The sequence below is a fragment of the Engystomops pustulosus genome, chromosome 1 (assembly GCF_040894005.1).
Source record: "Engystomops pustulosus chromosome 1, aEngPut4.maternal, whole genome shotgun sequence".
NCBI classification, from domain to species: Eukaryota; Metazoa; Chordata; class Amphibia; order Anura; family Leptodactylidae; genus Engystomops; species Engystomops pustulosus.
This window is the reverse complement of record NC_092411.1, coordinates 288,821,385-289,109,742: the sequence shown is the minus strand read 5'-3', so window position 1 is coordinate 289,109,742 and position 288,358 is coordinate 288,821,385. Positions and strand designations below refer to the sequence as shown.

Sequence of the window (288,358 nt, the reverse complement as noted above, 5' to 3'; positions counted from 1 at the left end):
TGGGACTGCATCGCCTCTGTCCCGTAGAGTGGTAGCCCAGGCCAGCGCTTTCTCGGAGATGAGGCTGACAATGAATGCCATCTTGTAGCATTCGGTGACAAACTGGGAGGGCATAAGTTCAATATGCAATGAACACTGGGTAATAAAGCCTCTGCAGAGCTTGGGATCCCCATCATACTTATCAGGCATGGAGAGTCTGAGCCTTGGTTCAGCCGCCGGTAGATTTCACAGGAACTGTCTCAGAAGTAGTTGCTGTAGCCTGATGCAGAGAGATAAGCAGCTGTTGCAGCGTGGCGGTAACTTGGCCAAGCAGTTCTTCTTGCGAAGCAATCTGCTGGGACTGTTGGGCGACAACGCTTGAAAGATCGGCCAGAATCGGAGACAGCACCTTGGCACCTTGAGGTTATGTGAGCCCCCTGGGCCACCGTGGGAGATGGTACTAGCCGACACCTGGGACCGGAATCAAAGTGGCACGTGGTCTTCATCTGAGCCAGGTGCGACTAGCCCGCAGTGGCAGCCAAGGTTGAAGTACAGAAACACAATCCAGGCATGGGGTCACAGGCAGGTAGTCAGGGCAGAGGTCAAAGGTCAGGTCCGAGGTCACAACAGGAGATCCAACGAGGAACGGTAACAGCTAAGGGAACGAAACACAGGAACAACAATGGAAACTTTCTCTTATTGCTAATGAGCTCAAAGATCCGGCAGGGAGTGATGGGAGCCGGCGGTCTTTATGGGAAACCTGGAAGCACTAGCACTTGTGCACACGTTGAAAATGCTAGTTAACACTGCTAGTTAACACTTAATTTCTAATCAGCCAATCACATGGCGGCAACTCAGTGCATTTAGGCATGTAGACATGGTCAAGACAATCTCCTGCAGTTCAAACAGAGCATCAGTATGGGGAAGAAAGGTGATTTGAGTGCCTTTGAACATGGCATGGTTGTTGGTGCCAGAAGGGCTGGTCTGAGTATTTCAGAAACTGCTGATCTACTGGGATTTTCACGCACAACCATCTCTAGGGTTTACAGAGAATGGTCTGAAAAAGAAAAAACATCCAGTGAGCGGCAGTTCTATGGGCGGAAATGCCTTGTTGATGCCAGAGGTCAGAGGAGAATGGGCAGACTGGTTCGAGCTGATAGAAAGGCAACAGTGACTCAAATCGCCACCCGTTACAACCAAGGTAGGCAGAAGAGCATCTCTGAACGCACAGTACGTCGAACTTTGAGGCAGATGGGCTACAGCAGCAGAAGACCACACCGGGTGCCACTCCTTTCAGCTAAGAACAGGAAACTGAGGCTACAATTTGCACAAGCTCATCGAAATTGGACAGTAGAAGATTGGAAAAACGTTGCCTGGTCTGATGAGTCTCAATTTCTGCTGCGACATTCGGATGGTAGGGTCAGAATTTGGCGTCAACAAAATGAAAGCATGGATCCATCCTGCCATGTATCAACGGTTCAGGCTGGTGGTGGTGGTGTCATGGTGTGGGGAATATTTTCTTGGCACTCTTTGGGCCCCTTGGTACCAATTGAGCATCGTTGCAACGCCACAGCCTACCTGAGTATTGTTGCTGACCATGTCCATCCCTTTATGACCACAATGTACCCTGTAACATCTGATGGCTACTTTCAGCAGGATAATGCGCCATGTCATAAAGCTGGAATCATCACAGACTGGTTTCTTGAACATGACAATGAGGTCACTGGACTCAAATGGCCTCCACAGTCACCAGATCTCAATCCAATAGAGCATCTTTGGGATGTGGTGGAACGGGAGATTCGCATCACGGATGTGCAGCTGACAAATCTGCGGCAACTGTGTGATGCCATCATGTCAATATGGACCAAAATCTCTGAGGAATGCTTCCAGCACCTTGTTGTATCTATGCCACGAAGAATTGAGGCAGTTCTGAAGGCAAAAGGGGGTCCAACACGTTACTAGCATGGTGTACCTAATAAAGTGGCCGGTGAGTGTATATGCTATGTGATATAAATATATGCTGTACGTCTGTGTATATGTTGTGTATACACTTTATGTTTGTATGTATGTATGTATATATATGTATATGGTGTGTATATGCTGTATGCATATTTTTAAGGTGTAAGTGGGGCCCCATTCAGAAGTTGACTATGGGGCCCTTTCCTACTCACACCACTGATTATAATCCATCTGTATAAATCATTTCATCTCTAAAGTTTATTTTTTACTTGATTTAGTAATGAGCTGGTTAATAGTTTCACAGTGACCTATGATATGGAGTTGGTTACATTGTCTAGGTATAGAGCGTACATACTGTATACTATATGATGCTGATAAACTTTCAGTACATTTCTTTCATGTTACAGACGGGTTAAGAGAAAATACAACCTGGATTTACCAGAATAGATGAAAAGTTTCTGGGCTGTAAATAAGTAAAAGTTTCCTGGTGTTCTCTGGAGTCTGTGATGTCAGCGAGAATCCGGTTCTGCCCTGTAATTATGATTCTGTATGAGGGATGTGACGGGGGAATTGTACACAGGGCGGAGATGTGACTGAGATGTGAGGAGGGGGCCGTGCCGCTCCTCCGGTTATTTTTTACTATAACTTTGATTCTTTGTGCTGTGTAATTATGTCTCCAGGTAACTGCTGGATGTATTACACATCTATCCATGTAGTGAGGGGGGGGGGGGGGGCGCAGCACCACAGCCGGGAGCGCAGCCTCATTTCTCATCTGCTTATACAATGTCACGTCTAATACAGAGAATAATACAATAAACTCACACAATGTATAATACAATAACACATGTGCCAGACTCTATAGGATATAATACAATGTATAATACAATAACACATGTGCCGGACTCTATAGGATATAATACAATGTATAATACAATAACACATGTGCCAGACTCTATAGGATAAAAAACAATGTATAATACAATAACACTTGTGTCGGAATCTATAGGATATAATACTATTATATACTATATATACAATTATAATACTAATATTTATTAAAAAACCCACCAATTGCCCTTTTCATGGCACTTAGGTATAGGGAGGAGGCTGCTGTTATTAGGGACAGGTGTAAATCTAAAATAATTGCCCTTCTTAGGGCATTGTGGAGAACTGCATTAGGATACTTGTCATGGGTGTCCCTGCGATCCACGTCTCGGATTGCAGACACACCCATGCCTCTCTGTGGTGCCCCGTCCCCTGGCCCGCACTCACCTCTCCACGCTCCTGCTCCCATTCTTGCTCCCTAGGGCACGCGTGCGCCATCTCTCGAAGATTTAAAGGACCAGCGTTCCTCTGATTGGCGCCGGCACTTCCGGGTTTTACTATTTTAGCCGCCTGCTCCCAACATTCCCCGCCGGATCTTTGAGCTCACTGCCATAGAGAAAGCTTCCTTATGTTTGTTCCTATTCTGGTTCCTGTTCCCGCTCTGCCTAGATCTCCCGTTGTGACCCCGGCCTTGATCTCTGACTTTGCATCTCTGCCACCTGCCCTGACTGCCTGCCTGTGCTTGACCCCGAGACTGGCCACTATAACTGTACCTCGACCATGGCTGCTACCGTGGGCTAGTTGCACCTGTGGAATGACCTGGTGACACCTTGACGCAGCAAGACCATCCTGCTTTGCCGCGGGCTCTGGTGAAGACCAGCTGCCACTTAGATTCTGGTCCCAGGTGTCGGCTAGTGTCATCTCCCGTGGTGACCCAGGGGGTTCACTTACCCTGAGCCCTGACAGTATGATCCGGTCATGGACCCCACCAAGGTGCCACTTCCATTACTGGCTGATCTTTGAAGCATTGTCGCCCAGCAGATTGCTTCACAAGGAGAGCTGCTTGGCCATGCCACCGCCATGCTGCAACAGCTGCTTGCCACTCAGCACCATCGTCAGGCTCCAGCGACTACTCCAGTGATAGCTCCTGCGACTTCTCCTGTTAACCTGGTTAGTCTACCGGCAGGAGAGGAATTCCGTGTTTGAGGAACCTGCACAAGCCTCCTTAGCTGAAATGGCGCTGCTGAACCTACACCAAGGGGACTTATCCATAGGTGAGTGGGCTGTCCAGTTCTGTTCCCTGGCTTCCAAGCTCTCCTGGAATGATGCGGCCTCAAATCAAGGATGCATTGGACGCTTGTGACATGCCGGTTACTCATGTCTCATCACCCTGGTCACTCGGATTGACGTGTGGTTCATGGAGCATTCTGAGAAGTTACGTCATGAGCACCTGCAAGCCAGGCTCTGACGTCTACCCCGCTTGGCTCCTGCCCTCCAAAGGCCACTCCAGCCTCCGGCCGCATTGTCTGCAGAGGAGCCTATGCAAGTGGACAAAGCCCGACTCTCCATTCAGGAACGTTCCAGGCTTTGTCAGTAGAATCTCTGCCTGCACTGTGCCAGTCCTAAGCACTTCATTGGGGCTTGTTCTGTCCGCCTCCAACTTCCGTGAAACGCCAGCACCTAGGGATCTTGGGAGAAGCATCCCTAGGTGTGAATACAGCTTCTCCACGCCTGACAGTTCCAGTGCTCCTCAGTGTCAGTACCCGCACTCCTATGCAGGTCTCAGCCTTCTTGGACTCTGGTTCTGCGGGGAACTTTGCGAATGCCACCCTGGTCTCCCGGCATCACATTCCGGTGTTTCCTCTCGAGAAGCCGTTTTGTCATATCTTCAGTCAGTGGACAAATCCTGTCCAGTCCGGTACCGCACTGAGCCTGTCTCTTTGCAAATTGGAGCTCTTCTATGTTTTGCCTCGCTCCACCTTATCTATTCTTCTGGGTCTTCTATGGCTACAACTCCGCGCTCTGGTCCTTAATTGGAGGACGGGGGAGATCCTGCTTTGGGGACCAGAATTCCAGTCACGCTGTATGGTGGCACCTCTACCCGTCTTAACTTCATCTGTGACTTCCAAGTCTTGGAGGGTCTACATTCATGCTACCGGGACTTTGCTGATTTTTTCCGAAAAACAAGAAGAGCCTTTGCCATCACATTGTCCATATGATTTCCCTGTGGATCTCCTGCCCATTGCCTCTCCTCCTAGAGGTCGTGTCTATCCTCTTTCTGTTCCAGAGATGGCTGCCATATCCGAGTATATAAAAGAAAACCTGCAGAGAGGATTCATACGCAAGTTCTCCTCTCTGGCTGTCTCAGGTTGCTTTTTCGTGACCAAGAAGATTGTCTCCCTCCATCCTTGTATTGATTATCACGGGCTGAATGAGGTCACGCTACCCCCTGCCGTCTATTATTGAGCTTTTTGACCGCCTGCGTGGCTCCAAGATTTTTTCCAAGCTGGACCTTTGTGGGTCCCACAACCTCATCCGGATCCGCAAGGGAGACGAATGGAAGACAGTATTTAACACCCGTGATGGACATTTTAAATACTTAGTGATGCCATTTGGACTCTGCAATACTCCAGCTGTCTTCCAGGAGTTCTCACGGAGCTGCTGTACACGTGTGATGTGGTCTACCTAGACGACATCTTGGTGTTTTCCCCAGACCTCGATACCCACCAGTCACACGTATGGCAAGTTCTTGGACGCCTACGGGCTAATCGTCTCTACACCAAGTTAGAAAAATGTCAGTTTCACCAGAGGAGCCTTCCTTTCCTTGGCTACATTATCTCCGACAAAGGTCTCCAAATGGATCCAGCCAAATTGTCCTGGTTCCTGGCTTTTGCGAATTATTACCGGCAGTTTTTCCTGCATTTCTACACTGTGGTGTCTCCCCTCGTGGAGCACCCAGAAAGGTGCTAAGGGCCAACTTCTCACATGTGGTTTCTTTTCCAGGACTTATTCTCCCGCAGAGAGAAATTACTCTATTGGAGTTAGAGAACTGTTAGCCATCAAACTTGCTCTGGAGGAGTGGCGATATCTACTGGAGGGAGGTCTCCATCCCATTTGTGTGTACACAGACCACAAGAAACTTCTGTACCTCCAGACAGCCCAGGTCTGAATCCCAGGCAAGCCCGTTGGTCATTGTTTTTCTCACACTTCAACCTGTTGACCCATTTCTGTCCTGTGGAAAAGAATGAAAAGGCTGATGCCCTGTCCCTTGCTTCGGATGTTGTTGGAGAAGAGCCGGTTCCTCGGCATATCATCTCTCCTGAACAACTTGTTGTTGCAGCTCCAGTGGATCTTTGGCAGCTACCTCCCGGCAAGACATATGTCAGACTTGCACTCTGGAAGAAGATTCTGTCCTGGGGTGCAACGTTCTGTGGCCCTCAGCTTCCGCTACTACTGGTAGCCAGACCTGGTCAAAGACATTCAGGAGTTTGTGGGATCCTGCTCCTATGCACGTAACTAGGTCTCACACCTCAAACCAGCTGGACTGTTACTTCCGTTGCCCGTGGTCTCATGTGGCTATGGACTTTGTCTATGATCTTCCTCTTTTGTCTGGCAATACAGTCATGTAGGTGGTGACTGACGACCGGTTTTCCAAGATGTCCCATTTTTTCCCCTTCCAAGTCTTCCGTCTGTTCTTCGAGCATATCTTCCAGCTGCACGGACTTCCGCAACACATTGAGACTTATTTACTAAGGGTCCCCCGGCCACATTTCCATCAGGTTTCCCGACTTTTCGGCGATCGCGTCGCCAGGACAGGGATTTAAAAGGGGATTATGTCGCAAGCCAAGCACTTACATACAGCGGGAAGAAGAAGGTGAACTGACCTGATCAGGGAAGTGACACATGTAGGAAATCGGGTGCACGATCTTCTTGAATTGCGGCAGATGTGCATTCCGGTGGACATTCCGGATCGGGGATCCCACAGGACCGGGTAAGTAAATGTGTCCCATCGTATCCAACAGTTTGTGTCCAAGATCTGGCGTTCCTTGTGTAACCAGCAAGTTAATCTAGACTTTTCTTCACAGTCGAATTTTCAAGTGGAAAGGGTGAATCAGATTTTGGGCTGTTACATACGCCACTTCATCTCAGCCCGTCAGGATAATTGGACTGATCCGCTACCATGGGCTGAGTTCAGTGGCCTACAAACTCTGCCTTCCTCCATCTATGCGCACCCCAAACTCCTTCCATGTCTCCCTGCTGAAGCCTGTCTTGAACCGCTTCTCTCAGCACTCTCTTCCTCCTGCTCCTGAGGTTGACTCCACAGATGTCTACGAAGTTAAGGAGGTGCCAGACATGAAGACTGTGAGAGGTAAGCAGTTCTTCCTTGTTGACTGAAAGAGGTTCGGGCCTAAGGAGAATATACTGGACCGAAGTCTCCTCCAAAGATTTCTTCAGACAAAGAAGATGGGGAGGCTGAAGGGGGGGTGTACTTTCACGGGTTTCCCTGCAATCCATGCCACAGATCACAGGCACCCCCCTGCTCCTCTCCATGGCGGTGCTGCCCCTTCCCCTGGCCCGTACTTACTGCTCCATGTTCCAGCTCCCATCCCGGCCAGGCCGCGTGTGCATCCCCGCTCCCTAGGGGGTGTGTGCGCCAGCACTCAAAGATTTGAAGGGCCAGCGCACCTCTGATTGGCGCTGGCACTTCCGGGTTTCCCATAAAGACTGGCTGCTCCCATCAACCCCCCGCCGGATCTTTGAGCTATTATGGTGAGAAGAAAAAGCTTCCTAGTTTTTATTCCTGTGACCTTCCTTGTTTCCGTTCCATGCCTCTGCGTTGATCTCCTGTTGTTAGCTGCACCTGACCTCTGCATCTCTGCTGCCTGCCCTGACTGCCTGCTTGTGCCTGTGTCCGAGACTGCCGCTGAATCTGTAGCTCGATCTTGACTGCCACCATGGACTATTCACACCTGTGAAACGACCTGGTGGCACCACCCCGCAGCAAGTCCATCACGCTTTGCAGCGGGCTCTGGTGAAGACCTGGTGCCACTTAGATTCTGGTCCCAGGTGTCAGTTAGTACCATCTCCCGCCGTGGTCCAGTGGGCCCCCTGTGGTGTATATCCAGACAGCCCCCTGTTTGTCCAGCACATAAAATATAAATGTACATACTCACCTTTTGGCGCCCCGATGCTCGGTGCGTCTCCCCAATGCTCTAGTCCCTGCGGCTCCTCTTCTGTCCGCAGCCATGCGCTCTGCTAGCGGTGTCGCACACTATGACATAGTCAGTGGTAACACCGCCGCATAATATGCCCCATAATTCACTTCAAGGGGACCTTTTAACACTGCACAAATGATTCAAAGGCACTTATTTTCTTTGCACATTCCATAGTTGGTGAGATATCAGTACTGGTATATGACCATTGTAATCCTCCCCAGGGGAGGGGCTGAAAAGAGGTGGGGGCATGTGTTATCCTAACCTTCTCTGACCCGGACCAATCAGTAGCAGGCAGTGTCAGAGAAGCTGCTGTGTATGTGTTCTCTATGCTCATCTATGACATCTGCTACTGCAAACTCCCAGTATTTCTATAGTAACCTACACTTACTGGCCACTTTATTAGGTACACCATGCTAGTAACGGGTTGGACCCCCTTTTGCCTTCAGAACTACCTCAATTCTTCGTGGCATAGATTCAACAAGGTGCTGGAAGCATTCCTCAGAGATTTTGGTCCATAGTGACATGATGGCATCACACAGTTGCCGCAGATTTGTCGGCTGCACATCCATGATGCAAATCTCCCTTTCCACCACATCCCAAAGATGCTCTATTGGATTGAGATCTGGTGACTGTGGAGGCCATTTGAGTACAGTGAACTCATTGTTATGTTCAAGAAACCAGTCTGAGATGATTCCAGCTTTATGACATGGCGCATTATCCTGCTGAAAGTAGCCATCAGATGTTGGGTACATTGTGGTCATAAAGGGATGGACATGGTCAGCAACAATACTCAGGTAGGCTGTGACATTGCAACGATGCTCAATTGGTACCAAGGGGCCCAAAGAGTGCCAAGAAAATATTCCCCACACCATGACACCACCACCACCAGCCTGAACCGTTGTTACAAGGCAGGATGGATCCATGCTTTCATGTTGTTGACGCCAAAATCTGACCCTAGCATCCGAATGTCGCAGCAAAAATCGAGACTCATCAGACCAGGCAACGTTTTTCCAATCTTCTACTGTCCAACTTCGATGAGCTTGTGCAAATTGTAGCCTCAGTTTCCTGTTCTTAGCTGAAAGGAGTGGCACCCGGTGTGGTCTTCTGCTGCTGTAGCCCATCTGCCTCAAAGTTCGACGTACTGTGCATTCAGAGATGCTCTTCTGCCTACCTTGGTTGTAACGGGTGGCGATTTGAGTCACTGTTGCCTTTCTATCAGCTCGAACCAGTCTGCCCATTCTCCTCTGACCTCTGGCATCAACAAGGCATTTCTGCCGACAGAACTGCCGCTCACTGGATGTTTTTTCTTTTTCGGACCATTCTCTGTAAACCCTAGAGATGGTTGTGTGTGAAAATCCTAGTAGATCAGCAGTTTCTGAAATACTCAGACCAGCCCTTCTGGCACCAACAACCATGCCACGTTCAAAGGCCTCAAATCACCTTTCTTCCCCATACTGATGCTCGGTTTGAACTGCAGGAGATTGTCTTGACAATGTCTATATGCCTAAATGCACTGAGTTGCCGCCATGTGATTGGCTGATTAGAAATTAAGTGTTAACGAGCAGTTGGACAGGTGTACCTAGTAAAGTGGCCGGTGAGTGTATTTGCATCTTCTTTATCCCTTCTCCCAGGTTTCTATCTTCTGTCTTTCTTCAGTCCACACTTCCGAATATTGTCAGCTGTGTTCTGTGCTGAATGACACTGATAGGGGCCAGAAGTGTGGACTAAAGAAAAATAGAAGATAGAAACCTGGAACATGCATGTTCATAAACCATAGCTAACTAGGCAATGAGCATATTACACAGCAGAAGCCACGTGGTAACAAGCATGAGAAATAGCTGTAGCCAAGTGGCTCCTGCTATCCTAGGCAACAGGGATGTTCTATAGCATTAGCCAAGTAGGCAACAAGCACTTTCTATTGAAATAATAATTTAGGCATGTTAAATAGTAGAAGCCCCTGAGCAATGTCCATGTTCTATACCAGTAGTCACCTACACAATGAGCATATTCTATGGCAGTAGCAAATGGCTACTGTCAGCTGTGTTCTGTGTGCCAGAGATGTGCTCAGCAGCAGCAGCAGACAGTGTGATAGATGACTAAAGGGAGATCATACTGTGCACATTCGCAGCAGCTTCTCTGACACTGTTTTCTCGCTGACTGTACCGGGTCAAAGAATAAAACATGCCCCCTCCTTCATCCAGCCCCTACTGTGGAGAGGGTTATAATGATCAGACTTTGGCACTGATGTCTCAGGAACCATGGGGGCTATAAGGATAATTTAAAGTGTTCTTTTTTCTGTGAATCATCCCTTACACAATGGTTAGTCACTACATGCGTGATGGGTTGAAATTTCCCCTTCAAGTGCCACTAGGTGTATATACTGGGGTCAGTAAGGAAGTGGATCCAAACCATGAACATACAAAGCACAGTGATTGGCACAAGGATCTGGCTAGATTTTTATGGCCATTGTGATCCATAGTGTACAGTTGAGTTTACTAACACTACATGGCCAGACATCTCCTGCCTTGTCCAAATAGTTCCATAATGTAATTCTGTTGTCCCCACAGCTGTCATTACTACTACCGCTATCCATTCAGACATCTAATGACTGGTCCATTTGTAACATCCCGCTGGACGGGTTATGTTACAAAATTGTGAACCTTTAAAACCTTCTAGGAGTAGGGGCAATAGGGCCGACTAATCCTGCAATCTGTATAGGTTCCATAGCAAAGCCCCTATTTGGTACCGCAGCTGCTCAATATCTGCCTGAGAAAGAATGTGTATTTATGTGATAAATCACATGCACTGTTATTGTTTTATAGTACAGATGTGCTGGCTGTACAAGGAGCTTGCCACCTCACTAGAGGAAGTTATAAAGCCCCTTTGGCTAAAAAGCTCAATCTCTTCCTGCCCAGAATGTCTTGCTGCCCAGACAGCTAGCTTAGAACTAAGTTCTGCAGGACCCTGAGCTATACCAGTGCCTGCCTCTGAACCCTGCTGCTGAAGCAGCCATCTATCCATTCCCAGCCTGAAGCTCCCTATACCTGGCTGTGAGCAACTCCTGCAGAACAACCAGTCAACTCAAACCAGTTGATTGTTCCTGCTGTTTTGCTGTTGCCTTGTTCTTTAATAAACAAAGTGTCAGTTTTAAGGTAGACAACCCTTTTCTCCAAGTGATCCCTGCGTAAGGCTGATACCATCAAGAGCGCCCCATATACCATCACCAAGGGATCCCTACACCTGTATCGGGATTGCACCAAGGAGAAACATCCTACACCTTCAGCTTCTCTTTCTTTCTTGTTCTTTCACCTGCCAGAGAGCTGCCAGACTGTAGACAAGGCCTACGGTACCCAGCACTGTGACCCAGATGAGGGATAGTTCGCGCTCCGCCAGCTATTCAGATAGCTAAGGGATCCAATTTCCCCCAAGTCAGAAAAAGCCTTGGCCCCGGTGGGGTGATGTTGCACATGGTGACCTCAATATTGTATGTGACTGCAATATTGTATTTCTTTAGTGTCAGGGGTGCTCCTGAGACCCACTCCTGGGTCGCAAGGGCACCATGCCCCTCTCTGCTGCTCCAGTCCCCTGCCAGCTCACTTACCTCGCCGCGATCCAACGCTGACTTCAAATTTACAGGGCCAGCGCGCTGATAATTGTCGCTGCCTTGGCGCCCATTCTATTTAAATTCCAACCCCTTCCTGTGCCCACTGCCAGATCTTCATGCCTTGTGCCCTAGAGAAAACTGTGTTCCATGCCGTTTGCTGTTATTGTGATTTCCCGTTGTGACCGCAGTTCCATTCCTGACTACGCTCCTCTGCTGCCTGCCTTGACCTCTTGCTATGTTCGACTCTGATCCCGTGTCGCCCTTATTTCCTGTTTCTACTGGTGGTCAGATCTGGTCAAGGAGGTATGGGATTTTGTGGGCTCCTGCACTTCCTGTGCCAGAAACAAGCCGTCTCATCTTAAACCTGGTCCTCTTCTGCCGTTACCGAAAACCAGCTGCCATGGACTCACCTGGCAATGGACTTTTTCACCAATCTTCCACCTTCCTCGGGTAATACTGTCATCTGGGTGGTAACTGACCTGATCTCAAAGATGTCCCACTTTGTTCCTCTGCCAGGTCTGCTGTCGGCTCCATGCCTTGACAGCCTGTTCTTCCTGCACATCTTCCGGCTTCATGGACTTCCCCTGTACATTGTCTCGGACCATGGGGTCCAGTTTGTTTCCCGTTTCGGGCGATCCCTGTGCAGTCAACTACCAGTGAAGTTGGAGTTCTCATCTGCGTACCATCCACAGTCCAAAGGACAAGTTGAGAGGGTTAATCACACACTGGGCTGCTCCACCTTTTTGTCTCCGCCCGACAGGATGACTGGTCCACCCTGCTGCCATGGGTGGAATTCTCTTACAACTCTCTGGACTCTGAATCTGCCTGCTCTGCTCCATTTTTTATTGTGTATGGATTACATCCTCGTCCTCCTCTCCCTCTTGCTGAGAACTCTGATATTCCGGCTATGGAGGAATTGATCATCCATTTGGGAGCAAACACGTCAATCTTTTCTTCGGGCATCTACCCGCACCAAAACCCAGACGGACAAGAAGCGCAGGTCTCCTCCAGTCTTCTCTCCAGGGGACAAAGTATGGCTGTCTTCTAGGTACATCCATTTGAAGATTCCTAGCTATAAACTTGGTCCTCGATTCCTGGGTCCATTTGAAGTTCTAAAGCGCATCACTCCTGTGGCGTATAAGCTTAGCCTTCCTCCCTCCATGCGCATCCTGAACGTCTCTCTCTTGAAACCAGTCATCCTTGTCAACTGGAAGGGGTTCCGGCCATAGGAAATGGAGTCTGATAACATTTGTAGATCTTCACATAAAGGCAAAAATCCCCCTCAAAAATAGAAAATTATGAAGTCAATACTTGAGGACATTTTAACGTTGACATCAAATCTGCGTTGAAGTATTTTTCATGCTGCATTTAGTTAACTTTTCGTTTGAAAAGCAGGACCTTTGTTTTCAGTAATGAAAAGGGAGGTTTTTTTCAAGTGCAGCTGCTCAGAGCAGGAGAGTTTTTAGGCGTAAAATAGTGATAGATGCCGAGCAAACATCTGCAGAGCAACCGCTCACTGGGGCACGTTTACTTACCCGTCCACTGGAGTTCACTGAAAGTGTGTTGTCCATGTATAATGCACTGTGCTGCGATTCACTAATATTGTGCGCCCATGCAGTAGTCCATCTTTTTAGTGGTGCTTAAGTGGTTGGGCGTGCGATACAATTTGAAAGTTAAATCCCGCGCTCAGTCCAAATCACTTGGATTGTCCGATGGCACGTCCCCCAATTTGTTGCGCATGAAAGCCAGCGCAGCCGCACCACAATCTGATCGTGTGCAACACAATCCTAGCGCAGACACTTCTTAAATACTTGTCCAAGCCGCGCAATCCGGAAAAAGGTGCAAAGTCCGACGAAAGTGCAGCGCGCAACCCTTAGTAAATGAGCCTCACTATGTCAGATAAGGAGCAGACACTCAAAACCACTAAGTACCAGAGTTTAGCCTGCACCCAAAAAAGTCACATATTAGAGACAAATCTATTATACGGACAAAAAAATTGTGCAAAAAAACACCAAAACTGTTCCCCAATGTTCCAAAACATTGGAATAAATCCAAATAATCTAGCCGTTCTTTATTTATTACTTTATTAGATAATTGATAGATAGATAGATATGAGATAAATATGAGATAGATAGATAGATAGATAGATAGATAGATAGATAGATATGAGATAGATAGATATGAGATAGATATGATATAGATAGATATGAGAGATAGATAGATAGGAGATAGATAGATAGATAGATAACGTATAAAGAAAGCGGGCAGCACTCAAAAAAAATAAGTAAAAGGTGTCTTTTATTCCATAGTGAGTAACAGTAACAGCGACGTTTCGGCCCTTTAAGAGCCTTTTTCAAGCCATTTAAACAGTGAACATGGTGGATATATATACATACAGCAAGTGGTCACATGACATGTTAATCCACGCCCACCATTTCTACATAATTGTGATAAAATACAAAAATTTCATAGAATAGACAATAAACATAGTGCACATTAATGGTACATATTATATACAGCTAGCGTCATTTCATGATTTCCTTGATACGATTGATGACACTATCATATTTACTGTAGTTACCTCAGAAACTGAATTACAATTTTTAGATGTTACAGTAACTATCAGTGATAACAAATTTGAAACTGACATTTTTTCAAAACCAACAGACAGGAATACACTTGTCCGATATGAAAGCAGTCATCCACGCACGACCATCAATTCTTTGCCCTATAGTCAGCTACTTAGGGTAAAAAGAATCACTAGCGAACCGCTCAAACTTCAGAATAACCTCCGGGTGATGGCTGATAAGTGTAAGTCACGTGGTTATCCGACACACGTTATTGATATGAATTTGCAGAAAGCAAGTATTAGGGACAGGGATGAGTTATTATCCGTACACAACAAACGACAGCGACATGACAGAATACCTTTTGTAACTACATTTAACTCGCAGAGTCATAATATTGCCAAAATAATCCGCAAACACTGGTCTAAACTAACAGGTTGTTATAATATTGCACCTGAGTTTCAGATTCCGCCACTCATGTCCTATAGAAATTCACAAAATATCAGAGATCGCTTAGTGAGGGCCGATATAGGTCCACGCAGAACTAGCAGACAATCAGGCTTATTGGGTAATCAGAAAAAAGGATGTTTCCCATGTTGCAAATGCATTAATGGCATATACATGATGAAAGGTTCTTCTTTTGAACATAATAACAAACAATATGACATTAAACATTATTTAACATGTGACAGCGCTTTTGTGATCTATATATTGAGTTGCCCGTGCGGTTTATTGTATGTAGGAGAAACTACTTTGGAATTCAAGACTCGTTTAAATCAACATAGATAGATAGGAGATAGACCATACGATCCAATCGCAAAGATCTCCCGGTACCCAAACACTTCACTGAGGCTGGACATTTAGAGAAACATCTTAGCTTTCGCCTTATTGACCACATACCCCCCCCCTCAGACGAGGTGGCGATAGAGTAGGAGCATTAAAAAAGCGTGAACTACAATGGATACACACTTTAGACACACTGAGACCCAAGGGTCTCAATGTTGATTTCAAACTTTGGGCACTATAGATCTGTTGGACCAATTGCGGTCTCCCCTTATTGTCAGCATCTGTATGATTGACATTATATGTCTTCTGTTTTTTTTCAGAACATACGAGCCTATCCCAGATGTCTCCCCGTGGACGCTTCCTCCCACAGACAAATGCTCTACTTTTTCACTGTTCTCTTTAGGGAACACTTTTTTATGTGGACTGCACTGCGCAAACGCCGTTGCCATGGCTAATTTGAATTGATTAATCATTTCCTAATAAATGGTCCACACAGCACTATTATATTTTTGTTCATGCTTTAATACTGCTTTCTAGGAGATTCTAGCCGAGGTTTGCATTCAGTATTTATATATGAGCACATATACAGGGAGGGTCCTGACTCTGCCGTCTGCCCCGATCATTACCAGGGGTACATTCGTCTTTGTCACCCCTAACAGTTACGAGTTTCCCTGGGAAGGGTTAACTCGCATCTGGCTCGTGCTCGGTATGGCTGTTATTACAGCCTAATCACCTCTCTTATGGCTGTCTTTCCGCATCAATTGCTGTATAACTACACTCAACAGTATATGTGATACTTACCAGTGTCTCGGCATCAATTTCAATGTCCTTACAACAGGATCGCTGTGATCTCAGGTTACCATGGCACCGGACGCGATTGCCGGTATTCACCGCGCATGCGCACATTGACGCTGTAAGCGTGCGTTCCACCTTGCGTTCCATTACCATTTTTTTCCCTTTTGTCTGCATCGGATATGAATTTCCACCGATCGGGGGTGACGACCACCATGGGGGAACACCTGGGAAGCGCAACCAGAGACCACGTCTCTTTACACATATGCACTCAAGCACTTTTCTCACAGTCAAGGTCAGTGTTGGGAATCCAACTCATGTCACTAATCATGGGGATTGCCCCACATGTAATATTTTAACACTATGTATATGTATATAATATGTACCATTAATGTGCACTATGTTTATTGTCTATTCTATGAAATTTTTGTATTTTATCACAATTATGTAGAAATGGTGGGCGTGGATTAACATGTCATATGACCACTTGCTGTATGTATATATATCCACCATGTTCACTGTTTAAATGGCTTGAAAAAGGCTCTTAAAGGGCCGAAATGTCGCTGTTACTGTTACTCACTATGGAATAAAAGACATTTTACTTATTTTTTTGCAGTGCTGCCCGCTTTCTTTATATTTTAACTGGAGGACTTATGGCCCAGTCCTAGGACGCCTGCACCCACTTTTTTCAAACAAGGTTTGTGCCGCTTGGACTTTCCTTTGAGTAGATAGATAGATATGTGATAGATACAACGGGAAGAAATCCAGCAGCACAAACAATAGTCCAAGATGGTGGGTGCAAGCTCAATAAGGACCAGGCAACGGACCTTCAAAAGTATTCAAACGAAAAAAGCAGCACTCCCACAGGCAAGGATGAAGAAAAGTGGACCCTTTATTCCATCAAAATTGCGACGTTTCAGCCCCTATGGAGCCTTTCTCAAGCAGTGTACAAGTGATAAAAGAGGGGTATTTATACAAAACATTATAGGTCATGTGACCTTTACAAAACACGCCCCTCATTACATATGCAAGGATATACAGATATATATACACACATATAAATATAAAGTGTATCATTTGTGAATGCATTGTGAATGCATTGTGCCAACATAGATGTGTAGCGCTAACATGTGATTTAAAAAACATTAGTTTAGGTGTATTGAAGAATTCCTTTCAGTGTGTTTCAAGTTATATGTAACATTAATAAAGTGCCAAGTGCTTAAAGTGTAATCATACCTAAGTGCATTTGCACGATCGTCTCCCTGTGTTGAAAAGCGGCAATTAAGTTGATACTTAGTATCTAGCGTGCCGGGAGTGTGTGGAACGCACACTTGGAACGCAGAAACCGGAAGTGACATCAGAAACCGGAAGTACCATCGGAGTATATGGCAATATCCAGTGTGACGTAAGCGGTTGTCATAGCAACCATATACACAACCCGATGGCAGAAGGACACTGCGATTACCACCAAATTAAATGATGAGAAGAAAGTGCATGAGGTGAGGAATAGGACATAAAATCTATATAGAGAATCAAAGCGCTATATAAGCCTCATATAGAGACATGGCATACCTGCTTCATATAGAAGCTACAACCACTGTGCGCTTACTAATAAAAGGTATAGGCAACTCCAATTGAGGGAACGCAGGCCCCTTGTATAAAGGGGACAAGATTATGTGCATAAAGGGAATGTGTATGGGTCGCCTATCGCAATTTTGCGACAAAGGCTCCCACACAAATTGATCCCCATTTACCACAAGGCATGATAATGCCTTGGTTCCCTGGAGAATAAACACCCAATATTGCAAGTCCAAAATTCAAACCACATACATGTTTATTTGTTGTCAGATCTATATCGCAGATATATAATGGTCACTTGAAAAAAAGATGAGGCGCCGCAGGAGGTGTAGTTTAGCGAGGGGACGATCGTGCAAAATGGCTTGAAATGTAATGAACCACATCTGGAAAAGAAAGAAATATATACTATAAAAAACTTGTAACACAGTTCATCTACACACAAATAGAGAGCAGAGAAAAAGTTACAAAAGCAAGTCAGGTAAAAGGTCACGTTCAATAGAATTATATTGCATTCATTTTATAATCTACGTTTAGACCATTGGGTTTTAGAGTGTCTAGAGTAAATATCCAGTAAAGTTCTCTTTTTTTTAATAATTTTTCCCGATCCCCCCCTCTCCTCAGAGGTGGGATGTGATCAATGATCCGAAACCGCAATTGTTTCTCAGAATGTTTAAAATCAAAAAAATGTTTCGACACCGGGAGATCCTTGCGTCCACTACGGATGGTGTAGCGGTGCTGATTGAAACGAATTTTAAATTCGAGCGTGGTTTCACCTATATACAATAGACCGCATGGGCAGCTAAGTAGATAGACAACATAAGGACTATCACACGTGAGGAAATGTTTTATCTGGTAGTTAACACCCCGGTGGGTAAAATGTGAGCCCTTATCCATTTGTGGACAGTTAATGCAGTGGCAACAAGGAAAGGACCCTTTTCTAACTTGGCCAAAGAGGCCAATCTGTCTACTTGTTTTAAAACTGCCCACATCTGAGTGTACCAAACGATCTTTAATGCATTTCGCTTTTCGATATGAGAAAAGAGGGGGATTCAGAAACATGGGGACTTGTGTTTTGCCACCGTTAAGTTTGGACCAATGTTTCCTAATTATGTTGGTAGTGGAATCTGATCTAGTGTTGTATGTAGATACAAACGGAATTCTATCATTGGCTTTGGGGACATCATTTTTACGCAAGAGTACACCTCTGCTTTTGCAAGCAGTTTTGTCTAGATTCTGCTGTAGAATCTGTTTGGGATAACCCCGTTGTGAGAATTTTTTAGTCATGTTTTTTAGATTGACAGTCAACTTAGATGGATCACTAGTAATACGTTTCACACGTAAAAGTTGGCTGTAGGGGAGAGTTTTAACCATGGCTCTAGGGTGGCTACTCTCAAATCTTAGTAAATTGTTTCTGTCCGTTGGTTTAACGAAAAGATCGGTGTCGAACTGACCATTATTGTATGTAACTAGTACATCTAGGAACTGTAATTGAATAGGGGAATGGACAACTGTAAATTTAATCGTGTCATCAATAGTGTTCAGAAACTGATGAAACTGGGTCAGTTCCATTAAGTTGCCTGTCCAAATGAGGAAGACGTCATCTATATACCTCCACCACCTCAAACAATGAGTGAAATGTGTGGAGGCATAGATGACGTCCTCCTCAAGGACCCTCATCATGATGTTAGCATATGTGGGTGCCATGTTGGCCCCCATGGCAACCCCCATTAATTGCAGAAAAAAATCATCCCCAAATAAAAAATAGTTATTCTTTAACACAAATTCGAGTAAAGTCATCACCAATTCAAAAGCATCATCAGACAAATTCTTCATTTGTAATTTTTTCCTCACAGCCTGTAGGCCCCTATTGTGATCAATGGATGTATAAAGAGAAACGACATCAAAAGATACCAACAATATGTTATCTATGTGTGTTAACTCTATATCGTTCAATTTATTGATGAAATCAGCTGTATCCCTGATGTAAGATGCTCCTGTAGTGGAGAGGTCACTCAAAATACGATCCAAAAATGTGGCAATATTGGAACAAATTGATCCAGAACTGGAGACAATCGGTCTACCCGGCGGGGAAACAAGGCTTTTATGTATCTTTGGTAATACATATATGACAGGAGTGGTTGGATGCTCCACCCATAAGAACCTATATAGGTCTCTATCAATTGTGCCACTTTGTAAAGCCTCATCTAAAACAGCTTTAATGCGTCTAGCCAATGTAAATTTGGGATCAGACTGTATGCGTTGATATACATTGGTATCGGCCAACTGTCTCCGAATCTCGGCCAGGTATGAGTCAGTGTCCATGACGACGACAGCACCACCCTTGTCGGCTGACTTGATGGTGATGCTGTCGTCGCAGGCAAGCTCCCCCAAGGCCGAGATTTGTTGACTGGAGAGATTGGGATGTAACCTGGGATTACACATATCATGATGTCGTAATGAAGTAATGTCACGTTTGACGGCTGTGATAAATGCATCTATATGAGTAGCATCAACATCTGGAGAAAATGTACTGCGGTTGTATAAACCAAAATCTCTAAGGCATAATGCTGATTCATTAATGGTAGGGTTATTAGGACAATTGAAAAAATGTTGTTTAAGTTTTATGGTACGAAAAAAATTATGCAAATCAATGTCCAGCTGAAACCAATCGGGTTTAGAGGAAATACAAAACGAAAGTCCCTTAGACAAGACGGAAATTTGTGCATCTGTTAGACATTTGGAGGAAATATTTACCACTGGTAGTTCTTCCTCCGTGTGGATATCTTGGATGGGGGTTGCTTCTGGTTGACTTGACCCATGTTTCCTGCCGCGGTTGTGCTTTCTGCCTCCCCGTCTGGTTTTGGGGCCTTGGTAGCGACAGCAGTTGTCCGTGACTCTAAAAAAGACTCATCTCTATTGTTCCTCTGTGATGATCTGGACTCTGATCTTTGCGTTGTCCTCTTGCGTCGTCTCCCGGTTTCCCTAGAAGGTGAAGAAGCTGTTGCTTGTATGCTTTGCCAGTTGTATATAAAGCCACTTTTATAATCCTCCAAATCTCGATTCCATTTGCCTCTCTTGATCTCCTCTTGTTCAGTCTTTATAGTGGAAACATGGATTTTGACTAAATCCATGAATTTTTTGAAGTCCTCCTCAGGAAGCTGATCTTTCAAAGCGCTTTCGCCATCATGTATTTTAAGTTTAAGGGCTTGGATCTCCACCTTTAAGAATTCTATATTTAACAGTAACAAGTCCATTGAATATTTATTTGAGATCTGAGCAAATTTGCGGCAAAAATCGGTGTTATGCATAAATAAGGTTGGAGACACTCTAGACCTCATGCCCCTTGGGACCATGTGTGCTTTGAAATATTCACTTAAAGTCAATAGATGTAGTTGTAAGGTAAGTAATCTTTTTGTATCGTTATCATATTTACGTTTAATTTCCGGAGTAGCAGGAGTAGTAAGGAACGTGACATCTCCTTCAAGATCTTGCAAAATCCTCTCACTATCTTCTATAGTGTAGGCGAACAGATGGGTAAGGTCCATGTTGGTAGTTGATTCCATGCCTGGGACCGATGTCTTGTAGTCACAGGTTACGTGGTAAAAAATAAGGTGCACGCTTGGAAAGCCAAAAAATACAACGGGAAGAAATCCAGCAGCACAAACAATAGTCCAAGATGGTGGGTGCAAGCTCAATAAGGACCAGGCAACGGACCTTCAAAAGTATTCAAACGAAAAGAGCAGCACTCCCACAGGCAAGGATGAAGAAAAGTGGACCCTTTATTCCATCAAAATTGCGACGTTTCAGCCCCTATGGAGCCTTTCTCAAGCAGTGTACAAGTGATAAAAGAGGGGTATTTATACAAAACATTATAGGTCATGTGACCTTTACAAAACACGCCCCTCATTACATATGCAAGGATATACAGATATATATACACACATATAAATATAAAGTGTATCATTTGTGAATACATTGTGCCAACATAGATGTGTAGCGCTAACATGTGATTTAAAAAACATTAGTTTAGGTGTATTGAAGAATTCCTTTCAGTGTGTTTCAAGTTATATGTAACATTAATAAAGTGCCAAGTGATAGATAGATATGAGATAGATATGATATAGATAGATATGAGATAGATAGATAGATAGATATGAGATAGATATGATATAGATAGATAGGAGATAGATATGATATAGATAGATATGAGAGAGAGATAGATATGATATAGATAGATATGAGATAGATAGATAGATATGATATAGATAGATATGAGATAGATAGATAGATAGATATGTGATAGATAGATAGAGATAGATAGATAGATATGAGATATATACAAATGGAAAGTCTGGGCAGCACGTGTAAACAATTGTGGGTGCAAGCTAGTTAGGATTGGGTAAACGATCCTCCATGCATAAAAAATAGAAGAAAAAAAGTATCACTCCAAACGGTCAAATCAGGAAAACGTGGTCCTTTTTATTTCATGTGCAACAGCGACGTTTCGGCTCGCTTTGAGCTTTTCTCAAGCCAAACAATTAGTGTGTTACAAGGACATTTATACAAAAAATCCAATGATCACGTGACTTAATAAGCCCCGCCCCTCTGGTGTTACAGCTAATTAAACAGTGTCATACATATATCCAATAATATAAATACATATGTATACAAACAATTTATACAATCAGAAGTGCATATGATGTGTTGACAGTACAATATTGTGCAGAACATCTTCAATTGTAAATACATCAGTAATAGACCATTAAACATATACACCATTCAAGTGTTATAGTGCACAGTATGAAAAAGACCACCATAGGGGGTGGTTAAACGTACCGCCGTATGTTCAAATTCCTCCGATTTTTTTCTCCGAGTGTTCGCTGGGTGTGCACGATCTCCAGCATGTAGCTGGAACGCATCCTTGGACCGCAAGCCGTGAGATCCCGGCTGCGCTTCCGCCCGGGGCACCGAAAGTGCCTCACCATTACTATGGGGACGTGTACATGATCGTCTCGCGACCACAGGCAGTTGCCTGTGATGATCGCAGGGTAAGTATCCATGAACATAGATTGTTATAGATCCGGGAATCAATGTAAGCTGGCACACAGCTGAATACAGATATTAGAATTCAATCACGATGTCACCTCTATATGGAGAGTTTTGAAAATAATGCTAAGGTATGGGGTCTGGGTTGTCACTGGATCGGTGACCCCAACTTTATGACCCCCTGTTATATAGTGAATGCCTCTCCTGGTAAACAAATGTCGTGACTGTGAACTATTTAAATGAGCTGTGGCCCATAAGCAATAAAAATGATAATTAAGCATGTAGAACATCACTGCGTGCACACACATCCAGCATATAAAGTGAGCGATTCAGTCAGCGGATAGAACACACGGTGGCCGTCATGGTAAGCTCAAGATCTTTGAAAATTCATGATCTGAAAAAATGAGAAAAATATAATTTACATTAGTATACATATGAAATATTCACCAATTGTTGTCATTTGCGTATGTTACCGAGGCTACAAGATCTATTGGGAGCCCCCCATATCTTAAGTTCCCTATACTGCATTTAATTTATAATCCACATTTAGTCCATTTGGTTTCAAAGCATTGAGCGTAAAAATCCACTGTAACTCTCGTTTCTTCAGTAAGCGTTCCCTATCTCCACCACGTCTTCATATGGGAATGTGATCGATTAGCCTGAAGCGTAAATGTTTTTCTGTGTGACCGGCTTCACAGAAATGTTTAGGAACCGGTAGATCCCTTCGACCCGATCTCATCGTGTACCGGTGTTGATTGAAACATACTTTAAATGCCAGTGTGGTTTTGCCCACATATATCAGCCCACATGGGCAGTACAGGATGTAAATGACGTAAGTACTATCACACGTCAGGAAATGCTTGATGGTATATTGGACACCATTATGTGTGAACTTAGCTCCTTTCTCCATTACTTTACAGTTGATACAGTTACAGCAGGGGTAACAGCCCCGTCTGCTGTTTCCTGTTAGTGGCAACTGTCTACTGGTTCTGGAAGGGCCCACGTCAGATCTTACCAATCTGTCCCTAATGCTTTGTGATCTGCGATATGAAAAGAGGGGAGGGTTTTCAAACTCTATTTATTCTATTTATCCACTAGGTGTCACTGTTGTTCTGTTTTTTCATTCATGGCCATTGCGCATGCGCGAAACACGGGGCGCCATAATGTGTCACGTAGTACACAAGCCCCTCAGCGACTCTGTGCTTTGCAAGTCAAGCCTCGCTTTGGCGCCCGCTCCGGTGTGGTTTACCTGGTGAGCTGCGTGCCAGACGCCGCACATGGTGTGAGTAGCCGCCCTAAATATTCATTTGCATGCGCTAAGTAGAAATTTTATTTCCTGTTTGCATATGTTTGCTTTTTGATTGGTTGTATGTGTGTGCCCACCCACAGCTGATGTCAGGTCAGTACTGTGTTTGTTGATTGGTCATGTGGCTCTCCCCACTGAGTTTAACCCCTTATCGCCGACACTAGTTTTTAGCTCAATGACCAGACTCGATTTTTCAAATCGATAATTGATTATAACTTCGGAACACTTTAACATATCCAGGTGATTTTGAGAATGTTTTCTTGTGTCACATTTACTTCATGTTAGTTATAAAATTTAAGTGATATGTTTTGCGTTTCAGTCTGAAAAAAAGTTCGTAAAAATTCTTCATTTTCTAAGTTTATAACGTTCTACATTCTAGACAGGAAGTAAAACTACCCAAAAAGCTTGATAATAAACATTTATGGAATGTCAGCTTTATGTTGAGATGATATTTTATGCATCCTGTCATTTTTCTAAGATGTTATGAGGTGCAGAAATTTTGGTGCGATTTTTCTCATTTTCATGAAAATCCCCAAAACTCACATTTGAGGGACAACTCAGCTTTCAAGTGACTTTGAGAGGCCTAACTTATAGTAAAACCACATAAATTACCCCACTATAGAAACTTCACCCCTCAAAGTATATAAAACAACTTATATTAAGTCCATTAACCCTTTAAGTGTTTCACATGGGTTAAAACAATATGGACCTGCGATTTAGAAACTATGGAATTTTTTGGGAAAATACATTCATTTAGGTCAAACTGCCAGTTTCAGAATAAATTAAATGATGAAACGCACTGCAACGTCTAATGCCCGATTCCTCTCGAGTGTACTGATACCACATATGTGGTGGTAACTGCTGTACGGGCGCACGCCGGGCATAGAATGAAAGCAGCTCCATTCACAGCAGATTTGTATTGTCACATTGTACAAGCTATACATTTTAATTTTTTTTGGTAATGCGAACATATGAGGCTTATTATTTACGGGATGAGATACAATGTATAGATAATTCATTTTGGGGGTCTATAGCATATTCATGAGATTTTATTAACTATTTCAAGGGGGACACAAACAAAATCATCAATTTTCATTTTGGATTTTTAGCACTTTTTTTCTCCTGCTCATCGTAACGTAAAAATAATTTTTTATCTTTATTCTCTGGTTCAGTACGATTGCCGTGATACGAGGCGGAACCCGGTGAGAAGAGTTGCTGGAAGCCTCGGGTCACTCGTCGTACCCGGGGGCAGCGGCAGGTGGGATCGGATCCCCCGGTAAGCACACCGGGGGGTCCGATCCACGCGGGACACGCTTACACGCCGCGGTCATGCTTGACCGCGGCGTGTAAGGGGTTAAACACCCGGGATCGGAGTTTTTCCGATCCCGGATGTTAGTTCCGGGTCTGGGTTGTAAGATCACAGCCCGGCACCAGCAAGACCCGGTGTCCCGAAATCTTCTTCTGATGAGCCGCCGTAGAAAGCCGATAGGGCGGTCATTAAGGGGTTAAATAAGCACCATGTCTCACTACCATCAGTACCCCCTGAGGAAGCGACGGCGAAACGCACGTCGGGGTTCTGTGGTCCATCGCCATTTCTCCTGAGCATGATGCAACCTGGTCGGTGTACATGAATTTCTTTGCACTATGCACTTTATATACTTGTATGTCTGCTATTGTTAGGCGCTTACCTACCAGGATTTAGAATACAATCTATATAGCTAGTGATATATTAGGGGCACTAGTATTGATATTAAACCATATTTTATGGAGGTCCATTAGTACTATTTGATGTGACTGATATTACGTGTCGTTAACTTGTCCATCTGAACTTTCTTGATTGTAATATTATATCTAGTGCCCTCCAGGCTATTATTCTCCTGTACTGTAATAACACTACTTCAGGAATGGCTATGCACCTTCTTGTCCACCAGGGATTGTTTTTATGGGTTGGTTTTTAATCATGTCGATCATACATTTGTAATTTTCTGTGCATTATTAATTAATAAAATATATACTTTTGGTCAATAATAGTTGTTTATTTATTTGGACAGTCTTTATGAGGTCTGTTTATAGGTACAATGTATCTGTTTTGTAGCAGACCTTGGGCCACATGTATCACTTTTGTGCGCCTAAGTTTTTTTACTGCGACATTTTTTTGGCGCATTATTGCGCCTGAATTATCACAAGCTCAAAACATCTGTGATAAGTAGTTTCTAATGGTCATATGGATCACTTGTGGTTCCCAGCATGCCTTAGCGCAGAAAACTATATTTAGGCGCAAGTAAGGCGCAATTGTTAAATCGCACTCTAGCTATCACATGAGCAGAAACCTGTTGCCAAACGATGAGGAGACCATCAATTGCAAAGCGTACCCCAAATCCAAGGACGTCTCGACCTGCAGCAACCACTGGCAGTTTGCCAAGAGCCACCACATCCTTAGCTCCAAGCCCTGTGTCTGATGAAGCATCTGAATTGTTATCAGCTCCCAATATTAGCGAGGAGTCTAGTGTGGATTCCCCTGGGAGTGCATTGGATGGAGTCCGTCTTCGTAAAAAAAAAATTTACTAAAAAAGAAAAACATCTTCTAGTATCCAAGGTACGTGTTTATATTGACTCTTCCATGTTCTGTATTTGTTGGAAATACAAATGTGTATTTTTATTTAAACATTTTTAATGTCACAGTCGTGTTTAAGTCTCTGTCCGTTACCTCTTTGAATTTAAATATGTGGGGTTTTTTTGTTTGTTTTTTTTATAACATTGTAAAACTAGTGATTGACATTGCTAATATTACTGTAGTTTTCGCCAACACTTCTCCTCAGCTGTTTGAATGCATTTTGACTGCAATGCAAACACAAAGTGTGAATGCAGCCAAATACATCCGAACAATAATTAGCCTGCAAGTTTCTGTTAACTTAAAGATTTAGCTCTGGATTGGTCATTTATGCTATACAGACCCTGAGATTTTATTTATTAATGTTTTTTTTATTTTTTTTATTTTATTTTTCTTAACTATTTCAGTTTGTAGCAAATTTCGAGGTTTTGTTTGGCCGTAAATCTGCAAAGACCCCCCCCCCCCTAGTGTTAAAAATTCAATATTGTCTCAAATTTGTGAACAAATCACTCCTGCCAATTCAGCGTCTTTGTTATTTGACAACTTGGAAGAGTAAATAGCAACCACCCTACATCCACATCAGTTGAGTGGATTGGGGCCATTTGATGTTCTCCGCCGTCACACTGCTGAAGGTAATTTTTTGATATTTGTTTGTCCAAAATTTCTTTGTGTATTTTTGCATCCCAAACTGCTTGTTTATTTTTTTTTTTTTTCCTAAACTTGCAGGACCAACTCAGATGGATGTTGAAGATGCTTTAACCCCATCGATACTGGAGAGTAATCCGACAAACAACTCGCCACAATCTGCCACTCTTGTTGATGCCGATGTGTCACCCAGTTCAAACCCAACTGCTGTTTTGCAAATATTTAATGATGCTCAAAAAGTTTTTTTGGAAAAATATATCTCTTCACACACTTCACTGCTTGAGGGATTAATTAAAACACAGGACAAAATTTGTGTGTCTTTAGATAAAATAGCAACAGTCCTTACAGAAGGATGTAAACAACATATCACAGGAATTAGTACGCATTAAGGAATGTTTAGGCTCACGTACTCCCTCACAGAATAGCCCTAATGTCCAAACAAAAAATATATATCGACATCATCACCACCAAGCTTTGATAGTGATTTGGAGAGCAATTGGGGCGATGAGCCACATGTTCAACATCGCCCTTCTGTGACCACTCAAATTACTCCACCCTCTGCTGTAAATATGTTTTTGAGAAAGGGAAAAGCATTTCCTCGCCCAATGATGTTTTCACCTGAGCAGTATAGCGAGACTCAAGTGTAAAAATGTGTGTCCACAATAAATTTGTTTTGGTTTATGGTTAATGTGTGTCTTTTCATATCATTTTTTCAATTCATTCAATCTCAGTATTTTAAATTTTTTTTTTTGAACATTTAAAAAAAAAATGGCAACCTAATTTTTCAAAATATATATCCAATGATTTAGATTTACACAAAATATAACATTTTAAACAAACAATGCTGACTTCCGCATTTGTTTTTGTTTTTATACTTTAATGTTTATTACAAAACAAGGCATTATGGTGTGTGTAATCCATGGGATTATCTGATCTCCATACAACACGTGAAAAAAAAAACACAAGTGGATCAGGTACAGCTCTTCAAGAGTGAAAATGAAAAGAAACCATTGTCTAGAAGGTTTGCGGTATCAGTCAATGTAGCGTCCAGAGGATGGCGCCACTACAAATAGACTGCCCAGTACAACAGGCAATGTGGAGTGGGCCTTAGGAGTGCCAAAAAGCACCAGCATGAATAATATGTTGTCCTCAATGCAAGGCGGGAAAGGATAAGCAGTGGCTGAGGCATGCAAATTGGCCTATAAAAAAAGTTTGCCCTGTTGTATTTTTTTGACCCGCAATATCTGGCGAGCTTCTGATAACTGCATGAACTTTACTTTTTGATCTTGAATTAATCATTTAAGACTCAAAAGTTTTTTTTACATTTGATCATCAGGGTTCTTAGACAGAAAAAGGAGACACTTGCATCACAAAAAAATTTTATTTTTACAAATACAATATAACTCTATTGTATTGTGACTATTAATAGATTGAACACAAAAATGAATATTCCACAGTTAGTAAAGAATACTATTAACGAAAAAAGTCACTTTTTAACTGGAAAAATAACGTTGGGTAATTTGGTCACGAACTTGCTGCCCATCCACACAGATGATGGTGTCTTCTTCACCTTGTGAGCTGATATGTTCCTGCAGATCTTCAGCTATGGTAATGGGGACGTGATGCTTGACCGCAATGTTATGTAGGACACAACATGTGATTATAATTTTGCAAACAAAATCGGGTTTGTAAAGCAGCGCACCTCCGGAAATATCCAGACAACGGAAGCGGGACTTGAGTAGACCAAAGAGCCGCTCAATGTTGCATCTGGTCTTACGATGACATTTATTATAATTTTTTTGAGCCAAACTCACCGGCTTCTTATATGTTGTCATCAACCACTTCTTTAGTGAGTAGCCATTATCTGCTGCAAAAAAAATTTTTTTTAATACAATGAGGAGTAAAGGGTTATAGCTGTTGAAATGTTGACTTACCCAGAACCACCCTGTTTCCATAGCTTCCTTCCGACAATGCTTGTCCCAAGTGACTATTGTCCAGGATGAAGGCATCATGACAGCTTCCCGGGTATTTAGCCACCACATCCACAATATTAAGCCATGGTCCACAGGCCACTTGAATATTAATATAATGGTACATTTTCCTATTACTATACAAATTCTCTGTATCTTTGGGGGGCACTAATGCCACATGAGTGCAGTCCAACAAGCATAATACATTGGGAAATCCAAATTGCAAAAAAAAGGCTTCCTTGTTGTTCCTTACTTGTGTTGGAGTTTCGGGGAATGCAATGTATTGGGTGCTTATGTCATTGATAGCATTCACCACCTTGTGGATCATGGTGTTCAATGTAGGCTGTGAGAAGCCATACCTTGCAGCCACACTATGCTGAAATGACCCAGTAGCCGGGTAATGGAACACAGCTATTAATTTTAATTAGCCTGGTATAGCCTGAGTACGTTTCGTTTTAGGTTTAATGTAACGTTTTATTTTTTGGTACAGTTCCTCTATCGCACTGTACGATAGGCGACATGATTGGATAAGCTCATCATTGTTAAGTGTGGAGACCAATACTCTAGGCCTGATGATGCGTTCTCTACGCATACGAGTCAATACATACTCCCTTTGCATTTCCTCAGTTGGCTGCTGTTGATGTAGAAACATCAGTGGGAATATGATATCCATTTGACCAGTTTGTCGCACAATTTGACGTCTAAAAAACATGACAAACACATTCAGTAAATTTCAATTTTGCACCTTTTTTAGGAATTTCCAGGCACTCTTCTGTATTTTCCTATGCAGCCATTTTTTTAAAGTCCATGTCCTGCTTATATAGTTTTTTTTAAGGGTGTTCCCCTTTTTTGGTTGGTGGTTGTTAATTTTTTTTTTCTTTGCGCCATTTTTGCGCCAATTGTGCACCAGAATTAAAAAAGCTCTAAGCCATTGTCCAAATTCTTTTCAAAACGATATACAATTAACTTATGACAATTCAAAGATAAATTTAATGCTATTCTTTAAAAATCTCGCAAATTTTTGCACACAACAAGACGTTTACACTCTAAGTGCGTCATTAAGTATAAAAAGGCGCGTGCACGGCGCACGATTGGCGCGCATGAAAGACTAAATTGCGATCACGTGACAAGCAAAACTTTATACATTAGGCGCACAAAGAACAACGCTGGAGACAGAGAAAGAGCGCACAGGAGACGCTCTGCACAGACAAATTAAGGTAAGCTAAAGATTAATGTCAGAGACACTTTGTCAAATTACATACGCACTTTTGAAATTACATTTAGAAAACATAAACACACTGAAGGTTTAATTAGATCACTTTTAACCTGAAAAACAAAAAGGAGAAATGTCTGAAAAATGTAGATGGATAAACAGGTCTGTAACAAGAAAAAAACAAAACAAATAAACAACCACAATTGTAAACATTTTGTCAATAAAATATTGACACTTTTAACTATCATTTCTAAATGTAACGTCAGGTGAAGCCAAAAGCATTATCCAAAAAGATTTCCAAATGCAGACTACGAGTGATGAAAGTCAAAGTATGAAAGGTAAGTGCCATTATGTATTTAAAAAAAAGAATATTAAAATAGTAAAATCATCACAGACCAAAAACCAACAGAAAAATGACCTCAGCATACATTCGTGGCTGGAGGTGGGTGGACTAAATCTTGGCTAGTGCCACCTAGTCCCCTGGGATAGGGCTTGCACAGAAGAGACAGGGGCTAGAAGGAATACCTTTTTTGGCTGTAAAATGTTGAAGGGATACCCATGTGACACTCAATGGTCATTTGTGCAAGGTTTCATCCATGGTAGATATGTGAATGGGGTCATTTTTAACACTGGAACACACAAAGATCCACAATAGGATTTTATTTTTGGTTTTAGAACATGTTGATGTTTAGTCCACACCGTTCATTTAAATAACCATCATCAGCCTCTAACATCATGTCCAACATTCGCAATCAATAATCCAGACAACATTTGTTAATGCCTTCATTTTGCGATGTGAGTTTTACGATTTGAGCTCAGACTTTTGTAAAAAATTCAAGCATATATTGCTTCTTGTCTGGCTCTTATGAGCACTCTGATGTTGCATTCAGGAACATGGGTCTTCCGTGGACTGGTCATGTCTGCAGGCTAGTCAAACTTTCAAAAGTTTGCATCTGTGGAAAATTTACTAAGAGTTACATTATCAAGCACTGGTATGTACTGTAGCTAATATTTTGAAGAGATGCAGGATATGGATTACAATGGCCACTGGAAGACACATCCAATGTATGGAGCATGTATAGTAGAACCCTGACTCTTCATTCTGTGTGGCTGGTGACACTTTCCTTTATTTGTATCTAGAATATTGTATCAACACCACAACAGCCACAACCCCCAACCACAGAACTTTTGTCACATTTCATCGGGCCTCAGGGCTTTGAAATTACTATGAAAAACATCATCACAAACAATTTGGTGTTCGACACATTTAATGAGACATAAACATAATCTTGCAGTAAAAGTCATCATGTAGAAGATAAAAAAGAGAAGAAGAACAACACCAATCGCTGCACAAGGAAAAGGAGACAAAAACCATTTTGTCAAGCATACACTAGTGCAGAAGTACAGTAATCTGAGTTCACATTGTCATAGCTCTACAACCAGAATAAAAAATAAAAATAACAAGGTCACATACAATGTTATATTGCGAGTCGAAAAAAACATTTGTGAGGATTTGGATGTATTTAAACAGCAAACTTGTTGCTTTCTAGAATCGATTGGTAAAAAAAAAGAGCCAAGCCGATGCATCCGAAAATCATAAAGCACATGATTCGAATGATGGATGAACATACTTATAAAGAAGGAAATAAAGGAGAAAAGAGGATTAAAAAAAAAAAAAATATTGGAAAAAATCGCACAACATATAAATGTGAAGTATGGGACCAATATATCACCCCGCCAATTGCAAAAAAGGTATAGCGACCTTAAAGTCCGTGAACCCGAAACCCTGGCATCCATCAGGAGAAAGATAGCCAAAGGTACAGTTTTTAACAACAACAACAAAAAAAAAATTACCTATCTGATAAGTCATTAACTAACTAGTCATTTTAAATTAAGCCTGACATTATGGAAATCTTATACTTTGAATTTCGACATTTTAAATTTTGCCTTGATCAAGCACTGTCATTACAATATGATGTTGCTCTTTAACTGTAAACCTTCTTGTGGACCATGGTGACAGTATAACTGTCATGGTTTATTAATAGTTTTTTTTTGATGCAATGACCCAGGTTTGCAGGACCTTGCAAAAAGGTCCTGATGAAGGAATGTCATATATTGCTACAAATTTCTCTGTTCTCTCCATGTTTGCATGGGATTCCTCTGGATCCTCCTGTTTCCTCCTACACTGCTAAACATACTGGGAGACTTATTTGATTGTGAGGCCCATGGTCAGAGGAAAACATTAGCTATGGATTTTTGATCTTTTAATAAACTGGATGTGCTTCATAAATAATGAATTTTGAAAAATCTATTAGGTTTTCTGTTTAAATTTATTTAAACTGGTTTCAACTAACTTAAATTAAATTACAAATACTGTTGATTGATTGATTAGCTAAAGTAAATTGTTATTTTGAAGACATAATAGCTTAAAGAAAATAACAATGATGTGCCACAACATTGTATTTTTGTTTATAATTTTGCAAACATTAAGCCCTTTTTTTGTTTTTTTCTAGAAAAAAACAAAACAAGAACACACAAGGAACATCATCATTGTGTTTAGAATAGCCACAAGAAACACCTCCGGTAGGTGGCTAAGATGAAATTTTTCAAACGTCAATAACCTTAATTTAAAATTAGTTATAGGAACAAGTGCTTACTGGCGCAGCTGAGTCTAGTTGGTGCTGCAATATACTAAATACCTCCTATCGTGGTATTGAATTAAAATGTGAATGAATATAGGTTATGTATATCGCGCTCCTCCAATATGGTAAAATGTTTTTTTTTACCTTTTGTTGCCGTGTTCTGCTATCGTTTCCCCACCTGGGGCGAGGAATGAGGGACAGGTGCACTTCTTCTTTTAATCTGCGCCTGAATGAAAAGGCGCAAAAACAACAGAAAAAACGAGTGATACATGTGGCCCCTTGTGTTTCCTAATTTGCCTGGATAATTGGTATTCATTCTCTTATTACTAGCCGCAATTATGCTATAGCATGAGGTGTTTGTAATGAACTGCTTCCCTGCAAATTTTACCATTTCTTAAAACCAATAAAAAATGTATCCAAAAAGAAAAATGCTGCTGATTTGAGTCTAATGTGAATAGACCTTGTTTACCTTACATAAAATACATGTAAAGGAGGCTGCTTCACAGTCTTGTAAGTAGGATATGGCTAGCAAGATTGGTGGCATGCTCCAGTGCACACTCTGCCTTATGTATACACTGCTGGAGCAGGAGTTCCAGGGAATGCCGCTCCAACAGATGTGTCCATATTTTTCTCCTGGAAGTTCGTGTTAGAGATCTGGAGGAAGATATTGCACGTCTGTGAGCAATCAACAATTCTGGTCAATAAGCAAGCAATAAGCGGGATAGAAGTGGAGGGTGGAGAGGAAAGCCAGGAGAACCAGGTGGGTAGCTGGGTTACTGTAAATAGAGGGGGTAGGAAGGGGTCAAAGAAAAGGATGGCCAATTCTGACTCTGCTCATCCGAGCAAAATTGCTAAATTGTGCAATGATGTAAGGATGTTAGTGTCAGAAATGGCAGCCCTAGCAGATCCTGCTCTCCCTAACAGCCGGGGGAGCAGACCAGCTAGTAGTAGGGTGGATGGGAGTGCAGGTAAGCCAAGCCAGCTAGTAGTAGGGTGGATGGGAGTGCAGGTAAGCCAAGCCAGCTAGTAGTAGGGTGGATGGGAGTGCAGGTAAGCCAAGCCAGCTAGTAGTAGGGTGGATGGGAGTGCAGGTAAACCAAGGCAGTTAGTGGTTGTAGGGGACTCTATAATCAGGAAGACGGATAAAATAAGTTGTCGCCAAGACCACCTCAACTGAATGGTTTGCTGCCTCCCTGGTGCCATGCTAAGGCATGTGGTGGAAAGGGTGGATAAATTACTGGGAGGGGCTGGGGATGTCGTGGTCCATATCGGAACCAATGACAGAAGAGATGGTAGGCAGAGGAGCCTGAAGAATAGAAACTTAAAATGGATGAGGTCGGCACTGACTAGTTTATTAATTTCCTTACCTTTATTTCCAGTTCATCTATTGTATGCACATACCGTTGGAGAAAATCAACAACAGCAAAAGATTGATATTATTGTTGCCCTCTCGAGTCGAACATTGGGGCTCATTTACTAAGGGTCCAAACGCTGCACTTTCGTTGGTTTCCCCAAAATTTCCATTTTGCGCCTAGTTGCTCTGAGTTTTTGGCGCATGCGATCGGATTGTGGCACATCGGCGTCGGCTTGCACGCGACAGAAATCGTGGGGCGTGGCTGTCGGACAACCCGACGGATTCGGAAAAAATTCGGAATTTAAAAAACTAATTGTGCCGCAAGATCAAGCACTCACATGCACCAGGAAGAAGAAGGTGAACTCTGGTGGACTTAGGTGCAGCAGCGACACCTGCAGGAACTCGGGCGCACGATCTTAGTGAATCGCGCCGGACCCGAACCCTCGTTGGACAACGCATCACGTTTTTCTTAGGTACTTTTTGATTATAATGGTATATACTCATGTTTTTTTTTTTTATATTTCTTTCGCCGATCTACTACTAATATTTACGTATCTTTGCCTTTTGGCAGTATATGTCTATTTTTCCACGACTCGTTATTTGTTGATGCAATCCCCATACAGGGGCAAGTCCCATTACCTTTGTATATATTACATGCGGTTTGTTCATACTTCCGGCATATCTTTTGCCTTATGCCCATTCAACTTTGCCAGATCTCACAATTGGATAGACTTAGCGGTATGGATTACAGATACCTGCTGGTTGCTGGGCAACCATGCATCTAAGTGACGCTTTTAACAAACCGCTAGTCACTTCCGGGGCTCGCCACTTCCGGTCTTTGGACATTTCGCACATGGACTACAGGTGATTCGTTGATTTGCCTGTTGGCGAGTACGGTGGGTACGTAAGAAGAGATTGGCACTATGGGGAGCACTTCTACCCTTGAGAAAGTCTCCAAGACGTAACGTGTGGGGAGCCCTCCACCTCCTTAACATTTACTAACTGATGCTATGATACTTTCACTCATGCTTGCTGCCACATGACCTGTAATGTATACCTGGGAGCTGTTTTGTGCACCTTTTATTTTTTACTTGACGGTTATTTACCTACTTGCAGGTTTAACCCTTAGGCGCACCACGACGTTATACTACGTCCCCGGGGCTAGATGCTTAGCGCACCGGGACGTAGTATAACGTCCAGCTTCTGGGACCGGCTCACGAACGGAGCCGGTACCAGAAGCAGCGGCTGTCAGCTGTCTATTACAGCTGACCCCGCGCTGTAACACCCGCGATCGGAGCCGACTCTGATCGGGGGTGTTAACCCCTTACACGCCGCGGTCAAGCATGACCGCGGCGTGTAAGGGTGTTCCTGCTGTGGATCGGATCCCCCGTGCCGCTTACCGGGGGATCCGATCCTCTTCTGGGCAGCTCCGAGGACTGGCATGTGCCCCGGAGCTGCCCGGTCTCCATGGCAGCCAGACCCCTTCCGGGGTTTACACTGCTCTACAATAAAATGGTATTGTAGAGCAGTGTATTGAACTTAAACCAGCGATCAGAGCATCACTGGTTTAAGTTCAAGTATGTTTAAGTCAAAAAAAGTCAAAAACACTAAAGTTAATACATTAGAATAAATAAAAAATAAATACATAAAAATATAAGCCCCTAAAATGTCACTTTCCCATAAAAAAAACTTAATAAAGTATAAAAAACATAAAAACACAAAAAAACCCCGCATATTTGGTATTGCCGCGTCCGTAACAATCTGCATAATAAAACAGAATTGTTACTGGACCCGCACGGTAAACGCCGGAGGAAAAAAAAACAAAAAACGTTCTGAAAAAATATAATTTTTAATTAATACCCTATAAAAAATGCTCTAAAAAGTTACTTAAAAAATAAGCCCACTAAAAAGAACAACTGTTCTCGCAAAAAATAAGCCCCTAACAAGATTTGTCAGCCAAAAAATAAAAAAGTTATGCATATAAAAAGATGGTGGTGCTAAAATGAATAAGATTTTCTCCAAATTAGTTTTTATTCAGTACAATTGAATAAAATACACAAAACCCCCACATATTTGGTATCGCTGCATCCGTAACAATCTGTATAATAAAACAGAATCATTATTAGATCCGCAAAGTGAACCCCGTAAAAAACAACCTAAAAAAACTCTCTCTGAAAAAGATGATTTTTTATTAATGCCCTTTAAAAATTCTCTAAAAAAAGTGATTTTAAAAAGTTACGCAATCTAAAATAAGACCACTAAAAAGAGCTATCATTCTTGCAAAAAATAAGCCCTTAAACAGATTTGTGAGGTGAAAAATAAAAAAGTTATACATATGAAAGACGGTGATGCTAAAATTAACAACAATTTTGCCAAATTACTTTTTATTCAGTAAAAATGGGGGAGAAATAAAAAATATATATAAATGAAGTATTTTCATAATCGTGGCGACCCATAGAATAAAAATAATATACTATTTTCATGGTATGGTTAACGGACAAAAAAAAAAACACATAAAAATTTTCCTAAAAATTGATGATTTTCATTTCCTCCACCAACAAAGAGTTAATTAAATCTCACCAATTAGCTATAGAGGCCTCAAAATTATGTATTAGAAAAGTGCATCTCATGTGGCAAAAGAAATAAGCCCCTATAGGTCCTCAATAAAAAAAGAAAAAAATTATAGCCTGTACAATGTGACATAGCAAATCTGATCTGGATGGCGCCTCCTTCCCTTCTATGCCCGGCTGGGCGCCCATACAGCAGTTACCACCACATATGGGGTATCAGCACTCGGGAGAAATTGGGTATCAAACTTTGTGGAGCCTTTTTTCATTTAATCCATTATAAATGTTTAATTTTCCAACCAAAATGAGCGTATTGTGAAAAAATATTACAATTTGCAGACTCCACCTCCATTTTGTTTTAACCCCTATAAAACACGTAAAGGGTTAACAAACTTCTTAAAAGTGGTTTTTCATACGTTGAGGGGTGTAGTTTCCACAATGGGGTAATTTATGAGTGTCGCTATTATTTAGGCCTCTCAGTGTCAATTAGAAGTTGAGCAGGTCCATCCAAGTACAGGTTTTGGCGATTTTACAAAAAAATTGAAAAATGGCACCCAAATTCTGAGCCTCATAATATTCTAGTAAAATATGTGGAATCTTAAAAAACCATGGCAACATAAAGCAGACACTTGGGAAATGTAAGTTATGAATTTATTTGGGTGCTATGACTATCTGCATCAAAAGTAGAGAATTTAGAACGTTGAAAATAAAGAATTTTTCAAAATTTTTGTCAAATTTTGTTTTTTTTCATAACTAAACGCAAAAGATTTCATCCAAATTTTTAAACTAATTTGAAGTACAATGTGTCACGAGAAAACAATCTCAAAATCCCCTGGATATCTCATAGCGTTCCAAAGCTATAACCACTTATAGTGACACAGGTCAGATTTGAAGAATGGGGCCGCGTCCTTAAGGCCAAAAGAGGCTGAGTCCCCTAGGGGTTAATATCATGTGTTATTCCTTGGTAGTGTGTATTCTTACGTGGCTTGAGCATGTTCTGCTTAATAATTGTATTGTCTCATTCACTCATATTAGGGTAGTACAGGTCACACCGGACCTTAATAGGAGTTGTTTTGTTACTTCATGGATACGGATGAAGCAACGTGTGAATTTGTAGGTACTTTGGTACGATTTTAATTGTTTCTACTTCATTGTCTGTATAGAGTTTTGATACCATTTCAATAAACTTTGTGAATGTTGTTATCTAGCCTCGATGACACACAGTTTTTTCTTTCGTGGTTCAAAATGTTATATTGCTGCAATCATTTCATTGGCAGTATATGGTAGGATCAATCAGACATCCTAGGGTTAACGTACCCTAGTGGGTCTGAAAAATAGTAAAAGTAAAAATAAAAATATATTCTCTGAATGTCAAGGGTAAACTATGAATTCATATTGTTAGAATTTAAGTATTGGGTAAATTTTTCAGGAGCTGTCTTAAAGAGGATATGTCAGTATAATTGGGACCCTAAACCGCCTACAAGTCCATATGGACCTGTGATTTAGGTTTCCTTATTGAAATATATAAAAGCTGTGTGTGACTACAAAAAAAAAATATTATTTATACTTACTTAGATGTACAGTGCCTACAAGTAGTATTCAACCCCTGCAGATTTAGCAGGTTTGATAAGAAGTAAATAAGTTAGAGCCTTCAAACTTCAAACAAGAGCTGGATTTATTAACAGATGCATAAATCTTACAAACCAAAAAGTTATGTTGCTCAGTTAAATTTTAATACATTTTAAACATAAAAGTATGGGTCAATTATTATTCAACCCCTCAAACCACCAGAATTCTGTTTGGTTCCCCTAAGGTATTAAGAAGTAGTTCAGGCACAAAGAACAATGAGCTTCACATGTTTGGATTAATTATCTGCTTTTCCAGCCTTTTCTGACTATTTAAGACCCTCCCCAAACTTGTGAACAGCACTCATACATGGTCAACATGGGAAAGACAAAGGAGCATTCCAAGGCCATTAGAGACAAGATCGTGAAGGGTCACAAGGCTGACAAGGGGTACAAAACCCTTTCCAAGGAGTTGGGCCTACCTGTCTCCACTGTTGGGAGCATCATCCGGAAGTGGAAGGCTTATGGAACTACTGTTAGCCTTCCACGGCCTGGACAGCCTTTGAAAGTTTCCTCCCGTGCCGAGGCCAGGCTTGTCCAAAGAGTCAAGGCTAACCCAAGGACAACAAGGAAGGAGCTCCGGGAAGATCTCATGGCAGTGGGGACATTGGTTTTAGTCAATACCATAAGTAACGTACTCCACCGAAATGGTGACTCCACCGCAGACAAGCACGTAATGTACCTTTACTTTCAAAGCGTCATGTCAAGGCTCGTTTACAGTTTGCTCATGATGACTTGGAGGACTCTGAGACAGACTGGTTCAAGGTTCTCTGGTCTGATGAGACCAAGATCGAGATCTTTGGTGCCAACCACACACGTGACGTTTGGAGACTGGATGGCACTGCATACGACCCCAAGAATACCATCCCTACACTCAAGCATGGTGGTGGAAGCATCATGCTGTGGGGCTGCTTCTCAGCCAAGGGGCCTGGCCATCTGGTCTGCATCCATGGGAAGATGGATAGCACGGCCTACTTGGAGATTTTGGCCAAGAACCTCCGCTCCTCCATCAAGGATCTTAAGATGCGTCGTCATTTCATCTTCCAACAAGACAACGACCCAAAGCACACAGCCAAGAAAACCAAGGCCTGGTTCAAGAGGGAAAAAATGAAGGTGTTTCAGTGGCCTACTCAGTCTCCTGACCTTAACCCAATTGAAAACTTGTGGAAGGAGCTCAAGATTAAAGTCCACATGAGACACCCAAAGAACCTAGATAACTTGGAGAAGATCTGCATGGAGGAGTGGGCCAAGATAACTCCAGAGACCTGTGCCGGCCTGATCAGGTCTTATAAAAGACGATTATTAGCTGTAATCGCAAACAAGGGTTATTCCACAAAATATTAAACCTAGGGGTTGAATAATAATTGACCCACACTTTTATGTTTAAAATTTATTAAAATATAACTAAGCAACATAACTTTTTGGTTTGTAAGATTTATGCATCTGTTAATAAATCCTGCTCTTGTTTGAAGTTTGAAGGCTCTAACTTATTTGCTTCTTATCAAACCTGCTAAATCTGCAGGGGGTTGAATACTACTTGTAGGCACTGTAAGTCTGATGAGGCACATCGGACTCCTCAGGAGATCTCTTGCCGACGCCCCCTCTTGTGTTGCGAGAGGTGAAGACAGGACAGTATCCCAGCCTCACTGCACCTATTGCACTTGCGGAGTGAAGCCAGGGTGCACAGCGCTTCACTAGCCGCAACATGCAGGAGCCGGGGGCTCGGGAGGAGGACATGTATAAAATTTTTTAGACCACCGTGTAGGAGGCGGTTTGGTCAATTTGGGACAACAAACCACTGGTCAGTACGATCCGGTTGGTGGTTTAGTGTCCCGGATCCCATTAACAGGTTCCCTTTAAAATATTTCTGATAAATTGTCAAAAACTACAAATGAGATGTACGTAAATGTAAAATAAAGTGGAAAACTATTTAAAGGTAGATATATGAAGGGTAAAGTACAATCATGTTCCAAACAGTCAATTACTGTTGGTGGATGGTAAACTTAATTTTTGTAACCAGTGCCAGACATGTTTTAGCTGAAACAACAAAGCCCCTCCCAATTCCGCTTGACATGAGTTTCTAAACACAAGTCAAGTGGAATGAGTAAAAGCAGCCTAAATTGTATTAGCTTTACCTTGTAACCATATAACTGATAGTGATGCCATAGTAGACATAGGCAGGCAGGCTATCCTTGTCGTTAAAGGAAACCTACCACTTGAAGTGGCAGGTTTCTGATGGAAATACCGGGCACCAGCTCAGGGTGAGCTGGTGACGGAGCTTATTTTCGTTAGTGTTTTAAACCGCGGTATCGTGGTTTAAAACACTTTTTAAACTGTATAGCCGGCGCAGGCAGGTACGCGCCCGGCGCTTACCATGCGCGCGGCTCTCCTTCACTTCCTATGTAGCCGCGCGCACGGTAAGCGCCGAGCGCGTAGCTGCCTGCGCCGGCTATAAAGTTTAAAAAGTGTTTTAAACCGCGATACCGCGGTTTAAAACACTAACGAAAATAAGCTCCGGCACCAGCTCACCCTGAGCTGGTGCCCGGTATTTCCATCAGAAACCTGCCACTACAAGTGGTAGGTTTCCTTTAATGGTTCTCACTTTTTCTTTTTTTTTTTTACACCTTTTTTTTTACACCTAATTCTGCCAAATTTCTTGCGGAGCAGGGGAGCATGTGTTGCTGGAGTCAGTGTGGCACATTTACTAAGAACAGTGCAGTCTGTACTATGTGCAGTTGCCTGTGTAGTGTGCAGGGGCCACCGGGGACAGGATTTTTGGTGCATGTTCTTCATGAATCTGGTGCCCTTTCCACTTCCTCGAAGCAGTGCACCACTTTTTTTGGTGCACCTTTTACATTGGCGTGCAACACATTTCTGTTAGACTCTGCATAATAAATCTGACATGTGTACAAAATACATGCATAAGATATTTTGACGTGTGTTCTACACATTGTACATGTCATACATGTCAGTCACTTGTAAGGGAGGATGGTACATATTACATGCTAGATGAATGACAGGACACGGGGCTCTGGGGCTTACCAGATGGAGTTCTTAATCTTCTATTGCAATGCATTGGCCTCTGTGCCCTGCAATCCCGTCATCAGAGCTGGCAGTGCCCCTGGTGACGAGGAGAGCAGCTGAAGGAGCTTCATCAAAACTAGTTGTTGCTCCTCTGCCTCTGTAGAAGCAGGACGACGGACGCAGCTCTGTACAATTGGCCTTTACCCCGATCTCCAGTATATCACCTCCCGTGGCTGGAGGGACATGACAGGGGAAACTTGTGTGGGGGAGGGTAGGAACGAAGGCAGCTCGTGCCATACAGCAGCGTGGAGCAAGGTTTGGTTGGGCTGGAGAACAGTACCGGGCCAGGTGATAGGAGCAGGATGGGAGATGGCAAATGGCTTTTTTCTACCTTGTTCTGCCGAATTTTAGAGCAGGAGAGCATGTGTGGCTGAAGTCTGGCAGCCGCACAAACTGATGAGACACGTGCAGACTCGTGTGCACTCAGCCAATAACAAAGCTCCTTACAAGCTGCTTAATACTTGCAGCATGAAAAGAGCTTTGTTATTGGTCTTGTGGACACTGCATCATGTGCTGAGCCGGTCTGCTTATCCAGCACTTTACAAGGGGTATTTTTACGCATTGCAATTATTCTGGAGAGTAATGGCGCCTCATCATGCGTCTATGGCACTTGGGGAGGCGTTAATGCGACTTCTGGTATAAAACAAAACATATATATATTTAGCTGTATTCCTGATAAAAGCTTTAGTATGCAGCGTATACAGATTATTATAAAGCTTTGTTTACAATTTTGCAAACATTATTTGATGACCTTACCGAGCAGGGCAGATTTCTTATTTGTTTCAGGTCTAAACAAGATGATAAAACATTTAGGGAAAAACACGCAACCTAAAAGTCCAGTACTGGAGGCCAGGACAGCGAATATTTCCACAGCCACAGTGTATTTCCCTCTGGGGCTCAGATAAGCCGGGATCATAGTGATCCAGACACTGCAGAACAGCAGCATGCTGAAGGTGATGTACTTGGCCTCATTAAAACTGTCTGGTAATGTCCTCACCATGAAAGCCAGAACAAAGCTCACAGAGGCCAAGAGACCCAAATATCCCAATACAGAATAAAAGCCAAAAACAGAACCTTCATTACAGCAAATGATGATCCTTCCCTGATAAGACTGAGTGTCCAGATCCTGGAAGGGAGGAGAGACTAATAACCAGACAACACAGATAGCAACTTGGATAGATAAACCCAACAACACTATGGAGTAGGGAAGCTTCATACCCACCATTTTTCTCCAGGAATTTCCAGGTTTGGTGGATTTAAAGGCAACAAAGACCAAAAGAGTCTTGGCAAGGAACGAGGAGATGGCTACAGAGAAGAGGATTCCAAAACTGGTTTCCCGAAGTCTGCAAGTTACATTATTTGGACGGCCAAGGAACCAGAAGACTGAGAGGAAACTGAGAAAGATGGAGATCAGGAGGAGGTAACTCAGGTTCCGGTTATTAGCTTTAACAATGGGGGTGTCCCGATAAATCATAAATATTGCAAATATCATACTAGTGACAAAACAACCAAAAACTGCCAGAAATGAAAATATAGATGCAATTGTGTCATTTTGGAAAGAAAGGAATTCAATGATTTTTGCCTCACATCGGTCTTTCTTCTCATTTGGCCATTCGTGACTCGGACATTTAATACAGGTTTCAGAGTCTGAAAGGAAAAAAAATACACATTCATATCTTATTGCATTGCTAAAATATTTTTGGTCAAAATTACATGGTATTTGCAGCCAATGGGCCGTGGTTGGACAGAAGTATAATGAGCCCTGTGAAGAAAACATGAATCAATAAGAAACTCAATGTCTTGGTAAGGAGTACTCTTACTTCCCGACCCTAGTCACATGCCTCTCACCCAGCCAAACCAGTTCCCTACTGTCAGGATTTGGGATGTGTGGATCCACTGGACCACTTCAGGAGGTGGTACTAGCCAACACCTGGGACCGGAGTCTAAGTGACATCTGGTCTTCACCAGAACTCGACGCAAAGTGGGATGGACTTGCTGCAGCAGGGTACCACCAGATCGTTCCACAGATACGACTAGCCCACGCTGCTAGCCAAGGTCAAAGTACCTTAACGGTAGACAGTCTCGTGGATGGGTCCAGGCACAGGGTCAGGGCAGGCACCAGAGATGCAGGGTCAAGTCCAATCCAGGGTCAGCAACGGGAGGTCGTGGCAGATGGGAAAGGGAACACAAGCACAAGAGACAAAGGAACGCAGCAATGCAAGAACATAGCAACACGGAGGAAGGAGTGCCACCGGCAGAGAGTTTTAGAATTCTGCCCATGGGAGCAGAGTGGACCAGTCGTCCTGTCGGGCGGAGACAAAATGGTGGAGATAACAGCCTAGGATATGATTAACCCTCTCGACATGTCCATTAGACTGAGGGTGATACGCTGAAGAAAAGTCCAATTTCACCTGGAGTTGGCTGCATAGAGAACGCCAGAACCGGGAAACAAACTGGACTGCAGGGGGAGACCAAAAAGCCAAAAGATGTGAGTGAAGAACAGGCTGGCAAGGTGAGGAGCAGATGGCAGGCCTGGCAGCGGCGAGATCCATCTTTCTTGGCCACAAAGAAGAAACCGGCACATGCAGGAGAAGAGGAAGACATAAGCATAGTACAGATAAGCAGCGGGAAGACCCTCTTGAGAGACAAGGTGGAGGGCATAGTAGAGATTGGATGGAGAGCCAGGAGACAGCGAGACTGGCATTCAGGACCCCAATGAGGAACCTCCCCAGTCTGCCAGTTGAGTACAGGTGCGTGTCGCTGCAACCACGAAAGTCCCAATAGGACGGAGGATGTGGAACGGGGAAGTACATAGAAGGACAGTCTCTCCTTATCCAAGGCACCAACTTGCAAACACAGTGGTTCAGTGCGATACTGGACTGGATCAGAGAGAATCTGGCCACTGACTGAAGATATGACCAGGGGCTTCTCAGTGCGGATCACTGGGATGTGATGCTGCGAGACCAGGACAGCATCCAGAAAGTTTCCTGCAGACCCATAGTCCAAGTAGGACACACTTGGAACTGGCTACCGGTACCAACACTGAGGAGCACGGGAAAGACTGGACGTGGAGAAGCTTTGCACAAACCCAGGGACGCTTCTCCCAAGAACCCTTGGTCCTGACGTTTCCCGAACGTTTGGGGACGAACAGGATACGACCCAATGAAGTGCTCTGGACTGGCGCATTATAGACAGAGGTTCCCCTGACATCTTCTAGAATGCTCTTGGGAGAAAAGTCTGGCTTCATCCACCTGCATAGGCTTTTTTGCAGATGGTACGGCCGGAGGCTGGAGTGGCCTTTGGAAAGAAGGAGCCAGGCGAGGTAGATGCTGTGGACGGCCTTCCGGTTGCTCGTGACGTAGCTCCTCGGTATGCTCCCTGAACCGCGCGTCAATCCAAGTGGCCAAGGTGATGAGACCACTCAGGGTAGATGGCAGGTCACGAGCGGCCAATGCATTCTTAACTAGAGGCGAGCGACCCTTTCTTAAGGTTGTGGACAGGGCTGCATCACCAGGTTGGTTCCGAGGCCATGGTCTGGAACTGGACAGCATATTCTCCCACAGAAGAGTTTTCCTGCTGCAGATTCAGTAGCGCAGTCTGTGCAGAGGAGACCCGTGCAGGTTCTTCGAACATGCATCATAACTCAAGTCACGGGAGCAGCCTCAGGAACCTGTTGCGGTTGCTGGGTAGCTGGCAGCTGTTGCAGCATGGCGGTGACCTGTCCCAGCTGTTAACGTTGTGCGCCAATGAGCCTGGATTGCTGGACCACGAAAGTGGAAAGATCAGGCCGGCCGGTAAGCGGGATTCATGGCCGGACCTTACTGTCAGGAATCGGGATGTGTGGATCCCCTGGACCACCGTGGGAGGTGGTACTAGCCAACACCTGGGACCAGAGTCTAAGTGGCACCTGATCTTCACCAGAGCTGGCTACAAAGCGGGATGGACTTGCTGTGGCACGGTACCACCAGGTCGTTCCACAGTTGCGACTAGCTCGCTGAGGTCGAAGTACCTTAATGGTAGACAGTCTCATGGTCAGGTCCGGGCACAGGATAAGGCAGGTGGCAGAGATGAAGGGTCAAATCCAATCCGGGGTCAGCAACAGGAGGTCCATGCAGATGGGAAAGGGAACATAGGCACACGGGACACAGGAACACAGCAACGCAGGAGCGCAGGAACCCAGCAACACTGAGGACCTCTGGTAACACAGGAACACGGAGGAACTCTGGTAACACAGGAACACGGAGGGACTCTTGTATTGCAGGAAAACACTGGAACGCAGGAATACACAGAAACACAGGAATACACAGGAACCCAGGGATATTGCTGGGGAGCTTTTTCTAAGGCTGTGAGGCACAATGATCTGCCAGGGAGTCTAGGAAGAGGCAGGCTTAAGTAATTTTTCTGAAAATGGCCTGCGCCAATGCTGCACTGCCGGAGTCGGCGTTGGATCGTGGCAAGGTAAGTGACTCGCCGGGGGACCGGGGCAGCGAAGAGGAGCACAGGTGCCCCTGTGACCCGGGAGATTGGTCGCGGAAGCACCCGTGCACACCTGCACTCTACTGTGGAGACCCATTCAGGCCAAAATAGCACTGTCTACAGTTGGGAGCCTATTCCTTCTGGAATAGATATACCGGTTTACTTTTAATCCCGAATGATGTCATAAGGCCTCTTACAGGTCATGTTTGATGTCCAGGGAGTTGCCTTGCAAGGTAGCTAAAAGAGGTGTGGTTTTCCTTTTCCCATCCGGAAAACTTTGCACATTTTCCATGAATCCCACTACATGGTGGCCTTTATTGGCAGTCTCTGTAAGGAGAACTCGTACTTCCCAATCCTATGAAACTAACAGACAGTTAGCGGTGAGTCTGACAATGAAAGTTCCACCTTCTTCCAATGAATTTATTCTGGCAGACTGGGATCTACAAAGGTGCAAAATCCAGGACAAATATGTGAAGGGATTACAAGTAAAGATGAGCAGGATTAGGTAGATAGAGAAGGTAAGTTGCAGATGTTTTTTGTGTATGTGGGCACGCTCAAAAACGGTCTCGGAAGTGAATCACAATATTTCAATATTTAATACCACATTCAAAGTATAGATAAAAAGTATAGATAAAAACATTCACAATGGTCTTGATATAATAACAGATGGTTGAATTACTACATGTACTGGAATTTGATTATTACTCGATAGCTCTGACAAATTTGAAGTGTGTATACACTTATGTGTTTACTGTAAACTTATGTGTTTACTGTGGACTGGTGTGTTCACTGTGAACTGTAAACTTTTGTGTCCACTGTAAACTTATGTGTTTTACTGTAAACTTATATGTTCACTGTAAACTTGTGTGTCCACCGTAAACCTATGTGTCTACTGCAAACTTATGTGTTTACTGCAAACTTATGTGCCCACTGTTAACCTATTTGTTTACTGTAAACTTTTGTGTCTACTGTAAACTTTTGTGTTTACTGTAAACTTATATGTTTACTGTGGATATCAGATAAAACAACGTTACACAAAAATCAATTGAACTTGCATGTATGAAGAAATATTAAAATGTCCAAAAAGTAAAAGACAAAAAACAATAGTCAATAATGAATGTCCAAAGTTGTGAGTCCTAAAAAATAAAAATAAAAAATAAAAAATAAAAAGTAAAAGTCCAAAATCAAAAAGCGAAATTCAGCTTTGTATAGTAAATTGATATCCAGGAGGTTTTGCTATTTAAACAGGATGCAGGGCCCTACACCTGTAAAGACTCATATATATTTTCGCCTTTTTACGAGATTTAAAATGAAACCTGGTTGAATTTAAAAGGCTTTTTTAGATGCGGAGATTGTATTTGTTGTAAGAAAACCACTTTTACGAAACGCACTCAAAAGGTCACTTCATCTAGCAATGAATCAATACATAACATTAATGAACTCCTCACTTGCAACAGTAGTGGAGTAATTTACATGATAATATGCCCTTGTCAAAAACAGTATATTGGAAGGACGATCAGACCCCTAAAAGAGAGAATCGCTGAACATTTAAGGAATATTAAGAAAGGTTTAGAAACCCATACTCTGTCAAAACACTTCAAAACAGCCCACAACATGGATACAACACAATTAAAATTCTGTGCGATACAATCAGTAAAAAAAGACTGGAGGGGTGGAGATTATATCGCTAAAATGTCCAGAATGGAATCAAGATTCATTTTCACCTTCGACACGATGGCACCAAAGGGTCTCAATGCAGAACTTGAAATATTTGGTTTTTTATAAATTGGATGGAGGCAGCCGTAACGCAGGCAACATTAGTCGGGCTGTATACCAGCACATGTGGCCCCTTCCAGCTTCCCCCACCCATTATGAAACTCATGAAAATCCCCCAACCGTTTTTCATATATATACATATATTATTCATTATCTATAAGCATCTTTTGCACTGAACTATGTGCACAAAAAACATATATATATAAAAATACCATACAGAGAATGGTGTCTTCCATATATTTTGAAACTATGGATACAAGATTATATCCATTAGTCGACAAAATAGAAATTTGGGCAATATTGTTACAAAATTCTCTTCCCCAAAAAAAACTCCCATTTTACACTATTACATTAGTGTCTGTATATTATTCTGTGTATATTTTTGGTGACATTTTTATTTAATATGTCTGTCCAACATGAATATTTACAATTTTAGTCTATGACTTATGGTCTTTTCAATTAATGTATTGAAACAATGCAGCATTATCCGAAAAAGAATTGAAACACATCAAAGTAGATTGATCCAGGTCAGGTCTTTGTAATTTAACCCAATCCGAAAAATCCAAACCGGATAATTCTTGAGCCCGGAAGGGGTATTTAAGGAAGTGTTCTAACATGGAGGTTTTAAAATATAGAGCTACTGAGGAAGAAGCATCACGCTTCGAAACGCGTCTAGCTACTGATTTTATGACTCATTTGCAATAACAATATCACCTATAAAAGAAAAGAAAAGACACTCACTTGAGAAAGTTTACAAACTAAAGTGCACCACTTGGAGCCTCAATTTGAAAGACTGCATCCATTGACGAGCACGACCGCACCCAGTGAGTAGCACGGCACCATCTGTGACACAGTACAGTCACACTATTTGCGACACAGTTCAGTCGCTCGATCTGGATTAGGAGGAGGAGGATCCATTCAGTCTAGCGGATGCGTGTGGACTAACATCCCGCAACGCCTTGAGATCACGCTTTCAAACGGCGTCCACAGACTCCATTACATGTGGAAGGCCGCTAACCACAATATATGTGGATATCTGGATTGTTTTTTTCTCCACCCCGGCACATCGAGAGCAGCAACATAATTTTAAGGACAATCAGAACCATTGTTGCCAACCAACCGTGAGTGTCTATACCTCTATTTTAAATCTCGTAAAAAGGCGAAAATATATATGAGTCTTTACAGGTGTAGGGCCCTGCATCCTGTTTAAATAGCAAAACCTCCTGGATATCAATTTACTATACAAAGCTGAATTTCGCTTTTTGATTTTGGACTTTTACTTTTTATTTTTTATTTTTATTTTTTAGGACTCACAACTTTGGACATTCATTATTGACTATTGTTTTTTGTCTTTTACTTTTTGGACATTTTAATATTTCTTCATACATGCAAGTTCAATTGATTTTTGTGTAACGTTGTTTTATCTGATATCCACAGTAAACATATAAGTTTACAGTAAACACAAAAGTTTACAGTAGACACAAAAGTTTACAGTAAACAAATAGGTTAACAGTGGGCACATAAGTTTGCAGTAAACACATAAGTTTGCAGTAGACACATAGGTTTACGGTGGACACACAAGTTTACAGTGAACATATAAGTTTACAGTAAAACACATAAGTTTACAGTGGACACAAAAGTTTACAGTAAACAAATAGGTTAACAGTGGGCACATAAGTTTGCAGTAAACACATAAGTTTGCAGTAGACACATAGGTTTACGGTGGACACACAAGTTTACAGTGAACATATAAGTTTACAGTAAAACACATAAGTTTACAGTGGACACAAAAGTTTACAGTTCACAGTGAACACACCAGTCCACAGTAAACACATAAGTTTACAGTAAACACATAAGTGTATACACACTTCAAATTTGTCAGAGCTATCGAGTAATAATCAAATTCCAGTACATGTAGTAATTCAACCATCTGTTATTATATCAAGACCATTGTGAATGTTTTTATCTATACTTTTTATCTATACTTTGAATGTGGTATTAAATATTGAAATATTGTGATTCACTTCCGAGACCGTTTTTGAGCGTGCCCACATACACAAAAAACTTTTTTCGAATTTTCTCATTGGGACCCTTTTTGGTGTTAAGACCCTTTGTGGCTGCACCCAAGGCGGTGTGACAGAGATCAATAAGTGCCACTAAACCCACTGTATTAGAAGTTGCAGATGTTATTGGTTTCCAGAACCAGGTCCACTCATCCCTAGTTAAAGTTTAAAATAATCCTATTCGCTTGACAGTTAACTTGATGGCTGCATGTTTGACCATATATTTCATTGCTTTCAATGCAAATGGAGAGTGCTGGGGAAAGGTGTAATGTCTATTTTACTATGCAGAAACTATTATGGTGCATTGGGTCAATCAATTTGCCAGTAACAGCTCAATGATTTTCATAAATCTATCATGTACCTGTTATATTGGAGAACTCTCCTTCTGAACATGGGACGCAGTCATAGCAGCAGGAGTGGATGGTTTCTCGAGGCTTTTTCCTGCTTCCAACTGAACACATTTCTGAACAGCGAGACACCGGGACCTTAAAAAAACAGAAATCAATCGTTTAATGAGTATCTCAACTATTTTATTTAAGACTCAGATCTAAACATACTCCACTTGTGCTCCCCCCATTAGTGAGAATGAACCCCATTCTCCAAATTGCTTGGGGTCTTTTCTTGAGATCATTGAAGGTCCCATTATTTGGTAACTCTTTGCATTAGCTGGTGCAATGTCCCGCTTCATTAGTTACCTGCAATCTCTGGCTTGCAGTTTCTCTAGTGCACTGGCTGGCTGATCTCCGTCACTCCATGGCCCACTCCAGCCTTTCGCTCCGCCCCATGAGTAGGCGCACCACTACAAGCAATCTTCGATAGCAGCGCTATTGAAACCCGGAAGTGGAATGCACATGTGCGGGGTGCCGAGTTCCGCCTTCGTATCTACGGTTTCCCGTAACTTGGAATGCCGTAAGTCGGGGACTGCCTGTACTATTTCAAGGAAACCGACCATGAGGATTCTACCATCAGAAGTAGATCTGATGGTAGATTCCTCCTGCTGACTCTGCCCTAATCTGTAATGTAATAATCCTGGAACCTAACTTGTTTAAAAACTTTATCTTAGTAATATGTAAATTAACTGTAGAAACTACTGGGGTGTGTACTGGCCTGGTCGGGCACTGTGAGCTAAGGTGACTTCACGCCCCCAATAGCCTCTGCAGTTAATTTACATACTAGGAAAATATAGTTTATAATAAGTTAGGTTAGGTTCCAGGATTTTTAAATTACAGATAGGTGCAGAGGCAGCCGGAGGAATCGATCATCAGATCTACTTCTGATATTAGAATCCTCATGGTAGGTTTCCTTTAAGTGATGTGCAAATATGAGAAAATAACATAGGAAAAATAGCATTGAGACATTACTGAAATGTAATTTATACTCTAAGATCACCACCTTTGTTGGTGAAAAAGTGTCAAGATGCCTCCTGTATGGAGAAACTAGTGTCCTGCATTCTATACCCACATCTTCACACAACGGAGGGCTATGTGCTTGTGCTATGATTACTCAGATTAAGTTCATTTCATCAGCTTGGTGATTGGTTGGGCCATTCTAGCATTCTGAGAGTTTCCTTGGCTGTGTGTCTCGGATCATTGTCTTGTTCAACCCTCATTTCCTCTTTAGCTTCCGGGTGGACTTCAGAATATTTTTATCAAAAATGTCTTCGTACAATTATATGAAGTTTAATAGTGCCATATACTGCAAACCAGCCCCACAGCATGATGTCCCCACCTCAACAACTCAGTATTGGTATAATGTGGTGATATAAAATGACCATTGTTCTCCAAACATCGTGTGTACCATAGCATCCAAAGAGTTCAATTTTAATCTCTTCTGACCTGAATATGTTCCAGGTTTCACAGGTGTTGTTGAGCAAACTTTAAATGCACTTGAACATGATTTTTGTCCAGCAATGAAGTTTTGCATGGTGAACATACATGCAATCAATGGAGGATGATACAGGTGGCCGTGGACAACTTTACTTATAGAGATGACCAGCTTATGGTCGGTTTAAATTGAAATTATCTTCTTTCCATGTCAGGATTATACCCCAAACAGTGCTCACTGCAATGGATAGCAGTCAAGAAATTTTTTCGTAGACAATAACATCAATAAGGTTATGAAGGACCTGAGTGAGCTCACAGGTTTTAAACCCTAATGAGATGTTTCTTGTGTCGCACCTAGATTATAAGACACCTTTTTATAGACCATCAGTAGCAACATCTGATATTATTTTTCATTTAGTGGCAGGATTGCATTCTAAGAACTGATAGAACTGCTGAACTCAGTGCTCCCTAAATATCAAACTGATGCCTACACAGTTCGCCACAGAGTGGGCTAAGGTGGCTTTTGTGATCAGTCTTCTTTCCGGCATGGGCTACTCCCCTCTGGGACAGGAGTGATCCAGTCACAGCTACTCTCACTGTGTTCTTTGCTAAATTCCGGTCCGACTTTGAGGAACCTGTCTGGGCATCTTCAGCTGAGGACGCACAACAGATCCTGCGTCAAGGGGACTCATCCGTTGGTGACTTTGCGGTTCAGTTCCATACTCTGGCCTCTGAGGTAGCCTGGAAAAAAGCAGCCCTGATAGCAGTCTCTAAAAAGGGACTTTCAGGACAAGTTAAAGATGCAATGTCTACACGAGACCTGCCGTCTACTGGTCTCATCTCTGTAGCCACTCAGATTGATATCCGCTTTTCTAAGCGATCTGAGGAGCAATGTCTGGAACAGCTGCAAACCAGGACCCGATGTTTGCACCACCTGGCTCCTGTCTTCCAAAGACCATGTCTGCCACCTGCAGTGTCTGCTACAGAGGAACCAATGCAGGAAGATAGAGCTTGTCTGACCCCCCAAGAGCTTTCCAGACGAAGACAGGAGAACCTCTGCCTTTGTTGTGCCAGTCCGGAGCACTTTCTTGAGACTTGTCCTGTTTGTCCAGAGTGTCCGGGAAACTCCCGCACCTAGGGTTCTTGTGAGAAGTGTACCTATGTGAGAGCAAAGCTTCTCCTTGTCTGAATGTTCCTGTTCTTCTCAGTTTTGGAACAGGAAACCCAGTTCAAATTTCTGCCTAATTGGACTCTGGCTATGCAAGAAATTTTGTGGATGCTACCTCGGTTTCCCAGCATTACTTTCCTGTGATTTCGCCGAGAGAAGCCGCTAGTTATCTCTGCCGTCAGTGGACAGATTCTCCATGACCCAGTCCAGTATCGTGCGGAGCCTCTGTCTATACAAATTGGGGTGTTGCACAAGGATAGACTGTCATTTTATGTTCTCTCCAGGTCTATGTCCTCAGTGCTCTTGGGCCTCCCGTGGTTGCAGCAACACGCTCCAGTGTTCGACTGGCAGACTGGGGAAATCCTTTGGTGGGGACCAGAGGTGCCATTCTCACTGTCTTATCACTCTCCATCCGGTGTTCGCCATGTCTTCTCCAGACTCCTCCAAGCAGCTGACGGGTCTTCCCGCTTTTTATAAGGACTATGATGATGTTTTTTTCTGAAAAGCAAGTGGAGATTCTGCCACCACACCATCCCTACGACTGTCCCAATGACCTGCTGCTGGGTACATCTCCTTCAAGAGGTTGGGTGTACCCATTATCTGTGCCTGAAATGTCGGCTTACATCAAGAAGACTTCATCCTTAAGTCTTCATCCCCTGCCAGTGCTGGATTCTTCTTTGTGGCCAAGAAGGATGGTTCCCTCCGTCCATGCATCGACTAACGCAGTCTCAATAAAGTTGCGGTGAAAAATGGCTACCCTTTGCCTCTCATTATTGAACTTTTTGGTCGAATATGGGGTGCCAAGGTTTACATCAAGCCAGATCTGCGGAATGGGGGGTCAGGGGGTGGCATATAACCTCATCTGCATCGGCAATGAATGGAATATAGCCTTCAATACTTGTGACGGACATTTTGAGTATCTTGAAATACCCATTGGACTGCAATGCTCCAGCAGTGTTCCAGGAATTTGTCAACAATATCTTCCGAGACTTGATCTTCACTTGTATCGTTATCTACTTGGACGATATTCTGGTGTTTTCTCCTGACCCGCAGTCTCATCAGGTCAAACCTTCAGCAAGTTCTCAGGTGCCAAAGGGCCAATCGCTTGCATGCCGAGCTCAACAAATGCCAGAGAGTAGCCTTCTGTTCCTGGGATACATTATTTCTGACAGAGCACTACTATCCTTCCAAACTTCAGTGTCCTTGCCCAGTGGGACTACGCGCCATACAGAGATTTCTGAGCTCCGCCAATTATTACTGGTAATTTATTCCAGTGAGAGGGAAGCGGTTCTTTTTTGTTCTCCCCGGAAGAAGCCGTGGAGGCGAAACTCTGAGTCGGGCAAGGAGGACCGAACGTGCATTTTAAGTTTACTGAAGGCCTTATTTTATTTCATGTTTTGTGAGTATATCGAATAAATTATTCAAATATTCAATAGAAAAACCTGTCTGCACTATCGCTTCTTGCTTTCTCTTCCCTTTGGCGAGTGAACTGGAGTAACCCTGAGACTAGCGGAACCAACACCAAGGTGGTACGAGTTTCTAGTCGGAAGACTGAACCCCCGCACCTGGAATCATCCGCTACCCGAGTGTCTCATGCAGCAAAGTCGGAGAAACGCCAACTTGGAGAGGACGCGGAGTATATATTTCTTTCATCGGTGAAAGATACTGTGGAATCTGGTTTTATCCCTGTGCATTCTTTTTTGTTGACTGGAAGGGGTTTGGGACGGAGGAGAGGTTTTGGGAGCGAGAATACAATATTCTGGATCGTAGTGTTCTTCAGAGGTTCCTTCATGCAAAGAAGAGGGGAAGGTCGAAGGAGGGCGGGCTTGTGGTGAAAACTGGTACCACTTAGACTCCGGTACCAGGTGTCGGCTTACGTCATCGTCTTCGCTGGTCCAGTGGGTACACTATCCCCTGGAGCCTGACAATAAATTGGACCAGGACACCCCATAATGCTACCATTAATGTTTTCTATCTATTTTCAAAGTGCTTTCGGTTTAGAATTCTTTTTTAACATTTTTGAAAAAAAAAATTTCTTTAATAAATTGAATTTCATTACCCTTGGGGCATCTTATATGTGATTATTTGACTGCTCATTCATATCTGACAGATGTTGGATGGTGAAACCACAATGCAAAAAACGTACAGGCGGTGGTTTATAGGACTCATTGCTGTGTGTGTCGTTTTTGATCATGGACGGAAAAACCGCCACATTTAAAAAAGAAAAATGTCGCGGAACTTGCACTTACCTTCACTAGGAATAGGCTGGTGAACTTGAGTGCATTTCTGCGGGCCTCGGGGAACTTCAGTGCAGCAGCGTCACCTGGTGGACGTCGGAGGAACTACCTTAGTGAATCCCGGCCGGACCCAAATCTACCACAGAGAACCCGCCGCTGGATCGCGAATGGACCGGGTAAGTAAATCTGCCCCTATGTGTCTGTGATTACCTGCTCGTTTCAGGGCCGATCCTCTCTATAAGTATTCACCACTCACTCCATCGGGCGCTGGTCACATTCCCATCTGGCTTAATTTACACTACCTCTGTTTGATTATTCTGTTGATCTTCTGGTATTTAACCTCTCGTTTTAACCTCTTACTAGCCTTTGGATCTATATTTTGTTATTGTTTGCACCCGCAGTTGCTGACCCGGTTGTCTTTACTTTGCCTTGTTATGCTTTTTATTTATTTGTTCTGTGTGTGCACAGAAACCTAAGGAGAGATTGTCTTCTAGTTGTCCCTAGTCATTAGGACTCAGCGAAGCAATAGGCAGGTGATAGCTGTGAGGGGGGATTAGCTTAGGTCTCTGTCTCTGGTCTCTGTCTTGTTTGTCTTCCTACTCCAAGTCCAAGTTCCCCTTACAAGTAACTGTAGCTTGTATTACTTACCTCCCCAGTTCCCTTCCATATTATCCCTTTGTGATCCACATGAATTTGTTCTCCATCTACAGCCGATGGTGTAAAGTTTCCAATATGAAGATAATGTACATTTATATTTCTTTCATAGAACCAGTTTATTATCTGATATGTGTGGACAGACTCTCTGTTTTCATCAAAATAAGGAGCAGAATCCATGGAGTCTTGTGAATGCCTCATCAGCCTGAGGTAGTGATGTAACTGGGAAAAATGGAAAGATATCATTAAAGAAAACCTACCATCAGAAATCCACCTATTAATGTAAATCTGATGGTAGGTACCTAGTGACCCATTAAGCTCTAATCTATCATTACCTAATCCTATAATGCTTTCTATGATAAACTTTATCTGCCTAACAAGCACATTTTCTGGAGAGGCTATTGGGACGTGGAGTAGCCTCTCCGGGGAGTGGGAGCAAAGTCTATTCCATGCCCCAGTAGCCTCACAGTGTACTCCTCACACTCCCCCCACTGTTTCTGGTTGCATTGAAGCTCTTCCCAAGTGCAGCAGCTCCGACGTGCACACATATAGTGGCATCATAGACGTTTCTAGCCATCTTCTTACTGTCCACTATCTCCCTAAATTTTCACTCCTCTTCAGGACCAATAGGAACCAGGGCAGAAACAGAAGTACTTGAGTATTAATTGAGGATCAGAGGTGAGAAGCAAAGAAGTGAGAAGGAAACTGGAGACCTCAATCTGATACAACGTGACACGAAAAATTTGTTGCAACTTGGCAAGTCAGTAGGGAGATATTAACCCAGACAGGAGGACAAATTGGGTCATCTAGGACAAATCTTCCACCACTAACCAGATAATATTAGAGGCCACAGATACAGGAAGGTCTTTGATAAAGTCCATTGTAATATGCTGCCAAGATTGGTCAGAAACCGGAAGCAGCAGTAGAAGACCGGGAGGTTTGTCTGGTCAGAGCTGTGAAGAGCAGATACATAGTCCTTCACATCTTCATTCAACACAGGCCAATTACAATAATGAGAGAATAACTCCACAGTTATAGCAGCCGTTATGAGGCCCACAGTGTTAGGGGGTCCCGTCATTTGCCCTGACACTAAAGAATGGAATCTACATTATTTACATATTATGCTGCACATTGTCCACCAAAGTACAAATTTAAATGAAATTTATTAGATATTTTGAATTTTTGCAAAAAATAATGAGCTGAAAAGTGGGGTGTGTAAGATTATTCAGCCCCTTATCACTTATCTCCTTGTAGTTTGTAGCTTCTCTCTGCTCGCAATGTCCTGCCAGGAAGTAAGGGAGTGTCTGTGTATGGCTGTAGAATAGGACAAATAAGTGGCAGAGGGATGCAAAAGGGGGCTAATAACAAGGCAATTGCCCTGTCAAAAATGAGCTAGTAAAAGTACTTAAAATAATAAAATAAATAAAAATAGTGAAGCAATAAATAAAAAAATATATAAAACTAAATAAAATGCTGTTATTGTCACTGTTATATAAATGCTACCTGGGTTGGATCCAGCTTATATCTAGGAAGAACTGGTTACAGGATAACCCTGTAATGTAATAGGATGTACATATATGTTGGGGAATGCGGTCTTTTGCCGCATTCCGACGTACATGTACGCCTCAGTGATCGCTCGGGCTCAAAATCAGAGCTTGTGCAATTGCTGTGGGAACCCGGCTGTGTGTAAAAGCTGGGCCGCTGTACTAACAGCTGGGATTGCGGTATCCGTGATCTCTTCTGTTTAACCCTATTGATGCTGTGGACATGGTGACCACGGCATCTATGGAGTAGTACTGGGAACTCACCTGGCTGGTCTGGTATCTGTGCATGAAGGACCCCAGAGCTGCCAGCAGTAAGTGCCTGTGAGATTGCGCTTTCAGCAGAATGCAGAGGCAGACTATCTTATATGCTGCTATACATTAGTATTGATGCCTCACCCTGAGACAGAGTGAAACAGTTAAAAAAAGGTTTAAAAAAAAGACCAAAGAAAAAAAATTAAAGATCCGTTAATGCCCCATCACATATAAAAATTAAATTTCACATTACAAAAGTGAAAATCACCCCGAAACATCAAGTATCATCTCGTCCATAATAACCTGTACAATAAAATTTAATTGTTAGTGAAGTCTTACAGTGAATGCTGTCAAAATAAATTTTTCTACTATATTTTTACATGTAACATAAAAAAAGGATAAAAAGTGGTCAAAAAGTAACATTTACCCCAACATTATACAAATAAATCTACAGCTTGTCCCGCAAAAAACAAGCCAAAAAAACAGGCCATTGCCTCTTCGAACCTGGCGATGCAAAAACATAACTAATCATTTTGCACACAAACTAATCCCGTTTATATGGGGAAAACACTGGAATACAAGTATGTAAGAAGAACAACAAGGCCAGTGCTATAAACTATGCAATATATGGAAGATATAAAATCGCTCACTGATGGGTGCCACTCTGTATCACTATACCAATCAAAGAGTGTACACTCCTCACTACTGCCTATGAATGAGGCTCAATGAAAACATGGACAAAGTACAGATGGACCCCTAATTAAGGAGACCCGACTTAGAGACGACCCCTAGTAAAAGATGGAGCCCTCTGCCCCCTGTGGTCTCTGGTGAAGGTCTCTGGATGCTACTATACTCCCAGGCTGCAATAATCAGCTGTAAAGTGTCTGTAATGAAGCTTTATTTATAATCCTTGCTCCCATTACAGAAATAAAATATTGAAATTTGTCTGGATCTACAATTATAAAATATACAGTAGGAATTACATACAAATTCAACTTAAGAACAAACCTGCCTGTACAGACAAATAAACTTTGACCAAATACCAACATATCACAATTAGAGATGAGCGAACATACTCGTCCGAGCTTGATGCTCGATCGAGCATTAGCGTACTCGTAACTGCTCGTTGCTCGGACGAGTATTTCGCCCGCTCGAGAAAATGGCAGCTCCCGCCGTTTTGCTTTTTGGCGGCCAGAAACAGAGCCAATCACAAGCCAGGAGACTCTGCACTCCACCCAGCATGACGTGGTACCCTTACACATCGATAGCAGTGGTTGGCTGGCCAGATCAGGTGACCCTGGGATAGACTAGCCGCTGCCCGCGCTGCTCGGATCATTCTGTGTCTGGATGCCGCTAGGGAGAGAGCTGCTGCTGGTCAGGGAAAGCGTTAGGGTGTTCTATTAGAATAGTGTTAGGCAGGAGTGATTCTACAAGAACCCAACAGCCCTTCTTAGGGCTACAATAACGTTATCCTTTTTTTTTTTATTTGCTTGTGGCTGGGCTTGCTGGCACTAGTAGTGCAGCAAGTACCATATTGTGAGGAATTAGCAGGGGGACTTGCTACCGTTGTGTTTAGCTCTTAGTGACACACATATCCACCTCAAACACCAAAGTGGGAAAATTTATTAGGGGTTTGATTTCAATTAGGCACAGTCTGCCAGTTTCTTTTTATTTTACGTTTATTTTTTTAATAACTCAGCGTCATCTCATCTGGCATAGTAGTGTGCTTTAATACTTGGCTAGAAAATAGCCATAGGAGAATCCAAACGGCTTACTTACACCTACAGTAGCGTTATATATATTTGATTTCTGGTTGATCTGCTGGTGGCTGTAGTTGCTGCAGTGCATCTACTAGCAAATTGTGAGCAATTTGGAGTGAGACTTGCGACCACTGTGTTTTGCGCTTAGTGACGCACATATCCATCGCAAAGACCGAAGTGGGAAAATTTATTAGGGCCCGGGGTTGGATTTCAATTAGGCACAGTCTGCCATTTCCTTTTTTATTTTACGTTTATTTTTTTCATAACTCAGCGTCATCTCATCTGGCATAGTAGTGTGCTTTAATACTTGGCTAGAAAATAGCCATAGGAGAATCCAAACGGCTTACTTACGCCTACAGTAGCGTTATATATATTTGATTTCTGGTTGATCTGCTGGTGGCTGTAGTTGCTGCAGTGCATCTACTAGCAAATTGTGAGCAATTTGGAGTGAGACTTGCGACCACTGTGTTTTGCGCTTAGTGACGCACATATCCATCGCAAAGACCGAAGTGGGAAAATTTATTAGGGCCCGGGGTTGGATTTCAATTAGGCACAGTCTGCCATTTCCTTTTTTATTTTACGTTTATTTTTTTAATAACTCAGTGTCATCTCATCTGGCATAGCAGTGTGCTTTCATACTTGGCTAGAAAATAGCCATAGCAATAGGATAGCATCGTTTGGTTTTAAAAACTAAAAAACACACAAAAAAAAAAAAAAAAAAAAAAAAAAAAAGTAAAAAAAAAATTAAAGTTATAACTCTCATTTTGAAAATGTTTAACCCGAGGGCTAGGGGTAGAGGACGAGGGCGGGGACGTGGGCGTCCAACTACTGCAGGGGTCAGAGGCCGTGGTCCTGGGCGGGGTGAGACACCACCTGCTTATGAGGGAGCAGGGGAACGCCGCAGAGCTACACTCCCTAGGTTCATGTCTGAAGTTATTGGGACTCGTGGTAGAGCACTGTTGAGGCCAGAACAGTGCGAACAGGTGATGTCGTGGATTGCCGACAATGCTTCGAGCAATTTGTCCACCAGTCAGTCTTCCACGCAGTCCACCCATGTCACCGAAATCGGCACTCCTCCAGCTCCTGCACCTCAGCCTCCTCCCCCCAGTCTGCCCCCTCCCAGCAAAATTTGCCATTTGAACCGGCATACTCTGAGGAACTGTTTTCTGGACCCTTCCCACAGTCACAAACCACTTGTCCGGTTGCTGATGAGCAATTTTCCGATGCCCAGGTTTTCCACCAGTCGCAGTCTGTGGGTGATGATGACCTTGTTGACGTACTGGAAGAAGTGTGTAAAGAGGTGTCCGACGATGAGGAGACACGGTTGTCAGACAGTGGGGAAGTTGTTGTCAGGGCAGGAAGTCCGAGGGGGAGCAGACTGAGGGATCGGAGGATGATGAGGTGACAGACCCAAGCTGGGTTGAGAGGCCGGGTGAACACAGTGCTTCTGAGACGGAGGAGAGTCCTCGACCAGAACAGGTTGGAAGAGGCAGTGGTGGGGCCAGACGGAGAGGCAGGGCCAGAGCTGGTGCATCAGCGCCAAATGTGTCAACTAGTGAAGCTCCCGTGGCGAGGGCTCGTGCGGGGAGGGCTAGATTTTCAGAAGTCTGGAGGTTCTTTAAGGAAACACCAGATGACCGAAGGCATATGAATGCTAAACACCCCACTCAGTGGCAACAAGCGCGTTCACCTCCGGCCGTGCACACCACTGCTCCTCCCCCTGTGTCAGCTGATAGTCAGCCCCCTGCCCAGGACCCTGCCACAAAAACCCCATCGTCGCCTCCACGATCCTCCGCAGCATCCACCAGCGTTCAGCTCTCCATACCCCAGACGCTGGAGCGGAAACGCAAATATAGTGCAACCCACCCGCACGCCCAAGCCCTTAATGTTTACATCTCCAGATTGCTAAGCCTGGAGATGCTGCCCTATAGGCTAGTAGAGACCGAGGCCTTTCGCAGCCTCATGGCGGCGGCCGCCCCTCGGTATTCGGTCCCCAGCCGCCACTACTTTTCCCGATGTGCCGTCCCAGCCCTGCACCAGCACGTGTCAGACAACATAATCCGTGCCCTGACCAACGGCGTTTCTGACAAGGTCCACCTGACCACGGACACGTGGACGAGTGCTGCCGGGCAGGGCCACTATATATCGCTGACGGCACATTGGGTTAACTTGGTGGAGGCTGGGACCGAGTCTGACCCTGCGGCTGGTCATATACTGCCGACGCCGAGTATTGCGGGGCCTACCTCGGTCCAGGTGTTTCAGGCCTACTATGCCTCCTCCTCCTCCCACCCCTCCTCCAACTCCTCCTCCGAACGACCATCCGTGGGCATGGCGCCATCAGTCGGTAGCTCTAGGCACAGCAGCAGTGCCGTCGCTAAGCGACAGCAGGCGGTGCTCAAACTGCTGAGCCTAGGCGATTAAAAGGCACACCGCCCAAGAACTATTACAGGGCATCACGGCGCAGACTGATCTGTGGCTGGCACCGCTGAACCTGAAGCCAGGCATGGTTGTGTGTGACAACGGCCATAACCTGGTGGCGGCTTTGCAACTCGGCAGACTGACACATGTGCCATGCCTGGCCCATGTGTTAAATCTGATAGTTCAGCGTTTCCTCAAGACATACCCCAATCTGTCTGATTTGCTCACGAAGGTGCGCCACATCTGTGCGCATTTCAGGAAGTCCAGCACAGATGCTGCCACTCTCAGGGCAGCGCAGCGCCGCCTCCAACTGCCCGCTCACCGACTGTTGTGCGACGTGCCCACGAGGTGGAATTCAACACTGACCATGTTATCCAGAGTTTACCAGCAGCGCCGAGCGATTGTAGACTGCCAGATGTCAACTTCCACCAGAACTGGTAGTCATGTCAGTCAGCTTCCTCAAGTCTACAATGAGGAGTGGACGTGGATGTCTGATATCTGTCAGGTGCTGAGTAACTTTGAGGAGTCAACACAGATGGTCAGTGGCGATGCCGCCATCATCAGCCTCACCATCCCGCTGCTTGGCCTGTTGAAAAACTCTCTGGTCAGCATGAAGTCGGAAGCTTTGCGCTCCTCACAAGAGACGGGGGAAGAAGATTCCCTTGTTGATAGCCAAAGCACCCTTAGGTCTGTTTCTCAGCGCATATCGGAGGAGGTGGAGGTGGAGGAGGATGAGGAGGAAGAGGAGGAGAATGTTGGCGAGACACAAGAGGGGACCATTGTTGAGTCCTCCACTGTTCAGCGTGTATGGGCAGAAGAAGAGGAGTTGGAGGAGTTGGAGGAGGAGGAAATGGACAGTCAGGCCAGTGAGGGGAGTGAATTCTTACGCGTTGGTACTCTGGCGCATATGGCAGATTTCATGCTAGGCTGCCTATCCCGTGACCCTTGCGTTCAAAGATTCCAGCACCGATTACTGGGTGTTCACTCTCCTGGACCCACGGTACAAGCAAAATCTTTCCACTCTCATCCCTGGAGAGGAAAGGAGTGTGAGAATGCATGAATACCAGCAGGCCCTGGTGCACAAGCTGAAACAGTGTTTCCCTTCTGACAGCGCTAGCGGCAGAGTGCGTAGTTCTGCGGGACAAGTAGCGAGGGAGAGTAGGCGAGCAGGCAGCTTGTCCAGCACTGGCAAGGGTACGCTTTACAAGGCTTTTGCCAGCTTTATGTCACCCCAGCAAGACACTGTCACCTGTCCCCAGTCTCGGCAGAGTAGGGCTGATCTTTACAGAAAGATGGTGAGGGAGTACGTAGCTGACCATACCATCGTCCTAAATGATCACACAGCTCCCTACAACTACTGGGTTTCAAAGCTGGACATGTGGCACGAACTGGCGCTGTACGCCTTGGAGGTTCTTGCCTGCCCTGCCGCTAGCGTCTTGTCCGAGCGGGTTTTCAGTGCAGCTGGTGGCATCATCACCGATAAGCGTACACGCCTGTCGACTGACAGCGCTGACAGGCTGACGCTTATCAAGATGAATAAAGCCTGGATTTCTCCTAATTTCCAATTTCCACCAGGTGAAGGAAGCTCAACCTGAATAATTTATCCACTCCTCCTCATTTTCCTCCTTCTCCTCCTCTTTGTACAGTAAAGCAGAGGAAACTGGCTATTTTTTGACAGGGCCCACTGGCTCTAGCTATAGTACTTTATGCATTTAATTTTTATGGAGGGCCACCGACCCGGTCCTCTGTTTTAAACAATTTTTGGGAGTGCCACATACAGGCACTCAATCTATTCAATTTTTCTGGAGGGCCACCTACCTGCTCCTCTGGTTTGAAAACTTTTTTGGACTGCCACATACAGGCACTCAATCTATTCCATTTTTCTGGAGGGCCACCTACCTGCTCCTCTGGTTTGAAAACTTTTTTGGACTGCCACAAACAGGCACTCAATCTATTCCATTTTTCTGGAGGGCCACCTACCTGCTCCTCTGGTTTGAAAACTTTTTTGGACTGCCACATACAGGCACTCAATCTATTCCATTTTTCTGGAGGGCCACCTACCTGCTCCTCTGGTTTGAAAACTTTTTTGGACTGCCACATACAGGCACTATCCAAATTGAATTGTCTCCATAGCAGCCTCCACACATTGTCTCCATTGCTACCTCCAAAAGTCGTCCATATAGCTGCCTCCATACATCGTCCCTTTATCAAACGAGGTGTGTCAGGCCGAAATTTGGGTTGTTTTCATGGATTCCACATCAAAGTTGTTAACTTTGTCGCCACCCTGCTGTGTTATCCACAAAATACACTGGCAAACTTTTACCATTTACGGATATTATTTCAGCGCTTCTTGCGCATCTGTTTACATTCCCCTCACCCGCCATATCCTAAACTTATAAGAACGCTACTACACTTGATCTTATACAAAAGGTTCTTAGAAGTGCTGTTTGGGGAGTAGCCTAGAGACAGGGGCTTGGATTGGCGAAAGCTCGCCTGGCAGCGGAGCGCCAGCTCCATGCCAAGAACCAACTAACATAGTTTTAACTGCAGCACCTTTAATCTACTACTAGTTCACTGCCTCCATACATGGCCGCCTTATCAAACGTGCTGTGTCAGGCAGAATTTTGGATTGTTTTCATGGCTTCCATGTTAACTTTGTCGCCACCCTGCTGTGTAATCCACAAAATATACTGGCAAACTTTTATCATGTACCGATATTATTTGAGCGCTTCTTGCTCACCTCCTTTGGTTCCTCTCTGCCACCCATTGGTTTGAAGCCTGAGTCAATTTAGGGTATGTTGCCATGACACTCTCTAGCCTGCCACTGCTGCCGCTGCCTCTGCATGCCGTCCCCTATAGTGTCAGGGTCAATTATTGGATGTTTTAGATGCTATCTAGCCTCATTCGGTCACTCTGTCATGGCCATGCTGTTGCCCATAATTTTGGCATAATGGTGCGATTAAGCAGCCTCAGAGGCATCCATGCATGCTGCCCCTGCTGTTTCCTGTCCATTTCCGTGGTGTTTCCATCCTTTTCTGAGGTTCCCAGGTGTTTGGCCAAGCTTCCCTGTGCAGAGCCTTGGTCCCCTTGAAAAATGCTCGAGTCTCCCATTGACTTCAATGGGGCTCGTTACTCGAAACGAGCACTCGAGCATCGGGAAAAGTTCGTCTCGAATAACGAGTACCCGAGCATTTTAGTGCTCGCTCATCTCTAATCACAATGAATGCAGAAATAGAAAGTTGGGACATATGGCTTAGCCCGTCCTACAATAGTATCAACGTTTAAGTATATAAACCCTCAACGCATCATTACGATCTCTACATATCCATTTATTGTCACCAAGTTATTGTTTTCTTGGTTTTTTCTGTTTTCTTTTTTCCTTTTATCCTTCGCTTTATTGTTTTATTGATAATCCTTGTGACAACTATGCAAAGAAGAAACGACATCTCATTTCTTTGTAAAGCATTTTTATTTATACTTATCTGTAACAATATCCAATTATCAAGCACATTTCTCAACAAATGAGCTCTATATTCTGCAGAACCATAAAAAAGCTATATAAAAGCGGTATCCCCATAATCGTGCTGACCCATAGAATAAAGATAAAATTATTTTTATTGTACGGTGTACGGCCAAAAGAAAGCTGCTAAAAGATTTAAACCAGATTTAATAATTTTCTTATTCCCACCAACTAAGAGTTAATAAAATCTCATCCATTAGCTATTTAAACCCCCCTTAATAATGTTCCTGAAAAGTGGCTCTCATACCGGACATTTTATAGCCTGTAAAATACGACAATGCAGATCTGCTGGAGGGAAAGTGGGTATTTAAAATTGTGAAGTTTTTCATAATTTAATCCATTGCGATTTTTTATTTATTTTTAAAAGTTGGTTTTTCATACATTCAGGGGTGTAGTTTCTATATTGGGGCAATTTATGGGGTCATTTGAAAACTGAGCGGTCCCCGGATTACGTACAGGATAGGTTCTGCAGGTTTGTTCTTAAGGCCAGAGTTTTGAATTGCTGTTCTTTTTGGTCAACGCTACAATAGGAGATACAAGGGAGAAGAAATGTGGAATGAACTGCCGCTAGTAGTTAGCAGAGCCCTGGAGTCTCTGGATAGCATGAAGTCCTACTGGGAGAGGCCACTGAAGTACAGCAGACAACATGAGGCTGCAGAGTTTTTGCTTGTTCCTCTGAAAAGACATCTGCAAAGTTCATGTATGAAGCAGGGAGACCCACTAGTGGCTTGGTGTACACTGGAGAGAGCGTGGTGGCTACACGGAAGATGGCTGAGGTGGTCTTTGGAAAACAGGAGCCAGACGAGGCAGTCTCCACAACACGCTTTGAAAACCATGAGTGTCCAGGGAGATGAGACCACTCAGAGAAGACGGCAGGTCTTGTGCAGACAAGGCATCTTTAATCTTTCCAGAAAGGCCTTTTTTTAAAAGTAGCATTCCAGGCTAGCTCAAAAAGCTAGGGTTCGGAACTGAGCTGCATAATCACCGACAGATAAGTCCCCTTGGCACAAGTTCAGCGGGGCAATTTCAGCAGAAGACCGGGCTGTTTTCTCAATGAGGGACCCGAATTAAGCAAGGAAAACGGTGAGATTACCAGTGACCGAGTTGTTCCTGTCCCAAAGTATCCCATGCCAGGGCTTTCCCGGAAAGAAGGTTGATCATAAAGGCCACTTTAGATGGTTCTGTGACAAACTGTGTAGGCATTTGTCCAATGGGCAAGGAGCACAGGGTGATATAGCTACTGCACAACTTGGCATCCCTGTCATAGTTGGAGGGCATGGAGAGTCTCAGCCTAGGTTCTACGGAAGGTAGATTAAGCAGTGTAGCTGGAGATGCCGCAGGAACTTGACGCTGCTGTTAAGAAGACAAAAGTTGTTGCATCACGGCGGTGATCTGTCCGAGGTGCTGGCCCTGCACAGCAATCTGCTGGGACTGTCAGTCTTACTGTCAGGATCAGAGGTAGTGGACCAATGATGCCACCGCGAGCAATGACGTAAGCGGACACCTGGAAGCAGAATCTAAGTGGCACCAGAGCACACCACAAAGAGGGTTGGATTTGGTGCGGCAGGATACCACCAGGTCGCTCCACAGGCTCGACTTTGCTCACTATGGTGGCCAAGGCGAAGTAAAAAGTCGTTGAGAAGGTTCATGGTGGTTAACATTACAGCCTTGCAGCGCTTGGGAACCTGGGTTCAAGTCCCAGGGACCACATCTACAAAGAGTTTGTATGTTCTCTCCGTGTTTGCATTGGATTCCTCCCATACTCCAAAACATACTGGTAGGTTAATTAGATTGTGAGCCCCATTGTGTAACCCTACTATTACCTCTTATATTATCTGACTAGACTCCCCCCGGTGAGAGGAAAATAAGGAAGAGAGGTCTGTGCTAGGTAATCAGCCTGACCCAGACCCTGTGTCTCACAACTGCGGACTCCTACATGGAGGGATTTTTAATAACACATTTACAAAAATATATTGTCATTACAGTAAACCAAAAAGTTCCCTCTCAGCATTCGACCCTCTGGGGACAAGAGTGTCAAACTCATATATATACCGGGACTCCAAACAATTTTGCGATGCAGTATCCACCCCTCTAATCTTTTTCAACAGAACAAATTATATAGTACTGATTCCTTTGGGATTCTGCCCGTGTGCTTTCTTTAAACGTGCTGAGAGTGTGTGTTGTTCAAATCTATCAACTAAATAATTTATATGTTCGCTTATTCTTTGTTTTAAAGTTCTACATGTACGTCCTAAATATTGAGATATATGGGCACTCACTGAGATATATGCCTGACATTGTGTTACAAGTGATGAGCTATACAATAGAAAGCTTATATCCATTAGAAGTTGAAATAATTTCTTCTGTTTTCCTCAGAAAATTGTGGCCTTATAGTTTGCACTTCCTCGGACTCTCAGACTAATATCCAACCTTCAAAGTTTCATACGTGCTCTTAAAACCCATCTCTACAGGCAGATCTATCAGACTCGCTAACTGCCATTAGCCGTTATCTCTTTACTAACCCATCCTGTGTCCTCCTCCCATCTGTTATCCGGCAAACACCAGATATACCAAGCTTATAGACCTTGGACTTTGTATGTAAGATGCGTCTGGTTTAAGCAGCCAAATTTTTATTTATTAAATTATTTTATTCTGATCCTTTATAAAGAATGGCTGGACCATTATAAAAGCTTGTACACCTTTTTTGTCACCCCCTCATCCTCATAGACTGTAAGATCTTGTTTCACCCTCTTGTAGACTGTAAGCTCTTGTGCCACCCCCTTCTTCCTCATAGACTGTAAACTCTTGTCACCACCTCATCCTCATAGACTGTAACCTATTGTGTCAACCCCTCCTCCTCATAGACTGTAAGCTCTTGTGTCACCCCCCTCATCCTCATAGACTGTAAGCTCTTGTGTCACCCCCTCATCCTCATAGACTGTAAGCTCTTGTGTCACCCCCCTCATCCTCATAGAGTGTAAGCTCTTGTGTCACCCCCTCATCCTCAGACTTTAAGCTCTTGTGTCACCCCCCTCATCCTCATAGACTGTAAGCTCTTGTGTCACCCCCTCATCCTCATAGACTGTAAGCTCTTGTGTCACCCTCTTATAAAATGTAAGCTCTTGTGTCACCCTCTTGTAGACTGTAAGCTCTTGTGTCACCCCCTTCTTCCTCATAGACTGTAAGCTCTTGTGTCCTCCCGTCATCCTCATAGACTGTAAGCTCTTGTGTTACCCCGTTCTTCCTCATAGACTGTAAGCTCTTGTGTCACCCTCTTATAAAATGTAAGCTCTTGTGTCACCCTCTTGTAGACTGTAAGCTCTTGTGTCACCCCCTTCTTCCTCATAGACTGTAAGCTCTTGTGTCCTCCCGTCATCCTCATAGACTGTAAGCTCTTGTGTTACCCCGTTCTTCCTCATAGACTGTAAACTCTTGTGTCACCTCCTCATCCTCATAGACCGTAAGCTCTTGTGTCACCCCCTCATCCTCATAGTCTGTAAGCTCTTGTGTCACCCTCTTTTAAACTGTAAGCTCTTGTGTGACCCCCAAGTCACCTCCTCATCCTCATAGACTGTAAGCTCTTGTGTCACTCCCTCATCCTCAGACTGTAAGCTCTTGTGTCACCCCCTCATCCTCATAGACTGTAAGCTCTTGTATCACTCCCTCATCCTCAAAGACTGTAAGCTCTTGTGTCACCCCCTCATAGACTGTAAGCTCTTGTGTCACTCCCTCATCCTCATAGACTGTAAGCTCTTGTGTCACCCCCTCATCCTCATAGACTGTAGGCTCTTGTGTCACCCCCTCATCCTCATAGACTGTAACCTCTTGTGTCACCTCCTCATCCTCATAGACTGTAAGCTCTTGTGTCACCTCCTCATCCTCATAGACTGTAAGCTCTTGCGTCTTTCTCAATTTAATGCCGCCAGAGGACCAGGCCTGTGCTTATCTTGGGAATTATATGGTGGTGTATTCCCATTATGCCATGAATAATTTGGTGTAGCCGGGCATGATCCCGGTCCCCATGGCGGTCCCAAAACACTGGAGAAAAAATTCTCTATCAAATTAGAAATATTTATGTGTTAAAATATAGTTAATACCCTCCAATATAAAATTCAACTCTGCTGTTTTAAGAGTAGAGTCCTTCACGAGATGATATTGCTTTGCCTCAAGCTCCTTCTTATGTTCTACACATGTGTACAGGGAACTTACATCTAGTGTTCTCAAAGCCCAATGTTTTTTTCAATGAATAGTCTCTAATGTTTGTACAATTTCCATGGTAACTTGTATATAATTGAATTTTTTTTTTCACATTAGGTTGCAGATACTGATATATACACTCACCGGCCACTTTATTAGGTACACCATACTAGTAACGTGTTGGACCCCCTTTTGCCTCAATTCTTCGTGGCATAGATTCAACAAGGTGCTGGAAGCTCCTCAGAGATGTTGGTCCATATTGACATGATGGCATCACACAGTTGCCGCAGATTTGTCGGCTGCACATCCATGATGCGAATCTCCCGTTCCACCACATCCCAAAGATGCTCTATTGGATTGAGATCTGGTGACTGTGGAGGCCATTTGAGTACAGTGACCTCATTGTCATGTTCAAGAAACCAGTCTGAGATGATTCCAGCTTTATGACATGGCGCATTATCCTGCTGAAAGTAGCCATCAGATGTTACAGGGTACATTGTGGTCATAAAGGAATGGACATGGTCAGCAACAATACTCAGGTAGGCTGTGGCGTTGCAACGCTGCTGAATTGGTACCAAGGGGTCCAAAGAGTGCCAAGAAAATATTCCCCACACCATGACACCACCACCACCAGCCTGAACCGTTGATACAAGGCAGGATGGATCCATGCTTTCATGTTGTTGATGCCAAATTCTGACCATCCGAATGTCGCAGCAGAAATCGAGACTCATCAGACCAGGCAACGTTTTTCCAATCTTCTACTGTCCAATTTCGATGAGCTTGTGCAAATTGTAGCCTCAGTTTCCTGTTCTTAGCTGAAAGGAGTGGCACCCGGTGTGGTCTTCTGCTGCTGTAGCCCATCTGCCTCAAAGTTCGACGTACTGTGCGTTCAGAGATGATCTTCTGCCTACCTTGGTTGTAACGGGTGGCGATTTGAGTCACTGTTGTCTTTCTATCAGCTCAAACCAGTCTGCCCATTCTCCTCTGACCTCTGGCATCACCAAGGCATTTCCGCCTACGGAACTGCCGCTCACTGGATGCTTTTTCTTTTTCAGACCATTCTCTGTAAACCCTAGAGATGGTTGTGCGTGAAAATCCCAGTAGATCAGCAGTTTCTGAAATACTCAGACCAGCCCTTCTGGCACCAACAACCATGCCACCTTCAAAGGCACTCAAATCACCTTTCTTCCCCATACTGATGCTCAGTTTGAACTGCAGGAGATTGTCTTGACCATGTCTACATGCCTAAATGCACATGCACATAAATGCACATGCACATGAGTTGCCGCCATGTGATTGGCTGATTAGAAATTAAGTGTTAACGAGCAGTTGGACAGGTGTACCTAATAAAGTGGCCGGTGAGTGTATATTGGAACAAATTGTAAGTCAATGAACCGATCCTGATAACTATGGGATGGCCGGGGGGATTATTGCTGTTCTTCTATACTTTTGGGATACAGTAGAAGATGGGAATCCTATAATGCTGACCCAATTTAAAGAATAGTTATACTTTATACCTTCTAATTCTCTACCAAATTTTTCAGTTGGAAACAAACATTTTGTATGTTCTAGGATCAGTCAATTGTTTCAAACATTCCACTTGATATTTATCAGTATCTAAAATAACTATTCCTCCCCCCTTATTATCAGCAGCGGGAATAGTGAGTGATAAGTCTTCTTGTAATTCTTTCATACTTCTAATTCTAATTCATACTTCTAATTTCTTGTGGGGTAAGATTTGATCTACTTTTGATATGTTTAACCCCTTTACCGATGCGTGACGTAGTAGTATGTGGGGGTCGGCAGCCTGTGAGCAAACACTTACCGGTAACAACCGCGATCGGTGTTAACCTATCCCTCGCCAACGGCAAAGCTGCTGGCTGCAGTAAAGAGACTGCAGGGCGTGGGCGCAGCCATCTTGGCTCTTCTCGTAGCTCCCTGTGACATGATCGGGAAGCGGCAATTCATTGCTATGACACACAAAGACCCAAGAGTGTCATGTTTAAGGCTATCTATTGCCTTAATAGATGATGTGCAAAATACCCATATACTGCGATACTGTAGTATGTCAGTATATGGTAGGACAACCTAGGGTTAAAGTACCCTAGGGGGTATGAAAAATAGTAAAATAAAATTTAAAGATGTTTTTAAAAAATTAAATAAATAAAATATAAGAATTCAAATCACTCCCCTTTCCCTAGAACTGATATAAATATAAACAGTAAAAATCATAAACACATTAGGTATCTCCGTGTCCCAAAATATTTGATCTATCAAAATAATAATAAAGATTATTGCCAGCGTTTAATCCCACAACGGAAAATAGCGCCACTTTTTTTGCCATTTTGAAAAATATTAAAAATTCTATAAAAAGTGATGAAAAGTCTGAACAGTCCTTAAAAAGGCAGCATTGAAAACACCATCAAAAGTTGAAAAAATGATACCACACCGACCCAAAGAATGAAGGAGACATGTGACTGGAGGGAGCTTAGGGAAAAAAAATACAATCCCACAAGAAAATGGCGCAAATTCTTTCTTTACAATTGCACTCCGTTTGGAATTTCACCGCTATTTAGTACATGTTATGGAACATTAAATACCGTCACTATGAAGTGCAATTTATTACACAGAAGCCATCACATCTCTTTACATGTAAAAATGAGTTAAAAGATTTTTTAAGGTGGGGAGTGAAAAATTTTAATGAAAAAAACAAAAAATGGCCTGGTCGTTAAGGATTTTTGATAAAAGGTTTTTTTCAGACACAAGTTTCTGATATATTTTTTCCCACATATGTGCTAAATGTATGTAACTTGTGAGAAGTGGCATATTTCAAACCTTTGTTTAATGTGAAATGTGAGACTGTGATGACGTGGCTGAACTCAAATTAAAAATTGCTAAATAATTAATTACATCCTCTTGTTTATTTTACCCTGAATGTCTTCTCCCTCTGTGGTTTCCCCTACGCTGCTTCCTTTTGGGTAAACACTGTTATCACATTGGATTGTGCGTTCACTCCATAAAACATCTTGTGACTTTTGTTGCCCAGCCCCTTGTTGTCCTCGAGTATCGTGGATCTGCTCATATTGTAGTTGTGCTGTTGGTGGTGAAATTGTCTGTGATCCTCTTTCTGACTCTTGAATTGATTTCCATGATTGTGTCCCTCTGTCCCCCTGTTTGTGATGTTAAATGTGTTGTCTGGCGTCTAAACGTCTTAAAACAGGCACCATCTCATTAGTCAAATTTGGACATGGTAGTTTATTCAATGAAATATCATAAAAATAAAACCTTAAAACCTTCAAGTATACAGGCAAGCTACATACCGTATATATAAGAGTATAACTGGGAAAACCTATTGACTCGAGTATAAGCTGAGGGTGGGAAATGCATTGGTCACAGCCTCCCCAGTATATAGCCAGCCCCCTGTAGTATATAGCCTGTCAGCCCCCTGTAGCATATAGCCTGCCAGCCCCTGGAGTATATAGCCAGCAAGCCCCCTGTACTATATAGCCAGCCCCTGGAGTATATAGACAGCAAGCACCCTGTAGTATATAGCCAGCCCCCTGTAGTATATAGCCAGCCCCCTGTAGTATATAGCCAGCCCCCTGTAGTATATAGCCTGCCAGCCCCTGGAGTATATAGCCAGCAAGACCCCTGTACTATATAGCCAGCACCCTGTAGTGTATAGCCTGCCAGCCCTTGTAGTATATAGCCTGCCAGCCCCCAGTAGTATATAGCCTGCCAACCCCCTGTAATATATAGCCTGCCAGCCCCCTGTAGTATATAGCCTGCCAGCCCCCCTGTAGTACATAGCCTGCCAGACCCCTGTAGTACATAGCCTGCCAGACCCCTGTTGTACATAGCCTGCCAGACCCCTGTAGTATATAGCCTGCCAGACCCCTGTAGTATATAGCCTGCCAGACCCCTGTAGTATATAGCCTGCCTGCCCCCTATATTATATAGCCTGCCAGCCCCCTGCAGTATATAGCCTGCCAGCCCCCCTGTAGTACATAGCCTGCCAGACCCCTGTTGTACATAGCCTGCCAGATTCCTGTAGTATATAGTCTGCCAGCCGGTACTCACCTTCCGACACCCCTCCCCCCCATCCCCGGCAGGTCCTCTTCTATCGATTGATGATCCGGTATCTTCTCTGTGTCCCCGCGCCGCCCATCGCAGGGATCGGGATGTCATGATCCCTGCAATGGACAGTGCGGGGACACGGAAAGTTACCGGAGCATCTATTGATGGAAGAGGACCTGAAGAGGATGGGGTGTCGGAAGGTGAGTACATGGTTTTTTTTTCTTGACTCGCGTATAAGCCGAGTTAGGGTTTTTCAGCACATTTTTGGTGCTACAAAACTCGGCTTATACTCGAGTATACACGGTAGATAAAAAAAATTGGCACCACTACAAGAATATATATATAGTGTAACATTGGTTCTATATAACACTATATCTACTATGTTAAAAGGTGTTAGGCCAAATGATACATTGTGCCACCAATATTACTAATACAAAGATGTCTAAGAGAATATAATGATGTGTAATCTCTAATAACATATGTATTGTTAGGTTATGTCCATACTGACACCACTTTGATGCTAAAACATAATAATGACCAGGCCAGGATGTAGGAATTCTGGTGCTCCATAGGACTAAGGCTCCTGGGCCCAGGCTGTTTTATTTATAATAATGCTGGGACACCGGCAACAGCTGACTCAACACACACCGGACGGCCTCAATCTCAACAACAGTGGAACGTAGCGGTGAGACTCAGCGTTCCCCAACATGTGATGTGCTAAAGATGGCTATACCATATGAAGAAACTATTTGTGTGTATATAACCAGCTAAAAATTTTGTTTTAATGGGAAGATGCAAGGAGCCAAATACAGGACCATTCTGGAAGAAAACCTGGAGGAGTCTGCGAAAGACCTGAACTGGGACAGAGATTTATCTTCTAACAAGACAATGATCCCAAACATAAAACAAAGCTACAATGGAAGGTTCACAAATAAACGTATCCAGGTGTTAGAATGGACAAGTCACATCCAGACCTGAATCCAATCGAGAATCTGAAAACTGCTGTTCACAAACGCTCCCCATCCGACCTCACTTTATGTCTCTCTATGTGCAAAACTCTTATAGTCCTGATACGACTTGCAGCTGTAATCACAGCTAAAGGAGGCGCTAAGTATTAACTTAAGGGCGTGTAATAATATTGAACCCCCCTTTTCAGTTTTATTTTTACAAAACTTTAAAATATCCAATAAACTTTGTTCCACTTCACAATTGAGTCCCACTTGTTGTTGATTATTCACAAAAAAAATGACAATTTTATATCTTTATGTTTAAAGCCTGAAATGTGGCAATAGGTAGAAAAGTTCAAGGGGTTCGAATACTTTCACAAGGCTCTGCATGTATAAAAACAAATTTCTTATATCAAGAAATAAAGTGCATATCAAGATGTGCAAAAAATACTATTATATAGGGATTCCAAATAAGTGTCGAAAACTATGGGGCAGATTTACCATGGGCCCGAATCGCGCTTTTCCGTCGGGTTTTCCGTATTTTACCGTTTTGTGCCATTTAGCGACGAATTGCCCCGGGTTTCTGGCACACGCGATCAGATTGTGTTGCATTGGCACCGGCTTTCACACAACGGAAATCGGGGTGGTGTTGCCGTCGGAAAAACGACGGATTCAGAAAAACCGCAGTATTTAAAAAAAAATTGTGTCTCTTGACACACACTTACAAGCACCAGGAAATAGATGGTGAACTCCGGTGGACCTCGGCGCAGCAGCGACACCTGGTGGACGACGGGCGCACGACCTTAGTGAATCTCGGCAGGACGCGAATCCAGGTTGGACAACGCACCGCGGGATCACAAATGGACCGTGTAAGTAAATGTGCCCCTATCTGTCCAAAAAAGCAATAATGAAGGGTTATAACGGAGCAATAACCAAGAGATAATATATACAGCCAGAAACCCCAATAGATGGTATATAAAGCACATATACACCCATAGATAGTATATACAGCCAGAAACCCCCAAAGATGGTATATACAGCATGTATCCCACCCATAGATAGTATATACAGCCAGAAACCCCCATAATATATGCAGATAGACAACCCCATAGATAGTATAGACACATAAACAAACTGGTTCAGCCCAAACACTGAACCTGAACTTCTGGAAGAAATTATGTTAGTGGGTCCAACCCTGCAAGGATTGTCATGGACCTAAAAATGAAAGTACAATGCACTCAACACTAGTCACAACGATTATGGTGTTACCTTTATATATTGTTTTTTAAAAAGATGGCAAATTACCATATATTCTTGAGTACAAGCCGAGTTTTTCAGCATAAAAAAGGTGCTAAAAAATCCCAACCCAACCCCTGGCGTCCTCTTCTTCTTATGGCTCGTCGTCACCCTGCATCTCCGGCGCGTTCTCTGCGGTGGATTCGGGTCTTCCGGCAATTCACTAAGGCAGTTCCTCCGACGTCCACCAGGTGTCGCTGCTGCGCTGAAGTTCATCGGAATGCACTGATCTTCACCAAGCCGTGCCGAGTGCAGTTAAGCGCGAGTCTAGCAACACTTTTTTTTTTTTAAATGCGGCGGTTTCTCTGAATCCGTCGGGTTTTTGTACGGCCACGCCCCCCGATTTCCTTCACATGCATACCGGCGCCGATGCGCCACAATCCTATCGCGTGCAATCCCGGGGCAATACAGGGAAAATCGGTGCAAAAAGGAAATATTCGGTTAACCCGTTGGAAAAACTCGAATCGGGTCCTTAGTAAATGACCCCCTATGTGTCCATGTGCAGGGAGAAGATGAGCTGTGAGAAGTAGAGGTCACCCCCTAATAACGGCAGAGGGTGCGATGGCCGGATCCAAGATAGCAGCACCCATGCTGTGCCATGTGATGTGATATGAGTAAGGGGTTAATGAAAAAAACATAATTTTTGGCAACCTTCTGCAGTATTCTTTTACAGCAATCACTATGCACGTATGGCAATGGCTCGCATTTATTGTACAGATTGTTACGGATGTGGCAGTGCCAAATTTGTGTGAGTTTTTTGTGTTTTACTGAGTCCTATGTGGAAAGCTGGGTTCACTTTTTTCCTTTTTTAGGTAAAATATTACAATACTGATGTACAGTGTCAGTCCGGACAGAATAAGGATCCTTGATCCTGACCTCAGAGTTGCCATAGGAAGGATCAGATCCCCTGATAAGTGGAATGGGGGTCTGATTGGATAGGGGAAAGAGGGAGAATCCCCTTACATGTTCCTGTCATGCTACACATTGGGTTGTAAGCAGTTAATACCTGTGATCAGAGTTACCTCTCATTGTGGGTGCTGCAGGAGGGTATGTGAGCCGGTGTCATAAACTAGGAAGTCACCTCCCATGTGCTGCAGTGAAGTACTGTTATATCCTGCATCAGGAAGGGGTTAATATATATTCTTTTGTGCCATTTGGAGGTCATCTATTATAGCATGGGAATACATGATGGCTATATACTGTATTTCCCCCAAATAATTTCCTACATATACAGTGTAGATATAGGTATGTGAAGCTTGTTAAATAATACAAAACAATGTGTTACCTTTTTCATTTGATGTTTTAATCTCGGCATAATGGACTGTTTTGGATATTTATGGCTGAGAGATAAGAACATTTCATGTAGAGCGAGGGCCATGACTTCCACACTGTGATAGAGTCTAGGGGTCACCCCTGAAGACAGTAAGTATCTAAGTCTCGGCACAGCAAAGTGCATGGTCATATTGGCCTCCCTTCTTATGTTGACTGATAAGAAGGAATCATTATTATTATATCCAAATAATATTTCTAAGTATGAAGCTATGCTTCCATATGTATAGGTGTCGGGTAAAAGGAAGTGATATTTTGCAAATTCTTCGACCCCAGGAATAGGTAATGAGAAATATCCTACAGCTAAACTTCCATTAAATTCTGTGAATTGATGGTATATAATAGGGGCACTGGAGGCCCAAGGAGGAGGCAGAATGAATGTCATGTTATAATAATATGTAGGATACCACTCATGTACATAATAATGCATATTCTCAGTAAAAGGTCCACATAGTACAACCACACCGACTCCGGAATTCTTTATAGTGTCTGGAATCCTGTTATATTTATTAGGAATTGGTTTCTTTAATTTCATAGTGAAGGCGACACAGATCCCGTATTCTTCCATATATTTTATTAGTACTTGTAGCTCTTTTTCTCCGGCGTCATCATCTGTTACTAAAATCCCGACCCAGGTCCATCCAAAGTGATGTAACAGTTTGGTTACTGCCATATTGTATACATGGCTGTTATGTACTGTCCGGAAAACACGTGGATAGAGGAGTCTATCAGTCAGGGAATAGTCTGTAGCTCCATTGTTGATCTGTAAAACAGAAAAGGCAAAATATTGGACGGATCTTTTATTTTTAATATTTTCAGGATAACAAGTATTTGTGTTTGAGTGCAGCTGTCAGAGGCTCCATACCGAGTCACTATGCATAGAAGACCTAGATAACCACAGCCCCAAAAGGAATGTAACACAGACAAGGTAACACCTTAAATGCTGTAGGGTGCAGAATATGCATCTCAGAAAAAAGGAAATCTACCATCAAAATCCATCATGATAAACCTGACACTTACTAATAGATCCAGGCACCGTGACTGTGGTATCTTCTTTTATTTGTATCCATGGCCTCCTTCCTGCTAGTATCTACTTCAGACTAATTAGCAGTCGTGAGCTTGCCCCAAAATCAGCACCAACACAGGGACAGGTCCTATTCCTGTCCAGGTTAGCAGCATTGGCTGCTCAGCTTGCTATGGAGTATCCATTGCCTTGCAGGTCATGGCACACATCCGCTCATATGGATTTCCCCTTAGTCTCCGTCTGTCCTCTGTTTTAACTCCATTAGTCTGAGGCCCTAGTTTCTGGACTACCTTTGCCTTTTGTCTTTGTTTGTCATACTTTCTACTTGGTTGTATCCACATATTATCATTTCTATAAAGTTTAGGCAGATCTTTTGCTGCTGTGGAGGCCTTGTGTGGGGGTGTTTCTGTGACCCAGTATAGACAGGTATATGTCTGAACCTGTCTGCTTTGCTTTTCACATTAGTATTTAACTGTTTTTACTGTTGCCTTTGTTTTCCCATTACTTTGGGGATATCCTGGAGATGATGTCTGATGATGTCAAATTCCCATGTCTTGCTGAATCATTTAAACCCTTCTGAAGTAAATTGAGCAGCATTGTCAGAGAAAATAGTATCAGGAATGCTATACATGGCAAAAAAGGTCTTGAGTGCTTGTATCCTGTGCATAGCCCACTTCCCATAAGTTGGAGAAATAGTCCACTTTGATCAGGTATTCTTTGTCATTTCATGTGAAGAGGAATGTGCCTATATTTGTCCATGACTAGAGATGAGCGAGCACTAAAATGCTCGAGTGCTCGTTACTCGAGTCGAACTTTTTCCGATGCTCGAGTGCTCGTTTCGAATAACAAATTGAAGTCAATGGGAGACTGGAGCATTTTTCAAGGGGACCAAGGGTCTGCACAGGGAAGCTTGGCCAAACACCCGGAAACCTCAGAAAATGATGGAAACACCATGGAAATGGACAGGAAACAGCAGGGGCAGCATGCATGGATGCCTCTGAGGCTGCTTAATCGCACCATTATGCCAAAATTATGGGCAACAGCATGGCGATGACAGAGTGACCGAGTGAAGCGAGATAGCATCTAAAACACCCAATAATTGACCCTGACACTATAGGGAACGGCATTCGGAGGTAGCTGCAGGCTAGAGAGTGGCATGGCGCATACCCCAGATGGACTCAGGCTTCAAACCAATTAAAAAAATTCCTTTTGGCGAAGATAACGTGTAGTATTGTACGTATCAGTATTTGGCCTGGTTATGACGGCAGAGAGAAACCAAAAGAGGTGAGCAAGAAGCGCTGAAATGATTTCCTATGTGAACAAAAGGTTGACGGTATATTTAGTCGATAACACAGCATGGTGGCGACATAGTGACCAAGTTCCATAACATATCTGTTGAAACACCCGAAAAATGAGCCTGACACAGCTCGTTTGCTAAGGGGACGACATGTGGAGGCAGCTATGGAGACGACTTTTGGAGGCAGCTATGGAGACGGCGTCTGGAGGCTGCTATGGAGACGACGTGTGGAGGCTGCTATGGAGACAACGTGTAGAGACAGCTATGGAGACAGCGTGTGGAGGCAGCTGTGGAGACGACGTGTGGAGGCAGCTATGGAGACGACGTGTGGAGGCAGCTATGGAGACGATGTGTGAAGGCAGCTATCGAGAGGACGTGTGGAGGCTGCTATGGAGACAATGTGTGGAGGCATGTGGGGGGGGGGGACGCACACTCCATTATCAAAATGAGTGACCCATATAAAACACCAGAAAATCACAGCCGGTAAACCATCCGAAAATGTAGCCTGCAGCTTGTTACTAAGGGGACGATGTGCTGTATTTCCTCTTGCGCTCCAGCATCTGGGGCATAGACACGCTGCACATGAAGACACTGGTGGATGCTGTGGAGGATCGTGGAGGCGAAATGGACAGGAAACAGCAGGGGCAGTATGCATGGATGCCTCTGAGGCTGCCTAATCTTGGGATGGAGCTGGCGGTCCGCTGCCAGTTGAACTTTCGCCTGTTCAAGCTCCTGCCTCTCGGCTCCTCCCCACCCTAAATGGGCCTGGAGGCCAGAAGCATTTTTACTTTGAAAAAATTATCATTTTCAAAGCAGGCAGGGGCTACAAACAGCACTTCTAAAAACCTTTTGTATAAGATCAAGTGTAGTACTGGTCTTATAAGTATTTGGCCTGGTTATGGCGGGGGAGAAGAATGTAAAGAGATGCGCAAGTAGCGCTGAAATAATATCGATAAGTGATAAAAGTTTGGTGGTATATTTTGAGGATAACACAGCAGGGTGGCGACAAAGTTAACAAGTTTGATGGGGAAGCCATTAAAACAACCCAAAATTTTGACGGGCACAGCTCGTTTGCTAAAGGGACGATGTATGGAGGCAGCTATGTGAACGACTTTTGCAGGCAGCTATGGAGACGACGTGTGGAGGTAGCAATGGAGACGACGTGTGGAGGCTGCTATAAAGATGACGTGTGGAGACTGCTGTGGAGACAATAACATTTGGATAGTGCCTGTATGTGGCAGTCCAAAAAAGTTTTCAAAACAGAGGACCGGGTAGGTGGTCCTCCAGAAAAATTAAATACATAGAATACTATAGCTAGAGCCAGTTGGCCCTGGCAAAAAATAGCCAGTTGTCTCTGCTTTAGTGTACAAAGAGGAGGAGAAGGAGGAGAATGAGGAGGAGGAGTGCATGCATGAGAATTATTCAGGTTGAGCTGCTTTCACCTAGTGGAGAATGGAAATCGTGAGAAATCCAGGCTTGATTCATCTTGATAAGCATCAGCCTGTCAGGGCTGTCAGTCGACAGGCGTTTACGCTTATTGGTGATGATGCCACCAGCTGCACTGAAAACCCGCTCTGACAACACGCTAGCGGCACGGCAGACAAGAACCTCCAAGGCGTACAGCGCCAGTTCGGGCCACATGTCCAGCTTTGAAACCCAGTAGTTGTAGGAGCTGTGTGATCATTTAGGACAATGGTATGGTCAGCTACGTACTCCCTCACCATCTTTCTGTAAAGATCAGCCCTATTCTGCCGAGACTGGGGACAGGTGACAGTGTCTTGCTGGGGTGACATAAAACTGGCAAAGGCCTTGTAAAGCGTACCCCTGCCAGTGCTGGACAAGCTGCCTGCTCGCCTACTGTCCCTCGCTACTTGTCAAGCAGAAGTACGCCCTCTGCCGCTAGCGCTGTCAGAAGGGAAATACTGTTTCAGCTTGTGCACCAGGGCCTGCTTGTATTCATGCATTCTCACACTCCTTTCCTCTGCAGGGATGAGAGTGGAAAGATTTTGCTTCTACCGTGGGTCCAAGAGAGTGAAAACCCAGTAATCAGTGCTGGAATAAATTCTTTTTTTCCCCGAAATAAATTTTTATTGAATTTTCCTTTTATATTAACAATACAAGTCATACATATAGAAACAATAATATACACAAATTACTCTTCTCTTTACGAACGTTAGGAAGTCACATGAAACACATGAACTTTGCCTGTTACGTCCTTTATATTTCTAGATCCTTGCTACGTGCATACATTGTACATCTTCATTACTAATCTAATATAGAACGAATAATTCCAATCGTGTATATTCATATGGTTTGTCTATTTCTCTACAATTCTTATTGTCTTGACTTGTCCTCATTCTTTACACATTTACTTCATTTTTGGGTGTAGACTTAACATAAAAGGTAAATGTAAAATCTAGAGTAAACAAATATATATTGTACATAAAACAGATATAACTTTAACTAAACTAGTAGGCAAGCAGTATTACTCTTTTGCTTCTTGGTCATCTGTCCTAAAGTGTGAGTACCATTACATTCATATCGATAACAAATTTTTCTATCATAGTATGATAATGTGACGAAGTGACACTCCTCTGCCTAACCCTTATTCCCCTTTTTCCCCGTCTTCTTATTCGCTCAGGCCTCTGATTATTGGTGATAGACTCGGGTACAATGTGAGCCAGGGATTCCACATTTCTTGGAAGGCTGGGATTCTTTTATTCCTCAGCGCTATCAGCCTCTCAAAGGCGCAGTGTTCTGCCAAAAAGCCATTTAATTGACTCATATTAGGAGGGGATGAGGATTTCCAATGTCTTGTTATTAAAAGTTTTGCTGACATGAGAATGTGGTTTACTAGTCTCCTGGACTTGATATGGATCTTTCCCACATCAAGGCCCAAAAGAGCCAATGACGGATTAATTGTTACTTCCCTTTTGGATACCTCAGAGCATAATTGAAACACCTCTTTCCAATATGTTTTTAACACTTGACAAGACCAGAATATGTGGAGTATTGTTCCTTTTTCCTTGTGGCACCTCCAGCACCTGTCTGATGCCTCGGGGTATATTTGTGCCAGTCTAGCCGGGGTCAGGTACCATCTAGTGACACATTTCAGGTGTACCTCCATCATGTTTGCATTAGCTGTGGCTTTTTTGACCCACATATTAGCTACCTTCCATTCCTTTGGGAGGAGCTGTCTCCCCAGGTCTGCCTGCCATTTAAGTACTGGACTGGATAAAGTTTCGCTTCCCTCGTTTTGGAATAATTCATAGAGATAATGTGTGTCAAATTTGGGGCAAGGTAGATCTGGTGTGAATAAGTTTGCCAAGCCTAATGGGATTTCAACTGATTGCTTTACCATACCTCTAACACAGTGCGATACTTGAATATATTTGAATATTTCTGTGTCTTCTAAGCCAAATTCTAAGCTTAATTGCAAGAAGGGCTTAATACCATCTTGTCCAAAGAGATCTGCAACGTAATGTATACCTCTTTCTGTCCAAGTTTTTAATGATATATTTGTTATCATAAATTCCAAAGCCCTCAACGGAATTTTTATTTCTTTACTGGGGGAGACCTTTTGGAGTGCCTTAACCAAGCTATTCCATACCCCAACTGAGGAACTTATTGTGGGACCCCATTGTTCCTGAGTAATATTAATCGGTTGTGCCACTTGTGCTATTAATAGTTGGTGTAATAGTCTATCTCCCACCATGTGAGCTTCAATTGTAGGCCAACTAGTATTATGCACCGGGGCACACCATTTTTTTAGTTGTTGTGCTATTATTGCCCTGTGGTAATTCCTTATATTAGGGACTCCCAGGCCTCCCTTTTCCCTTGACATGTACAGAGTGACAGCCGCAACTCTTGGTTTTCGGTTATTCCAAATGAAATTTAACATCTGCCTTTGTAATTGATTTAGTGTTCTTTTTGGGATTGGAATCACCAGTATCACCAGGATTGGAATCAATACAGTATCTTTGGGAGAACCAACATTTTATATAGTACTGTACGCCCCCACCATGATATTTCTTGTTTTGATAAGGAGTCCAATTCTTTCTGTAGGTCTTTACCAAGTGGTTCCAAGTTGATAGATGCTAAGTTTTTTACGGGGCTGCATAGTTTTATTCCCAGGTAGGGGATATGTGTCTTGACCCACTGAAACGGAAATTCCTTTCTTACTTCTAATTCTAATTGTAGCGGGACATGAATTCCTAATATCTGTGATTTACTCTCATTTACTTTATAGTAGGATACTTGGCTAAAGGCTTGTAAGGCTCTTTGGGTGGCTCTAAGAGACTCTGTGACAGAGGTCAGAGTTAGGATCACGTCGTCCGCAAACAATCCAATCTTATGCTGTCTCAAGCCTGCGTTTACCCCTCTTATGTTGGGGTCACATCTAATCCATTCCGCCAGCGGTTCCATAACCATTACAAATATTAGTGGGGATAGGGGACACCCTTGGCGTGTTCCATTCGTGATGTTAAATGGAACCGACATAACCGAATTTGCCATGACTGTCGCAGACGGAGAAGTATATAGTGCCTGAATGGCATTCTTTATTGGGCCCTCCATTCCAAACTTGCTCATAACCTCGAAAGCATAGGTCCAATGGATCCTATCAAACGCCTTCTCCGCATCCAGCGTAAGGAGCAGAGAAGGCGTTCGAGAGCCCTCCATTATTTTCATAATGTCTATAATTCTCCTAGTACCATCCGGTGCCTGCCTACCCTTGGTAAAGCCCACCTGGTCGTTGTGTATCAGGTCAGGAAGTACCTGCAGGAGTCTATTTGCAATGATCTTTGCATAAAGCTTTGTGTCACTATTTAATAGTGAGATGGGTCTGAAGTTTTGGGGCATTGTCGGCGGCTTTCCTGGCTTAGGTAATGTGATAATGGTGGCCTTAAGCATTTCTTGGGGCAAGGAGCCCTTTTCCATCGCTGCATTGAAGGTTAATGTGAGATAAGGGATGAGAAGATGCCCAAATGATGTATAATATTCATTTGAGAAGCCGTCGGGACCTGGGGCTTTGTGTTTTTTGAGTTGTTTTATGGTAGTAGCTATTTCTTCTGCAGAGATAGGCTTGTTTAGGGACTCCTTTTGGAGATTTGTTAGTTTTGGAAGATGGACCTTTTCTAGAAATGAATTAATTGCTTCTAAAGAGGGTTGGGGGGTATGTTGGTCCTCTTTCAAGTTATACAGGGACGAGTAATAAGTACTAAATATATTGGCAATTTTCATGGGGTGAGTTTCTTTGTGTTGTGTATCTTGCGGCTTTAACATATATGGGATAGTTGTTTTTGTTCTCTTGGGCTTAACCTTATTGGCCATTAGCTTGCTAGGTTTATTGTGAGCCGTGTAATATGAAGCTCTAATGGACTGTAGTTCCTTTTCATAGTCCGATAAAAGAGTGGCTCTTAAGGCTTGTCGTGTTTCTGTAAGTTTTGTATTATTCACTTGACTGGGATCATGTTTTAACTCACTTTCTATTTTTTTTAGATCTTTTAAAAGTGTTTGTACTTTCTTATTTTTTTGTTTTTGGAATTGGTATCCCAACTTCATAAGTGTACCTCTTACTGCTACTTTGTGAGCAAGCCAAAGGTTGAACAGGTCTACTCGTAATTCTACGTTATGTTGGAAATATTCTAGTATGGCTTGTGAAATTTTTTCTTTATATGAGGGAAGGGAATATATAAATGGAGCGTTTCTCCAGTACCATTGAGAAGGAAGATTATTCGATATTGTAAGCGTGGCATAAATAGGAGAATGGTCAGACCAAGTCATATTACCTATGCTCACCTCTGTTATGTATGTCAGTGCTCTGCTGTCTGTTAGGCATAAATCTATCCTTGAAAAGGATCTGTGTCTGTGCGAGTAAAATGAATACTCTTTAGACGAGGCGTTCAAGCACCTGTACGTGTCATAAAGGGCCTCTTTATGAAGCCATTTAGTCAACGATGGGATGGGTAACCTATTTTTTGCTGTTGTGTCCATATCAGAGTCGGGGATTATATTAAAATCTCCAAACATTAGTAAGTTCCCCTTTTGGATCTTTCTTATTTTCTTTATAGTCTTGTTTAGAAATCTTATCTGTGACTTGTTAGGTGCATATATATTCACTATTGTGAACGGAATAGAGTTAATAGTGCACACAATTGCTATGTATCTCCCTAACTCATCACTCTCAGTCTCTGATATCTTCACTTCTAGGTCATCCCTGAATGCTACTAGAACCCCTGCTTTTTTAACCATCGCGTTTGCCATGTAGATTTGGGGATACCTGTTATTCCTAAATGTTGGGCAATTACCCTTCATAAAGTGAGTTTCTTGCAGACAAATTATTTCCGCTCTCTCCCTTTTTGCGTCTTTCCATATAGATGCCCTCTTGAATGGTGAGTTTAGCCCCTTCACATTCATACTCATCACTTTAATTCCCATCTTTTTTCCTATCTAATGCTTTTGGTACTCTCCGGGTGACCATTTTTTTTACATATGTGTGAGTAACAGCCTGCCTAGCCTTAGAATTGTAATAACCTGTTAACAGATAACAAACATTTAAAACTTTTCCGGTGAAAGCCGGGAAGTATGGCTCCTGCTGCTTCCACCTCACCGTATAGCTAAACATAATAGCAAATTGAAAGACAAATAACATGTAATAATTTGCAGGAGATGAAATAACCTGCACCATATTGGGGTTATAAAGTCCACCTGGTACCTCTCTTGGCCTGTTGAGGTTGCTTCAGTAAAGGACCTTGGACACCTTAGGCCGATTGCCAGTCTTTTTCGATTGTGGATGGCTTCTTGGAGCTCCTGTCATGCGTGGCTTCTTCAATGTTAATTCCCCATGAGTTCAGCAGCTGGGGTCCATCCTCTGGATTATTTAGAACGTGTGTAGTGCCATCCTTTCGGATTATTAGCTTTGTGGGGAAACCCCACTTGTACAGGATCTTGTTGTTGCGCAGGGTTATGGTTGTCTGGTAAAATTTCTTCCTCATTTGGAGTGTTGCCTGCGATAAGTCCGCAAAAATCTTAAGATTCTCATACGGTTCCTGAAGATGGTTTGCTTTTCTAGTATGTAGCATTAATGCTTCCTTCACATGGTAATAGTGTATGCGGGTAATAACGTCCCTTGGAAGGTTCTCTGGAACCCCTTTTGGTTTAGGCAATCTGTGGATTCTGTCGAGGAGACATTCTGCTGGCGGTATGGAAGGTAATACTTTTTGAAGAAGGGATGTAACGTAGTCCCTTAATTCTGATGGGTCCACTGACTCGGGGATCCCTCTGATCTTCACATTGTTCCGCCTTCCCCTATCTTCCATATCTGCCATTTTACTTTTTATTGCTTGCACTTCCTCCTCTAGAGAGTAGTGAGCCTCAATCAGCTCATTGTGTGAACTTGTCACCTCTCCCATCTTATTCTCCAGATGGTCCACTCTGGTTCCTAATTCTTCTAAATCAGCCTGAGTAGTGGCCAACTTGGCAGAGAAGTCCTTCTGTAGAGAGTTGCGAAACGCTAACATCATTCCTTTTATAAATGATTCCGATGCCGCTTGTTCAGTGGATGGGAAATCTGATAGTGGGTCTGTATCTGCAGCCCGTTCCCCCTCTGCCTCCTCTCCTATCCCTGGGGTGGATGACAAGCGAGGCCTTTGTTTATCGGGGCTGCAGCGTGGAGACTCACCCTGCCATGCGGTGACGGCCGCCATCTTGTGGATTCCTCCAGGCGAGTCTTGGGGTAAGTGATCTCCCCTCGGCGAAATCGGGTCTCCGCTCCCCGATAGGCAGCTCTCCGGAGATTGCAGGGCTCCACTAACCTTTGATAGCGACTGCTCTGCGCTGCATCTCCCTGATGGTGAGTTAGACGCGCTGTGTGTTCCCGCGGCGCCATTTTGGGAGACCTCTTGCCTGATCGCTCTGGCAGAGAAGAAGTCTGTTAAACGTTTTGGTCCCCTTTTCGCCAGCCTTTTCCTGGTCATCATACCGGTAAAGATGTGTAGAACCGGTTTTGAGCTTTCCTTTGGTGTCCTAGGTCTCTATATTTCAGTCGCTTTAGGCCTTCAAGACGGAGCTCAGCACAGCACGTCTGCCCTGATGCTCATCCAGGCCACGCCCCCTGGAATAAATTCTTTGAACGCGAGGGTCACGGGATAGACAGCCCAGCATGAAATCTGCTATATGCACCAGAGTCCCAACGTGCAAGAATTCTCTCCCCTCACTGGCCTGACTCTCCATTTCCTCCTCCTGCAACTCCTCTTCTTCTGCCCATACACGCTGAACAGTTAAGGACTGAGCAATGTTTCCCTCTTCTGTCTCGCCAACATTCTCCTCCTCTTCCTCCTCCACCTCCTCCGATACGCGCTGAGAAACCGACCGGAGGGTGCTCTGGCTATCAACAAGGGAATCTTCTTCCCCCATCTCTTGTGACGAGCGCAAAGCCACTGACCATCTGTGTTGACTCCTCAAAGTTACTCAGCACCTGACAGATGTCAGACATCCATGTCCACTCCTCATTGTAGACTTGAGGAAGCTGACTGACCTGACTACCAGTTCTGGTGGAAGTTGATATCTGGCAGTCTACAATCGCACTGCGCTGCTGGTAAACTCTGGATAAGATGGTTAATGTTGAATTCCACCTCGTAGGCACGTCACACAACAGTCGGTGAGCAGGCAGTTGGAGGCGGCGCTGCGCTGCGCTGCCCTGAGAGTGGCAGCATCTGTGCTGGACTTTCTGAAATCCGCACAGATGCGGCCCACCTTCGTGAGCAAATCAGACAGATTGGGGTATGTCTTGAGCAACCACTGAACAATGAGCTATAACACATGGGCCAGACATGGCACATGTGTCAGTCTGCCGAGTTGCAGAGCCGCCACTAGGTTACGGCCGTTGTCACACACAACAATGCCTGGCTTCAGGTTCAGCGGTGTCAGCCACAGATCGGTCTGCGCCGTGATGCCCTGTAATAGCTCTTGGGCGGTGTGCCTTTTATTGCCTAGGCTCAGCAATTTGAGCACTGCCTGCTGTCGCTTAGCGGCGCCACTGCTGCTGCGCCTAGAGCTACCGACTTATGGCGCCATGCCCACGGATGGTAATTCGGAGGAGGAGATGGAGGAGGAGGCATAGTAGGCCTGAGAGACCGTGACCGAGGTAGGCCCCGCAATACTTGGCGTCGTTAGTATATGAGCGGCACCAGGATCAGACTCGGTCCCAGCCTCCACCAAGTTAACCCAATGTGCCGTCAGCACTTGTCCACGTGTCTGTGGTTAGGTAGACCTTGTCAGAAACGGTGTTGGTCAGGATACGGATGATGTTGTCTGACACGTGCTGGTGCAGGGCAGGGACGGCACATCGGGAAAAGTAGAGGCGGCTGGGGAACGAATACCGAAGGGCGGCCGCTGCCATGAGGTTTGCGAAAGGCCTCGGTCTCTACCAGCCTATAGGGCAGCATCTCCAGGCGGAGTAATTTGAAGATGTGCACGTTGAGAGCTTAAGCTTGTAGGTGGGTTGCACTGTATTTCCTCTTGCGCTCCAGCGTCTGGGGTATAGACAGCTAAATGCTGCGCATGGAGACATTGGTGGACGCTGCGGAGGATCGTGGAGGCAAAGGTGTGGTTTTCGCGCGGGAGGTGCTTGTGCCGGGGTCCAAGGCGGGGGCTGACTAGCAGAGGCAGCAAATGACACAGGGGAAGGAGCAGTGGTGTGTCCGGCCGGTGGTGAACAGCCTTGATTCCATTGAGTGGGGTGTTTAGCATTCATATGCCTGCGCATATGGAACCCCTGCTGATCCTGGTTTGGCACAGGTTGCACACCACAGTCTGTCGGTCATCCGCTGTTTCATTAACCCCTTCCCGACGCGCGCCGTACTAGTACGGCGCGCGCCGGGTCCCGGTGCATGGAGAGGGCTCGCGGGCCGAGCCCTCTCCATAGCCGGTAAGTCTTTGCTGCATATTGCAGCAAAGGCTTACCGGTAACACCCGCGATCGGTGCTAGCAATGCTGCCGGAGGCTTCAAAAAGATGGCGCCGCATGGGCGCCGCCATCTTGGCGCGGATCTCCGCTCCCCGATGACGTCACGGGGAGCGGTGATCCGTTGCCATGACAGCATCGGGCCTCACGAAGGCCCGAAGCTGTCTTGTTTTAACCTAATGAATGAGGAGTAAAATCCCCATATACTGCCATATTGCAGTATGGCAGTATATGGTAGGATCGATCAGACAACCTAGGGTTAAAGTACCCTAGGGAGTCTGAAAAATAGTTAAAGTAAAAGTAAAAAAAAGTTTAAAAAAAAAAAATTATATTAAAAAAACCTAAAAATTCAAATCACCCCCCTTTCCCTAGAACTGATATTAATATTAATAAACAGTAAAAATCATAAACACATTAGGTATCACCGCGTCCGAAAATGTCCGATCTATCAAAATATTATAACGGTTTTTCACTGCGTTTAACCGCGTAATGGAAAATAGCGTCCAAAGTCAAAAATGACATTTTTTTGCCATTTTGGAAAATATAAAAAAATTAATAAAAAGTGATCAAAAGGTAGCACAGTCCTAACAATGATAGCAATGAAAACGCCATCAAAAGTCGCAAAAAATGACACCACCCACAGCTTCGTACACCAAAGTATGAAAAAGTTATTACCGCCAGAAGATGGCAAAATCAAAAAAAAAATTTTTGTACAGGAGGTTTTAATTTTTTTAAATGTATGAAAACATTATAAAACCTGTACAAATGTGGTATCGCTGTGATCGTAGCAACCCAAAGAATAAAGTAGACATGTCATTTGGGACGCAGAGTGAAAGCTGTGAAATCCAAGCCCACAAGAAAACGTCGCAAATGTGTTTTTTCACCATTTTCACTGCATTTGGAATTTTTTTCCCGCTTCCCAGTATGCGCCATGGAATATTAAATACCGTCACTATGAAGTGCAATTTGTTACGCAGAAAATAAGCCATAACAGAGCTCTTTATGTGGAAAAATAAAAAAGTTATAGATTTTTGAAGGTGGGGTGTGAAAAATGGAAGTGAAAAAACTAAAAAAGGCCAAGTCGTTAAGGGGTTAAAGAACCTCCAGACTTCAGAAAATCTAGCCCTCGCCACGGGAGCTTCACTACGTGAAACATTTGGCGCTGTTGCACCAGCTCTGGCCCTGCCTCTCTGTCTGGCCCCACCACTGCCTCTTCCAACCTGTTCTCGTATAGGACTTGCCTCCGTCTCACAAGCATGGTGTTCACCCGGCCTATCAAACCAGCTTGGGTCTGTCACCTCATCATCCTCCGATCCCTCAGTCTGCTCCCCCCTCGGACTTCATGCCCTGACAACAACTTCACAACTGTCTGACAACCATGTTTCCTCTTCGTTCGACACCTCTTTATACACTTCTTCCACTACGTCAACAATAAAAACCTGGGCATCGGGAAAGAGCTCAGCAGCAACTTGACAAGTGGTTTGGAACCGTGGGAAGGGTCCAGGAAACAGTTCCTCAGAGTATGCCGGCTCAAATGCCAAATTTTCCTGGGAGAGGGCAGACTGGGGGGAAGGAGGTTGAGGTGGAGGAGCTGGAGGAGTGCTCACTTGGGTAACATGGGTAGACTGCGTGCAAGACTGACTGGTGAACAAATTACTTGAAGCATTGTCCGCAATCCACGACATCACCTGTTCGCACTATTCTGGCCTCAACAGTGCTCTACCACGAGTCCCAGTAACTTGAGACATGAAGCTAGGGAGTGTAGCTCTGCGGCGTTCCCCTGCTCCCTCATCAGCAGGTGGTGTCTCACCCCGCCCAGAACCACGGCCTCTGACCCCTGCAGTAATTGGATGCCCACGCCCACGTACTCTACCCCTTGCCCTTGGGTTCAACATTTTCAAAATTAAAGTCTATTTTATTGACAAAACAGAAATAAACTGAATTTTTTTTGTTTTTTTGGGATTTTTGTGTTTTTTTGTTTTTTTATTAAAAAACATGAAGAAGAAATCAGACAGCAACCACAGAAGATGATTTCTATGGCTAGTTTGTAACCTACACTGATTTTGTGCAATGCCTGTGACTTTCACTTTAAAAAAAAAAAAAAACGGCAGACTTTGCCTAATTCAATCAAACCCCTAATAAATGTCCCACTTAGGTGTTTGAGATGGATATGTGTTTCACTAAGAGCTAAATATAATGCTCGCAAGTTTCCCTGCAAATTCATCAAAATAGCTGCACTACTAGTGCCAGCAAGCCCAGCCACAAGCAAGTACAAAAATAAAAAAATATATATATATATATAACGGTATTGTAGCTCTAACAAGGCTGTTGGGTAACACTAATCTAATAGAACACCCTAACGCTTTCCCTGACCAGCAGCAGCTCTCTCCCTAACGGCATCCAGATCCGAGCAGCGTGGGCAGGGGCTGGTATATTCCAGGGTCACCTTATCAGGCCATCCAACCACTGCTATCGACATGTAAGTGTACCACATGATGCTGGGTATAGTGCAGAGTCTCCTTGCTTGTGATTGGCTCTGTTTCTGATGCTGGGAGATGCCATTTTCTCATCCGAGCAGTCACGATTATGCTAATGCTCAAACAAGCATCAAGCTTGGACGAGTATGTTCGCTCATCTCTATCCATGACCTTGTGAGGGAATAGAATCCCAGTTTGAAACTGTTCTTCTATCATCCCCCCCCAAGTACACAGATCATCTTTCAGAGGCTATTGGAATGTGGGTATGGTCAGTAGGTTCCTTTGTCTCAAGAACCTATAAAAACTGTCTGCAACCTAAATAAATGGGAATTCTCTCAAACATGTGAAGGTCTGAGTGATTCACCGAGCAGCTCATACTATACAGTGATCTGGAAACACATCACATCGAGATATGGGGATATTTCCCTGACAAAACTTGGCGCTGGAACAGAGACATGGGTTTGCATGACGCCTACCGGACAATTTAGGGATCATCCTTTCAGGACAGACAGACCATGCAGCTGCACAAAAAGGTAAGAAGCTTTTTCTTACAATTTGCTCTGTCTCTCCTTGTTTGGATTGTTCCACGTCCGGTGAGTTGCATGCCTATATTGCCCAGTCCAAAGAATCTTGTTAGTTTATTTGAAAACTCCATGTGATGTGTGGTAGTGTATATGGGTATTGTGTGAGTTGAACATGTGTGTTTGATAGCGCTATTGTGATACTGTACTGTACTGGTTTTAAGAAAGATTACATCCTGGAATAGCCCCTACCTAAAGAGTCACCTAGAAGAGCAGTTGGTGGATCATAATTCGCTTGAGACAAAGTAGACTGAGTTTGGACAGTGGGACTTTATAAATTTATTTTGTGTGGTAGGATCCAGAGCTGCTTCAATGAAGGGGGCTGCAGTCATTTCTTGACGGGCAAACGGTTTAGGAAAAAATTTACTAAATTAAATAAAAGTGGTTGATACTGCCCTATGGAAGAGTGACCGCGAGTGTGTGCCGGCACTAGAGATATATAGAAAATTATGGGAAAAATTTGCTAGGTAGGATGAGAGGCAATTCAGAGGGAAACCAGTACTACGGATCTTGAAAGAGAAAGAGGGAAAAGAGGCTGTAAAAGGATGTCAGAGAATGTTGGAAAAGGACAAGTATATCAAAAGATGGTTGTTTGTATGTTGGTAAATGGAAAGGTTCTTAAAAGAACAAAGGCTGGTTGCATAATAATGATATGATGGAAATTGCAAGTGGATAGAAGAAAGTTACAGAGGAAGTGACCAGAGGAGGTTATAAAGAAACAGCCATAAGAAATTGTGTGTTGTATGAGTGTTATGACGATGACGGACAAAAACGTTGGACAGATAAAAGACAAAGACAACATTCAGGAAAGGTTCTGCCTCCACCCTAAAATGGTGGATGAATTGATGTATGGAAACAAAGAAACAGACTGGCGGGAGACATGTGCATGCAATGTGGCACCTAGACCCAACCCCCACACTGGAATATATCCAGTCAAGACTGGATTAGAAAAAGTGCGGGCTCTGCACAGAACAAAGACATAGTCTTCAGATGTTTCTCCTGTAGGGGGCATCTCACTTTAATAGAGCAGTGGTATGAGGAATAATGCATTGCCTAAAGATCTTTGGATTCGCACCCACAGTCCGCTCAGCTGTATTTAGCTGTATTTAGCTGTATTGCTGTAACTTTAGAAGACAACTAAGATATAGTACCCAGGGAATAAATGTAGGAGACTGTGCCTGCTTATCTAAGAATAACCTTTCAGAACTTCAAAGTCCAAAAACCCGGGTAGTAACATATTTGTTACGGATTTTGGTCTTCTGTGGGGAGAGCTCCTGGACGGTTGTGCAGTCCCAATTGGTTTCCCTGAGCTGACTCTTGCCAGATACTGTAGATGTTCTATGAGTTTATTCCATTATACAGTCCTGCAGATTATGGCAAAGATATAAATATGTGTTTTGTCTATATGATGTGAAGTGCTAGTGGTATTTCATCAGAGTTACCAGATGTGAGGAAAGCACAGCACACAATTGTGGACATTGTTCAATGCAGGCTTGGACCTGAGAAATCTTGTGATGTATGTTTAATAACATCAGAAATGTAGTGTAAAACTTTATAATACACCTAAAGTTTGAAGGTTGTGGTCAAAAGTTTTTGCAATTTGTGTAGGATGATACAGTGAACTTACAATGGTGTGTTAGATTCCTTCTTTGTTCTCCTGGTATGCTGGGACATGTAGTACTACAGACACCACAGGAAGAAGGAGGGGGCTGCCTTCCCCCCTTGTCTCAGTGAACACAGGAGGGGGGGGAGGGGGACAAGTGATGGAATGTTAAGAGAAGAAAGGAACAATGAGAATGTGTATTCATTACTGAGGACTGATAACCCTCATGGCCCTAAGCAGATTTTGGGTTTGATTCGGTGCAACATCTGTAATTTTAATGTTTTAACCAGGTAAAAACCTCTCTATGATCCCATACTATTACTCCTATTCAGCAGCTATGACGGAGATTATTATTAGGAGCTTTTTAGGCAGAAGTTATAACACCCCTAGAAGCCTCCTACGTCACTGGCTCTAGTGATGCTTCTGCTCAGTAACACTGTCCCTCACTATGTGTCCCCAGTATGTGCCCCCAGCATGTGTCCCCAGTATGTGCCCCCAGCATGACTGTATAGGTTATAATTAGAGATGAGCGAGCACTAAAATCCTCGGGTACTCGTTATTCGAGACAAACTTTTCCCGATGCTCGAGTGCTCGTCTCGAATAACGAACCCCATTGAAGTCAATGGGAGACTCCAGCATTTTTCAAGGGGACCAAGGCTCTGCACAGGGAAGCTTGGCCAAACACCTGGGAACCTCAGAAAAGGATGGAAACACCACGGAAATGGACAGGAAACAGCAGGGGCAGCATGCATGGATGCCTCTGAGGCTGCTTAATCGCACCATTATGCCAAAATTATGGGCAACAGCATGGCCATGACAGAGTGTCAGAATGAGGCTATATAGCATCTAAAACATCCAATAATTGACCCTGACACTATAGGGGACGGCATGCAGAGGCAGCGGCAGCAGCGGCAGGCTAGAGAGTGTCATGGCGACATACCCTAAATGGACTCAGGTTTCACCAAAGGAGGTGAGCAAGAAGCGCTGAAATGATTTCCTATGTGAACAAGAGGTTGACGGTATATTTAGTCGATAACATAGCATGGTGGCGACATAGTGACCAAGTTCCATAACGTATCTGGTGAAACACCCAAAAAATGAGCCTGACACAGCTCTTTTGATAAGGGGACGACATGTGGAGGCAGCCATGGAGACGACTTCCATGATTAAGAGCGACAGTATGGGGCATTCATATTGCGCTGCTATGATTGCAACTTCAGGTCTCCAACATGGCGGCGACAGATGGGCCGAGTTTCACTATGTATCTGGTGAAACACCTGAAAATTCTGCCTGACACAGCTCGTTTGATAAAGGGATGATGTGCTGCATATCCTCTCGTGCTCCAGCGTCTGGGGTATAGAGAGTTGAGAAATGAGACATTGGTGGACGCTGTGGAGGATCGTGGAGGCAAAATGGACAGGAAACAGCAGGGGCAGCATGCATGGATGCCTCTGAGGCTGACTAATCTTGGGATGGAGCTGGCGGTCCGCTGCCAGGTGAGCTTTCGCCTGTTCAAGCTCCTGCCTCTCGGCATCTCCCGCCGTTTTGCTTTTTGGCGGCCAGAAACAGAGCCAATCACAAGCCAGGAGACTCTGCACTCCACCCAGCATGACGTGGTACCCTTACACGTCGATAGCAGTGGTTGGCTGGCCAGATCAGGTGACCCTGGAATAGACTAGCCCCTGCCCGCGCTGCTCGGATCATTCTCTGTCTAGATGCCGCTAGGGAGGGAGCTTCTGCTGGTCAGGGACAGCGTTAGGGTGCTAGTAGATTACTGTTAGGCAGGAGTGATTCTACAAGAACCCAACAGCCCTTCTTAGGGCTACAATAACGTTTTATTTTACTTTTTTTTGGTTTGCCTGTGGCTGGGCTTGCTGCTATTAGTAGTGCAGCTAGTACTATATTGTGAGTAATTTGCAGAGAGACTTGTGTTTAGCTCTTAGTGACACACATATCCACCTCAAACACCGAAGTGGGACAAGTTAATAGGGGTTTGATTTGAATTAGGCAGAGTCTGCTGATTTATTTTTTTTTACGTTTATTTCTTTTTAGAACTCACAGTAATCTGGCAAAGCAGTGTGCTTTCAGTGTGGGCTAGAAAATAGCCATAGGAGAACCCCAACGGCTTATTTAGGCCTACAATAGCGTTATATTTTCCTTTTTATTTGGTTTGCTTGTGGCTGGGCTTGCTGCTATTAGTAGTGCAGCTAGTACCATATTGTGAGTAATTTGCAGGGAGACTTGTGTTTAGCTCTTAGTGACACACATATCCACCTCAAACACCGAAGTGGGACAAGTTAATAGGGGTTTGATTTGAATTACGCCGAGTCTGCTGATTTATTTTTTTTTACGTTTATTTCTTTTTAGAACTCACAGTAATCTGCCAAAGCAGTGTGCTTTGAGTGTGGGCTAGAAAATTGCCATAGGAGAACCCCAACGGCTTATTTAGGCCTACAATAGCGTTATATTGCCTTTTTTTTTTGGTTTGCTTGTGGCTGGGCTTGCTGCTATTAGTAGTGCAGTAAGTACCATATTGTGAGGAATTTGCAGGGAGACTTGTGTTTAGCTCTTAGTGACATACATATCCACCTCAAACACCGAAGTGGGACAATTTATTAGGGGTTTGATTTGAATTAGGCACAGTCTGCTGATTTATTTATTTTTTACGTTTATTTCTCTTCTAACTCAAAGTCATCTGGCACAGCACAAAATCCAGTTGTGTGCTGTCAGTGTAGGTTAGAAACTAGCCATAGCAATAGGATAGCATCGTTTTGTTTAAAAAAAAAAAAAAAAAACACAAAAAAAAATTTGAAGTTTACACTTTAATTTTGAAAATGTTTAACCCGAGGGCTAGGGGTAGAGGACGAGGGCATGGATGTGGGCGTCCAACTACTGCAGGGGTCAGAAGCCGTGGTCCTGGGCGGGGTGAGACACCACCTGCTGATGAGGGAGCAGGGGAACGCCACAGAGCTACACTCCCTAGGTTCATCATGTCTCAAGTTACTGGGACTCGTGGTAGAGCACTGTTGAGGCCAGAACAGTGCGAAGAGGTGATGTCGTGGATTGCAGACAATGCTTCTAGCCATTTGTCCATCAGTCAGTCTTCCACGCAGTCCACCCATGTCACCGAAATCGGCACTCCTCCAGCTCCTCCACCTCAGCCTCCTTCCCCCCAGTCTGCCCCCTCCCAGCAAAATTTGGCATTTGAACCGGCATACTCTGAGGAACTGTTTTCTGGACCCTTCCCACAGTCACAAACCACTTGTCCGGTTGCTGCTGAGCAATTTTCCGATGCCCAGGTTTTCCACCGGTCGCAGTCTGTGGGTGATGATGACATTATTGACGTAGTGGAAGAAGTGTGTAAAGAGGTGTCGGACGATGAGGAGACACGGTTGTCAGACAGTGGTGAAGTTGTTGTCAGGGCAGGAAGTCCGAGGGGGGAGCAGACTGAGGGATCGGAGGATGATGAGGTGACAGACCCAAGCTGGGTTGATAGGCCGGGTTAACACAGTGCTTCTGAGACGGAGACGAGTCCTATAGCAGAACAGGTTGGAAGAGGCAGTGGAGGGGCCAGACGGAGAGGCAGGGCCAGAGTTGGTGCATCAGCGCCAAATGTTGCCCGTAGTCAAGCTCCCGTGGCGAGGGCTAGATTTTCAGAAGTCTGGAGGTTCTTTAAAGAAACACCAGATGACCGACGGACTGTGGTGTGCAACCTTTGCCAAACCAGGATCAGCAGGGGTTCCACCACTACTAGCTTAACTACCACCAGTATGCGCGGGCATATGAATGCTAAACACCCCACTCAATGGCACCAAGCCCGTTCACCTCCGGCCGGGCACACCACTGCTCCTTCCCCTGTGTCATCTGCTAGTCAGCCACCTGCCCAGGACCACGGCCCAAACACCTCCCGTGCGAAAACCCCATCTTCGCCTCCACGATCCTCCACAGCATCCACCAGCGTTCAGCTCTCCATACCCCAGACGCTGGAGCGCAAAAGGAAGTATAGCGCAACCCACCCACATGCCCAACCTCTCAACGTCCACATCTCCAAGTTGCTTAGTCTGGAGATGCTGCCCTAAAGGCTGGTAGAAACCGAGGCCTTTCGAAACCTCATGGCAGCGGCCGCCCCTCGGTATTCGGTCCCCAGCCGCCACTACTTTTCCCGATGTGCCGTCCCAGCCCTGCACAAGCACGTGTCAGAGAACATCATCAGTGCCCTGACCAACGCCGTTTCTGACAAGGTCCACCTGACCTCGGACACGTGGTCGAGTGCTGCCGGGCAGGGCCACTACATATCGCTGACGGCGCATTGGGTTAACTTGGTGGTGGCTGGGACCGAGTCTGACCCTGGGGCTGGTCATATACTGCCGACGCAGAGGATTGCGGGGCCTACCACGGTCCAGGTCTCAAAGGCCTACAATGCCTCCTCCTCCTCCCACCCATCCTCCACCTCCTCCTCCGAATTACCATCCGTGGGCATGGCGCCATCAGTCGGTAGCTCTATGTACAGCAGCAGTGCCGTCGCTAAGCGACAGCAGGCGGTGCTCAAACTGCTGAGCCTAGGCGATAAAAGGCACACCGCCCAAGAGCTATTACAGGGCATCACGGCGCAGACTGATCTGTGGCTGGCACCGCTGAACCTGAAGCCAGGCATGGTTGTGTGTGACAACGGCCGTAACCTGGTGGCGGCTCTGCAACTCGGCAGACTGGCCCATGTGTTAAATCTCATAGTTCAGCGTTTCCTCAAGACATACCCCAATCTGTCTGATTTGCTCACGAAGGTGCGCCGCATCTGTGCGCATTACAGGAAGTCCAGCACAGATGCTGCCACTCTCAGGGCAGCGCAGCGCCGCCTCCAACTGCCTGCTCACCGACTGTTGTGCGACGTGCCAACGAGGTGGAATTCAACATTAACCATGTTATCCAGAGTTTACCAGCAGTGCAGAGCGATTGTAGACTGCCAGATGTCAACTTCCACCAGAACTGGTAGTCAGGTCAGTCAGCTTCCTCAAGTCTACAATGAGGAGTGGACGTGGATGTCTGATATCTGTCAGGTGCTGAGTAACTTTGAGGAGTCAACACAGATGGTCAGTGGCGATGCCGCCATCATCAGCCTCACCATCCCGCTGCTTGGCCTGTTGAAAAACTCTCTGGTCAGCATGAAGTCGGAAGCTTTGCGCTCGTCACAAGAGACGGGGGAAGAAGATTCCCTTGTTGATAGCCAAAGCACCCTTAGGTCTGTTTCTCAGCGCATATCGGAGGAGGTGGAGGAGGATGAGGAGGAAGAGGAGGAGAATGTTGGCGAGACAGAAGAGGGGACCATTGTTCAGTCCTTCACTGTTCAGCGTGTATGGGCAGAAGAAGAGGAGTTGGAGGAGGAGGAAATGGGCAGTCAGGCCAGTGAGGGGAGTGAATTCTTGCACGTTGGGACTCTGGCGCATATGGCAGATTTCATGCTAAGCTGCCTATCCCGTGACCCTCGCGTTCAAAGAATTTATTCCAGCACCGATTACTGGGTATTCACTCTCCTGGACCCACGGTACAAGCAAAATCTTTCCACTCTCATCCCTGGAGAGGAAAGGAGTGTGAGAATGCATGAATACCAGCAGGCCCTGGTGCACAAGCTGAAACAGTATTTCCCTTCTGACAGCGCTAGCGGCAGAGTGCGTAGTTCTGCGGGACAAGTAGCGAGGGAGAGTAGGCGAGTAGGCAGCTTTTCCAGCACTGGCAGGGGTACGCTTTACAAGGCCTTTGCGAGTTTTATGTCACCCCAGCAAGACACTGTCACCTGTCCCCAGTCTCGGCAGAGTAGGGCTGATCTTTACAGAAAGATGGTGAGGAAGTATGTAGCTGACCATACCATCGTCCTAAATGATCACACAGCTCCCTACAACTACTGGGTTTTAAAGCTGGACATGTGGCACGAACTGGCGCTGTACGCCTTGGAGGTTCTTGACTGCCCTGCCGCTAGCGTGTTGTCCGAGCGGGTTTTCAGTGCAGCTGGTGGCATCATCATCGATAAGCGTACACGCCTGTCGACTGACAGCGCTGACAGGCTGACACTTATCAAGATGAATAAAGCCTGGATTTCTCCGGATTTTCATTCTCCACCAGGTGAAAGAAGCTCAACCTGAATAATGTATGCACTCCTCCTCCTCATTGTCCTCCTTCTCCTCCTCTTTGTACACTAAAGCAGAGGAAACTGGCTATTTTTTGCCAGGGCCAACTGGCTCTAGCTATAGTACTCTATGTATTTAATTTTTCTGGAGGGCCACCTACCCGGTCCTCTGTTTTAAGCAATTTTTGGGAGTGCCACATACAGGCACTCAATCTATTTAATTTTTCTGGAGGACCACCTACCTGCTCCTCTGGTTTGAAAACTTTTTTGGACTGCCACATACAGGTACTCAATTTATTTAATTTTTCTGGAGGACCACCTACCTGCTCCTCTGGTTTGAAAACTTTTTTGGACTGCCACATACAGGCACTATCCAAATTAAATTGTCTCCATAGCAGCCTCCACATGTCGTCTTTTTAGCTGGCTCCACACGTTGTCTCCATTGCTACCTCCACACGTCATCGCCATAGCTGCCTCCAAAAGTCGTCCATATAGCTGCCTCCATACATGGTCTCCTTATCAAACGAACTGTGTCAGGCAGAATTTTGGGTTGTTTTCATGGATTCCACATCAAACTTGTTAACTTTGTCGCCACCCTGCTTTGTAATCCACAAAATATACTGGCAAACTTTTATCATTTACCGATATTATTTCAGCGCTTCTTGCACATCTGTTTACATTCCCCTCACCCGCCATATCCCAAACTTATAAGAACGCTACTACACTTGATCTTATACAAACGGTTCTTAGAAGTGCTGTTTGGGGAGTAGCCTAGAGACAGGGGCTTGGATTGGCGATAGCTCGCCTGGCAGTGGAGCGCCAGCTCCATCTCAAGATCCAACTAACATAGTTTTAACTGCAGCACCTTTAATCTACTACTAGTTCACTGCCTCCATACATGGTCCCCTTATCAAACGAGCTGTATCAGGCAGAATTTTGAGTTGTTTTCATGGCTTCCACATCAAACTTGTTAACTTTGTCGCCACCCTGCTGTGTAATCCACAAAATATACTGGCAAACTTTTATCATTTACCGATATTATTTCAGCGCTTCTTGCGCATCTGTTTACATTCCCCTCACCCGCCATATCCCAAACTTATAAGAACGCTACTACACTTGATCTTATACAAAAGGTTCTTAGAAGTGCTGTTTGGGGAGTAGCCTAGAGACAGGGGCTTGGATTGGCGAAAGCTCGCCTGGCAGCGGAGCGCCAGCTCCATGCCAAGAACCAACTAACATAGTTTTAACTGCAGCACCTTTAATCTACTACTAGTTCACTGCCTCCATACATCGTCCCCTTATCAAAATTATAATTTTTTCAAAGTAAACGCTTCTGGCCCCCAGGCCCATTTTGGGTGGGGAGGAGCCGAGAGACAGGGGCTTGGACAGGCGAAATCTCGCCTGGCAGTGGACCGCCAGCTCCATCCCAAGATTAGGCAGCCTCAGAGGCATCCATGCATGCTGCCCCTGCTGTTTCCTGTCCATTTTGCCTCCACGATCCTCCACAGCGTCCACCAATGTCTCATTTCAACTCTCTATACCCCAGATGCTGGAGCACGAGAGGATATGCAGCACATCATCCCCTTATCAAACGAGCTGTGTTCGGCAGAATTTTCAGGTGTCTCACCAGATACATAGTAGAACTCGGCCCATCTGTCGCCGCCATGTTGGAGACCTGAAGTTGCAATCATAGCAGCGCAATATGAATGCCCCATACTGTCGCTCTTAATCATGGAAGTCGTCTCCATGGCTGCCTCCACATGTCGTCCCCTTATCAAAAGAGCTGTGTCAGGCTCATTTTTCGGGTGTTTCACCAAATACGTTATGGATCTTGGTCACTATGTCGCCACAATGCTGTGTTATCGACTAAATATACCGTCAACCTTTTGTTCACATAGGAAATCATTTCAGCGCTTCTTGCTCACCTCCTTTGGTGAAACCTGAGTCCATTTAGGGTATGTCGCCATGACACTCTCTAGCCTGCCGCTGCTGCCGCTGCCTCTGCATGCCGTCCCCTATAGTGTCAGGGTCAATTATTGGATGTTTTAGATGCTATCTAGCCTCATTCGGTCACTCTGTAATGGCCATGCTGTTGCCCATAATTTTGGCATAATGGTGCGATTAAGCAGCATCCATGCATGCTGCCCCTGCTGTTTCCTGTCCATTTCCGTGGTGTTTCCATCCTTTTCTGAGGTTCCCAGGTGTTTGGCCAAGCTTCCTTGTGCAGACCCTTGGTCCCCTTGAAAAATGCTCGAGTCTCCCATTGACTTCAATGGGGCTCGTTATTCGAGACGAGCACTCGAGCATCAGGAAAAGTTTGTCTCGAATAACGAGTACCCAAGCATTTTAGTGCTCGCTCATCTCTATTTACTTTGAAAAAATTTTAATTTTCAAAGCAGGCCGGGTCGTTTGAATATTTCACCTAGGAATAATGGAATAGCATAGTGGTTCTATTTTTAATTGTTTTTACGGAAATGGTTCCATGATTAAGAGCGACAGTATGATGCATCCATATTGCGCTGCTATGATTGCAACTTCCAGCATGGCGGCGACAGATGGGCCGCGTTCCACTATGTATCTGGTGAAACACCTGAAAATTCTGCCTGACACAGCTCGTTTGATAAGGGGACAATGTATGGAGGCAGTGAACTAGTAGTAGATTAAAGGTACTGCAGTTAAAACTATGTTAGTTGGATCTTGAGATGGAGCTGGCGCTCCGCTGCCAGGCGAGCTATCGCCAATCCAAGCCCCTGTCTCTAGGCTACTCCCCAAACAGCACTTCTAAGAACCTTTTGTATAAGATCAAGTGTAGTAGCGTTCTTATAAGTTTGGGATATGGCGGGTGAGGGGAATGTAAACAGATGCGCAAGAAGCGCTGAAATAATATCGGTAAATGATAAAAGTTTGCCAGTATATTTTGTGGATTACACAGCAGGGTGGCGACAAAGTTAACAAGTTTGATGTGGAATCCATGAAAACAACCCAAAATTCTGCCTGACACAGTTCGTTTGATAAGGAGACCATGTATGGAGGCAGCTATATGGACGACTTTTGGAGGCAGCTATGGCGATGACGTGTGGAGGTAGCAATGGAGACAACGTGTGGAGCCAGCTAAAAAGACGACATGTGGAGGCTGCTATGGAGACAATTTAATTTGGATAGTGCCTGTATGTGGCAGTCCAAAAAAGTTTTCAAACCAGAGGAGCAGGTAGGTGGTCCTCCAGAAAAATTAAATAAATTGAGTACCTGTATGTGGCAGTCCAAAAAAGTTTTCAAACCAGAGGAGCAGGTAGGTGGTCCTCCAGAAAAATTAAATAGATTGAGTGCCTGTATGTGGCACTCCCAAAAATTGCTTAAAACAGAGGACCGGGTAGGTGGCCCTCCAGAAAAATTAAATACATAGAGTACTATAGCTAGAGCCAGTTGGCCCTGGCAAAAAATAGCCAGTTTCCTCTGCTTTAGTGTACAAAGAGGAGGAGAAGGAGGACAATGAGGAGGAGGAGTGCATACATTATTCAGGTTGAGCTTCTTTCACCTGGTGGAGAATGAAAATCCGGAGAAATCCAGGCTTTATTCATCTTGATAAGCGTCAGCCTGTCAGTCGACAGGCGTGTACGCTTATCGGTGATGATGCCACCAGCTGCACTGAAAACCCGCTCAGACAACACGCTAGCGGCAGGGCAGGCAAGAACCTCCAAGGCGTACAGCGCCAGTTCGTGCCACATGTCCAGCTTTGAAACCCAGTAGTTGTAGGGAGCTGTGTGATCATTTAGGATGATGGTATGGTCAGCTACGTACTCCCTCACCATCTTGCTGTAAAGATCAGCCCTACTCTGGCGAGACTGCGGACACGTGACAGTGTCTTGCTGGGGTGACATAAAACTGGCAAAGGCCTTGTAAAGCGTACCCCTGCCAGTGCTGGACAAGCTGCCTGCTCGCCTACTCTCCCTCGCTACTTGTCCCGCAGAAGTACGCCCTCTGCCGCTAGCGCTGTCAGAAGGGAAATACTGTTTCAGCTTGTGCACCAGGGCCTGCTGGTATTCATGCATTCTCACACTCCTTTCCCCTCCAGGGATGAGAGTGTAAAGATTTTGCTTGTACCGTGGGTCCAGGAGAGTGAATACCCAGTAATCGGTGCTGGAATAAATTCTTTGAACGCGAGGGTCACGGGATAGGCAGCCTAGCATGAAATCTGCCATATGCGCCTGAGTACCAACGCGCAAGAATTCACTCCCCTCACTGGCCTGACTCTCCATTTCCTCCTCCTCCAACTCCTCTTCTTCTGCCCATACACACTGAACAGTGAAGGACTGAACAATGGTCCCCTCTTCTGTCTCGCCAACATTCTCCTCCTCTTCCTCCTCCATCAGACAGATTGGGGTATGTCTTGAGGAAACGCTGAACTATGAGATTTAACACATGGGCCAGGCATGGCACATGTGTCAGTCCGCCGAGTTGCAGAGCAGCCACCAGGTTACGGCCGTTGTCACAAACAACCATGCCTGGTTTCAGGTTCAGCGGTGCCAGCCACAGATCAGTCTGCGCCGTGATGCCCTGTAATAGCTCTTGGGCGGTGTCCCTTCTATCGCCTATGCTCAGCAGTTTGAGCACCGCCTGCTGTCGCTTAGCGACGGCACTGCTGCTGTGCCTAGAGCTACCGACTGATGGCGCCATGCCCACGGATGGTAATTCGGAGGAGGTGGAGGAGGGGTGGGAGGAGGAGGAGGCATAGTAGGCCTTTGAGACCTGGACCGAGGTAGGCCCCGCAATCCTCGGCGTCGGCAGTATATGACCAGCCCCAGGGTCAGACTCGGTCCCAGCCTCCACCAAGTTAACCCAATGTGCCGTCAGCGATATATAGTTGCCCTGCCCGGCAGCACTCGTCCACGTGTCCATGGTCAGGTGGACCTTGTCAGAAACGGCGTTGTTCAGGGCACGGATGATGTTCTCTGACACGTGCTTGTGCAGGGCTGGGACGGCACATCGGGAAAAGTAGTGGCAGCTGGGGACCGAATACCGAGGGGCGGCCGCCGCCATGAGGTTTCGAAAGGCCTCGGTCTCTACCAGCCTATAGGGCAGCATCTCCAGGCTAAGCAACTTGGAGATGTGGACATTGAGGGCTTGGGCGTGTGGGTGGGTTGCGCTATACTTCCTTTTGCGCTCCAGCGTCTGGGGTATGGAGAGCTGAACGCTGATGGATGCTGTGGAGGATCGTGGAGGCGAAGATGGGGTTTTCGCACGGGAGGTGTTTGGGCCGTGGTCCTGGGCAGGGGGCTGACTAGCATATGACACAGGGAAAGGAGCAGTGGTGTGCCCGGCCGGAGGTGAACGGGCTTGGTGCCATTGAGTGGGGTGTTTAGCATTCATATGCCTGCGCATACTGGTGGTAGTTAAGCTAGTAGTGGTGGAACCCCTGCTGATCCTGGTTTGGCAAAGGTTGAAACCACAGTCCGTCGGTCATCCGGTGTTTCTTTAAAGAACCTCCAGACTTCTGAAAATCTAGCCCTCGCCACGGGAGCTTAACTACGGGCAACATTTGGAGCTGATGCACCAGCTCTGGCCCTGCCTCTCCATCTGGCCCCACCACTGCCTCTTCCAACTTGTTTTGCTATAGGACTCGCCTCCGTCTCAGAAGCACTGTGTTCACCCAGCCTATCAACCCAGCTTGGGTCTGTCACCTCATCATCCTCCGATCCCTCAGTCTGCTCCCCCCTCGGACTTCCTGCCCTGACAACAACTTCACCACTGTCTGACAACCGTGTCTCCTCATCGTCCGACACCTCTTTACACACTTCTTCCACTACGTCAATAATGTCATCATCACCCACAGACTGCGACCGGTGGAAAACCTGGGCATCGGAAAATTGCTCAGCAGCAACCGGACAAGTGGTTTGTGACTGTGGGAAGGGTCCAGAAAACAGTTCCTCAGAGTATGCCGGTTCAAATACCAAATTTTGCTGGGAGGGGGCAGACTGGGGGGAAGGAGGCTGAGGTGGAGGAGCTGGAGGAGTGCTGATTTCGGTGACATGGGTGGACTGCGTGGAAGACTGACTGGTGGACAAATGGCTAGAAGCATTGTCCGCAATCCACGGCATCACCTCTTCGCACTGTTCTGGCCTCAACAGTGCTCTACCACGAGTCCCAGTAACTTGAGACATGATGAACCTAGGGAGTGTAGCTCTGCGGCGTTCCCCTGCTCCCTCATCAGCAGGTGGTGTCTCACCCCGCCCAGGACCACGGCCTCTGACCCCTGCAGTAGTTGGACGCCCACGTCCACGCCCTCGTCCTCTAACCCTAGCCCTCGGGTTAAACATTTTCAAAATTAAAGTGTAAACTTCAAATTTTTTTTTTTGTGTTTTTTTTTTAAACAAAACGATGCTATCCTATTGCTATGGCTAGTTTCTAACCTACACTGACGGCACACAACTGGATTTTGTGCTGTGCCAGATGACTTTGAGTTAGAAGAGAAATAAACGTAAAAAATAAATAAATCAGCAGACTGTGCCTAATTCAAATCAAACCCCTAATAAATTGTCCCACTTCGGTGTTTGAGGTGGATATGTGTGTCACTAAGAGCTAAACACAACGGTTGCAAGTCTCCCAGCAAATTCCTCACAATATGGTACTAGCTGCACTACTAATGCCAGCAAGCCCAGCCACAAGCAAACCAAAAAAAAAGGAGAATATAACGCTATTGTAGGCCTAAATAAGCCGTTGGGGTTCTCCTATGGCTATTTTCTAGCCCACACTTAAAGCACACTGCTATGCCAGATTACTGTGAGTTCTAAAAAGAAATAAACGTAAAAAAAAAATAAACCAGCAGACTCGGCGTAATTCAAATCAAACCCCTAATAAATTGTCCCACTTCGGTGTTTGAGGTGGATATGTGTGTCACTAAGAGCTAAACACAAGTCTCCCTGCAAATTCCTCACAATATGGTACTAGCTGCACTACTAATGCCAGCAAGCCCAGCCACAGGCAAACCAAAAAAAAAGTAAAATAAAACGTTATTGTAGGCCTAAGAAGGGCTGTTGGGTTCTTGTAGAATCACTCCTGCCTAACACTATTCTAATAGAACACCCTAACGCTTTCCCTGACCAGCAGCAGCTCTCTCCCTAGCGGCATCTAGGCAGAAAATGATCCGAGCAGCGCGGGCAGGGGCTAGTCTATTCCAGGGTCACCTGATCTGGCCAGCCAACCACTGCTATCGACGTGTAAGGGTACCACGTCATGCTGGGTGGAGTGCAGAGTCTCCTGGCTTGTGATTGGCTCTGTTTCTGGCCGCCAAAAAGCAAAACGGCGGGAGATGCCATTTTCTCGAGCTGGCGAAATACTTGTCCGAGCAACGAGCAGTTTCGAGTACGCTAATGCTCGAACGAGCATCAAGCTCGGACGAGTATGTTCGCTCATCTCTCGTTATAATAAGACCTAAAGAATTTGTATGCTGTATGTCTCATATTATACAGCATTGATACATCGGCATTGGTCCCAAAACTGTGTTTTTTTTTTCTGGAGTATATTGTTCACTTTTAGAGATGAGCGAACATGCTCGTCCGAGCTTGATGCTCGGTCGAGCATTAGGGTACTCGAAACTGCTCGTTACTCGGACGAATACTTCGCCCGCTCGAGAAAATGGCAGCTCCCGCCGTTTTGCTTTTTGGCGGCCAGAAACAGAGCCAATCACAAGCCAGGAGACTCTGCACTCCACCCAGCATGACGTGGTACCCTTACACGTCGATAGCAGTGGTTGGCTGGCCAGATCAGGTGACCCTGGGATAGACTAGCCGCTGGCCGCGCTGCTCGGATCATTCTGTCTCTGGATGCCGCTAGGGAGAGAGCTGCTGCTGCTCAGGGAAAGCGTTAGGGTGTTCTATTAGCTTACTGTTAGGCAGGAGTGATTCTCAAAGAACCCAACAGCCCTTCTTAGGGCTACAATAACGTTCTACTTTTTTTATTTTAATTTGCATATTTTACCATTTTGTGAGGAATTAGCAGGGGGACTTGCTACCGTTGTGTTTAGCTCTTAGTGGCACACATATCCATAGCAAAGACCGAAGTGGGAAAATTCAGTAGGGGTTGGATTTCTATTAGGCAATAACTCAGTGTCATCTCATCTGGCATAGTACTGTGCTTCCTTTGATACTTGGCTAGAAAATAGCCATAGGAGAATACAAACAGCTTCTTGAAGCCTACAGTAGCGTTCTATATATTTGATTTCTGGTTGATCTGCTGGTGGCTGTAGTTTCTGCAGTGCATGTACTTGCCAATTCTGAGCAATTTGTAGTGAGACTTGCGACCGCTGTGTTCTGCGCTAAGTGGCGCACATATCCATAGCAAAGGCTGAAGTGGCAAAATTCAGTAGGGGTTGGATTTCTATTAGGCAATAACTCAGTGTCATCTCATCTGGCATAGTACTGTGCTTCCTTTGATACTTGGCTAGAAAATAGCCATAGGAGAATACAAACAGCTTCTTGAAGCCTACAGTAGCGTTCTATATATTTGATTTCTGGTTGATCTGCTGGTGGCTGTAGTTTCTGCAGTGCATGTACTTGCCAATTCTGAGCAATTTGTAGTGAGACTTGCGACCGCTGTGTTCTGCGCTTAGTGGCGCACATATCCATAGCAAAGGCTGAAGTGGCAAAATTCAGTAGGGGTTGGATTTCTATTAGGCAATAACTCAGTGTCATCTCATCCGGCATAGTACTGTGCTTCCTTTGATACTTGGCTAGAAAATAGCCATAGGAGAATACAAACAGCTTCTTGATCTTGAAGCCTACAGTAGCGTTCTATATATTTGATTTCTGGTTGATCTGCTGGTGGCTGTAGTTTCTGCAGTGCATGTACTTGCCAATTCTGAGCAATTTGTAGTGGGACTTGCGACCGCTGTGTTCTGCGCTTAGTGGCGCACATATCCATAGCAAAGGCCGAAGTGGCAAAATTCAGTAGGGGTTGGATTTCTATTAGGCAATAACTCAGTGTCATCTCATCCGGCATAGTACTGTGCTTCCTTTGATACTTGGCTAGAAAATAGCCATAGGAGAATACAAACAGCTTCTTGAAGCCTACAGTAGCGTTCTATATATTTGATTTCTGGTTGATCTGCTGGTGGCTGTAGTTTCTGCAGTGCATGTACTTGCCAATTCTGAGCAATTTGTAGTGAGACTTGCGACCGCTGTGTTCTGCGCTTAGTGGCGCACATATCCATAGCAAAGGCTGAAGTGGCAAAATTCAGTAGGGGTTGGATTTCTATTAGGCAATAACTCAGTGTCATCTCATCTGGCATAGTACTGTGCTTCCTTTGATACTTGGCTAGAAAATAGCCATAGGAGAATACAAACAGCTTCTTGAAGCCTACAGTAGCGTTCTATATATTTGATTTCTGGTTGATCTGCTGGTGGCTGTAGTTTCTGCAGTGCATGTACTTGCCAATTCTGAGCAATTTGTAGTGAGACTTGCGACCGCTGTGTTCTGCGCTTAGTGGCGCACATATCCATAGCAAAGGCTGAAGTGGCAAAATTCAGTAGGGGTTGGATTTCTATTAGGCAATAACTCAGTGTCATCTCATCTGGCATAGTACTGTGCTTCCTTTGATACTTGGCTAGAAAATAGCCATAGGAGAATACAAACAGCTTCTTGATCTTGAAGCCTACAGTAGCGTTCTATATATTTGATTTCTGGTTGATCTGCTGGTGGCTGTAGTTTCTGCAGTGCATGTACTTGCCAATTCTGAGCAATTTGTAGTGGGACTTGCGACCGCTGTGTTCTGCGCTTAGTGGCGCACATATCCATAGCAAAGGCCGAAGTGGCAAAATTCAGTAGGGGTTGGATTTCTATTAGGCAATAACTCAGTGTCATCTCATCTGGCATAGTACTGTGCTTCCTTTGATACTTGGCTAGAAAATAGCCATAGGAGAATACAAACAGCTTCTTGATCTTGAAGCCTACAGTAGCGTTCTATATATTTGATTTCTGGTTGATCTGCTGGTGGCTGTAGTTTCTGCAGTGCATGTACTTGCCAATTCTGAGCAATTTGTAGTGGGACTTGCGACCGCTGTGTTCTGCGCTTAGTGGCGCACATATCCATAGCAAAGGCCGAAGTGGCAAAATTCAGTAGGGGTTGGATTTCTATTAGGCAATAACTCAGTGTCATCTCATCCGGCATAGTACTGTGCTTCCTTTGATACTTGGCTAGAAAATAGCCATAGGAGAATACAAACAGCTTCTTGAAGCCTACAGTAGCGTTCTATATATTTGATTTCTGGTTGATCTGCTGGTGGCTGTAGTTTCTGCAGTGCATGTACTTGCCAATTCTGAGCAATTTGTAGTGGGACTTGCGACCGCTGTGTTCTGCGCTTAGTGGCGCACATATCCATAGCAAAGGCCGAAGTGGCAAAATTCAGTAGGGGTTGGATTTCTATTAGGCAATAACTCAGTGTCATCTCATCCGGCATAGTACTGTGCTTCCTTTGATACTTGGCTAGAAAATAGCCATAGGAGAATACAAACAGCTTCTTGAAGCCTACAGTAGCGTTCTATATATTTGATTTCTGGTTGATCTGCTGGTGGCTGTAGTTTCTGCAGTGCATGTACTTGCCAATTCTGAGCAATTTGTAGTGGGACTTGCGACCGCTGTGTTCTGCGCTTAGTGGCGCACATATCCATAGCAAAGGCCGAAGTGGCAAAATTCAGTAGGGGTTGGATTTCTATTAGGCAATAACTCAGTGTCATCTCATCCGGCATAGTACTGTGCTTCCTTTGATACTTGGCTAGAAAATAGCCATAGGAGAATACAAACAGCTTCTTGAAGCCTACAGTAGCGTTCTATATATTTGATTTCTGGTTGATCTGCTGGTGGCTGTAGTTTCTGCAGTGCATGTACTTGCCAATTCTGAGCAATTTGTAGTGGGACTTGCGACCGCTGTGTTCTGCGCTTAGTGGCGCACATATCCATAGCAAAGGCCGAAGTGGCAAAATTCAGTAGGGGTTGGATTTCTATTAGGCAATAACTCAGTGTCATCTCATCCGGCATAGTACTGTGCTTCCTTTGATACTTGGCTAGAAAATAGCCATAGGAGAATACAAACAGCTTCTTGATCTTGAAGCCTACAGTAGCGTTCTATATATTTGATTTCTGGTTGATCTGCTGGTGGCTGTAGTTTCTGCAGTGCATGTACTTGCCAATTCTGAGCAATTTGTAGTGGGACTTGCGACCGCTGTGTTCTGCGCTTAGTGGCGCACATATCCATAGCAAAGGCCGAAGTGGCAAAATTCAGTAGGGGTTGGATTTCTATTAGGCAATAACTCAGTGTCATCTCATCTGGCATAGTACTGTGCTTCCTTTGATACTTGGCTAGAAAATAGCCATAGCAATAGGATAGCATTGTTTGGTTTTAAAAACTCAAAAAAAAACAAAAAACACAAAAAAAAAAAAAAAAACACAAAAAAAAACAAAAAAAAGTAAAAAAAAAAAAAAGTTATAACTCTCATTTTAAAAATGTTTAACCCGAGGGCTAGGGGTAGAGGACGAGGGCGGGGACGTGGGCGTCCAACTACTGCAGGGGTCAGAGGCCGTGGTCCTGGGCGGGGTGAGACACCACCTGCTGATGAGGGAGCAGGGGAACGCCGCAGAGCTACACTCCCTAGGTTCATGTCTGAAGTTACTGGGACTCGTGGTAGAGCACTGTTGAGGCCAGAACAGTGCGAACAGGTGATGTCGTGGATTGCTGACAATGCTTCGAGCAATTTGTCCACCACCAGTCAGTCTTCCACGCAGTCCACCCATGTCACCGAAATCGCCACTCCTCCAGCTCCTGCACCTCAGCCTCCTCCCCCCCAGTCTGCCCCCTCCCAGGAAAATTTGGCATTTGAACCGGCATACTCTGAGGAACTGTTTTCTGGACCCTTCCCACAGTCACAAACCACTTGTCCGGTTGCTGCTGAGCAATTTTCCGATGCCCAGGTTTTCCACCAGTCACAGTCTGTGGGTGATGATGACCTTCTTGACGTAGTGGAAGTGTGTAAAGAGGTGTCCGACGATGAGGAGACACGGTTGTCAGACAGTGGGGAAGTTGTTGTCAGGGCAGGAATTCCGAGGGGGGAGCAGACTGAGGGATCGGAGGATGATGAGGTGACAGACCCAAGCTGGGTTGAGAGGCCGGGTGAACACAGTGCTTCTGAGACGGAGGAGAGTCCTCGACCTGAACAGGTTGGAAGAGGCAGTGGTGGGGCCAGACGGAGAGGCAGGGCCAGAGCTGGTGCATCAGCGCCACTGTCAACTAGTGAAGCTCCCGTGGTGAGGGCTCTTGCGGCGAGGGCTAGATCTTCAGAAGTGTGGAGGTTCTTTAAGGAAACACCGGATGACCGACGGACTGTGGTGTGCAACATTTGCCAAACCAGGCTCAGCAGGGGTTCCACCACTACTAGCTTAACTACCACCAGTATGCGCAGGCATATGAATGCTAAGCACCCCACTCAGTGGCAACAAGCCCGTTCACCTCCGGCCGTGCACACCACTGCTCCTTCCCCTGTGTCAGCTGCTAGTCAGCCCCCTGCCCAGGACCCTGGCACAAAAACCCCATCGTCGCCTCCACGATCCTCCACAGCATCCACCAGCGTTCAGCTCTCCATACCCCAGACGCTGGAGCGGAAACGCAAATATAGTGCAACCCACCCGCACGCCCAAGCCCTTAATGTGCACATCTCCAGATTGCTTAGCCTGGAGATGCTGCCCTATAGGCTAGTAGAGACCGAGGCCTTTCGCAACCTCATGGCGGCGGCCGCCCCTCGGTATTCGGTCCCCAGCCGCCACTACTTTTCCCGATGTGCCGTCCCAGCCCTGCACCAGCACGTGTCAGACAACATCATCCGTGCCCTGACCAACGCCGTTTCTGACAAGGTCCACCTGACCACGGACACGTGGACGAGTGCTGCCGGGCAGGGCCACTATATATCGCTGACGGCACATTGGGTTAACTTGGTGGAGGCTGGGACCGAGTCTGACCCTGGGGCTGCTCATATACTGCCGACGCCGAGGATTGCGGGGCCTACCTCGGTCCAGGTGTTTCAGGCCTACTATGCCTCCTCCTCCTCCCACCCCTCCTCCACCTCCTCCTCCGAACTACCATCCGTGGGCACGGCGCCATCAGTCGGTAGCTCTAGGCACAGCAGCAGTGCCGTCGCTAAGCGACAGCAGGCGGTGCTCAAACTGCTGAGCCTAGGCGACAAAAGGCACACCGCCCAAGAGCTATTACAGGGCATCACGGCGCAGACTGATCTGTGGCTGGCACCGCTGAACCTCAAGCCGGGAATGGTTGTGTGTGACAACGGCCGTAACCTGGTGGCGGCTCTGCAACTCGGCAGACTGACACATGTGCCATGCCTGGCCCATGTGTTAAATCTGATAGTGCAGCGTTTCCTCAAGACATACCCCAATCTGTCTGATTTGCTCACGAAGGTGCGCCGCATCTGTGCGCATTTCAGGAAGTCCAGCCCAGATGCTGCCACTCTCAGGGCAGCGCAGCGCCGCCTCCAACTGCCCGCTCACCGACTGTTGTGCGACGTGCCCACGAGGTGGAATTCAACACTGACTATGTTATCCAGAGTTTACCAGCAGCGCAGAGCGATTGTAGACTGCCAGATGTCAACTTCCACCAGAACTGGTAGTCAGGTCAGTCAGCTTCCTCAAGTCTACAATGAGGAGTGGACGTGGATGTCTGATATCTGTCAGGTGCTGAGTAACTTTGAGGAGTCAACACAGATGGTCGGTGGCGATGCCGCCATCATCAGCCTCACCATCCCGCTGCTTGGCCTGTTGAAAAACTCTCTGGTCAGCATGAAGTCGGAAGCTTTGCGCTCGTCACAAGAGACGGGGGAAGAATATTCCCTTGTTGATAGCCAAAGCACCCTGAGGTCTGTTTCTCAGCGCATATCGGAGGAGGTGGAGGTGGAGGAGGATGAGGAGGAAGAGGAGGAGAATGTTGGCGAGACACAAGAGGGGACCATTGTTGAGTCCTTCACTGTTCAGCGTGTATGGGCAGAAGAAGAGGAGTTGGAGGAGTTGGAGGAGGAGGAAATGGACAGTCAGGCCAGTGAGGGGAGTGAATTCTTACGCGTTGGTACTCTGGCGCATATGGCAGATTTCATGCTAGGCTGCCTATCCCGTGACCCTCGCGTTCAAAGAATTTATTCCAGCACCGATTACTGGGTGTTCACTCTCCTGGACCCACGGTACAAGCAAAATCTTCCCACTCTCATCCCTGGAGAGGAAAGGAGTGTGAGAATGCATGAATACCAGCAGGCCCTGGTGCACAAGCTGAAACAGTATTTCCCTTCTGACAGCGCTAGCGGCAGAGTGCGTAGTTCTGCGGGACAAGTAGCGAGGGAGAGTAGGCGAGCAGGCAGCTTGTCCAGCACTGGCAAGGGTACGCTTTACAAGGCTTTTGCCAGCTTTATGTCACCCCAGCAAGACACTGTCACCTGTCCCCAGTCTCGGCAGAGTAGGGCTGATCTTTACAGAAAGATGGTGAGGGAGTACGTAGCTGACCATACCATCGTCCTAAATGATCACACAGCTCCCTACAACTACTGGGTTTCAAAGCTGGACATGTGGCACGAACTGGCGCTGTACGCCTTGGAGGTTCTTGCCTGCCCTGCCGCTAGCGTCTTGTCCGAGCGGGTTTTCAGTGCAGCTGGTGGCATCATCACCGATAAGCGTACACGCCTGTCGACTGACAGCGCTGACAGGCTGACGCTTATTAAAATGAATAAAGGCTGGATTTCTCAGAATTTCCAATCTCCACCAGGTGAAGGAAGCTCAACCTGAATAATTGATCCACTCCTCCTCCTCCTCCTCATTTTCCTCCTTCTCCTCCTCTTTGTACAGTAAAGCAGAGGAAAATGGCTATTTTTTGACAGGGCCCACTGGCTCTTGCTATAGTACTTCATGCATTTAATTTTTCTGGAGGGCCACCTACCCGGTCCTCTGTTTGAAACAATTTTTGTGAGTGCCACATACAGGCACTCAATCTATTCCATTTTTCTGGAGGGCCACCTACCCGGTCCTCTGTTTTAAAAAATTTTTGGGACTGCCACATACAGGCACTCAATCTATTCCATTTTACTGCAGGGCCACCTACCTGCTCCTCTGGTATGAACAATTTTTGGGACTGCCACATACAGGCACTCAATCTATTCCATTTTACTGGAGGGCCACCTACCTGCTCCTCTGGTTTGAAACATTTTTGGGACTGCCACATACAGGCACTCAATCTATTCCATTTTACTGCAGGGCCACCTACCTGCTCCTCTGGTTTGAACAATTTTTGGGACTGCCACATACAGGCACTCAATCTATTCCATTTTACTGGAGGGCCACCTACCTGCTCCTCTGGTTTGAAACATTTTTGGGACTGCCACATACAGGCACTCAATCTATTCCATTTTACTGCAGGGCCACCTACCTGCTCCTCTGGTTTGAACAATTTTTGGGACTGCCACATACAGGCACTCAATCTATTCCATTTTACTGGAGGGCCACCTACCTGCTCCTCTGGTTTGAAACATTTTTGGGACTGCCACATACAGGCACTCAATCTATTCCATTTTACTGCAGGGCCACCTACCTGCTCCTCTGGTTTGAACAATTTTTGGGACTGCCACATACAGGCACTCAATCTATTCCATTTTACTGCAGGGCCACCTACCTGCTCCTCTGGTTTGAACAATTTTTGGGACTGCCACATACAGGCACTCAATCTATTCCATTTTACTGCAGGGCCACCTACCTGCTCCTCTGGTTTGAACAATTTTTGGGACTGCCACATACAGGCACTCAATCTATTCCATTTTACTGCAGGGCCACCTACCTGCTCCTCTGGTTTGAACAATTTTTGGGACTGCCACATACAGGCACTCAATCTATTCCATTTTACTGCAGGGCCACCTACCTGCTCCTCTGGTTTGAACAATTTTTGGGACTGCCACATACAGGCACTCAATCTATTCCATTTTACTGGAGGGCCACCTACCTGCTCCTCTGGTTTGAAACATTTTTGGGACTGCCACATACAGGCACTCAATCTATCCCATTTTACTGGAGGGCCACCTACCTGCTCCTCTGGTTTGAAAAATGTTTGGGACTGCCACATACAGGCACTATCCAAATTAAATTGTCTCCATAGCAGCCTCCACACGTTGTCTCCATTGCTACCTCCAAAAGTCGTCCATATAGCTGCCTCCATACATCGTCCCTTTATCAAACGAGGTGTGTCAGGCAGAAATTTGGGTTGTTTTCATGGATTCCACATCAAAGTTGTTAACTTTGTCACCACCCTGCTGTGTAATCCCCAAAATATACTGGCAAACTTTTACCATTTAGGGATATTATTTCAGCGCTTCTTGCGCATCTGTTTACATTCCCCTCACCCGGCATATCCTAAACTTATAAGAACGCTACTACACTTGATCTTATACAAAAGGTTCTTAGAAGTGCTGTTTGGGGAGTAGCCTAGAGACAGGGGCTTGGATTGGCGAAAGCTCGCCTGGCAGCGGAACGCCAGCTCCATGCGCATCATGCGCTTCTTGCGCATCTGTTTACATTCCCCTCACCCGCCATATCCCAAACTTATAAGAACGCTACTACACTTAACTTGGTGCAGGCTGGGACCGAGTCTGACCCTGGGGCTGGTCATATACTGCCGACGCAGAGAATTGCGGGGCCTACCTCGGTCCAGGTCTCAAAGGCCTACTATACCTCCTCCCACCCCTCCTCCACCTCCTCCTCCTCCGAATTACCATCCGTGGGCATGGCGCCATCAGTCGGTAGCTCTAGGCACAGCAGCAGTGCCGTCGCTAAGCGACAGCAGGCGGTGCTGAAACTGCTGAGCCTAGGCGATAAAAGGCACACCGCCCAAGAGCTATTACAGGGCATTCCACATCAAAGTTGTTAACTTTGTCGCCACCCTGCTGTGTAATCCCCAAAATATACTTGCAAACTTTTACCATTTAGGGATATTATTTCAGCGCTTCTTGCGCATCTGTTTACATTCCCCTCACCCGGCATATCCTAAACTTATAAGAACGCTACTACACTTGATCTTATACAAAAGGTTCTTAGAAGTGCTGTTTGGGGAGTAGCCTAGAGACAGGGGCTTGGATTGGCGAAAGCTCGCCTGGCAGCGGAGCGCCAGCTCCATGCCAAGATCCAACTAACATAGTTTTAACTGCAGCACCTTTAATCTACTACTAGTTCACTGCCTCCATACATGGTCCCCTTATCAAACGAGCTGTGTCAGGCAGAATTTTGGGTTGTTTTCATGGCTTCCATGTTAACTTTGTCGCCACCCTGCTGTGTAATCCACAAAATATACTGGCAAACTTTTATCATGTACCGATATTATTTGAGCGCTTCTTGCTCACCTCCTTTGGTTCCTCTCTGCCACCCATTGGTTTGAAGCCTGAGTCCATTTAGGGTATGTCGCCATGCCACTCTCTAGCCTGCTGCCGCTGCCTCTGCATGCCGTCCCCTATAGTGTCAGGGTCAATTATTGGATGTTTTAGATGCTATCTAGCTTCATTCTGTCACTCTGTCATGGCCATGCTGTTGCCCATAATTTTGGCATAATGGTGCGATTATGCAGCCTCAGAGGCATCCATGCATGCTGCCCCTGCTGTTTCCTGTCCATTTCCGTGGTGTTTCCATCCTTTTCTGAGGTTCCCAGGTGTTTGGCCAAGCTTCCCTGTGCAGAGCCTTGGTCCCCTTGAAAAATGCTCGAGTCTCCCATTGACTTCAATGGGGTTCGTTATTCGAGACGAGCACTCGAGCATCGGGAAAAGTTCGTCTCGAATAACGAGTACCCGAGCATTTTAGTGTTCGCTCATCTCTATTCACTTTCTATTGTTCTCATTTAAGTTTAAGCCAAGCACCTCAGAGGAGAGGAAACAGGCCTGACGCTCTGCGGATCTTGTGTCACATGACAACCTGGATCCTTCTTGGTTTTGTATCCTACTGCTGCCTATGCATAAAAAGCTTCTGTAGTAGTTTTGGACTATCCTGATAGTATTTCACCTCTTCATGACTAGAAACCTTGGTTATAATGTGCCCTCTTTATGATGTATTACATTGAATCCAGCTCCACTATTTTCGCTAGATTCAAAGGGGGGAGACATGAGGTAGACGGGTTGTATTTAAAATTTTCTATTATCTTAATGATAAATGAACCAGTTACCTTTTTGTAATGTCAAAACTGAATATATCATTAATCTGCATTTGAGTTTTTGTAGATGGCTTTAGAAACCAGGAATGAGGTTAATTCTACATCAGATGTGCAGCGGTCACACAACTTGAGGTAACAGCAGCAGAACCACTCCTAACCTACCTGTCTGTACAGGAGGCGGAGGTGAAGGCACTGATGGAGGGGTGTGAAGTGGCAGAGGGTAAGAATGTGAGTCTTTTGGGATTCCTTATGATTCCTAACCTCATATAGTAAGTTTATCAACAACTATGAGACTTTGAAATAGCTGATAGAGGCCTTAGTGTTACAATGAAGGTCCATCCTACAAGGAAAAACCTTTAAAGCTATAACACATGAAGTGACCATACTGGTTACCAGAAAGCCTAGGGAAAAGGAGCTTGGATCAGTACAGTCCGTGGCCCTCGCTGGCCCAGTAGGGTTATCTATACTCCTATCTTTATAGAAACAGGCTTCACAGGTGAGGAAGCAAGACTGGAGTAACACTGGGACCCCATGGATGGAGGGTGGACTATGGCAAAACGGTGACAAGCAATGTCTGCCAAGGGCCCCTTACCCTATGATGGTTCAGTGCACCCACAGGGTGAAGGACTAGTCTAAGACTCTATATGCTCCGTGGTGGATAAGTATGGAGTATCACTTAAATTCACTTTTGCTACTGTCCATTTACACAAGTATGTTTATATGTGCTTAGTACAATGTAGGGAGAGTAGTGAAAACCTTCATATATACACTCCGAAGCCGCTTTACCCCTTCCAGAGGTTGCAGATTGGCTACAAAAGGTAAGTAGCTACGAACATGTGCTTGTGTGTGTGGACCTCTTTTCTGGGTAATCTGAACCCTATCCTGTAACTAAAGCAACTGTAAAGACCACAGCCAGGGATTGAGGAATATGTTATTCCACTTATTCTAGAGACTAAAGTAATAATCCCTATTGGGGCAGTAATATAGTTGACGAGAGCTCTAGGGATTAAAAAGTATTTTCACCTACTGAGGTTGTTTTTAGAATTGCCCCATGCAGGGGCGTTGCTAGGGTGGTAAAAGATCCGGGGCACGGGCCCAAATGCATGTGTATCGCACTTTCAGTAATGCCCCCTCCTGTACATGTGTGGTTGGACCTATAATTACTGTACCTAACATATACAGCTACAGAAACCACAGGAGAAATCCCTACCTGTTCCATCCAGTGACTGCAGGTGATGTGTTCTCTACATCTTGGCCCCCTAACAGTGTCATCTTGCTGCTACCCCTAACACTCTACCGCCTTTATTGTAAGACCCATTTCACATACATGTATGCTACGGTCAGGCCAGAACTGCTTGGCGGGGGAGGTGGAGGGTTGACCGCTCCTCACATTCTTACGGAAGTTCTCATTTTCTTGTGACACACAAGTGTGCTCACTGTACTGTGAACAATGCTCTCCTATAGTGGCCGCTTCCTAATATAACATATTGTAAAAGCCATAAAACATATATATATATAATCTTTAACTGTGCCCCCCCCAATAATTTGCCCTCAATGTTACCCTAAACTAAATGATGCCCTGCCTAATCATGCCCACATAAAGGAGCACTCTGCACACTCCCCACTAAGAAGTTGCCCACAGTGCCCCAGTGTCCTCACAGCCCCCAGTAAAGTCCCCTCTAATGTCCACCTGAGCTCCCTGCAATGTCTAAAGAGCCCCCTGTTATGTCTTCCACACCCCCCTGTGATGTCCAAAGAGCCGCCTGTTATGTCTTCCACACCCCCCTGTGATGTCCAAAGAGCCCCCTGTTATGTCCATAGATACCACTCTAATGCCCCCCACAGCCCCCCTGTAATGTTGAAAGAGCCCCTTCTAATGTTCCCCACAGCCCCCCTGTAGTGTTTCCAGAGGCCCCCCAGTAAGGTCCCTCACAGTTTCCCTGTAAATGTCCCTCACAGCCCCCACTAAGAACACCCACCACAGTGCCCAATAATGCCCCCCCCAGCCCCCTAATTTCCTCACAGGCCCCAGGGGTGTCCCCAGCGCTCCCTGTAGCAATCAGCAATGTCACCCACAGGACTAAGTCGTCTGATTGTGCCTCTCTCCCCTCCCCCACTGCATAATAAAAAAAAAACAAAAAAACACTGATACTCACCTCAGTCTCCTCCGGCTTGTCGCTGTTCTCTGCAGGACCGAGTCGTTGTGACGTCATCACCCGGCGTCTCCTGCTCCCGGCAGCTGTAGTGAGCTGCTTGCAGCAGGAGACGCTGTGTGATAGCGTCTCTTGCTCCCTGTAGTGGAGAACGGAGCAGGTGGCTCCTTCACCACTACAGTGCTAATCAGTGCCGTCGGCTCCGTTCACCATTACAGGGTACGGAGTGGGGATATCTTCCCAGGCAGCAGGAGAAGTGTCCTGCTGACCCGGGACATTCGGGGCACGAGGCAAAAGATCCTGGGCACAGGCCCTGGATCTTTTGACCTAGCGACGCCCCTGGCCCCATGGATGAACATATACTTCCCTAAGGTTGTCCAGAGGTGTCATAGAGAATTGGTAGGGTGTCCAAAAACCTGCAGATACATTTTTCTTAGGTGCATAACCAAGTATCTGTTTCAGTTCCAGAACCTAAAGTAGCTAGAGCAGAGGACCTGCACCCAGGTGATGAGATAGTCCTGATGTGACACCTGAGAGTCTTTTGAAGGGTCATCCCAAGTACCTCTGACACATCAACGTGTAGAAACTACAACGAGACAGCGACAGCTGAAGAAGAATGGCGCTGGACCCAGAGACTACAGAACATGAATCTGTGTAGCTCGATGTTGCTATGGACATTATTACTCCTACCACTCCTACTACAGTGTGTGCGCCGCATACCATGTCTAATAGTACTCAGGGGTTGGTAGGCTGACATGTATGAGGATATACACCAATAGGATGTAGAGATTCTACCCTTTACAATGGATTTACATGAATTGTGTTGTGATGTAATGATGTGATGCTCAGGAGGGAAGCAGGTGAAGTGGTCAGATAAGTCCTGGATGTGTTACTAGCACATGTCAAAGTGCCACCTGAGCAATACCTGAAATTACTCACAAAAGGGAGGAATTGTGAGGGAATAGAATCCCAGTTTTAAACTGTTCTTCTACCCCCCCCCCCCCCCCCCAAGTACACAGATCATCTTTCAGAGGCTATTGGAATGTGGGTATGGTCAGTAGGTTCCTTTGTCTCAAGAACCTATAAAAACTGTCTGCAACCTAAATAAATGGGAATTCTCTCAAACATGTGAAGGTCTGAGTGATTCACCGAGCAGCTCGTACTATACAATGATCTGGTAACACATCACATCGAGATATGGGGATATTTCCCTGACAACCTATTTAGAATTGCATGTGGTTGCAATGTCTCCTTCAGTTACTTATCACTACATGGCACACACATACCACCAAACCATCCCGGTTTTTAGACACTTTCCCTCCATCACGGGTGTCTGAAAGAATGTCACAGGCTGCTTCTGTCTCACCTGCATTGCCCCGCCTCCTCCAGGAGGCTACAGGCAAAGCATGGGGAGGAGGCTGGCAGACAGGATGCGGCTGGAGGACAGGTTGAGGCTGGGGGACAGGAGGCTACAGGAAGAGGCTGGATGAAGGGGCTGATGACGGGGCTACAGGAGGAGGCTGGAGGACAGGGGCCACATGAGGACAGTAGGCTACAGAAAGTGGTCGCTGGAGGACAGGGGGCCACAGGAGAAGGCTGGAGGGCAGGATGAGCATGGAGGAGGCTGGAGGAAAGGATGAGGCTGGAGGACAGAAGGCTACAGGAAGAAGCAGGAAAAGGAGGCTCGAGGACAGGAGATGGCTTGAGGACAGGGAGCTACAGGAGAAGGTTGGAGGACAGGAGGCCACAGGAGGAGGCTGAAGGAGAGGAGGCCAGAGGAGGAGGCTGGAGGACAGGGGCCAAATGAGTTCACTGGAGGACAGGAGGCTACAGGAGGAGGCTGGAGGACAGGGAGCCACAAGAGAAGGTTGGAGGATAGTAGACCACAGGGAGAGGCTGGAGGGCACAGAAGGATGCTGGAGGACAAGAATCTACAGGTTGGCGCTGGAGGACAAGAGGTGTAGGCTGGAGGAAAGGGAGCCACAGGAGCAGGCTATATGAGGAGACTGGTGGACAGGAAGAGGCTGGAGGACAGGAGGCCACAATATGAGGACGATAGAGAACAGGGCCCAGAGCATGTGAGGAGGAGTAGGAGTACAGATAGTATTATGTATATGTTTGGGGCGATATAGTGGAAGATCAAATATAAAGGAAGAATAAAATTAAAAAAGGGTTTCATATGTTGCCGGGGGCCATCAATTTGGGGGTTGGGTTCATTATACTATGTGGGGGTCATTATGTCGATATTGTACTATGCTTGTAGGTGGGGCAATGGGCGTGGTTTTAGAAAAAAAGGGGAGGGTCTCTTGTCCTTCTTTCTCTTGCCCAAAAGTTGAGAGTTATGCACACATATTTTACATTGTGCTATGTAATTTTTAATCTGGTCATTCATACCAGGCCAATACACAGATTCCTGTACATAGAGTGTAGGCGGCCTTCTATGCCTAGATGTGTAGAGTGCAAGTTGTTTAGTATGGCTCTTCTGAGAGATTCTGATATAACAGCTCTATCTCCTTTAAACCACTTTCTGGATTTGTGACGTCACCCTGTCTCACGACAGGGTGACACATCGGTGGGTGGTCCTGACATCGCTCGAGGACAACCCCGCAATGGCATCACAGGACCAATATGATTTGTCCTGTGACGTCGATCGCCGCCATTGGCCAGTCAATCCAGCCTGGCTAATGACAATGATCTGTGACACTGGGGAGCAGATCTTACTAGCCCCACGCTCTCCAATATGATCCCATTACTGTTCCCTAAAACACACTATTATCCTCTCCCCATTGTCCATTTTCCCTTCCCTACCAGCCGCACTCTTAAGTGTGATCTGTTTGGTGGAGTAGTAGTCGTTGGAGAAGTAGTAGTCACGTGGAGGAGTGTCACGGGTGCCCCTGCGACCCTTATCCCGGGTCGCAGGCGCACACGTGTACCTCCGTGTGTCCCCAGAGCCAGCCTGCACAGGAACTCACCATTACCGGCTCCAGCGGCGGTCTCCATGATGCCCGCACTCTAGCGAGCGCACGACCAATGAGATGGGGACGCGCGCGCCGAATCGCCCATTTTTACATTTTGAAATGTCTGTATAATTTATTTTGATGTCACTTGGGTTACAAATCAAATATCGGTTTTCCGGATTTTCAGAAATGACTATTTTGGAGATAAATACCATTTTGAATTAAATTTTACATATTTAGCATCAAAACCCCCTATATAATCAACACATTTTCAAATGTGTACCCATCAAACTATCAGAAACAGCTTTTAGGAAGATTGTTATGCCCTTCATAGTAATTCAATCAAAATGGAGGTGAAATTTAGAATGGTCAAATTGTGCCATTTATATGCTCATTTAGCCCTAAAATTTATACATTTCGAAAATATAAAAAGAGAAAACCCACCATACAATTTGTTCTACAATTTCTCCCGAGTACAGAGACACCCCACATGTGGCTGGGACTTGTCTTATGGGGGCACAGCGAGGCTCAGAAGGGAAGGAGGAACCTGCAGCTGCCAGGATTTTAGTTTCCTCATTGGCCCCTTTTGTCGGCTATAAAATTGTTGCTTTTTCGTTATTGGGGCCATGTGATGGCATTTTTTTTTTTTGCGAGATGAGATGTTTTTTCCAGTGTTGCCATTTTAGGGTTGGTATCACCTATTGTAGAAAATTTAGGAACTATTTTTTGCGGGCAGGAGTAGAAAAGCATCAATTCTGTACTGGATTTTTGACTTTTTTTTTTTTTGGTGTTCACCGTATAGCCTAGTTATCTTTATTCTATGGGTTGAAACGATTATGGGGAAACCATACATGAATATTTTTTCTTACGTTTTACTAAATTTATAAAACCCTAATGTGGGGAAAAATCTATAATTTTTGCATTGCCGTCTTCCAAGTGGCATAACATTTTTACTTTTTTGGCTATGGAGCTGGTTGATGGCTTCATTTTTGCGGGACATGTTGTACTTTGCGCAAAGTCGCACCTGAGGAACCGCCTGGTAGTACTTCGCAGCAACAAGTCCAAACTGCTTTGCCGCAGGCTCTTGTGAAATGTGAGGCATTCCGGGTAATAGAATGTCCATCTTGCTCAGCTTTGACCACACTTCCTTTCTTTACCGTTTCATGTTATTCTGCTGGGTCATACATTGGACAGGTCTTGTGGTTATATTTGTGATGTACAACCAATCTGTCACACCTCTCTATAAAAGATGGATGGGCATGACGTTTCTTGTCTACATACTGCTTTATTTTCTGCTTGTTGTTGAAGTCTGCTGGTCTCACAGTAGATTCATCAGGAATGACATGGCTGGCCGCGATACACCAGCAAGCCACATACCCTCAATGACTTTCTGGAAAGTCAGGCTAGTTTATTTGGACTGTACCACATGTCAGAAGAACAAAAGGTCAATATACTGATTAGTCAACTTAATGGCGCAACCCAAAAAAAGTTCAAGTCCTGGCCTGACTTCGACAAAAAGACTGTAAAAGAAATCTTTATTAAATTGAAAGGCGCCTTTGACACCCATACAGCCGCAGAAATAAAGATGCAGTATGATAAGATGTTAACAGAGCAATTTGTGGAAGGCCTGTTATCTGAGTCCAGCAAAGCCCAATTGCGCATGATGTCCTAACAAAATCCAGACATGGACTTTGCCTAGTTTAAAGACCACGCCACCCGAGTGCTGCAAGACAGCACCCCTGCTTATAGTGAGCCAGTAAAGCAGTAGTCTATCAAGTGTCACCTGGGGGCAGTAGCCTCCGTGCAAATATTGCCTGGTTCACATCGCCAGATTAAAGTTGAGGACCCCTCTGCAGATTTGAGGTTGCAGGTACAGGAGTTATCCAAAAGCGTTGCTGCTTTGTCTAAAACTGTACAGCTTCTCCAAACTGGTACTACCACCGAGGAAATACAACTAGCTTCCAGTCCAGATGATCTTCCCTGGCATCGGCCATGGCGTAGACTGCCGCCACAGCGATTATCCTGCACTGGACGTCGTCCCACTGACCAATTTGATACCATCAGATGCCCGATGTGCAGACAGTGTAATAAGGTTGGTCAGATTGAAAGGGGTCGTCCTTTAAATGGGCGGGCCGCGGGGAAGTGGACCAATCCCTGGGAGTAAGACAATCTGGTCCATCTAACTAGAGCAATAAATATATAGGAAGAAGACCATTGATAGCCAAGGTGATAGATGGTCTCCCTTTGACGGCCCTCCTTGATACCAGTTCACAGGTAACCATGATTCCATATGTTGTATAACAGAGGTAAGGGACTGACAAAGACTTCATCAGACGCCCAGATGGTGACCTGTCCGTGATAGCCAGTAATGGCCAGCCACCAAGGCAAGTGGGGTACAAAGAGGTTACCATTCAGGTGGGACGGGCAGAACTCAAATCTCAAGGTGTTGTAATTGTTGATGTGGAAAGAGGTGAAAGTAACCCTTCTGTAACTTTGGGAATGAATGTTATTGAAAACTGCTTGGGCGAGGTTTTGACTATGTTGAGGGATATGACCATGTCAACCCCCATATTTCTAAAGATGGAGGCAAAACATGTACTACAGTGTCAAGGGATTATTTGAATCTTTTTCCAATCCAGTTGTTTGGAGAAATCGATGAAGAGAAATCCTTCAGGAAGTGGAGCCTTAAAAAAAAGGGTTTGAGCTGTGTTAGGCGAATTTACAAACTTTGACACAATTGGATAATGCTGTAGTAGTGCCAGTGATGTGTTTTCCGCAGCCATCCTTACCTGAAAACCCCTGGAACCATCCCAAGAAGATGAACAGCCTATGCCGGACTGTGAAGATGCACAACGCCAAGACTCAGAGAATGTGATTCCAGCTAGCAGCAAGCCTGCCAGGCCGGTGGTAAGTCAAAGAAGTAGTAGAAGATCTTCAGGCATTCCAGTATTGTGAAGATCCCAGCGCAGCACACAAAGTCAAACCCCTGTTCGCTATGCACATGCCTATTTATGATATAATTACAACATAGTAATGATTCTTGAGTATTACAATTAGTGCTTTTTAGTTATTTACTATGTTTATTGGACTTTAATATATTTTCAACTGTTAAAGGACTGTGTCCTCAGCAGAGTGCGAAGGACTAAGTCGTCCGCTGAGTGATTCTTGGAGCCCATAGTCTGCTCCTCAGGCTATGGAGGATCAAAAGGGACTCCACCATTTCTATAATAGTTAAGCATTCACAAAAACGGCAGTACAACTTCTCTGCTCTACCAGCCACAACAGTATTTCTAAAACAGCTGGCACAGTAACAAAATATGGTCTGTGTGCTCTGCAATGTGCCCAGAGACCAAGTTAGGGAGTCGTCCATACCTCAGACCTAGACTTAGGTGCAGGCCAGAGATAAAGATGTTGAAAATATTACAAAATTGTACTATTGCCATGTATTCATGTGAATGTATTATTGACAATGTGAATGTATACTAATCTACTAATACTCAGGATACTGCTGTGATAGAAAAGAGGGTCGCTGGTATTGGCATGGGACTTACCGGGACCAAATATGGAACAGGGTATCAGTCCCGAGGCCTCAGTAGCTTCCTTGGCCTGTGGCAAACTGAGTCGGTTGTTTGGCTTTTATGACGGACAACCTCAAACCTAATACCCAGGGGTTCAACAACCGTAAAGAATCAGGGATAAAGTCTTGCCAGAAGCCACTCCATAGGATTCATGGATGCCTACCTGCTGGAAGGGATAATAGTTCTTAATGTGTCTTTAGGACGCAGGAACCATGTAAAGTGTTATTGTGCAGCAAGGATTACCTATACTACCTTACACAATTGCTAAAGTTTTATGCAAGGTTTTTATGCCACACCCTGGTGTTCCTCATGGTGATGTGTAAGATGCGTTTGGAAGCCATCCATAGGCTTTTGCATTATGCTGCCAATGCACAGTGTCCACCCAGAGATGATCTGAGTGCCCAATTTATGGAAGTGTATACGCCCGAAAGGCACAAATCGATAGACGAGTACCTGGTACACTTCAAAGGGAGACTTCAGTTCCCCCAGTACCTGCCCTATAAGAGGGCAAGGTATGGCGTGAAGATGTATAAGCTGTGTGAGAGTGCATCAGGGTACACTTATATATTCAGGGAAGGACTCTAGAATAGTGCCCCAAGAATAGTGCTCCCTGGGAATGTCCGGAAAGATAGTCTGAGATTTGGTGGACAATTTTTATACTAGCACTACCCTGTTCAAGAGCCTCACTTCCAGACAAACTGCGGCATGCATTGCTGTTAGGCAATTGTCAATGTCAAGGAGATTTTAATCGTGAATGTATAAGATTGGCTTAACTATAGGGTAATTACAAACTTTGCTGAAATATATGGCATCTATTGAAGCGTCCAGGCCTCTTTACAACTTCCTGGAGATCCTTACAACCTGATAAACTCTGACCTGCAGAATGTTCTCTGGTGACCTCAAAAGCCATTTGGTCACCTCTCCTCTGCACCCACACCCACCCCTGCATCTAGGGATTTGGAAACAAAGAACTATTAAACATTTCTGGACTCTCCACCCTCATAAACACTTTGCCCAATCATGAATGACCCTCTGGACTAATTAATGAATGGGCGGTTCTGAAACCTGAACCAAACTGAGAAGATATAAAACAATATGAAATCCAGAAAATGATGTTCACATTTTGGGGGCTGCTTGACCAGCTGAGTGCGTTCCTTATTTCTCCCACCTCCAGGGAATCAGGATTTACTTTAAGTTGTAAGTTACTGTTATTTTTCTCCCTTTTTATTTTATAACTGTTTTGCAGTGTTGTGTGTCCTTTTATTTTGTAATTCTTTTGTTTTTAACATCTTTTTTATGCACTGACCAACTTTTTGTAATTAAAGATTTTCACTTTAATTTTGGTCCCTGTATGCTCTGCGAACTCATAGCCTTGTGAAGTGTGGTTAGCTGTCTGACTGCTAGAGTGCCGAGTGTGCATGTCTAGTGGTGTGACAAGGTGACTGCTAGGGAGCTGAATGTGCATGTCTAGTGGTGTGACAAGGTGACTGCCTGAGAGGGAAGAGTTGATGTAGAGTGGGATACTTATTGGTCCCAGTATAAATGCAATAAGTGGTGGCAGCGGGTCTGGTCCTGGGGTGCTGGAGCTGTATGAGGTGTGATTTATCCTCAATTTGTGTCCTGAGTGAAAGGTGAGCGCAAGTTTGAGTAGGCTAAATTAACCCGTACAGTTGCACCCCACGTCACGTGACGAGGCGGCGGCGCCCTCGCCGTGACAGTCGTACTCAGGACAACCTGGATAATGATGTTTGTGTTGCTTGTCTAAAGTGGCATGAGTTGTGCATAGAGATGAGCGAGCACTAAAATGCTCGAGTGCTCGTTACTCAGGTCGAACTTTTCCAGATGCTCGAGTGCTCGTTTCGAATAACGAACCACATTGAAGTCAATGGGAGACTCGAGCATTTTTCACTCAAAGAACACATTGAAATAACACTAAAGTGGAACACATTGCAGATGTTTGCAGATGTTTTCACTGAAAGAACACATTGAAAGAACACAGTGAAGAACACATTGCAGATGTTCTTCACATCTGCAATGTGTTCTTCACACATATTTTTCTTCACATACTATTGTGAAGAACACCGCTTGGCGCACGTGACTTCCGATAAGTTAGCAGATGTTCGGACCATCTGCAATGTGTTTTTCGCTGTTCTTTCAGCACCCGCTCCGCTCCTTCATGCCCGCTCTGCTCCTCCATGCCCGCTCCAGCACCGCTCCTCCATGCCCGCTCCTCCATGCCCGCTGCGTGATGCACTGTTCTTCACTGTCTTTTCTTAACCCTAGAATGCATGACGTTAGAAATATACATATTAACGTAATGGGGGCCTTTTAGGCCCCCCATGCCCATAATGTAGAAAAACACACTTAAATAACTTTCACAATAAAAAATGAATAGTGGGGGGCGGAGCCAGCCAAGATGGCGATAGGACGCGGCTAAGCTGAGCTCCGTGCAGAGCCGAAGCCAAAGGGACGAAAATAGCCCAATCTATGGGGAAAGCGGGAGCCAACAGGACCTCTAAGCGCCTCCAGAGCAGATCGGTGTCTGCAACACCGATCCGCAATTATTTCTCTCCGCTCCAGCAGCGATCTCTATCCCCGGAGAGGACCCGCGGCAGAAGAAGCCCGCCGCCATCTTTGCCACGTGCGGCCCCGCACTCGCGGCACCGCCGCTCACCACCAACGAAGCGGAGGGGTAAGGAGAACAGGACAGTGTGTCCTCTCCCCACACTAGAGCCCCAAAGCCCTGCTCAACCAGGCACATTGCCTGAACCACAGCACCCGGGGACTCCCCTCCTGAGTCCCGCGCTGACACCGGAGGGACACCAGGTAACGGGCGGCAGAGGCACAGCATTGGGATTCCCCCAGTGCAGCACCCCAAGCACCATGCCAGCCTCCTCAGAAGGGGCAAAAATCGTGCCCAGTAATAAGAATAGCCCACAGAAGGGCAGGGTGGAGGGAGGATCACCTCTAAACGCAGGGGCTCCCACTTTCTCTCCTGGAGCTGCCACCTCACTGGGGTCATCCAGCACTAGCCCCCCTGGGTCTGGGTCTCAAGCCAGCATGCCTGCAGACCTTCCACCACCAGAGGAAGCTGTCCTCACTTTGAGAGGCCATCCTGAATTACAAGCCCTACTTGCACTGCTCCCCTCTAAGAGGGATATGGACAATCTAGCTGGGGAACTTCGTGGAGCCTGGGACAGGGACTTACAAGTGGTGAGAGAAGACATAACTAATTTACATGAAAGTGTGGCAGCTTTTGAAACGTTTAAGTCTGAAATCACTTCTGCAGTCACTGTGCTACAAGAGAAGCTGGAAGATCAGACAGCTCAACAGCGACATCTAGTGGCACATATTGATGACATCGAAAACAGGAACCGCCGCAATAATATAAGGATCAGGGGTCTTCCTGAGGCTACACATCAACCGGATTTAGTAGCTACATTAACAGGAATATTTAACATGCTCCTAGAACGCCCTGTTGATACGCCCATTGAAATGGACCGTGCACATAGAGCGCTGAGGGCAAGAAGTGCTGATCCCTCGAGGCCAAGGGATGTGATATGCAGGATACATTTCTACAGTCTAAAGGAACGAATTATGCAAAGAGCAAGGGCAAAGGGAGAACTGGACTTTGATGGAGCTAAGATCAGCCTGTTTCCAGATCTTTCTAGGCGCACTCTGCGGCAGAGGGCGATCCTGAGACCACTTCTATCGCAGCTCCAAGAAAGAGGTATATCATACAGATGGGGTTTCCCCTTTGCCCTATACGCTCGTTCAGGCGATACACAGTCGACTCTTACTCACCTAGAAGATCTTCCGGCTTTCCTGCGGGACTTAAACCTTCCACCATTATCCCTCCCGGACTGGGATGCTCCAAACTTAGCAGCAGTCGGACCAAATCCAGGAGCTTCAACATGGGGAAATACCCGAAACCAGCGAGGAGCTTCACCTAGACCCCGCAGACAGCAGAGGCGAAGGCGCCGTTCCAACCCAGATTCCCAGGAGGACTGAGAACACACACGCCTGCTGCTGGAGTGGTGAGATGGATTGAAAGATCCGCTGTTCTATACAATAGGATATTATAGATATATATGGTTATTTTTTCTTCATTACAGGAAACAGTGAGCAGAGGTTTATTATGTTAATGTTTACCTCCCATGATTGTCATCATTTCGTGACTACAAATGGTTCAGTTCCCTAACATGTTAAACACGTTTTATTTCGATTCTCATATTTCGGCCTGCAGGTACTCTTTACTTAGATTGACCGAATTACACATCGAACTTGGAATACGGTCAACTCCGTGACGAAGACCTATTTTGTGCTGTCACTCACCCCCAATAGGTGAAACCTTGGTATAGTACCTAGGTTTATTTGTGCTGATCGCACAGCAGATTTTCTGCTACAATTAATACAGTTGCTATCCACTAGATAGCTTGATACAAGTTTTGCATTTATATAAGACTTCATTTTCACTAGGGACTCCCTTCCCCATCTGTTACCCTCTGCCTTCCCCACAAATCCCCCTTCTTACCTCTTGGCCTTGTCATAAGTCTTGCAATGGCGGTACCACTAAAGATCGCTTCATTTAACGCGAAAGGCCTCAATATCCCTGAAAAGAGGTCCAGGGTGTTGTATAACTTTCACAAACAACGAGCTCATGTCTTATGTATACAGGAGACCCATTTTAGCTCGACCCAAACCCCCTCGTGCAAAAATCGCTACTACCCTGTATCTCACCACGGCACTAACCCTCAAGGGAAATCAAAGGGGGTGTCAATATTCTTCCATAAATCTGCCCAATGCAAAGTGCTAGAAACTAAGCTAGACCCAGATGCCAGATTTATATTCGTAAAATGCGAGATACAGGGAACATTGTACACAATAGCAAACGTCTACGCCCCTAACTCAGAGCAGACCTCCTTTCTGGTAAGGACGCTTGAGGAACTCTGTACTTTTGCTAGGGGGTCACTGATATTGTGTGGAGATCTAAACCTTGCTCTCAACCCACTTTTGGATACGTCCTTAGGGAAATCTTCTATATCCTACAACAAACTGAATAGAGTCAGGAAAGCCCTACATGCCCTACAGCTCTGTGACGTATGGAGATTAAGCCACCCGACAGACAGAGACTATTCGTTCCTATCTATGGTACATAATACCTACAGTAGAATAGATTACATCTTTGTGCAACACCACCTCCTTTCGCAGGTCCAAGACTCTGAAATAGGGTCGATCTACCTATCTGACCATGCTCCCGTATCATGCACATTAGGTATCACGCACCAGAAAAGACGCCCATTTAGTTGGTGACTGAACAAATCCTTACTGACAGACGGACTATGTTTATCAGATCTTAAACAAACGATAATAGCTTTTAATTCAGATCAGAGACATACCTTTTCTTCGGAAGCTCTTAAATGGGAGGCCTTGAAGTGTGAATTAAGAGGGGTACTCATGAGACATGGGGGTAGGTTGAAGCGGGAGAGGGGAGCCAAAATTTCTTCTCTTCTTGCCGCTCTTCAGAACTTGGAAGCTCAGCATAAAAAGACGCTACAGGAAGCTACTCTGAGAGAGCTTACTGCCACCCGACAAGAACTTAACTCCCTGCTGGAAGAGGGTCAGAAGAGACTAAAACATATATATGCCCGCTCGTTGTACGAATGGGGTAATAAGCCCGGTAGACTACTTGCGAGAGCTCTCAGGGATGCCAGGGTATCAACATACATCCCCTCCATCAAATCACATAATGGAGCCCAAGTACACAAAACTGAGGAAATTGCAGAGGCCTTCACTGAGTACTATAAGTCATTATACAATCTACCACCACCAGAGACAACCTTCCAACCACCTCAGCCCCCCCTCTCCCTGACCCAGTACATCAAAAAAACAGCACTGCCAACCATACCAACGGAAGAAGCAGAAACCCTAGACCTCCCTTTCTCCCCCGAGGAGCTCAAACAAGTTATTAAACTTCTTCCATCAGGTAAAAGCCCGGGGCCCGACGGCTACACAGCGGCGTTATACAAAACCCTACTGGAAGACCTTTCCCCCAACATACTTGCGACATTTAACTCCATATCTGATAACAACCTTTTTCCCCCTTCCTTCCTATATGCTCATATTACAGTGATACCGAAAAAGAGGGCAAAGACCCCCAACTTTGCCCAAGCTACAGGCCATTCTCTTTGATCAATGTAGACGCAAAAATTTACGCCAAACTACTATCTTGCAGACTAGCTCGCCTCATGGGTACACTAGTCCACCCTGATCAAGTAGGTTTTATACCAACGCGGGAAGCAAGGGATAACACCCTGAAGTCCTTTTCCCTACTACACCCTGCGAAAACCAGCTCCACACCGTTTTTACTTCTCTCACTAGATGCAGAGAAAGCATTCGACAGGGTGGACTGGGGCTTCCTAGAGGCGACCCTACAGCAAATAGGACTGAGAACGACAACGCTGGCACGAATCAAAGCCCTGTATGCCCTCCCACAGGCGCAAATACGAATAAATGGGTCCCTCTCTCCCACCTTTACCATCCGTAACGGCACACGTCAGGGCTGCCCCCTCTCCCCTCTCCTATATGCGCTTGTAATCGAACATTTATTGAAGGCGATACGTACAAATGAAGCAATTTCGGGAATTAAAGTAGGAGAGCAAATATATAAATGTTGCGCGTTCGCGGACAACACTACCAGGTCCGATTTTCAGGAAGCTACAGAAAATTATAAACCAATTCCTATGGTCCTCAACTCCTCCCAGAATATCCAGATTAACTCTGATACGGAGGAAGCACCAGGGAGGCTTAGGTTTACCAGAACTTACACAGCTATTACACAGCCGCGACCTTGGCACGCATACTGGACTGGTTCCACTCTAGGAAAAACAAGCTCTGGGTACACATTGAAAACACCTTTTCCCCAGTACCTCTGACCATACTGCCTTGGACAGCGACATATATACACCAGAACTTTCACCTCTCCAAAACACCATATGTTACCTCTCAGGTCCTTAGACTAGTAAAAAGAATGAGTAACACAATGCAATTATTCTCTACTGATGGACCTATGACACCAGTGGTTGACAACCCTGACTTTCCGCCAGGATGCCTCAGTCAGTTTCTCCGTCCCCTTAGAGACGATAAACCCCTGACTTTTGCTAGACTGTTAAGCGACACAAGTCTCCGGCCCATTGAGGAAGTAGTAGGAGCGGACACCTGTACAGACAGACTGAGATGGGAATACACGCAACTGAGACATTTCTATAATGCCAATAAAAGTAGCCTGAAGCTACACAGGTCTATGACCCCGTTTGAGTTATTATGTACATCAAAGACTCCCATCCCACACGCGATCTCTGCAATCTATGATTTGCTGCTAGACAAATGGGCGCTATCGGACTTACCATATGTTAAGACGTGGGAACTTGAGCTAGGCAAAACATTACCAGAAGACGATTGGGCTAAAGCATTTGAGCTTTGCCACAGGCTCTCCCTATCGGGTAAAGCTCAAGAAGCAAACTTTAAAATATTGTCACGATGGTACTGGACCCCTGCGAAACTGAATAAAGCATATCCCTCGTGCTCTGATGAGTGCTGGCGATGTAGGCAGGCGTCAGGAAATATGACACATATCTGGTGGGGATGCCCCCTGTTAAGGCCACACTGGACCAGAGTTATTAGACTCATAATGAAGCTAACAGGGATCAAATTGAACGACGAACCCACCACCCTACTACTAAATCTCCTCCCGATTCCCAATGCGAAAGCCAAAAAATTGCTAGTGGGTTTTGTGTTAATAGCGGCTAGGGCTCTGATACCACGCCTATGGAAATCCACTAGGGTCCCTACTTGCTCTGACCTTCTATCAGAGATATCGCTCCTACATAGGATGGAAGAGCTCACAGCAGACACATATCACACGACCGAACAGCAAATTAAAACCTGGGGACCATGGCTCGACTTTAGAAACTCACAGGACTTTCTCTCCTTCATGTAAATAGCTAAAAAAGATTTTCTCTAGCTGACACTAGACTCCCTTTCTCCCCTATACCTTTCCTCCCTCCCTCCTTAGAGATGGGGCTTTCCCTCCCCAACAACAAAAGGGATCTATAGGAATATAGACAAGGTTTAGACATTTTATACTCGCTATGATAAGATGTTATATTCTTACAATAATAGCCAATAAAGACGAAGCTCTGATTTCAAGGACACCATATTCTTGACAAGACTACATTAACTACGTTAAATTGTTATGTATTTATACTATCTGTTAACTACAGGCTTACTTAAAAATGTATAACTTGATTAAACACTTTATTGTTAGTCATAGGCACCTGCGCCTGCGTGCGCGAAAGGCGCTTGTATTTTCTTTTGCTTCAGTACAATATATGTGCCTTACAATGCTGATTCTTGCTGTACCATGTATCTTGTTCAATAAAAGAATGATACAAAAAAAAATGAATAGTGGACAACATTTTAATTATAAATTTTCACAGAAAACACCAAAAAATCTTTTTTTTCCCCCAAATTTCACTCAAAGACATGAAGACACAAAAATGCATAGAAATCTATAGCAAACTATCTGCAGCTACATTTTTATTCTAACTTTCTTTTCTATTATATTAATCTTCCAAACAATTCTGACATGTTATTTTTTTCAGAAGAGTGTTCTTCGCAAACAGTTTCCTTACAAGTGGAACAATATCGCTCAGTTTTCCTCTCTATGTTTTTTGGACACATGAAACAACGCTTTCTCCTGGCTCTGGAATAATCTGAGACTGTACGCCACACCGTTTCATTGCTTCTTTAGTTTGCTTTGGCAAGTATTTCAAGTCGCTTTGCTCTATCATGTGAGGCATTACAAGTTCCTGACAATTTAAATTTTCCTAAATTATAGAATATTTACCGCCTCAAAAAGGTAACTGATCAGAGAAATGACACTACTAACATAAACTACAATGTCTCACGAGAAAACAGTCTCAAAATCACAAGAATATGTTAAAGCGTTGAAATGTTATTACTACAGGAAGAGACAATGGTAATTTTTTTTTTTTAAAAAAAAGGGCTGAACCTTAATGTACAAACAGGCTGCGTCCATGAGGGGTTAAAGGAAATCTACCATCAAATCAGGCATGATAAACCAGGGACACTTACTCATAGATCCAGGCACCGGGACTGTGGTAATCTTCTTATATTTCTTATCCATGACAAATCTTCCTTCTAAAACCTACATATAATTATGCTAATGAGCCTAAGGGGCTCTAGATGACATTACCAGAGCACCAGTTCAGTTCCTGTTACTCAACATTCAGCAGGATGTCCCAGCCAGCACTCGTTGCAGGTGTAATGTAAGTTGTTCGCATCGCTCCCCGGTGTAAGGGAGCGATTCATCTGCAATTAGTAAGAAGAACAGTACAGAATGAAATGTCATTTTCTTAAAAGGGTTCCCAGCATACTGAAATTGATTACCAAAGCTGCAATGTTATCTGTATTTTTAACAATTGTAATCCTAAATATTACATGCAGCGGGGGGCGTGACTAGCATTGGGGAATCCGCCTACAGTTGCCTACCGGATCAGCTGGGCTGCGCTGAGGGCCGCTGCAGAGAAGAAGGCTACTGCTCTGTCTGCACACAGAGGGCCTGCTATGACCAAAGGGTGAGTGGGGCCTGGCTGAGGGGGATCGCTGGCCGAATGGAGGTCCCGAGACCTGCCACATGTTGACCGCCGCCATCTTGGCAGCAAATCCTGACCCAGGGCAGTAAGCAATCTCTTTAATCCCATCAGTGTCTGATTGTACTGATCTGCTAAGGCAGTGATTTTCAACCTTTTTTGAGCCGCGGCACACTTTTTATACTTAGAAAATCCTGGGGCACACCACCAACCAAAATAGCACAAAATGACACTAAAACAGTCATAAAAGGCCTCCCTTTACTAATAAAATGCCCCTAGCTGCCTCCCTTTACTAATTAACACTCTTTTTAAAAGGGTGGGGAAATAATTTAGAAATAATAGTATGTCACACATCTGAGGGATACTTAATAAAGCAAGAGATGTGTATTGATGACACATGAAATTTTATTGAGTAAATCATAAAAACAAACTTAAAAACCCAAACATGGGTACATACCACAAGAAACATTTGCCTGGGGAGTTTTTTGTGGTATGTACCCATGTTTGGGTTTTTAAGTTTGTTTTTATGATTTACTCAATAAAATTTCATGTGTCACCAATACACATCTGTTGCTTTATTTTCACACCTTTACTAATTAAAAGACCCTAGCGGCCTCCCTTTACTAATCAAGAGCCCCTAGCGGCCTCCCTTTACTAATCAAGAGCCCCTAGCGGCCTCCCTTTACTAATCAAGAGCCCCTAGCGGCCTCCCTTTACTAATCAAGAGCCCCTAGCGGCCTCCCTTTACTAATCAAGAGCCCCTAGCGGCCTCCCTTTACTAATCAAGATCCCCTAGCGGCCTCCCTTTACTAATCAAGAGCCCCTAGCGGCCTCCCTTTACTAATTAAGAGCCCCAAGCGGCCTCCCTTTACTAATTAAGAGCCCCAAGCGGCCTCCCTTTACTAATTAAGAGCCCCTAGCGGCCTCCCTTTACTAATTAAGAGCCCCTAGCGGCCTCCCTTTACTAATTAAGAGCCCCTAGTGGCCTCCCTTTACTAATTAAGAGCCCCTAGAGGCCCCCCTTTACTAATTAAAAGGCCCTAGAGGTCCCCCTTTACTAATTAAAAGGCCCTAGAGGTCCCCCTTTACTAATTAAAAGACCCTAAAGGCCCCCCTTTACTAATTAAAAGGCCCTAGAGGCCCCCCATTACTAATTAAAAGGCCCTAGAGGCCCCCCATTACTAATTAAAAGGCCCAGCCTCCCTTTACTAATAAAAAAAAAAGACCCTAGCTTCCTTCCTTATACAAATAATAACATTATATACTTACCCTTGATGTCTTCTTCCGCGTAACTTCTCTCCTAATGGCGATCCGGCCATCTTCTTTAGCTCCTGCACCGCGCGGCCCATGTCACGTGACTTACGCGACCTGACGTCAGGTCGCGGTCAGGTCGCGTAAGTCACGTGACATGGGCCGCGCGGTGCAGGAGCTACAGAAGATGGGCGGATCGCCGACGCGGGGCTTGGAGGTAAGTATGGGGGGCAGAAACACAGGGGCTCCCAGCGGCACACTCAACCATGTGCCGCGGCACACAGGTTGAAAATCACTGTGCTAAGGAACCCAGCAACACAGACACAGTGTCACTCTGCAGCACAGCAGTATAAATAGCTACAGTTTTTATCCTGAAATACTGCTTCATTCCTGGCGGTGACCTTTATCCTGAAATACTGCGGCATCTTTAGTTACAGTTTGTACTCTCGGATGTTGTCACATCGCTGTCTGCAGTTAGTATCCTGAAATATTGACGCATTGCTTGGACGGACACAGGAGAGACGTCTCGTACTCCGCAGCCACTACACTCCGTCCAAAATAAAGCTAAACCAGGAGCTGGCGGTACAGCAGTGTCAGCAGAGGCGGGTGAGGAGACTCGCAGGGAGAGGAGACGTTAGATTTTGCAAATCTTGCCTTAGAAGGCTAAGAGAAAGGGTACAGCATACGGAAAAGGGGATTTTGCATGGTGAGGACCGCACCATAATGTCCCCAGATCTCTCACCACCCTTAAACCAGACTCAGAGGCACTGTGCCATGCCGCAGCATAAACTACTAACCTGGAATGTTAGAGGCATGAGCATCCCTAAAAAAAACGATCCTGGTAAACCAGATTAATAATCTCCACTCACCTATAATCTGTCTACAAGAAACAGACCTCATAACAACTAGGACTCATCTCCTAAATAAACGCTGGATTCAATGGGGGGCACACTCTTGTTATAGCTCAGCATCACAAGGTGTGTCCATGCTGGTTCATGGATTTGTGCAATGGGAGTGTATTCCTGTTATAGCTCCTTCACAGGTCCCTATCCCGAATAGACTATATTGTAAGCTCAACAAACTTGATACCTTACATACAAGATATCCAATACCTCTCGTGGGTTGTCTCTGATCACGCCTCCTTAATGTGCACAGTAGGTTCCTGCTCTAATTTTTATAATGTATAAGGTGATGGTTCAGACTTTCTGGCTCAGCCTGATAAATGCCGATGATGACGTTCCAGAACCCGATATCCTATCCTATTGCCCGATATCTCTGATCAACACCGACAATAAGCTTCTGGCCAAAATTTTGGCTGAGCGACTTAAGAAATGTATTAGGAGTGTGGTCCACATGGATCAAAGGGGATTTATGCCAGGGTGTTCCACAATGGACAATCTCAGGAGACTGTTTTTGAATCTTCAGTCGGTACCATCTAACCCGGGGGAACGCACTCTTAATGCTAGAAGCGTCAAAAGCTTTTGACACTTTGCAATGGGACTACATTTGGTTAACTCTGGAAGCCATTGGTTTCGTTGATAGATTTATAGCATTGGTACAATTATTATACAACGATGTATGCACGGATTTTAGTTAATGGGGAGATTTCAAGGGAGCTGAAATTGAGCAGAGGCTCTAGACAGGGTTGTCCATTATCGCCACTATTATTCGCTATTGCTTTAGAGCCCCTAGCTTGTAGAGTTCGTCTGTCGCAAGATATTCTAGGTTTTAGATACGGTGAGATTCATGAAAAATATCATTATATGCAGACAACATCCTGCTTTTTTGTGGTTCATATGAAACCATTTCAAGAGTATTTACAGTTTTTTCTAAATTCGGGGAGTGATCTGGACTAATGATAAACTGGCAGAAGTCGGCCTGTCTCCCAATAGACCCGCTAGGCGGCTTTATTCCCAGGGATATAGAGATTATGGCACCGGATGGTTATATAGACTACCTGGGGATAAAAATTTCTGTGGATGTACTTAGATTCAATGAGCTTAATATCACACCCTTACTAGGACACATCAGAAAGAAAATTTAAATTTGGAAAAAACTACCTCTCAATCTATTGGGTAGAATTGATTAAAACGCAACTATTGCCAAAATAGTCCAGATTTGAAAATTTATTTTTTAATTGCACAACTAAAAATACTTCTGATATGGGACTCTTTACCTTTAGTATGGACTGATGAGGGTATGATGGAGTTGAATATATTAGAGATACTGGAGACAGGTATATGGGATGGGCAAAACAAAAAGAAATCTCTTCCAACTCTTTTTCTTATGTCGCAGGTGTGGAGAGAGATAAAATCTCTTTGGACATTGGTAGACCTACTCCCATTTACCCCTATATGGAAGAACTTGAACCTGGTGGTCCCTGGGGTTTTCGCCCCACCTTGGATTGCAAGAGGGGTTATATATATATCCACCAAATTATCAGGAATGGCAGAATTAAGCCCTTTTCTGTAATTCAAGAAGAATTTGGGATTACCCAGGTCTGCTACTTCGCCTATTTGCAATTGGCCCACTGGTGGTCCTTTTCTAATAAGGCAGTGATGGATTGGGATAGTTTGCCCCCGGTGATAAATATAATATGGGCCTCAATCAATAAAAAAATTAATAATAAAAAACTTTATAAAATGTTGCTGTTACAAAAACACCACAAATACGTTAATAGAGTGGCCGAAAAATGGGTGGAGGAAGTGGGAATTTTTGAGGATCAGGTGTGGTTCAAAACATGTAGAGATATCTGCAAAATACTTAAAATCCCGTCTCATCGTCTGGCCCAATTGTCCATTCTTCAAAGAACATATTATACACCAAAAAAATTTTCAAAGTTCTCTGGAGAGACGGTTTGTTGTAAAAGATGTGGTAAAGAAAAAAACTGATGATGTGCATACCCTCTATTGAAAATTACTGGAAAGCAGTCATTAGGGTCATTGAGTGGTGCTGTGACTCTCAAATTCCGTTAGACTTCAAAGTTTGTGTGTTGGGCATCTGGCAAGGAGTCGAAGGCTCTGATAGGGGATAATCCGTTGAAAAAAAGTTGCTGTTTCTTGCGAGATTTTGCATCATAAAAAAAAGGTCCTCAGTAGATCCGCCCTTCAATAGCTCTCTGGAAGCGCATAACCAATAAAACAATCCTGGCTGAAAGTCAGGGAAGGGGTTTAAAATTTAAAGCAACCCTTTTCAAGTCATGGTCTAAATGGCTTGATTCCTTTCTCTCAACAGAGGAGAGGAGGGTGTTGGGGTATCCAGCTGAATTGGTGTAGGTGGGTCATGGGTATCAGGAGAGAGAGAGCCCCCTTCCCCCCTTTCTTTTTTTTTTTTCTTTTTTCTCTTGTTCCTTCTCTTTTTTATGTGTTATTTGGGAAGGGTTATTGTTTTATCAAAAACCACTAACTGTAACTGTAATTAAGTGCCAATTTGTAGGGGGTGGGCGGTAATGAATTTAAAAATCTGTATCTGCTTTGAGGGTTGTATAGGCTAGTGTGGGTGGGTGGTAGGGGGGTTTAAAGATACTTCATGTTTTAACCCAGGCTGTAATGGTACCTTGTGAATTCTTGTATATGTACTTATGCTTTTAAGATCATTTTTTGTACCATATATCTTTTTTGTACAATAAAATAAATTTAAAGGAAGACGTTCCAGAACGATTATTAGCATTTATCCAGATACACCCACCTGATCTAGACCACCGGTTTGGTATAGGATACCATGAAGACCTATCTCCACACCTGTTTACAATTTGCAGTCTCCCATGTTTAAAAGACATCTCAACGTCAGGAATCAGAGCTAGTTGTACTATGTAAGAGTCTAGATCAGCAGTACATTTCAGATCCAATAGATCGGAGTTCGGAGCCAATAGAAGGCTGACAATAAAATGCTTCTTTATAGAGAAAAAGCCTTTGAACTAGACAATCAATTTACCAAATTATTGAAGTATATCGCACACCAACATTCCATGTTCCCGCACATTTTATCTATACGATCCTCTAGTGATACCTTGTTCTCTTCACATAGGGAAATAATATATAGGTTCAGGATCCGGACCTTTATCGGTCTACTTTTGTAGATGGAATCACATACTCTACCCCTAGTAGTAGACTTCTGATTAATGGGGAACTCTCTCCTGCTATTTAACTCCATAGTGGAACCCAGCAGGGATGTCCCTTGTCTCCTCTGCTGTTTGCCTTTGCAATTGAGGCATTAACCATTAAATTACAACAGGATTGAAGTTACATGGGAATTGCTGTGGGGTCTAGAGAGGAGCGGGTCAGCTTATATGCCGGTAACATGATCTTATTTCTGACTCCCTTATTAATGAATTTGGAACTTTCTCGGGACTACAAGTGAATTGGTACAAATCTGTCTTTATGCCGATAGTTCCCTGTCCTTGGGAGGTTCCGGACCACAAGGAAGGTCTTAAAATGGTATCATAAATTAAAGGGGTATTCCCGTTTCAGCAAATTAATGTTATTGTATGTATTATAAAAAGTTATACAACTCTTCAATATACTTTCTGTATCAATTCCTCATGGTTTTCTAGATATCTGCTTGCTGTCATTCCATAGAAAGCTTTATTGTTTACTTTGAGGTCAATGACAGCAAGCAGAGATCTAGAAAACCGTGAGGAATTGATACAGAAAGTACCATATATACTCGTGTATAAGCCGAGTTTTTCAGCACAAAAAATGTGCTGAAAAACCTCATCTCGGCTTATACACTAGTCAATAATAATAAAAAAAAAATTAATACTCACCCTCCGGCTCTCGGAACCTCGGCGGCGGCTCCCGGTCCTCGGCGGCGGTTCCTGGTCGTGGCAGCAGCTCCCGATCCTCTGCGGCGGCTTCTCTCTTCTATCTTCACATGCCGGCAGTCGCGTCTATGCGCCTTGCCGGTGGGCGCACAATATGATGTAGCGGTGTCGCCACTGATGACGTCATCAGCGGCGACACCGCCGCATCGCACTGTGCGCCCGTCGGCAGGTCGCATGGACGCGACTGCCGGCACATGATGATAAAAGAGAGAAGCCGCCGCAGAGGATCGGGAGCTGCCGCCGAGGACCAGGAGCCGCTGCCGCCGAGGACCGGGAGCCGCCACTAAGCATCAAAGGTGAGTATCATCGGAGGGTGAGTATTAAGTTTATTTTTTTATTATTCGCTAGGCATACTGAGGGCAGGCTGTATACTTTTTGGGGCAGGCTGTATACTTTTTGGGGCAGGCTGTATACTTTTTGGGGCAGGCTGATTGTATACTACTTGGGACAGGCTGTATACTACAGGGGCTGGCTGGTTGTATACTACAGGGGGCTAGCTCGCTGTATACTACACCCTCGGCTTATACTCGAGTCAATAGGTTTTCCCATTTTTTTTTTGTGGTAAAATTAGGGGCTTATACTCGGGTCGGCTTGTACTCGAGTATATACGGTATATTGGAAAATTGTATAACTTTTTATAATACATACAATAACATTAATTTGCTGAAATGGGAATACCCCTTTAAATACACAGGTATGATGTTCACCAAACTACATCGAGAACATGTTACAGGCCCTCTGCTCTCCTATGTGAGAAAAAATACTGGAAAACACTGTTGTTATCGCCTCCGAGGTGGATTAACTTAGTGAAATTGATTATCTTCCGAAATGTTAATATGTTTTAGAATACGTGGCAGTCCTGATCCCAAAAAAGTTCTTTAAAGAGCTTCACGCGCTAACAGAGACATTTGAATGTGGCACATCAAGAGCAAAGTTGAGTCTATTTACCCTACAACACCCAAAAGATGAGAAGATGAGGCAGGCATGGCACTGCCAGACTTTTACCAATATTATATGGCCGGCCAGATCAGATACCCCCGTCATTGGGTGCTGAACCAACCACTTCCTAATTCCGAGCATCACCTAATGTTATACCTGAACTTCTCCACATTATGGCGGGTACTAGAGTGCTACTGAGCGTTGTCTCAGATCCAATCGGGAGACAGGACAAGGTCAATCTCTCCCAAGAGAGACCAGCAGCTCTGCGTGCCAATACCCCATGGACTTCATCCAGACTGTTGCCCAAGCAACAACCTGCCCCTAACTGCTGGACCAGGGCTGATGTACACTTCTCAACTCTGGATCCACAGCCAACCAATCCAATGCCTAGTCTGCTTGCAGAGAGGAACTTCCAGCCTGTTAGGTGCTGCCTTGTTGGACTGTATGCCATTGTTTCTGTCTCCATGTGTGATCCTTGGTCTGCTGCCGCTAACACCAGTGCCTCCCTTTTACCATCTGCCTGGGGATAAATTCTCTCTGGTCCATAACAAGTATTGATGAGGCTTCTTCTTCTGGGCCGAGACACCGTGACATAACCTATTGCTAGGCCACACTACATACCAGCCACTCAGGTCCCAGGGAAAACAGCTACCCCCAAACTACGATCAGACCCTCGGTGGGATGAATGTTGCACTTACAATGCTGCTTGGAATAACACTGACCTGTGTATATCCATATAAGCCAAGGATCTGAGCTGCTGGGATAGAGGTGGATGAGTGGTGGTCTCCAATGACCCCAGCCAGGGGGCCATGACCCTCACAGGAGTAGTTGGGTATCAGCTTATCTCGTCCAGACAGAAGATGTAGAATACATTTCACAGCAAATCTCATATCTGAACATGTCTCTAATAAATACATTCCCAGAGTAATATTGGGTAATATGTTTGGATTCTTGTTAATTTCTTCAATAACAAAAAGGAACACAATAAGACTCATAGTTCCTTCCAAAGATGGCCTGTAAATATACAAATAATAAAATATTATAACTTAATCTTGTAAAATAAATCCCCTCCCTGTAAGACACCATATATGTCATTTGTAGTTGGAAGCCACTTATCACTTCTTAGTGTGTAGCTGAGGTGTAGTAATGGCCTAGGCACAGGAGGTCAGGCAGCTCCATCAGCAGTAGCTGGACTGTCAGGCAGGGCCACCACTAGGAATTTCTGAGCTCCTGTCTGGCAAATGAACCTCATAATACACACCTTATTAGCAGCACAACCTTATAATACACACCTTATTAGCAGCACAAGCTTATAATACACACCTTATTAGCAGCACGAGCTTATAATACACACCTTATTAGCAGCACAACCTTATAATACACACCTTATTAGCAGCACAAGCTTATAATACACACCGTATTAGCAGCACAACCTTATAATACACACCTTATTAGCAGCACAAGCTTATAATACACACCTTATTAGCAGCACAAGCTTATAATACACACCGTATTAGCAGCACAACCTTATAATACACACCTTATTAGCAGCACGAGCTTATAATACACACCTTATTAGCAGCACGAGCTTATAATACACACCGTATTAGCAGCACAACCTTATAATACACACCTTATTAGCAGCACAAGCTTATAATACACACCGTATTAGCAGCACAACCTTATAATACACACCTCAGCTGCCACTGACCTCACCCTACACACTGCTCCAGAACCTAAAAATAATACACACCGCAGCTGCTCCAGAACCTCCTTATACACACCTCATATGCTGCAGAACATCACAATACACACCTCATCTGCTGCAAAACCACAATATATATACCTTATCTACTGCGGAACCTCATTATATACACCTCAGCTTCTACATAACCTCCTTACACACACCTAAGTTGCCGCATTACCTCATAATGCACACCTCATCTGCTGCAGAACATCACAATACACACCTCATCTGCTGCAGAAACCTCATTATACACATGACACATGCCGCTGGAACCTCTTCATACACACCTTATATGCTGCAAAACCTGAATACATACACTTCATCTGCTGCAGAACCTCATTATATACACCTCAGCTTCTGTATAACCTCCTTACACACACCTCATTTGTCGCATTACCTCATAATGCACACCTCATCTGCTGCAGAACATCACAATACACAACTCATCTGCTGCAGAACATCACAATACACAACTCATCTGCTGCAAAACCTGAATATATACACCGTGTCTGCTGCAGAACCTCATTATATACACCTCAGCTTCTGCTTAACCACATTATAGAAAACAAGCTAAATAGGGGTATATAGGAGTAGAATTATGCTAAAATGTAACTTTTATTTAGTACACATAAAACCGCACCAAAGTAACATGTGCTATTGGTATGATGTAAGGAAAAAAAAAGACAAAACAATTTAAACCTTATTGAGTGCCGTATCCTCACAGGTCTCGGTGTGAATTTGGACGTCAATATCAGAAACAATAACACTCTTACCGTGATTCTGACGCCAAAAGGATCGTTCGGGCCGGAGGTTAGGGGTGACAAGTGGACATCTGTCCCTATAGTACCCCAATTGACTCCTGCCCTTACAAGGACAGTCCACAACTGACCCTGTAAAGTCAAAGCATGCCCCCTAAAAAACACCGTATACCCTGACGCGTTTCGTCAAAATAGACTCTTCAGAGGGATTTGTAGATAAATAAAGCAACCTGCCAGATGCTCGGCTTTAATTGCGGTCGCAAGTGGCATGCATAGGAAAACATGAACGGGCTCGCTGTAAGCTGCTGCCCCGAAGACATTAATAGAAGCTGCTTATCCCTAGTCCCAGTGGTGGACTTAGGAACCTGTTGTGTGCAGCTGGCACAGGAACTTGCAGCTTCTGTGACCTGTGAGGCCTGTGAGGATACGGCACTCAATAAGGTTTAAATTGTTTTGTCTTTTTTTTCCTTACATCATACCAATAGCACATGTTACTTTGGTGCGGTTTTATGTGTACTAAATAAAAGTTACATTTTAGCATAATTCTACTCCTATATACCCCTATTTAGCTTGTTTTCTGTACTGTAAGTTACGGGAGGAACTTTAAACTTATCCATTTGGTTGCTATTTTTGTTAACCACATTATAAACACCTCAGTTGCCGCATTACCTCATTATGCACACCTCATCTACTGCAGAACACCAAACTCCTCATCTGCTTTAAAACCTGAACATATACACCTCAACTGCTGCAGAACCTCATTCTAAACACTTCAGTTGGCACATTACCTCATAATGCACACCTCATCTGCTGCAGAACCTCATTCTAAACACCTCAGTTGGCACATTACCTCATAATGCACACCTCATCTGCTGCAGAACCTCATTCTAAACACTTCAGTTGGCACATTACCTCATAATACACACCTCATCTGCTGCAGAAACCTCATTATACATATGACAGTTGCTGCTGAACCTATTAATACACAACTTATATGCTGCAGAACATCAACATACACACCTCAGCTGCTGAATCTGCTACAAAACCTCATAACATACACCTCAGCTGCTGCAGAACCTCTTAGTTCATACCTCATCTGCTGCAGAACCTTATTATACACATCTCAGCTGAGAGAACCTCATATTACATAGCCTCAGCATCTCATTATAAACACCTCAGCTGCTGCGGAACCTCATAATACATACCTCATCTGCTGCAGAACCTCATTATACACATCTCAGCTGAGAGAACCTCATATTACATAGCCTCAGCATCTCATTATAAACACCTCAGCTGCTGCGGAACCTCATAATACACTTATGTAATGCAGAACATCACAATACACACCTCAGCTGCACAAATCAGAATTAGACTCCCTGCAGCTCTTCCCTCTACCCCGCCTTCTACATGTTACCCAACTAGCTGCCCCTCACTCTGCACCTCCATACTTCCATCCCCACACCCATCTGCCCCCTCACTCTGCACCTCCATACTTCCCTCCCCACACCCATCTGCCCCCTCACTCTGCACCTCCATACTTCCATCCCCACACCCATCTGCCCCCTCACTCTGCACCTCCATACTTCCATCACCACACCCATCTACCCCAGAGAGTTTGTGCTCAAGGAGCAGCAAACTTCGTTCCACATTGTAAAATGCCCGCAGCCTTGGTTGCCATGGGAAACTAGAAATATTCTGACTTTCAGACAGCTTGATAAATCTGCCCCAATGACTTTACCCCAGTCCTCAGCAGTCCACTCCCTGTACCTTTTGCAGAATATCAGTCTGTCCCTGATGATTTCTGGAGAGAAGTGGCTTCTTTGCTGCCCTCCTTGACACCAGGCCTTGCTCCAAGAGTCTCCACAGTCTCACAGAGCGTGCAGATGCCTCACACCTGCCTGCTGCCATTTCTGAGCAAGCTCTGCACTGCTGGTAGCCCGATCCCTAAGCTGAAAAACTTGTAAGAGACGGTCCTGGCACTTACTGGTCCTTCTTGGGTGCCACGTAGCCTTTTTGGCAACAATGGAACCTCTCTCCTTGAATTCCTTGATCCTCTCTCCTTGAATTCCTTGATGATGCGATAGATTGGAGACTGAGGTGCAATATTTGTAGCTGCGATACTCTTACCTGTTAAGCCAGTTTTGTGCAGTGCAATGATGACTGCATGTGATTCTTTAGAGATAACCATGGTTAACAGAAGAGAAACAATGATGCCAATGCCTCCTTTTAAAGTGTCCAGTGGTGTGATTGTTACTTAATCATGACAGATTGATCTCCAGCCCTGTCCTCATCAGCCCCCGCACCTCTGTTACTGGAGCAATCACTGACACCATGGCAGCTGCTCCTTTTAAGGCAAAGGCCTGCAATGAAGTTGCAATGTGTTTTGGGGGAAAAAGTTCATTTTCGAGGCAAATATTGACTTTGCAATTAATTGCTGTTAAGCTGATCACTCTTTATAACATTCTGCAGTATATGCAAATTGCCATTATAAAACCTGATGCAGGAGACTTTTTAAAAATTAACATTTGTATCATTCTCAAAACTTTTGGCCATGACTGTATACCCTTGCAGCTTAATAAAGGTATTTCACTGGCTTAATCCACCACGGGATCCACGCAAGGTGTAAAGTTACTATTGTGTCTTCAACACTGAGTGAGGGATTTTTCTCTTACAATAAATGGTGACGCGTGGGCTTCAGTCTTCCAGCTGCACTATTCACTGACTAGACAAAAAAATCTCATACCGGTGGTATTATATTATACCCCCAGTAAGCTTCCATGGGTACAGGGTCAATTTTAAATTTTTTTTTCCAGTGTCCGATTATATGCAGTTTTTTGACACAAATAGAAAAGCTTCTTCAGGACTCTCTAGACTCCCAGCTTTCACTACAGCCGGTGCTAGCACTTTAAGGGTGCTGCCACATATGGCGATTTGAAACCATTTTTGGTCCGTTTTTAAGCACTCCGTTAAAAAACGCATCCGTTTTTGTCCAATTTTAAGTGCGCAAATTCAGAAAACCTGTCAAAAACAGATGCGTTTTCAAAAAACGCATGCGTTTTTAAAAACCGGATGCGTTTTTTTTACACATGCGTTTTTTAACGGCATAGGCTTAGCAGAACTCTCTCCTCGTGCGAATACTAATCTGGCAATTTGATCTTAAATAGTGGACATCATTTTGCCATCAGTTTTTGTTATTTTACATTGTTTACCAGTTATTGGTTACACCCATGTGTGACACAGATCTATGAAAGACATTACACAAGGTGTACTATGGTTTTTTATTTTTTTTAAATGTAGAATTGGGGATAATAGAAATGACACGACATAACAGCTCTTATGTCGTGGTCTGTGTATCTATGGTCTTCAATAAAATCAGTTTTTAAAAAAAAAAGGAGAATAAGCAGTGCTTGGCTCATAAAAATGCCATTCGGTGCTCGCCAATGCATACCGTATATACTCAAGTATAAACCAACCCAAGTATAAGCCGAGACCCCTAATTTTAACACCAAAAACTTGGAAAACCTATTGACTTGATTGGCTCATGCCCCCAGTATTTAGCCAGAAGTATATAGCCCCTTGTCCCCAGTATATAGACACACAGCTCATGCCCTCAGTGTATGTACTGCCCTCAGTATGTAGCCTGCAGCCACTGACTCCCAGTATACAGCCTGCAGCCACTGACCCCCAGTATACAGCCTGCAGTCCCTGCACCCCGTATATAGCCCATAGCCCCCCCACTACATAGTCTGGAGCCCCTGCCCCCCAGTATAAAGCCTACAGCCCCTGCCCCCCATTATACAAACTGCAGCCCCTGCCCCCTTGTATATAACATGCAGTCCCTGCCCCCCAGTATAAAGCCTGCAGTCCCTTCCCCCCAGTATAAGGCCTGCAGCCCCTGCCCCAGGTATACGGCCTGCAGTTCCTGCCCCCCAGTATACAGCCAGAGGTCCCTGCCCCCCAGTATATAGCCTGCAGCCCCTGCCCCCAGGATACAGCCTGCAGCCCATGCCACCCATATACAGCCAGCCCTTTGCCCCCAAGTAAATAGCTTAGAGCCCCAGCCCCCAATATACAGCCTGCAACCCCTAGCCCCAGTATATAGCCTGCAGCCCCTGCCCCCCAGTATAAAGCCTGCAGCCACTGCCCCCATTATACAGATGGCAGCCCCTGCTCCCCAGTATAAAGCCTGCCCCCCTTCCCCCATTATACAAACTGCAGCCCCTGCCCCCAGTATATTGGTTGCAGCCAATGCTCCCAGTATATTGCCTACAGCCCCTGCCCCCCGTATATAGCCTGCAGTCCCTGCCCCCCCAGTATAAAGCCTGCAGTCCCTGCCCCCCAGTATAAAACCTGCAGCCCCTGCCCGCCAGTATATAGCCTACAGCCCTTGCCCCCAGTATACATCTTGCAGCACGTGCCCCCAGTATTTAGCCTGCAGCCCATGCCCCCAGTATTTAGCCTGCAGCCCCTGCCACCAGTATACAGCTACCCCTTTGCCCCCAAGTAAATAGCTTGCAGCCCCTGCCCCCCGGTAAACAGCCTGCAAATCCTACCCCCAGCATATAGCCTGAAGCTCCTGCCCCCAGTATATAGCCTGCCAGTCCCTGCCCCTCCCAGTACATAGCCTCCAGCCCCTGTCCCTCAGTATATAGCCTGCAGCCCCTGGCCCCCAGTATATAGCCTGCAGCCCCATGCCCCGAATATATAGCCTGCAGCCCTTACCCCCCAGTATACAGCTTGCAACCCCTGCTCCCAGGATATAGCCTAAAGCCCCCACCCCTAGTATATAGCCTGCAGCCCCTGCCCCCCCAGTATGTAGCATGCAGCCCCTTCTCTCCCACTATATATCCTGCAGCCCATGCTATCAGTATACAGCTTGCAACCCATGCTCCCAATATATAGCCTGAAGCCCCTGCCCATAGTATATAGCCTGCAGCCCCTTGCCCCCAGTATACAGCTTGCAATCCCTGCTGCCAGTGTATAGCTAGTATCCCCTGCCCCCAGTATACAGCTTGCAACCCCTGCTCCCAGTATATAGCCTGAAGCCCCTGCCCCTAGTTTATAGCCTGCAGCCCCTGGCCTGCAGTATACAGCCTGAGGCCCCTGCCCCCAATATATAGCCTGAAACCCCTGGCCCCAATATGTAGCCAGTATCCCCTGCCCCCAGTATACAGCTTGCAACCCCTGCTCCCAGTATATAGCCTGAAGCCCCCGCCCCTAGTATATAGCCTTCAACCCCTGCCCTCCAGTATATAGCCTGAAGCCCCTGCACCCCCAGTATATAGCTTGCAGCCCTTTCCACCCAGTATATAGCATGCAGCCCCTGCCCCCCAGTCTACAGCCTGCAGCCCCTGCCCCCCCAGTATACAGCTTGCAACCCCTGCTCTCCCACTATATACCCTGCAGCCCCTGCTCTCAGTATATATCCTGCAGCCCCTGCCCCCAGTATATAGCCTGCAGCCCCTGCCTCCCAATGTATAGCATGTAGTCCCTGCCCCCCAGTATATAGCATGCAGCCCCTGGCCCCCGTAAGCCTACAGCCCTTTCCCCCCAGTATACAGCCTGCATCACCTGACCCCAGTATACAGCTTGCAACCCCTGTTCTCCCACTATATACCCTGCAGTCCCTGCTCTCAGTGTATAGCTTGCAACCCCTGCTCTCCCACTATATAGCCTTCAGCTCCTGCTCTCAGTATACAGCTTGCAACCCCTGCTCCCAGTATATAGCCTGAAGCCCCTGCCCCTGGTATATAGCCTGCAGCCCCTGGCCCCCAGTATATAGCCTGAAGCCCCTGCCCCCAATATATATGGGCTGCAGCCCCTACCCCCCAGTAGATAGCCAGTATCCACTCTCCCCAGTCTACAGCCCGCATTCCCTGCTCCCAGTATAAAGCCTGCAGTCCCTGCCCCCAGTATATAGCCTGCAGCCCTTGCCTCCCAGTATATAGCATGCAGCCCCTGCCTCCCCAGTATATAGCATGCAGCCCCTGGCCCCAGTATACAGCCTACAGCCCTTTCCACCCAGTATACAGCCTGCAGCAACTGCCCCAGTATACAGCTTGCAACCCCTGCTCTCCCACTATATACCCTGCAGCCCCTGCTTTCAGTATATAACATGCAGTCCCTGCCCCCCATTATATAGCCTGCAGCCCCTGGCCCCTGTATACAGCCCGCAGTCCCAGCCCCCAGTATATAGCCTGCAGCCCCTGCCACCAGTATACAGCCAGCCCTTTGCCCGTGTATGTCCTGCAGCCCCTGCCCCCCCCCCCAGTATATAGAGAAGATGATGTTTGTTATAGTCACTGATTTTAAAATATTTGCAGTTCTTGGCCTTGCACCAGGACTTATGCCTAATTCATGGCTTGTACTCCTGTTTTCAGGCATACAAGCCATGATAAATCCCCCCATTGTGTAAAATTTTGGTCAAAAGTATATGAGAAGGACATATAGTGGATAGTTTAACCTAAAAAATAAATGTAGCCCACCATTATTCATAAAATAATTTACGTTATTAGTGGCATTTGGACCTAAAAACATACAATTAAAACATAGGGCGGCAGTCACAAAAACAATAATCCCGTACAAACGGGCGGACTGGCCAACCTGCCCGGGAAATCCCAATGGGCCGACTGCTCTGGGTCCAGTCTGGGACTGGTGGGCCTGGTCTGACAATAATAAACCATCAACTTTCGGAAGCTCCCCCCACAGGTCCGCTGATGCAGTCCAGCCGGCAGTGACAGCTCCGGATGCACCGGCTCCACACAGACAATGACGTCGATAAGAAACTAAAAAGGCGGAAGACGCAATGAGCAATGATGTAAATGCTCTTTGGAATGTCAACAGTTTAACACAAAGGAACTAGTCCGTCCAGTCAAAGGAATGAGCATTTACTAAAAATGGATCCCCCCATTTTTTTAGGGAACAGTAGCCATCAGATTTATCTGTGGATACACCATTCTCTGGACCACTTGGTGGAACACCTGTCTGTTCAAGGACCAGACCATTCGATGGGCTGACAGGATTTCGGCTCAGCCAATCCGCAGTTACATTCAATACCCCCCTGAGATGGACTGCCGAGATGTTGAGGAGATTCTGTTCCATCCATTGCACTCCATGTACATGTTCAACAGAGGCCTGGATGCCTTTCTATAGAGAAAAAGTATCATGGGTTATGGGGATAAAACATTTATTTCATTCTTAAAGGTTGGACTTGATGGACTTTTCACGGCCTTAAATACTATGATACTATGATAATTTATGCGCCGGTTGGTGTGAACAAATATGTTACTGCCAGCCAGGCTGCACAGGAGCATCAGAAAGGTGAGTACATGGGCTGACAGGATTTTGGCTCAGCCAATCTGCAGTTACATTCAATACCCCCCCGAGGTCGGCTGCTTCGACGTTGAGGACATTCCGTTCCATCCATTGCATCAACAGGAAGCACTCCTTGGCAAGGGATTGACTCCTTGTGCCTCCTTGCTTGTTGACATAAAACAAAACTGCTAGATTAGGTATCCAAAAGTATATAACAGGGTGGTAAGGGCAGAAAATAAACAAATTTACCCCCCGTTTAAACAATTAATGATAACCAAAAATCAGAGGGGCTGGCTGGTGTGGTGTCCTATTTAGTGGTATGACTTATCCCATTATTTTTCTATGTATTATTTTTTGTGTAATTAATATTTGACAACTATACTCTGAGTGCTTAGGTATGTCCTGTTAGAATATATTTTGTATTACAGTTCCTACAAATAGTATTCAACCCCCTGCAGATTTAGCAGGTTTGATAAGAAGCAAATAAGTTAGAGCCTTCAAACATCAAACAAGAGCTGGATTTATTAACAGATGCATAAATCTTACAAACCAAAAAGTTATGTTGCTTAGTTATATTTTAATAAATTTTAAACATAAAAGTGTGGGTCAATTATTATTCAACCCCTAGGTTTAATATTTTCTGGAATAACCCTTGTTTGCAATTACAGCTAATAATCGTCTTTTATAAGACCTAATCAGGCTGGCACAGGTCTCTGGAGTTATCCTGGCCCACTCCTCCATGCAGATCTTCTCCAAGTTATCTAGGTTCTTTGGGTGTCTCATGTGGAGTTTAATCTTGAGCTCCTTTCACAAGTTTTCAATTGGGTTAAGGTCAGAAGACTGACTAGGCCACTGCAACACCTTGTTTTTTTACCTCTTGAACCAGGCCTTGGTTTTCTTGGCTTTGTGCTTTGGGTCGTTGTCTTGTTGGGAGATGAAATGACGACGCATCTTAAGATCCTTGATGGAGGAGTGGAGGCCAAAATCTTGGCCAAAATCTCCAAGTAGGCCGTGCTATCCAACTTCCCATGGATGCGGACCAGATGGCCGGGCCCCTTGGCTAAGAAGCAGCCCCACAGTATGATGCCGCCACCACCATGCTTGACTGTAGGGATGGTATGCAGTGCCATCCAGTCTCCAAACGTCACGTGTGTGGTTGGCACCAAAGATCTTGGTCCTTGAAGACCAAAGACCAGAGAACCTTGAACCAGTCTGTCTCAGAGTCCTCCAAGTGATCATGAGCAAACTGTAAACAAGCCTTGACATGACGCTTTGAAAGTAAAGGTACCTTACGTGCTCGTCTGAGACCATTGCGGTGGAGTACGTTACTTATGGTATTAACTGAAACCTATGTCCCCACTGCCATGAGATCTTCCCGGAGCTTCTTCCTTATTGTCCTTGGGTTAGCCGTGACTCTTCGGACAAGCCTGGCCTCGGCATGGGAGGAAACTTTCAAAGGCTGTCCAGGCCGTGGAAGGCTAAAAGTAGTTCCCTAAGCCTTCCACTTCCGGATGATGCTCTCAACAGTGGAGACAGGTAGGCCCAACTCCTTGGAAGTTTGTACCCCTTGCCAGCCTTGTGACCCTTCACGAACTTGTTTCTAATGGCCTTGGAATGTTCCTTTGTCTTTCCCATGTTAACCATGTATGAGTGCTGTTTACAAGTTTGGGGAGGGTCTTAAATAGTCAGAAAAGGCTGGAAAAACAGATAATTAATCCAAACATGTGAAGCTCATTGTTCTTTGTGCCTGAACTACTTCTTAATACTTTAGGGGAACCAAGCAGAATTCTGGTGGTTTGAGGGGTTGAATAATAATTGACCCATACTTTTATGTTTAAAATTTATTAAAATTTAACTGAACAACATAACATTTTGGTTTGTAAGATTTATGCATCTGTTAATAAATCCTGCTCTTGTTTGAAGTTTGAAAGCTCTAACTTATTTACTTCTTATCAAACCTGCTAAATCTGCAGGGGGTTGAATACTACTTGTAGGGTATATTTATACTTTGGGCTAATTGATAATAAGGATTATAACACACACCATTTTAATCTGGTTTTCCCTCTTTGCCAATGGCTACATTTTAATCATGTTTGGTGAATTCATAGTTTCATAGTTTATACGGTTGAAAAAAGACACTTGTCCATCAAGTTCAACCAAGGAAGGGTAGGGATTGGAATTAAATAAAGATTTGAAGTTAAATTATGTTTTTCGGTGCAATTTTTTCGGATTTCCAAAACTGCTAGATTGTCTGAACGTAACAGGACTTCTTGATTGAAGAGAAGATTCTGAAAATGAAGTAGTGCCAAACGAACCGGGAGCTTGGTCTTGGACTGAGACCACCTCTTCTTTACCCATTGGTCCCCATCGCAGCCCCAATTTGAAGCATCCGATGTAAGAACTACTGGTTCCAAGAAACAGAAGGACTTTCCCTTTAGAGGATTTCTGGATTAGCAAATTAATTCCTGGATGGCTCCAATTGGAACAGTCATAGGTTTATCTAGAAATTGAAGGCTTCTTGACCATTGAGACAGAATGGGGTATTGTAGTTTTCTCATATGGGCCTTCGCAGAGGGAACTGTGTCTATTGTAGACATGATCATCCCGAGGACCGACATGGCATGTTGTACATGGGTGAAGAATCAGAAACCTGACTGGTCTCTTCAAACTCATTTTGCGAGGTGGCAGGAACTAGGGAGGACTTCTCTGTGTTGACAAGAATACCATGCATTTCCAGAGTTTCTAAAACTAAGGCTAGGTCTTTCTTCATCAAATCTTCCATCATGGAAATGAGGAGCCAATTGTCCAAGTAGGGTACCACATGGGTTCCTTGGAGCCTGAGGGCTGCTGCTACCTTCGTAAATACTCTGGGGGCAGAGCTGAGACCAAACAGAAGGCAAGTGAACTGATAGTGGTGGACTGATTTGTTCTGAAGAATACCTACCTGGAGAAACTTCCTGTGATTTTGGAGGATTGGGATATGGAGATAGGCGCCTTTGAGATCTATTGACGTCATTAAGTAACCATCTGACACCAGAGGAAGAGCTGTCCTGATTGACCCCATCTTTTTCTTCAAGACAAATTAGCCTCCAGGAACTTCCTTGCTTTGGAACTGGAAAGCCTTTTTGGTGACAAGGGACAGGTTCTAGGTCCTGTCTGGAGGAAAAGTCTTCAATTCCAGAGAGAAGCCTCTTCTTATAAGAGAGTTGACCCAGGTATCGGAGGATGGGTGTGCCCACATGTGGGCAAACTGGGAAAGCCTTCCCACTATTTAAATATACTTGGCATCATGAGACCGCTTTCTTAGAGATCTATAATAGAGATCTTCTGAGGAAATTTATGGAGGCTTAGCTTTTCGCAGCTAGTTTAACAGGGTCCACATGAGAATCACAGCGGAATTCTGTTGTGTTGATGTTTAAAAAGAGGGATGTCGGGGGGCGTGGCTTGACTATGGCGGAGACTGGTCGCACATCTGAGTAGCTCCTGCATCATACCCCCGTAAGAAGCTGTATTAACTGCTATCCAGCACATCACTGCCCCACAGATGGGTCCCAAAAAGCGGGGAGACCCCAAACCATCTTCTACCCCTCTCCCTAGAACAGGATCCCGTGGGATTGGGAGATACCTGACTCCTGGCGCGACCTCCTCCTCTTCACCGCGTGGCTCCAGCATGGCGACCGGCCCGGATATGCCAGCCAACTCCAACCCGGAGCAGCACCGCTCGCCTCCCCAGAGAAGCACAGCCGCGACGGAGACCTCCGGAGCGCAGGGGGACCCAGCGGCAGGACTGCCCCTGGCCGATCCACGTGGCATGGCCGAGTCCAAGGTGGCGGCTCCCATCAAAGTCGCAGGGTCGGTGCGACGGAGCGGAGCGCCCGTGCACCCGGGGACACTCCAGGTGAGCGCAGCTGGAGAAGTAGACTCCGGGAATTGCGGGGACCCCCGATCCGGCGCCCATCCGACAGCAACAGCCGCACGGTCCGTGGCAAGAGCCAAGATGGCGGCGCCTCCCTCATCACCAGACGCCGCAGCACAGCAGAGCCTGCCTGCACTCCAACAGCGGCACGCAGCCACATCTGCACAGGAGCGGGCACCCTCTACTGCAGCCACAGCCATGACAACAGGAGAGGTGAGCAGAGACACAATGTCCCAGCAGCAGACACCAGCCATAATGCCTCCTACTCCCCTACAGCAGGGAAGCATACACTCTACCAATCCAGTCCCAGAGGTGCAGACAATCCCTGCCCCGTCACAGGTCCCACCCGCAGGCCTGGGGGGCAATGGGGAAACTGGGGTCACCCAGAGTATAGGACATGCTGACTGGTTGCTTCCCCCTGCCAGTCCTGGGGGAGCTCCCACTTCGGCGGTGCCTAATTATATGCCAGACGGCCCCTGCTCTCCTGTCCTCTGGCCCTCCCAGGGAGAGGAATGGCCGGACACTCCGGTGAATGTTTCACCGGCCACCTGCCTGTCTCTCTCGCTCCCGCCATCCGCACCTCAACACTTACATGGGGCAGACCCTGTGATGTCACCTCAATCCGTATACTCCTCTCCGTCGACCCAGCATGCACATGTGATGATGTCTGAGCTCCCGCCTGTGCTTTTATCACAAGAATTTGGAGCGCTGGCGGAGTTGCGAGCCCTCCGTGCCCATCTTCGCTCTATCCCTACTAGGGAGGACATGGAAAGTTACATGGCGCGCCTGGAACAGGCCTATGGAGCAGAGTTAGGAGTGGTGAGAGAAGATGTTCAAAATTTGCAAGCTAGAGTTTCCGCTACAGAAGACAGTCAAACAACCCTCACAGCTAGAATGGACACCCATGACGCCATTTTATCTGCACATGCATTTCAATTACAATTCCTGGCGGACCAGTTGGATGACAACGAAAATAGAGGTCGACGTAATAATATAAGGGTCAGAGGTCTTCCGGAAACAGTGGAATCTTCTCGTCTTCATGATACTCTCCGGCAGATTTTTAACTCCCTGTTGGAAGTCCCGGCTGACACACCCTTGGAGCTAGACAGGGCCCATCGATCATTACAAGCTAGACCAAATGACCAAGATCCACCTAGAGATGTCATTTGTAGAGTTCACAAGTTCCAAACTAAAGATGCCATCATGCGTAAAGCCAGAGAAACGGAAAATATCATCTTCCAAGGGACACGTCTTCAGTTGCTCCCAGATCTATCTCGTCTCACGTTGCTTAAGCGCAAAGCATTAAAGCCTTTCTTAGAGGAACTCAGACAACGGAACATTCCTTACTCATGGGGTTTCCCCTTTTGTCTTCATATCCGCAACAGGGATAATAGATATACCTTACGACATCCCTCTGATATACAAGATTTGGCAGCTGCACTGGGCTTTCCAGCCCCTGTCATTGCAGAATGGCCGAGGCTCCCCAATCCAGGGGGTCCTGGAGGGGTTCCCCATCTGCCGGCTAGACCTCCAAGACGCCGGGCCCGCAGAGACCAGGGAAGACGAGCGGCCTACCCGCGCCGGCCCAGATCACCGGACATTCAGTAATGCTCCTGTTGTCTAAATTAGGCTTGGTTATCAATAGGGACTCATTCCACAAACACTAAATGTTGGATAGTTAGCGTTTATATCTTTCTTGTTACCTCAATTACAGCAAACGGGGGTTACATATGCCTCGTGTACCTCTCTCCTAGTTTACACGTTTCCCTCTGGGGTCTACACGTACGGCGAGCCCGTTCGTGTATTTGTAGACGATACCCCAAATTTAAGGTATTTCTGGCAACCTAGTGTTGTCTAATTGGTTGACCGTGAACACGGTCTAGTTGTTTAATTTTATTTTCCAGCAAGTCTGTTTAATTGTAATTTACCCTTGTCCCAACTATTCCTGCAGCTTCTCCCTCCTTTTCCTCCCTCCCTCTTTTCTCTCTCTCTCTTTTCCGAATTTCTCTCTGTCTCTTCTTCTCGGACAACATCATGAATAATCTGGCTCTATCTTTCTGTTCATTTAATGTCAAGGGACTCAATGCCCCCGCAAAAAGAGGACAAATCTTATACAGACTCAACAAACAAAAGATTCTTATAGCCCTCTTTCAAGAAACCCATTTTGTAGCCAACGCTGTACCAGCCTGCCCGACGAACCTATACTCCAAGTGGTTCCACTCTCCACATCCTGACCGAAAGGCAGGCGGGGTCTCGATAGCGTTACATAGGTCCCTTCACTATACCCTACTAGACTCAAAATACGACCCGGGTGGTAGATTCCTGTTCCTGAAAATCAGTATTGGAGGTGCTGTCTTTACCATCGCTAATGTATATTTTCCCAACTCCAACCAGGTGTCTCGACCCTCCAGATCCTGGCAGAATTTGCTAATGGCTCCGACATCATCATGGGGGGAGACTTCAATATGGTAATGGACGTGGACTTGGACACATCCACAGGTAGGTCCGCTGTCTCCTTTGCCAAACATCGAAGATTGAAAACTGAGCTGCGTGCCCTTCATCTTGTTGACATGTGGCGCACATTGCATCCTTCCACGAAGGAATATAGCTACCACTCTTTAGCGCACAATTCCTACCACAGATTAGACTATTTATTCCTCTCACATAGACTGCTAGACATGTTGCCTAGATGCTCCATTGACACATTTTTATGGTCTGATCATGCCCCGGTCTTTGGATCGCTAGCGGGCTCCCCTTTTACAAGACGAAAGGGCACATGGAGGCTAAACGATCATCTTCTCGATGATCAACTATGTATAGAGGAGGTGAAGGCCGCTATTCGAAACGCGTCAGAAAGCTTATCCGCAGATAGCTCCGCCCCTGTTTCCAGATGGGATGCTCTTAAAATTAAACTGCAAACCATTCTCACATCACATGGGTCCAGATTGAAACGGGAGAGGGCCCACAAACTTAAAAGCTCACTGCTTTCCCTAGCCGATAAAGAATGTGTTAACAAATCCACTCCCTCTGAGCTTCTGAAGGCTGAAATTTCCAATATAAGGCAAGAAATTCTGTCCATTCTAGACCAAAAGTATCGCTGTGCTAGGGAGCGTATGCAAAAGGGGTTTTTTGAATATGGGGATAAATGTGGAGCTTGGTTGGCCAAAGCAATTCACCCACGTACTCCGACTACACATATATTTTCCATAAACTCCCCGGAAAAGGGTTTAGTATATAAAGAGTACCAGATACTAGACGAATTCTCTAAATTCTACTCGGAGCTATATAACATCGGAAACACCCAACAGGGGCCCCATAACTCTCCCACTCCTGCGGTAAACAGTTACCTGGAGACAAATGCACTTCCCACTATCTCAGAAGTAGAGGCCTCTTCCTTGGAGGATGACTTTTCCGAGGAGGAGGTGGCGCATGTGATTAAAAACCTTAAAAACGGGAAGAGCCCGGGCCCAGATGGGTTTACTTCTAGACTATATAAAATGTGTAAACTGGAACTGACAACTTTATTGACCAAGGTATTCAATGCCATCTCTGAGAAATGCCCCTTCTCAAATCAAGCTCTGCAAGCTTACATCACTGTGATACCCAAGGCGGGGAGGGACCAGACACACTGTGGCAACTTCCGCCCGATATCCCTCTTAAATGTGGACACCAAAATATACTCAAAGCTTTTAGCGGTCCGTCTCCAACCTCTTATTCCCTCCTTGATCCATCAGGAACAAGTGGGATTTGTCCCGGGCAGGGAGGCCAGGGACAACACGATTAAAACCATCTCCTTGATAGCAGAGACACAGACCTCCGGGACCCCCATGTGCTTGTTATCCATTGACGCTGAAAAGGCCTTCGATCGAGTGCACTGGGGGTTTCTGGAGGCGACCTTGCGCTCCATCGGCTTGGGCCCTCATATGCGGGAGAGAATCTTGGCTCTTTACCGAGGTCCTTCTGCAAGGGTCAAGGTCAACGGGTCACTCTCATTGCCATTCACTATCTCCAACGGAACCAGGCAGGGATGCCCGTTGTCACCTTTCTTATATCTGCTCGTGATGGAGTCCCTGGCCATCGCTCTCCGGAACAACCCTGACATACAGGGCATCAGAGTCGGACATGTGCACCATAAGATGTCTTTGTTTGCAGATGACCTGCTCCTTTATGTATCCAATCCCCGGATCTCCCTCCCGGCAATTCTGAGGGAGTTTGAGATCTATGGGAAACTCAGCAACTTTAAAGTAAACCTGCAGAAGTCAGAGATGCTGAATGTGTCACTCTCATCCAATGAGGCGTCCCATCTAGCATCCGTCTTCCCCTTTCGCTGGTCGGACACATCCATTAAATATTTGGGTGTCCACATTCCCTCGGACCTGTCGCGTCTCTACCCCCTAAACCACGAACCATTATTGGCAAACATAGCAGCTGATTTAACTAAGTGGCAATCGTTAGCCCTGTCCTGGTTCGGGAGAGTTAATGTACTAAAAATGGACATCTTGCCTCGCCTCTTATATCTGTTTCAGACTGTACCCATGGACATACCTCGAAGCTTCTTTATGTCGCTTCATAAATTGGCTCGTCACTTCGTTTGGCGCGGTGCCCTTCCTCGTATACGGAGGAGTCTCCTCACGCGTCCCAAAATAGCTGGAGGGGTGGGAATGCCGGACTTTATATCCTACTTTAGAGCAGCCATAGGCAATTGTGTGCTGGACCTCTTTCACCACCAATCAAGAAAACTCTGGGTCAGAGCAGAGCTGGAGCTTTCCTCCCCACACGCACTAGGTTTTTTCTGGTTGCCGCAGTCTATCACACTACAGTCTTTGCAGATTTCATCAGTCCTGAGAAGTATCCTACAGGCCTGGAGGAAGTTTGCATTCAAACTTAAAATAGTATCTGTCCCGGGCCCCTTGACCCCACTACTGGGTAATCCACAGTTTACTCCAGGAGTCCAGGCCCACTCTCTATTGGGGAATGACTCTGTGCTCCCTAGAATTAGGGATGTGGTGGGTGAGGGGGGACTGCGGCCTTTGGTGGAGATAGGTGCTGGACACATGCCTGGTTCCTGGCTCAAATACTTCCAATTGCGGCATTTCATCTCCTCTCTGGCACCTGTTCCAACTCTCACAGCTACCCTCACTACATTTGAGGAACTATGCCTTACTGACACGCATCTCACCCACACGGTCTCATTACTGTATGGAGTGTTCTTGGCAAAGGAGACAGGGGATTCAAAACCATACTATGCTAGGGCCTGGGAGACGGCTCTGGGTAAAGAACTTACCACAGAGCAATGGACTACGGTCTTCACTCTAACTCATGTTCTCTCATCGTCTTGCAGATTACAGGAACTCAACTTTAAGATTCTTTCACATTGGTACCGCACCCCGGTTAAGCTGAGGCAAATTGATCCTCAGATCTCGGACCAGTGCTGGCGATGTGGAAATGACACGGGCACGATGCTCCACATTTGGTGGAGCTGTCCGCTCATCGCCCCCTTGTGGCAGAATATTAACCAGCTATACAATACTCTGGCCAAATCACTGGTCACCTTGACAGCAGAGCAGGCTCTGCTCTCGGCTCTCCCGGGACCAATCTCAAGAATAAAGAAAGATCTCCTGAGACATTTTCTGGTAGCTACTCGCCAGATTATTCCTCGCTGCTGGAGATCTCCTACTCCCCCCTCCAGAGCGGACTTGGTTGCCGCCCTCAATCATATCTTCAGAATGGAAGAGTTGAAGGCTATTGATGACGGCAAAGTCACGCAATTCTATGCTACTTGGTCCATTTGGATAACCTTCAGGGATTCACCCTCTTTTGCGGCCTGGGTTACATCTGGGTCAATGCTATAAGGCAGCTTCACATGCTTCTTTATTTTCCGATTTTCTTTGACTATTCATTCTCTTTAGCCCTACTCTTTCTTACCTACCCCCTCCCCCCCTTAGTGTCCAACCCCTGTCTTCCTCGTTTGTACCGTTATTGTTGTATTCTGTTTATATTTTTGAACTTCTGTTCTCCGAATAATGGCGTCAGATCTTCATCTAAAACCCACCCACTGCATCTGAGTTGCTCTATGCAATGATTCCTACTTCTTGATTGTCAACCTTAGAAGTGTATCATTTTCTATAACTTCTCATTCCCAAGACACAGGTTGATGATACTGAGCATTGTTTAAACGCCTTCTGTTCCATATTGGATATCTCTGCCATTTATTGTATTTTGTTCTGTTTCAATAAATGTTTATTGACTCTAAAAAGAGGGATGTCATCTAGGATGCCTTTTCTTGATATACTGGGGGTCATTTACTAAGGGCCCGATTCGCGTTTTCCCAACGTGTTACCCGAATATTTCCGATTTGCGCCGATTTCCCCTGAATTGCGCAGGATTTTGGCGCACGTGATCGTATTGTGGCACATCGGCGCTGGCATGCACGCGACGGAAATCGGGAGGCGTGGCCGAACGAAAACCCGACGGATTCGGAAAAACCCCCGCATTTAAAAAAAAAAAAAAAGAGCTTGCACTTACCTTCACTAGGAATAGGCCGGTGAACTTGAGTGTGTTCCGATGCTCTTCAGCGCAGCAGCGCCACCTGTTGGACGTTGGAGGAACTGCCTTAATGAATTCCGGCCGGACCCGAATCCACCACAGAGAACACGCCGCTGAATCGCGAATGGACCGGGTAAGTAAATCTGCCCCACTGTCTTGTCGCGGCTCAATTAACAGAGTAGTGGAGTCAAATCCCCAAGGCCCTAGCCACTGAAATGAAAACCAAGGCTGCCATACATATGTTTACAGTATGGTTGTAAGTCCATTTTTCTTTCAATAGGATCCTTCAGAAGTTCTGATTCTACAGCAGGAAAAACAGGGTTCAATGATAACTTTGCCAGCATAGATTGACTTTAGGCAAAGATTTCCACTCAGACATAAGGTCAGAATCTAGTTTGTAGACAGAGCTAAACCTGACACCAGGATTAGGATTCTTGTTCCTGTATGATAGGTGACTTTGTGGAACTTTCTCGCATCTCCCTACTGCATCTCTGTAGCTCTGCCACAGTGATCTTGGGGTTCTTCTTTACCGCTCTCACCAAGGCTCTTTTCCCACAATTGCTTTGGCTGGATGACCAAGTCGAGGAAGAGTTGTTGTCATCTCAGACTTCTTCCATTTAAAGGGCATTTGCCAGCAGGATAAAGGACTGTATAAAAATGAGCGTGATGGGCTCCAGGCTCCATAGGTGTTAATGGCGCGAGAAGCTCCTCAGGCTCATTTGGATATAGTATTGCATCCTGTAGATGTCCTTTAAGGATAATTGAGCCCACTGTGCTCGTAGGAACCTTGAGTGCTGTAGAAAGTCTTTTGTAACCTAAAGAACTGCTCACTGGGCAGTTCTTTAGACCTCATAATTCTCATGTGCTCTGAAATGCACATCTGAGCTGTGAGGTCTTATATAGACAGGTCTGTGCCTTTCCTAATCAAGTCCAATAAGTTTAATTACTCAAATGTCAACAAGGTCAAGTTGACATTACTCAAAAGATCAAGTTCTAAGCTGTATAATAAGCTAAACACATGTAAAAAGCTATATGAATTACGAAAATGCATGTGCCATTTAGCAAAACTGAAAAATCTTTATTAATTCATATGTACAAATATTTACACCAGGCAAAGACAAAAGTAAAATGCTGTTATAAGGCAAAATAAATAAATTAATTAATAAATGCTGACTGCATTGCTCAAACAGGATAATGATCATGGCACATTATTGGTTACATTTAGTGTGTGGGATAGGTCTGTGTAGGAGGGTTGTTTGGTTTGCTCCACCCTGTGCCAAAATCCCTCCTTCAGGTCTTTTTAAGGAATTCTCTTTTATTTTTAATAGCTTTTTTTGGCTTTGTCTGATGTAAATATTTGTACATATTAACTGGTTCGCGACCGCCCGCCGTGTATTCACGGCGGCGGTCGGGTCCCGCTGGATGGAGAGGGCTCACGGGCTGAGCCCTCTCCATAGCCTATAAGTCTTTGCTCCATATTGCAGCAAAGACTTACTGGTAACACCCGCGATCAGTGCTAGCACCGATCGCGGGTGTTATCACAGCGATGGCTGCCGGCAGTCTCAAAAACATAGCGGCGCATGGGCGCCGCCATCTTGCCTGGGATCGCTGCTACCCGTGACGTCTCCATGGTAGCCTCGGGTCTTCCGAAGACCCGAGGCTATTTCGTTTTAACCCCTTCATTACAATGTGCTGATAGCACATTGTAATGAAAAGGAGGAAAATCCCTATGATATGATAGGGTTTATTGGACAACCTAGGGTTAAAGTACCCTAGGGATTCTGAAAAATAGTAAAAAGAAAAATAAAAAGTTTTAAAAAAATATATAATAAAAAAACCTAAAAATTCTAATCAACCACCTTTTCCTAGAACGGACATAAATATAAAAAAACAGTAAAAATCATAAACACATTTGGTATCGACTCGTCCAAAAATGCCCAATCTATCAAAATATATTAACGTTTTTTCAATGCGTTTTACCCCGTAACGGAAAATAGCGCCCAAATTAAAAAATGGCAATTTTTTGCCTTTTTGAAAAATATAAAAAAATCTATAAAAAGTGATCAAAAGGTCGTACAGTCCTAAAAATGATATCATTGAAAATATTATCAAATTTCACAAAAAATGACACCACCCACAGCTCCATACACCAAAGTATAAAAAAGTTATTAGCGCCAGAATTCGGCAAAATCAAAAAAAATAATTTTTGTACAGGAGGTTTTAATTTTTGTAAATGTATGAAAACATTATAAAACCTATACAAATTTGTTATCACCGTAATCGTACCAACCCAAAGAATAAAGTAGACCTGTCATTTGGGGCGCTCAGTGAAAAACGGAATATCCAAGCCCACAAGAAAATGGCGCGAATGCGTTTTTTCACCATTTTCACTGAATTTGGAATTTTTTTTCCTGCTTCCCAGTACATGGCATGGAATATTTAATACCATCACTATGAAGTGCAATTTGTTACGCAAAAAACAAGCCGTCACACAGCTCTTTACGTGTAAAATTAAAAAAAGTTATAGATTTTTGAAGGTGGGGAGTGAAAAATGGACATGAAAAAACAGGAAAGGGCCCGGTCCTTAACCGGTTAATAAATAAAGATTTTTTAGTTTTGCTAAATGGCACATGCTTTTTCTGTATTTCAATCAGTTTAATTAAGCACAGCTGGACTCCAATGAAGGAGTAGGACCATTTCAAGGAGGATCAGTAGTATATGGACCGGATGTAAGTTACATATGACTGTCACAGCTAAGGGGATGAACATGTCAGTACCTGTCCAGCAACCGCGCAACCACAACCAGGCTTGGCGCTAGCTGTCAGACTTAGTAAGTGGTGGTGAACTCACCCTGTGAAGTCCCTGCCAGATAAGGCCCTGCCTAAAGCAGATGACCCGCCCTGGTAAGGGCGAACCCACTTTCAGGAACCTAACTGATGGTCCCTGAGCGACCCTACAAGATGACAGGGAAAACCTACTTTGTCTGGCAGCTGCTGGATGGTGGAGCAGACAGGTAACCGGAGTATAGGTCTAACCAGGTATACACCAGTGTTCACATTGGTACACAGAAACCAACACAAGACTGACACAGGAAGGTTGGGTCACACTAGGAAATAAACAATACTGAGGGACAAACAACAGATATAGACATACAAGCGGAGTCAAACTAACTGTGTCAAAACCAAGATGGGGGTAAAGGTATAGATCCGTATAGAAAATAGAATGGTCAGTAGGCAAAGCAGAAGTCAATACACAGAATAGCAAGAACCGCAAGAGCACTAGATACACAGATAAGACTGAATAAGCATCAGCCAATGAAGGGCTGGGCATATATAAGGCATTAATGGACACTACCTCAAGCACTGACTGGCTCAGCTGTCCATCACTCAAACCGCAGCTGCAGATAAAACGAGTAGAAAGATACACCCAGCTTTCCCAGGATCAGAAATTCAGCTGTCAATCACAAGCAGCAATGGGTGTGGTTTTCCAGCAAGAAGCCTGAAACCTGATCCCATTAGAACAATTTGCGAGTTCTGACAGAACACTTATGACTAGAGATGGGCGAATTTAGCAAAATTCGATTTGACCAGGTTCGCCGAATTTTTCTAAAGAATGTGATCCGACCCAAATCGAATCATGATGAATCACATTAAAAAGCAGGCATTTCCTGGCTGAACAGAGCCTGTAGGATGTTGTAGAACATTGTGCCATGCTTAAATATGCATAGAGAGCGTAGTTTTGTCTTCAAACAATGCTGTGTTTTAGTATGACACGCACATGACACTCTTCAATTCCATGGGCACTTACAGAAGTTCTGATTCTACAGAAGGAAAAACAGAGTTCAATGATAACTTCGCCAGCATAGATTGACTTTAGGCAAAGATTTCCACTCAGACATAAGGTCAGGATCTAGTTTGTAAACAGAGCTAAACCTGACCCGAGGATTAGGATTCTTGTTCCTGTATGATAGGTGACTTTGTGGAACTTTCTCTTATCTCCCTACTCTTCAATTCCATGGGCACTTACAGAGGTCAACTAGACCAAATAAGTGAAGGTAACGTCTGTGCCAGCTCGAAAGGACTGAGCTGAGGGCCAAGATTCCACTATAACATCACAGAGTGCACTCTTTTTACTCTGACATCAGATGATTCCAAAGATGACAAAATAACCTGTTCTGTTAAACGCAGATACATGCAGAACCCCAAAAAGAGTGGAGAGGGTGTCGGAAGTAATTTTGCACTGATGTCACTGATCATTTTGCCCTCCTTTTCATCCGTCAGTGTCCGCTTTCAATCGGTCAATAATCCATCAGTATTGCTAAAGCCAAAAACAAACAGGAGTTGATCCAGAACGCAGATGACCAGTAAATGGGATATTTGCATGTCCTGTGTGTTCTGTATCCACTCCTGCTTTGGCTATCAATCCTGAAGCTTTTCATCCTTCTGACAGATGATATGAAGGAGAAACCAAACATGGTGGCAACATCATAGAGTGGTGGAGGGTGAAAATAGTATTATGGAAAACACAGGGTGTTCCATGGAGACAGCGGTCAGTTGGCAGCCGCATGAGTAGGCTGCAGAGTGGCACAATGACAAATTCTGGAGCTGGCGGCAACATGGTAGGCCACAGTGTGGCACTATGACAAAGTGTGGACTTGGAAGAAGCAGGAGGTCAGAGAGTGCACAATTACAAATTCTGAAGGTGGCAGCAACATGGTAGGCCACAAAAGTAAGCAGCAGCATGAGGTCAGAGAGTGACACAATGACAAATTCTGGAGGTGGCAGCAGCAGCAGTGACATGAGGTCAGAGAGTGGCACAATAACATATTCTAGAGGTGGCAGCAGCAGCATGAGGTCAGAGAGTGGCACAATGACAAAATATGGAGGTGCACAATTGGCACCAACATGGTAGGCCACAGAGTGGCACAATGACAAAGTGTCAGTGGCAGCAGCAGTAGCGTGAGGTCAGAAAGTGGCACAATTACAAAGTGTGGAGGCAGCAGCATGAGGTCAGAGAGTGGCACAATGATAAACTCTGGAGCTAGAAGCAGCATGAGGTCAGAGAGTGGCACAAACACAAATTCTGGATCTGGCAGCAACAGGGAAGGCCACAGTGTTGCACAATGGCAAAGTGTGCAGGTGGCTGCAACCTGATAGGCCACAAAGTGGCACAATGACAAAGTGTGGAAGTGGCAGCAGCAGCATGAAGACAGAGAGTGGCACAATGACAAATTCAAGAAGCGGCAGCAGCATGAGGTCAGAGAGTGGCACAATCCTCCTCTACCTGGGGTGGTAGAGTGCTGTCCAAGTAGGCCACCACCTGCTGGTGAAGGGTCTGCTCCATGTCCTTCTGCTGGTGGCGGTTACCCTCCTCACTAGTTTGGTGAAGGAAGGACTGCTCATTAAGGACTCCAGACTTAAGATGCTGCTGATGGAGCTGCTACTGCTCCTACCCCTTTTTTGACCGGTAGTGAGGGTCCAAGAGGCTGGAGAGCTAAAAGTCATTCCTATGCCAGATGTTGACTATTCGACTGTCACTAGTTAGGCAAAGCAGCATGCTGCGGGCCATCTGCGTAAGGGACTCTGAGGGAATCCCGGCCTCCATCTCCACAGTATACTTCCACGGTGCTTCTGGCTCATCTGCCTCGCCTTCTACCTCTTCCAGATGCTCCTGCTCCTTCTCTACTGTCACCTGATTAGAAAAACTCCTAATTTCACCAGACTCTGCTTGTGGTCCAATGTCCTCCTACTCCTCCAGTTCAGCCTCCCACTGCACTCATGTGGCCATGAGATGTAGTCGCCACTTCTCCAGTGCCCTGACCAGATAGATTTTGCATCATCAGTTCCAGGACATGAAGCAGTGAAATGACGCTACTCATATTGTAGTCCTGGTGACTGACTAACAATGTGGCATCATCAAGGGGCCTGAGCAAACGGCAGATGTCAAGCATGAGCTGTCAGTGTCTGACATCAAAGTTACACATCATCATCAAAAAATCATTAATGGCTTTTCTCTGTTCATACAGGAGGTATAACATATGGAGGCTGGAATTACAACGGGTGGAAACATCGTATATCAGCCGCTCTACTGCTGCAACTCAAGGAGGGTGTGCTTGGCTTTGTAAGAATGGCTCAAGTGTATGCACAGTTTCCTGGTCATTTTTAGAATTTCTTGCAGATGGGTGGAAGACTTCAGGAACCTGCTGACAACCAGATTTAACACGTGCGTCATGCAGGGCGCATGGACCATGATGTGAAATGATAGAGCAGCACTTACACTTGTGGAGGCTGAGGTGTTGGTAAAGAAGGAGGAGGCGAACATTGGCGCAGGAGCAGCAGTTTGAGAACGTGGAGGAGAAACCGGCATCTTTTGTTCAAGTTATTGGTGCCTGGGCACATTCACCCTGTGGGCCGTAAAGGACATGTCCTGGCCCTGACCGTAGTTACATGCGCTGCCATGCACATTGGAGGAAAACCATAAGCTCCAGGACTGGCCCACCTTTTGTTCTACATATTTGTGAAGGGCTGGCACAGCCTTATTGGAAAATAAATTGCAGCTTGGTACTCTCCACCTTGGTTCAGCACAAGCCATTAGTTCTCTGAAGGGAGCAGAGTCCACGACTTGGAAAGGGGGAGGGGGGGCTGCAGTATCAACACCTTGGACAGGAGCAACGTCAGCTGCTGCACCTTAGAATGGCTGGACGCATACAGTTATCTCTTTGTAATCGCCTCGCTTAACGACTGCCGGCGCCAGGCGTAGCGAGGAGCAAGAGCATCTGGACCAGGAGATAATGTCAAAGACAAACAGCTCCCTTCAGCAGAGTCACTAAAGCCTTGACTGGCTGAAATAGCATGTACAGTGTTGGCCAAAAGTTAATTTTTACAAAGTCTACTGCATCAGGTTTTATAATGGCAATTTGCATATGCTCCAGAATGTTATAGAGAGTGATCAGCTTAACAGCAATTAATTGCAAAGTCAATATTTGCCTAGAAAATGAACTTTTTCCCCCAAAACACATTTCAACTTCATTGCAGGCCTGCCTTAATGTGTCGCGTCAGAAGAAGTACCCTTAATGACAGCCCTCTCGGGATTCTATGGGTGTCATTAAGGGTACTTCTGACGCGACACATTTCTACAGCGGCCCGTCAGAAGAAGATTTTGGGACATCGGGTTAGGTTTGTGATATCACAGCCCAGACCCGGCACAAACACCCGGGCTCGGAAAAAACTCTGATCCCGGGTATTTAACCCATTATAGCATGACCACTGCGTGTAAGTGTCCCGTGGATCGCCCCCCCTCCCCCCCCCCCCCCCGTGTGCTTACTGGGGGGATCCGATCCCTCCTGTCGTGGCCCCAGGGTTTGGCAAGTGCCCCGAGACCGTCGGCTTCTCTCTCCACTGGGTTCCGCCTCCTGGCATGCAGCATGCTTGGTTACTTACACTATACACTGCAAGTGTATTGCAGTGTAAAGGCTTGAACAAGTGATCGGATGAACGCTTTTTCAAGCCAAGAAGTAGAAAATAACTTAGCGCTCAGTGGCAGATATATCCGCCACAAAGCTGATGCCGGCTCAGCTCTGGATCGGAGCCGAACCAGCATGGGGGGGGGGGGGGGGCGTTTTCGGGGGGCGCCGATTGCCGCTATGGAAGTGCTGGGGTCCAATCTGGTCCCCAGCACTGCCTGCAGGCATTGCCAGTAAGATGGCGTCAGTGACATCATCTTACTGGCACAGTGCCAACCAATGCAAGTGCATAGGCTGACACTGCTGATCCCCTGCAATACATCAGTATTATACATGAGTGATGCAGAGTATTATCATGAACAAGCAATCAGATAATTTCTTGTTCATGTCCCATGGTGGAAAAAGTGGAATAGTAAAAAAAAAATGTTATTCAATAAAAAATAAAGTAATAAATCAATAAAAATGCCCATAAGCCCCATAACATATAAAGAGACATATAACCCAAAAAAGTCTAAATCATAACAAAAACCCCACATATATAGTATCACCGCCTCAGTAACAACCCGTAGAATAAAAATGCCGTTAGAAAAAACTGTTGAAAACCCACCAAAAATTATCAATTTTACCTATTAAATCTTACAAAAAATGCCATCAAAAGTGATCAAAAAAACATATGTACTCCAGAATGATATTGGTGCAAAGTACAACATGTCCCGCAAAAAGCAAGCCATCAAACAGCTCCGTAGCCAAAAATGTAAAAATGTTATGCCACTTGGAAGACGGCAATGCAAAAATGATAGATTTTTCCCCACATTACGGTTTTATTTGACAAATTTAGTAAAACATAAGAACATATATTCAAGTCTGGTATCCCCGGAATCGTATCGCCCCATAGAATGAAGATAACATGATTGTTAGGCTAAACAGTGAACACAAAAAAAAAAAAAAAGTAAAAAATCCAGTACAGAATTGATGCTTTTCTGCTCCTGCCCTCAAAAATGAGTTCCTAAATTTTCAACAATAGGTGATACCAACCCCAAAATGCCAAAACTGGAAAAAGCATCTCATCCCACAAAAAAAATGCCGTCACATGGCCTCAATAACAAAAAAGCAAAAATTTTATAGCCTACAAAATTGGCAAATGAGTAAACTAAAATCCTGGCAGCTGCAGGGCGCTCCTTTCCTTCTGTGCCTTGCTGTGCGCTCATAAGTAACGGCCACATGTGGGGTGTCTCTGTACTCGGGAGAAATTGCAGAACAAATTGTATGGTGGGTTTTCTATTTTTATCTTTTGGAAAAGTGTAAATTTTAGGGCTAAATGAACGTATAACCGGCACAATTTGACCATTCTAAATTTCACCTCCATTTTGATTCAATTACTATGAAGATCTCAAGGGGTTAACGATCTTTCTAAAAGCTGTTTCAGATAGTTTGAGGGGTGAAGATTTGAAAATGGGTTGATTATATAGGGGGGTTTTGATGCTAAATATGTAAAATTTCATTCAAAACAGTATTTATCCGCAAAAGAGTAAATTCTGAAAATACAGAAAATCGCTATTCGATTTGTAAGTTGCGTGACATCAAAATAAATTATCCAGACATTTCAAAGATTATGAAAATGTAAAGAAGACATATATGGGAAATGTTTTTCAGCTGTTTATTTAGGTGGTAAATCTATCTAACTGAAAACTTAATGATTTCGGATTTCAAAAAAGTGAAATTTTTAAAAAAATTTATTATTTTTTCTTTTTTTGCTAAATAAACGCAAAGCTTATCAGCCAACATTTACCACTAAAGTGAAGTACAACATGTAGGGAAAAAAACAATCTCAGAATCGCTTTGATAAGTAACAGTGTTCAAAAGTTATAACCATATAAATTGACGCAAGTCAGAATCCAAAAAATGGGGCTGAGCCTTAAGCTGGAAAATGGCTGCGTCCTTAAGGGGTTAAATAAAATAAAAGTCCCATAATCTCCCCAGTTACACATGAAATGCAAATAAAGTATATAAAACACAAAAAACTTACATATTTTGTAGCACCATGTCCGTATTAATCTGTACAATAAATCTTAATCAATATTGAACCCGCTTGGTGAACAATGTAAAAAAAGAAAACAAAAAACTTCCCGTAATATACAATTTTTCATCAAACACCATCACAAAAAATTTTCTAAAATAGTGATCAAAAAAAGTTATGTTCCCTAATACGATACGACTGAGAAGAACAAATAAGCCCTCAACCAGATCTGAAAGCAGGAAAATACAGAAGTTATGGCCCTGAAAAGTTGTTGATAGTAAAAAAAAAAAAAAAAAAAAAAAAAGGGATTTCCTCCAATATTGGTTTTGATCAGTAAAATTGAGCAAAGATAAGAAAACCTATATAAATGAGGTATCAACGCAATCGTACTGAACCAGAGAATAAAGATAAAAAATTATTTTTACGTTATGGTGAGAAGGAGAAAAAAAGTGCTAAAAATCCAAAATAAAAATTGATGATTTTGTTTGTGTTCCCCCTTGAAATAGTTAATAAAATCTCATGAATAAGCTATAGACCCCCCCAAAAAAATCTATACATTGTATCTCATCCCGCAATTAATAAGCCCTCATATGTTTGCATTACCAAAAAATTAAAATTTCTAGCTTGTACAATGTGACAATACAAATCTGCTGTGAATGGCGCTGCTTTCATTCTATGCCCGGCCGTGCGCCCATACAGCAGGTTACCACCAAATATGGGGTATCAGTACACTCGGGAGAAATTGGTCATCAAATACTGTATTGCAGAGCGTTTAATCATTTAATTATTATGAAATGGTCAGTTTTGGCCTAAATGAATGTATTTTCCCAAAAAATTCTAAAGTTTCTAAATCGCAGGTCCATATTGTTTTAAAGAGAACAGCAGACCGTCTGTTTCCAAAAAATCCCACGTATCCCGTGTGGTATTTCCTCCCTAAGATTCATAAGACCCTTTGTGATCCACCGGGACGCCCCATCGTCGCCGGTATAGGGTCTATCACAGAACCCATCTCTCAATACTTGGACTGGTTATTACGCCCACTGTTAAACTATATCCCGGCTTACCTGAAAGATACCACTGCTTTTCTCCTGGCCATCGAAGCATGGCAGGACGGTTTTCAACTCGCATCTATTGACGTTGAAAGCCTGTATACGGGTCACATAACGAATTCACTTCATTTGTCGACTACCTAAATGGCACTAACGACATGAATATGAAATTCACTTCCCTATTTGAGGGCGACTCTCTTGACTTTTTAGACGTAAGGATTAAAACAGTGGATGGCACCCTTCTTACGGAAGGTTACAGAAAACCAACAGCGACAAATTCACTTCTACATCACGACAGTTTCCATCCCCCACACGTCAAATCCGGCGTCCCCTTCAGCCAATTTCTTCGTCTCAAGAGACTTAATAGTGACAATATAAGGTTTAAACAGCAAGCGCAGGAACTCGCCACACGGTTCTTAGAACGCGGGTATCCAAATGAGGATATACAGGTCGCCCTAAAAAAAGCCGAGGCTATTCCTAGACGAAGTCTGTTCTCCAATGCTAAGAAATATAGAAATGATGGAGATAAGAGACTTGCTTTCTCCTTTGAATTTAATTCTAACGATGGCGCTATCCGTAAGGCCATTAATAAGCATTGGAACATCCTCCGCCAGGAACCAAAATTGGCTGAGCTAACGGCCCACAGGCCACTCGTTACCTTCAGACGCAGCCCCACATTGAGAACTGAGCTAGTCCAGAGTAGATACTCTGTTCCGAGACAAAATTGGCTCAGTAAGGGTGCTCCTAAGGGAAACTTTAAATGTGGGCACTGCAATTTTTGCAGGTATAATTTGCAAGCCAAAACCTTGAACCTAGGAGGCGTAACAATTGACATTAAGAGCTTTATGACCTGTAGAACGACGTTTGTAGTATACGTCCTCGTCTGTTCGTGCAATAAATTTTATATTGGAAAAACAATTAGAAGTATGTTTATCAGAGTTAGAGAACATCTCAATTCCATTCTGACTGGGAACGGCTGTCCGCGGCTGATCGAGGACGCAAGACTTTGCCACCCCAACGAACCGAATCCATTTCGCTTCGCTGGTATAGAAAGGCTGGACAATAATCCAAGAGGTGGGGATCGCCAAAAAGCTTTATTACGCCACGAGGCTAAGTGGATTCTTAGGTGTAATGCCATGGGTGCCTTGGGTCTGAATGACCGCAACGATTTGAGCGGTTTTTTGTAAAACCCAAAAATGGACGCGTACCCTTAACTTGATCAAATTCAGCCACTCCAGTCTTAACTACATAGTACTATTGCCAGTATACTGCATTCCCTTATAAGCTTTTGTTTTTAACATATTGTTAGTTTAATCACGTATTGTAATGATTATGCACCTGCATGTTTTGTTGTTGCCATGTATCCATGACGACCTTCCGGGGCCGTCCCTGCATGCCCCGGGAGGATGACGTCAGAGGCTAGAGAAAGCGCTGTTTAGCGCGAAACGGCCCATCGCCTTGCCGCATGCCGGCGTCCTGTACCACCTGTGTTGTTATGAATAAATACTGAAGCGTTCCTGGTGAGTGCCGCGATTTTCTTCACATCTATCCATATTGTTTTAACCCATGTGAATCACTTAAAGGGTTAATAGACTTAATAGAAGTTGTTTTACATACTTTGAGGGGTGAAGTTTCTATAGTGGGGTAATTTATGGGGTTTTACTATAATTTAGGCCTTTCAAATTCACTTGGAAGCTGAGTTGTCCCTCAAAATGTGAGTTTTGGGGATTTTTCTGAAAATGAGAAAAATCGCACCAAAAGTTCTGCACCTCGTAACATCCTAGAAAAATGACAGGATGCATAAAATATCATCTCAACATAAAGCTGACATTCCATAAATGTTTATTATCAAGTTTTTTGGGTAGTTTTACTTCCTGTCTAGAATGTAGAACGTTATAAACTTAGAAAATGAAGAATTTTTACAAACTTTTTTTCAGACTGAAACACAAAACATATCACTTAAATTTTAAAACTAACATGAAGTAAATGTGTCACAAGAAAACATTCTCAAAATCACCTGGATATGTTAAAGTGTTCCGAAGTTATAACCAATTATCGTGACATAGGGCAGATTTGAAAAATCGTGTCTGGTCAGTAAGCTGAAAATTAGCTAAAAGGAGCAGCTGCCATGGTTTCAGTGATTGCTCCAGTAACACAGGGGCGGGGGCTGATGAGGACAGGGCTAGAGATCAATCTGTCATGATTAAGAATCACACCACTGGACACTTTAACCCCTTATCACCGACACTAGTTTTCAGCTCAATGACCAGACTCGATTTTTCAAATCTGACATGTCTCACGATAATTGGTTAGAACTTCGGAACGCTTTAACATATCTGGGTGATTTTGAGAATGTTTTCTCGTGACACATTGTACTTCATGTTAGTTATAAAATTTAAGTGATAAGTTTTGCGTTTCGTTCTGAAAAAAAGTGAAAATTTGGCAAAAGTTTGTAAAAATTCTTCATTTTCCAAGTTTGAAATGTTCTGGTTTCCAGACAAGATGTAAAACTACCTATTTACAGAATATCTGATTTATGTTGGGATGATATTTTATGCATCCTGTCATTTTTCTAGTATGTTATGAGGCGCAGAACTTTAGGTGCGATTTTTCTTATTTTCATGAAAATTGCCAAAACTCACATTTTGAGGGACAACTCAGCTTCCAAGTGACTTTGAGAGGCCTAAATAATAGTAAAACCCCATAAATTACCCCACTATAGAAACTTCACCCCTCAACATATGTAAAACAACTTCTATTAAGTCTATTAACCCTTTAAGTATTTCACATTGGTTAAAAATATGGACTTGCGATTTAGAAACTATAGAATTTTTTGGGAAAATACATTCATTTAGGCCAAAACTGACATTTTCAGAATAAATTAAATGATGAAACGCACTGCAACGTCTAATGCCCAATTCCTCCCGAGTGTACTGATACCCCATATTTGGTGGTAACTGCTGTACGGGCGCACGGCCAAGTATAGAATGAATGGAGGCATTCACAGCAGATTTGTATTGTCACATTGTACGACCTATAAATTTTTATTTTTTTTGGTAATGCAAACATATGAGGCTTATTTTTTATGGGATGAGATACAATATATAGATAATTTATTTTGGGAGTCTAAAGCTTATTTTTAAGATTTTATCAACTATTTCAAGGGGGACACAAACAAAATCATCAATTTTTATTTTGGATTGTTAGCATTTTTTTTCCCCCGCTCACCGTAACGTAAAAATAATATTTTATCTTTATTCTCTGGTTCACTACGATTGCGGTGATACCACATTTATATAGTTTTTCTTATTTTTGCTCAATTTTCCTGAGCAAAACCAATATTGGAGAAAATCACATTGTTTTTACTATTGACAACTTTTCAGGGCCATAACTTCTGTATTTTTCTGTTGTCAGACCTGGTTGAGGGCTTATTTTTTGCGGAAACAGTTGTTTTTTTCAGTCGTATCAAATTAGGGAACGTAACTTTTTTTGATCACTTTTTAGAACATTTTTTGGGATGGTGTTTGATGAAAAATTCTATACTATGGGAAGTTTTTCGAGTTTTTTTTTTTAGCTAGTTCACCGAGCGGGTTCAATATTGATTTAGATTTATTGTACAGATTAATACGGACGCGGTGATACCAAATATGTACGTGTTTTTGTGTTTTATTTACTTTATTTGCATTTTATGTGTTACTGGGGAGATTATGGGACTTTTATTTTATTTATTTAATTATATTATAAAAAGATTAAATTTTTTTTTTTTTAACTTTTTTACATTTTCTACTTCTTGGCTTGAATAAGCGATCATCCGATCGCTTATTCAAGCCTTTACACTGCAATACACTTGTATTGCAGTGTATAGTGTAAGTAACTGAGCATGCCGCACATGCTCAGCTACTTACAGCCGGGTCCTGCCAGGAAGGCAGAACCCGGCGGGGAGAGAAGTCTACATCCTCGGATCACTCATCGGGACACGTGGCAGTGGCAGGAGGGATTGGATCCCCCGGTAAGCACACCGGGGGGGGGTCCGATCGATGGGGGACACACTTGCACGCCGCGGTCAAGCAATCGGCGCCCCCTGAAAAGGCCCCCCCGATGCTGGTTCGGCTCCGATCCAGAGCTGAGCCGGCATCAGCTTTGTGGCGGAAATATCTGCCACTGAGCACTAAGTTATTTTCTACTTCTTGGCTTGAAAAAGCGTTCATCCGATCACTTGTTCAAGCCTTTACACTGCAATACACTTGCAGTGTATAGTGTAAGTAACCAAGCATGCTGCATGCCAGGAGGCGGAACCCAGTGGAGAGAGAAGCCGAAGGTCTCGGGGCACTTGCCAAACCCTGGGGCCACGACAGGAGGGATCGGATCCCCCCGGTAAGCACACGGGGGGGGGGGGGGGGGCGATCCACGGAACACTTACACGCAGTGGTCATGCTATAAGGGGTTAAACACCCGGGATCAGAGTTTTTCCGATCCCGGGTGTTAGTGCCGGGTCTGGGCTGTGATATCACAGCCCGACACCGGCACCAGCGAGACCCGGTGTCCCGAAATCATCTTCTGAAGCGCCGCCATAGAAAGGCGTACGCGTCAGAAGAAGTACCCTTAATGACCGCCGTAAAAAGCCGATACGGCGGTCATTAAGGGGTTAAAAGGAGGATGGTGCATGGCATCATTGTTTCTCTTCTGTTAACCATGGTTATCTCTAAAAAAAACATGTGCAGTCATCACTGCACTGCACTAAACTGGCCTAACAGGGAAGAGTATTGCAGCTAGAAAGATTGCCCCTCAGTCAACAATCTATCGCATCATCAAGGAATTCATGGAGAGAGGTTCCATTGTTGCCAAAAAGGCTCCTGGGCACCCAAGAAGGACCAGCAAGTGCCAGGACTGTCTCTTCCAAGTTTTTCAGCTTAGGGATCGGGCTACCAGCAGTGCAGAGGTTGCTCAGGATTGGCAGCAGGCAGGTGTGAGTGCATCTGCACGCACTGTGAGGCGGAGACTCTTGGAGCAAGGCCTGGTGTCAAGGAGGGCAGCAAAGAAGCCACTTCTCTCCGGAAAAAAACATCAGGGACAAACAGGACAGTGTATGCAGATCCCCTGAAACAGACACCCTTGGATTGGAAGAAGAGTGAAGAAATCAGGCGATACCTTTTTTTTATCAATCTGTTGTTTTAGAGGTTTTTTTTTAATATCCTTTGATGATCACTGTTTAGTGTGTATAAAATGCTGTGAATTTTCTGTTTCATGCATAACATCATGTCTGACGAAGAGAACTAGTCTTCTCGAAAGCTCACCATCAAATATACTCAGTTAGCCTCAAAAAGGTATCGCCTGATTTCTTCACTCTTCTTCTGCTCTCCATGGCTAACACGGTACAAATCTACACTACTACCCTTGGATTGGAGCAGAAATCGCTACAGCACAGTACAGTACAAGCAGCTAGACACTACAGACAGCAGTATGAAATGCCGAGATTGAAAATGGCCATCTGTTTTTATAGGGCTGTGACATCACATAAGCCTGCCACTCGCTGATTGGCTTAAGGGTCTGTACATGTCATCAAGGGTGTTCCTTTCTTCTTCCTAGAGTTCTGTGCCCCATGTAAATTGCTGTGCTCGCACCCACTTTGATAATAAAGGAGTAAAGAAAAAACTTTGTTCCCACAAATCACCGTAATCTTCAGATATGTGACATATCGAATTTTCCCTGAAATTCGGACTAAACTCCACTTCTTTAGAATCATTTCACCCATCTCTACTTATGACCATATGATATTTCCGTTTTTCTTGCTTAATAAATTTGTGAAAATATCTAAATTTCATTTTTGCATATTTAGATTGAGTGCTGAGTGTACATCAATGAGCAACAAAAGAACTTGAACTTACCAATTGGCTGCAATGAAATAAAGAGTGAACAATTTAAAGGGGTCTGAATACTTTCCATACCCACTGTAACTATGTGAACATATCTTACTCTAACCATGTTATTGTCTTGTAAGGATTCAGACGAGTAAACTTCATACTGACATTCAGAATACCAAGTCTCCATCCACCGATGTCCCCCTGGCCAATCACAGCCATGGTTGGTTGTTTGGGGTGCTTGCCAAGCAGCCAATACGGGAATATGTCGGGGATTGGGAAGAACACAGCCAAAAGCCAAACCTAAAGCTACACTTTGGGTCCACTCTAACAGTGACCAACACAGTATCCACCATAATTATAGACCAAACATTTCTTATTGTAAAAGCTCCAGAGAGAGTAGAATCTCTTCCATATGGTGGGTAAATCATTGAACAAGTGGTAGATTATTGGTTACAAGCATGATTATCCATTTACAATTTCAGAAAAAAATCTAATTTACATAATGTTTTTACATTTCATAAATAGTACAGATAAAATATACGACATTTAGAAATTTATTTTAGAATAAAAAAGTAGTTTTCTTACTTTTTTCCTTCCCCTGTCCCTGCACTGATCAGTTTTGTACTCGGGTGTAATCACAGATTGATCACCTTACTGCTCCATCATATTAAGGCTATGGAGAGATGGGAGTGAGTGTGTTTTGTCTTTTCACAGAGCTGGATTATCAGGAAAGTTTTGATCACCATATAAGAATCTAGAAGGAACGTGTCCCCTAACATGAGGCAACTGACCAGATGTCACCATATAATTACTGTCCTATCAATAATGTAACTATGAGAACATGACTTACTTTGTACATGATAATTTCTTGTAAGGATCCAGAAGATTAATTTCATCCATAAATACAGAATACTGAGATACCAATGTCCCGATGATGATGTCTCCATCCTGGTAATAATTATCAGAAGCAGTATGTGTTTCTCTAGCCTTAAGATTACAAACTGCTGCAGAATCCTCAGATATGGTCAGAGTCACCAATAACACAGTGATATAGAATATAACATTACAGCAGTGGGATGAAGCTCCAGGACTTATCAATATGTCCGTCACTATACAGGACTGGTGAGAAGAGGTGAGCAGGTAACACATGAGCTCAGAGACGGCAGCACACAGCAGCATCTGCAGGGGCATTGCCTCTCCTTATATACAATATAGCGCTGATAGGAGCACATCACATCACCCTGGACCTTCTCCCAGCAGATTGCGGCCTGAATTATCCTTACAGTAACAGGATTTCTTTTTATTTATACAGAATTTATGTTGTTTTTTATATATTTCAATAAAGAAGTTGAATATTTCGAGCTGTCTCAAAAATAATGTGATCGGTCACAGGACATCAAGAATGGTCCTACACACCACATCCGATGGGAGGATAATATACACTGTGCATCCAAGATTGCAAAATGATCACTAGGCTAACAATAGAACATTTACATGTAGATGCCATTGATAGGTTTATTAACCCCTTTTGGTCTAAGCCATTTTAGGGCCTTCGTGCCAGGCCAGATTTTTACAATTTGCCCTTTGCCATTATAAGAGGTTATACCTTTGTGACACTTTAACATATCCAGGGGATTTATAGAAACATTTTGATAAAATCTTTTGTGTTAAGTTATTAAAATAAAATGCTAATTTGGCAAACATTTCTAAAAATTATTCATTTTCAAAGTTCTAAATTTTCTGCTTTTCAGGCAGATAATCGTAGAACCCAAGTAACTTTATAACTAACATTTCCCAAATTCATCTTTATATATCGGCACAGGGTTTTTATGCATCCTCTCTCTTTTCTGGGTTGTTACGAGGTTCAGAATTTTGGGTGCAATTTTTCTCATTTTTATGAAAATCACCAAAACCCTCATTTAGAGGCACCTGCTCAGCTGTAAGTGACGTTCAGAGGCCTAAATAGCAGTAAAACCTCATAAATCACGGCATTATAGAAACTCTGACCTTGAATGTGTGAAAAAAAATCAACTTTAAGAAGTGTGTTAACCCTTTAGATGCTTCACAAGGGTTAAAACAAAATGGAGGTGTAATTTTTTAGTATTCATTTTGGCCAAAAATTAAACTGTCACAAAGTACTAAATGACAAAAACTCCACAAAGTTTGATACACAATTTTTCCCGAGTATGAGGACGCCCCATATGTGGTGGGACTTCTGTATGGGGGGGGTGCACGGCCGGGCAGAGAACGGAAGGAGAGACATTCAGAGCAGATCTGCAATGTCACTTTTTACAGGCTATAAAATGTTTATTTTTTGTAATTTAAACATATAGAGGATTGTTTTTTTGTGGATGAGATACACTTTACAGGTACATCATTTACGGGGGGGGGGGGGGTCAATAACTTCAACAATCATATTTTATTAACTCTTTCTTGGTGGTGGTTAAAACAATTCTTGTTTTGGGGCACATTTACTTACCCGTCCCATCGCGATCCCTGAGGTGCGTTGTCCGACGAGAATTCAGGTCTTCCGCTATTTACTAAGATCGTGCGTCTAATTTCCTGCATATGTCGCTTCCCCCACTGAGGTCCGCCAGAGTTCACCTTCTTCTTCCCGGTGCATGCAAGTGCTGATCTTACGATTTGCTTTTTAAATTCCGCGGTTTGTCCGAATCCGACGTCCATGCCCCCCGATTTGTGCTGCATGCAAGCCACAATGTGTCACAATTCGATTGCGTAGGCCGAAAACCCGGGGCAATTCAGCGCAAAATGGAAAAAAAAACACTGAAACAATGAAAATGCACCCTTAGTAAATGTGCCCCAATGTGCTCTCTTTATTCTATGGGCCATCACTATTACGGCAACACCCCAGAGCCATTTCTGTGGGCACTCAGCTTATCACCCCAGGACAGAGTTCACCAGACAGGAGCCACTCCAGAGTCTCCGGCTTTGCCAGAAGCCACTCCAGAGTCTCCAGCTTTCCAAGAGTCACTCCAGTCTCCGGCCTCTTTTTCCTTTTCACGGATCGCGGGCACAACCGTGCCCCTCGATTTGGCGCTGCGACCCCCCAGCTCGGACTTACCTCTACATGAGCCTGCTTCCGGATTGGATAGGGCGCTTGCTCCCGCTCCAAGGGTGCGCGCCGGCTCTCCTAGCCTTAAAGGGCCAGCGTCCTCCTGATTGGAGCTCGTTAATCCGGCCTCACTTTTATAATCTGGCACCTCCCATCCTGCCTCGCCGGATCTTTGCCATTCTACAAGGAACTTCCAAGTTTTCCACACCTCGATTCACACAATGGTTTTTGTTGAAGAGAAGGCCCATCAACGTTTCCAGACGCTCCTGTCCTCCAGCATTTTCAGACGGCTCCGTGTTCCTCCAGCGTTTCCAAACACATCTGTGATTGCTGTCTCCAGCGTTCCCAGATGCTCCTGGTGGCTCAAGTATTTCAGCATTCCCAGACGCCTCCAAGCCACCAGCTCTCCTGCAAGGACCTCTCCGATCCTGCCCTCTTGGGTCCTGTGCCAGCTCCTGCCTGCTTGCCTGCCGTGAGTTCCAGCTGATCCTTCCAAGATGCAATCCTGCTGTCATCCCGGGCTCGGACTGTGTCCTACAGCCCTGTCATCCCTGGCTGCCACCGTGGGCCTAGTCGCACCCGTGGAACGACAATGGCACCACGTAGCAGCAAGACCATCCCGCTTTGTGGCGGGACCAGGTGCCACTTAGACTGCGGTCCTGGATGTTGGCTAGTAAACTCTACATCTCCCACGGTGGTTCAGAGTGTCCACTGGTCCACAGACTACTCCCACCGGACTCTTCCCATAGAGACTTTTAGTTCTGTTGTCTGTGGACCGTTGCAGGAGTAAGGGTTCTGTTTGATATAAGGGTGATTAGTAGGAAGTTAGAAGATTATATTAGGTTTAAATATCAATCCACTGCTCCAAAAAGTTAGAAAAAAATTTGCTTTTCGGGCCGGAATGAATATTCAAATGGCCTCCAGACTGGTCCTTTTAAAAATTGTTATATTAACCAAGGTTCTTTTTTGTTTTACAGAATTGTCCAATAATAATTCCTCTGAGGAAATATAAAACACTGGAGACACAAATAAGAGACTTTATTTGGTGTGGTAAGAGGGCACATATTAGCTTAAGTACCCAACAAATGAATGGGCTAAGTCACTGATGAATTTTCGTTGGTACTTCTTGTCAGCAAAAATACTGAATATTGTAGAATGTAATTTAGAGTTGGTGCACTACATTTTTGGGAACAAATACAGACTTCTTAAATGGGTAAAGTATTTGGGGAATTTTAGAATCTACTGGGGCTCATTTACTAAGGGTCCGAATTGCACGATTCCGTCGGGTATCCCGCCGATTTCGGATTTGTACCGATTTCTGCCGGGTTTTTGGCGCACGTGCCGGGTAGCATGCAACGGAAATCGGGGGCTTGGCCGCCGGATTCGGAAAAACCGCTGTATTTTTTTTAAAAAACTGTCGCTTGACAAGCACTTACCTGCACCAAGAAATAGAATAGCTGTGTGAGGGCTTGTTTTCTGAGTAACAAATTGAACTTAATAGTGATGGTATTTAATATTCCATGCCATGTACTGGGAAGCAGGAAGAAAATAAAAAATGAAGTGAAAATGGTGAAAAAACCTATTTGCACCATATTGTTGCGGGCTTGGATTTTACGGTTATCGCTTTGCGCCCCAAATGAAATGTCGACTTTATTATTCGGTATTTTCTGTTACAGGGTTAACCGCAGTAAAAAAAACATTATTGTATTTTGATAGATTGAGCATTTTCGGACACGATGATACCTAATGTGTTTATGATTTTTACTGTTTATTTATATTTATATGACTTTTAGGGAAAGGGGGTGATTTTAATTTTTATTTTTTATTTTTTTTAATTTTTACTATTTTTCATACCCCCTAGGTTACTTTAACACTTTTTCCTCCTCATTCATTACAATGTGCAAATCACACATTGTAATAAAGGGTTAGAACTAGACAAAAGACCAGAGGCTGTCATGGCAATTTATTACCAAGCCCCATACCGTACTTCACCAAGATGGTGGAACCCATCTTTTTTTAAGCCACCAGTAGTGATGGATGGGATACGTGTTTGCTGCAATACCGGTGTTACTGATAAGTGTTTGCTGCAATAGGCAGACAAGACTTAACAGCTATGGAAAGGGCTCAGCCGGTGAGTTTCCCATTTTTACAATGATGTGATGGGTATGGGAGGAGTTGAAATTAATCATCTTTTATAAGGGTTTTTTTTTTTTTATGAAGCACCCATATGGGGGCATAATAGATGGACTCTAGGTCCCTAAGAGAATTCACCTGTATGGAGGGATAAAGGGATATTATATGTTCACCAGGGTTTAGATGAAAGAAAATTCTAATCATTTGAGGAATTGTGATCAGAATACGGTGCTAGGATTGGTGCTAAGGATTGGTTGTATTATGTGCAATTCAGGTCCTTTAGTCTGCTCCTTGGAGGGGAAGATTTTAAGAAGGAGGAAGAAGGAGTTTAGGACTATATTCCAACATGTAAACAGGAGAGGTTTTATGGCAAAGGTTTATCAGCAACTGAAAATATTGAATAGGGGAATGTCCAGCCATTAAGAGTTATAACAAATGGAAGGAGGAATTATCAATGAATGGATGGATGGACTCTCTGAATAGGATTTCAAAAGTGACTAAAAATATGTCCTATATCATAACCCCAATTCTCATGCAGTACATTATACTCCTAAATTGCTGAACCATTTTAGGATACATAAGAATTAGAAATGCCCGAAATGTTCTGTTTGATGCAGATTTGGTTCACATGATGTGGAGATGCCCAAACTGCATAGATATTGGAGGGACGTATTCGAAAGACTACAATTAATATTTTCTAGTCAGATACCTAATGATCTAAAAATATATGTCCTGGGTATTAAAGTTGGAGTAGTGGTCCCACAGTCACATATATTGTATGTGATGAAAGGCTTGCTGATAGCTAGGAAAATTATAATGTATAACCGGACATCTGCTCAACCGCCTAATGTCGAGGAGTGGGAAATGAGGTTGGATCTTGTAATCACAGCAGAATAGAAGGAGATACCATATATACTCATGTAGAAGCTGCTGAAAATTACCCACTTGGCTTATACTCGGGTATATAAAAAAAGAAAATAAACTGACTGCTCACCATTCCAACGGCCCGGACAGCTCCTCTTTTTCTTCATGCCGTCTACAGGTCCGCGACAGAAAGAAGAGGCGCAGTCTGAAGATGAAGAGGAGCTGCCTGGACCGTCGGAAAGGTGAGCAGTCAGTTTATTTTTTTTGTACTGGCAGGCATTTTATACTAAAGGGGGGGCTGGCTATATACTTTAAGGGGTAGGCTTATACTCGAGTATATAAGTATAAATGTACATATATATGTATATATAAGCATCAGGTAAAAAATTGCCCTTCAGGGTGCAAATACACGTCGCGTTTAACACACGTGTTTAAAAACTCTTTGCTACAGCTAAAGAGAGATTGACCTAAATAAAAAGCTGTTAACACTTGCATTTACAAAACGCAACGGTTAACGCATGTGTTAACATCGCATTAATGGATGTGTTTGTTAACTCAATGTTAATGCATGTGTTAACACAAGCTTTAACATCTGAGTTTTGTGAACCCAAGTGTTAACAGCTGTTTAATTAGGCAAATCTCTCTTGAGCTGTAGCAAAGCGGTTTTTAACGCATGCTTTAAACGCAACGTGTATTTACACCCTGAAGGTGCCATGGTTGAATAAAGATCAACTTTATACTAACTGGAGTGCTGCCTCATGCATTTTTTTGGATATCTGTATTTTTCATTAAGTAGAGGCCATTTCTGGTCATTTTATTGAATGGAAACAGCTGCTGGTCATTTTATTGAGTGGAGACAGCTGCTCATTTTATTGAGTTAAGGCCGCTGCGGGCCATTTTAGTGAGTGGAGGCAGCTGCTGGACAATATAGTGAGTGGAGGCAGCTGCTGGACAATATAGTGAGTGGAGGCAGCTGCTGGACAATATAGTGAGTGGAGGCAGCTGCTGGACAATATAGTGAGTGGAGGCAGCTGCTGGACAATATAGTGAGTGGAGGCAGCTGCTGGACAATATAGTGAGTGGAGGCAGCTGCTGGACAATATAGTGAGTGGAGGCAGCTGCTGGACAATATAGTGAGTGGAGGCAGCTGCTGGACAATATAGTGAGTGGAGGCAGCTGCTGGACAATATAGTGATTGGAGGCAGCTGCTGGACAATATAGTGATTGGAGGCAGCTGCTGGACAATATAGTGATTGGAGGCAGCTGCTGGACAATATAGTGAGTGGAGGCAGCTGCTGGACAATATAGTGAGTGGAGGCAGCTGCTGGACAATATAGTGAGTGGAGGCCGCTGCTGGACAATATAGTGAGTGGAGGCCGCTGCTGGACAATATAGTGAGTGGAGGCCGCTGCTGGACAATATAGTGAGTGGAGGCCGCTGCTGGACAATATAGTGAGTGGAGGCCGCTGCTGGACAATATAGTGAGTGGAGGCCGCTGCTGGACAATATAGTGAGTGGAGGCCGCTGCTGGACAATATAGTGAGTGGAGGCCGCTGCTGGACAATATAGTGAGTGGAGGCCGCTGCTGGACAATATAGTGAGTGGAGGCCGCTGCTGGAGAATATTGTGAGTGGAGGCCGCTGCTGGTCATTTTATTGAGTGGAGGCCGCTGCTGGTCATTTTATTGAGTGGAGGCCGCTGCTGGTCATTTTATTGAGTGGAGGCTGCTGCTGGTCATTTTATTGAGTGGAGGCTGCTGCTGCTCATTTTATTGAGTGGAGGCTGCTGCTCATTTTATTGAGTGGAGGCTGCTGCTGCTCATTTTATTGAGTGGAGGCTGCTGCTGCTCATTTTATTGAGTGGAGGCTGCTGCTGCTCATTTTATTGAGTGGAGGCTGCTGCTGCTCATTTTATTGAGTGGAGGCTGCTGCTGGACAACATAGAGAGTGGAGGCCGCTGCTGGATAGTATAGTGGGTGGAGGCTGCTGCTGGAAAATATAGTGAGTGGAGGCAGTTGCTGGACAATATAGTGAGTGGAGGCAGTTGCTGGACAATATAGTGAGTGGAGGCAGATGCTGGACAATATAGTGAGTGGAGGCAGCTGCTGGACAATATAGTGAGTGGAGGCAGCTGCTGGACAATATAGTGAGTGGAGGCAGCTGCTGGACAATATAGTGAGTGGAGGCCGCTGCTGGACAATATAGTGAGTGGAGGCCGCTGCTGGACAATATAGTGAGTGGAGGCCGCTGCTGGACAATATAGTGAGTGGAGGCCGCTGCTGGACAATATAGTGAGTGGAGGCCGCTGCTGGACAATATAGTGAGTGGAGGCCGCTGCTGGAGAATATTGTGAGTGAAGGCTGCTGCTGGTCATTTTATTAAGTGGAGGCTGATGCTGGTTATTTTATTAAGTGGAGGCTACTGCTGGTCATTTTATTGAGTGGAGGCTGCTGCTGGTCATTTTATTCAGTGGAGACAGCTGCTCATTTTATTAAGTTAAGGCCGGTGCTGGCGATTATAGTGAGTGGAGGCCGGTGCTGGCGATTTTAGTGAGTGGAGGCCGGTGCTGGCGATTTTAGTGAGTGGAGGCCACTGCTGGACAATATAGTGAGTAGAGGCCGCTGTTGGACAATATAGTGAGTGGAGGCCGCTGCTGGACAATACAGTGAGTGGAGGCTGCTCTTGCTGGTCATTTTAGTGAGTGCAGGCCGCTGCTGGACAATATAGTGAATGGAGGCCACTGCTGGACAATATAGTGAGTGGAGGCCTCTGCTGGACAATATAGTGAGTGCAGGCCGCTGCTGGACAATATAGTGAATGGAGGCCACTGCTGGACAATATAGTGAGTGGAGGCCTCTGCTGGACAATATAGTGAGTGGAGGCCGCTGCTGGACAATATAGTGAGTGGAGGCCGCTGCTGGACAATATAGTGAGTAGAGGCCGCTGTTGGACAATATAGTGAGTGGAGGCCGCTGCTGGACAATACAGTGAGTGGAGGCTGCTCTTGCTGGTCATTTTAGTGAGTGCAGGCCGCTGCTGGACAATATAGTGAATGGAGGCCACTGCTGGACAATATAGTGAGTGGAGGCCTCTGCTGGACAATATAGTGAGTGCAGGCCGCTGCTGGACAATATAGTGAATGGAGGCCACTGCTGGACAATATAGTGAGTGGAGGCCTCTGCTGGACAATATAGTGAGTGGAGGCCGCTGCTGGACAATATAGTGAGTGGAGGCCGCTGCTGGACAATATAGTGAGTGGAGGCTGCTGCTGGTCATTATATTGAGTGGAGACTGCTGCTGGACACTAAAGTGAGTGGAGACCGCTGCTGGACAATATAGTAAGTGGAGGCCGCTGCAGGACAAAATAGTGAGTGGAGGCTGCTGCTAGACAATATAGTGAGTGGAGGCCGCAGCTGGACAATACAGTGATTGGAGGCTGCTGCTGCTGGTCATTTGAGTGAGTGGAGGCTGCTGCTGGTCATTCTATTGAGTGGAGGCCGCTGCTGGACAATACAGTGAGTGTAGGCTGCTGTTGCTGGTCATTTTAGTGAGTGCAGGCCACTGCTGGACAATATAGTGAATGGAGGCCGCTGCTGGACAATATAGTGAGTGGAGGCCGCTGCTGGACAATATAGTGAGTGGAGGCCGCTGCTGGACAATATAGTGAGTAGAGGCCGCTGCTGGACAATATAGTGAGTAGAGGCCGCTGCTGGACAATATAGTGAGTAGAGGCCGCTGCTTGACACTATATTGAGTGGAGACTGCTGCTGGACACTATAGAGAATTGGGGTCGTTGCTGAACAATAAAGAAGGTGGAGGCCGCTGCTGGACAATACTGTGAGTGGAGGCTGCTGCTGGTCATTTTATTGAGTGGAGGCTGCTGCTGGTCATTTTATTGAGTGGTGGCTGCTTCTGCTCATTTTATTGAGTGGGGGCTGCTGCTGGTCGTTTTATTGAGTGGAGGCCTCTGCTGGACACTATAAAGAATGGAGGTCGCTGCTGAACAATCAAGTGAGTGGAGGCCACTGCTGGACAATATAGTGAGTGGAGGCCGCTGCAGGACAATATTGTGAGTGGAGGCTACTGCTGGACAATATAGTGAGTGGAGGCTGCTGCTGGACAATATAGTGAGTTGAGGCCGCTGCTGGACAATATAGTGAGTGGAGTCTGCTGCTGGACACTATATTGAGTGGAGACTGCTGCTGGACACTATAGAGAATTGGGGTCGTTGCTGAACAATAAAGAAGGTGGAGGCCGCTGCTGGTCATTTTGTTGAGTGGAGACTGCTGTTAGTTAGTGGAGACTGCTGCTGCTCATTTTATTGAGTTAAGGCCGCTGCTGGCCATTTTATTGAGTGGAGGCCGCTGCTGGACACTATAGAGAATGGAGGTGGCTGCTGAACAATAAAGTGAGTGGAGGCCACTGCTGGACAATATAGTGAGTGGAGGTCGCTGCAGGACAATATTGTGAGTGGAGGCTGCTGCTGGTGATTTTATTGAGTGAAGGCTGTTGCTGGTCATTTTATTGAGTGGAGACTGCTGCTGTTCATTTTGAGTGGAGGACGCTGCCGGACAATATAGTGAGCGGAGGCCGCTTATGGACAATTTAATGAGTGGATGTCGCTGCTGAACAATATAGTGAGTGAAGGCCGCTGCTGGACACTATATAGAGTGGAGGTCACTTCTGAACAATAAAGTGAGTGGAGGCCGCTGCTGGACAATATAGTGAGTGGAGGCCGCTGCTGGACAATATTGTGAGTAGAGGCTGCTGCTGGTCATTTTAGTGAGTGGAGGCGGTTTATGGTCATTTTATTGAGTGGAGGCTGCTTCCGGTCATTTTATTGATTGGAGGCTGCTGCTGGTGATTTTATTGAGTGGAGGCTGCTGCTGGACACTATAGAGAATGGAGGTCGCTGCTGAACAATAAAGTGAGTGGAGGCCACTGCTGGACAGTATAGTGAGTGGAGGCCGCTGCAGGACAATATTGTGAGTGGAGGCTGCTGCTGGAGATTTTATTCAGTGGAGGCTGCTGCTGGTGATTTTATTCAGTGGAGGATGCTGCTGCTGGTGATTTTATTGAGTGCAGGCTGTTGCTGGTAATTTTATTGAGTGTAGGCTGCCTCTGGTCATTTATTGAGTGGAGGCTGCTGCTGTTCATTTTATTGAGTGGAGGCTGCTGTTCGACACTATAGTGAGTGGAGGCAGCTGCTGGACACTATAGTAAGTGGTGGCAGCTGCTGGACACTATAGAGAATGGAGGTCGCTGATGAACAATAAAGTGAATGGAGGCTGCTTCTGCTCATTTTATTGAGTTGAGGCTGCTGCTGGTCATTTTATTGAGTGGAGGCCGCTGCTGGACAATATAGTGAGTGGAGGCCGCTGCAGGACAATATAGTGAGTGGAGGCCGCTGCTGGACAATATAGTGAGTGGAGGCCGCTGCTGGACAATATAGTGAGTGGAGGCCGCTGCTGAACAATAAAGTGAGTGGAGGCCACTGCTGGACAGTATAGTGAGTGGAGGCCGCTGCAGGACAATATTGTGAGTGGAGGCTGCTGCTGGTGATTTTATTCAGTGGAGGCTGCTGCTGGTGATTTTATTCAGTGGAGGCTGCTGCTGGACATATTAGTGTGGGGATGCTGCTGCTGGTGATTTTATTGATTGCAGGCTGTTGCTGGAAATTTTATTGAGTGTAGGCTGCCTCTGGTCATTTATTGAGTGGAGGCTACTGATGGTCATTTTAGTGAGTGGAGACTGCTGCTGGTTATTTTATTGAGTGGAGACTGCTGCTGGTCATTTTCTTGAGTGGAGACTGCTGCTGGACATTTTAGTGAGTGGAGACTGCTGCTGGTCATTTTCTTGAGTGGAGACTGCTGCTGGACATTTTAGTGAGTGGAGACTGCTGCTGGACATTTTCATGAGTGGAGAATGCTGCTGGTGATTTTAATGAGTGGAGGCTGCTGCTGTTCATTTTATTGAGTGGAGGCTGCTGTTCGACACTATAGTGAGTGGAGGCAGCTGCTGGACACTATAGTAAGTGGTGGCAGCTGCTGGACACTATAGAGAATGGAGGTCGCTGATGAACAATAAAGTGAGTGGAGGCTGCTTCTGCTCATTTTATTGAGTTGAGGCTGCTGCTGGTCATTTTATTGAGTGGAGGCCGCTGCTGGACAATATAGTGAGTTGAGGCCGCTGCAGGACAATATAGTGAGTGGAGGCCGCTGCAGGACAATATAGTGAGTGGAGGCCGCTGCTGGACAATATAGTGAGTGGAGGCCGCTGCTGGACAATATAGTGAGTGGAGGCCGCTGCTGGACAATATAGTGAGTGGAGGCCGCTGCTGGACAATGTAGTGAGTGGAGGCTGCTTCTGGTCATTTTATTGAGTGGAGACTGCTGCTGGATATTTTAGTGAGTGGGGGCTGCTGCTGGTGATTTTATTGAGTGGAGGCTGCCGCTGGACACTATAGTGACTGGAGGTCGCTGCTGGACACTATAGAGAATGGAGTTCGCTGCTGAACAATAAAGTGAGTGGAGGCCACTGCTGGACAATATTGTTAGTGGAGGCTGCTGCTGCTCATTTTATTGAGTTAAGCCCCCTGCTGGCCATTTTAGTGAGTGGAGGCTGCTGCTGGACAATATAGTGAGTGGAGGACGCTATTGGACAATAAAGTGAGTGGAGGCAGCTGGTGGACAATATAGTGAGTATAGGCCACTGCTGGACACTATAGTGAGTGGAGGCCGCTGCTGGACACTATAGTGAGTGGAGACCACTGCTGGACACTATAGAGAGTGATGGCTGCTGCTGGATAATATTGTGAGTGGAGGCTGCTGCTGTTCATTTTATTGAGTGTAGCCTTCTGCTGGTGATTTTATTGAGTGGAGACTGCTGCTGGACATTTTATTGAGTGGAGGCTGCTGCTAGACACTACATATAAGGTGTAGGGGTATGGTGCATTGTGTGTTTTTCATTGTAGCACAGTATTGCAAGTGTAATGTGCATAATGGGGGTGGCAGCACAATTTTAGGTTTATGGGGGTCCCCGATCCAAAATCTGTATCAGAGCCCACTGGTGTCTTGTTACGCCACTGGGAAGGACGGCCGGTTTGTGCTGTGAGTAGGGAAGGGGAGGCACATGTCCTGTCAGTGTGGAACTATGTGAATTGGCAGAGGGAGTGGGGGGGGTTACCGGGTGCTGATTACCGATCATATTCAGTTCTGTGGAAACGCATTTGCGATCGGGCAAAGCTGGGGCCACTTTTAGATTTTATTCCAGGGCCATTTTAAATTTCCAGTTTGCCCCTAATGGGGCCAAAATGAAGTACAATTTGTCCTACATATATACAACAATAAAAAAGCTCTTGAAATCTTGCAGCGATGGCAAACTAAAGAAATAGAAACTCAAAAACAAAAGTGCTGTGGCGTAAAGCATTTAAAATTCATTTAAGGTCAGTACCTCACATCGGGGGCACCAGTACCCTGTCTGCCTAGGGCACCAAAATACCTTGTCCCGACCCTGGCATCCACTTCCAGAAAAAATGGTGAAGCTGAATCTGACTGGTTGAGAAGAGGGGCCGAAAGGAAGGCTTGTTTAAGCTGCTTTAAAGTTTGGACAGCCTCTGGAGGCCATCTCCAGGGGTTAGCTGATTTTCAGGTGAGAGGAAAGATAGGATAAATAATGGATGAAAATGGGGTTGAGGCCAATTCTTGAGAGCCTTGCTTGGATCCATCTTAATACCCGAGTCTGACAGAATATAATCCAGGAACGGAATGGATGGTTGCTCGAAAATAAATTAAAAAAATTTGCAGTAGAGTCAGGGCTGGATTATAGGGCGGGGTTGCGCTCGGGGCACGTGATTACCCATTAAGTGGTCCCCACCAAATGTGGATGATTTCGGCGGAATCGCCCACAGTGTATTTGGGTCCGGGGTCCACAGATGTGCCCCGGCTTCAGTCTATGGCAGAGCGCGGCAACAATAAGTTCCCTGCTCTGCCATAGACGATAGGAGGTATACAAAGATGGGGCAGCATGAGACATCACAGAGCTGCGGTGTCACGGCACAATGGAGATCTGAAACATCTAAGGTTCTGGGGCATTGATACTTTGGCTTCTAGCTGCATTAGTTGGTGGTCTATATTTCCTTTTCTCGGGGCCAGTTTTCAGATGGATTTATCGATTCAAACATTTAAATCCGTATGGTCTCAATGAATGTTTTACCTTTACACTTTTAAAAACACACAAGGCATATAGAATGTATGCAGTATTCCTAATCAGATACTGAACAAAAATCATTCCATCACTGGCTGCTATTCCTAATTCCATCTCTAGAAACTAAATTTCTAGAGATTTCTAAAGACTTCTAGAGAGTTCTAAAGCATTTAGAAGCAACAACAGTAGTGGATAACAATAAACTGAACTTAAGTGGGTTGACCCCTAGCTACACACAATGAATATAGAAATACTATAATATACTAATTCAGCATGAAAAATAGCAACATTCAAAAATTCTCTGTCGTATAATCAATTAAATTATCTTGAAACTACTTACCAGTCATCTTTGAACGTCTCGATGTTTCATTTCTGCTTCTGTCAGTGGAGCTTCATGAAGAAAACCGATGGACCACTTCTAGGGTACCAATCGATAAACTATGTTCAGAACAAAAAGAATAGCCTTACTCGCAGAAGGTTTAGAGTCTATCACAGGCCCATGCGCATTCTCCATACTAATTACCTTTTTCTCTTAAAGTTTAGGCGCAGGCGCACCTGTTGTGCAGAGCTCTTTGACTTTCCAAGTCCAAATCGATGCGCACCGCAACTCAGAGTGGATCTGCAAAGTGTTGTGATATGGAGGACTTAGTGAGTAGTCTAGGGTTGAACTGCAGCGACACCTAGATGAGACGTATTAGCAAATTACTATACTTACAGGCAGGAATGTGTGTTAGGGCCCCCTAATACTACCTAAGTTTGAGGGAAAAAACTGTGTGTTTATAGGTTTGAGTGTGAGACAAGAGCAATGACCGTTATACGACTATAACATCCACTATAACATCCAGTTGTGAGGCAAGGGAATATAAGGGTGTACTCACTAAGTCTAGATGTGAGACAAAAATTACAACTCAGCATCAGAATAAATGATGTAAGGATAAAACATACTATTGTTGAACACACATTGGGTCTCATTCACTAAAGGTCCGCATTTTCGCCAGGTTTCCTGACGATTTCCGTTTTGCGCCACATTTAACAGGGGATTTTGGCGCATCAGCGCCAGCTTGCACGCGACACAAATCGTGGGGCGGGCCGTCGGACAACATGACAGATTCGGACTACGCGCGGGATTTAACATTTCAAATTGTGTTGCAAGACACGCACTTACAAGCAGCGGGAAGAAGAAGGTGAACTATGGCGGGGAAGCGACGGATGCAGGAACTCGGGCACACGAGCTAAGTGAATAGCGCCGGACTTCATCTTCGTCTAAATGTCCGGATCGGGGATCGAGACAGGACCAGGTAAGTAAATTTGCCCCATTGTGTCCCAGAGACCAACATCAAATACCAACTTACTAAATACATAAAAGCTATTACCACCACCATTGTTTTAATTGTCACTGTTCACATGCACCATTGTATCTGTTTGAAATAGATCTGAATTAAGATCCTTTTATTATATTGAAACAAATAAAGGTTATATTTTATGGCCAAAGGGCTTTTTTGGTTGCATGAGTGCAACTTTTTGGAAAAATAATATAGTGATTTTAAGCCTGGCCATGCTAAGTGGTCTAAGGAATATTTGCAGCATACAAAACCTGCAGACACAGATTATTTTTTTTATGCGGTTCTCTCTCTTTTCTGTCGTAAGTTTGGCCCCTCCTAACTGCATCCTGGGGGTGACACAGGTGCCTGAAATTTGGGAGCAAGCTTTATGCCTGGACCTCTGTTTTTCAATGGCACATTCTTAGAATCTGAGGTCCACTTTGTTACATAGAGAGATGAGGTCAGTCAGAGAAGATGGCAATTCCAGAGACCATAACTGATCTTTAATCGGAAAACCACTCCGAGAAGACTTACACAAATTCTTCATTTCACTTTCATTCAGAGACCAAAGTCCGGAACTGAATAACATACTGAACCACAGTTTGCGACTCTTGGTGAAGGCGTAGAAATTATGCAGCTGCAGAAGACACCCAACCATGCTCATCTGAGATCTTACGGAAGGTCTCCCGAAATGCCTGCTAGTTGTATAGTAGTGGAACATTTTGTTCCCATAGAGGGGAGGCTCAAACTAGAGCCTGTCCCTTCAGTAGTATAATAAAACAGCCACTTTAGTTTTGTAACAAAAAATTTCCCTGGAAGTAGCTCAAAATACCGTAGATGGAGCCCTGGTTCAGGAACCCGTGACAACTCTTGGGATCCTTATCGTACTTTGCGGGAAGCGGAACCTGAAGTTGATGGGGTTGACGCCATATTTGTGGGAGGTGCTGGTCCCTACACCACTTGGGGCACTTAATAGGAGTCCAGGCGCTCTGGAAAGAACTGGAGGCACTGGAGCAGATGTTGGTTTAATTCCTGCTTATCCACCCTTTCCATTACTTGCTGCAGGTGTTCAACAGTAATTGGTGCACTAGTGGACTCCATCGATTGTTGGCTTGAGTATACCATCCTGGCAGTCACTAATCTTGCAGGACGGTTGAAATGCCAGCTTCCCTAAATATTTATAAGTACCAGCATGTGGAGCCTGCAAGCCCCTTCACCAGACCCCGCCGCAAACCTGGATGGGTTTTTCTGCCAGGGACTTGCAGGACGCTTAGCCAGTAGGGAAGAGCAGAGAAAGCTCGTCTGGCAGTGACTGGTTCGAGTCTGGGGCCGAGGACAGGCATTTGGCGGAGTAGAGTTCAGTGTCGGAGGCAGGAGCAGGTTGAGGGCTAGTGGCAACAAACACAAGGTCTGGGAAGCACAATAGCACATAGAAAACGGAGCAAGCAGAAGGCTGGAGCACATACTAGAGACCAAATACTCAAGCAAAAAAGTATAAACCGTGAATAAAATATAACTAACTTCAAATAGTTTTAAAATATTTATGTAGAATAGTGACAATGGGAAAATCACTTGACACAGCTTAGACTATAACAGTCTAAATCAAGATCCCAAAAACAATTGACCATCTACTATTTACCCTACAAAGCATGTGAGTAATTCATATACAAGGCCAAAAGGAATACTTAAAGGGGAAACTTACCATGTGAGCTGTCGTTGTGACCGTAGTTTGGAAAGAAAACACCGTCTCCTAGAGTATTGTCACCAATGTAGCTGCCCACAACTGCAGAGGAATTAGCAGCAATAGCCATTCTGGGGTTAATGTGGAATCAATGTCAGAGTAGAACAACGTGTGTCCAAACAAAGGGAACTGCATATAAATGTGTAGTCAAACTGTCAAAAAAAGGAGGGTAGTAAAACAATGTCCCTACGTAACCCTGATATGACAGACAGATAATACACCCTACATAACCTAACTTCGGAGCGCAGCCCTAACCAGCTGCCAACCTGACCGGAACCTTTCCCAGTTAACAGTGGCCCTGTTATATGGGGATTTCCCTCCTCATTCATTACAATGTACAAATTGCACATGGTAATGAATAGAAAACCAGACAGTTTTTGGAAGACCTGTGACTGTCATGGCAACCGACCGCCGCCCCTAATGACAGCACGGGGAGCGTCGATCTTCACCAAGATGGCGGCGTAGCATCTTTTTCAAGGGTTAATACCCACGATCGGTCCTAGCAAATGCTTACCGGCTATGGAGAGGGGTCAGTCCGTGAGCCCTCTCCATTCACCCCCAGCCGATGTGCGACATTCTACTATGTCACCTGTTGGTAAGGGGTTAATAAACATGATTTCCATTGATGATTTTATGTGATTATGTTGTCAGTACATTAAACTTTGTACAGAACACAGTATTCAATGCCAATATTTCATTCTGTCAGATCTAGGATGCGTTATATGAGTGATCCCTTTATTTTTATTTGCAGTGTAATTTCAGGGATCCAGAGGTCTCCAATTTACCCTTCCTCTGGCTACTGCACCTTCACAGAGAAGGTTCTCCCAATTCACAAAGCTAGGACCAAAACCCATTCTTTCCAAAACAAGCCGATGTAATTCCATATCCCCATTGACATATGATATTCCCATTCTTCCCTATAATTGCCCCTATGTTATTTCTATTCTGCTGCTTTTTTAGCTATCCAGCAACATTAGACACAGAGGTAAAATGACATAAAATAGATTTTTGTCCAACCCTTTGAAGAAGTGTCTGCACCACAAATGTTTCGTACACGACCCTTTTGTGGCGCGGCTGCAATAGTCTTCATGCAACAAAAATTAGGGGACGTTCTGGTGCTCAATCGGACCGTGCGGCAGATAAAACAAATGCAACAGAAGTGTATTGTACGGCCCATGTTAAAGGTGCAACAAAAAAAAAAATTCAGGGGGCGCCAGATTAACGAAGAACGGGCGCCAGAAATCTGGGCCCACTGCACACTACACGGGCAAACTGCACATAGTACAAACTGCATAGTTCTTAGTAAATGTACCCTAATATCTTAAAAAGAGACACCTACAATTTCAATTTTTACATAATTTAACAAATATCCACTCATTAATTTCATAGTTTTGAAAAAATCTATAAAGCAAAACTATGAAGTAAGAAGAGGATTTGATGGAGACTTAAATACTTTTTAAATGCTGGGCAAACTGGGGGTTATATACTCCAGGGGAGCTGGCAGGCTATATACTCCAGGGGAGCTGGCAGGCTATATACTCCAGGGGAGCTGGCAGGCTATATACTCCAGGGGAGCTGGCAGGCTATATACTCCAGGGGAGCTGGCAGGCTATATACTCCAGGGGAGCTGGCAGGCTATATACTCCAGGGGGCTGGCAGGCTATATACTACAGGGGGCTGGCAGGATATAAACTACAGGGGGTTGGCAGGCTATATACTATAAGGAGTTGGTAGGCTATATACTACAGGGGGCTGGGAGACTATATACTACAGAGAGCTGGCTGGCTGTATACTACAGGGGGCTGGCAATATACTACATGAGGCTGGCTGGCAATATACTACACGGGGCAGGCTGGCTATATATACTACACGGGGCAGGCTGGCTATATATACTACAGGAGGCTAGTTGGCTATATATACTACAGGGGGCTAGTTGGCTATATATACTACAGGGGGCTAGTTGGCTATATATACTACAGGGGGCTAGTTGGCTATATATACTACAGGGGGCTGGCAGGCTATATACTACAGGGGGCTGGCCAGCTATATACTACAGGGGGCTGGCCAGCTATATGCCACAGGGGGCTGGCCGGCTATATATATTACAGGGGGCTGGCCGGCTATATGCCACAGGGGGCTGGCCGGCTATATGCCACAGGGGGCTGGCCGGCTATATGCCACAGGGGGCTGGCCGGCTATATGCCACAGGGGCTGGCCGGCTATATGCCACAGGGGCTGGCCGACTATATGCCACAGGGGGCTGGCTGGATATATACTACTGGAGGCTGGCTGGATATATACTACTGGTGGCTGGCTATATACCACAGGAGGCAGACTGGCTATATACCACTGGGGGCTGGTTGGCTATATACTATTGGGGATGGCTGGTGAGCTATATACTACTGGCGACTGGTGAGCTATATACTACTGGGGGCTGGCTATATACTACTGAGGGCTACCTGGCTATATACTACTAGGGGCTGGCTATATACCACTAGGGGCAGATTGGCTATATACTACTGGGGGCTGTGGCAATATATTGGGGAGGCTGTGACCAACGCCTTTCCCACTTGGGTTAACTTATACTCAAGTATATACGGTACTAGATTATTGAAAATATTCTGCGGTGGCTGCCCCTTGCCATCACAGACCTGCCATTATATTTTAACACACTTTCAACCCAATTATTCACTTCTTTTGGATTATGAAAAAAATGGGTCCTCAAAGTATTTATTACCCTTAATTTTGCTAGATATAGCAAAGAATACACAATTCCCTTAGTTTTCAATCTTATTTTCAACCAAATAATCTGGAAAATCATGATTGGAGCGTCATTAAAATGAACATTTTTCATAGACGTTGCAGATCTCAGAATGTTGTCTCTATCCCTTGGTGAAAGCAGCCTGATAAGCATGTTCTTAGGTGAAGAGCTCGGAGGACACCACCTTGGTAGTACTCTGGGAGCTCTATCCACCACATCCTAGTACAGTAATGGCGAACCTTTTAGCGGCCGAGTGCCCAAACTGCAACCCAAAACCCCCTTATTTATCGTGAGATGCCGACCACTTTCAATCATATTGGCCTCCTGAGGACAAGATGGAAAATTTGCATAATTTTAGCTTTTTTCCAGTGTCCAGAGAATTGTGGGGCCAGCAGAAGGTCCTTGAGACATAATTATGACTGAAAGCAGCATCTTTTGGGTTGCTTGGAACTGCAGGAAGATTCTTTGAGTCCTGTCTGGTGTGCTGGGGCGATGGCCTGGGTGCCCACAGAAAAGGCTCTGAGTGCCGCCTCTGGCACCCGTGCCATAGGTTCGCCACCACATCCTAGTAGGTACTTCTTCAGAGAAGTTGGGAGTTAACCAACTGGAAATATTATTTAATTTTTTGGTCTGGATCGATTGTCAAGATCCACTCATTTATAGGCTGTGACTTGTTTCAAGGCTATGACCCTGTTCTTAAGCAAGGAAACTTCATCTTCCACATTCCCCACTCTAGTCTCAACCTCGTCAATCCTATCACAAAGCTTGTATAAATCTGTGAACAGACAAAACTCATCTCCATCTCAAACAGCACAAGCCTAAAGCACCGAGAATCCTGACTTGGGGTCAGTCAACAGTCCTGAAAAATCATGTTTCAAGTCCAGCACACAGAAAAACTGTAAACTGAAATAATATAAAAACGCTATTTATTTCATCTTGTTAAAAACATGTTGGTACCAAAAATACACAAAAATGTTCTGGACACAACCGTCCTTTGTCATAGCCCTACAGTGACGCAACGAAACAATACAGAAACAATTTAAGTCCAGACCAGATCTGGCAGTAAATACAAAAAGATTAAGAAGACAAAATTGCCCAAGACAACCCAGGACAATGCAAAATCAAAATGTAGACCATACAATAATCCCAGGACCACAAGAAAGTTCTGAATGCATCCCCAGGACTAACTGGGTCAGAGCAATAGGCTAAGCAAAAGAGCAGATCCACAGAATAATAAAATGGACAGGACTGCTAGATCGACCCGGGATTAGTACTCAGCAGAACTATAGCACTGTTCACACCATGCAGTAACATGTTAGTCACACGTCCACAAAATAGTTCATAAAATAAGGACAACTTGAAGCTGATCGACAAACAAATAAGGGGGGGGGGCAAGATTTAATAGAATACACAGCAGTTCATGTAGCTCAGAACTAGGGTGGGACACAGTATTAAGGCCATTGCCACATGAGATGGAACATAAATACAAAGGCTCTCACCCTCTTCTTGACCATATGCCAACCCCTTAAGTATCCGAAGGTCACAAATGCTTGTCCAGCAGGTTTCGGGGGTAGGGGGCTCCTCTCTGAAGCACGCACCATCATCATCCAGCAGAGTCAAGTGATATAACAGGCAACATGCTTCTCCCTCAGGTCATCAGCTTCAGACTCCACAACCCTGCTCCCCCTCCTCACTCAGGATGGTCCTATTATTCTTAGCAAACTCCACATAGGGAGGGCATGTAGCCATAAAACCCCAGAGAGATGGAGCACTGCCAAGAAGGAAGAGTTCATAGGGGAGGGGGCATGCAGCCACAGGACTAGGAGAGGTAAAGCACGGCCAGAAAAGTAACAGGTAACAAACTTCACAGGGAAGGCGTTATGCGGCCACATATAGTCAGCTGGATCATTAGGCTCTGCTACTAAGAGACGGCTCTTATAATAGGGAGCCTCAAGTCCAGTCAGTTAACCATGTAAGCACAGTGTGGTCAGTTGTGGTGTGAGGGGTATATATGATATATGTGGGGGGGTCAGTATGGTCATTTGTGGTGTGACGGGTATACACTCATGGGCCACTTTATTAGGTACACCTGTCCAACTGCTCGTTAACACTTAATTTCTAATCAGCCAATCACATGGCGCCAACTCAGCGCATTTAGGCATGTAGACATGGTCAAGACAATCTCCTGCAGTTCAAACCGAGCATCAGTATGGGGAAGAAAGTTGATTTGTGGCCTTTGAACGTGGCATGGTTGTTGGTGCCAGAAGGGCTGGTCTGAGTATTTCAGAAACTGCTGATCTACTGGGATTTTCACGCACAACCATCTCTAGGGTTTACAGGGAATGGTCCGAAAAAGAAAAAACATCCAGTGAGCAGCAGTTCTGTGGGCGGAAATGCCTTGTTGATGCCAGAGGTCAGAGGAGAATGGGCAGACTGGTTCGAGCTGATAGAAAGGCAACAGTGACTCAAATCGCCACCCGTTACAACCAAGGTAGGCAGAAGAGCATCTCTGAATGCACAGTACGTCGAACTTTGAGGCAGATGGGCTACAGCAGCAGAAGACCACACCAGGTGCCACTCCTTTCAGCTAAAAACGGGAAACTGAGGCTACAATTTGCTCATGCTCATCGAAATTGGACAGTAGAAGATTGGAAAAACGTTGCCTGGACTGATGAGTCTCGATTTCTGCTGCGACAATCGGATGGTAGGGTCAGAATTTGGCGTCAACAACATGAAAGCATGGATACATCCTGCCTTGTATCAACGGTTCAGGCTGGTGGTGGTGGTGTCATGGTGTGGGGAATATTTTCTTGGCACTGTTTGGGCCCCTTGGTACCAATTGAGCATCGTTGCAACGCCACAGCCTACCTGAGTATTGTGGCTGACCATGTCCATCCCTTTATGACCACAATGTACCCAACATCTGATGGCTACTTTCAGCAGGATAATGCGCCATGTCATAAAGCTGGAATCATCTCAGACTGGTTTCTTGAACATGACAATGAGTTCACTGTACTCAAATGGCCTCCACAGTCACCAGATCTCAATCCAATAGAGCATCTTTGGGATGTGGTGGAACGGGAGATTCGCATCATGGATGTGCAGCCGACAAATCTGCGGCAACTGTGTGATGCCATCATGTCAATATGGACCAAAATCTCTGAGGAATGCTTCCAGCACCTTGTTGAATCTATGCCACGAAGTATTGAGGCAGTTCTGAAGGCAAAAGGGGGTCCAACCCGTTACTAGCATGGTGTACCTAATAAAGTGGCCGATGAGTGTATATATTGGAGAATTATTACCACAGGAGATCATGTAGTCACCATGTCTCCTCATGTATCTGCTCCCAGTCACCTCATACATTGCAGACATGGCTGATGTATAATATATAGGAGAAATATTACCACAGGAGATCATGTAGTCACCATGTCTCCTCATGTATCTGCTCCAGTCACCTCATACACTGCAGACATGGCTGATATATCATATATAGAGGAATTATTACCACAGGAGGTCATGTAGTCACCATGTTTCCTCATGTATCTGCTCCAGTCACCTCATACCCTGCAGACATGGCTGATATATCATATATAGAGGAATTATTACCACAGGAGATCATGTAGTCACCATGTCACCTCATGTATCTGCTCCAGTCACCTCATACACTGCAGACATGGCTGATATATCATATATAGGAGAATTATTACCACAGGAGATCATGTAGTCACCATGTCTCCTCATGTATCTACTCCCTGTCACCTCATACACTGCAGACATGGCTTATATAACCTATATAGGAGAATTATTACCACAGGAGATCATGTAGTCTTCATGTCTCCTCATGTATCTGCCCCCGTTACCTCATACACTGCAGACATGGCTGATATATCATATATAGGAGAATTATTACCACAGGAGATCATGTAGTCACCATGTCTCCTCATGTATCTGCTCCAGTCTCCTCATACACTGCAGACATGGCTGATATATCATATATAGGAGAATTATTACCACAGGAGATCATGTAGTCACCATGTCTCCTCATGTATCTGCTCCCTGTCACCTCATACACTGCAGACATGGCTGATATATCATATATAGAGGAATTATTACCACAGGAGATCATGTAGTCACCATGTCTCATCATGCATCTGCTCCAGTCACCTCATACACTGCAGACATGGCTGATATATCATATACAGAGGAATTATTACCACAGGAGGTCATGTAGTCTCCATGTCTCCTCATGTATCTGCTCCAGTCACCTCATACACTGCAGACATGGCTGATATATCATATATAGAGGAATTATTACCACAGGAGATCATGTAGTCACCATGTCTCCTCATGTATCTGCTCCCAGTCACCTCATACACTGCAGACATGGCTGATATATCATATATAGAGGAATTATTACCACAGGAGATCATGTAGTCACCATGTCTCCTCATGTATCTGCTCCAATCACCGCATACACTGCAGACATGGCTGATATATCATATATAGGAGAATTACCACAGGAGATCATTTAGTCACCATGTCTCCTCATGTATCTGCTTCCAGTCACCTCATACACTGCAGACATGGCTGATATATCATATATACAGGAATTATTACCACAGGAGATCATGTAGTCACCATGTCTCCTCATGTATCTGCTCCCAGTCACCTCATACACTGCAGACATGGCTGATATATCATATATAGGAGAATTATTACCACAGGACATCATGTAGTCACCATGTCTCCTCATGTATCTGCCCCCAGTCACCTCATACACTGCAGACATGGCTGATATATCATATATAGGAGAATTATTACCACAGGAGATCATGTAGTCACCATGTCTCCTCATGTATCTGCTCCCAGTCACCTCATACACTGCAGACATGGCTGATATATCATATATAGAGGATTATTACCACAGGAGGTCATGTAGTCACCATGTCTCCTCATGTATCTGCTCCCAGTCTCCTCATACACTGCAGACATGGCTGATATATCATATATAGAGGATTATTACCACAGGAGATCATGTAGTCACCATGTCTCCTCATGTATCTGCTCCAGTCACCTCATACACTGCAGACATGGCTGATATATCATATATAGAGGAATTATTACCACAGGAGATCATGTAGTCACCATGTCTCCTCATGTATCTGCTCCCAGTCACCTCATACACTGCAGACATGGCTGATATATCATATATAGAGGATTATTACCACAGGAGGTCATGTAGTCACCATGTCTCCTCATGTATCTGCTCCAGTCACCTCATACACTGCAGACATGGCTGATATATCATATATAGAGGAATTATTACCACAGGAGATCATGTGGTCACCATGTCTCCTCATGTATCTGCTCCCAGTCACCTCATACACTGCAGACATGGCTGATATATCATATATAGAGGATTATTACCACAGGAGGTCATGTAGTCACCATGTCTCCTCATGTATCTGCTCCCAGTCTCCTCATACACTGCAGACATGGCTGATATATCATATATAGGAGAATTATTACCACAGGACATCATGTAGTCACCATGTCTCCTCATGTATCTGCCCCCAGTCACCTCATACACTGCAGACATGGCTGATATATCATATATAGGAGAATTATTACCACAGGAGATCATGTAGTCACCATGTCTCCTCATGTATCTGCTCCCAGTCACCTCATACACTGCAGACATGGCTGATATATCATATATAGGAGAATTATTACCACAGGAGGTCATGTAGTCACCATGTCTCCTCATGTATCTGCTCCCAGTCTCCTCATACACTGCAGACATGGCTGATATATCGTATATAGAGGATTATTACCACAGGAGATCATGTAGTCACCATGTCTCCTCATGTATCTGCTCCCAGTCCACTCATACACTGCAGACATGGCTGATATATCATATATAGGAGAATTATTACCACAGGAGATCATGTAGTCACCATGTCTCCTCATGTATCTGCTCCCAGTCACCTCATACACTGCAGACATGGCTGATATATCATATATAGGAGAATTATTACCACAGGAGATCATGTAGTCACCATGTCTCCTCATGTATCTGCTCCCAGTCACCTCATACACTGCAGACATGGCTGATATATCATATATAGATGAATTATTACCACAGGAGATGATGTAGTCACCATGTCTCCTCATGTATCTGCTCCCAGTCACCTCATACACTGCAGACATGGCTGATATATCATATATAGGAGAATTATTACCACAGGAGATCATGTAGTCACCTTATCTCCTCATGTATCTGCTCCCTGTCACCTCATACACTGCAGACATGGCTGATATATCATATATAGAGGAATTATTACCACAGGAGATCATGTAGTCACCATGTCTCCTCATGTATCTGCTCCCAGTCTCCTCATACACTGCAGACATGGCTGATATATCATATATAGAGGAATTATTACCACAGGAGATCATGTAGTCACCATGTCTCCTCATGTATCTGCTCCAGTCACCTCATACACTGCAGACATGGCTGATATATCATATATAGGAGAATTATTACCACAGGAGATCATGTAGTCACCATGTCTCCTCATGTATCTGCTCCAGTCACCTCATACACTGCAGACATGGCTGATATATCATATATAGGAGAATTATTACCACAGGAGGTCATGTAGTCACCATGTCTCCTCATGTATCTGCTCCCAGTCACCTCATACACTGCAGACATGGCTGATATATCATATATAGGAGAATTATTACCACAGGAGATCATGTAGTCACCATGTCTCCTCAAGTATCTGCTCCCAGTCACCTCATACACTGCAGACATGGCTGATATATCATATATAGGAGAATTATTACCACAGGACATCATGTAGTCACCATGTCTCCTCATGTATCTGCCCCCAGTCACCTCATACACTGCAGACATGGCTGATATATCATATATAGGAGAATTATTACCACAGGAGATCATGTAGTCACCATGTCTCCTCATGTATCTGCTCCCAGTCACCTCATACACTGCAGACATGGCTGATATATCATATATAGAGGATTATTACCACAGGAGGTCATGTAGTCACCATGTCTCCTCATGTATCTGCTCCCAGTCTCCTCATACACTGCAGACATGGCTGATATATCATATATAGAGGATTATTACCACAGGAGATCATGTAGTCACCATGTCTCCTCATGTATCTGCTCCAGTCACCTCATACACTGCAGACATGGCTGATATATCATATATAGGAGAATTATTACCACAGGAGATCATGTAGTCACCATGTCTCCTCATGTATCTGCTCCCAGTCACCTCATACACTGCAGACATGGCTGATGTATAATATATAGGAGAAATATTACCACAGGAGATCATGTAGTCTCCATGTCTCCTCATGTATCTGCTCCAGTCACCTCATACACTGCAGACATGGCTGATATATCATATATAGGAGAATTATTACCACAGGAGATCATGTAGTCACCATGTCTCCTCATGTATCTGCTCCCAGTCACCTCATACACTGCAGACATGGCTGATATATCATATATAGATGAATTATTACCACAGGAGATGATGTAGTCACCATGTCTCCTCATGTATCTGCTCCCAGTCACCTCATACACTGCAGACATGGCTGATATATCATATATAGATGAATTATTACCACAGGAGATCATGTAGTCACCATGTCTCCTCATGTATCTGCTCCCAGTCACCTCATACACTGCAGACATGGCTGATATATCATATATAGGAGAATTATTACCACAGGAGATCATGTAGTCACCATGTCTCCTCATGTATCTGCACCCAGTCACCTCATACACTGCAGACATGGCTGATATATCATATATAGATGAATTATTACCACAGGAGATCATGTAGTCACCATGTCTCCTCATGTATCTGCTCCAGTCATCTCATACACTGCAGACATGGCTGATATATCATATATAGATGAATTATTACCACAGGAGATCATGTAGTCACCATGTCTCCTCATGTATCTGCACCCAGTCACCTCATACACTGCAGACATGGCTGATATATCATATATAGAGGAATTATTAACACAGGAGATCATGTAGTCACCATGTCTCCTCATGTATCTGCTCCCAGTCACCTTATACACTGCACACATGGCTGATATATCATATATAGAGGAATTATTACCACAGGAGATCATGTAGTCACCATGTCTCCTCAAGTATCTGCTCCCAGTCACCTTATACACTGCAGACATGGCTGATATATCATATATAGGAGAATTATAACCACAGGAGATCATGTAGTCACCATGTCTCCTCATGTATCTGCTCCAGTCACCTCATACACTGCAGACATGGCTGATATATCATATATAGAGGAATTATTACCACAGGAGATCATGTAGTCACCATGTCTCCTCATGTATCTGCTCCAGTCACCTCATACACTGCAGACATGGCTGATATATCATATATAGAGGAATTATTACCACAGGAGATCATGTAGTCACCATGTCTCCTCATGTATCTGCTCCAGTCACCTCATACACTGCAGACATGGCTGATATATCATATATAGAGGAATTATTACCACAGGAGATCATGTAGTCACCATGTCTCCTCAAGTATCTGCTCCCAGTCACCTCATACACTGCAGACATGGCTGATATATCATATATAGGAGAATTATTACCACAGGAGATCATGTAGTCACCATGTCTCCTCAAGTATCTGCTCCCAGTCACCTCATACACTGCAGACATGGCTGATATATCATATATAGGAGAATTATTACCACAGGACATCATGTAGTCACCATGTCTCCTCATGTATCTGCCCCCAGTCACCTCATACACTGCAGACATGGCTGATATATCATATATAGGAGAATTATTACCACAGGAGATCATGTAGTCACCATGTCTCCTCATGTATCTGCTCCCAGTCACCTCATACACTGCAGACATGGCTGATATATCATATATAGAGGATTATTACCACAGGAGGTCATGTAGTCACCATGTCTCCTCATGTATCTGCTCCCAGTCTCCTCATACACTGCAGACATGGCTGATATATCATATATAGAGGATTATTACCACAGGAGATCATGTAGTCACCATGTCTCCTCATGTATCTGCTCCAGTCACCTCATACACTGCAGACATGGCTGATATATCATATATAGGAGAATTATTACCACAGGAGATCATGTAGTCACCATGTCTCCTCATGTATCTGCTCCCAGTCACCTCATACACTGCAGACATGGCTGATGTATAATATATAGGAGAAATATTACCACAGGAGATCATGTAGTCTCCATGTCTCCTCATGTATCTGCTCCAGTCACCTCATACACTGCAGACATGGCTGATATATCATATATAGGAGAATTATTACCACAGGAGATCATGTAGTCACCATGTCTCCTCATGTATCTGCTCCCAGTCACCTCATACACTGCAGACATGGCTGATATATCATATATAGATGAATTATTACCACAGGAGATGATGTAGTCACCATGTCTCCTCATGTATCTGCTCCCAGTCACCTCATACACTGCAGACATGGCTGATATATCATATATAGATGAATTATTACCACAGGAGATCATGTAGTCACCATGTCTCCTCATGTATCTGCTCCCAGTCACCTCATACACTGCAGACATGGCTGATATATCATATATAGGAGAATTATTACCACAGGAGATCATGTAGTCACCATGTCTCCTCATGTATCTGCACCCAGTCACCTCATACACTGCAGACATGGCTGATATATCATATATAGATGAATTATTACCACAGGAGATCATGTAGTCACCATGTCTCCTCATGTATCTGCTCCAGTCATCTCATACACTGCAGACATGGCTGATATATCATATATAGATGAATTATTACCACAGGAGATCATGTAGTCACCATGTCTCCTCATGTATCTGCACCCAGTCACCTCATACACTGCAGACATGGCTGATATATCATATATAGAGGAATTATTAACACAGGAGATCATGTAGTCACCATGTCTCCTCATGTATCTGCTCCCAGTCACCTTATACACTGCAGACATGGCTGATATATCATATATAGAGGAATTATTACCACAGGAGATCATGTAGTCACCATGTCTCCTCAAGTATCTGCTCCCAGTCACCTTATACACTGCAGACATGGCTGATATATCATATATAGGAGAATTATAACCACAGGAGATCATGTAGTCACCATGTCTCCTCATGTATCTGCTCCAGTCACCTCATACACTGCAGACATGGCTGATATATCATATATAGAGGAATTATTACCACAGGAGATCATGTAGTCACCATGTCTCCTCATGTATCTGCTCCAGTCACCTCATACACTGCAGACATGGCTGATATATCATATATAGAGGAATTATTACCACAGGAGATCATGTAGTCACCATGTCTCCTCATGTATCTGCTCCAGTCACCTCATACACTGCAGACATGGCTGATATATCATATATAGGAGAATTATTACCACAGGAGGTCATGTAGTCACCATGTCTCCTCATGTATCTGCTCCCAGTCACCTCATACACTGCAGACATGGCTGATATATCATATATAGAGGAATTATTACCACAGGAGATCATGTAGTCACCATGTCTCCTCATGTATCTGCTCCCAGTCACCTCATACACTGCAGACATGGCTGATATATCATATATAGAGGAATTATTACCACAGGAGATGATGTAGTCACCATGTCTCCTCATGTATCTGCTCCAGTCACCTCATACACTGCAGACATGGCTGATATATCATATATAGAGGAATTATTACCACAGGAGATCATGTAGTCACCATGTCTCCTCATGTATCTGCTCCCAGTCACCTCATACACTGCAGACATGGCTGATATATCATATATAGAGGAATTATTACCACAGGAGATCATGTAGTCACCATGTCTCCTCATGTATCTGCTCCAGTCACCTCATACACTGCAGACATGGCTGATATATCATATATAGAGGAATTATTACCACAGGAGATCATGTGGTCACCATGTCTCCTCATGTATCTGCTCCCAGTCACCTCATACACTGCAGACATGGCTGATATATCATATATAGAGGATTATTACCACAGGAGGTCATGTAGTCACCATGTCTCCTCATGTATCTGCTCCCAGTCTCCTCATACACTGCAGACATGGCTGATATATCATATATAGAGGATTATTACCACAGGAGATCATGTAGTCACCATGTCTCCTCATGTATCTGCTCCAGTCACCTCATACACTGCAGACATGGCTGATATATCATATATAGAGGAATTATTACCACAGGAGATCATGTAGTCACCATGTCTCCTCATGTATCTGCTCCCAGTCCCCTCATACACTGCAGACATGGCTGATATATCATATATAGGAGAATTATTACCACAGGAGATCATGTAGTCACCATGTCTCCTCATGTATCTGCTCCCAGTCACCTCATACACTGCAGACATGGCTGATATATCATATATAGGAGAATTATTACCACAGGAGATCATGTAGTCACCATGTCTCCTCATGTATCTGCTCCCAGTCACCTCATACACTGCAGACATGGCTGATATATCATATATAGGAGAATTATTACCACAGGAGATCATGTAGTCACCAGGTCTCCTCATGTATCTGCTCCAGTCACCTCATACACTGCAGACATGGCTGATATATCATATATAGGAGAATTATTACCACAGGAGATCATGTAGTCACCATGTCTCCTCATGTATCTGCTCCAGTCACCTTATACACTGCAGACATGGCTGATATATTATATATAGAGGAATTATTACCACAAGAGATCATGTAGTCACCATGTCTCCTCATGTATCTGCTCCAGTCACCTCATACACTGCAGACATGGCTGATATATCATATATAGAGGAATTATTACCACAGGAGATCATGTAGTCACCATGTCTCCTCATGTATCTGCTCCAGTCACCTCATACACTGCAGACATGGCTGATATATCATATATAGGAGAATTATTACCACAGGAGATCATGTAGTCACCATGTCTCCTCATGTATCTGCCCCAGTCACCTCATACACTGCAGACATGGCTGATATATCATATATAGAGGAATTATTTCCACAGGAGATCATGTAGTCACCATGTCTCCTCATGTATCTGCTTCAGTCACCTCATACACTGCAGACATGGCTGATATATCATATATAGAGGAATTATTACCACAAGAGATCATGTAGTCACCATGTCTCCTCATGTATCTGCTCCAGTCACCTCATACACTGCAGACATGGCTGATATATCATATATAGGAGAATTATTACCACAGGAGATCATGTAGTCACCATGTCTCCTCATGTATCTGCTCCAGTCACCTCATACACTGCAGACATGGCTGATATATCATATATAGGAGAATTATTACCACAGGAGGTCATGTAGTCACCATGTCTCCTCATGTATCTGCTCCAGTCACCTCATACACTGCAGACATGGCTGATATATCATATATACAGGAATTATTACCACAGGAGATCATGTAGTCTCCATGTCTCCTCATGTATCTGCTCCCAGTCACCTCATACACTGCAGACATGGCTGATATATCATATATAGAGGAATTATTACCACAGGAGATCATGTAGTCACCATGTCTCCTCATGTATCTGCTCCCAGTCACCTCATACACTGCAGACATGGCTGATATATCATATATAGAGGAATTATTACCACAGGAGATCATGTAGTCACCATGTCTCCTCATGTATCTGCACCCAGTCACCTCATACACTGCAGACATGGCTGATATATCATATATAGGAGAATTATTACCACAGGAGATCATGTAGTCACCATGTCTCCTCATGTATCTGCTCCAGTCACCTCATACACTGCAGACATGGCTGATATATCATATATAGAGGAATTATTACCACAGGAGATCATGTAGTCACCATGTCTCCTCATGTATCTGCTCCCAGTCACCTCATACACTGCAGACATGGCTGATATATCATATATAGAGGAATTATTACCACAGGGATCATGTAGTCACCATGTCTCCTCATGCATCTGCTCCAGTCACCTCATACACTGCAGACATGGCTGATATATCATATATAGAGGAATTATTACCACAGGGATCATGTAGTCACCATGTCTCCTCATGCATCTGCTCCAGTCACCTCATACACTGCAGACATGGCTGATATATCATATATAGAGGAATTATTACCACAGGAGATCATGTAGTCACCATGTCTCCTCATGTATCTGCTCCAGTCACCTCATACACTGCAGACATGGCTGATATATCATATATAGAGGAATTATTACCACAGGAGATCATGTAGTCACCATGTCTCCTCATGTATCTGCTCCAGTCACCTCATACACTGCAGACATGGCTGATATATCATATATAGAGGAATTATTACCACAGGAGATCATGTAGTCACCATGTCTCCTCATGTATCTGCTCCAGTCACCTCATACACAGCAGACATGGCTGATATATCATATATAGAGGAATTATTACCACAGGAGATCATGTAGTCACCATGTCTCCTCATGTATCTGCTCCCAGTCACCTCATACACAGCAGACATGGCTGATATATCACAAATATCATGCACAACATACCTGCAGAATAAGGTGAGTTTTCTGAGATGATGACTTATGACTGGGTAAATGGAGCAGGGAATATTTTGATAAGAATGAAAGGGGTTCTCCAGTCACTAAATGTACTTCTGACCAATTCCTTTGCATATATTATGGTTGCACACCCTTACCTCACCACCCGGGGCTGTATACTTTGTTTTCCTTCACTTTTTACTACACTCCTCACTGCTGCAGCTGCATCACTCCAAGATGGCTGCCCCCACTCTGCAAAAGGACTACATCTCCCACAATCCCCCTGGCAAGTGCACCACACCCACATAGCAGGGAGCTGGGAGCTGACTGCACATTCCTGTCAGAGAGCAGAGGCAGCAGACAGGTCGTTTCTGTGGAAACTGTAAGTGTAGAAGGAGCTGCCGGGGCCCAGGAATGAATATGATTTCATGAAAAGGGGGCAGAAGATTTAATAACACTGAATTAGTGAAGTGATAAGTGTGGGGAGATAAAGTATATTGCAGGGGCGTAACTTGGAGAGCTTGGGCCCCATAGCGGATTTCTGCATGGGGCCCCACTTCCACTTTATAAAAATATATACATATTTGTACAGATATCATTATAAAATCATGTGCATTTACGCACTCATATATACACACATTTAAATATGATAGACACACAGTGGGGCACATTTACTAAGAACACATCACTATGATGATGAATTCTGGTGCAGGATAAGACTGCCGGTTCCTACTTTAGAACTACTTTTAGTTGGTCTAAACTGAGCGGCAGAATTTTGGGCACGATTTTCCACAATCCAAGCCCCCTTCTCGCAAGGCCACGCCCATCATGTAAAGGCCACATCCCCTTAAGGCAGAAAAAGTGCCAAAAAATTTTTAAAAATCTCAACAACTGTGGTGCAAGGCATTTTAGACAGTGTTTTCGGCACAAAACTAACATAATTGTGGCGCATGTGCAATTATAAATTCCCCCAGTGTGTACTATATGCAGTACCCTGTGCAGGGGCCGTTAGATTAAGAATTTGCACTGCTCCGACAGAATGCCGCACTTTTCAATCCCAATTCTGTCTGACTCTGCCTGTTAAATCTGCTGCACGGTTCAACTGAGCACCGGAGTGCCCCCTTCAATGCAGAAATCTGTGTCACATGAAGAATAGTGCAGCTGCAGCACTAAAGGGTCAAGTGTGACATACACGTGGCGCAGACACTTCTTAAATACCCGTGCAAGGAGTCTGCACTAGAAAGAATGTGAAAAGTCAGACAGAAAACTGGCGCACAGAGATAAGTAAATGCGCCCCATAAAGTTCTCATACACTCACTTTTATTTACTCTTACACACACACATACATGTACACACCTATGTGCACACATTTATGTGTATACACATACATGCAGAATAAACACACCAAATACACAAACATATAGCAAATACACACATACATACAGTATATACAGCACATAAATATATACACACATACATCACATACAGCATTAGTATATATATATGCACTCACCGGCCACTTTATTAGGTACACCTGTCCAACTGCTCGTTAACACTTAATTTCTAATCAGCAAATCACATTGCGGCAACTCAGTGCATTTAGGCATGTAGACATGGTCAAGACAATCTCCTGCAGTTCACACCGAGCATCAGTATGGGGAAGAAAGGTGATTTGAGGCCTTTGAATGTGGCATGGTTGTTGGTGCCAGAAGGGCTGGTCTGAGTATTTCAGAAACTGCTGATCTACTGGGATTTTCACGCACAACCATCTCTAGGGTTTACAGAGAATGGTCCGAAAAAGAAAAAACATCCAGTGAGTGGCAGTTCTGTGGGCGGAAATGTCTTGTTGATGCCAGAGTTCAGAGGCGAATGGGCAGACTGGTTCGAGCTGATAGAAAGGCAACAGTGACTCAAATCACCACCCGTTACAACCAAGGTAGGCAGAAGAGCATCTTTGAACGCACAGTATGTCAAACTTTGAGGCAGATGGGCTACAGCAGCAGAAGACCACACCGGGTGCCACTCCTTTCAGCTAAGAACAGGAAACTGAGGCTACAATTTGCACAAGCTCATCGAAATTGGACAGTAGAAGATTGGAAAAACGTTGCCTGGTCTGATGAGTCTCGATTTCTGCTGCGACATTCGGATGGTAGGGTCAGAATTTGGCGTCAACAACATGAAAGCATGGATCCTTCCTGCCTTGTATCAACGGTTCAGGCTGGTGGTGGTGGTGTCATGGATCCATCCTGCCTTGTATCAGCGGGTCAGGCTGGTGGTGCTGGTGTCATGGTGTGGGGAATATTTTCTTGGCACTCTTTGGGCCCCTTGGTACAACGCCACAGCCTACCTGAGTATTGTTGCTGACCATGTCCCTCCCTTTATGAGCACAATGTACCCTGTAACATCTGATGGCTACTTTCAGCAGGATAATGCGCCATGTCATAAAGCTGGAATCATCTCAGACTGGTTTCTTGAACATGACAATGAGGTCACTGGACACAAATGGCCTCCACAGTCACCAGATCTCAATCCAATAGAGCATCTTTGGGATGTGGTGGAACGGGAGATTCGCATCATGGATGTGCAGCCGACAAATCTGCGGCAACTGTGTGATGCCATCATGTCAATATGGACCGAAATCTCTGAGGAATGCTTCCAGGGCCTTGTTGTATCTATGCCATGAAGAATTGAGGCAGTTCTGAAGGCAAAAGGGGGCCCAACCCGTTACTAGCATGGTGTACCTAATAAAGTGGCCGGTGAGTGTATATATATATACACACACACATACATATATACATACATATATAGACATAGACACACACAAAGTTACTTGCTGTTTTGATTGGCCGGGCATGGGATGGTGCCAGCAATTGGACGGAGGGAGTTTGGGCGGCTGTACTGATGGGCGGGAGTTCCATGCCATTGGGCAGCTGTGTTGGGGTAGGGAGGAATCCTGGTGGTTCTCTCATTGGGCGGACCAGCAACGGTTGAAATTGCCCAAGGGCGCTGGCCAAGCCGTCTGCTCTGAGGAAGGGAAGGTTTCTGTTCCAGTGGACGCAGTAGTTTGCTTTGAGTGGGTAGCCCGTACAGGTGGGCGGATCTGCTCAGCACAGCAGGCTAAGCCCCATTATATTCAGGGTAGCAGAGGCCCCTGTTACTGCTGGAGCAGGGAGAGAGGGCCCAGGATAACGGCACGGACTGATAAATTCTCCAGCATCCAGTGGGGCATCCAAGAAGCACAGGCTTGTAGCAGCTGCTACGGCGGTTATAACACCACTGGTATAGTAAGGTCAATCTTTGTCACTGGAGACCCCCTTTAAGCCCTAAGGGACTCAGCCTCTTTTGGCCTTAAGGACACGGCCCCATTCTTCAAATCTGACCTGTGTCACTATAAGTGCTTATATCTTTGGAACGCTATGAGATATCCAGGGGATTTTGAGATTGTTTTCTCGTGACACATTGTACTTCAAATTAGTTTCAAAATTTGGATGAAATCTTTTGCGTTTAGTTATGAAAAAAAACAAAATTTGGCAAAAATGTGGAAAAATTCTTTATTTTTAACATTCTAAATTCTCTGCTTTTGATGCAGAAAGTCATAGCACCCAAATAAATTCATAACTTACATTTCCCAAATGTCTGCTTTATGTTGGCATGGTTTTTTAAGATTCCACATATTTTACTAGAATGTTATGAGGCTCAGAATTTAGGGGCCGTTTTTCACATTTTTTGTAAAATCACCAAAACCCGTATTTAGATGGACCTGCTCAACTTCTAATTGACACTGAGAGGCCTAAATAATAGCTAGACTCATAAATTACCCCATTATGGAAGCTGCACCCCTCAACGTATGAAAAACCACTTTTAAGAAGTTTGTTAACGCTTTACGTGTTTTATAGGGGTTAAAACAAAATGGAGGTGCAGTCTGCAAATTGTAATATTTTTTCACAATACACTCATTTTGGGTGGAAAATTAAACATTTACAATGGATTAAATGAATAAAGGCTCCACAAAGTTTGTTACCCAATTTCTCCCGAGTACCGATACTCTATATGTGGTGGTAACCTGCTGTATGAGCGCCCGGCCGAGTATAGGAGGGAAGGAGGCGCCATCCAGAGCAGATTTGCTATATCACATTGTACAGGCTATAATTTTTTTCTTTTTTTAATGTGGACCTATAGGGGCTTATTTCTTTTGCCACATGAGATGCACTTTTCTGGTACGTAATTTGGGGGAATCTATAGGCTAATTGGTGAGATTTTATTAACTCTTTGTTGGTGAAGGAAATGAAAATCATCACTTTTCAGAAAGATTTTTATAGGTTTTTTTTGGCCGTTTACCATACCATAAAAATAGTATATTATTTTTATTCTATGGGTCGCCACGATTACAAAAAGACCTCATTTATATAGATTTTTTATTTTTTCCCATTTTTACTGAATAAAAAGTAATTTGGCAAAAATGTTGTTACTTTTAGCATCACCGTCTTTCATATGCATAACTTTTTTATTTTTCGCCTCACAAATCTATTTAATGGTTTATTTTTTGCGAGAAGGATTGTTCTTTTTAGTGGTCTTATTTTAGAGTGCATAACATTTTTTAAATCACTTTTTAGAGCATTTTTTATAGGGTATTAATTGAAAATGATCTTTTTTTTCTGGAGATTTTTTTTTGTTTTTTTTTTTACGGGATTCACTTTGCGGATCTAATAACGATTCTGTTTTATTATGCAGATTGTTACGGACGCAGAGATACCAAATATGTGGGGGTTTTGTGTATTTTATTCAATTGTACTGAATAAAAACCAATTTGGAGAAAATCTTGTTCATTTTAGCATCTTTTCATATGCATAACTTTTTTATTTTTCGGCTGACAAATCTGCTTAGGGGCTTATTTTTTGCGAGAAGAGTTGTTCTTTTTAGTGGGCTTATTTTGGAGTGCATAACATTTTTAAAATTACTTTTTAGAGCATTTTTTATAGGGTATTAATTAAAAATGATCTTTTTTCAGAACGTTTTTGCTTTTTCTTTTCTACGGCGTGTACCGTGCGGGTCCAGTAACGATTCCGTTTTATTATACAGATTGTTACGGACGCGGCAATACCAAATATGCAGGGTTTTTTTTGTGTTTTTGCGTTTTTTATACTTTATTAAGTGTTTTTATAGGAAAATGACATTTTAGGGGCTTATATTTTAATGCATTTATTTTTTATTTATTCTAATGTATTAACTTTAGTGTTTTTGACTTTTTTTACTTATACATACTTGAACTTGAACCAGTGATGCTCTGATCACTGGTTCAAGTTCAATACACTGCTCTACAATACTATTTTATTGTAGAGCAGTGTAAACTGTCTGGCATGAAGGCGCATTCTCAGACAGTTTACAGTCAGACCCGGAAGGGGTCTGACTGCCATGGAGACCGGGCAGCTCCGGGGCACATGCCAGTCCTCGGAGCTGCCCAGAAGTGGATCGGATCCCCCGGTAAGCGGCACGGGGGATCCGATCCACAGCGCAAAAACCCTTACACGTCGCGGTCATGCGTGACTGCGCCGTGTAAGGGGTTAACACCCGCGATCGGAGCCGGCTCTGATCGCGGGTGTTTTTACGCAGGCTGTCAGCTGTACTAGACAGCTGACAGCCGCTGCTTCTGGTACCGGCTCCGTTCGTGAGCCGGTTCCAGAAGCAGGACGTTATAGAACGTCCCCGTGCGCTAAGTATCTAGCCCCGGGGATGTAGTATAACGTCCTGGTGCGCCTAGGGGTTAAAGTGGCCCCAAGTGACGACTCCATCATTGTCTATGGGATCATCTCTGGGAGTGATTATTGTCTTATTGTACAGATCTTATTATCAGGCTCCATTTCATGTAAATTATAATAACAAAGGAAAAGACTCAAGGAATTGTTTTTCCATCTCTGTAACTTTTAGTCCCTGCAGTTACATCACATTGTGCTCCGGACATTGTACAAGCTGAGACTTTATGTGCAGAGATGACGCCCTGAACCTTCTGTCACCTTCTTTCATTCTCGATTCATGATTGGCCACAAATGAGATTTGCTTTGTAGCAGAATATTTTCGATTACAAATTAGGCGCAAATGAATCGGACATGAGACAATTCAAAACGCACGTAATAAGGCAAAACTAGATCCATCATAGATCTCAAGACAAGAAAAGGAACAAACCAGGCGCAAAAATAGGCGAACCTGAGACCCCACTATGATTAATGTCCCCCATTGAGCGGCCACATAATAATTGATGGTGCTCTGTCGCACTCTAGTGGCTACATTACAGAATGCAGGAGTAATAGATTTGTTTTTTTTTAGTTCCCTTCTCATATGGATAATTCTGTCATGTGAGGGGAGAAGGTCCATGGTCGCCTCCTGTCCTTGTGTGATCAGTATGGCTGCACATCTGTGTTGTTCCCTGAGGGGGGCGCTATCAGGATGTGCTTTCTGTCTGCTTGTTCCATTCCGGGGGATTATTTGCGTGTTTTATATATAAATTATAAGGCCTCAGTTTTTATTCTGGCACTAAGCGTCCGTTTGTCTGATCTGGCATAGAATTGCAGCCAGGGCCGGCGCTAGGACTGGGCAAACCCGGGCAAGAGAGGGGCCCACAAGACTATACAAAAGGAATTCATGGGGGTGAGGGGAGCTCTGTCTACTGAATCTATAGGGATTAATAAAGGGGATTTATATAAAATATCGATGAGGGGGCTGGTATGATAAACTAGGGAATATTTTAGGAAAGAGGAGACAAGAGGAGTTTTGGTTTTTGCACTTTTAATGCCTCTAAGTGAGTTCATTGCAAAGGGGCCCACTGAGGCTCTGTCACCCAGGGACCCACTGAAACCTGGAGCCAGCCCTGATTGTTCCCTAGCCTGCGCCTGTATGGGTGCAGGGTATAGGCAGAGCGCAGGTCTTCCCCCTCCCCGCCCAACCACCACAGTGGGCGGGGCAGTGACAGTTCCTGACTCTGGGCTCGGCTTGTGCGCCTGTTTTCAGGCAAATTCCCATCGCCAAGGTTTAGTCTAAGTGTCTTTCTAAGGGATCATACACACGGCTGTGGTTTCCAGAGATCTTCATGTGAGCAGACAGCAGTCTACAGATTATGGAGCCCTAAGGGGGACATTAAAGGAGTTTTCCGAGAGGGTAAAAAAAACAATTGTTGGCCGGGAGGGGATTAGTTAAAAAAAAAATGTACTTACCTCTTTGGTCCCTCCCAGTGTCCAGTGTTGCCATCTCTCCAGTTTATGCCCCATGTAAACAAACAGGGGCATGTAAGAGGCGCTGCGCTCAGCTTCCGGCCGGCCACGCCCACCTGTCCCGCATTATACAGTGCTGCGAATAGGGACAGCTGTTTGGGGCACAGACTGGAGAGATGGCAGCACGGGACGCCTGGAGGTAAGTAAATGTTTATTTTTTTTAACTAGCCCCCTCCCATCCTGGACAACCGTTTTTAATCATAGTAGGTCTCAGGTTCACCTTTTTTTGCGCCTGGTTTGTTCCTTTTCTAGTCTTGTCATTTATGTTAGTCGGTTTTTTTGTCTTATTAAATGCTTTTTGAATTGTAGCACAGACGATGCATTTGCACCTAATTTTGCACCTCAATTGTTGCAATTTATTCCCCTCTAAAGTAGATCTTATTTGTGACCAATAAGAAAGCTTGAATAAGAAACGGTGACAGAACTTTCCAGGCTTCGTTTTGCATAAAATAGTAACTTCTTGTGACTGTTTTGGCACATGTATGTGTTTGTGCCATATGTCTTTTTTGAAATTTTTCAAAAGTAAGCAGCGCATTAATTTTAGCCATGTTTGCCTTATTTACCATATATACTAGAGTATAAGCCGACCCGAGTATAAGCCGAGACCCCTAATTTTACCACCAAAAACTGGGAAAAACTATTGACTTGAGTATAAGCCGAGGGTGGGAAATACATTGGTCACAGCCCCCAGTAGTATACAGCCAGCTTGCCCCCAGTAGTATACAGCCAGCCCCCTGTAGTATATAGCCAGCCTAGCCCCATGTTTTATACAGACAGCCAGCCCCATGAAGTATACAGCCAGCCACCCCCAGTAGTATACAGCCAGCCCCCAGTAGTATACAGCCAGCCCCCTGTAGTATACAGCCAACAAGCCCCATGTAGTATACAGCCAGCCGGCCCCCAGTAGTATACAGCCAGCCTGCCCCCAGTATTATACAGCCAGCCTTCCCCCAGTAGTATACAGCCAGCCTGCCCCCAGTAGTATACAGCCAGCCTTCCCCCAGTAGTATACAGCCAGCCTTCCCCCAGTAGTATACAGCCAGCCTTCCCCCAGTAGTATACAGCCAGCCAGCCCCTAGTAGTATACAGCCAGCCAGCCCCTAGTAGTATACAGCCAGCCTGCCCCCATGTAGTATACAGCCAGCCTGCCCCCAATAGTATACAGCCAGCCTGCCCCCATGTAGTATACAGCCAGCCTGCCCCCATGTAGTATACAGCCAGCCTGCCCCCATGTAGTATACAGCCAGCCTGCCCCCATGTAGTATACAGCCAGCCTGCCCCCATGTAGTATACAGCCAGCCGGCCCCCAGTAGTATACAGCCAGCCTGCCCCCAGTAGTATACAGCCAGCCAGCCCATAGTAGTATATAGCCAGCCTGCCACCAGTAGTATACAGCCATCCTGCCCCCATGTAGTATACAGCCGGCCAGCCTCTAGTAGTATACAGCCGGCCTGCCCCCATGTAGTGTACAGCCAGCCTGCCCCCAGTAGTATACAGCCAGTCCCTAAGCAGTATACAGCCTGCCCCCCCCTTGGCTCGTCCTCTTTCTTCTGTGCAGCTCCTCTTCTTTCTTCTGTCTTCTTTAACTGCCGGCATGGACGCGGCCATGTTTTCTGACATAGTGAGCGGCTGCTATACAGATGTTTGCTCAGGATCTATCACTAACTTGCGCCTAAAAAGACACAAAAAAGGCGCAAAAATTGCATTTTAAGCAGTAAATTATTGCTACCTGTTCTTACACATCTTTCAATCGTATAGGCCCCCTGAGGCCACCAATACAGTTAAAAGAAATTCAGACTCTCGTTGTAGCTTCTCTCCAGGGTCTTTCTGTACAGGAAGAATGAAGGGTCCAGCAGGAGGACCTCCAAAAATAATGCACTTCTGTCAACAACTCACTCTTCCCGCAGTTCCAAACAGACAATGAAGTGTTGCTTTAAAATAGCGCTGAGAGCAGCATCTCTTAAGTTGTCTGGGGGGAGATCCGAGTGCCCTGGCACCCGTGCCATAGGTTCGCCATCACTGCCATAGACAATGATGAAGTCCTTACTGGAGAAATTTTACATTATAAAACTTCTCTGAAGAATTTTTTTATCTTGCATAGAGGTGATTCTACCCATGTAGAAAATGATGACTTGAGGCCATTTTAATGGAAAGATGATGAAATTTTACATCATAAAACTGTCCAGAAGGATTTTTCATGTTGCATAGAAGGTAATTTGTCATTTGTGAAGCGTCGACCTTTATTTCCAGTAAAGAAAAGGGAGGTTTTGTGTGCTCCTGCTCAAAGCAGGGGTATTTTTGTGACTTTTTGTGGCTTTTTAGACACAAATTAATGATAGATGCAGCGCACACATCTGCAGAACAGCCGCTCATGGGCACATTTATCTTTATTTTACTTTCTGTTTTTTCTTTCTCTTTTGAGACATTTTTTGGCGCATTGCAATTTTTGCGTCCTTTTGGGGACATTTTAAATTGTTTGGACATTTGTTTTTTTTGTCCGTAAGTCACATTTATCTTCTATTCCAGATGTGCAAATGACATTTATCATTTCAAATTGTCTAAAATTTGAGACATTGGGGCAGATTTATCAAGTGTCTGAATGTCAAAATATTTCTAGTTGCCCATGGCAACCAATCACAGCCCCCCTTTAAACTATTCATAAGCACTGGTAGAATGAAAGCTGAGCTGTGATTGGTTGTCATGGGCAACTGGAAATATTCTGACTTTCAGACACTTGATAAATCCGCCCCATTGTTTGGCGCAAAAAACTCCAGACTAAACCATACTTAAGGAAAACTCAGAAAATGGAAATAAGTTACTTGAGACATTTGTTTGACATATTTGCTACATTTCTAACAACTGTGTCAAAATAATATCTGAAAAATATCCCCCATTTAACACAAGGAAAAAGTGAGCAGACGGAAAAAACGAGCCAAAGCAAACAGAGATAAGATAAATGACCCCCACTATGTCAGATAATAATGTTATTAGTCGCCTTATAATATTTATCATTTGCAACTTTTCATTCGGGCACAAAAATGGGCACAAAAACACTCCAGCCCGAAGGTGGAGTAAACTGAGAAGCAGCACTGAGCTCTTGTGCAGAGCAGCTCATCCCCAGCAGCAGAGCTCAGCCAGACACTACCTGCAGCCTCTGTTTACAGTTCATCACCTTCTGTTTACAAACAATCTGCATAAGCCTCAGCTCAGAGCAGGACTGGAGAGAAGTTTGTAGGATTTTGCAGATAGTACAGAGAAGTTTCCCCGTGTAGCAGGATGACCACACTGGTGTCTGAGGGGGATACAATGCAGAATTACAGGGGTGCAGCAGGAAACCAGCACTGGGGGATCCCCTCCAGGAGAAGCCACTGCTGAGGAGATCACTGGGTGCAGGTGGTCACACACCTGGGTGCTGCTGTGGGGGTCATTCTCATGCTGGGGTGCGGGAGAGAAGCAGAGAGGAGCTTGTAGGGGATCACATGTAAGAGCCCGAATCTAACATTGCGCCTAAACTGCCCCTAAAGTAAAGTGATGAATAAGAGGCAGGAACTCAACTCATTACAGAGAAATTAGATTAATCTCTACCTGAATTCCAACCTCTCATACACGTCTCCAGGACTTCTCCCGAGTTGCACCAATTCTCTGGAATGACCTTTCCCGGACTCTCAGACTAATAACCTAAGAACCAACTTTCAAAGTTTCAAACGTGCTCTTAAAACCCATCTCTTTAGGCAGATCTATCAGACTCGCTAACTGCATAAAATGTCATCTCTCTCTTTACTTACTTAGCCTGTGTCCTCCTCCCGTCTGTTATCCGGCAACACAAGATATATACAAGCTCCCGGCTTCTCTGCAGTCACTCTCACCTTGGATTTTCTATATAAGATGCGGCTGATGACTGGTTCAAGCAGCAGAATTTTTATTTATTAAATTATTGTTATATTGTTCCCTTATAAAGTATGGCCGGACCATTATACAAGCTGTTTTACCTCTTGTGTCACCCCCTCATCCTCATAGACCAGGGATCAGGAACCTTTTTGGCTGAGAGAGCCATGAATGCCACATATTTTAACGTGTAATTCTGTGGGAGCCATACAATTTGAATATGCCCCCAGTAGATAGGTAGTTACAGAACATGCCCCCCAGTAGATAGGGAACCACAGCACATGACCCCAGTTGATAGATAGCCACAGCACATGCCCCCAGTTGATAGATAGCCACAGCACATGTCTCCCAGTAAATAGGTAGTCACAGAACATGCCCCCCCCCCAGTAGATAGGGAACCACAGCACATGCCCCCAGTAGATATTTAGCCACAGCACATGATCCTCAGTGGATAGGTAGCCACGGCACATGCCCCCCAGTATATAGGTAGCCACAGCACATGCCCCCAGTAGATAGGAAGCCACAGCACATGCCCCCAGTAGATAGGAAGCCACAGCACATGCCCCCAGTAGATAGGTAGCCACAGCACATGTCCCCCAGTAGATAGATAGCCACAGCACATGTCCCCCAGTAGATAGATAGCCACAGCACATGTCCCCCTGTAGATAGATAGCCACAGCACATGCTGCCCTGTAGATAGGTAGCCACAGCACATGTCCCCCAGTAAATAGGTAGTCACAGCACATGTCCTCCAGTAGATAAGTAGCCACAACACATGATCCTCAGTAGATTGATAGCCACAGCACATGCCCCCTAGTAGATAGGTAGCCACAGCACAAGCCTTCCCAGTAAATAGGTAGCCACAGCACATGGCCCCCCAGTAGATAGGTAGCCACAGCACATGCCCTCCAGTAGATAGGTAGCCACAGCACATGCCCTCCAGTAGATATGTACTCACAGCACATGCCCTCCAGTAGACAGGTAGCCACAGCACATGCCCTCCAGTAGACAGGTAGCCACAGCACATGCCCTCCAGTAGATAGATAGCCACAGCAAATGTCCCCCAGTAGATAGGTAGCCACAGCTCATGCCCCCAGTAGATAGATAGCCACTGCACATGTTCCCCAGTAGATAGGTAGCCACAGCACATGTACCCCAGTAGATAGATAGCCACTGCACAAGCCCCCAGTAGATAGGTAGCCACAGCACATGGCCCCCCAGTAGATAGGTAGCCTCAGCACATGCCCCCAGTATAAAGGTAGTCACAGCCAAAAAATGTAATACTAACCTACCTATTCTCCCTGCAGCTGGCTCCTTGTCACTCCCTTGTGGTTCTCTATGACCCAGGCACTGCCATCATTGCTTAGGCAAAGGTGCTTAAGTCATGGAGAAGAATGAACCTTAGCAATGATGCAGGCAGCATTGGCACCTGGATCACACGTCTAGTGACCATAGCTGTGTGTGTCTTATACGCACACTGCACCAATCACTATTTATTAGATTTGTCTGCGATCCAGAGGCAGCCATTAAAAGGGCCACATCCGACTCCCGAGCCATAGGTTCCCTACCCCTGCTCTACACCCTTGACGTTGGATTACTTCCTTAATAGGGGCTCTGCAACTTTGTGACATAACATGACCAGGGATATAATCAGCTGTGCACCTGTGTGACATCACATGACAAGGGATATACAAGCAGTGCACCTGTGTGATATGCATGCTGTCATAATTTGCACTAATTAAAAACTGTCTGAGCCACTTTTCAAAAGGGACAGTTTTCATGCACTTCTTTGACTAATACAACAAGGAGGAGTGGCCTATAAAAGAGGGAGTGGCTTTGCAGCCAAAAAAACCCTCATTTTCTTCCATAAAATAAGCCATGTAATGGGAGGTGCATGTTAGTACTGGACTTATACTAGGACAGATTCATTTCCTGACTCTTTCCCACAGCGGAGATTCCGGCTTCTATCCTGAATTAGTTTAGTCTCACGCTGTGCTCCTGCGATACCAGTCATGTAGGGGCTTATTTACTAAAGGGTTGTGGATCGCACTTTCATCGGGTTGTTAACGTTTTTCGGGATTTGCGCAGCTGTGACAGGTATGTAACGGGTTTGCGCTAGAATTGTGTTGCATGAGATCGAATTTTGGCGCAATTGTGCCGACTTTCATGTGACACAAATGAAGGGGGAGGGGGGGCGTCAGGACGATCCGACTGATTCGGACTGAGCGCGGGATTTAACATTCAAATTGTGTTGCAACCAATGCACTTACATGCACCGGGATATCGGGCGCACGATCTTAGTGGATCGCAGCACAGGGCATTATCAGCGGACAATGCACGGCCCGGGAAAGTAAATGTGCCCCATGGGCTGTAAGCTGCAGAACCTCAAAACACACACTTCAGCTGCTGCAGAACCTCCTTGTACACACCTCAGCTGCTGCAGAACCTCGTAACACACCTCAGCTGCTGCAGAACCTCAAAACACACACTTCAGCTGCTGCAGAACCTCCTTGTACACACCTCAGCTGCTGCAGAACCTCGTAACACACCTCAGCTGCTGCAGAACCTCGTAACACACACCTCAGCTGGTACAGAACCTCCTTTTATACACCTCAGCTGCTGCAGAACCTCATAGTACACATCTCAGCTGCTGCAGAACCTCATCACCAACACATTAGCTGCTGCAGAACCTCATTATACACACCTCAGCTGCTCCCGAACCTCCTAGTTCACATCCTTGTACACACGTCAGCCGCTGCACAACCTCATAATACACACGTCAGCCACTGCAGTACCTCATAATACACACGTCAGCTGCTGCAGAACCTCGTAACACACACCTCAGCTGCTGCAGAACCTCCTTTTATACACCTCAGCTGCTGCAGGCCCTCATAATACACACCTCAGATGCTGCAGAACCTCATAGTACACATCTCAGCTGCTGCAGAACCTCATCATAAATACATTAGCTGATGCAGAACCTCCTATTACACACCTCAGCTGCTGCAGAACCTCATTGTACACAACTCAGCTGCTCCTGAACCTCCTAGTTAACATCCTTGTACACACCTCAGCTGCTGCAGAACCTCATAGTATACATCTCAGCTGCTGCAGAACCTCATCATAAACACATTAGCTGATGCAGAACCTGCTATTAGACACCTCAGCTGCTCCCGAACCTCCTAGTTCACATCTTTGTACACACTTCAGCTGCTGCAGGACCTCATAATACACACATTAGCTGCAGCAGAACCTTATAATACACACCTCAGCTGCTGCGTAGCCTCATAAAACACACCTCAGCTTCTGCAGAACCTCATAGTACACATCTCAGCTGCTGCAGAACATCATCCTAAACACATTAGCTGATGCAGAACCTCCTATTACACATCTCAGCTGCTGCAGAACCTCATTGTACACAACTCGGCTGCGCCCGAACCTCCTAGTTCACATCCTTTTACACACCTCATCTTCTGCAAAACCTTATAATACACACCTCAGCTGCTGTAGAACTACATAATACACACCTCAGCTGCTGCACAACCTCATAATACACACCTCAGCTGCTGCACAACCTCATAATACACACCTCAGCTGCTGCTAAACCTTATAATAAACACCTCAGCTGCTGCAGAACTACATAATACACACCTCAGCTGCTGCACAACCTCATAATACACACCTCAGCTGCTGCTAAACCTCATAATACACACCTCAGCTGCTGCAGAACTACATAATACACACCTCAGCTGCTGCAGAACTACATAATACACACCTCAGCTGCTGCACAACCTCATAATACACACCTCAGCTGCTGCACAACCTCATAATACACACCTCAGCTGCTGCAGAACTACATAATACACACCTCAGCTGCTGCAGAACTACATAATACACACCTCAGCTGCTGCAGAACTACATAATACACACCTCAGCTGCTGCAGAACTACATAATACACACCTCAGCTGCTGCAGAGCTACATAATACACACCTCAGCTACTGCAGAACCTCCTTGTACACACCTCAGCTGCTGCAGAAACTCATCATAAACACATTAGCTGATGCAGAACCTCCTTGTACACACCTCAGCTGCTCCCAAACCTCCTAGTTCACATCCTTTTACACACCACAGCTGCTGCACAACCTCTTGTACACACTTCACTGCTGCAGAACCTCCTTGTACACACCTCAGCTGCTGCACAACCTCTTTTCCACACTTCAGCTGCTGCACAACCTCCCAGTTCACACTTTATCTGCTGAAGATCCTACTTTTACACATCTCAGCTGCTGCAGAACCTCATAATACACACCTCAGCTGCTGTAGAACCTCTTACTACACCGCAACTTTTAATGTGTCGTTAATAAAAAATTTTTTTTGTGTAAATAAGGATTTAAAAACCCAGTATTTGTGTGGAAGTGATTCCCTTGTTACTAGAAGGTTTCACTTATTATAAAGACGTTTATCGGGGTCTATTCCTGTGGGTTATAGTGGACGGACGGTCACCAGTACACACATACACACAGTAGCCGCAGTGACCGCGTGTAGCCACTAGGTGGCAGTGTTGTAGTAGAAATACAAAGCTCTATTATATATATCGCCCATATTCCCCTGATGAAGCCAGTGACCTGGTGAAACATGTCGGGGGTAACAGAGCTTTATACACTACACTATGAGTGTGGGAGAGAAGTGACAACGCAGCTCATCCATGGAAAACTACAAACTGCAGTCTAGCTGCATATAAGGCAGGATAGCGACAAGACAGTGGTGTGTACTTGATAGAGCCCAACGGAAAAACGCGATTCAGACCCTTAGTAAATGAGCCCCATTGTATCAATCTCCGGATATTAGCAACAGGGGCCAAACAATCGTTCACTTCTTCATTAACAACACTGACACCTAGTGGCTACATGCGGTCACTGCGGCTCCTGTGTATATGTGCACTGGTGACTATCCGTCCACTATAACCCACATGATAGACCCCGATAAACGTCTTTATAATAAGTGAAACCTTCTAGTAACAACGGAATCAGTTCCACACAAATATTGGGGTTTTTAAATCCTTATTTACACAAAAAATCTTATATTAACGACACATTACAAGTTATGTTTTATCAAGTACCTGGAAATGGGATAATTTGTATTTGCCTTTGGCAATATTCTGTAAGATTTGTTAACCCTGAAGGTACTTATGTCCCTAAATTCTGTTAGAACCTCATAATACACACCTCAGCTGCTGCAGAACCTCCTAGTACACACCTCAGCTGCTGCAGAACCTCCTAGTACACACATCAGCTGCTGCAGAACCTCCTAGTACACACCTCAGCTTCTGCAGAACCTCTTAGCACACACCTCAGCTTCTGCAGAACCTCCTAGTACACACCTTAGCTTCTGCAGAACCTCCTAGTACACACCTCAGCTGCTGCAGAACCTCATAGTACACACCTAAGCTTCTGCAGAACCTCCTAGCACACACCTCAGCTTATGCAGAACCTCTTAGCACACACCTCAGCTTCTGCAGAACCTCCTAGCACACACCTCAGCTTCTGCAGAACCTCCCAGTACACACCTTAGCTGCTGCAGAACCTCCTAGTACACACCTTAGCTGCTGCAGAACCTCCTAGTATACACCTTAGCTGCTGCAGAACCTCCTAATACACACCTTAGCTGCTGCAGAACCTCCTACTACACACCTTAGCTGCTTCAGAATCTCCTAGTACACACCTTAGCTGCTGCAGAACCACTTAGTACACACCTCAGCTGCTGCAGAGCCTCCTAGTACACACCTCAGCTGCTGCAGAGCCTCCTAGCACACACCTCTACTTCTGCAGAACCTCCTAGTACACACCTTAGCTTTTGCATAACCTCCTAGTACACACCTCAGCTGCTACAGAACCTCCTAGTACACACCTTAGCTGCTACAGAACCTCCTAGTACACACCTTAGCTGCTGCAGAATCTCCTAGTACACACCTTAGCTGCTGCAGAACCTCCTTGTACACACCTCAGCTGCTGCACAACCTCATAATACACACCTCAGCTGCTGCACAACCTCTTGTCCACACCTTATCTGCTGAAGATCCTCCTTTTACACACCTCAGCTGCTGCAGAACCTCCTTTTAGACACCTCAGCCGCTGCAGAACCTCATAATACACACCTCAGGTTCTGCAGAACTTCCTTGTACACACCTCCCTGTGCCCCCGCTGCTGCCCGGTGTCTCTTACCTCTCCCGGCTCCTGCGCTTCCTCGGACTCCCGTGCGCGCGCGTCCCCGCCTCCTAGGGCGCGCGCGCGGCTCCGGCCGAAAATTTAAAGGGCCAGCGCACCGCTAATTGGTGCACTGGCTGAACACCTCACCTTTAAGAATCTGCCTCTTCCTGTGTTCCTTGCCGGATCTTTGTGCCTCATAGCCTTAGAGAAAGCTTCCAAGCGAGTATTCCTGCGTTCCCGTGTATTCCTGCGTTCCTGTGTATTCCTGTGTATTCCTGTGTGTTCCCGCTCCTGAGTCCTGTGTTACCTGAGTTCCTCCGTGTTGCTGTGTTCCGTGTGCCTGTGTTCCCGTTCCCACCTGCCTGGACCTCCCGTTGCTGACCCCGGACTTGGACCTGACGTTGCATCTCTGCCGCCTGCCCTGACCCTGTGCCTGGACCTGTCTACGAGATTGTCATCCGCTAAGGTACCTCGACCTCGGCTGCCACCGTGGGCTAGTCACACCTGGGAACGACCTAGTGGTATCCTGCCGCAGCAAGTCCAACCCGCTTTGCGGCGGGCTCTGGTGAATACCAGGTGCCGCTGGGCTCCGGTTCCGGGTGTTGGCTAGTTACATCTCCCGCGGTGGTCCAGAGGATCCACTGATCCTAACACCTCAGTTTCTGCAGAACCTCATAATACACATCTCAGCTGCTGCAGAACCTCATAATACACACCTCAGCTGCTGCAGAACCTCCTTGTACACAGCTCAGCTGCTGCAGAACCTCAGAATAGACACCTCAGCTGCTAAGGAACCTCCAAGTACACATCTCAGCTGCTGCAGAACCTCCTTTTATACACTGCAGCTGCTGCAGAACCTCCTAGTACAAACCTCAGCTGATGCAGAATCTCCTAGTACTGCAGCAGCTGAGGTGTGTACTAGGAGGTTCTGCAGCAGCTGAGGTTCTGCATCAGCTGTTGTGTGTACTAGGAGATTCTGCATCATGCATTATGAGGTGCTGCAGAACCTCATAATACACACCTCAGCTGCTGCAGAATCTCCTAGTACACACAATAGCTGCTGCAGAACCTCATAATACACACCTCAGCTGCTGCAGAACCTCATAATACACACCTCAGCTGCTGCAGAATCTCCTAGTACACACAATAGCTGCTGCAGAACCTCATAATACACACCTCAGCTGCTGCAGAATCTCCTAGTACACACAACAGCTGCTGCAGAACCTCATAATACACACCTCAGCTGCTGCAGAATCTCCTAGTACACACAATAGCTGCTGCAGAACCTCATAATACACACCTCAGCTGCTGCAGAACCTCATAATACACACCTCAGCTGCTGCAGAATCTCCTAGTACACACAATAGCTGCTGCAGAACCTCATAATACACACCTCAGCTGCTGCAGAACCTCCTTGTACACAGCTCAGCTGCTGCAGAACCTCAGAATAGACACCTCAGCTGCTAAGGAACCTCCAAGTACACATCTCAGCTGCTGCAGAACCTCCTTTTATACACTGCAGCTGCTGCAGAACCTCCTAGTACAAACCTCAGCTGATGCAGAATCTCCTAGTACACACAACAGCTGCTGCAGAACCTCATAATACACACAATAGCTGCTGCAGAACCTCATAATACACACCTCAGCTGCTGCAGAATCTCCTAGTACACACAATAGCTGCTGCAGAACCTCATAATACACACCTCAGCTGCTGCAGAACCTCATAATACACACCTCAGCTGCTGCAGAATCTCCTAGTACACACAATAGCTGCTGCAGAACCTCATAATACACACCTCAGCTGCTGCAGAATCTCCTAGTACACACAACAGCTGCTGCAGAACCTCATAATACACACCTCAGCTGCTGCAGAATCTCCTAGTACACACAATAGCTGCTGCAGAACCTCATAATACACACCTCAGCTGCTGCAGAACCTCATAATACACACCTCAGCTGCTGCAGAATCTCCTAGTACACACAATAGCTGCTGCAGAACCTCATAATACACACCTCAGCTGCTGCAGAACCTCATAATACACACCTCAGCTGCTGCAGAACCTCCTTGTACACAGCTCAGCTGCTGCAGAACCTCAGAATAGACACCTCAGCTGCTAAGGAACCTCCTAGTACACATCTCAGCTGCTGCAGAACCTCCTTTTATACACTGCAGCTGCTGCAGAACCTCCTAGTGCACACCTCAGCTGCTGCAGAACCTCATAATACACACCTCAGCTGCTGCAGAATCTCCTAGTACACACAATACCTGCTGCAGAACCTCATAATACACACCTCAGCTGCTGCAGAACCTCCTAGTGCACACCTCAGCTGCTGCAGAACCTCATAATACACACCTCAGCTGCTGCAGAATCTCCTAGTACACACAATAGCTGCTGCAGAACCTCATAATACACACCTCAGCTGCTGCAGAACCTCATAATACACACCTCAGCTGCTGCAGAATCTCCTAGTACACACAATAGCTGCTGCAGAACCTCATAATACACACCTCAGCTGCTGCAGAATCTCCTAGTACACACAACAGCTGCTGCAGAACCTCATAATACACACCTCAGCTGCTGCAGAATCTCCTAGTACACACAATAGCTGCTGCAGAACCTCATAATACACACCTCAGCTGCTGCAGAACCTCATAATACACACCTCAGCTGCTGCAGAATCTCCTAGTACACACAATAGCTGCTGCAGAACCTCATAATACACACCTCAGCTGCTGCAGAACCTCCTTGTACACAGCTCAGCTGCTGCAGAACCTCAGAATAGACACCTCAGCTGCTAAGGAACCTCCAAGTACACATCTCAGCTGCTGCAGAACCTCCTTTTATACACTGCAGCTGCTGCAGAACCTCCTAGTACAAACCTCAGCTGATGCAGAATCTCCTAGTACACACAACAGCTGCTGCAGAACCTCATAATACACACAATAGCTGCTGCAGAACCTCATAATACACACCTCAGCTGCTGCAGAATCTCCTAGTACACACAATAGCTGCTGCAGAACCTCATAATACACACCTCAGCTGCTGCAGAACCTCATAATACACACCTCAGCTGCTGCAGAATCTCCTAGTACACACAATAGCTGCTGCAGAACCTCATAATACACACCTCAGCTGCTGCAGAATCTCCTAGTACACACAACAGCTGCTGCAGAACCTCATAATACACACCTCAGCTGCTGCAGAATCTCCTAGTACACACAATAGCTGCTGCAGAACCTCATAATACACACCTCAGCTGCTGCAGAACCTCATAATACACACCTCAGCTGCTGCAGAATCTCCTAGTACACACAATAGCTGCTGCAGAACCTCATAATACACACCTCAGCTGCTGCAGAATCTCCTAGTACACACAATAGCTGCTGCAGAACCTCATAATACACACCTCAGCTGCTGCAGAACCTCATAATACACACCTCAGCTGCTGCAGAACCTCCTTGTACACAGCTCAGCTGCTGCAGAACCTCAGAATAGACACCTCAGCTGCTAAGGAACCTCCTAGTACACATCTCAGCTGCTGCAGAACCTCCTTTTATACACTGCAGCTGCTGCAGAACCTCCTAGTGCACACCTCAGCTGCTGCAGAACCTCATAATACACACCTCAGCTGCTGCAGAATCTCCTAGTACACACAATACCTGCTGCAGAACCTCATAATACACACCTCAGCTGCTGCAGAACCTCATAATACACACCTCAGCTGCTGCAGAACCTCCTTGTACACAGCTCAGCTGCTGCAGAACCTCAGAATAGACACCTCAGCTGCTAAGGAACCTCCTAGTACACAGCTCAGCTGCTGCAGAACCTCCTTTTATACACTGCAGCTGCTGCAGAACCTCCTAGTGCACACCTCAGCTGCTGTAAAATCTCCTATTACACACCTCAGCTGTTCACAGAATCTCCTAGTACACACAGCAGCTGCTGCAGAACCTCATAATACACACCTCAGCTGCTGCAGAATCTCCTAGTACACACAACAGCTGCTGCAGAACCTCATAATACACACCTCAGCTGCTGCAGAATCTCGTTGTACAAACCTCATCTCAAATGAGCAAATTGTTGTTTTTTTCTCCATTTACAACATTTGACTGATTTGTCTTTGGATAAATAATAATTCACCTCCCGATAGAATTAAAGGCATTTACTGGGTAAAAAAGGGATAAGGGGGAATTTATCTCTTGTACAGATGAGTCACTTTCTGCGGATGAGTCATAGTCGTCTCCTGATAAGAGACCCCTAGTGGTGGAGCATTGTCACTGCCCGGGTACAGATGAGGATATTGCTGGACACTACCAGGTCTTAGTGCAGTTCTCTCCTCAGCCACTAGATGTCACTCACTCACCAGACATCTGGAGAGCAACTGACTGACGTTCCTCAATTACAGCAAAGGGAACATTCTGAAAAGGAGAGAGCTTGACTTCAGTAATTAACTCTCAGCCTCTGTGACTTTATACATCCGATTTACATCTCATTTTCCAGATGAAGCCACCACCATGGACCATAAAAGAACCAGGACCTGCTTCACAACTTACCGGATGCCGTCTGTTGGGTCAGTTTTTGCTGACAGATTCCTTTAAAAGGTGTCACCAGATTTTAACCCATTAAAGAAAACCTACCGTTTGATTTGATGCATTATGAAGCAAACATACCTTGAGACTGCTGTAGCTGCACTGATGCAGAAACATATCTTGGTTAATACCTGTGCTGAGTGATTTTGCTGAAAAAACTATTATAAAATTATTATAATGAGGCTCCGTTACTCCTGTGCTAGGACTCTGCGCTTTTCCTAACACGTTAGTTATGCACTGCCCCAGAGAATGATGTAATCACTGTGTTGTGCCTGACAGGCAGAAGTAGTTAATCGCTGCACCATCACCCAGCTGCTGTTTATGAGTCATCCAGCTCAGGTTGATTAGTCCTGTCTGGACAGTTCCGGAAGCTCCATGTAACATGCAGGGTGAATTCAATCCAGTTTTTTCAAGATCCTAAATGTTATAATTGTATTTTCAGCAAAACCACTCAGCTCAGGGATTAAACAAGATATGTTTCTGCATCAGTGTAGCTACAGCAGTCTCAAGGTATGTTTGCTTCATAATGCATCAAATCAAATGGTAGGTTTCCTTTAAACTACTAGGTAGGGGGTAAAATGTCCAGAATTCCCTCTTTTATGCCAAGTCTCACTCATATACCTATGAAAAAAGTCACGTGGCAATGATTTTGTCTGAGACGAGTCAAGTTTAGAGGCTTCAGGGGAAGTGTCACTTTAGACACTCTTATCCTTGGTTCTTTAGGACTTAGAAACTGCGTCTTTTTGTCAATTCCACCGAATGTGGAGTTTTTTTTCCAGCTTCCCAGTATATGGCCCAGAATATTAACCCCTTAATGCTCACGGGTCATCGGTGCTGGCACCAACTGGTGTTAAATATATAAAATATCCCCAGCAAAGCCGCTAGTGGCATTCAAATCCCAGCGGCGAGCGGCCATCACCATCTTGGTGGGGATCATTGTTCCTTGTGATTGTAGAATCAATTCGTCCCCTTAGGGTTAAAGTACCCTAGAGGGTCTGAAAATACAGTCAAAAAAATTTTTTTTTTAAAGTTTAAAAAAATGTCATAAACCTAAAAACTCCAATAAGCCTCTTTCCCTGTAATCGATATAAAAGCAAATTAACAAATGAAATCACAAACCTGTTCAGTGTCACCGAATCACAAAAATGTTGTTGTTCATTCCCCAAAATGGTTGTAATGAAAATGTCACTTCGTCCCGCAAAAAAAAATGACACCTTACTGAATCTGTACACGGAAGTATGATCAAGTTATTAGTGCCGGGATATGGCGAAAAAGAGAAAAAAATTTGTACAGAATGTTTTAATTTTGAAAAATCTATTAAAACATAATACAACCTATTATTTGGTATCTCTAAGAATAAAGCAGAGGTGGCATTTTTGAGCCATAAAAACGGAGCCCACAAGAAAATGGCGCAATTTCGCTACATTTGAAATTTTGTTCCCGCTTCCCAGTACACGGCATGGAATATAAAATACTATAAAATACTGTGCAATGTGTTACGCAGAAAACAAGCCGTCACACTGCTCTGTATACGGAAATATAAAAAAGTTAGGGATTTTTAATAATAATAAATTCTTTATTTATATAGTGCACACAGATTACGCAACGCTGCTGGTACCAGTATGTTTTAGAATGTGGGAGGAAACCAGAGGACCCAGAGGAAACCCACGCAAACACGGAGAGAACATACAAACTCTTTGTTGCAGATGTTGACCCTGGGACTTGAACCCAGGCCCCAGCGCTGCAAGGATGTAGTGCTAACCACTGAGCCACCATGCTGCAAGGCTGTAGTGCTGACTACCGAGCCACCATGCTGCAAGGCTGTAATGCTGACCACTGAGCCACCATGCTGCAAGGCTGTAGTGCTGACTACCGAGCCACCATGCTGCAAGGCTGTAATGCTGACCACTGAGCCACCATGCTGCAAGGCTGTAGTGCTGACTACCGAGCCACCATGCTGCAAGGCTGTAATGCTGACCACCGAGCCACCATGCTGCAAAGCTGTAGTGCTAACCACTAAGTCACCGTGCTGCCCTATTAGAAGGTGGGGAGCAAAAAAAATTAATTATTTGGAAGGTTCATTTTTGTACAATGATAAATTCACGTGCGCAAAACTCAATCAAAAAATAATTTAAAAAAACACACAGAGCAAATACCCAATATAACAAAGAAAAAGGCTCATTCCAAAAAAACCTTTGTGTGATCTCCGGAACCGCAGAGATGGAGGCAGAAGTAGCGCTAAACAAAATGGGCGGAGACAATGGTCATTGCCTCCATTGTGTTCTCCTGGAAGCCGCGGGATGTTTCATGGGATGAATTATCTTCCTATTATGATTGGCCAGGACGTCCCCGGGACAATCGTAGCTATGGTTAGTCGCTAGTGGCGTCAATTTGACGGATTGGCTTTTTGGCCGCCAATCCGGCAATATGTCTGGGTCAGGCAGGTTCTAACCCGACCGCCAAACCCGACCATCGGGCCGCTCATCTCCACTTCTCATGTCTAAGGTGTATTACGGATTCTCTGGGATTTTACCGTTGATCCTTAGTGATTCCTATCACCTGTAGCTCCTCGCTGGATCAGCTGCTTTGAAGGAGTTTCAGTGCTGCAATTTTTTTGCAGTACAAAGCTCAGCCACTATGGGATTTGTGGCGCTGTGCTCAGTAAGGAGTGGCTAGGCTGCTTCTCTCATCTCTTTACACAGATGAGACGTCAGTAGGAACTTGGAGCAGTCCATGTGAGCGCTGATATTTATGGGTCACATCCGCAGTATTTCTGGTGCCTTAATTCATAATTGGACACACAGATTGTTCCTATAACCCTGCACATCATCACTTGGTTACAATAAATCACATCGATGATGGTTCACATCTATTGTAACTTAAAGGGATTCTCTGAGACTCTCGGAGGAAGATGATTACGCTGAGGCACCCGGGCCAGTAGTGTTGGGGATGTCCTGTGATTGGCCACAGCACTTCCCCCAAATACAACCCAAAGCTATTTCACAAAGCTGGGTGGAGGGTAGCCCCCAGAAACAGCATAAGGAGCCCCCAGCAGACACTAGCTTCATGGTCCACAATACTCTCACAGTGGCTTCATTTCTCTACATCTCCACTGATCCCATATACATTGAGAGCAGACGGGGAATCCACAAACAGGGCTGCCCCCGGCCGTCTGAGCGAGGGTCCTGCCCAGTAGCTGATTGGTTTGCTAATGACCTTCATTGTAAGTAATTACTCATCAGTCCCACACAGGCCAATGTTCTCAATAACAAAAGTCAATGGTCTCCTGTCCCTGAGAAGGTGTGAGAAGAACAATATTAGGGGGATGTGCGCCTCCAATGTAGGACCCTTACATAAGACAGAACCTCCAGCCCCCCATCTCCTGCAGTCCTCCATGTATCCTAGGTGGTTGGCCACTGATGCCGAGTACTATATTATTCTCAGTCCGCACCGTATGTCCATCACTGTAGCAGTAGGTGTATCCGGATCCCATCGGAGATATACTTACCATCTAGGGAATGGGGCTCTGGACTTCTTCTCCTGCTTACCAACATTAATTACCTGGTCCCGCGGTTCTTCCGCTTTCTTCTTTACCCTTGAAGGTTTTTGGCCAACACCTTCCCTAGACTGGGCCAAGAGTTCACGTGTCCTTAATAATGAGAAGGGGTAAGCCAAGGCAGGACCCCGGGAGGACGTTTATGAAGAAGCCACAAGGGAATCCTACATGTTGGAGTCGCTTGAAGTCACTGAGAGTGACCCGTCAGATCCTGAGATTGTAGACAAAGCCCGGTCCATGAGGACTAGTGGCCAGGGTGCTGAAGCTGGTGGCTTGGCGTTTTCCTGTTTCAAGAAATCCCTGTAGGCTTCTTTAGTTCATCCACAAACTCTGATGTCCCCATAGAGGCTCCGATAACATAATGTCCCCTCAACATCACCCAAAAGTATGGAAATAGTAAAAATTGGGGCTGAGAGTGCAATCCCTCTCCTATTTTACCATATAGTCATATAGCCCCATAGCAGAGGAGCTGATGATGGAGCTGCCATATGCCCCATACTAATGATTTAGGGGACATTAGCCACCAACGAGGAGACAATACTTGGCCGAGCCCAGAAAGGACCAGGATGGATAATATTCAGTCAACAAGTGTCAAGCCTGAGCATATGGCCAGTGTTATAGTCATGGATACATTAATTACCCTGTGGTATCTCATCATTTGCAATTTTGGTTGGAAAATAAAGTTTTATCAACAACTTTCCACTCGTGTCTTCCATGTTCCTCATGTTCCTTACCATAACAATGTAAGGTGGACCTGTATGTCCCCCCATCCCCGTGAGACCCTCATTCATGGATCAAAGTGCTGTCCTGTCCATTGAAGAGATGGACGGTTGTAAAATTAATACATGATGAAGGTCCCTGCATTGAATGGCAATGAGGACAAGCAGCTGGAAGCTCCTGCTGGAAAGGTATTGTCCGAGGTGTGAAGAGCCACCCTGGCCAGAGATCACAGACGGGAGGAAGGTCCATGTGGAGAGGCTGGAGGTATCCCCTGACACCTTCTGTATAGAGCAGAGAATCTCCATCCATTGTGAATAAGTACACACAGCCATCGTCCTACACTGGCGGACATGACCGGACTGGTGGTCACCTACAATATGGACCTCACAAGTAAAGCCACAGCTTGTGTGTCGATCCTAAACGGACATGACCGGACTGGTGGTCACCTACAATATGGACCTCACAAGTAAAGCCACAACTAAACATGACAGACATGGACTGATGTTATGGGGGTCATCTATCTTACTTCCCCCTTCTCTGAGCTCTTTTTGCGCCTTTTGTGAGTCAATTTTTTGTCTTTGTCAAATAAAGTTTTTTCGCGCCTAATTAGGCTCAAATTTTTTTAAAAAGCAATTTTGTTGAGCAGATCACACCATAGCCCTTCCTGCACATGGTCAGGAATGTTATGTTACTGCACAATTATTGGCGCCCATATAGGAGCTAATCAATGTTAAATTAGGCGAAAGACGAAACACAAAGACAAATTAGGTGCAAACCAGGAACCTGCTACACGGCCAACTCTGGTGAAATGCCGGGTAAAGGCGCAAAAAATTGCACAAATATCCCAATGTGCTCAAAAAGTCAAAGTAAGTCAAAAAAGTATCATCAGACGGAGATAAATGACCCCCGATGTCTCTTCTATGGAGTAAGATCACTGTCACATCTCTGGATGTCCGATCACTGAGGGACATAAGTGAAGAAAACACTGGTGAATACGTCCAACCATCGCTCCATCCACTACAATGAGGCTATGGGAGATCCAGGAGGCCACACACCGGCGTCATTCTGCCCTGAAAGTCAGTAGAAGTGATCACCCATCCACTGGAGATAAATCATAGACCCGGGAAGGTCCAACCATTGGGGCCTTCACCAAATTCTTCATCTGCAGTTTTAGCCATAAGACTTCTCATAGATGTCAGGAGTCGTTTTAAGCAGACCCGAATTGGAAAGTTTGTTAACGCCAGTGATGGGTGCTGGCACCGATATCGGGCATTAGCTCTTTAACCTTTTACTGACACATGTCATACTAGTACATCACAAATGATGCCAGCGGCACATGGGCTCCGCCATCTTGGCTTGGATTGGGGAGCAGCGATTCCTTGCTATGACAACCTGTAGTATGGCAGTATATGGTAGGATCAATCAGACAACCTAGGGTTAAAGTACCCTAGGGGGTCTGAGAAGTAGTAAAAAAAAAATTTTATAAAAAAAACCTAGAAAATCAAATCCCCCCCCCCTTCCCTAGAAATGATAAATAGTCAGTCCCCAGATTACGTACAAAATAGGTTCCTTGGGTTTGTACTTGAATTTGTATGTTAGTCGGATCTGTATATTTTATAATTGTAGATCCAGACAATTTTTTTGCCCCAGTGACAATTGGATTTTCTAATTTTTTTGCTGTAATGGGACCGAGGATTATCAATAAAGCTTCATTACAGACACCTTACAGCTGATCATTGCAGTCTGGGACTATAGTAACATCCAGAGAGGTCACCAGAGGTCACAGGGGTCTGTCTGTAACTATGGGTTGTCTGTAAGTCAGCTGTCCTTAAGTAGGGGACCGCCTGTAAATATAAATAAACCCATTAGGTATCGCCATGTTCCAAAATGTCTGATCTATCAAAATATAATAACGTTTTTTTCCCGGTGTTTAACCCCGTAACGTACAATAGCGCCCACTAAAAATGACACTTTTTTGACATTTTAAAAGATATAAAAAATTCTATAAAGAGTGATCAGTAGGTCGTACAGACCTAAAGAAAATTCTTGTAAATGTATGAAAACATAAAACCTTTCTAACGTTGTGATCGCAACGACCTAAAGAATAAAGTAGACCTGTCATTTGGGGCGCACAGTGAAAGCCGTGAAATCCAATCCCACAAGAAAAAGGCGCAAATGCGTTTTTTCACCCATGTCATTGCATTTGGAATTTTTTTCCTGCTTCCCAGTACACGGCAGAGAATATTATATACCATCACTATGAAGTGCAGTTTGTTTCGCAGAAAACAAGCCCTCGCACAGCTCTGTACATGGAAAAAATAAAAAAGGTTCTAGAATTTTTGAAGGTGGGGAGTGAAAAATGAAAAAGGGCCTGGGCGATAAGGGGTTAAACGCAAGTCGCCAATGGCACGTAATTTGCGGCAGCCACACGGCTGGCACCGTGTGCCGCCATTACAGGCGAGATTATCGCTCCCCTATGATGTCAATGCACACGGCCACAGCACATTAAATGCCTGTGGCGATCGACAGCACGAATCGCAAGTGTTACCGGGGGGGGGGGGGTGTCAATAGCGGGAACCAGATAGATTTTTTACATTTTAAAAATTCATCCATACATCACTTCCCTGTAATAGTGGTGAGATGCAGGATGACATCCAGGGAACCGGGAGGAAGACCTTTGTATCCCCCTCTTCTCATTGGATGATGCAGGTGTGATTCATGAGGAGGACATTGGGCTGGGAGATACACTCAGGTCCAGTTGGGTTTTTACTAAGGGTTTATGGATTACAGGGGGTTCCAGATTAGATGGAAAACCTCCGGAGGTGAAGGATAGATTTCTGAAGAAGATACTTCCTCCAGGAGAAGAAGACAAGGCAACTACTGACCAGTCAGCATCATCAACCAAGATATACACCCTGCATCTGGAACCTGAATGTGGAAATGAAGCCTCAGGTGCCACACCCACAAGGGGTATGAGGCAGGTGAGGTCATGTTTATTAGTCACATGACCTGCTCTCTGCCCAGTTCCATAAACTGCAGTACCAGACACAGCCACCATGACATGTGTGGCGCTGTGCCGGCTAGAGAATACAGAGGCCTCTGTGCTCTTCTCAGGCAGCCGACAGGTGAGGATCAGATGTTAGAACATTTCTGAATATCCATTTTTGTTACAAATGTGTTTAAACGTTGCAAATTCTGAAAGTAGTGAAACCTTATAAACCACATAAAGGTCATAGTAAGAGATGGAAAACACCGAGACAAGGATTGTAAAATAAAGTAAAAAAAATCTTTATATAAAATAAAAAGCAAATAAATAAATTACAGTAAGAAACGTCTGATATAAATAACGGCCTATGTACAGTCCTGCAGATAAATTACACAGGTCCCTGTGGATTCACTCAAGGAATCTCCAAGGTCTTCAACCAATCAAAGGGGGGGGGGGGGCACAAAATCTACAATGACCTTCTAGGAGGAGAGCCAAGCAACCTGTCACCCAAAATATGACCAAGAAATGGCCAGAATATGAAGGCACCAGATCCAGGGGGTAGGTTACTTGTCTCTGCTCCGGGGTTGAAGATGTCCATAATGCACAGCAAGGAGTCAACAAAGGAGAAAAATACAACAGTAACATAGTTACTATAAAGGACCACAGTAAGATAAGGTACATATCATATACACTGCGCCTTAAAAAAACCTGGCAAAGCGGCCTGGGAAAGTCTACGTCCAACCTCCCCACCCCAAGAATCAGGAATGTATACAGCCAACGTCTCATTTATGGACGACATATAAAGTCCTTCAAGGTTCAAAAGTCCCCTATGGTCTACAAAAATAGGACACCCAAGTATAGGGTCAGGTCATGTGTCATCGCAGCCAGGAGCGCTCATCAACAGAAGCAGATGATGAAGGAGTCCATCATTCTGGTCATCGCCTTCTGATCTTCATGACCGAAAACGGGACAACAGTTTAGGCTTCTCGGAAGACCACAAGTCACCACCAGGTTGTTGGATATCCATTTCAATGTCTTTAGTGCTTTTTTTTTGGCAAAGGAGGATCCTCCTGTAGTAGTCCCTTATACTAGACCCACTCAGTCATAGTGAAAGGTCAATGTTCTACTGGTCAACAGAAGATAAGAAGAAGTCTATGGAGTCTAGAGCTCTACATCCACGTCATCTTCATCCTCCATCTCCCTTTCATCTGTATGGTCTGAGCTTTGGTCTGTGGGGATGACACCAAATTGGGATAGCTTGGCCTTCTTCTGCTCAAGACTCTGTTTCCTCCACTTAATGCGACGATTCTGGAACCAGACCTTCACCTGGGACGGAACACAAGAACATGGTCAAAAACTGGAGACAAAAATAAAATCTGAGACTTTGGAGTCTATCCATACAGAATGTTTGAGAAGAACTTTGGAAACCTCATAAAAAGAACCCATGTCCCTCAAAAAGATCTCAAAACACGTCTTACCCCATGTCCCTCAAAGATCCCTCAAGATCTCAAAACACGTCTTACCCCATGTCCCTCAAAAAGATCTCAAAACACGTCTTACCTGAGTCTCTGTGAGGTTGAGTGTGGCAGCCAGGTCCACTCTCTCGGTCCCCACCATGTACTGTTGCTTCAGGAACTCCTTCTCTAGTCTTTCCAGCTGCTCTGGAGTAAAGACGGTCCTGATCCTCTTCATCTTACAAGGTCCTGTTCTCCAGGACAGAGACCCAATGGGACTGTTACCGCAATGTGTGTATGCAAGTCCTACAAGAAGCAGAAGATGGCGCCATTAGTCTACGAACAAGGCTGAGAGACAAGTGCAACTTCACAAAGTGTCTAATCACAGATACATCTTCTAGGAGATCATGAGGAACAACAAGTCTCAGCAGGCATATACTCAATGTACAAGAACATAGAAGAGGTGAAGAAGCTGGACTCACCTTTGTCCTTGCACAGGGGGTCTGAGCACATACAGTCTCCTCTGGGCAGCCTGACCTGCTGCTGCTGCTGGTGGGGCTGGCCTTGGCTGTAGCTGGAGTAGCCACCTGTAGGCTTGTAGAGCCACACTGGAGGGTAGGGCATGGCTCCATAGGAGTAGCCATAGTGCACAGAGGGTGGAGAGGGGGTCTGCCAGCTGGGTCTCTCCACCACCACTTTGGGGGCAGCAGGTTTATCCGTCTTGGAGAGGATGGAGTCGATGTTGAAGGAGATCTTGGGGCTCCTCTGAACCTCGGTGGGCACCGGCATGGTGGGAGGCTGAGCAAGGTGGTGGCCAAAGCCCTGGAAGACTGGACTGTGCAGCATGACCCCAGCAAGAAGAAGACCAAATATCCAAGAAGATCCGAGAGCAGCCGCTGTCTGCAGAGTGACTGCCCGGCCAGAGCAGGAGCAGCTTTATATCTCCAGAGCCGCACGCTGGGACATGCTAATGAGCCATTAATATGCAAATAGCCCCGGGGGAGAGGAGAGGGTCACACATACACCCTCTCCAAACAACACCGAGGGGGGAGGAGAGAGGAAATGGCCATGGGGAGTAGATGGGGAGTAGCCATGGACCTCTGCTTCCTGGCCACCCCTGCCCCTGACCTTCCACCCCAGGAGGACACCTGTAATCAATCCAGATATACCCCGTCACGTGGTGTCCCAATTACTACAGACCCACCTACCGGCAGGCGTCACCTACCTACACACTGTACACAAATGTATCTATTTTATATCTTTTTACTCTACCTTTAATCTCATATCTAGCAACTGTATATCTATGTCATGTATATCTATTATCTATCTATTATCTATCTATCCCATATCTTCTGTATCTATACATCTATACCTGTGTATATACATGTAAATCCTGGCTGTATATTTATATCTATTGCATTTCTATCATATATATGTATTTTCATTTGTTTCAAACTTTTTTTATACTACAAAAATACTAACTAACCATGATGTGTATATAATATCTGTAGTACATCTATCTATCTATCTATCTATCTCCTATCTATCTATCTATCTATCTATCTATCTATCTATCTATCTATCTATCTCATATCTATCTATCTATCTATCTATCTATCTCCTATCTATCTATCTATCTCATATCTATCTATCTCCTATCTATCTATCTATCTATCTATCTATCTATCTATCTATCTATCTATCTCTTATCTATCTATCTATCTATCTATCTATCTCCTATCTATCTATCTATCTCATATCTATCTATCTATCTATCTCATATCTATCTCCTATCTATCTATCTCATATCTATCTATCTATCTATCTCATATCTATCTCATATCTATCTATCTATCTATCTATCTATCTATCTCATATCTATCTCCTATCTATCTATCTATCTCCCATCTATCTCCTATCTATCTATCTATCTATCTATCTCCTATCTATCTATCTATCTATCTATCTATCTCCTATCTATCTATCTATCTATCTATCTATCTATCTATCTATCTCATATTTATCTATTTATCTATTTATCTATCTATCTATCTATCTCATATCTGTCTATCTATCTATCTATCTATCTATCTATCTATCTCCTATCTATCTATCTATCTATCTCATCTGTATCTATCTATATCTATCTCCTATCTACCTCATATCTATCTATCTATCTATCTCATATCTATCTCATATCTATCTATCTCATATCTATCTATCTATCTATCTATCTATCTCATATCTATCTATCTATCTATATATCTATCTATCTATCTCATATCTATCTATCTATTATAGACATCCCTCTCATTTCTCTGTATCTCTCTCCATCCATACCTAGTATCTGTCACTTTCCTGAGCCGCTGTGATACCGCATGGAGAAGTAACCTAATATTGATGTGAGGCAGATCCCCAGCATATGTCTCCTGTCATTATCTATAATTACTGTAATAACACATCACATGGAGGAGACGGATCTCAGGAGAGCAGAGAAAACGCTCCTGTGTGTATACAGCCCTACATGTGTCCTGTACTCCCAGACACCACAGCCCGTGCCTCAGATCCTACAAGTCACATACACTGTTACTTATTATAATGAACTAAAACACGAAAAAGAGTAAATAAATCATAAGTTATGGATATTTATAGATATACAGGAAATTACTTTTTTTAGGACATATTCCAAATCCCGTGATATCCAGAATATAATTACAGATTATTTTGACACCAATTGTTACAATGTTTTGTAAATATTTCCATGATTCTTGTCCTTGTTTGTTGTTATTTTCTTTGAATACTAAATAAATATAAGGAAAATGTAGATTTTTTTGTTTAGTTTTTATATTTGTTTTTTTTTTCTTTTTCATTGTTTTGGACTCAGTGCTCACATGATGTAGATTTCCCAGGTTATCATCTTTATTTCTCCACTTGATTTGTTTTGTTTCTCTTATTTTTATTGTTGTTTTCTTTTCTTGCCGATGTTTTTCTGCATTCCTTACATATGCAAATGAGTGATCAGGGCGCTTCCTGGTAGCACTTGTGTTATTCCACATATGATGTGCTTCTGTCATACTAGTCCTGTGCATGGGCACTGCCTGTGTAATGAGCTGGTCCTGATGCATCTATGATACCAGTCCTGTTCATGGGCCCTGGCTGTGTAATGAGCTGGTCCTGATGCATCTATGATACCAGTCCTGTTCATGGGCCCTGGCTGTGTAATGAGCTGGTCCTGATGCATCTATGATACCAGTCCTGTGCATGGGCACTGGCTGTGTAATGAGCTGGTCCTGATGCATCTATGATACCAGTCCTGTGCATGGGCACTGCCTGTGTAATGAGCTGGTCCTGATGCATCTATGATACCAGTCCTGTGCATGGGCACTGGCTGTGTAATGAGCTGGTCCTGATGCATGTGTGATACCAGTCCTGTGCCGAGCTCTGGCTGTGTAATGAGCTGGTCCTGATGCATCTATGATACCAGTCCTGTGCATGGGCCCTGGCTGTGTAATGAGCTGGTCCTTATGCATGTGTGATACCAGTCCTGTGCCGAGCTCTGGCTGTGTAATGAGATGGTCCTGATGCATCTATGATACCAGTCCTGTGCATGGGCCCTGGCTGTGTAATGAGCTGGTCCTTATGCATGTGTGATACCAGTCCTGTGCCGAGCTCTGGCTGTGTAATGAGCTGGTCCTGATGTATGTGTGATACCAGTCCTGTGCATGGGCACTGGCTGTGTAATGAGATGGTCCTGATGCATCTATGATACCAGTCCTGTGCATGGGCCCTGGCTGTGTAATGAGATTGTCCTGATGCATCTATGATGCCAGTCCTGTGCAGGGCACTGGCTGTGTAATGAGCTTGTCCTGATGCATGTGATACCAGTCCTGTACATGGCCCTGGCTGTGTAATGAGCTGGTCCTGATGCATCTATGATGCCAGTCCTGTGCAGGGCACTGGCTGTGTAATGAGCTTGTCCTGATGCATGTATGATACCAGTCCTGCGCCGAGCTCTGGCTGTGTAATGGGCGGGTCCTGGTGCACGTCTCTGATGTGGGTGTTTGCTTTCACACCTCAGCTGATACTGGAGGCAATGATCAGAAGATGCCCAGTGCCCACAATCCACATCTGTGCCCCTGTATAAGGCTCCTCATCACTGCACAGTTTCAGTTTCTTCCTCTTTCATCTATTGTGATGTTTTCATTATGTTGTTTCTTCTTTTACATAATTTTATCCGTTCTCATTTTAACCCTTGAAAGGGCACATTCTTCACACCCCCCCCCCCACACACACACACACCCATCAGCATCAATAACATTTCTATCCATTCCTCCAGTGATGGGACACAGAAGATGTTATACAGAGGGACCCAGGATGAGGTTATATAGAGAGCACCAGGATGAGGTTATATAGAGAGCACCAGGATGATGTTATACAGAGAGACCCAGGATGAGGTTATATAGAGAGCACCAGGATGAGGTTATATAGAGAGCACCAGGATGATGTTATACAGAGAGACCCAGGATGAGGTTATATAGAGAGCACCAGGATGAGGTTATATAGAGAGCACCAGGATGATGTTATACAGAGAGACCCAGGATGATGTTATACAGAGAGAGCCAGGTTGATGTTATACAGAAAGACCCAGGATGATGTTATACAGAGTGCACCAGGATGATGTTATACAGAGAGCACCAGGATGAGGTTATATAGAGAGCACCAGGATGATGTTATACAGAGAGCACCAGGATGATGTTATATAGAGAGCACCAGGATGGTGTTATATAGAGAGCACCAGGATGACGTTATATAGAGAGCACCAGGATGATGTTATACAGAGAGCACCAGGATGATGTTATATAGAGAGCACCAGGATGATGTTATATAGAGAGCACCAGGATGGTGTTATACAGAGAGCACCAGGATGATGTTATATAGAGAGCACCAGGATGATGTTATGTAGAGAGCACCAGGATGATGTTATGTAGAGAGCACCAGGATGATGTTATATAGAGAGCACCAGGATGATGTTATATAGAGAGCACCAGGATGATGTTATATAGAGAGCACCAGGATGATGTTATGTAGAGAGCACCAGGATGATGTTATGTAGAGAGCACCAGGGTGATGTTATAGAGAGAGCACCAGGATGATGTTATACAGAGAGCACCAGGATGATGTTATATAGAGAGCACCAGGATGATGTTATATAGAGAGCACCAGGATGATGTTATATAGAGAGCAGCAGGATGATGCTATACAGAGAGCACCAGGATGATGTTATACAGAGAGCACCAGGATGATGTTATATAGAGAGCACCAGGGTGATGTTATACAGAGAGCAGTGTATTCATGTTAACCCTCTCCCTCCCGGCCATTGCTGGGGTCTGCCTCTCCTGACACCAGGGTTTTATAAGAATTAGTAGAGATAATTGCTGCACTTTGTTTCCCATTAGCTTTGTGTACTCTGCTAATGTATTTCACTTAAGAAGCTGCAGAATTTCACCCTGTGGTAACGACCTGGGAAATGTAGCACCTGGAGGAGAGGACACAGGGTCCCCTCTGCTGGGGGCTCAGGACAAGTGACAGGGGGCTGTGACCGGGGCAGGGGGGCACTCACTAGCTGTAAGGTGGGAGACGACAAGAGTCCACACAGCTGCACATCACCATCATCCTCATCATCATCATCATCACTACTATCACCACCATCATCCTCACCACACTCATCATCATCATCATCATCACTACTATCACCACCATCATTCTCATCATCACTACTATCATCAACATCATCCTCATCATCATCATCATCATCATCATCACTACTATCACCACCATCATTCTCATCATCACTACTATCACCACCATCATTCTCATCATCACTACTATCACCACCATCATTCTCATCATCACTACTATCATCACCATCATCCTCATCATCATCATTACTACCATCATCCTCATCATCATCACCACACTCATCATCCTCATCATCATACCCACCATCATCCTCACCACAACCATCATCCTCACCACAACCATCATCCTTATCATCACCACCATCATCCTCACCACAACCATCATTATCATCACCACAACCATCATTATCATCATCATCACTACTATCATCACCATCATCCTGCTGGCTGTCAGCTGAATGCAGGGGTAACACAATAGTAATAATGGTAATAACTATTGCTGATGAGGAAGGTTGTGGGAGAATAATGATGGGACCCCAGCGATCCGCAGGTTCTCCCCTGTCCTGTGGATGCCATCCCTATTTCTATAGGACCCACCACCCATATCATGTGTATGGGGGACACTGGAAGTTTTGGTATTATATACACATAGGTCACAGCCACAAGCTGCTACTAGCTGAAAACACATGCACACTCGGCTACAGGGAGCAAAACCATGGAAGGACGGATCAGTAGAAAAAGCTGTGATCCAAACAGCAGCTAATAGAGGTGCAGCTGTACCTACCCCTACGGGGGAAGTGATGGCAACAAGCCGAGCATGCATGTACACGGGGTACAGGGGAAGTGATGGCAACAGGCCGAGCATGCATATACACGGGGTACAGGGGAAGTGATGGCAACAGGCCGAGCATGCATGTACACGGGGTACAGGGGAAGTGATGGCAACAGGCCGAGCATGCATGTACACGGGGTACAGGGGAAGTGATGGCAACAGGCCGAACATGCATGTACACGGGGTACAGGGGAAGTGATGGCAACAGGCCAAGCATGCATGTACACGGGGTACAGGGGAAGTGATGGCAACAGGCCGAGCATGCATGTACACGGGGTACAGGGGAAGTGATGGCAACAGGCCGAGCATGCATGTACACGGGGTACAGGGGAAGTGATGGCAACAGGCCGAGCATGCATGTACACGGGGTACAGGGGAAGTGATGGCAACAGGCCGAGTATGCATATACACGGGGTACAGGGGGCAGCTGTCTGCAGTGCATTATAGAGGGTCTAGTTTTAGTTTAAAGAGTTTTTGTAATTTTTGAACCCAGAACAAAAGAAAAGAAAGTGTAAGAATGATCCAGAATACTCCAGACATTGCAGTGTAATACTGGTGTATACCATGTGTGTATACTATGAGTATATATTATAGATGTATATTATGGGTGTACACTATACTGTGTGTGTATAATATGTGTGTAAATCAATGGTGAATACTGGCCGTATACTATAGGTGTATACTGGGTGTATACTATGGGTATATACTATAGGTGTATACTGGATGTATACTATAGGTATATACTATAGGTGTATACTGGGTGTATACTATGGGTATATACTATAGGTGTATACTGGGTGTATACTATGGGTATATACTATAGGTGTATACTGGGTGTATACTATGGGTATATACTATAGGTGTATACTGGGTGTATACTATGGGTATATACTATAGGTGTATACTGGGTGTATACTATGGGTATATACTATAGGTGTATACTGGGTGTATACTATAGGTATATACTATAGGTGTATACTGGGTGTATACTATGGGTATATACTATAGGTGTATACTGGGTGTATACTATGGGTATATACTATAGGTGTATACTGGGTGTATACTATGGGTATATACTATAGGTGTATACTGGGTGTATACTATGGGTATATACTATAGGTGTATACTGGGTGTATACTATGGGTATATACTATAGGTGTATACTGGGTGTATACTATGGGTATATACTATAGGTGTATACTGGGTGTATACTATGGGTATATACTATAGGTGTATACTGGGTGTATACTATGGGTATATACTATAGGTGTATACTGGGTGTATACTATGGGTATATACTATAGGTGTATACTGGGTGTATACTATGGGTATATACTATAGGTGTATACTGGGTGTATACTATGGGTATATACTATAGGTGTATACTGGGTGTATACTATGGGTATATACTATAGGTGTATACTGGGTGTATACTATGGGTATATACTATAGGTGTATACTGGGTGTATACTATGGGTATATACTATAGGTGTATACTGGGTGTATACTATGGGTATATACTATAGGTGTATACTGGCCGTATACTATGGGTATATACTATAGGTGTATACTGGGTGTATACTACGGGTATATACTATAGGTGTATACTGGCCGTATACTATGGGTATATACTATAGTTGTATACTGTGTGTATACTGGGTATATACTATAGTTGTATACTGTGTGTATACTGGGTGTATACTATGGGTATATACTATAGGTGTATACTGGCCGTATACTATGGGTATATACTATAGGTGTATACTGGGTGTATACTATAGGTCAGTGGTGGCGAACCTATGGCACGGGTGCCAGAGGTGGCACTCAGAGCCCTTTCTGTGGGCACCCGGCCATCACCCCAGCACACCAGACAGGACTCAAAGAATTTTCCAAGAAACTTAAAAGATGCTGCTTTCAGTCATATTTTGATACTGACTTTGCTACTTGGGACTGTAAGAAGAGGGAGAATAAGACAGGGTTGAATTATTTTTTGAGGACCTCCTGCTGGCACCACAATTCTCTGTGTACAGAGGGAAACTGGAAAGAAGCTACAATGATGAAAATTTTCCATCTTTCTACTGTGTTGGTGTCCTCAGGAGGCCAATACGATTGAAAGTTGTTGAACAGGGAGCAATAAGTTACTGCTTTAATTTTTGGTTGCGATAAATAAGGGGGGTTTTGGGTTGCAGTTTGGCCACTCGGCCGCTAAAAGGTTCGCCATGACTGCTATAGGTGTATACTGGGTGTATACTATGGGTATATACTATAGGTGTATACTGGCCGTATACTATGGGTATATACTATAGTTGTATACTGTGTGTATACTGGGTGTATACTATAGGTGTATAATATGAGTGTATACTGTGTGTATACTATGGGTATATACTATGGGTATATACTATGGGTGTATACTGGGTGTATTCTGGGTGTGTAGGGGTCTGCAGGGATCTGGATACTAGAAATGATAAGTTTCTATTGTGAATGGGTTTGTGATTAGTTTCCATTCATCCCTTTGTGTCCCTCAGATATTGGAGAAGTCAGAACCGCAGGGGGGACGACTAATAGGCAATAACCATTTCCATATAAAAGATGGCAGCCATCCTGGTAATGACAATGCCCCCCCCCCCCCCGGACATTACCATCTTGTTGTCAATATGGGGAGGGGTCCAGCGTCTCTGTTATGGCAATAAATGAAGGACTATGGGCAGATCCTCAAAGGCTGCAGCATCTTGTGTCCGTCATCTGCACCTATGACACAAGGGGATTGTCTTCTGAGGATGATGGGAATTGTAGTTACATGAAGGTTATAGGGACAGTGATGCCTCGACAAACCAAAGATGTAAATTAAAGGTCATAACTATCAGTCAAACCATAATTCAGCCATGGTTGGTCCTTTTAACTCCTCAGGTAACATGCACACTCAGCTTGACTCGGGTACCTGCTCGTCAATGGGGAGAGAGGAGGGAACTGCTGAGAGACCAGAGTTAGGACCAAATGTCGCTCCACTTTCATGGCTCATAGACATACTGTACTGGTCAGTGCCACCACAATTATCAGGGTCCTCCATGATCCATAGGCTCCATCAGATTCCCACCTAGGAGCCGCCTTCCCCTTGCACTGGCCGCATTTGGTATTGGGTGAGCTTTGCTTTATGTATGTAAGTTGGAGGAAGTAGTATGGAGGCATCTTCATCTAGAATGATTCCATGTCCAATAATATGGCACCTTATAGGTTCTGTCCACCACAATTTGTAGGTCTTCATGTTGGACAAGTAATTGGAAGCTTCATGCAAAGTCGGTGAGGATTATGGGACAGAATATGGTGGAAGGCTCTCAAGTACCAATGTCACGTGTGACCCCTACCTACAAGGACCGTGGTGGAGACCTTTGTCAGATACAACCGTGTCACGTCCATTGCATATTGGGACTTCTGCCACCAATGGTGGACCATGTGCCCCTGGGTGGCTCCCACACACAGCACTAGGAAGGACACAAGAGATGAGGAGGAGGTGCGGTGGAAGTGTCTACGGTATCTGTCCAGTAAGCCATTAGCCGGTGGCCCTTATTAGTGCACCCCCTGCCCCTGAGAGGGAGGAGAACAACTCAAAAGCATTTCCTGATAACTTTATTAATGGAAGGGGGTCTCATTCACATTCCAAGTGGCTTGTAAGGAGATGAAAGTGAGAGAGCAGGAGACATGGCCGTACCCTCTGCAGATGTGATTGTGACTGCACTGAAAGGGTCCACAAAGCTGCTGGCCACTTCAAAAGACTCTAATAGATGCTAATGACCGGTATATGGAGCGGGCGCTCGTACAGGGGAAGAAAGGGGAGCCTGGCAGCGGGGCAGAGGACGCATTTTACAATCCCTCTCATAGAAACCTGCGCTTCTCCAATGAGTTTGCTTAGGGTTTGTCCTTGGTGGCTGGAGCTTCCCTGAACACTCAGACACCCTGGGGAGTGCTCTTGTCTGGACCTGAGACATTTCACACCTATCATGGGGGGCTATGAATGAGCTGGACCGACATCTGCCCCTGGAGAAACGTGTCTGCCCCCTGGTAAAGAAAGAGAGGGCTCCAGACAAATCAGTTCATGTAGGAGGTCATAGCCGAGCTCCAATCTCATCTGATTCCATCAACAATACACCAAGGTTCTAGATATTCAATAAAATGAAAGACATTGCGTCAAAATCCCAATGGACCCCAATAAACTCATCGTAGCCCCATCCATGGACCCAATACTAATATAATACCCAAACCCTCAAAATGTCCAAAATAGAGCGACAAGTATTATCTATTCTGGATATTGTGAAAAGGTGGTTCCCCGACTTGTGCACCAACTACCAACCAAACTACAAGGAATGACGTATGTTCCACCCATATACCACAACATATGTAGATGGTCATCAGGACTAACCCACAATCTAAGAGCAGCACAATAGTTATCGATCAATCATCTGGCAGAATGAGGCACAATGTTGGATGTTTCAACGACTTTCCCTAATTTTGATTCCGGCAAAATTCCATTCATTGGTTGATATCCAAAAACATTGAAGGAGCGGTGGGGAGGTCACATGGTCATGGACCCTTCCTTCTGGGGTGTATCCATGAATTATATTTTGGTAACATTGCTAAATCCCTTTAAGAGATTGTATCATCTGGATGGGCAGATATTTTTGGAATTTTTATGATATATAAGGACAACAAAGGACATAACAACAATTAGTGTTCCGAGTTAGATTATCTATTAAGTCAGAAGGGCAGGAGGAGATGCAGAGCCGCCAGTCGTGTGTCCAGACTCCTATGTCAATGGCTTGGATGGAGAAGTATCACCGGGCACAATGAGGGGGGCGCAGAGTTCCCAGCAACATTGCGCCCGATTTATTGTGTCCGTAGGCTGGATCCTCACAGATTCTTTGTTCCTGGTGGATATCGGCATCGGCAGAGTTGTCTCCCCAGATTGAAAGGAATTTAAAATCCAACAAGTTTGGAGAGACAAAAATCCCCCAAAATTTCTACTGTGTATAGAAATGTAACCTCAAGTCATAAAGCTCCTAGGGGCCAAGGCAACCAGTGGCCCCCACATGTCATGAGCCACATATAATAGTGCACTGCACATGTGGTGTGGACCAGTGACCTGCCGGATGGTTGATCCTTCAGAACCTCCGGAATCTTCTGTAGTTGTAGATGTTTTGGGGAAGACGTCTGCAGTACAAGGCTCTGCCCGGCCATCACCGGAGACTTTGTGACATTTCAATCAGTGGGATTGCTTCTCAGTGGGGTACAAGGAACCATATAACCTGATTAACCCTTCCCCAGCTCACTGACTTAGTGCCCCCTTTTACAGTCAAGAGGGTTCAGCAATGGGGGGGGGGGGGTTGGAAGGAGAGGGGCACAATTAATTCTAAAATCCGCTTCCTTTTAACTTGTCATCTTGTAAATGTTTGTGTAAGAGGCTTACAGCACAAGGGACTCTTTGTGACTTTGATGTCCTAGTAAATCCCCTGCAATCACAATGCGGTATCACTGCCTGCGAGTCCATGGGAAGACGGGGGGATTCATCTCTAAACGCTACACGTCCCCAACGTTATACTGACCCATCTATCATCTCATCATTGTCTGCCCATCTATGGATCTTATATGTGTCTCTCAGTCCAGGAAGAGATATTTAGGGGAAGGTCTATCATACTTTTTTGGGTTATTTTTGTTTTTTTGTTCAGTTTTTTGGCGCAGTTAATAGAGTTGTCTCTAATTTGTGACTTTTTTTCGCTGCAGACCAAAACTCGTCATATAATGGTTTTGAGTGTCTGCCCCTTATCTGACATATGGGGAGACTTATCAGAAGTGTCCGAAAGCAAAAATGTTCTAGTTGCTCGTGACAACCAATCAGAGCTCAGCTTTCATTTTTTTAAACTGCTGTGGTAAATTTAAATCTGAGCTCTGATTGGTTGTCATAAACTACTGGAACAATTCTGCTCTTAGACACTTCTGATAGATCTCCCCCATAATGATGGATGTTCTGCAGATGTTTGCACAGTATCTATCTTTATTTTGCACCTAAAAAAGTCGCAAAAAAAAATGCAAAAACTCCCTGCACTAGATAAAAACCTCCCTTTTCATTACTAGATAAAACGATCTTTGCTTCCTTTTTGAGTGTGATTATGGTCTAAGATCTATATTATCAGACTCCATTTCTTGCACATTATAATACAATTCCTTTTATTAATGTTTCTAATATTTGCACAAATAACATTGTATCACATCATTGAGTTTTACATCTTATACAAAATTTACACAATGGGGCACATTTACTTACCCGGCCCCTGCGCAATACCCAATCCGGCCCCAGCACTGTGCCGCGATTCACTAAGATCCTGCGCCCGATATCCTGCATGTGTCACTTCCCCGCTCAGGTCCCCGGAGTTCACCTTCTTCTTCCCGGTGCATGTAAGTGCATTGTCCGTGTATAATGCGCTGTGCGGGGAGTCACTAAGATCGTGCCCTCGATATCCTGCATGTGTCGCTTCCCCGCTCAGGTCCCCGGAGATCACCTTCTTCTTCCTGGTACATGTAAGTGCATTGTCCGTGTATAATGTGCTGTGCGGGGAGTCTCTAAGATCCTGCGCCCGATATCCTGCATGTGTCGCTTCCCCGCTCAGGTCCCCGGAGATCACCTTCTTCTTCCTGGTACATGTAAGTGCATTGTCTGTGTATAATGTCCTGTGCGGGGAGTCACTAAGATCGTGCGCCCGATATCCTGCATGTGTCGCTTCCCCGCTCAGGTCCCCGGAGTTCACCTCCTTCTTCCTGGTGCATGTAAGTGCATTGTCCGTGTATAATGCGCTGTGCGGGGAGTCACTAAGATCCTGCGCCTGATATCCTGCATGTGTCGCTTCCCCGCTCAGGTCCCCGGAGTTCACCTTCTTCTTCCTGGTGCATGTAAGTGCATTGTCCGTGTATAATGCGCTGTGCGGGGAGTCACTAAGATCCTGCGCCTGATATCCTGCATGTGTCGCTTCCCCGCTCAGGTCCCCGGAGTTCACCTTCTTCTTCCTGGTACATGTAAGTGCATTGTCCGTGTATAATGCACTGTGCGGGGAGTCACTTAGATCGTGCGCCCGATATCCTGCATGTGTCGCTTCCCTGCTCAGGTCCCTGGAGTTCACCTTCTTCTTCCTGGTGCATGTAAGTGCATTGTCCGTGTATAATGTGCTGTGCGGGGAGTCACTAAGATCCTGCACCCGATATCCTGCATGTGTCGCTTCCCCGCTCAGGTCCCTGGAGTTCACCTTCTTCTCCCTGGTGCATGTAAGTGCATTGTCCGTGTATAATGTGCTGTGTGGGGAGTCACTAAGATCCTGCACCCGATATCCTGCATGTGTCGCTTCCCCGCTCAGGTCCCCGGAGTTCACATTCTTCTTCCTGGTGCATGTAAGTGCATTGTCCGTGTATAATGTGCTGTGCGGGGAGTCACTAAGATCCTGCGCCCGATATCCTGCATGTGTCGCTTCCCCGCTCAGGTCCCTGGAGTTCACCTTCTTCTTCCTGGTGCATGTAAGTGCATTGTCCGTGTATAATGCGCTGTGCAGGGAGTCACTAAGATCCTGCGCCCGATATCCTGCATGTGTCGCTTCCCCGCTCAGGTCCCCGGAGTTCACCTTCTTCTTCCTGGTGCATGTAAGTGCATTGTCCGTGTATAATGTGCTGTGCGGGGAGTCACTAAGATCCTGCACCCGATATCCTGCATGTGTCGCTTCCCCACTCAGGTCCCCGGAGTTCACCTTCTTCTTCCTGGTGCATGTAAGTGCATTGTCCGTGTATAATGTGCTGTGCGGGGAGTCACTAAGATCCTGCGCCTGATATCCTGCATGTGTCACTTCCCCGCTCAGGTCCCAGAGTTCACCTTCTTCTTCCTGGTGCATGTAAGTGCTTGGCTTGTGACACAAATTAAAATGTTAAATCCTGTGATCAGTCGTAATCTGTCAGATCGTCCGTCAGCCACATCCCGGCCCCCAATTTGTGTCGCATGAAAAAACGATTCAATGCAACACAATCCCCGGCGCGATCCATGAAAATTCGGGAAACCCGACGAAAATGCAGGACCTTTAGTACATAAGCCCCAATATTCCAAATCTATATCCACACAGACATTAAAATTCCCCGTGTGTATAAGTGTAGGAGGGACCTTCGTATCAATAGAAAATAAACAATATAAATGCAAACGCAAAAAGAAAGAAAAGCAAAAAATTACCAAAAATGTTTTATGAGGATAAAAAATTTTATTTTGCCATTTTTTCAATTTTTCTCCGGAGTTCTCATATTGATCCACATCTAGATGCGGGGGGTATCGCATCCATATTCCTATGTCAGAAGAGGGGCCTCTGGTCTCACATTACGCTCTATGGTCCATATTTTTTTGATCAGTTTCTGATCGCACAAGTTCTGAATATTGGACCATTTCCACCACAAATGTAGTCAGTCCGCCCCCTTCTCATTACATCGCCAGCATCTATCAGTCTCAGGCTCTGAGAAATTTGCTACTCTTAAAGGGGTTTCCCTTTAAGTTTGGCCTAAATGATAGGATAGGGCCTAACTTGCTGATCAGTGCGGGGTCTCAGTGAATAGACCCCCACAGTTCATGAAAACGAGGGGTCAGATGGGGTTCCAGGTAACTCCACCGGACCTCCTCTTCACTCCCGGAAATTAATGGAGCAGATGGCCGTGCATGACCGTTCTGCTCCATTCATCTCTTTGGAGCTGACGAAGATCTGTGAGCACCGCACCATAGAGATGAATGGAGCAGAACGGTCATGCATGGCCATCTGCTCCATTAATTTTCAGGAGTGACAAGGGGTTCGGGTGGAGGTACCTCGAACCCCATCTGACCCCTCGTTTTCGTGAACTGTGGGGTTCTCATCAATATGACCCCCACCAATCATTAGGTTAGGCCCTATGCTGAGAATAAGGCCTAACTTGAATTTGTGGGGAAACCCCTTAAGAGTAGCAAAATTCTCAAGACCTGAGATTGGTAGATGCTGGCGATGTAATATGTCTTGTATGTATCTGGTGTGGGGTCTCCTCGGCCCCCTGGTTTCTCAGTATATGTCTTGTATGTATCTGGTGTGGGGTCTCCTCGGCCCCTCGCTGGTTTCTCAGTATATGTCTTGTATGTATTTGGTGTGGGGTCTCCTCGGCCCCCTGGTTTCTCAGTATATGTCTTGTATGTATCTGGTGTGGGGTCTCCTCGGCCCCCCTGGTTCCTCAGTATATGTCTTGTATGTATTTGGTGTGGGGTCTCCCCGGCCCCCCTGGTTTCTCAGTATATGTCTTGTATGTATTTGGTGTGGGGTCTCCCCGGCCCCCCTGGTTTCTCAGTATATGTCTTGTATGTATTTGGTGTGGGGTCTCCTCGGCCCCCTGGTTTCTCAGGATATATCTTGTATGTATTTGGTGAGGGGTCTCCTCGGCCCCCTGGTTTCTCAGTATATGTCTTGTATGTATTTGGTGTGGGGTCTCCTCGGCCCCCCTGGTCTCTCAGTATATGTCTTGTATGTATTTGGTGTGGGGTCTCCTCGGCCCCCCTGGTTTCTCAGTATATGTCTTGTATGTATTTGGCGTGGGGTCTCCTCGGCCCCCCTGGTCTCTCAGTATATGTCTTGTATGTATTTGGTTTGGGGTCTCCTCGGCCCCCCTGGTCTCTCAGTATATGTCTTGTATGTATTTGGTTTGGGGTCTCCTCGGCCCCCCTGGTCTCTCAGTATATGTCTTGTATGTATTTGGTGTGGGGTCTCCTCAGCCCCCCTGGTCTCTCAGTATATGTCTTGTATGTATTTGGTTTGGGGTCTCCTCGGCCCCCTGGTTCCTCAGTATATGTCTTGTATGTATTTGGTGTGGGGTCTCCTCGGCCCCCCCTGGTTTCTCAGTATATGTCTTGTATGTATTTGGCGTGGGGTCTCCTCGGCCCCCCTGGTCTCTCAGTATATGTCTTGTATGTATTTGGTGTGGGGTCTCCTCGGCCCCCTGGTCTCTCAGTATATGTCTTGTATGTATTTGGTGTGGGGTCTCCTCGACCCCCTGGTTTCTCAGTATATGTCTTGTATGTATTTGGCGTGGGGTCTCCTCGGCCCCCCTGGTTTCTCAGTATATGTCTTGTATGTATTTGGTGTGGGGTATCCTCGCCCCCCTGGTCTTTCAGTATATGTCTTGTATGTATTTGGCGTGGGGTCTCCTCGGCCCCCTCGGTTTCTCAGTATATGTCTTGTATGTATTTGGTGTGGGGTATCCTCGCCCCCCTGGTCTTTCAGTATATGTCTTGTATGCATTTGCTGTGGGGTCTCCTCGGCCCCCCTGGTCTCTCAGTATATGTCTTGTATGTATCTGGTGTGGGGTCTCCTCGGCCCCTCTGGTTTCTCGGTATATGTCTTGCATGTATTTGGTTTGGGGTCTCCTCGGCCCTCCTGGTCTCTCAGTATATGTCTTGTTTGTATTTGGTGTGGGGTCTCCTCGGCCCCCCTAGTCTCTCAGTATATGTCTTGTATGTATTTGGTTTGGGGTCTCCTCGGCCCTCCTGGTCTCTCAGTATATGTCTTGTTTGTATTTGGTGTGGGGTCTCCTCGGCCCCCCTGGTCTCTCAGTATATGTCTTGTATGTATTTGGTGTGGGGTCTCCTCGGCCCCCCTGGTTTCTCAGTATATGTCTTGTATGTATTTGGTGTGGGGTCTCCTCGGCCCTCCTGGTCTCTCAGTATATGTCTTGTATGAATTTGGTGTGGGGTCTCCTTGGCCCCCCTGGTCTCTCAGTATATGTCTTGTATATATTTGGTGTGGGATCTCCTCGGCCCTCCTGGTCTCTCAGTATATGTCTTGTATGTATTTGGTGTGGGGTCTCCTCGGCACCCCTGGTTTCTCAGTATATGTCTTGTATGTATTTGGCGTGGGGTCTCCTCGGCCCCCCTGGTCTCTCAGTATATGTCTTGTATGTATTTGGTGTGGGGTCTCCTCAGCCCCCTGGTTTCTCAGTATATGTCTTGTATGTATTTGGTGTGGGGTCTCCTCGGCCCCCCTGGTTTCTCAGTATATGTCTTGTATGTATTTGGTGTGGGGTCTCCCCTGCCCCCCAGGTTTCTTAGTATATGTTTTGTATGTATTTGGTGTGGGGTCTCCTCGGCCCCCCCTGGTTTCTCAGTATATGTCTTGTATGTATTTGGTGTGGAGTCTCCTTGGCCCCCCTGGTTTCTCAGTATATGTCTTGTATGTATTTGGTGTGGGGTCTCCTCGGCCCCCCTGGTCTCTCAGTATATATCTTGTATGTATCTGGTTTGGGGTGTCCTGGCCCCCCCCCCTAATTCCTCAGTGTATGTCTTGTATGTATTTGGTGTGGGGTCTCCTCGGCCCCCCTGGTTTCTCAGTATATGTCTTGTATATATTTGGTGTGGGGTCTCCTCGGCCCCCCCGATTTCTCAGTATATGTCTTGTATGTATTTGGTGTGGGGTCTCCCCCCCCCCCCCCCCGGTTCCTCAGTATATGTCTTGTATGTATTTGGTGTGGGGTCTCCTTGGCCCCCTGGTTTCTTAGTATATGTTTTGTATGTATTTGGTGTGGGGTCTCCTCAGCCCCCCTGGTTCCTCAGTATATGTCTTGTATATATTTGGTATGGGGTCTCCTCAGCCCTCTTGGTTTCTCAGGATATATCTTGTATGTATTTGGTGTGGGGTCTCCTCGGCCCCCTGGTTCCTCAGTATATGTCCTGTATGTATTTGGTGTGGGGTCTCCTCGGCCCCCCCGGTTCCTTAGTATATGTCTTGTATGTATTTGGTGTGGGGTCTCCTCGGCCCCCTGGTTCCTCAGTATATGTCCTGTATGTAATTGGTGTGGGGTCTTCTCGCCCCCCCCCCCCCCGGTTCCTCAGGATATGTCTTGTATGTATTTGGTGTGGGGTCTCCTCAGCCCTCTTAGTTTCTCAGGATATATCTTGTATGTATTTGGTGTGGGGTCTCCTCGGCCCCCTGGTTCCTCAGTATATGTCCTGTATGTATTTGGTGTGGGGTCTCCTCAGCCCTCTTGGTTTCTCAGGATATATCTTGTATGTATTTGGTGTGGGGTCTCCTCGGCCCCCTGGTTCCTCAGTATATGTCCTGTATGTATTTGGTGTGGGGTCTCCTCAGCCCCCCCGGTTCCTCAGTATATGTCATGTATGTATTTGGTGTGGGGTCTCCTCGGCCCCCCTGGTTCCTCAGTATATGTCTTGTATATATTTGGTGTGGGGTCTCCTCAGCCCTCTTGGTTTCTCAGGATATATCTTGTATGTATTTGGTGTGGGGTCTCCTCGGCCCCCCTGGTCTCTCAGTATATGTCCTGTATGTATTTGGTTTGGGGTCTCCTCGCCCCTTTCCCCCCGGTTCCTCAGTATATGTCTTGTATGTATTTGGTGTGGGGTCTCCTCGGCCCCCTGGTTTCTTAGTATACGTCTTGTATGTATTTGGTGTGGGGTCTCCTCGGCCCCCTGGTTTCTTAGTATATGTCTTGTATGTATTTGGTGTGGGGTCTCCTCTGCCCCCCTGGTCTCTCAGTATATGTCTTGTATGTATTTGGTGTGGGGTCTCCTCAGCCCTCTTGGTTTCTCGGTATATGTCTTGTATGTATTTGGTGTGGGATCTCCTCGGCCCCCCTGGTCTCTCAGTATATGTCTTGTATGTATTTGGTGTGGGGTCTCCTCGGCCCTCCTGGTCTCTCAGTATATGTCTTGTATGTATTTGATGTGGGGTCTCCTCGGCCCCCTCGGTTTCTCAGTATATATCTTGTATGTATTTGGTGTGGTGTCTCCTCGCCCCCCTGGTCTCTCAGTATATGTCTTGTATGTATTTGTTGTGGGGTCTCCTCAGCCCCCCTGGTTTCTCAGTATATGTCTTGTATGTATTTGGTGTGGGGTCTCCTTGGCCCCCCTGGTCTCTCAGTATATGTCTTGTATGTATTTGGTGTGGGGTCTCCTCGGCCCCCCTGGTCTCTCAGTATATGTCCTGTATGTACTTGGTGTGGGGTCTCCTCGGCCCCCCCTGTTTCTCAGTATATGTCTTGTATGTATTTGGTGTGGGGTCTCCTCGGCCCCCCTGGTTCCTCAGTATATGTCTTGTATGTATTTGGTGCGGGGTCTCCTCGGCCCCCCTGGTCTCTCAGTATATGTCTTGTATGTATTTGGTGTGGGGTCTCCTCGGCCCCCCTGGTTTCTCAGTATATGTTTTGTTTGTATTTGGTGTGGGGTCTCTTTGGCCCCCCTGGTCTCTCAGTATATGTCTTGTATGTATTTGGTGTGGGGTCTCCCCGGCCCCCCAGGTTTCTCAATATATGTCTTGTATGTATTTGGTGCGGGGTCTCCTCAGCCCCCCTGGTTCCCCAGTGTATGTCTTGTATATATTTAGTGCTGGGTCTCTCCTTGGCCCTGATGCCATGTAATGTGTGTGTTATCTTTACATATAAATAGTCAGACAATCAGATGTCATTATAATTCTCAATGGGTCATTGTCCTGCCTGGGGTCACTTACTGCACATTACTAGCCCCGCACAGTGTAACGTGCTGATGAGGTCCACAGGGGGTTAAAGGGCTGTTAGGGCAGGGTCCTCATCTCCCTCTGAATGGAAAATGAAGGTTTCTTCCCCTCTGTCTTGGAGAAGCATCAGGTGTGTATTGATTGTCTGATTCTGTGTTGTGTCTCCCATTCCCGTCCATTGGGAAATATTCACCTCGCCCCAATCATTCATTCATCAGCCCTATTGTGCCCTAAATATTTATGGTGTAAGCTCCATGTGACGGCTCTGGATCCTCCATGTCACCAATGACTCCTGACTGTGGACATACTGTATGTTATTAACTGACCATAAATATCTTATGATGACCCATGTGTCCAAGGACCAATCAGATCCAGCCAGTAGATATCTATAGCGGTCACTGTTCCCCTATTACCGTGTATATGGGACGGATATGGCCTTTAATCCACGTAGTGCCCCGAACTACCCTCAGTAGTAAGGTCAAACCACCACCAATCTATCGGTGATAACCCAACTAGCGTCCTTTGACATTTCTATACCATTTCAGAAGATGTTGGATTGTTATGTCTTGGCTGCCTAAGCTTAGACCAACCCTTTGTCCCGAAATTGTGGCACAATTTTACATTAAAGCCACAACCGAGACTCAAAAATGTCTAAAACACCTCATTAGAGATGAGCAAATCATTCAAGATTGTTCAGCTGCCCCAATTAAATAATTCAGACCTTATGTTGGTCCAGTTGGTCCAGCATCCAGAGGTCACAGTGGCCACAAAGGTGTATTTGTAACGAGGGGTCGTATGTAAGTCAGGTGTTCTTAAGTCGGGGACCACTTGTATATACATTTTGGCTTTATATTTTGAGTGCAGTTTGGAAATTTTTATGAATAGTTAAGTAATTTTACTTTCTAGTTCCTCAGCTTTGGGCTGAGGTCAAAATGTTTGTCCCTGGTATCTGTGATATTTGGTCATTTTTTTGAATGAAATTAATTATAAAATATATTAAATTAAAATATAGTATTGAGCGTCCAGTATCCAGTACAGGTGGTCCCCTACTTAAGGACACCTGACTTACAGACAACCCATAGTTACAGACAGACCCCTGTGACCTCTGGTGACCTCTCTGGATGTTACTATAGTCCCAGACTGCAATGATCAGCTGTAAGGCGTCTGTAATGAAGCTTTATTGATAATCCTTGGTCCCAATGCAGAAAAAAATTGTGAAACTTTGATTGTGACTGGGGCAAAAAATGTTTTTGTCTGGAGCTACAATTATAAAATATACAGTTTCGACTTACATACAAATTCAACTTAAGAACAAACCTATGGAACTTATCTTGTATGTAACCCGGGGACTGCCGGTATTATCCTTTCTACCGGAGATGATATTTATTTTTCGCTTTGTCATAAATTATAGAACATTAAAGAATTCAATCAGATTTTGATTCTATTTGATTTATTAACTCTTTGTTGCATGCAGACTGTGTAATGTCTACTAAATGAAATCAATTATTTGCAAATGATCCTACCAAATAATGTAATAAAAATTCAAAATACAACAACAATAACAACAACAATGTCATGTCTTCAGATGGTGGTGTGTGGCGTCCTCGGGGAGCAGTGGGGATCCGGTGTGTGAGAAGTCTCTATTAGATGGGAATAGGGGGGCACATGGGAGCAGAGGAGAACATAATACTCTTCATGGAGGCCTCCTCCCCTCAGGGGCTCCGCACAGTTACACAGTAAGTATATTGATTAATGATAAGGTGAGAACTTGGCTAATTACTATACTTGTTACCTAGGAAAATCCAAACCCCTTAACTATGGCAGGTCCCTACAGATTAACCATTTACTAACCACTTATACACTGAAAGATCGAGTTACGTCTCCGGGTTTGTAAAAGAGACAGTGACATAAGACGTGAATTGTCACAAGAAAAATGTTATTTGCCTTGTCTTATTTAATTTCCATTCGATTTCCATCTTCCTTGTATAAATCTATGAGGCTCAGCTCACATTATGTATCATCTCGGTTCCTGATCTCCATTAAAAAATAAAATATAAAGAGGTTTTAGCGCATCAGGTAAAAATCCCATTGACATTGACTTGAATATATAGATAAATATATGACTGATAGATAGAGACAAGAGATAGATAGAAGTGATAGATAAAGATAGAGATAGTTCGTCTATGGGGGTCATTTATCACAGTCTGTTGCACCTTTTTTTGGTTGACTTTTTGAGCGCATTGGGCTATTTGCACAATTTTTTGCACCGTTTTCCAGCAGTTTCCCGGTTTGCGCCTCATTTTTCTTTGTATTTCTCCGGCTTTCGGATGTTGACGCCTAATTGGACATTGATTTGCGTATAAAAGGGCACAAACTACGCAATAACACCCTGCTCCAGACCTTAGGAAAAGGGAACTATATGATTTGCACAACAAAATTTTACAAAATTGCAACTAATAAGGCGCAAAATAATCTGCATATAATAAAGAGCCAAAACGATAAATCAGGTGCAAAAAAAAAAATAGACTCACAACAAGCGAAAAAAAAGAGCTCAAAGAAGGGAAAAATAAGATAAATGACCCCCTGTATATAAATATATATAGATAAATAGATAATTAAAATAAAATGAAATATAATTTATTTAAAATACAAGTAAAATAAATATTGAACTTAAAACTTCATTATCAGCAACATTAGGAGTAGTAAAGAATAACGATTGTATAATATATAAGATGGATTCATTGTGAATAAAGTATCATATACAGACAGTCCCCAATTTAAGGACCCCTGACTTACAGACGATCTATAGTTACATACGACCTCTGAGATCACTGTGACCTCTGGTGAAGCTTTCTGGATGTTGGTAATTTACAGAACTTTAGCCCCCGGCTGCAATGATCAGCTGTAGGAGTTATTGAAAGTGTCTCTAATGAAATTCTATTGTCCTTCCCTTTTCCAATGCCAGCCCAAAATTTTTTAAAACCAATCACAGGGACCAAAAAAATAATTGGTCACCCTTCCTATGTACCTGACTTACATACACATTCAACTTCAGAACAAACCTACAGAACCGATCCTTCACGTAGCCCGGGGACTGCCTGTGTTCTATACTGGAGACAGGGAGGTGTCGTTATGAAATATTATTAATAATATCATCTTACCAAAACATTATTACTAATATTAATACTGAAATACTCTCTTCTTTACTCTTTCTGGGGGACATTGATCATAGTTTTTTAGACTGTTCTTGCCATTTTTTTGCACAATTTTTTGGCGCAGTTAGTATTTGTCTCTAATTTGCGACTTTTTTGGGTGTAAGAAAAAGTCTGGCACTTTTGAGTCCCTGCGCCTTATCTGATATAGTGAGCGGCTGTTATACAGATGTTTGCTCGGCATCTATCACAATTGTGATCGCCAAAAAGTTGCAAAAACGCACCTGCTCTGAGCGGCTGCACTGCAAAAAAATTCACTTTTCATTACTAAAAACAAAGGTTTTCACTTCCCAAATGAAGAATTCCCTCTAAGCAACATGGGAAATCCTTCAGAGAAGTTTTATAATGTAAAATTTCTCCAGTAACGTACATTATAATAAAAAAGGCAAAGACTCATTTGAGCGAGAATTTTTTTAAATAGTTTTTTCCTTCTCTGTAACTTTTAGTCCCTGCAGTTACATCACAATGTGGTCTGAACCTTCTGTAACATTTTCTCAGTCTCGTTCCATTATTAGTCACAAATGAGATCTACTTTATAGGGTAAAAATTTGAGACAAATTTGGCGCGAATGAATGGGACATGCGACAATTCAAAAACACATTTACTAAGGCAGAACCAGATCCATCATAAATTCTCAATTTCACTTGAGAATTGGAGAAAAAAAATAATTACTTTTTATACTTATGAGTAGAAATTAGTTAGAAAGAATAAGGTTTTTTTTACTTTTAGATCTATTTTTCTATAAGATGTAAAAAAAAACTAAATAAAGAATCTTGATAAATACGTAAGTTCCCAATTTTCAAAAAGTTGAAGAAAAAGCGTAGTAAGCCCTTCAGGTATAAAAGTTTCCCTATTTCTAATCTAATATCATCAATTTTTCTACAATGGAAAAAGAAATTTGACTTATTTTAGGTCATGTAAAAAAAATACTTTTTAAAAAAAAATTATTAAAATTATAATTTTTTAAATTAAAAAAACTTGAACTTTTTTGTACACAATTTACAAAAATAATTGAATAAACCATTAAGTTATAATTTATTCTAGAATTTATTCTTATCTCTAAATATTCGAAATATTCTTTTTTTTAATATGTACATTTTTATGTGTAACATTTTTGCTAATTATTTGCGCTTTTTTTTCTATCCGCAGAAGTAATATTGTCACATATCAAACAGATTCCTGAAAATTGTAAAAGTTTTTCTAAGGATTGAACAAATGTAAAGAAAAGTTTTCGTCATAAGTGAATCCCGGAGTCCGGAGTGGAAAGGGTTACCATCCTGTAGGGTATCATGGACCATTATCGAGCCATATTACCGCCCCTCCCCCTCCGTCGTTCCATATTGTTATGGTGTTATTGGAAGAGATATCACAACGAAACCTTTAATGTCAAATTAATTAGGAGTTATAGTCCCGCCGGCCATTGATGGTGCATTAGCGCATTCATGATGGGATATAATCCCCGCCGCTCCTTTTAATTATCTTTTCTTCCTTTCTCTGCTTCTTATACTCTCCCTCTGTAGCTGCTGTTGCTTTGTCCCCTCTTAATTGGGATGTTAATGAGTTAGAGAGTTTTCCTAGCAGGTTCCCAGACTCTCCATGCCCGGGGCTAGACATCTACAAAGGGATCACAAGTTGGGGGCAGCCTGATCACATCAGAGATGGTTATCCTGGATTTCGGGACCCCTCTTTGCTTTCGTTGATAATACAAATATGAGTCTCCAGTGAAAGCAAGAATGTAGGTGATAGGACCGAGCCGACATCTTGTACCACTGTAATCCTACAGCCCTGCAATCCCACCGGGACAATAGGGAGCTGCAGGGGTCTGTAAGTTTAAATAACCTCCACATTAAAACCCCTTCCTTTACAATGATAGTAATTTGGCAAAATTTCATGGGGCCTAAAGGCCCTCACATCTGGCACAGTAAACCAACAACAACAATAATAATAATATATTCTAAATTCCTCCCATCCCACTATTGTTCTTCGTGAATACAATATATGAAGTTATAATTATAAAGAAATTATGTCCCCAAAAATTCTGTCATGCTTCGAAAATCGATGGCTACATCTAGCCAAATCCTGAGAAGTCCTAGATAGACTTAGGCTATGACGTCACTTTATGATGGGGAAGATGTCCAACCTCTGGAATTCCCAATGATCCTGTTTCAGTTGTGCCCGTCCCCCCCTCCCCCCGCCACCAAATAAAACTTATTATCGATGGTTCTGGTCTCTACATATGATGAGGAGACTTCTCATAAGGCTACTATAGGTACAACAGATCTCTCTATGTCACCTCAGCTACACAACCTTTGCCTTCAGTGGTGCCTTATCATCTGCTACAAGGAAGAACTGCAAATCAACTCCATAACATTGACTTGGGCTGGCCTAAAGTGAAACAGAGTACAGCACCATGGTGAAGGGCCTCCGTTTCAGTGGGGGGGGGGGGGGGCACATAATTCCACTTGCACTGATTATACTGTGATGGTTTATCTTAGTAATGTGTAATAACTAATGATGAACGGACTCGGGTTCGCCGAATTCAGGCAAACTTTGAACACCTGTAACAGCTGTCAGGTGCTAGCAATGATCATGGCCATTAACCATTTAAATGCCTCTTGCAAAACTGCACCCTTCCATGTTCCATAAGATCGTCGCTCCGTGACGACATCAAGGGGAGCGACAAATCCTAGGGAAATTGCTGGTTGTTGGCAACATTTAAAGGGTTATTACCAACGAATAGTGCCAGCACCGATCGTGGGTGTTGCACAGAAGCTAAACCCAAACTTCTGGCTGAAGTCCGTGTTCGGGGACCCAAACCCACAATATTCAGCACAGACCCAAACATTGCAGTATAGGGCCACTCAGCCATAATATTAACTGTTTTAACGGTTTACATGCTATCACCGCGACCAGTCTGCATTGCGTTACACCATTAATGTGAAGCCCTACCTGGACCAGACTAAAATTAAAGTAGTTCTAATATTCGTAGTATCAGATTTAGAGTCAAAGATTGAATCACATGAACCATGATCATGAACATGTGACCCATCTTTTGGTGATAAGATGTGAAATATTTTTGTCCAAATTGGTTTTTGTCATAGGAGCAAAAAACTGCATTTTAAAGGGGTTTTACAGGATTTCTGGAATCATCCAGAAAGGATGGTAAAATGCAGTGTAGTAACCCTGTTTTCGGCCCCTGTCCCAGAATCACTTCTGCCACCTGGGGCCGCAGCCCTATTGACATTGTTCTATTTATGAAGGGGAACCCATCGCCAACAACACAGAAGTTTCTTCTGACTAATGCGTTGTTTTTTTCTAACTCCCTCCACTCACACTCTTTGATCTCCCAATATGTGTAATATGAAGCTGGTTTTGCCACCTGACCAGTTAGGTTTTTGGCTAATCCCAAAGGGCATTATCCGTTTTCACCATTCAAACCCTGTACAGGGATCTGGTATTTGCTGCCACGGGGTCATCAGGCCACTACCTCTTGTAGTAGTCTCTCTGTTGGTGGTTGCTTACCTGGTTTGGCCAAGAGGTACCATTGTAAAGCCCAACAGTATCAGACACAGAATGCTCAGGAGCAAATTGAGGTCACGGCAGCTGGAGTCCTTGTTTAGTTAAGGATCAGGCCGAAGCTGAGGTCTGTAGTTGGGGTTGTGATGGAAAAACAGAATTGAAATACTCTGTGTAATGAGGTGACACATCTACTTTTAATTCACTGGTACCATCACTTAAATTGATGCACCACGTGCACTCTAGAGAAGGTAAAAGATCCCGGAGCAGTGACCAGTGGGAAAGACAGTAGAACATTCCAGAGCTGCTGGTGTCACATTGTGGGCCAAGTCCACCAGGCTTCCAGCTCCAACTGAGCTCACCAAAAATGACAGCTTAACAAAATTATTCATTGAAATCTTCACTTGTGCCGCAGTTGGGGTTGTCACTATTCAGAGGCTCCACCCATTTTCCCCAAAAGTGAGGTATGAAAAACTCCATAAATCATATTTTTAGGGGTTTTTTTTCAAAAGAGACCAGGTACAAAATTTTCAATTAGAAGAAAGACAACATGACCTCTCATGAGCTGTGGCCAATTGTGAAGACATCTGGCCATCTTGGCCATCGGTTTGGGAATGTACGCAGCAAAAAATACAAAGGTTGAAGTTCTTATTGAAAGGACATTTCAAAAATTAGAAGAAACACAGTCCTGATAATAATAACACATTTGCTCCTTAACCCCTCTAGATGACAACACATTGAGGAGGAATCTGGAGAAGATGAGGAGGACATGTAGCATCACACTGTCCCTACATCCTAAAATCTTCTAAATTGCTTTATAATTAGATTTGCACTTAAAAGAATCTGCAAACACCGTTAAATGCCGAAATCCCAATATAACTACCTGACAGATGTCCCTTTGCAGTCAAATCCAGGAAAAGCTTCTTCATCCCTTTAACAAGATTACATGAGAAGACATTGGCCCGGACGACAGGCCCTTTAACCTCTCAGGTAGCCAAGAAAAATCCCATATGTTAAATCTGGGCTCCTCCTGAGTGTGTCCAAGTGCGAGTCGTGGGCTCGAGACCGGAATAATTGGAAGGGAAATGCTTTGAAATCGTGCAAAGGAGGATGCTGGCAATGCTCATCTCTTCTTTGAAGTTTGACGAGGATTTTTTCGAAAATTAAAAGTGGCCTAAATGGTTTTATGTGACACAGGAGATACGGTATAGCATTGAACCAACAACAGAGGGGAATTATTTCCAGTATAGCAGGACAGGAATCTATACGTAACTGAAAAGCTTTGTATGTCCTGGTCCAGAGATGATGTCACCGTGACCTGATTTGGACACCTAATACTAGTGAAGCTCCAAACAAGTCATTTCTGGACCTGGAAGTGTAGAGTGGCGGGGTACCGGGTAGAGTCAGGAATGGAGCAGTTAAGGATTCCTTAGATGAGTTGGGTTTTCAGATGTTTCAGATTTTTATGTCACTTTTGAGAACTTTTTCAATATAATAGAATATATATTTTTTTAATTAAACATTTATAAATTCTATTGAATCTTAATAAATCAGTTTGAACAGACCGGCTCTTTTGAAATAATATATCTACGTGGTCTTGCCATAGTGCCGCATTGTGCTCAGGTGTTCAATAGACTTTATAATCAGGCTAATTTTGTAGGATTGGCTGCTCGCCCAATTGGCATGAGCTGATTCACATAGGGTAGAATGGCCAGGACGAGTCAATGAGCTTTTGGCTGGTGAGTGGCAAGTTAGGGGCTGCCAGGAGCACCGTAGGCTTCTCCACATTGAAGAGACACGATAGTTGGGGAGAAAAGGATTACGGCATGGAATGTCAAATGCTCTGGGAAAGTTTTCTAAACACTTTATGGAGTTTGTTCAACATTGCAGAGTTGATTTCCAGGAGAGGTACAAGGAGACAGAAGGGGATTATAAAACAAGCAGATTACTGAGATAAACTGTTGTGTGAACAGGTTCAAACGATTACACAGCCACTCTTAATAACCGAGCCTCTCAGGCCAATGCACAGTAGGACATTAATTTCACTTATTCTGGGGTTCAATATATCTGGAGTGTGACTGGATGATTATAATACAGTGCCATTAGCCTCAGGTAGACAATGTATATCTTACTGAAAGCCACCAGTCTCGTTGACTTAGATGCCCATAATCATGTGTTTTGAAGAGGTTGTCGTATCTCAGACTCTGTGGATATTTCATAAATACAAGTTGTATTCGCACCCATCTCCAGAATGGAGGTCGACCGTCCTACATTGTTGAATGTGTCAGTGGTTAAATCCACCATACTCTCTCCTCTGCTTGCTCAGGTATTTCGGTGCTCTTTTGTCTGAATGAGATTGAGCACAACAGGCCTTAAAAATACTTTGGATGGGTATACAGCTACCAATAGTTTAGTAGGTTTTCTTCATCAGACTTGTCCTTGTGAGTCCTTATGGTTTGAAGATTTTGATCACCTCAATTTATATTATGACTACCCTGCACATAGAATAGTCCTTGTGAGCCCCCAATCAACCCCTTTCACTCTAAAATCTGCACAGTTTACACTTTACACCCTTCTGATGCCACAACACAGGGTAGAAACACTGTTACAATCGGCCTTGGTTAGTAAGTTCTTGGAGGTCATGTTCGATCAGTTGCTGTAACATTACAATTTATAATACAACTGAGATTGTCTATAAGTTCAGCACAATTATAAGGTTCACAGACAAAGAGCAACATTTGTAAAACGCTGCCTGATATTTCAATGGAATCCAGAAGCCATGTTAACAGCTAGCCGGGGAGGAGCGCCTTCACCTTGGGATCCATAACTCACGTTCTTATATTTCAGTCCTATCAAGTTCCGGTGCTGGAAGGAGGCGACAATGGTGTGCAGTAAAACTACAGGTGTAAATTCTTCCAAGGAGAAACGTTTATGATGTCCACCGGGTCTGGTAATAAGGCTTCATTTTGTTACCTGATCAATGTACAGTGTGGAAGAACAATGCATAAAAATGACATGTGGGACACAATGAGGAACGAGGCAAGACGCAGAGGAAGAAAGCAGCTTCATAAATGTACCCTGACACTTGTGTGGAGGAGAGACTTGTGGCACCTTGTAATCTCCACTAATCTGGTGACATAAGATACAACACAAGAAGCACATCTCTGGATTAGGAGGAAAAATCACAAACGTCTATGGCAGAGGTCTGACAACTCCAGGTGCTCCAGCACTTCCCAGTATCAATATAACATAAACAGTGGGGCCGATCCCTTTTTGGAAGCCAGGAGCATTTTGGCTTTCCCCAAGCTTTTGTTTGGAAGCCATCAATCCCTTATCTTGAGAGGGCCTACGGGCTCAGAGAGTTAGGGATGCTTCATGGGGACCCATCACTTTTCACCAAGGTCTTTGGAGTAGAACGCATCCTTGTGCACCTTGTATGTCATCCTGCACTTTTTTGCTATGTCAATACCTAATACGTAATCAGAACTGATACAATAGTACCACTAGTATGGTCATCACTAGATGTAACCCACACCATGAAGTGAACAACCAACCACATGGTACTTTGAGTCAAATCGAAAAAGAACTCAAGTCCAATTGAGTAAACCTGGTACCATGCAGAGTAAAATCCTCGACTGTTATAAGGGCCATACTACTGCTCCCTACATCGTTAGTTGTCTATATACAGCGTGTATTCGGTGGTCATAAGACATATACACAAATGTACATGGAAGGTTAACTGGAAAGTGTATCCTGGTCAATGTGATGGAAAAGGAAAGTGACCGGAGCAAATCTACAAGACAAAGAAATGCTTAATGCATAACTTGCCTCCAGATGGGAGACCGAAACGTTTGTTCCTCCTATATTCCTTCCCAGAGATTTAAGATGTTTTACCAGTATATAGTAGTAGTAGTGACAAATAATTGGAGTCCTCAAGCAAATGCATGGATTTTTTATAGGAAAATCCACTCCTACAAATGTATAGGGTGAGAGATTTGGGGTTTTCATACCTGTAGGGCCTCTTTCACATTGGCGTTATTTTTCATGTCCGTGGTTCAGTGATTTACAGGGATGCCTCATAAAGCCATTGATTTCTATGAGTGTTTTTACATTGACTTGTATTTTCATTGATCCGTTGTCTGTGGAAAAAAATATGAAACATTTCCTATTTTTTTCACTGAATCACGGAAGGCAGTAAAAGTCTTGTAAGGTTCTGCAAAAAACACCGATGCAACATCTGTTTTTTTTCACTGATTTGGCTGAAAAGCCAAGTAAGATATTTTCCAAGCAATGTTAAGCCTTCAGTTTTTTTGCGGACACAGACACAAAACGGAAGAAAAATGGAGACAGAATGGATACAAAACGGAACGATGCCGAACGTATCTAAATACTTTACTTTTGCAATTGGCACCCAGGAACTTTTAGTTACACCTAATTCGGTTTCATTGCTTGAATGAGATTTCCTGGCTGTAACCCCATGAGGACACTTATTTACTCCATAGAAAACTAAAATTGAAATAGTTTGTCCTGAAAACGAGAGAATAACAAGTGAAAAAACTCAGATTTTTGATTATATGTACTATATATATCAGTCAACACATAGGCCCATTACTGTGCGGACAATTGCCCTATTAGCACATCCCGTTAGTGGTCTAATTTGCTGAATTACACAGTCATGTATCCATTCCTTTCCTCTATCACCTCATTAACTAACCTTGTTGATGCTGATCCAATTAACTAATCAATAAAGCCTTTTACTAAAGTGACCTTCCCTTTCACATCGGGCCTGGGAATACTCTGTTACGTCTACATTGTCAAAGGTAATGTGTAGCCGTGAACAGAGACCGACCGATAAGTGGAGATCACAGATAAGAGGATCGTCACGTGAAAGGGAGGTTTAAGTAAATTCATTATAAAAATATCATTCTTAAGTATTCTTAATGGCATCTAGAGATTGTCAGCTTTGTCACGCCATCATTTCCCCATGGATTGGAGGGGGGGGGGGGAGATGTGCCACCTCCACCTGTAGATCTCCTAGATCCAATTACACGAACTTTAGAGTCATCAACTACTGTGCTTCTCGCTATTGGATTAGACTCAGACAACGATATTCAACTGATGACCATTAACTACACTCAACCAGTGACTGACACGTCATGCAGGATGGGGATGAGCTCATTGGGTCTATATAAGCACGAACCATCAGATCTTATCCGTGAATCATTGGTTTGTACTCCTTTGAGGTCAAAATCTTACATTTTTGAGGCGCTCAAGCTCTTGTTTAAAGATAGGACAAGATCATCCTAAAATGCCTTAGCACAGTGGTTCTGGATCTGGTGGCGCACCCAACACAAACCTAATTTTAGGATTATGAAGATGTGTGTTTGATGTCTGTAAAGTAGGCCCAACCTGTTATATTTCTGTTGAGTGAGCTTCCAATCTTCAACAAGACCAACTAACCATCAAACATGGATGAGATGTTCTTGATGTTCTTCATGAAATGGCGGGAAAATAATGGCACATGTTTAATTTTCACAATCTTATGTTCTCAGCACCAGCAAAAGTTTCTGTAAATGACTTATTCCACTTATCATTGTTCACAACACATGAATGTTCAACCAAACTGAGCAGATGAGTGTATGGGAGGATCGGGAGGAAACGCTGTTGGCCAAACAAATATTCAGCCAAAGCAGGACAGTAAATGTCCTGATACATGGGGGAAATTATGAAATTATTGGCAGACTCTTAAATACTCACAAATACTTACATCTAATCATGTTTACGGTAACTTACCTTCAGCCTTTGTTGGCCAGTTGACCTGAAGAAGTGGTCAATTGCTTTCCCGAAATAATCAACTTCTGTTATGTTATACGCTCATGGTTTTATCATATATTGTCATCTGTTATGGTGAAAACTCATTCCTACGTGTCTACGTGTTTTATTACATATTTTTATACCTTTTTCTGCTTTTGTGGTAAATGTCAATTAAACCATGGAAAATTCAGGGTTCGAGCAAAGCGGTTAAAGAGGTGGACACTGACCGTTCCTTACAGGCCATTGTTGGTGACACCAATAACATTGTGCATGTGCCGTCTGGGCAAACGGTTCAGAAGTAACATGTGAGGCCAGGGGCTGGCGTAGACAAAACTTCTGCGATTATTACCAAGGGTGCATTAAGAGTGGAAACACTAAGGAGCAGATGGTCGCTGCAGGAGCCATGGATGAGATATGGAGGAGACTGTCTAGACGTTTCTCCTTTAGCGCTATACACTATTTCAATCTAAATATTGAGGGCAAATCAAAAAATGTAAGGCATTTTGGAGAAAGTAGATAAGTAAGTTGATGAGTTTTCATTATACCCCGTGTGTCATAGGTATGTATTGTCAGCATTGCCTCCTGCACTGGGCACGTGTACACAGCCACACACACGACTTCCTCCGGCATGCTACCTGCTCAGGTCTATGCGCACTTGATGACATTCATATGCCCATTAATTTTAAGGCCTAAAATTTAACACCATCATCTAATGAGCTGGGAAAAGTCACACCTCGGTCGACGGCCCTGCAGGAGGTGGAGGGGGATTTAGTCACATTCAAAAGAAGTCAAACCCCTCTTTCCTTTTACTAGGGAGGAAATAAGACATCAGGGAACACAAGTCAAGGCTCAGACATCTGCAAACATCTCTGTGTGCTGACCTGTGTGTCCACGGCTGAGAGCCGGAGCTGGAGGAGATTGTAGGGCGATGGACGTCGGGGGGTGGAGTAATGTTTGTTGATACACAGATATCTGATTAGCACGGGCCAAGCCCAGGATTTTCATCACTAATGTCCAGCAAAGGAGATTTCATTTACTTACTTAGCAAAGTCATTAAAGGGAATTGCAAAGTGTGTCCCGGTCAATGTGATGGAAAAGGAAAGTGACAGGAGCAAATCTACAAGGATTTCTTTTGAGACTTATAAGGGAGACCTTTCACCTTGCAAATATTTCGCAGTCAACGGGCAGCAGGTTATAGACCAGGAGGAGGAGGGCAGATTGTTTATGGGATCAGATCTAGAATAACTTGACATTTATTACTCTAAAGTTCTGCATATTTATAGTAGGCGGTACATGCCTACAGATAAGGCTGTCAATCACCCATTTTGGACCCCCCCCCCCCCCCTTAGTGGAGGAAATTAAATCAATAGATTTTTTTAAAAAATCTCGATCCACAAACTAAATATCAATGGACTCAGGTACTCCTACTCTGTAAGGAGATGGGTTATCTTTAAAGTAAGTTATAGCAAACACTTTTGCCTATATCTAGAAATAGATGAATTAGCCGAATAATTCGTTGATGATGTCGATTAAGATAATTAGAATACAAACATGAGGGTTTTATTGTTGCAGCTGTTTATGAACCCGCAATGTCCATGGCCAGAGTACAACCTGCTACACATGGGGATTTTTTAGGGACTATAAGATGACTGACAGACTTTTATAGACCATATCTACCTGATTCTTTGAACCTACTTATCCTATATATCTATTGACCACATCATTGTGGCAGAATGGATGAAAAAAATAAATAATCAAGAATTCCCCAAAATGTTAACTCAGCCAATCACTGGATGCAGCCCAGATTTCATGTGATCAGATACATATATGGGGTAGACGTTGTACACATAACTGTTCCCACTTAAGGACAGGATTCCCTTTAAGCATTTGAGTATTTTTCAAATCTATTCTGTGTCTTCACTTAAGTATTTTATTCCCCTTAACATAGTTAGCAGAAAACCAATATCTACTAAAAGAAAAGGATCAAGTCATTATCTCTACATAAATAGTAATAAAGTTTATTCATCCAAATTTAAAGGTTCACCAAAACTGCTTACTTGATCAACGTCTTCCAAAACAACCGATGAAACCTCCCTCTTTCGTGAAACGATTTTAATGTAAGTCATTTTTAAGTCTGGACAAGACCAACGTCTCAGAGCATCCAGCATCAGTCCATAGGCCAAGCATAACCTCCAGGAAGGAGAAGGACTTCCAGTAACATATGAGGTGCTATGTTTCTGAGCAAAGTTACAAATGTAGCACAACACTGACAAACCATTTTATAAGTATCCTGAGGACCCGGCTTCAGTCAAAGGTCAATATTTGTATAACATCTGTAAGGAGCGCAATGTTTTCCAAGTAGGCAGATTGACGTTAATGGGAGAGAAGAAAGCAAGGTGTCGGGTCACACTCATGTCCTTTAATTATTGGATCTGCCCCCAGATTAGGCAGAAGTGTCCAGATAGTTAGTAAGGTGACACTTCCCTCTCCACAGCCGTGAGATCTCTCACTCCAATATTCTTGCTCTCCAAACACTGACACAGCTGAAGAGACATTCAGTTTCCACGTAGGCGTTATATGCCATGTCATCAAACCATGATGTGGATTGGGGATCATATAACAATCAATGACCTAAAATGCTATTCCACATCTTATAAAATATTTATTACAGGAATGGTTTGAAGAGGGTCAGAAAACTGGGCAGCTACGCTCTATAGAAAACCCTGAGAACAAGGTCATTGGCATTATAGGGTATATTTGTAATTGGATAAACTGTGTCTCTCATATTTCTCATGATTTCGGGGCCCCCTGACACTGTGGGCCCTATAGCAGCTGCTTTGCCTGCTAGCGCTGTAGTTACACCCCTGGACAGAGAATTGAATTGAGAACCAAGAAATTCTTGTCTTGTGAAAAGAAAGGAAATCTATCTTCTATTGACTATAAGAGCTATCCTCCTGGAGAGACTTCCAGACTGTCAACAAAACCTTGAGACAATTGGCCTAATTCAGTTATTATTATTTGTACCTGACCTCGAGGTGGTTGGTGCCCCCCATGAGTAGTATATAGAAAAGGCAGACGTTGGAATGGTTGATGGACCGTAACGGTAACATATAAACAGACTTAAATTTGAAGATCCCAGACTCTAGGGACTAAGGTGTAGGATTGAATCCTGTGTCTTCAATAAATGTATTGAGTTGTTACTCCATGGGGCATATTTATCGTGACCTCTGCGTCACGTCAGGCCCTGAAATAATAGCCTATTGCTAGTACTTGCGACTATTTAGCCCTCGTTACACCAGTGGAGCGTGAAGGGGCGTGAGGAGGGGGGGGGCGCGGTCAGCTAAGCTATGGGTGCGGCAGGCCGCATCTACTTCTACGCCAGGTCCTGCCTGGTGTAGAATAAACGCGGTGCAACCTCCTGCCCCAGGTTCCGCCTCTTGATGTATCCCGCTGCGACTATGCAGCGGCGGGGCAATCATAAGCTGGCGTATTATCTTGTGACCGTTTAGCAGTATGTCAACTCTTCGGGACTAGATGCACTGGCCGTTACATGGGAATATACTGATGTCAATGTGGTAATATCCTTTATAACACCTCCAGTCCACATCTAATTTGTCACACATTTTAATGCCAATTGACTTGTTAGCATTGTCTCTTTATGGTGAATGCTTACAATGACTTATCACATAAGCAGGCATATGCACTCCATATGTGTTAGCATTTGCACTCCAACTGTGGGAAGTGTGCCAGGTCCATCATGTCCTCCATTAAACAATATTAAGGAGGAACCAAAAACATAAGAACTGAGTTCTTAAAAAAAAAAATTCCAGACAGGGTTTAAAGAATGAAGCCTTGGAAAATTTGAATAAAGAAAATTAAAAAAAAAAAAGAAAAAGAATGAGGCCTACACTAATAAAACCCAATACCAGGACGTAGGATAGAAGTAAGATATGTAGAGTAGGTTATAATATGTGGGGTAAACCTGAGGGAGCTTTCAGGGATCAGCAAGATGTCTATGCCTAGATGATGCAGCACATTACAGTATGGAGCACTTAGCTGCTGCACTAGGGATTATCAAGAATAGTAAGATTAAGTATTTTAAGAACTAGTTCTACATTGAACAACTTGATGCATCTACACTCACCGGCCACTTTATTAGGTACACCTGCCCAACTGCTCGTTAACACTTAATTTCTAATCAGCCAATCACATGGCGGCAACTCAGTGCATTTAGGCATGTAGACATGGTACTTCAGAAACTGCTGATCTACTGGGATTTTCACGCACAACCATCTCTAGGGTTTACAGAGAATGGTCCAAAAAAGAAAAAACATCCAGTGAGCGGCAGTTCTGTGGGCAGAAATGCCTTGTTGATGCCAGAGGTCAGAGGAGAATGGGCTTACTGGTTCGAGCTGATAGAAAGGCAACAGTGACTCAAATCGCCACCCGTTACAACCAAAGTAGGCAGAAGAGCATCTCTGAATGCACAGTACGTCGAACTTTGAGGCAGATGGGCTACAGCAGCAGAAGACCACACCGGGTGCCACTCCTTTCAGCTAAGAACAGGAAACTGAGGCTACAATTTGCACAAGCTCATCGAAATTGGACAGTAGAAGATTGGAAAAACGTTGCCTGATCTGATGAGTCTCGATTTCTGCTGCGACATTCGGATGGTAGGGTCAGAATTTGGCATCAACAACATGAAAGCATGGATCCATCCTGCCTTGTATCAACGGTTCAGGCTGGTGGTGGTGGTGTCATGGTGTGGGGAATATTTTCTTGGCACTCTTTGGGCCCCTTGGTACAAATTGAGCATCGTTGCAACGCCACAGCCTACCTGAGTATTGTTGCATCCCTTTGTGACCACAATGTACCCAACATCTGATGGCTACTTTCAGCAGGATAATGCGCCATGTCATAAAGCTGGAATCATCTCAGACTGGTTTCTTGAACATGACAATGAGGTCACTGGACTCAAATGGCCTCCACAGTCACCAGATCTCAATCCAATAGAGCATCTTTGGGATGTGGTGGAACGGGAGATTCGCATCAGCTGACAAATCTGCGGCAACTGTGTGATGCCATCATGTTGATATGGACCAAAATCTCTGAGGAGCTTCCAGCACCTTGTTGTATCTATGCCACGAAGAATTGAGGCAGTTCTGAAGGCAAAAGGGGGTCCAACCCATTACTAGCATGGTGTACCTAATAAAGTGGCCGGTGAGTGTATCTATCAAGTCTACATTATCCTTTCCATTAAAAGGTGTCTTTTTTATCAAACATATTTATTGAGGTTTTTTAACACTTTTGCCCGCACACGCAAGTACACGAGTAACCAGACAGCAACAAAAAATATACACAGAACAATACAGAAATACCCAGATCCCAACCCCCCCCCCCCCGCCTTCCCAGAGCAGACAGATAGGAGTCCAATTTTTGTCCTGATATGACAACCAGTCTATAAATCCATAAGAATAGTACTTAGAAGGCAATGGACATGTGACCATACAAACTCAGCAGAAGCACCTTGGCAATCTCCCGGAGAACAATATGGAATTGCAGCGTTCCTGTCGATTCCATGCAACAAACGCTGGAATCTCACCGATCCTGAGAACCAAGTTTTGTGAATAAAAATGTTACTGCTCCGTTTACAAGGAAAAGACAGGACTTCATTATGAGGAACAAGGGGGGAAGACAGGATCTTATTCTTAGGATCAGTGAGGGTTCCAGAGGACCCCCAACTGTTTGTAACTTATGATCTACCCCTTGGTTTGGTTTTATAACTCAATTAAAAATGTAATCTAATGGCAGATATTGAGAGGACATAAAGATCGGGCAGGTTGGAATCTAATCACTGGTTTCAGGAGTTAAACCATTTCCAGACAAGTCTGTCACTACCTTCCTCTATTCATGTGTATGAGTCTGGAGAGAGATCGCTACCAGATGACTGAACATTTTGCCAACAATTGTCTAATTCATGACCCATAAGTCTACAGCATCTCCATCCTCAAGTTTTAGCTGTTTATGGAACGACACATCCAAGTATTTTGAGAAAGGGGCAACATTTTCAATCTGTTCCCCAGGGAATATGGAAGGAGTTTTCTGCGTTGGCTCACTTTTGGGTTGTTGTAAATGAAGTTGGCATTCAGTGTTAGTTTCAGTAAGGCCTCTCTCCGCGTATGTTAGAATTAGCTAAGCGGACATGGCTGGAGAGTTTTGTCCCCATCTTAATGACCTCTAGAGCCTTTAAGCTTCCTTCTCCACTGAAGAATAGATTGAGTAACCCAATGGATATTTTTTTTATTGTGATAAACTCTGTTTTGCCCTGATAATCCCAGAAGCCCTTTCAGCTGCAGGTGCCTTGGGTCCCACAGAAACGGTTAAGGCAGAGATGAAAGCCTTGCATTGCCGTTCAGCTTTGCAATAATTAGTTCTTAATTACGGACTTGAAAAGCTCAGGATGAAAAGGCAGCGGCCCCCTCCTCTCGGAGATCTGCTTGTCTCATTACACACAACTTTCTCCTTCTTGTCATGTAAGACCCTTCTATACAGCTCAGCAAACTTTACTCAAACCACTTCCTATTGTCCTCATCCCTTTGGCTGTATGTTCTCATCTCTCTCTTGTTTAACAAATTCAAACGCTGCCAGGGCCCGGTCTATGAAGCCGCCGCACCAGCTTTTCAAACAGCTTCCCCTCTCTGACATCCCCATGCAGAAACACACAGCTATTAGGAAGAGCACACAGTCAGATAATCGTGTGTACCCAAAACTTACAAACATCCTGGAGGTGATGACCCAGGAAGGACCAGGACTATATTTCAATGTAAATGGAACAAGTATAAATAATAACTAAACGCAACAGAAATAATATATGTTACATACAAATTATGACAAAGAAATGTAAATATACATATAAGTAATTAATAATACAAATAAAATATGTAATAATTTAATCGATATTAAGATTTGACAAATAAAAAAATACAAATAATCAATTCCTAAATAATATCAATTATCACATAAATATACAGGCGGTCCCCTACTTAAGAACACTCGACTTACATACGACCCATAGTTACAAACGGACCTCTGAATATTGGTAATTTATTGTACTTTAGTCCTAGGCTACAATGATCAGCTGTAACAGTTATCAGGTGTCTGTAATGAAGCTTTATTGTTAATCCTGATTCTTATGACAACCCAACATTTTTAAAATCCAATTGTCACAGAAACCAAAAAAGTTCTGGTTGGGATTACAATGATAAAATATACAGTTCCGACTTACATACAAACTCAACTTAAGAACAAACCTACAGACCCTATCTTGTATGTAACCCGGGGACTGCCTGTAATCATAGAGGAATGTAAATACATGTATAATAACATAAATGATGAACAATAAAATAATAGGAGTAAATAAAAAAAACCTATATTAAATAATGGCTTTTTCAAATTAGAAAAAAATCTACGAAAATGTTTTTGGAAAAAATTATTATATTATTATCCTCTATGCACTAGAGGAAATAGTTATATGACTAAGAAATTGAAGAAGCAATGATGAGTATACAGTGATAAATTCACTATAATGAGGATATTAAATAGAAAATAAAGAAAATCCCAATAAGGCTAAGTTCTTGCTACTGACGGAATATCCGTTCTTTATCTCCGTTTAAAAAAAAAAACAAGTATAATTTTACAAATATAAACAAGTAGATTTTTATTCTGTGTTTCTTTATTATTTCCTTAAAGTTTATTGTTTTAGGACACATACAAAAAAACAGAGTCAAGTGTATAACTGAATTTTTTTACCAATTTTCATGATGACTTTTTTGTAATTTTTAACAATTTGTACAAAGTTTTTTATTAGTTTTTTCCCCAAGATCCTATAGAGAAGCCTGTAAGAAAATACTAAAAAAGCAACAAACACAGAGCTCCCTACATTTAGAATATTTTACTACTCAAAAACAAAATTCTACAAAAAGAAACAAAATTCTGTGAATTTAGACTGTACAATATTTTTCTACAACGAATATAAATTTTAAAAAGTTTTAATACCTTATATTAAAAATTTTGGAGACATCATTATAAAGATGTGACTTGTATGTAAATCCATCATTAGGACACGTTTGTGGATGAGGATTATGTATAGATAATAATTCCTTTATTTATATAGCGCACACAGATTACACAGCGCTGCACAGAGTTTGCCAAATCGGTCCCTGTCCCCAATGGGGCTCACATTCTGATCCTATAAAAGAAAAAAATATTAAAAAAACAAGAAATGGTCGAAAATACGTGATGGGTCAACATTTGTGCTGATACGATTCCTCGATGTTGCTCACATTTCTGGGATTTGGCTCACAAATTCTGACCAAAATATACAAAGTTCTAATGAACCCCCGAACACATTTACCATTAATTAAATTTTAAAAACAAGGTTTTTAGACTTTTTTTTCGTTTTGTTCAGAAAATGCTCAGACACAAGTAAAATTTTCACAACATAAATTTGCATCAGAATCAAACAGAATCGAAGTGAAGGAGCTCTAGTGAATATAGTGGAATAGATGTATAAAAAAATTGTTTTTAAATGACTTAATTTACTAGTTATATATATAAATTACCATCCTTCATCTTCACTTTATGTGTTCAGGCACAGACAATGTACAGTCATGAAGAGAAGAGAATCTTTTGGGTAAATTATAATGTAAAATTGCAACAGAAAATCCACATTAAAACATCAATCAATATGAATTTTGAGGAAATAAAAATATGAAATTAGTCAGAAGTCCAAGGAGTTAATTCTGCATTTAAAATTAGCAGCAAATTATGTATGAAATTATAAAATGTATCCATGTAGGATGTATGATTCATGAATTCTTGTCCCAAAATATAGCAATCTAATCCAAAATAAAATGTGTGGGGGCTTAGAGCGAGATTAGAAACATTGAATTACAATGTCTAATATTTATGTGGATAGTAAAAGAAAAAAGAGAACAATAAAAGCAAATAAAAAAAATATAAAATAATGTTACTATATTATATCTAATAAAATGTGTTATGATTAATATCCGTACAGTTATGGAGATGGTTTCCGATTATATAAAGATAATAATAATCACCATGGAGATCAGAAAACAAACAAAAGCGGAAAAGAATTTTTAGAAATTGTAGAAGTTCATTTTTATCCATGAATTATAAAATATCCTTAGACCTCACCATTTTAGGATTTATAATAGAAATAGAAGTTTAAGTCATCAGCAATAGAATAAATCTTACATTTAAAAAAATTATAAAATTCTTTATTACACTAAGTCCAAAGAGTAAAAAAAAAAACCTATAACAAAACATAAATAATTAAAACTGATTCGGCAGTTAACTCATGTATGTTAATTACAATTAATAACATTTCACAGTAATTACGGTTATTTCATTAAATACTTTCTATTAATATTTTGTTATTGTTTGTTTTATTATTTTTGCTTAGCATTTTACCTTTTTTAAGTGCGCAAAATTTAATTTCATTTCATAGATAACTGGATAAGTAGATAATAAAAGTAATAAAGAGATTAATGATGGAATAATGTTAAAGACGACATTTTACACATTTTCATACATGTTCTTGTTTATATTGTTTTATATATTCCATATTTGATATTACATTATGTGGTTGTTATGAGTTGAGTTGTTAGTTACTGGTTTGTTTCACATTCCATGTTTTCTGGAACTGCTTTTTTTGGGCTTTTAGGAGGGGGAGGGTAAAAATATTTTAATACATTTTTTCTAGATTTTACAGTTTGAAATCCTTGATGTAGATCTAGTTTCTTGTTAAAATTCAAGCAGTTTTTAAAATTTATATTTTTATTTTGCTATATTTTTTTTTAGTATTTTTGTTTTAAGGGAAATAAACCTTCGTATAAAATAATTAAATCAATTGATTGAAATTATATATTAGTTGAGATAATAAGGTCAGATATAGACAATATACTAATTCTCTGGGATTGGAATAATTAGGATGCAGCTGTCGTTGCCGTATGAATTAGATAACGAAAGCTACAACATTTGGTTGTTATGGGTTGGGTGGCCATATTTTTATAATGATGTATAAATTTATCCTACAGAAAGCAGATAAAAGAACCCAGAACTTAGAGTCACTTTCCTTGAGACTCCTCCACCTCGATGTTAAATTGTCCATGAGCTTCCAAACACCTTATTATTATTTCTGTTCAGAAAATCACTAAATGATCCACAATCCCTAAAATAAGTTGCCAAAGATTACACATTAACCTTAAATCGTGAGTAAGATAAGTGTGATAATTGGATGACTGATTCACATTGATATGTATGAGCCCTAGGAGAGTTTCAGGCTAATGTCTAAGGTGTGAAAGGTCTATTTCAATATGACAGAGCTGCGGCCCCAGCGTCAACATTGAAGGAGGTGACAGGATATGATGACCACAGAGCCTGGACCCTGACACATGACCTGTAACCCTCAGAGTACGAATACACATTCATACATTGTAGGGACACAATAGATCACCCCAATTCCAATAGGACTGAGATGAAAACATCTCCGATGGTAAACATGAAGCCCATTACCCTATAAAAAGTGCTGGCACTGATAAGGGGGGCCTCCTGGTCCTTAATGCACATCAACGAGAGTAATAGCAAGACTGAAAAGAACTTGAATTAGTAATTTATCAAGTTAACGAGAATCCACTTTACATATGATTTATAACCTGAGATATGTGTGGAAGAGATTGCAGAAGCCTTGGAATTAGGTCGAAATTATGAGAAATTTTTAAAAATGTTGGCAAATGTCAGCCGATTGAGATTTAGAGCGGGATGGAGGTTATTCCTTACATCCATGCAGTTGACCAAAAATTGGCCAGGCATTAGATAAAAGCTGCATATTACATGGACATCTACCATTTCTGTTTATTTTGCTGAAGACAATGAACAATCTTGAGTTTGTCGTTGGGAAGATGGGTAAAGCCCTCCATGTAAATTAAATGGGCCCCATGAGAATCTGCCAATGTCTGCAGGTTTAATGGGAGATAAGGACCATCATAACTACTATGGTTGTGAACATACCGGACTGGACTCAAATTTTTGAAAAAT

At 44.4% G+C, this 288,358-nt stretch overlaps 1 protein-coding gene and 1 long non-coding RNA gene across 3 annotated transcripts; both read right to left on the bottom strand.

The window, feature by feature from the left end:
- Positions 1 to 77,321: 77,321 nt before the first annotated feature.
- LOC140113519 (uncharacterized) lies at positions 77,322 to 214,232 on the bottom strand. 2 transcript variants are annotated; one of them, XR_011852722.1, is made up of 7 exons: positions 214,123 to 214,232; positions 197,524 to 197,714; positions 195,023 to 195,179; positions 194,840 to 194,937; positions 144,278 to 144,569; positions 136,026 to 136,262; positions 77,322 to 77,669 (listed from the first exon to the last, which is right to left on the bottom strand). It is a non-coding gene; the product is annotated as an uncharacterized lncRNA (long non-coding RNA). The 2 variants fall into 2 exon arrangements; XR_011852721.1 differs by lacking the exon at positions 77,322 to 77,669 and having other exon boundaries at positions 135,399 to 136,262.
- Positions 214,233 to 243,522: 29,290 nt separating this feature from the next.
- On the bottom strand, positions 243,523 to 245,748 carry LOC140113503 (homeobox protein notochord-like). Its single transcript, XM_072132647.1, has 3 exons — positions 245,109 to 245,748; positions 244,733 to 244,932; positions 243,523 to 244,498 (listed from the first exon to the last, which is right to left on the bottom strand). The coding sequence occupies exons 1-3, from the start codon at positions 245,470 to 245,472 to the stop codon at positions 244,334 to 244,336; spliced, it is 729 nt and encodes a 242-aa protein (XP_071988748.1). The 5' UTR covers positions 245,473 to 245,748; the 3' UTR covers positions 243,523 to 244,333.
- Positions 245,749 to 288,358: the final 42,610 nt, after the last annotated feature.

Coding starts and splice junctions, on each gene's coding strand:
- LOC140113503 (XM_072132647.1), bottom strand. CDS start 245,472: ATGCTGCACAGTCCAGTCTTCCAGGGCTTTGGCCACCACCTTGCTCAG. Junction 244,933..245,108: donor CCCCCTGTGCAAGGACAAAG/GTGAGTCCAGCT, acceptor TGCTTCTTGTAG/GACTTGCATACACACATTGC. Junction 244,499..244,732: donor TCAACCTCACAGAGACTCAG/GTAAGACGTGTT, acceptor GTTCCGTCCCAG/GTGAAGGTCTGGTTCCAGAA.